This window comes from Sciurus carolinensis, chromosome 4 (assembly GCF_902686445.1).
Source record: "Sciurus carolinensis chromosome 4, mSciCar1.2, whole genome shotgun sequence".
Taxonomy (NCBI): Eukaryota; Metazoa; Chordata; class Mammalia; order Rodentia; family Sciuridae; genus Sciurus; species Sciurus carolinensis.
The window spans coordinates 124,944,021-125,232,378 of record NC_062216.1 but is presented as its reverse complement, the minus strand read 5'-3'; the positions used below and the strand labels follow the sequence as shown (position 1 = coordinate 125,232,378).

General features: G+C 38.5%; 1 protein-coding gene across 1 annotated transcript; it reads right to left on the bottom strand.

Moving 5' to 3' along the window:
• Positions 1-66,942: 66,942 nt before the first annotated feature.
• Hmga2 (high mobility group AT-hook 2) lies at positions 66,943-191,133 on the bottom strand. The gene is made up of 5 exons (XM_047550522.1): positions 190,720-191,133; positions 188,027-188,113; positions 177,899-177,949; positions 78,354-78,386; positions 66,943-67,090 (listed from the first exon to the last, which is right to left on the bottom strand). The coding sequence occupies exons 1-5, from the start codon at positions 190,828-190,830 to the stop codon at positions 67,043-67,045; spliced, it is 330 nt and encodes a 109-aa protein (XP_047406478.1). The 5' UTR covers positions 190,831-191,133; the 3' UTR covers positions 66,943-67,042.
• Between the last annotated feature and the right edge of the window lie 97,225 nt (positions 191,134-288,358).

The following is a 288,358-nucleotide window of genomic DNA, read 5'->3' as shown; positions in this document are numbered from 1 at the left end:
TCTGACACAATGATACGTGGTCCCCACTTTATGGATAAGAATACTGAGGCCCAAGTTTTCACAGCTCCTGTGTTCTGACCTTGGACTTCATGTTCTTACTTTGTATACCCATGTACCACAAAGCTTCATCACCTGAAAGATATTAGAAAGAGTATCCTCAGGTCCACTCCATATTACTGGATCAGATCCTGCCTGTTAGCAAGATCTCCAGGTGACTCATATCCACATTAACTTTAAGAAGCCTGAGTCTACATTATACCACCTCCAGCTGTATACATACCTCCTAATAGTGCCCTTATTTTCTGTGGCCTGGAAGCCCCAACACATTTCCCGTGGTGTCCAACTTTCTTCTCAGGAGGGTTTGAGCAGCAAGATTTTACTTGCACTGTAACGACATGAATATTCATCCTGAGGGTGCCTACCTCTCCACGTCTTCCTACTCTCAATCAATCATCATGTGACAGTTTCCACTTTTAAACACAGCTCAGGGGCATGAACAGAGAGGGCTCGGATGTTTGCAGAGAAGTGGGTGAGCCATGGGGTTACTACGGATGGCATGGCAGAGGAACCTTCACAGGAAATATTCATTATTCATCTTGCACAAATCTTGGCAGACCTGAAGCTATGGAAGTTGTTCTGGGTATAGAGGTACATGGTTGCTGGCAACTCTCTAAAACTTATTTTTGCATTGATCTCTCCACAAATAAAAGTTTAACCATTTCATACACATTTTTTTGAGCCAAAATACTACAGAACTGAGTTACAGTAAAAGTGGATTCTCAAAATGCCTCATGAAGTCAGAGTTGTTGGATGGGTGATGAAAAATAATTTTCCCAGCTGAAGCGTTTCATACACATTTGCTTTGGTATGGCAGTGGTGACAAAGGATGCCTTTATGACATTCTTCTAAGGGCCATTATGATGTTAATAAATAATTTAATTTTTCTCTTCTTTTCAAGAGGTAGGGAGTCTCCAAGCTTTCTGTTTGCCAGTTTTCTCTTTGGAAACCTTTTGTATTCGTCAACACCCTTCTGCGGGGGTCTGAGTTAAGCAGAATGGGCTGCTGTAGAAAGATGGGGGGGAATTCTTTCCTCCTGAGACATGGCCAGTTGGGGCAGAATTCTGGGACAGAGGCCAAGTTTTCTGCCAACAGTGTAGAGCATGAAACTGTAGCATTCTCTTTAATGTTGTTATAACTTTATTTTCCACGTTAAATTAATGGAAATACTTCATAGGAATAATGCTGTTTTGTAAAGGCAGTGTGGCATGGCAGACCAAAGCCATATCTCTGGGCTTTCATCCACTGGGTAGCCAAGGGGTAGTCTTCACAAGGCTCCTGCATTCACAAGATTAAAACATTATGGGAATATCTTTATCCTAAAATCAAAGCTCTCAAAGGGGGCGCTGTAAGATCATTTTATATGTTTTCTTCTTCAAAGATAGGCAGACTCCAAATTTTTACAGAGATGAGAGGTAGTGAGGTAAAATATAAAGAACAAGACTTTTGGCTGCTGCAAATCTTGGAATGAATCTTAGACCTATTATTTACTAACATGACTTTGGGGGATATTGTTCAACTTCTCTGATTTTTAATTTTTTCATATTTGAAAGTGAGGAAATAGGCACTTTCATACTTTTGACCCTGAAAACATGTTCTTAAGTTGATTATAAGATAGTGAGGCAATGGATTTAGTCTGAGAGGCAGAGAAAGGGAAAGTTCCTGTTTCCATGGAAATTTTGCTTTCAAACACATTATTGGAATGATTTAAATTTTAGCATCTCCTGTATGTTGTGTAATTATTTTATTTTTTGCAATCGAACATGTAGACAGCCTATTTAAGTGAGGGTCTGGCTAAGGTTGAGGATTTATCACTTTTAACCTGATGAGTAATTTTCATCTTTATCTGGATCATATAAAGTTCATGCTACTCTCATTACCAGTATCCATACCTTTATTTTTCAATTTCCTGCCATTTTAGTGGCAAATTACAATAAAATATTGAATTTTCTGTTGAATCGCTCTATACACAGGAGTTATTTTGTAGGGTAGTCTTTGTTAATTACTGTCATTACAAACTACATACAGTCAGTGGTTTAACTCAATTATTTTGCTCACAGAGAGACCACTATCTTGCTTGGGCAGCTGTCCTTTAAAATGGGATTCAGAGGTCTTGGCATCTTCTCTTAGTGACTCCACCCTCTATTTGACCCTACAGGGAAGCCTGTGCTAGATCTGTTATATCCAGCACCTGATGAGCAAAAAAGGAGAACCAGAACAATAACAGGTCTTTTTAAGGGCCAGGGCTAAAAGTACATACATCACATCTGCTCATATCCACTGGTAATCAATAGTCACAAAATCCCACCTGGAAGCAAGAAAGCTGGGAGATGTGTGTAGTTTTCTCTTGTGCCCAGAGGAGAAACTAAATGGTTTCATGAACCCACAGTACTCTCTACTTGACAGTACTTACACCATACAAATTGTTACATGTCAAGTTACCACCAGGGGGCATCTCAAAAAGTTTGTGCATCAACTGATGTACAAAATGGTGGTTTCTGTGTATAGCAAATTGCTTATAGTTATCTACACATGATACATGAAAGTTGAATTCATGACAGCTGAGGACTATCTGTATATCTCCTTTTCAAAGTTACATTGATTTCTGAGTTGTTGCAAAGAGAGTTAAGTATTTAATCAGCACAGAGTTTGATTGACTAGGAATTCCTATCACTTCTCTTCCCCTACTTCTCTATCAATGTCAAAGCCATTTGGCTACCTGTAAGTCTTTTTTTTTTTTTTTTTTTTTTTTTGCAGTGCTGGGGATCGAACCGAGGGCCTTGTGCATGCAAGGCAAGCACTCTACTGACTGAGCTATTTCCCCGGCCTCCTGTAAGTCTTTTCTTCTTTTGGCTTGCTTAAAATCTGTTTGATGTGTCTACTGGTTTTCACACATGACTTAAGGCATTTTGACTGATATTTTCTTATATTTTAACTGCTTATTTTCTTTCTTTCTTTCTTTTTGGGGATTTGAACCCAGGGAGCTTATTTTCTTTGTGTATGAGATCTGGAACACTATAATTGTTTTAGATCTCAGAAACTTTCTGTTGACTTTTACTTCCCACTCAAAAATGGATGTTCATTTTTCATTTTTTTTTTAAATAAGAATGTGTTTTATGTGAGAATAGCTCAGGAAAACAAGAGTTTCTTTACAAAATTCAGAATGTGAATTTAGCCCAACAGGCTACTTATTATCTGAAATTTATCAGTTTTACCATCCCAGCCAAAGGTTCTTAAATCAGTAATTTTCTATCAAGAACATGAGTGATACCGTATCCCTTTCTTTAATCTTGTCTGCATCACAAAAATAGAATTTTCCAAAACTTACTGTCTTCTGGCAATGAATCAGAATTTGCCCTACATCTTCCTTTCTGATGCACACTATGATTCAGATCCTCATGAATCACCAGCCACCTCATAATGCAGACACTCAAGAATGGAACGGGGACCATGTTCTCCCTATCTGATTTGAATTTGGGAGAGCAAACTAGCTCAGTTTCAGAGGTGTGGTGGGTAGGAGGAACGGGGCCAAGGTTCCTTGTGTCCCTACCAAGCCAGTCATCAGTTTCCGGTACAGTTCCCTTCCTTTGCTAAGTAGGTTTCTGGGTATTCTCATGGATTAATGTTTAAAATGCCTTTTTGGATGAATCACTCCATTTACACATTCAAATTAAGATTTTCATTTCCCAGTTTTATCACAGCTGGCATAATTAACAATGTCAAGTTTTAAAACTATATTGTGACAACATTCAAACTTGTTATGCTTTGCCTGTGGATGTAATTAAAACAGTGTGTTTGGTATCAGTTTATTCTTAAAAAGCAAAGTAAAAGCAGATGAGGTGTATTTATAGACTCATCAGCCAATGAATGGATGAAAGAGAAAAAGAAATTAATGGGGAAATGTCAGCCAGAATGGAGGAGGGACCCACTGCGAAGTTCATTTCCAGACCAAGTATTTGGAATTTATTCCGAAGACAGCTGTCCCTTGATTTACAGTAGGGGGAAAAATGACATTGTAAGACTATCGGGCCTGGAGTTAAGAAGCAGGCAAAGAGTTACATACTTCAAATAAACTTCTGCAGTCGGGGTGGGGGCCAAGGCACAATACTTACAGTCAGAACCCCACCTGGAGGTGCATGCCCTCCTACAAAGACTGGAGCTTAGAAAAATCTGGGAAAGAAGGCAAATCTCTAGGAAACATAGCAGCTTTGGAACTTGGTCCTGGCCACTTGAAAGCTGTTTTGATTTGGAGCCAAAGACCCCGGGGGTGGGGGTGGGGTGGGGAGTAGAGAAAAGTACAGAAGACAAAATTGTAGTCTAAAACCCCAACCCAGGGAATTTGGTTTTCAGAACAGACGAAAAAGAAAAATGAATCTCAGAGCTTAAGGGCTACAGATTCAATTCACTGTGTTTTCTCGTGAGCTTGGGCAGTTCATTGTGCTGAGTGTGCAATGAAACACGAAGTTGTTGGAGATCCTTGGGCACGTGTCTCACGTTGAACAGGTGAGGTAGAACAAATCTGCCTTGTCTCCAGTGCTACGTACAGGGTGGCACTGGGGGAGGAATGTGGTTGTCGGACGTCCTGTTTTTAACCCACCCATATTTCAGTCGGGGAAAAATGACTTGGGCCCAAGGAAGGAGTTTTAGAAGTTTTAAAATGTTCTTTAGATTTTCATGGGTGAACAACAAAGAAGAGTTCTTCAAAAAATTGACTCAGCGTTTTGGGAGGCTGAGGCGGGAGTATTAAATATTCAAGGCCAGACTCAGCAGTTTAGAGAGGACCTACGTGATTTAGTGAGATCCCATCTCAAAATAAAAAATAAGGGTTGGGGGTTGTGGCTCAGTGGTTAAGCACCCTTGGATTCAATCCTCAGTACCGCCCCCCAAAAATTTTTTTGCTGGAAAAAAATACCTTTTCTATATGGTTAAACTCTAGGGAGAAGAAATGTTTCTTTTGTTTGCTATGGACATTTGTCTCTAGATCCTAGAATATCTGTGTTTCCCAGCCATGTTTTTATCTCTCAACTCTTTTCCTCCCTTCACCTCAGTGAGTTTGATGTATTTTATTGATGTGTGTAAATATGGGCTCTTGGTTTAAGTCTTTAAGGAGAGTGAAGATGATACCATCCCTACAGAGAAAAGAAATTTAAAAAGGAGAAAAGAAGAAAGGAGGGGCAGGGGGGAGAGAGGGAAGGTGGGAAGGAAGGTTAAAAAAGAACCCAAACCAAACAATTCATCTCTTCAATCATTTAAATAAGCCATACCTATTTCTGAACAATCTCCTCAGTGGCAACACATCTAGAGAGACTGAGGAAATGATTCACTGAGCTTTGATTTTTGTGCTGAGCTGGTTATTCTGTTATATAGGTAAGGACTCTGTGTGTGTGTGTGTGTGTGTGTGTCTGTGTGTGTGTGCGCGCGCGCGCATGCGCGCGCGGGCCTGCCTACGTGTGTGAGTGAGCATAGGTGTGAACAAAAATCTATATTTAATTCATAAGACAGTTACCTGAATATCCAGATTGCTTTGTAGTTTAGACCAGTGCTTCTCAAACTATCTGTAAAGGACCAATTTTTAGGTTTCCAATTAATCATGAACTGATATTTTAGTAGAATAAAACAAAAGTGTATTTCTAGATAATAGTAAACTAAAAAAATCCCAAATCACACACAATGCAAGCCTCTCATGTTTACTATTAGATTTGACATGCAAAAGGAAATTACCTGTAAACTTCCTAGGAAGGTTTCCAAGTGCTCATTCTGACTGTGTCTGACTTGCAGTGCAGTAACAATTGGCTTAGGAGTCAGCACTGTCGACAGATCACCCTTTCTGCAGGATCAGTATAGACAGTCTTGAAGGGACAGGATAGTAGTTGAGGTTGTGTAAGTTCAAAGCAACTTACTAATGAACCGTCGATGGCAAAATTAATTCTGGTAGTTTTTAATAATTTGGTTGCTTTGTATAATTATGGACTCGTTTCTTTTGAAAGAAAATATTTAATTGCTTGGGCAGTGTTGATTCATAAAAATCACTGAAGTGTTTGTGTAAGTAAAATAAACTATATACAAGGAGTATCTCTGTTATGATATGGGCCCTGTTTGTACTCAAACATTGGAAGAATAAATCCATTTTAATGCTGAAATAGCTTTAAGAAGGAAACAGCTTCTAGAATGTAAATAAGGGTATGGTATTCTGAAATACATATACAGATGACTGACATGATATACACACATTCGTGCCTGCCATGTTATGTTTTTTCAATTGATCTTTCTTTATCCAAATATCATGAATTAATGTGGGCCATTGCCTAATCCAGTGTTGACTGAAGTCATATGAGCACACATCTTGGGTTGAAATGGCCAGGAATAGTGAGTGCAGAGAGCTGCAAAGCTTCAGAAGTGAATCACGTATTTTCTTCTTAAACTCTAAGACATTTACCAATTCCCACTGATTCCAAGTTGCCCTGACACACTTTCTACACAGAGACCAATAGAATTTATGTCCTTTAAAGCAGTAAGTTAAAGAAATGGAAGCTTGAGTCACAAAGAAATTCCCTGGCTATAAATTTATTATTTGCCAAGAAGAATTTCTTTTTTTTTTTAACAAAAAATGCAGAACAGAGCTATTGCTTATCATCCCCACATGGAAGGAGTGGTGAAAGGGCTGTGGCGTCGTGGAAATCATATTTATTGTTATCATATGTTTTTCTTAGCTGTGGCCATCAGAGAGAGCCTTTTTGGGAGGGCATCATTTACAATACCCTATTGTTTGACATCCAACTTTATGATTCTGTTTCAATAGTAGTTTATTGCCATCACATCTTTTTCTTTTTTCCTTGCTAGATTTGACTTCAGATAAATGTCACACTCTAGTAATGAGATTTTAAGAATTACTCAGTAATCGAACCATGTGAATTCAATGGTCTATAGGCCTGGAATATTTAGAAATTACCGAGTAAGTAAATTTTGGGTAGTGAGCATGAAAACATTTCACTTAAATATGTCACTTAAAAATGGAACTAAGCAGGAACACGCTGAACTGAATTGGCTTTGCTGTGGCCAACGAGAGGAGCTGGCTTCTGACAGGTAGGTTAGAGGCAAGGACGGAATGTCAGAAGTGAGTAGGGGCCTTTGTGGGTGGCATGTATCAACCAGCTGCATAAAAGTTTGGTGTGTGACTTTTTAAAAAAAAAAATTAGTTGTAGATGGACACAATACCTTGATTTTGTTTATTTATTTTTATGTGGTGCTGAGGATCAAACTCAGTGCCTCACATGTGCTAGGGAAGCGCTCTGCCGCTGAGCCCCAGCCCCAGCCCTGGTGTGTGACTTTTGACTTTGCATTTTGGACACCTTGGGTTGCCCTGTTTGAATGGTTTGCCTCCCTCATGAAAGTTTTTCAGTTTTCCCAAAGGATAGGAACCATCCAGCCTTGTCAAAACTCATATATAAATCTAAGGGGTTCTGTGTTCTGTGAGAGGAGGCTTCCTGGAGATAACAATCATTCTCTTGGTTCCTCAGTTGGATCTGGTTTTGACCCTGGAGTGTGATTTGCCATCATTCGCTCACCCTGGTTCTCCATCTTCCGTTTCTGCTCTCCATCTAGCACAGGTAAATATATAGCCGCCAGCTGGTGCTCTCTCAGTGCCAGTCACAATCCCTATTTCCGCAAGATGTTGTTGACTGCCTTGGTTCTAGGAACTGTTAGAAGTAACCACTAACCCAGAGAAAGAAAACAAGGACTGGTTCTGAATAGTTTGCCCCCTGGAAAGTACAGACATATGACACCATGGGTGGGTGGATGCTATTGCACTGTCTGAACCTGGAAGGAAAATTATGAATTCTACTGCTTTGTCTTTGCTCTACAGATCCCATATAGCTGCATGTTTTAGGAGTCAAGTCCAGGTTATGTACTCTGACTGTTCTGTTCCTCACATCATAGACTGAATACTTTTTTGAGTAGTGAACACATTTACAATCTACTCTTCATAGCAATTGTGAAATATACAATATTATTATTATTATTATTATTATTATTATTATTATTATTATAACTGTGGTCACCATGCTGTCAATAGATCTCAAAAACTATTCCTCAGTGTAACTGAAGCTTGGTTCCCTTTGACTGCCACCTCCTCATCCCACTACCACTCCCAGTAACCACCATTATACTCTCCACTTCTACAACTTTTGAGTTCTTTAGATTCCACATATAAGTGAGATCATGCAGTATTTGTCTTTCTGTGCCTGGTTTATTTCCTTTATCTTAATGTCCTCCAGGTTCATTCCTGTTGTCACAAGTGATAGAATTTCCTTTATTTTTTCCCCTTAAGCTTGAGTAGTATTCCATTGTGTATATATGCCACATTTTCTTTATTTTTTCATCTGTTGATGGACACTTAGGTTGATTCTATATCTGAATAATTCTTCAATAAACAGATTGCAGATATCTCTTTGACATACTGGTAAACACCCAGAAGCAGGATTGCTGGATCATAGGGTAATTTTATTTTAGTTTTTTTTTTTTTTTCAAGAAACATCTTACTGTTTTCCAAAATGACTCTACTAATTTACCTTCCTGCCCATGGTGTATGAAGATTCTTTTTTTTTCTATATCCTTACCATCAGTTTCTATCTTTTGTCTTTTTTACAGTAGTCATTCTAACAGGAATGAGGTGACATGTTATTGCACTTTGTTTCCATTTCCCTGATACTTAGTGATATCGAGCAGTTTTGCATAAAACTTTTGACCATTTGTACGCTTTCAAGTAGGAAAATCTTAATCTGACCCATAATCTCTCTCTCCCTCTCTCTCTCTCTCTCTCTCTCTCTCTCTCTGTCTCTCTCTCAACACACACACACATACACTCCCCATTATAAATATTTATTGAGATTGCAGTGGGAAAAAATAATAAAGTTAAACCATCATTTGAGTGAATTTTAAATAATTATTTGCAAGGCTTCTTCAATTCATGTCCAGATAAACAGAAAAAATATTTTGATCTAGACTTTATTGAAGGAATGTTTCAAGGTGAGAAAAGTGACTCTTCGTCTCAGAAGTGGTTATAATGTCGGCCATTCATTTCAGAAGTTGTAATAAGTAACACATTGTGTTTTATTGCTAAGGTGTGTAAGAGAGAGAATTATAGAAGTCCAGAGGAGAAAACATCTTTACAGGAAGGTCTCCACGAAAACCTATCAAGCTATGGATTTGAAGAGTGCTAAGTGGCTTCTGGTAAATCCACATGCTTGGAAGGGTTATCACTTAACAATGTTAGCACGTGGAATGCTCCAACCTTGTGCTAACCACAGCCAACAGCTACTAGGTTCCCTGGACAACTACACAAATGTTTTCTTTTAGTGTGAAATTTAAAATATCTGCATTAATTCTGAAGAATTTGCTCATACCTCCCACATCTGAAACAATTCAATGATGTTTTTGAAGTCTCTTCTCCTTGTTAGTGAGCTGGCTGTTGGTGATGTATCACATACAGAGGTTTCTGTGATGTGGGTTGCTGATCATGGCAAGATGAATGAGGATCACAATCACAATAAGTCTGAGGGCTGTGATCATACTTACACCATTATCCTCGAGGTGTATGACTGTTGATTTATCAATGTCTTCATTTTTAAGAATGAAATCTTCTCAAGGTGGCTGTATACTCATGTATGTGTCAAATACAGTATAAAGTTATATTCTCTCATAACTTCATACATAAAAATGTATTGTTTTGAGGGATGAATGAAATGACAAACTGTGTTTGGCATCTGGATATTTACAAGGTCGTGAAGAGATTCATGGTTTTGGGCAGCTGGTCAAAGTTCCTTGATGTACATTTTTTTTCTCAATGGAATTCTGCACTTACCACTCCCTGGGTGAGTTGCCTGCTCATTTATATACATAAATTACAGCATGTTTAGTACATCACTTCCAACCTATCTGGATGCAAGCATGGTGGGATTTTTTCCCTGTGTGCGACTTCCATTTTGATGGCATTTCTGCTTCCTAATAAATCCTAGATAGTCCAAATAGATACCCAAAGCCTGTTTTTATGTATTAATCTTTCTGTGTTCAGTCACACTTTGTTTGGGGGGGCTGTCTTACTAGGAAGTTCCTAAGATTTATGAATATTTGGAAAGTTATTTTCAGAAATGGGATCTGGAGATTCATATACTCTGACTATATATAGTATACCTTTTATTTTTTAAACTCTATTTTAATTTTTTATTACTCAGATTTGATATTTAATAACCTATGGACTTAATTACATTATTTACTAATAGCTCCAACTTTGATCTTTTCTTAATCTGCTAATAGAAGAGTGTAAGAAAATCTAAAATTAACTCTGGGGCAGATCTAAAAGGTGCCTCCTCTATTTATACTGCTTTTTCATCTTCAAAGGCAGGCCAACTTCCTAACCTAACTTCTACCACTTTATAGGTATGAAATATAAAGGTACCCAACTGCCTTAAAGTAATCTCAGCTCACACTTAACCTTTTTTTTTTTTTCACTCCTTTTCTTTAGTTCTCTGCATTCTAGATGCAGAAATCAGCTTTTTCTCTTATTTAAATTCTCAAGAAATGTTTGTATTTTTATTCTGGTATTTCTCATGATTTGATACTAATAGTACTGAATAAATGTTCCTTGGGAAAATAACAATTCAAACAAATGCCAAATTGATAAGAGTAGTTTTTTTTATTTTATGTAAACAACAACCAAAGTAGGAAAGACATTAAAATCAAAACATAAAATCTCTCAAGGCAAAAAACTAAAATTATGAAGAATATAATGATATAAATTTTATTGGATTTAGGGAGAAATCACTCTACCATCTGCAAAGCTGTATGTAATCATGCATGACTCAATTATATGACTTGATGGCTTAGGGTCCCAAAGTCATTGGAATCTGCAGAGAAATATCAGAGCATAATATTTTTGGTTAATAGTTTTAACCACCAGTCCTATCTAATTTTTACTTACCTAGATACTGGTCAACTGATTCGCATTGCTCTCTAGTGGAGGTACTTGTGAGTGTATTCGGGGACTGACTGTGGACAGGGGTTGAAGATGGATGTGGAAGAAATGAAAGTCCTTAACCCAATAGCCAACAGACAAACCATTGTCTGAAAACTGACTACCATGTACACAACACGGCCGATTCCAATAATAAACTTTCTATTCTAAGAAAATATCACACACACAAAAACCCCAACAAACAAAGGAAAACTACCCCAACTCTCAGAATGAATCAAGGGATGATTATTTGTGCAGATAGAATATTTGTTTGATACAAGTCTTCTCAATCATTTTCTTTTTCATTCAATAATCTCTATTATGTTAAAAAATAGTTCACTTAAAAAGTGAAGTTTTAGAACGATGTTTTGGTAGATGCGCTTGTGGGTTTTATACAGCTTGTGGAATGCACACATGAAGTGCTATCACTGTGTTTTGTGGAAATGTTTTCTTACTCTACCATGTAAGAAATTCTGAGTTTTCTTTTCCCCATAGATGAAAATCTGGTGGTTTGGTATGTGGACTGATCTGAACACTATAATCAGAGCCAAGCAAATAAAGAAAGCTTTTTTACCTACTAAATGGAATCAAAGGAGACCTTATAATGGGCTATGTTGAAGAGTTTCCGATTTTCTGCTACATTAGCATTCATTCAATTAATTCCACAAGTACTTCCTGAGGGTCCATGAGCTGTCCACATCATTCTAGGTGTGGTCACTCCTGCTCTCTCTGACTTGTGAAACTTTCAGATAATGACAATCAGAAGATAGTAATTGGGCAAAGGGAGCTTCTAGATTATGAAGATAATGGTTATGGAAACAATGACTGTTTCATCAAGTATTACTGAACCTCTATTCTACTACAGGCCCTCGATTACCAGGTGCTGGGCAGCAGAACCTCCTTGCTGCACTTTGAACTCTTTAAGGTATTTTTTGTCATATTATTTCATTAGAATTTATAAGTTGGAATCTGAGAAACTGGTCAACAAACTTGATAGAAATGTCCCCAGTGGGTTAAGTCTTGATCTGACCAATGACCTCCTTTCTCTCTTCCCATTTGATAGGAGACAAACCACCCAATCCCTGGCTTCAAGGATCTGGCTGGCATAATAGTGGAGGAATCAGACAATATGCCAAAATAAATGTTAATTAGGAATTACATGGCAAGTAAGTGCTGTGGATAGGATGAGCTGTACACTGCTAGAGGCTTTGTTGTTTTAAACACATGTAGTCAGAGAACATCTCACTGTGCAGGGGTATTAGAACAAAGCCCAAATGAAAGGGAAGAAGAGAGCCTGTGGCTATCTGGACAAGAGTGTTTCAGGCACTGGGAGCAACAGGGCACTAGTGTGGCTGCAGGGAAATTTTTGAAGGAGCAGAGCAGAGGGCATGTCAGAGAGAAAAGCAATGTGGGCAGATGGTCTTCTACTGGGGCTGCCAGAACAGACCATTGGAGTAGGTGTCTTTAGATAACAGTCATTTATTTTCTTGAAGTTCTGGAGCCAGAAGTCCAGCACGAGGCGCTATCTAGGTTGCTTCCTGGTGAGGCCTCTCTTCATAGCTGCAGAGCCTGCTCCTGGCTGTGACCCCACGTGGCCTTTTCTCAGTGCCCATTTGGAGACAATGCATTGATGTCACTTCCTCTTCTTATAAGGACACCAGTCCTGTTGAATTAGGGCCTTAGATCTCATTTAGCCTAAATCTTAATCTTAAAGGTCTTTACTCCAAATGCAGTCGCATTGGGGGTTAGGGCTTTAATGCATGCATTTTGGGGACAGGGGTCAATTCAGTCCATTACAATCTATGGTTGCAGGCCATTGTAACTTAAAAGTGAGGCAGCTGTGCCCAGACTTTCGTTTTTGAAAGAATCACTTTGGTTTCTGGGAAACTGGGAGGCCAATGGGGGAGACAGTGGCAAACCACAGAGAGAGAACTGGGCGCATCCTCTGGACGTGACGTTGGCCATGCCATTGGGCTCTTTTGTGAATCTCTCCATTCCTTTGTGCAATAGGCTCTCTGATAAGGTTGCTGTATCTTAATCTGTTGTAAAACAAGTCGGGGATTTCATATTGATAAAAATTAAAAATCCCTTCTACTCTCCTGGGTAGAAGGAAATACAGGTGAAAGAGGCATCACTGGGGGGGCCTGTAGGGTGTGCCTTGATGTAGACGTCCCTGTCCTCTAATCTTCACGTGGCTGGCGTCTTCTTGGCATTCAGATCTCGGCTCAAAGGAATCTCTTTTTGGAGCCCGTCTTGGACTCCTCCAGCTCAGGGGTTGCCTGCTGTCGTTGTTCTATACAACACTTTCCCTCTCCGATGCCGTCTTGATGTGTTTGCTGTTCCTTGCCTGCCTGCCCAGCAGAACAAAAGCTGATTCATCACCAGGTCTCCAACATCTAGAACAGTGCCTGGCGCATAGTAAGCACTCAATAAATATTTGTTGAATGAATGGAAGAATGAAAGAAAAGCCACGGAGACCCAGGCACTCAGCTAAGCAAGACTTCCGCACTGTGTAAGGCGAAAGGAGCCCTCTGGCTAGTGCAATGCTGGAGATTGACTGGGGACCACACAGTAGACAAAGGGCTGGGCAGATTTCGGGGTAGAAGGTTTGTATTTTTGATGGTTTATGTGCAGACCTGGGAATCCAGAGATTGGGGGTTTCCATCTGCTCTATCTCTGATGCACGGAGCGACGGTGGTACAAATCATTAACTTCCGCCAGCATTAACTGTTCCATCTGTGTGGTGTTACCGACTCGTTTAAACATTTAGAAAACTTCATTGGCAAGTAGGACTCTATTTATGCTGTTTCTTTCAGGAGATGGAGGGCTGTGTAGGAGCAAAGCCCTGCTCTTCCCCTTTGGTTTCTGATCTGCACTCCCTCGGCAGGCAAGGTGATTAATTGCTGTAGATTCCTCTTCTGCTCCTTTCCTGGCCTCTCTCCACTAGTGTCTCGCAGCCGTGACCTCCCTGGGAAGGGCAAAGCCATGACCCTCTGAAGACAGGTCCTTGTTGCCCTTCCCTGCCTTCAGCCTCTTTACCAGGCACCTCTGTGAGGTGAATCCTCCAGCTGCACACCACACAGAGACTTGGGTCTGCCAGGCACCCTAGGGAGCAGGCACAGCTTTCTACTTGACAGCATTTGGAAACGAGGTCTTCGGTTTGTTTGTTTGTTTTGTTTTAATCACATCCAAAAGGCTGCCAATTCACCTCCCACTTCTGTTCCCTGCCAACCAAACCTTCTCTGGTAGGAGGGAGCCTGGGCCCTAAGGACTTACTTGGTGATGCATTCTTACCTCTTAGGAGTCAATCTTCTTTCTAGGTTTGGCTCTGGGCTCTGTCCTCTGGACCCACCCAATTCTAAAGCAGGAGGGATATCAGGCATGGTAGTTAAGGGCATAAACTTTAAACTCAACCAGACTTGGGTTAAAAAAAAAAAAAAACCCAGCATAATCTGGATGCAACATTTGTGAACTAAGGTGATCTTGGGAAAGTTACTCAACCTCTCTGTGCCTCAATTTCCTCATCTATAAAACAAAGATGAGGGGGTTTGCAAGAATTAAATAATAAAATATAATACAGACCAAAAATTCAGTACAAACCAGTCATACAGGTCTGGTAGATGCTATTATCAATTACTAGTACCTCCTTCAGTAAGTCAAGGAAAACTACCTGATTTTGTGAAATGCTCACTCTTCTTAGTTCCAAGAGTCATTATTGATGGTTTGATTTCTTTAGTGTTAAAAGTTCATCTTTACCTTTCTGAAACCTCCAATTTGTCCAGTTAGATAATCAAGCAGTTTTCAACCCAGGTATTGTCTACTTAACAGCTGGTCTCTGATGTCCTTTGGCTGGTGCTCAGAAATGCAGTAACCCTTTAAAAAGTATGCTCTCCAATGTCACGTCTACACGAGCAAGATCAAGGAGAAGTTCATGTAATTTCCTAGAGAATGAGAATCAGAGACAGCAAACCTGAATGATTCCAATTGAGTTATGAAAGTGAATATTTTATGGACCACTTAACTTTTCTTCAAATGTTTGATGTTGGCAATATTTTCTAAGAAATGATTTTATTCTGAAACTGACCTGATCTAATCTTTTCCATGCAAAGAATGTTGTATTGGCTTCCCCATACAGCAGATTGATGAAATATTTGCTTAGTCCCATGAATGGAATTTGTTTCCTCTATAAAAGGAAATATCTCAACAGGGGTATTTAGTATACATTTTCCAATTTATCAAGTACTGCAACAGGTTTTCTTCAATGGCATGTAATGCTGCTTTCTGGTGTCAAGTTCTAACATATTCTGTAGTTTAGCACAGTGAAAGAGGCCAGAACTTATTGGTGTTAAGAATTGTCAGCCTCAGCATGAAAGAAAGGAAAGAAAAAGAAAGAAAGAAAGAAAGAAAGAAAGAAAGAAAGAAAAAAGGAAAGAAAGAAAGAAGGAAAGAAAGAAAGAAAGCATTGTAAGAAATATTTATAAGTCGAATGTTACAGAGAAAACCCCAAACCAAAACCTATTTCAAAAAATGTTGGAGGAAATGGTATATCTTTTTATGTGCTTAAGAAAACAGTTAAAAAGAACTTCACAGCATTGGGTCTATTAAGTACATTTATTCCAGTAATTTCCCAGATATTTCCAAGTTCCATTTAAAACAGAAGTCTCCTATCAAGCAATCCTTTGAAATTATTTACTCTTTTATGGTTGTAAAGTATGGAAACATAATACTTTTAATGGAAACCCTAATAAACGGCACATGCTACAAAGTGTCCACTGATACGCTTTATAGGTTGGGATTCTTACATCACTCGAATTTGCCAGGCTACACTTCTGGTCCCAGTAAATGCCCCAGTGATGTGGAAGAGGATACCTGGAATGGCATGGGTCACTCAAACTCACCAAAAAGATATGGCAGCCAGAGTCCATCTGCAGGAAGCCAACCCTGTTGGTGGCCAGTCACAGAATTATTTGGATTATGGACTTTTTTTTGTTTGAGATGGTGACTTGGTTGGCACCATAACTTGAAAAAAAAATTTTTTTTCTTATCTCAACATAAAGGAATGTTTTTTAAAAACCTGGTTGTGAATCCCCAGAATAAAATAGCATGTAATATTTTTAGTATATATTTAATTGGCAACAGAAAAATTAAAACCACTTGACTTATAATGTTAAAATGGCATTCTGGACAAAATCAACTCCCCATCAGAAAAATTTAATGTGTTCCTCCAAATGCATATTTTCATACAAAATAAATATATTTTAAAGTTATATATCCTTAATTTTATTCTGGAATAGTACTCACAGTTCATGAGGGATTTTCTCCCCCTGGCAAATTATTTTTCACTGAAATGCTTTCAAAGCATTCTCACTTGGGTATGCTTCAATTTAACAATTCAGGCATTCTGCATTAAATGGTAATTGATTTATTGACATTCAATGGATTCATACTCACGTTCCACGGTTTAAAATCTTGTTAAAATGTTGTTAATAATCTGTGGGTATATATTTCAAATGACTATCATTAAATTTAGAATAACTATCATTAAATAGAGAGAATTAAATTTAATAGAGTAGTTACTATATATTTAAATACCAATGAATGATTAAAAACAGATTTATTGGGCCTTAATCATGGCTGGATAGATTCATGCCTTTTTAGCAAATATCTTGTTTTTACTTCTTCTGCTCTATTTTTCTATTTTAAAGTAAATAATTAACAGGTATTTAAGTTGGTAGTGCTTCAAAGTTAAAACTTCAATTAATTAGTATTCAAAATTTACAGAATGTGTTACACTTTTCAAGACATTTCAGGACTGTACGTTAATCCATTGTGAGGCTGGAAAAATCCACCCTCTGCAGGCTCAGGAAAACCCAAAGAAAATGGCTATTAGGAATAAAGATAAGAAACTCACCTGATTTTGTTCATTTTTGCAGTTGACTGACTTCTCTTAAAATGTCTTTGATGCTATGGGTAAAATATCAAAGACCAACACTTTAAACAACATTGCTCAGAAACGTCAGTTTGATACACTCAGACTATCATGTTTTAGCTTTGTTTTATTTTTAAATAAGAAGACATATCTCCCAAACTATCTGGAGAGGTTGGTTGCTTTTTCCTGCCCTTCAGTCTGCCCTGTTCCAAGTTTGGAGCATTTTGTTGGATCTCTTTGATCTTCTGTTTGACTTCTGCTTCATGGAAAAATGCTCATAAACCTTCAGAGAAAGGCTTTCTTTACTTTCAGCCTTATTCAAGAATTATAAACAGTGGACAGGTCTATAGCAAAACGATTTTAAGAGCACTTAGGACTCACATGCTAATTTATTTGCTCACCACGAAAAAGAGGCTTGTTTGGTAAAAAGTTTAAAAAGTTCAACTTTGCTTAGTGAAAAAGAACTCCACTTTTAAGTGGCTGAAAGTATTATATTTCGGGGTTTTTAAAGAATATTAAGATCTCTAAAGCAACAATCTTTTTAAAGATGTTATGCACTAGGATTGGTATGACGTTTGAAATGGCTTCAAGAGTCCTGTTACTCTTGACATGCTGGCAAACGCTTCACAGATGTGCCTTCTCATCAAGGGAGAATACAGAATCTGCGACTACAAAAACATCTCCCCATGTCTAATGCTAGGGTGAGAGCGGGCCATGAGACATTAGGTTGAGAGCCCCCTATTTCTTCTAATCCATCACGTTTCCAGCCTTATAGCTTCTCCACAGATTATGGGATCTCCTGGCTGATCTCTACATTCTTAGACATTGGGTCATTACTGGAGTTTCAGATAAAAACAACCAACCAACCAACACACAGAATTATAGATCTTTGCCATTTGACATTTTGCAATGCTAAAAAGATTTTTTCATTGTAGAAAATGAAAAAGGGTTAAAGATTCTTTGCTGCTTTGTAAAACCATACGCTTCTAAAGCCCTGCCAGGGTTGCAAAAGGAGGTCTCTAGGTTGAATCAGTATGATTGAAGTCTCTTATTTGGAAAGCTTTCAGTTTTTCCTGAAAAATGAGTTTTGATCACACTAGCATCTTCTGCAGAAATATTAACTGAAAGTAGTAAGTCTGCACATTTTACAAAGACAGTTTAAATTTCACAATCTTTTCCACTCTTTAACCATGACTCTGGGCTTCTTGACTCATATAATCATGGTTCCCAAAATGGCATTTGGGTCTTTGATTCCTGCAGTATGTGATTAATCTGAAACACAAAACCACGTTACTAGGGTACCTCTGTGAAAGGATTTACAAAATTCAAGTTTCTGTTCTCTCTATAGATATTTTTCATTCTGTAGAACTGTTTCTTTATCTTTAGTGGGTTATTAATATGTTGATGCAGAAGTTGTTCAGAAATTTGTAGATCATTCTTCCAGTAGGTATATTTCAGTGGGCTTACTTGTTACTAGCAGAACTGCAGAGGAATGAGGAATTCTATTCTGGGCTGAGTGGGTGAAGAATCTTTGTGTGGTGGCACATAATATAAAAATCACCAACAGAATATCAGTTCTCGGAGAACAGAAACTTTGAATTTTGTTGCTACTGTTGAATCCCATGTAGTTTAAAGACTATTTGTGGCACATAGCAGTTGCTCAGTAAATCTTAAATGAACTAGATGGATTATTTATAGATTGTTTAAGTTTCAATTTAGGCAGGAAATATAATAGAATAATTATCATTTTTTTATCGAATGTCTTCTTTGTATTAGATACTTCATAAACATCATTTCATTTATTTCTTGCAGGAGGTAGACATTATTGACCCCATGATGTGTATGGGGGCAACTGAGATGCAGAAATTTTTAATTGTTTAAAGTCATATGCCTAGACACAGCAGTGACTCTTACTCAAGTCACCTGGACTTCAAAATTTATTCCATTTAAATATAAAATAATATTTGGACACATTAAGCACGAGTGATCATGAATAGTCTCTATTCAAAAGACACAAAAACATTTGACGAATTGTGACATTGTTTTTTTGTCTGACAAAATCAGCTGTTTAGCTGAGTTTACTAATCAGTTCTGGACCTTGCAAGGAAGCAAGGTGAATGAAAGGAGCGTGTCAAAGTTCATTGTGAACTCAGAGCAGCAAGAATGTAAGGTGCCCCCGGTAGAACCAGATATTCACCATCAGGTTCTCTCCTCTAAGCTGGCAATTGGCCTCCTTGACCCTGTTCTTTTCTGGCAGAAAGTCTGAAGGGTTGCATTTCCTCCCAGCCTCCCTTTTGACCTCTGGTTTGAGCACCAGAGCCTGAAAGATGGCTTCAGATTTCCAAAGTTCTTAGTCATCCTCGCTGCCTCTTCATTGTGTCTGTTTTGTCTCAAATCTGCATCGATGTCCAGCTCTGAGCTGGTAATCTTCCTCCAGCTCTTGCTTTCCCCCCTTAGCCTAGAAGTTTGGGGTTGTGTATTTTCAACCCTAAACAGCAGTCAGACCTAGTTAATCCAATCATAGGCATGCAGCAGACAAGACTTGGACCCTTGACTTATTGTTGGACTGTTCTAAATTGTTGAATTTAGCATGAAGCTGCAAAGTTGCTTAGCTTCTGTGCCTCGTGATTACATTTGTCTCTCTTTTTCATGGAGCTGTGGGGACAGCTTTAGTGGTGCTTGTGAATTCATTAATTGAAAAATACTCATAAATTTAAGGGAGTATAGGAATACCATGCTTTACTAAGTTTCTATTCACTTATGTCTAAAATAGTTATATGGTATTACACACAAACAATCCTCACATACAAGAATCAAATAATTATGAAACTCAGAATGAAGAATCAAAACTGAAGCAAATGTAGAAAATCATGACCATTAGGATGAAATAACTAAAGTTGTTTTTTTTTTTTTTTTTTTTTTTTTTTTTTTTTTTTTGCTGAGGATTGAACCCAGGGCCCTGTGCTTGCAAGGCAAGCACTCTACCAACTGAGCTATCTCCCTAGCCCTGAAGTTGTTAAAGTAGGATCCACTTCCTTTTCTATGTCTCCCCATAGAGGGATTCATTCATATACCTGGAAACAGCAGTGACTGTTATTCAAGTCATCTCGATTCCAAAATTTGTTCTTTTTGCATTTTGTGTTTCCATTTAAATGTAAAATAATATTAAAATATTAATCAAGAGTGATCATGAATAGGCTTGATAGGATACAAAAGACACCAAAACATTTGACAAATTGCTAACATTGAAATGAATAAGCAGTTCATTCAATAAAATATTAAGATCTAGTTTAGATATGGTAAAATTTATCAGTTTTAAAAGTACAAACTTCTGTGAGTTGTGTTAAATGAATACAATCATATAACTGCCACCATATTCAAAATTGAAAAAAAGTCTTGTAATACCAAATCAATTGTTATGCCTTTTGCTAGTCAAATTCTCTTATCTATAGCCCCTGGGTATCAGTGACAACCAGTATAAAATATTTGGATGCCCTAACCATTGGCAGATATCACCTGACCCTCTTCAGAGACTACCCTGAGGAAATCGTGTCAGAAGGTTCAACACAAGAAAATGCTGATACTCTAGCAATTGTTATTGATGTAATAAAATCCTTTCCTCTAACCCAGGAATCTTATGCTTTCTACCAGTACCCATGAAACAAGGGCAGTCAAACTAATTAGTTTGCAAGTAGGGTAAAATTTCAGACTCCTCACATAGTTCTTGAGAATTTCTTTCTTTTCAAGTATATTCATTTTATTTCTTTTCTTACTCTATCACATTGGCTAGGGCTTCTATTATGAGGTTAAGTAGGAGTATAACAAGGGAGTATATTAAACCTTTTCCCAATCTTGGGGAAAAACATTCGGTTTCTCATCACTCTGTGTGATATTAGTTTTTTTTAATTATCCTCTAAATATTATAGCTTAAATGATATTTGCAATTTGTGCCTTTTCTCCCTCTTTCCCTCTCTCTCCCTCCCCCCCTCTGAGTTTGACTATATATTATCAATTTTATTGGTCTTTTTGAAAAATCACCTTCTATTTTTAACAATATTCTCTATGCTTTTCTATTAATTACACTGACTCTACTATGACCTTTGTGACTTTCTCCTATCTTCTTTTGGATTTACTTTGCTCCTTCCAATTTTTTTTTTTTTTTTTTCAATGCTAGGGATTGAACTCGGGGCCTTAGTACCTGTGAGGCACTCTACCAACTGAACTATATCCCCAGCCTAGCCTTCCCAATTTTCTTAAGGCAAAATTACTCTTGATTGAAATCTTTTTTCTCTTCTAATATAAACATTTTAGTACCAATTCTCCTCAAAGCTTTGCTCTCACTGCATCTGACAGTCGTGTTGTTTCTTGTTTTTATTATTCACAATATTTAATTTGGATGGTTTTCTAATGACTTCCTTTTAACTCATGAGTTATTTGAAATGTGTTGCTTGATTTTCAAATATTTGGATTATTTTCTAGACTTTTTCTGTTATTGATTACTAGTTTAATTTTGTTGCAATACTAAAACGGGTTCTGCATGATTGCCATTCTTTCATATTCTTTAAAGTTTGTTAAATGGTCCAGAATTTGATTTAGTTTGGTAAATATTACAGATGGACATGTAAAGAACACATTACTTCTCATTTGTTGAAGTTTTCTATAAAAGTCTAGTTTAAACACAGCATGTTTCCTCTTTTCTTGTCTTCTTTTAAATATACTTACAAATGCTATGTTATAGTTTGGATCTAAATTATTCCCCAAAGTCTCATGTGTTCAGAGGTGAGGTTTTTGAAAAGTGATTGGCTCACGAGGGCTCTGATCTTATTGGTAGATTAATCCATGGATGACTGAATGAACTACAGGGAGGTGGGACTTAGTTGGAGGAAGTAGGTCACTGGGGCATGCCCTGGAAGGATTTTTTTTTCTCCCCAGTCCCTTCCCCACTCCCTACCTCTCTACCCCTCTCCTTTCCAGCTGCCATGAGTGGACCAGTTTTTGTCTGCCATGTCCTTGTGCCATGAAGTTTCTGCCTTCGAGTCAATCAACCATGGATTGAATTCTCTGAAACCATGAACCAAAATGAATCTTTCCTCTTCTAAATTGTTCTTGTCAGGTATTTTGGTCACAGTGATGACATCTGACACATGCTATAAAGACAAAATATTGCTCGTATTTTTGCTTAGGCAGTCAATTGTCTTTTAGAGCAACCAAAATGCAGAAAAGTGAAGCTTATATTCTCTTTCATTTATGCCATGTTTTCACACTTATTCTTTGTATATATCCAAGTTTTTGTCTGGTTTCACACTCCTTGTACTTGAAGAACGTTCTTCACCATTATTTTGTTGTCAAGTTCTAGTAATGAGTTCTTTAGGTTTTTATTTGTTTGAAGTTTTTACTTTTAATTCTTCCAAAGTATTTTTGCTGAGTATAAAATTCTGGGTTGAGTCAGGCACAGTGGCACATGCCTGTAATCCCAGTGACTCAGGAGGCTGAGGCAGGAGGATTTCCATTTCAAGGCCAGCCTCAGCAACTTAGTGAGACTGTCTCAAAATTTTAAAAATAACAATAAAAAATAAAAATGACTGGGGACATAGCTCAGAGGTAAAGAGTCCATGGATTAAATCTCCAGTACCCCTTACCACAAAAAAAAAAAAAAAAAAAAAATTCTGGGTAGGTTGTTTTTGTTGTTGATGTTTTGTTTTTGGTTTTTGGTTTTTGTGGTGCTAGGTATCACGGGGCTTGTGCGTGATTGGCAAGCACTCTACCACTAAGCTTCGTGCCCAGCCCATTCTTTTAGAATTTATGTCATCCTATTATTTTAAAAACAAATTCTCTTATCTTGGGTTTGCATTGCTTGCGACAAGAAATCTGCTGTTGTTTCAATCTTTGTTCCTTTGTATATAATGTGTATTTTTTTCCTGTCTTTTCTTTCTTTTGTTTTCAGCAAAGCGATTTGAATAAAATGTACCTGGGATTTCTTTGTTTAGTTAATTGATCCATCCTATTTTATGTTCTCAGGTTTGTTTGTTTGTTAGATGTGTGGTGTGACATCTGTATTAATTTGCTAGGATTGTCATAACAAAGTGCCACAGCCCTGGTAGCCTAAACTTCACAAACTTATTCCCTCAGCACACTGGATGCTAAAATTATTTCAAGATCAAATTGTCTACAGGTCTGGTTTCTCCTGAGGCTCATTTTCTGGCCTTGTGAGTGTTCCTTATTCTGTGTGTTCTGGTATCTCTTGGTGTTCAAATTTCTCCTTCTGCTAAGGACACCAGATTGGATCAGGGCCCACTCTACAATCTCTTTTTAACTCAGTCATCGAGTTAAAGGCCCTGTCTCCAAAGACAGTCATATTCTGGGGTACTAGGGGTTGGGACTTCAACATAAGAATTTTAGAGCAGTCACACAAATCCGCCCATAAAAGTGTCTTTCATTAATTTTGGAATATTCTTGACTCATTTCACATATTTCTTCTGCATTATTCTATATTCTCCTTAGATTCTGATTACATGTTAGACCACTTACTAATATTAAACAGCTTTGGGATGTTCTGTTCTAATATTTTTCACTCTGTTTTTTCTTTAAGTTTCAAAAGGAGTACCTTTTATTTTTCATCTTCAAGTCACTGATTTTTTCCTCAGCTGTGTCAAATCTTATCAGTCTATCAAAAGTATTCTTCTCAATTATCATGTTCCTTATTCTAGTGCTTCTTTTTTAATCGGTGCATAATAATTATACAGAATAGTGGGTTTCATTGTGGCATATTCATACATGCACATATCATAATTTGATCAGTTTCAGTCCCCAATATGTCACCTTGCCCTCTCTACCTCCCTTCCCCTGATCTCATCACCTACCCTTCTGGGCTCCCTTCTATTTTCATTAGATCCCCCTCTGCTTTTTTTTTTTTTTTTTTAATCTCTAGCTTTCGCATATGAGAGAAAATATGTGACCTTTGACTAACTGAGTCTGGCTTATTTCACATTTTTATAAATTCCATCTTTCTGCTAAAATCCCCCTTGTGATCATGTAAGTTGTCTTTTTCACTAGAAACTTTGACATGTTAATCACAGTTACTATAAAATTCCTGTCTGATGGTTCCCACATACCTCTCATAATTAAATATGGTCTTGTTCATTGCTTTACCTCTTAACAGGGTATTGTTTTTATTTTTTTGCTTTGTGTGTCTTGCAATTTGAGGTTGAAAACTGGGCATTTTATGCAAAATGGTGAAGACTGAGATAAATAGTATTTATGCCCAATTATAGGCCTGCTTCTTTCTCCCTAGGTCTTTCGTATGGGAGATTGAGTTAGTCAAGTCGAGAGTTGGACGGATTTTGGGTTATCTTCTTGTTATTCTTGAGATCACTGTGGCATTGTCTTATGCTTAGAGTGGGGAGTGGTTTGCCAGAGGGTTTTTCTGAATGTCTGCGTCACTCCTGGATCAAGATCTTCCCTTTGTGCCTGGGCCTCAGTAAATTCTCTCTCCGTGCTCCTGAAGACAGCTGTTACTTCTTTCTCCAGCTTGCCAGCCTTGTGTCGTGAAGTACAATGGAGGTGTTCTCCTTTGTTCTTCTTCAGTCTCAGCCTCAGACGCTGCACCTTGGTCTTAGAGGTGGAGCCCTCTCTGTGATCTCTGCTAGTCTGAGCCTGGGACATATTCTTTCCCTTTCCCAGAAAGTTCTTTTGTTCCCTTCAGTGTCTTCACCTGTGTCCTAACAGTGATGGGTATCTTGCTCTTCCTCCAGTGGAATACGGTTTTTTCTTTTCTTTTCTTTTCTTTTTCTGCAGGGGAGACAGATAAGGGCAGATCATTAATGCCTTGGCCTCAGCAGCTGCTGGTCCCCTCCCCATGTACCACAAGTTATGTTTTCTCCAGCATTTCCAAGTGATGTTGGTTCATGAGCAGCATCAGTGTATGGGCAAGAGCTTGAGAAAGGATGTCAATTCCCCAGCGTCTTCAGCTTCCAGTAGCTCTCCTTCTAGTCTATACTCTATACTGTCGTGTTCAACCTTTAACTGTGTTGAAATTTCTAGTCAAATTTTTCTCATCAGCTTGTGTGGTATTTGGGGTTTGCTACAGGTAGGGAAGCATTATTTTTGGAGACTTCCGTTTTTCGTTAGATTTCTTAAGATTTTTTTTTTTTTTTTTTCTGTCTGTGACCACAGCCTTGGGATAGAGTTGAGAAAAGTTATAAGTTTGTAAATTATCTTTTTTTCCCTCTTTGGTTGCAAGCATGGGGAATTCTTTCCTTATTTCTATATCAAATAAGGAAGGCAGAAATCCTATTTATTGACTCAAAAGAGAATTTATTCTAGGTGTTCAAAACATTTACATCTTATTTTATAGGTTAAGTGTCACTTAGGTCATTTTGGACCTCAAGTAACAGAAATCTAAACCCAAAGGGTTGATATCTCATTTGAAGAGAAAAGTAGAGGTACAAGGTTTAAGTTAAACCAGGTCAACAATCTTGTTAGGTGTCTAGTTCATTATCTAGTGTTATTAGAATATTGTTGTGTCTTCTTAGGTAGCTTCTCCCAGTATCTCAAGATGGCTACTAAAGTTTTGGATGTGGCATCCATTCCAATATATTCAGAGGCAAAAAGTAATAACAAATATCTAAAAGTACAAATACAAATAAAAATCATGAATTGATAGCCTTATTTTTAAAAGAAAAAGAAATATCCCAAGAAGCGATCCAGTGCACTTTCTACGTGTTTTATTTGCCAGGCCCGGATCACAAACCCATTGCTCAATCAATGGCTAGAACAGAGATGGAACTACCATATTTAACCTCATCAAAGTTCACCTCAGATCTGGGAAGAAAACAAATTGCTCTGAAACACATGGCTACCTGATAGCAGAACAAAATCAGGATTCTATTTTTGGCAATGAAGAATGTGAGGAGTGGCTGTTGAATGATTAATGGTGCCTGGTAGAGTCCACAAGGCATGAAGACGACAAGCTTTGGAATCAGATATGTGTAGGTTCAAATTCTGACTCTCTGAACTGGGGCAAGAAGGAAGGGGATAATATTTCGTAAATACTAATCATTTGGTATTTATCTTTATTCCTCATTAAATCATGTTCTTTGATATAATAAACATTTTATTGCAGCTCAGGAAAGGGGCATGGTGAATACCACCTCAGGACAATACAAATATCATTTTAGATATGGTAAGAGCTCAGAATTATAGTAGCTATTGTTATCCCACCAATAACTTGTTCAAATGCATTTCATTGGTGGCTCTTTCTAATCACAAGCTTTTTTATTTGGGCTATAATTTCCACTTTGGGGAAAGATGGGGAAGAATTTCCTGGCTCAAGTGCAGCGTGGTGGGCCTTTAGCTGACCATGTATGTGAACACATGGAAGCTTGCAAGAGGCAGAGAAGTCATCCTCGTGTGGGGAGGGTGCTGCACCCCAACTCCTGTACTCAGAACCTTTCTAGATTTCACCTGATGGATCTCTTCTTCTGGTGTTTTTGTTTGTTTGTTGGTTTTTGTTTTTTGGTATTCTTTAAAATATCCTCTTTAATAAATCATTAAATGTAAATATAGTGTTTCCCTGAGTTCTGTGAGCCTTTCTAGCAATTTTTCAAACTTGAGGAGTTGATGGGAACCCCAGTTTGTAGTCAGTGTTCCATAGAGCTGGACTGAGTTCCACAGAGCTGGACTGAGTCTAAAGTAGAGGCAGATATGGGGACTGGGTCCTCAACCTGTGGGATAGAACACATCTCCAGGCACTTAGTGTCAGAACTGAATTATAGTAGAGGACTTCCCAGGTGCTGTCTGCTGTAGAATTAATTGCTTGCTTACTGGTGGGTAGAAATCCCCACACTTTTCAAGGTCACAGATGTGATCTGTGCTGAGAGAATAGAGTTGGAGAAACTGAGTCTGAGTTGTTTTTTCCTCCTATAGGGACTTGGGTTTTTCTAAAACTTATGATTAGTTTTATTAATCTCTCAAGATATTTACTTCCACAAAACCTTAGATCATGTTAGCTTCTGTTGAATACTGGAATTCTCTTGCTATAATGAAAATGTTACAGACATTCTGGACTTATGCACAGTTTGATTTGGATGTAGAGACTGATGGTGTCGCACCCACGCTGAGAGGGTGTGAAAAGGCTTGTTTCTTAAAAAATAGAGCCTTGTTGGGGGAGAGCAGGAAAGACAAGTAACGGAGATCACATGGCGTTTTTGTGGTGTTCAGGAGGCAGGTCTGGGCTAGATGATCTGTGCAGGCGGAGTTCGCCCTGTGGTTTGAATCTCTCACCAGTGCCTAAGGAGAGAACACCTAGACTTATCAGTTTGCTCATGGGTGGGGTGCTGAGAAGAGGGAGGGGTGAGGCTTCAAAGCTTCCGCAGTCAAACATCAAAAAATGGAGTTGGACTCTTTAATAAGTAAGATACCTAGCAATACAACTGCTCGAGAAGTTCTATTGAATATGATGCTTCCACTAGTTGGGTCTCTTGAGAATTGGGTAGGAAAGTTGCAGGGAACCTGAGTGAAGGAGGGATAGACAAGAAAAGAATGAATATTGCAAAATCTTTTGCCAGTATCAGTTTTTTTTTTTATTCTGGTTTTGAATAATATTCAAATGTATTCCTTTAGCCTACTGCTACTTCAGGACCAGGTTCCTGCCTGCCTATCTCTTCAGTGTCTCTCATTCACTAAGCTTTGGCCCCATGGTTTTTAATTTTTAAATATTTTAAAATTGTGAAATATTTTATATACATATATATAAACATCTTGTGCTTCTTACAAACCATTTTTAAAAATACAGGCACATACCTATGACTCAGATTTTAAACATACAGTGGATTTTCATGATTTGTAGTATTTAGAACTTATAGTCTCTGTGAACACTGAATTAGCAAATTCTGAACTACTGTTCCATGTGGAAATACAGTGTTAGGTTCCTGTGAGCCCCAGTCACAATATTTTTATCAACGATCAATAAATAGCCTCGTTTTTTGTGTTACTGTTTAATGAAAACTTATTTTATATAAAGATGATTCATTAACATTGAACTCATGGCAACAGCACTATAAATTGTGTTTGAACAAAACTTTCCTAATACACACACACACACACACATAACCTCCTCTCCCCCCCCCCCCCAAAGCACAGTACAGCTCTCTTGCACTTAGGAATTCTAGATAGATCTTCAGCAAGAAACTTAGGGGGCATTTTAAACAGCAAAACCACAAACCAAAAACACTCAAAAGAAAAGGAAAAAGAAAAAAAAAAAAAAAAAAAAGGACTGGCTAGACCCCTCCAAAGGACACTTATTTAACTTACAAGAGCTGCAACAAGAAGGCAGTGTGACCTGGTTCCACTTTAGCTGGGAATGTGTGCAGCAGGTGACTCAAATTCTTCATCACTCTGTGCTTGACCACAAATAATCACGAAGGCGCTGCGGATATTGATTTTGGAGTTACAAATAAATCTTAGCAAGTAGATGAATTTGCAAATATGGAGTACACAAATCTTGAAGATGGACTGTATATGCTAAATACCTTTACTATACTAACAATTTTCCATTGTTAAAGAAAAATACATACTAAGAGATTAAAGAGCACTGGGAAGAAAAACTCAACAGGAAGCCCAATCTAGCAAGGAGTCACGCTCTGGGGAATGAAGTTCAAAGGAAGAGAAATGGGGTAAGGCTTTTAAAAGACCTAAGTGTTAGAGTTCTCCAGAGAAGCAAGAAGGAGGGAGGAAGATGTATCTATATCCCTATGTTATCTTTCTATCTATCATCTATATAGATAGCTATATATCTAGATATCTATATCTATTTATCTATATCTATATCTATATCTATCTATCTATCTATCTATCTATCTATCTATCTATCTATCTATAGAGAGAGAGAGGGAGAGAGAGAGAGAGAGAGAGGAGAGAGGGAGAGAGAGAGAGAGAGAGGAGGAGAGAGAGGAGAGAGAGATTATATGAGGATTTGGCTCACACAATTATGAAGGTTGGCAAAACCCAATATTTACTAGGTAAGTCAGCAAGCTGGAGAGCAGGAGAGCCAATGGTGCAGCTCTAGGCCAAAGACCTGCAAGTTCAAGACCCAAGGAGGACTCAGTTTGAGTCCAAAAGCAGGATAAAGCTGATGACCCACTTTGGAAAGTATATTCTTACTTGGAGGAAAGTTAACCTTTTTTGTTGTAATCCCTTATTAGGAGAGGTCATCTCTGAGTATGGCTGTTCTGGTTTGGATGTGAGGTGTTCCCCAAAAGCTCCTGTCAATATTCAGTGGTGAAATGATTACGTTATGAGAGCTGTAACTGTCCATCCTAGTTTGAATGATGGGGTGGTGACGATAGGCAGGTGGGGCATGACTGGAGAAGGCCGGTCACTGGGGGCATGCCCTGGAAGGGTGTATCTTCCCTACAGTCCCTTTCCCTCCTTTCTCTCTGCTTCCCGGCTGCCAGGAGGGGAGCACCTCTCCTTTACTGTACCCTTCCCATGATGTACTGCCTCACCTTGACCCAGAGCAAAGGAGTTGGCCCTCTATGGACTGAGACCTCTGAAATCATGAACCCCAAACAAATTTTTTCTCCTCTAAGTTATACTTATTGGTTATTTTGGTCACAAGGATGCAAAAGTTGACTGAGACAGTAACTGGTGGACTGAGGATAGGTAAGCACTGACTAAATTCAATGTGATAGGCTGAGGTACCTCCCACCTGGTATGCATGAAATGTGTCTCAATTTTAGTTTTTAGTTATTCCTGCACTAGTCAGGAGGTTGGGTCAATGTCACCGTGTTTACCTCAGATTTATTTGTCTAAAAATAAAATATTATAGAAAGAGTCGAATGTATTCCTTTTCCATTCCCTTCCTCTATCCATTCCTCTATCCAAAGGTATGTTTCCTGTGTCTTTATATTTTTACTACATATGTATATATCCACAAATATTGTTCTTTTTACATAATAATATTCATGTCTGTTAAATTTTATATGTATTCTTTTGCAACTTCTTAAAAAACTAGATACTGAACTTACAGAATTTATCTGTGTGACCTGTATAGTTCTGGTTCATTTTAGAACTTGCTTTACAATATTTTTTTCCCATCACTGTTGTATGTTTTCTTCTAATAGTTCTTGTTTCAAAATGCTGTAGTGACTGTTCTACATTCTGTATTATGCACATGTGAAAAGGCCTTCAGTACCCAGGAAGGGTTAAGGTTGAGTATGAGCCATCTTCACTTTTACCAGGTATTGCCAAATTGTTTCCCCAGATGATTGCACCAATGTATGCTGCTAATATCAGTGAATACTGGTGTTTTATTGTTGTTGTTTTTTGGGAGACTAGTGACTTGATATTTTTATTTCCACAGGTGTTGTCAAAATTCTTAAATTTTTGGCAAGCTGCTTAGTATAAAATACTATCTCGTTTTTGTTTGTTTTGCACTTTCCTAATTACTACAGAAGTTGAAAATCTTTCCATGCAATTTTCTGTTATTTGGTTTCCTTTTGGCTGTGAATTTTTGTCATTTACCCATTGATGGTCTTTTTCTTCTTTATCTGTAGGTTATTAAGATGCATATTTTGTATACTGTTATTTTCTTGATTATATCTTCTTTAAATAAAGTATTTTAAAATTTTATTTGCCTTTGTCATGCAGAAAAAAATTAATTACTTTAATGGGGTCAATTTTGTTTTATTTAAGATGTTCTTCCCTGTTTCAAGGTAATAAAGATATTCCTATGTATTAGTATTCTCCATTTTGTCATCTTGTAATTTTTGAAGTTTTAAAATTTTATACTTAGAGCTTTGATTAACCTAGAATTAGTTTTTATAAACAGTAAAGGGTTTTGTAGGTTCTCTTTTTTCACCTATAAGAAAAATCAGTTTTCTCAGTCTCACTTATTAGATTCCCTTTCTTTCCCAACCATTTATTATTTCTGTTTCAGAGGCCCCCAGAGACCAGCACCATGTTTTCTATGTGTCTGTCTGTAGGGTTTTCTATCCTGTTCCAGTAGTCCATGTATGTGTCCTGGAGCTAATATTACAGTTTTATAATATATTAATATTGATATTTGAGCAGGAAAAATATCATCTTCCTTATTTTTTATTTTTCAACATTGTTTTAATTACTCTTGGTCCTTTATTCTCCTAAGTGAATTTTAGGATTATTTTGTCAAGTTCAAATTGTTAAAATTTGGATTATAATGGCAATGAATTCATAGATTAATTTGGAAAACACATTTATTTTTACAACCTTGAGCCTTTCCATCCATTGACATCCTGCACTTTTGTTGGTAATGTCCTTTAGTACATTTATATTTTCTATTAAGATATCGTTTATCTTTTGTTAAAATGGTTGTCTTTTTTTTTTTTCCGTCATTTTGAATGGGAGCCTTTCTTTTAATTATATTTTCTAAATGGTTTTTTATTATGTATAACAAAGTCATTGTTCTATATTTTATATTTTGTTCCAAAAGCTTTGATAAGTCATGATTAATTGCATTAATCCAGTTATTAATTATCTTAAATTTTCTATGTAGACAGCAATATCTTGGTTAATAGTTACCACATTGTTTCCCTTTCCCAGTTCTTTCTCTTTCTCTTTCTCTTTCTCTTTCTCTTTCTTTTTCTCTTTCTCTCTCTCTCTCTCCCTTTCTGTTTCTGGATTTCTGTCCTGGACAGAAGCAGTGATTGTGAACATCCTATCCTTGTTTCTGACTTTAAAGGTAATGATTGTAATTTTCCCCTTTGACTGATGTTTGCTTTAAGTTGTTGGTCCATACCTGTATCAAGTTAAGAAAATTTCTTTTTATTCAAAATTTGCTACATTTCTTCTCTTTCTTCCCCTTTCCTCTTCTTTTTCTTTACCCTCTCTTTTTCTCTCTCTTCTCTTTCTATTCCTTACTTTCTTTTGTATAAAAAGGTTAGATTTTACCAAAAGTTTGTTACCTATGTTTATGGATATGCATATCACAATTTTTTGGTCATATTATACTGCCTTTGTGCAGTTTCAATATCAAGGTTTTGCTAGCTTCATAACAGAAATTAGAGATGTTCTTCTTTTTTTAATTCTCTAGAACTGTAATATAACATAGGAATTATCTGTTCTTTGAAAGTTTGGTAAAGCACCTTATACTCTCTGAATCTGGTCCTTGTTTTGTAAACAGATTATTAGTAAAGAAATTTTAAATGTTTGTCAGTATTTTTTGAACTTAGTTTCTTCTTGAGTCAATTTTAGTAATTTATGTTTGACTCAGAATATTTAATAAGGAAATAATGGAGCATCCCATCACACACAAATAAAAATGGTATTCAGTATGTCAGATAATAAAAAGTCCAGAGTGGCATAGTCTGCAGAGATAATTGAGGGACTCAACAACATCATTAAGGGTAGGAATTCTCTCCACTCTTCCTCTCTGCCATCTTCAGTGGGATGGTTCCCATATTCAGACATAGCAACATTCAGAAGATAAACAGAGATTGTTTCTTCCTGTTCTGTCTTAGCAAAAGTTAGCAGCCACCTCATCATAACTGGTTGATCAGAAGTAGATCAAGTTTTCATTCCGTAATCAATCACTGAGCAGAAACTTAGACCAGAATTTACAAATACTCTATAGAAAGTCAGACAGTGTGTGTTTTGCTTTGTGGATTATATATGATCAACGTTGCAACTATTCAACTCTTGTTGTTAAGTGCAAATTCTGCTATAGACAAGAGATTAATGAAAGGGCATGGCTTTGTTCCAATAAAACTTTATTTTCAAAAACAAGCAGTAGGTTGGATTGGTCCAAGAGCCATCGTTTGCCAACATCTGGCTTAGATGACAACTGAAGCAGAGATGGATTCAGCTATCACTCAGGTACTTGGATGTGTAGATAAGATGAGATGTATTAAAAAACTAGGGCTCTTCAAGTGTTAGAAATGTGTGGTGGGCACATAAACAGGGATGAGAGGAAGATGCCTGGTCCTAAGAAATGTTACACATTGGGCTGTTTCTTTTAGCCTGTGGAGAAGCACTAACAGCAAGGGAAAGGAAGTCACAGTAGCATGGAGCTCCAGTAGCCTGGGCATTTTTCCCCCTTCTAGACAGGAGAACATCAGGGACAGCACAAGCTCAAGGCTGTATGTTGGATCTTTTAACAGTCAAGCAGGGACAAGCTTAATCAGGCCAGGGGAAAGGAAGGCACTCCATCTTACATTTTCATTTGCAAGCCTTATTTCCCCTCCACTTTCTTCTTTATTCTGTAAAATCAGTATTGCCTGGAAATTCTTCCCACCACAATGATGCTGTTTTCTCAGACCCTTGGGAGCCACCAGGCAAGATCTGTCCCAGCCCATATCAGGCCCCTGCATGCCTCTATCCTTACTCACAGCTCCTGTGGGTTTTTCCAGGACAGAAAAGATTCAAAACACACTCTTTGAGGCAAAATGGCCCCAGGACGAGATTCGTGCTAATATAACAGAGTCTGACAAGGAGTACAGCTCATTCTGACTTCTCAGCTATATCAGGATGCATACTTGAGAAGAATTGCCAAGTAATAAAAAAGAAAAGTGCACAACTTCATTCCTGTGGGTTTTGTACCCCTTATTTCAGACAGGCTTGGGCAAATTTTACTAAATCTATTGCTAAGTGATGGGTCTGAAGGCATTTCCAGAAACTCTAGGGGGAAAGAAGACAAAGAGGGAGGAGGAAAGGGAGATGGTAAGATAAGTTTGATGGGCCCTGGGGGACCACCAGAACTGCTGTAGGAAGCTGTTGCCACTCATCTTTCAAACCCTTTAAAACTTTGTGTCATGTTGAGGGAGGTTGGGGGAGATTTGAGGCAAGCTTCTCTATTTCCCTAAGCAAGCACAAAGTGGAGAATAAGGAAGGGAAAACCCTCTTCTGCAAGGCGATCAGTTCAGTTCTCAAATAGTGTGGAGAAGCTGTTGTATACAGAGGTAAGCAATACCTACTTGCTGACTGAATTAAAGGATTGGACCGCGCCTCTGGCAGTTGTCTAGGTACCAGGACTGACCCAAGAAGGCCCACTATAATGAGTTTTCAGTGTTCAATGCAATGTCTGAGACTGAAAATATGAACAGTATTATAGTAATCCATTTTGTATTACTAAAATGAAATGTTTGAGATAGGCTAACTATAAAATAAAGAGGTTTATTAGCTCACAGTTTTGGATGCTGAGCATCTAAATGGCATAGTACAGGTTCTGGTGAGGACCCTCCTTGGCTGCATCACCTCATGACAGATGGCAAAGGAGGAAGCACATGAGAGAACAAGTGATCACAGCACCAAACAGGAAGTCAAAGTGGGGCTACCTGAATGGGGCCATGCTCAGGTCTTTATAACAACCCTCTTGAGATAACCACCAAGAGGTCACAGGAGAGCCACTTTAATCCTTCCCAAGGGCAACACCCTCAATTGGCCTGAGGAACCTGTCACTAGGTTCCACTTCTCAAATGGGGAAGGACAGGGGAGACTCATTGTAGGGACAGTGCTGTTTCGGAAAGTTTTGCAAAGGCGAGCATGATTAAGCAGTGATGCTGGCAGATAAGGATGTGGAAAAGGCCAAGAGACTGACATGTGCAGAGTCATAGATGCATGAGACAAGATGGCATGTGGGAAGCTGTAGGAATGAGGGCATCCTGCAGGGAAAGAGTCAAGGGTGGCCGCAGGGGTCAGAACTAGTGAGAAGGACCCATACTGGCCTGTAATGAAGGCCTCGCCTTCCATGATAAGAAGTTGGGTTCATTTTATTTTTCATCAGAGAGTGTGGAGTTAATTGATGTGTTATAGTTGGGGCTGTATGACTCAATTGGTTTTTGAGTTTTCAAAGGAATAATTCCTGGAAAAAAGTGATTGTAGCAAAGAAGATTGATTGGGGGGTTACAAGAATGAGAGGATTTGTTCAGTTAAAAATGTACCATACTAGTTCAGGTTCAGCTTAAGAAGCCAGGAACCTCAGTAGTGGAGCCCCCCACTCCACTCGCTGGGGTGGAGTGGGAGACACGGGGAACACAGCAGAGAATGACTGAGATTGGATCATGAGTCAGATGTGAGAGGTAAGGTGGAGACAAGAGTCGAAGATGACCAGTTCAAATGCTGTTCATCTGCTCTCATTTCTCATGCTCTAAATTTCCCTTAATCTCTATATGTAATATATATGGACCCCAAAGTCATCTTCCTCTGCCACTCCCCACCAACCTTTCCAAATTCATTTCCTGTCACTCTCTTGTTCACTGTGCTTTGACCACCCTGGTCTCATCAGACACTCCAATCACACCCCTGCCTCAGGGCCTTTGCATTTGCTCTTACCATGTGCTGGTCACCCACATATCCTCATGGCTGGTCCTCTGACTTCTTTCAGGTCTCTGTCTGAATATCAAAAAGCCCTTTTACCAAACAGGACTTCTCTAACCACCCTATCTAATATAGAAACTGTTTTCTCCTGCATCATTTTTTCATATGCTAACCCTGCCTGATTTTTCTACTCTGTAGAATAAGTCTGACTGTGCTGAGGTGACTCAGAGTCCCCCAAATGTTAGTGGCTAAACAACGCGTCTTGCTCATGTTATGCCTCCACTGCTGGCCAGTAGGGGGCTCCACTCATGGTAGTTACTGTCGTCTCAGAGTGATCAAGCATTATTTGATTGTGTTTTCATAATGACTGCCACCGTTCAGTGATGGTTTGGGCACTGACTCTTAAAGCTTCTGCCTACAAGTGACATACATAATTTCTTCTCCTAACTCATTTGTCTTAACAAATTATGTTTCACTACAAAACGGGAAGGGAAGCTGGGCATGGTGGTGCAGGCCTGTCATCCTAGCCCTTCAGGAAACTGAGGAGGAGGATCACAAGTTCAAAGTCAGTCTCAGCAACTTAGCAAGGCCCTAGGCAACTTAGTGACCCTGCTTCGAAATAAAAAATAAAAAGGACTGGGGATGTGGCTCAGTGGTTTAGCACCCCTGGATTCAATTCCTAATATGAGAGAGAGAGAGAGAGAGAGAGAGAGAGAGAAGGGAAGAGAGCCAGCAACATGTGGTGAACAGCACAAAGTTGGTCCTATACTATCCATCATTATTAAATTATTTCTTTTTTATCTCCCTCCTCTAGAATATGACCTGCATGGTAGCCATGTCTTTATTCCCTGCAGTTTCTCCGATGTTTAGAACATGCTTGGCATGCAGTAAGTACTTAATAAATATTTGTTGAATGATTGAACACACATCTAAGCTCTTCCTCTAGACTAAAACTCCTTGAGGGCACACACGATGCTCATTTATCTTTGTATCTCCTTTCATTTCTGGACAACGTCTTGGACCTCCTGGACATTCATTAAACATATCTCCCAATGAAAAACAACCCATGGCTTAGGACCACACCTCTCTGTTCTTCAGAACTCAAAAATAAAATATTTTCTTGCTTAGAGAATTCTGGAAACAGAATGAAAGAGTGAAGGGAGAGAAAGAGACAGAGGAACAGGGCAGAAACCTTTTGACTAAGTATGGTGTAGAACATGAGATCATGAGGGTTAATTCAGTCCAGACTTCTTAAATCGATGCTCTTCATTGCGTGCCTTTTGTTTAAACCCACTCACCCCCTCCAGGCCTTCAGTGCACACTTTAACACGCTGGTCTCTGACTTTGGCTGGAAATTTTTTTAACTCAGAAAGGTTTGAGTGCAGATCGAACCAGCAGTGACTCCCTTCCTTTTTTTTTTTTTTTTTTTTTTTTTTAATACTGCCCTCTTTATCAGTTTTGAATTAATTTCTCAATCAGTCAAGGGAATATTGAAGTTGCAGCATCCCCAAAAAAAACCCGAGTGGGGAAGCAAGCTGCACTAATGACCCTCGGATACCTGAGGAGGTGCCTGAGAGCACCTGAGATGGAGACAACAGATTCGGGTTTCACCTTGTTGACGCCTGGAAATTTGATGTCAATTCTCTGAAATGTGGGATGAGCTAAGGAACAAGCATTCAGTCTTGCTGGGAAGTTAAACTTGCATATTAATGCATCTGTCCTCGCTTCCTAATTTATGAATAAAAACATCGTAAATGTACTCATAAAGAGACACGTCGGGACCAAGGGTTAGTAAAGATCAAAACTGAATGTTCCATCCTACCTTCACCTGCTGAGGAAAAAGCTGGATATAGGCAGTGAGTACTGTGGTCACAGAACAGCTTGTTGGTTTTTGGTTTTGTTTTGTTTTCGTGTCCTAAGAGGAGGGGCTGGGTAGTATGTCTATGGTGCTGATGGAAACACAGGGCCCAGAAGTGACCCCAAAAGGAGAGGCAGGTGAAGGGACTAGATCTTCCTTTTGGTGCTGAGGGACTGAGCATCTGGGAACGGTTCATGCAGTGTGTCTACAAGGGAGCAATGAGACACCCACCTAAGCAGGCTTCCTTAGCACAAGCCAGCTTCTTGCAAACAAGGGCAGGATTTCTGAAAAGTGAAAATGATGCTCAAAGGCAAGCTCCTCTGGCTAGAAGCTATGGCTCAATGCTGGCACCCAGGTTCTATCTTGCATTGGGATGCTGGGAATCTCCACCTGCTTCTCCTGCACCTCGCTCTGGGACCACGTGGCCAGAGAAGTGTAATAAAAATAAATAGTTATGTTTTGTTGCAGTATGAGGGTACATGCATTAGCTCACACAATCTTCAGAACAGCTATGTGAGGTTATAAGCTCATTTTTACAGACAAGAAACAACTTACTTGAACAAAGCACAGTTCCTAAGTGACTGGAAAGAGGTTTAAACTAACTTGGTCTGAATCTAGAGGAGCTTTGTCCAAGAGGCATTCACACAAGCCACATGGGTAATTTCAAAATTTCTAGTAGCCATGTTTAAAAAGTAAAGAAAAAGAGATGAACTTAATTTTAACAATATGTTTTCCCTAAACCACTCTACTAAGAGATTTCATTTGCGTGTAATCAATATGAAAAGTATTCATGAATATTTTACTTTTTTTCATTTATTCTTCAAAATCTGGTATTTTTTTTTTTTTTCTTAGCAATGCATCTCAATTGTATGAGCCATATACAATGAACAACCTGCATGTCTCTATGGAGTGGCCCAGCTTCCTCTGCTTTCTTCAGGAAACTCTCCCATCTTTGGTTCCCAGCAACTGAGATTCATCTGTAGGGAAATCTCCTCATCAAGTTTTTATATCCTGAAAAGTAATTTTTTCCCTTCTCTCAATATTTACATTCTTCTAAACATTTCTAATAGAGCAAATGCTTCCAATTTGAAAGGGGAAAAAGTGTCTCAACTGATTCCCTGATGGGGCAAGTAGACTCTCACTAACAGGACACAGGAATCCTGCAAAAGGAAACCCTTGTCCCTTAGCCCTGTCAGTTAAATAACTGTGTTTCCTTTAGGCTGGGGTGGGGGAGGGGGATGCCTTAACCCACCACAGGAATCTCAGCACCAATCCTCGAGGTGAGCATGTTTTAGAGTTGGGCCAGATGGAAAGAGTCCACACTCCATCTGTTCATCATATAGATGTGGCCATTGTCCAAATCTTGTAAAATCACCAGGAGGAAAAAAAGAAAAAGAAAACCACCATGCGGTGCATTCTGAGGGTGATCACAATTCTCTGGACTTTTTAAAAGCATTGACTCTGCCCTGTGTGTGGGTTCTATGTGCTGGGGGGCCTCAGCGGTAGGGGGAGCAATACTTTTCATAACTTTCTAAATCCACACAGACCTGGGTTTGAACTTCTACTCTCTTATTAGCTGTATTGGGGCTAGTTAATTCATCTCATTGCTCTTCGGTAACTAGTCTCAACACCATAGGGCTAGCGTGAGGATTAAAGGAAAATTCATACAGAGTACTTAACATAGTGACTAGTACATACTAAGTTATTGATAAAAAGTAGTTATTCTTATTATTGGTGATAATAGTACCTTGTTACTTTAATTTTTATTAATATTATTATTCATAAGACTTCAATGCCCTGAGCATTTCTAACAATGAGTTGACGGATTCCCAACATCTCAGAGTCCTGAAATACTTCACCATTGTACTTCCTGAAATCTATTCCCACAGTAGTGTTTTCACTTCAATTCAGCAAATATTCATAGAGTGTTTCATTGATTTAAGGTCCTGGGCTGGATAAAGTCATGAGGATGTTTTCAGCAGGATCCCTTACACAAGGCATCTTCTGACATGCACAGTGACTGTCACTGAGATCCTGCAGAGCAAAACCTGCCTCATTGCACCCCCGGCATCTAGCCTAGGGCCTGGCACACGGTATCAACTCAAAGATAGTTCCAAATGAAGAAAAGCAGTTGATGGTGAGTGCCAAGAAGAGAGATCTGCGTTAGTTTTAGCTGTCTTTCTCCAAGTCTTCTCTCTAACTCCCTGTCCGTCTTTTCCCGTCCTCATACGCTTTATGTCCAACTATGTCAAACTTACTGTCATTCACACAAACCCCCGGCTTTACATGTGTTATTCCTGTTCTTCTTTCTTTTCCTGATAAGAAGCACATCCACTGGTGAGCTCCTGACCCTCCTTGATGACCCCAACAAGGACCTTCTCAGTGGAACCTTCCTTGCCCCTTCGGACAGTTAATCATACTCTTCCTTGTGAACAAGACTACTCAAAAGTTGAGAGGTCCAGAAAAGAGCACAAATTGTCCGAACACCATGTGTCCAAATGCTTAAGAAGTTATAAATCAAGCTAACCAATGATTCAATAAAATAGGTTTAATCCCTCTTCCTCATCATGTATGCCATCATAACAGAATAAAAATATGAGTACATTCACAGTTTTAATTCATCCTTATCAGAAGGTGAATTTGAAATTATTTAAATAAAACTGATCAATACCTAAACTGTGAACCCCAGTAGACTGGTGTTGGGGTGTCCATGGTGGGTTAATTCCCCAGCAACAAGGAAATAACAGTTGATCACCCTGCCAAGCTCAAGTTCAAAGCTTGCTTCTCTGTGACTCTGTGCCTTTCCTCTAATTTTCACATATTTAACATAAGTGTTTTGGAAAGTTGGTTATATCTCATTAAAAATTTTAAAGTAAAACTTTTTGCAAATCATGTTTGGTATTCACTCAGTCAGCCGTGTAAAGAATCAGTATTACATTTCACATGTTAGACCTGCATAAATAAATTTAAGAGTAACATAATTTATTAAAATATTGCCCAGTGTTTTCTTCAGAAGTCATCCATAACTGTTTTGAATAATGAACTAATTGGTGAGCAGCTCCCAGTTGGAATGTCAAAAGAAACAAGAAGCTTGATGCTCAGTTCTACTGAGAAAGAATGACATTTATTCCAGAAAAAAAGATGTGACTAGTTATTTGTCTTTCTCTCTTACCTAAGAGCTTCCAGTGCCCAATTCCTCTTCTCACTCAAAGCAGTTCCTGTCAGTGTTGGCAAAGGTACAACCTATGCACCTTCACGAAAGTCAGAAGCTTCTTAGTTCAAGGATATGGGGCAAGAGTTGTATTTCCATGGAGGTCTGAGGGATGTTAGTCTTGAGAGATGATGCTTAGGCTTGCAAGACATGTGCAGGCACTGTGTCCAGACCCCAAGTAACAGAGATTGTAAACATTTTAATAAAGTGTGTGTGCGTGTGTGTGTGTATGTGTGTGTTGTGTTGTTGTGCCTTTCTTCTTCCCCCTCCTCCTCCTCCTCCTCCTCTTCTTCTTCTTCTTCTCCTCCTCCTCCTCCTCCTATTCTTCTTTTTCTTCCTCTTCTTCTTCCTCTTTTCCTTCTCCTTCTCCTTCTCTTTCTTCTTCTTTTTTGGTACTGGGGATTGAACTCAGGGGCACTCAACCACTAAGCCACATCCCAGCCCTATTTTGTATTTTATTTAGAGACAGGGTCTCACTGAGTTGCTTAGCATCTCCCTTTTGCTGAGGCTGACTTTGAACTTGAGATCTCCTGCCTCAGCCTCCTGAAACTCTGGAATCACAGGCATGCACCACTGTGCCTGGCTCCATTATTCTTTATGTAGTTGTTACTTAAATGGAAACTTCATCTTTTCTAGCATCCTGGACTCCTTTCTTTCTCTTGCATCCTGTATCAAATCTCTCTCCTAATCCTATTGGCATTAACTTAAAAAAATTATTCTTACATCTGATCATGTATTCATTCACCTTCCACCACTGCCACTGTAGCTCAAGCCACTGTGGTGGTTCATCTCTTGCTACTATGTTGTGCCTTTCGACTCATCTGCTTCCTTCCTTCCCCCACTTCCCACTCCTCCTAAACTCTGAAAGAGTTGGCACTCCTGCTCTTAAAATAAAAGTAAAATCATGCCAATCTTGTGCCCAATACTTTAACTTCTGGAATAAAATCTGCATCTTTGCAGTGGCCAGCAAGGCTGTCCTTCATTAGCCTCCTATCTACCTTTCTTTCTCCACCTTCTATAGTTTGCTCCTGGTTTATGGTATTCCAGACATAAGGTCTTCCATGTCTTTTGGAGCCCAGCACACAGGGTCCCCCTTGTCCTGACACCTGCCTTTCCCCATACCTGGAGACTCTACCCTAGGGAGGTTGACAGCTTGCTTCCCCATCTCTTTCTCTGTTGATCTTTCTACCAAGCAAATCTTGTCCTCCTCTATTTCTTTACTTCGCTATATTTTCACTTAGGACATTTATCAACACCTGATATAATATTACACGTCTGTTTGTTAAGGTTATGTACCCGTCATGCTCCTTTTGAATTTGGTCCATGTGGTTAAGTGCCTCACTTACCCTCTGGCTCCAGAGAGGGACATCTCTCTCCATCTGATCCAGGTTTGGCCATCCCTGGCCACAGGGATTGGTATGTAGTTGGACAAATGAAGCAAATAAATATTTGCTTAGAGCTGTTAGTGAAACATTTCAGAACTGAAGCTCTGATTTTGTTGGAGTTGTTAAATTGGAAATACCAGTGGCCATTCCAACAACTTATGTGTTAGACCGCTTGAAAATAAAGGCAGCAGGAGAAAAATTGAGCTAAAATAAGGAAAGGAAAATCCCTAATACATAGTTTGAGCACCAGGATTTTCAGGTAAATCATCCCATGAATTCATTTTGTTTTTCACTTAAACCAGTTTGATTTGGAGATTCTGATGACTGTAACTATATGGTTATACAGGGTGGCCTTACTTCTATATTTGCTTCAACTTTCCCTTACAAGGATGTAATGGGTAAATCAGACTTTCCTGAAAGATTGGTGCTTCTGAGCAGAAATACCATTTGAAGAGTATAGTAATAATACAATATGTTAATGTTATATATATATAATATGTTAATGTTATATTAATAATGCAGCTGCTTAAGTCAGCTTTTTCACTGCTGTGACTAAAAGACCTGACCAGAAAAATTGTAGAGGAAGAAAAGTTTATTTGGAGGCTCACAATTTCAGAGATAGGAGGCTCTATTCCTCAGGGCTTGAGGTGAGGCAGAACTTCACAGTAGAAGAGTGTGACCAAGGGAAGTAGCTCACATGACGATCAGAGAGCAGAGAGAGAGATTGCACTCACCAGATACAAAATGTATACCCCAAAACCATGCCCCCAATGCCCCACCTCCTACAGCTACACCCTATATGCCTTCAGATACCATTCAGTTAATCCCATGGGGGGTTTAATGCACGGACTAGGTTAAGGCTCTCATAACTCAAATCATTTCTCCACTGAACCTTCTTGTATTGTCTCACACATGAACTTTTGGGGGACACCTCACATCCAAACCATAATAATAGCTTAATAATCATAAAATAACAGATTATCTAAAATTCTTATACTAAATACAATGCTTTCTACTAAGCAAAAATAATCCAACAAGTTGAGCAATTCACATGCTTCCCCATGGATATTCCACACCCAGTCTCTCATCCCTATCCTCAGATAGGTGCTTCTCTAAACAAGTGCCTCTTCTTCTTCTTCACCCCCTCAGGAGAAATCCCATCTGCCTTTTGGGAAATCCTACCCTTACATCCAGTGCTGGTTTTTATTTCTTGTGCATCTGTCTTGCTTAGCACTACATTTCCCCAAGTCTGAGTTAATCAGCCTGAAAAAACATGCAGAAGTGAGTGGGGGTTGGAAGGGTGTTGAGACAGGGCCATGGGACAATCCAAGGTGATCTCTGGCATCCCATGTGCCTCCAAGTAGCCCCAGGTGGACATGGATGCTTCAATTCCAGACTCCTTGGTATGTCTCCCAACTAGGGTGAGCTGCAGGATCCTGTCCAGCAAGTGTTCCTCTTATCTGACAGTGTACTGTTGGAGCACACACACAAACACTAGCAATTCCCAGAGACGATGTCATCTAAACTCATAAGAAAAAAATGTTTTTCTAAACACCCGCGTGGAGTCACGCAAAGTGGCCATTAGCTAGATGCTCTTGATCCTACCTGTAAACGTCATCACAAAGGATCTTATCTCAGGCATGATGGAAATATTAAAAGGTCTTAGTAGTGTGAATAGTGTGCCATAACACACAGGAGGAGGTGACTAAATTTTAGCCTGGGGCTATCCTCCTCCTCCCCAGTATCCTGGTATGGAGAGAAGAGATGTGCCTATGGAGGGGATAATTTCATTCTTTTAAAAAAATTATCTTCTTTTTAGTTATACATGACAGTAGAGTATATTTTGATATATTTATACAAACATGAAGTATGTCTTACTCTAATTAGGATTCCAGTCTTGTGGATGTACTCGATGTGGAGATTCACTGTGGTACATTCTTATATGTACATAGGAAATTCATTGTCTTAGTTACAATATTATTCTCCTCTCCCGGGTCTGAGACTCCCTGAAAAATCATGAATTTTTCAGCTGTGTATCATCAGTAAACAGGTATTGAATTAGCAGATGAGGCTGTACGTGTGGATACATCACTCATGAATATGGTAATGGACTTGACTCGTATACATTACTAAGCAGAAATGGGCTTGGAGTCTTTGTTTTAGGAGTAAGATCTTGCCTTTACACAAATTGCCAGCTAAGGTAAAAATATTATCTATGAAGGAAAATTAATTAGATGGTAAAATATCCATTAAAATAGAACTGGTTCCTATAGTGGCCAGAAGAGGGCAGAGTCCCTGTGAAAATGAGACATGGGACAGATTTTTGATGCTGTGGGAAGGTTTCAGAGCATGTGGCACTGCCAGGGAAGGCAGAAATAAGTGCAGAGCGATATTCCAGTGGAGGACAGAAAGAATAATCTCCAGGTGGCAATAGACAAGAGACTTCTTTAAAGTCCGTTTGCATCATTGAAATTCATCATTCGTTTATTAACTTAGTCCTTCATCAAAGTGAGCACCTATTATGTGTTGGGCACTGTGCTTGTGACTAGCAATACAGAGTTGAATCTAATAGATGTGATTTCTGTTCCAGGGAGCTTGTAGACCAGTAAGGGCTATAAAAATTAAACCAAATATAATGTAGCTAAGAACTACAGAAGAAAATAACAGAATGCTATAGGAATTACTTTAAGTTAGGAGAACTCTGTCCAGTGAGTGAAATCTGGAAGATGAAGTGTGGTGTGGAAAGTTGGGAGAAATGGGTTCCCAGTAAGAGTAGTTTGTAGGAAGACCCTGGTGTTGGAAGGGGGTTGGAATGTTCAGGGAATTAAAGAAGGTGGTTGCACAGTACAAGGGGATGGTGACGAGTAGATTTGTAGAGAGGGGAGGATTGTACTGGGCCTTTTAAGTCACACTAAAAAGATGGTGAATTTTTGTATGAGCAGCAGGAAGCTTTAAGGGTTTTGACGTAGAGAGAGAAGCAACATTGTCTCATTCATGTTTTAAAAGATCACTCTGGCTACAGTGTGGAAAGTGAATTGGAGGGAAGCACCAGGGAAAACGGATATTAGCTAGGAAGCTGTTGTAGTGGCCCCGAAAGAAGATGAAAGCTAGGCTGAGGATGATGACAGAAGGCGGAGAGAAGTGGCGATCGAGAGGTGTGTTTGCAGATAGACTGAGACTTGGTAATTGGGTGTTGAGGAAGGGTGTCAAATAGTTTTTGACTAGTTTCTTTCACTAACAGTTGGGGGAAGTCTAGGAGAAAGCCAGACTAGAAATGTGAGGATGGGGTGGGGAATAGAAAATCAAGGGGTCAGCATTGAACACATTAAGTTTGAGATCCCTGTGAAATAGCCAAGTGGGGATATTCTGGGATGGAGCTCTGAAACAAAGGCTGAGTGAAAGATGTAACTTGTGAATCATCTGTTTAGAAAAGTAGTATGTAAAGTCATGAGTGTGGATAAAGTATAATCTCATATACTTTATAATGTCTCATAACTGCAGCCTGAAAAACTGTAACAAAGGCAGAGATTACCAATAGTTAATATTCAGGTTTTTGTGGGCTAATAGGAAGAAAGATCTTTTAGAAACTAGTTCAGTTAGTATTTGTGTTCTTTCTTCTTCTGAAGTATACTAAGTGTGTATTAGTTTCCTTTGGCTGCTGTAACAAATTATCATAAACTCAATGACTTAAAATTGTAAGTGTATTCTTTTAAGTTTCTGGGTATCAGAAGTCCACTGGGCTGAAATCTGTGTCAGTAGGACTGTGTCCCTTCTGAGGCCCTTGGTAAGAATGTGTCCTTATTTTTCTGGCTTCTGAAGACTGCCTATGTTGGTTAGCTTGTGACCTGCTTCTACCTTAAACCAGTCTCTTATACTGCATCATTCTGACACTGACCCTCCTGCGTCCCTCTTCATTTTCACAAGACCCCTTGTGATTACACTGTGCCCACCTGTATAATACAGGATGACCTCCCCATCTCAGGGTCTGTTGAGTAGCAACCTTAGTTCCATCTGCAACATCAATCCCCCCTTGCCACGTAATGTAACATATTAAGATTCTATAGATTAGGACATGAACATCTTTGGGGGCCATTATTCTACCTGCCATACTTTACAGATAACTTGCTTATTTTCCTTTGGAAGAGTTTAAAGAATGCCAACTGCTCCTAAAGATCTAGAAGAAACTCCTTTCTGATGGTACAAAAGGGTGAGGTTCATTTACGAGTCTGTGTGCATTGATACACTCTCACGTATATTTAAGCTCTACACACAATTGGGCAAGGAAGAAAAACAACTAGCAAAGTTATTGGCTAGGGACTTGTTTACAGTTCCCTTATCAATTAGAATAGCTATTTGTTTGAAGGGGAATCCTTAGGATATTGTGATCATGAATACTAGATACTGCTTAGTAAAACATACTATCATTTAAAAGCTATTAGAATGACTAAAAGAAAGAGCAAAAGAAACAAAACCCTTAACAATAACAAGTCCTTGCAAGAATTAGGGCAACTGAAACTCTAACACATTGCTGGCGAGAAGACAAAAGCACACCACTCTGGAACATTCTAACTGATCTTCAGAAGGTTAAACATGAAGTAGTCCTGCTTCGACTTCTAGGTATTATTCCAAGAGAAATGAAATCTATGTTCACACAAAAACTGGTAAGCAACTGTTTGAGTGGCTTTATTTGTTTAAACTGGAAACAACCCAAATATCCCATACCTGGGGGATATATAAACAAAAGGTGGTACATCTGTGCAAAGAAATACCACTCAGGAATAAAACAGGAATGGACCAGAGATAAATGTACCAGCATACATTTATAATACACCATACCAAGTAAAGGCATCCAAACCCCAAAGGGACAGATAACAAACACATCAGTGGTTGCTAGTGACTCTGGGATAGGGGAAGGTGTTGCCTGCATTATGACATAGGCATTTTGGGGGTGATGGAACTATTCTTGATTGTGGTGATTTGTCAAAACTCATGAAACTATACATTAGAAAATGTAAAGTTTTACTTTGGGTAAATTATGCATTAATTTTCTTTTTTTAAAAAAATATGTACAAATTCCATAGGACTTTTAGTTCCCAGAAAATTCTCATCCTAGGTCTATATTTTTATCTACTGTCTTAAGTGATAGACATGTATGGGAACCTGTGTTCTACTTAAGTTGGTAGAGGAAAGATCTTCTATGAGAGATCTCCAAGGAGTAGCCCTACTGAAACACACTCTAGGAAGAACAATGAACCAGGGAGTCAGGAAATCAGGATTCCAATATCAGTCACTAATGAGTTTTATGATATTTAGATAAAACACCTAAGCTCTGAGACTTAGCTGTTCTATTCTAAAATGGGAGTAAGGCCTGATCAAACCCACCTCAGAGTTTTGTGAATGTCAAAAGCCAAAGGTCAAATGTATATTGGAGTGCTTGTTCAAATTAAGAGTTCCCTCCTAACATAAAGAATGATTCCTTTTTTAATTTTAAGTGTTCGTTTTAGTTAACCTTGCCTCTGCTTAGCAATGAGGTGAGGACTGTGTATATAGTGACTTGTAATTGTCAAAATAGTCATCCCTGACTGGTACTGGTGTTACTGCAACCCTAATTTAGAATCAGACCAGAGACCCTGCATCTTATAGAAGAAAAAGTAGGTCCAGATCTTCAACATGTCGGCTTAGGATCAGACTTCCTCAACAGGACTCCGATAGCACAAGAAATAAAAGCAAGAATCAACAACTGGGATAGATTCAAACTAAAAAGCTTTCTCTCAGCAAAGGAAACTATCAGCAATGCGAAGAAAGAGCCTACAGAGTGGGAGAATATCTTTGCCAATCATACTTCAGATAGACCACTAATCTCCAGAATCTATAAAGAACTCAAAAAACTCAACACCAAGACTACAAATAACCCAATCGACAAATGGTCTAAGGAAATGAACAGACACTTCACAGAAGAAGACCTACAAACAATCAACAAACATATGGAAAAACGTTCAACATCTCTAGTAATAAGAGAAATGCAAATCAAAACCACCCTAAGATTCCATCTCACCCCAATCAGAATGGTGATTATCAAGAATACAAGCAACAACAGGTGTTGGCGAGGATGTGGGGAAAAAGGTACACTCATACATTGCTGGTGGGGCTGCAAATTAGTGCAGCCACTCTGGAAAGCAGTGTGGAGATTCCTTAGAAAACATGGAATGGAACCACCATTTGACCCAGCTATCCCACTCCTTGGCCTATACCCAAAGGACTTAAAATCAGCATATTACAGAGATACAGCCACATCAATGTTCATTGCTGCTCAATTCACCATAGCCAGATTGTGGAACCAACCTAGATGCCCTTCAGTTGATGAATGGATAAAGAAACTGTGGCATATATATACAATGGAATATTACTCAGCCATAAAGAATGATAAAATTATGGCATTTGCTGGCAAATGGACGAAATTGGAGAATATCATGCTAAGTGAGATAAGCCAATCTCAAAAAACCAAAGGAAGAATGATCTCGCTGATAAGTGGATGATGATACATAATGGGGCGTGGGAGGGGTTAGTTTTAGGGTTAGAGTGAGGGTTAGGGAGGGGGGCAAGAATGGGGGAAGGAAGGACTGTATAGAGGGAAAAGAGGGATGTGAGGGGTGGGGGGAAGGGGAAAAATAACAGAATGAATCAACCAACATTACCCTATGTAAATTTATGATTACACAAATGGTATGCCTTTACTCTATGTACAAACAGAGAAACAACATGTATCCCATTTGTTTACAATAAAAAAAAAATAGAGAAGGAAATGGAGTTCTTCAGACGTTATGTAGATGTCCTAAAGTTACTTCTTTAATAAGAGGAAATGGAGACAAAGTTCAGTGCTATCTACCCCTGGGTCCATGGTCTTATTCATCCTTCCATTCTTGCTTATTCCAAGTTGGACTATGATATGATATCTAAATACAGAGAATTGTATTGCACATAGATACAGAAATTGCGTACACATAGAATATATGAGAAAAAAATACCTACTAAGTTAACAAAGTTTTTGATCAATGTAGATTTTTTTAAAAAGACAAAAATGAAATTATAATTTTTATTACTTAACTGATAGAAATTTTATTCTGGTAAAAATAAAGGTTTGTTTACTTATTCAGAAATGTTGTGTATATAACAAAGATGAAATCTTTGAAAGGATTGAGGCCAAACATTTTGTAATTTTTAATGCTATTTCCTCTTTAACTTGTGAATTGTTTGGAGGTGCGGTTATTCAAAATATGAATCAAAATGTTTTTCTCTTTATATATTGAAATTTTTATTGTTTAATTTAAGGATAATGTGACTTTTGAAATGCAATCTTTATGATATCAAATTTTTGAAAAATTTTGAACTGTCCTTTGTGACCTGTTATATGGTCAATTTTGATGATTGTTTTATGTGTGCTTGAGTAGAATGTGTATTTTTTATTTGGAGAGAGCAAAGCTTTATGTAGCTGTAATTGGGGTATTGAATCCATGATGCATGGGCTGCAACACAATTGTGACTTTAAGTATTTTCAGTGGGAGTAAATTTCCTTTGTTCCTGGTTACAAGTTCTGGAAAATGTGGTGTCTTTCCTATAAACTCTTAAATAACAGACAGTTCTATTCTTACTGTGGTCTCCAAATCACCAACTCTATTAAGGGTCCTGCAGGAATCCACACTCAGGAGAGGTTGCACCTCCCTCTGTACTGAGGTCTGTGGTTGGTTATAACCACTTTGAAGTGTGCAGTCGGCTTCTGCTTCTGGTTGCTTCTTCACCTTATCAGCTTCTTCTTAACCTGCTACTCCATCCATGCTTTCTACTTAGGAATGGTACCCACACCCATCTGCATGGACTGGAGCCTGGAAACACGTGGACTTCTCTTCCCATTCCTCCTTACACTTCTTACAAAGGCCAAGACTCATCAACCCTGTTCCCCAAACATCTCTCAAGTCACCCCACTGTGCTCTGTCTCCACTGCCCTTGCTTCAGTTCAGACCATCTTTCTCTTGTGCTTTGATCATTACAGTCACCCCATCTGTTTTGCCTTCTGCTAAATTCTTCCTGTTACAACAGCCAAAGATTTTCCTGAAATATTTATCAGATTACATAATTCTCAATTCAGATATTCAGTGGTTCTCTGCAGATCATAGAATAAATTTCAAACTTCTCAACTTTGTATCTATTGCCCTTCAGGATCTGGTTGAATTAAAAAAGATTCTCTTCAGTATCTGCTATGATCATTTCTCTCTCCCTAAAGCAAAACTAAACTCCAGTCTTCTTGTGGGTTCTAACAGCCTTTCACCTGGAAGCAAAATGCATAGAACTTTATATCCTTGAGATTAATAATATTTCTTAAGTTTGCATATCTCATTAAAGAATGGAATGGTGGAAAAGAGTATACACATGCATGCACACATATATCCACATACATACATAAAGATATATTTATACATATTTCAAAGAAACATAGGAAAGTCTACAGGTGTATATATATATGAAAAAATATATATGATGACAATTCTAATAATCAATAAATTCTTTTTAAGACTGTAAATGGATATCCATTTACAGACAGCAGATAAGCCAATGCATTAATTTCTTTCTCAGCCCCCATTAGATACACAGAAAAAATGTATAGATTCATGAAGACAAAAAGAATGAGATAGGAACCCAAGGCAGATAAGAAATTGTCACACATTTTTGAAATACAGATTTGGCAGATATAGAAAAGCATAGTAAACATTTATTTGCACACACAGGGAGAAAAAGTTAAAGAAATCAGATTCACCTGGAGGATAGATCCCAGGAAGACAGGTAGAGTAGTGAGTGGGACTGAGGTTCAGATCTACAAATAGATTATATGGGCCCAGTTGTGCTATCCATTTCTGCAGACATAAAATGTCAATGGCCTGCTTTTTAAAAAAATGTTTTGAATGTGAAGTCTTTTTAAAAATTCATTTATTTATATGTGGTGCTGAGAAACGAACCCAGTGCCTCACAAGTGTGAGGCAAGTGCTCTACCACTGAGCCACAACCCCAGCCCAATGGCCTGTTTCCTGCCCAAGCCTGGAGTCCAGAGGTGACTTGCCAGAAAGCCAGAAGAGTCTCAGAAAAAGACCCTACATACTTGCTGCACCAAGAGTTAATGAGGTTAAATCAAGAAAACCTCCCCAGAGAACAGAAAACAAGATAAAGATAGAAAGGAATACACAAGAAAATTCAATTCAATGAGGATCAAACCATCAGGGTCAACATCTGAGTAATGGAGTGTCCAAAAAGGTAAGAAGGGGAACATGAAAATGAAGAAATTATTAAAGAAGCAACAAAGGACATCCCCAGGACTTGAGTCTGCTCAAATGCAGCTTTTCTGTGAGGCATTCCCTGACACCTAAGCTGCAGCCCTCTCAGCCAGTGCTCCTTGTCCTCCCTCCCTACTTAATTTTTCTCCTTTGAGCATATAACCATCCGCCTGCTGTGCACTTAGCCCGTGTGGCATCTTTCTTCCCCACTAGAACGCGAACTCCTTGCAGACGAGGGTGTTCATCAGTTTCGTTTCCTCTGTGGTCCCCATGCCCAGTTGTGCTTGGCACTATGGATTTTGATTCATTGAGCTTTGTTCAGTGAAGGGAGCAAGAGATCTAAACCCTCTTCTACTGAGGAAAGATGTCAGTTGATAATGCCTCAGATGAATTAGCCAATGAAAGATACCTGTGCATAATTTAGAAATATGAAGGCAACCAACAGAAGGAATGGCTAAAAGAGTTCAAGACCATCATCAGTTGCATCATAAAAATAGAATGGGGAGTGTGAGGGCGGGAGGAGGCAAGTTGTTGTTTTTCATTGCAAGTTTTTGCAACCTGTTTGCCTTTTATTTCATCATATGCTTGTGTCATTGGTTTAAAGACCGTGTGCATATCTTAGAAAACATTTTGTATTTATTTACTGTAAATATGTCATGCCAACAATAACAGCTAACATTTATTGAGCACTTAGTACATGCCAGGCATTGTGTTAAACTTTATGTGGATTATTGAAGAATGTATTACATATCTGCTGACATTTTTCATTAATTGAAAACATCTGGATTCAACCTACACATAAAAAAACCCCAACCCAGAAATATAAATATTTAATGACATAAGCCTAATTGAATAAAATCTGCTGATCAATCTTCATAATGAATATGAATTTGATATGCTTACTGGTGTCCTTAAAATTCAAGAAAGATGCATTATTTACTAGCACATTCTTGTAGAACTGCAAAAGCACTTGTCAACAGGATTTATTGCAACAAGAACTATAGAAAGTGAAGGAAAAAATGGGGTATAAACATCTGTCAGTGTCATCTGCAAGCCTTCTCTCCATCCTTCTCTCTCTATTTTTCTTTCAGTCTGTTCATCTGGAGTGTAGGTGACCTTTGTTTCAGGAAATGCATGAGCTTTTCACAGCATGAAATGACTTCTGACAGTCGTTTTCTGGGCCTCAGCTCTGATCCACTTCACCCTATCTGTGCTGCAGCAACATCATCACCCTTCAGTTGTTCAGGAACAAACTGAGACAGTTACCATGGCATATGGTTCATCAGTCAATACGGTGGTGTGCTAGTTGTGTAAAAATCCTTTCAACACAATCTTCTGTGTGAAGACTTCTGGTGTTAGACTCAATTATGAATCTGTTGGCAAAGCCTCCCCTTTCCTTTACCTTTTTGCTTGACTAGACTCCTGACCATCTGTCATGTTTCATTTTAGACATGCCCCACCCTTTCCAAAAACACTACCTCTAAGTAAGGATCCTGCACTTCCTATAGTTCCTGACATATTGTTCTGGAACTTCACTTTATAAACTTGATTGTCACTGCCATTTATTTTCAGTTTCCCCTGCTGGACTTCATGCTTTATGGGCATAAAGACTGGAAAGGTGTTTTACTATTCCACAAATATAGCATAGTGCTTGGTATATAGTAGGTGCTCAGAAAACATTTGCGGAATGAATGAACAAACAAATGAAAGTCACTGTCACTGTTTACAGTTCCACTTTAGCTTGCACATATTGAGTATTGTGAAAAATAACAACCAGAACAACCACACACAGCTACGCTTGACAATTGCCAAATCAAAGGCTAGTGAGAATATACATTGGCACAGCCATTATGGAAAATAGTATGAAGGTTTCTAAAAAAAAAAAAAAAAAAACTAGAAATAGAACTGCCATATGATCTAGCAATCCTACTCCTGGGTATTTATCCAGAGGAACTGAAATATAAAGTAGACATCTGCACTCCATGTTTATTACAATGCTATTCACAATAACAAAGATAAGGAATCAACCTGGGTGCCCATCAACAGATGAAGGGATAAAGAAAATGTTGTATGTATACACAATAGAGTGTTGTTCAGCCATAAGAAAAGTTAAATTCTGGCATTTGCAGTAATGTGGATGGAAATGGAGAATATAATATTAAGTGAAATCAGTCAGGCACAGAAAGACAAATGCCACATATTCTCACTTACATGTGAGAAGCTACCAGGTTTATCTCAAAAGAAATAGAGAATAGAATAGTGGAGACCAGAGTCTGAGAAGGGTGTGGGGGAGGGTGGAAGGGAGACAGTATGGCTAATGGGTACGTAAATATAGTTGGATAGGAAGAAGAATTTCAAGTGATCTATAGAACAGCAGGATAAATATATTGACACGAATTATTTTGAATATTTCAAAATAAGTAGCAGAGGGGATTTTGAATCTTCCCACAACAAAGAAATTATACATGCTTGAGACAATAGACATACTAATTACCCTGATTTAATCATCACATTATAAACATGTATTGAAATGCCACACTGTACCCTATAAATATGTGAAATTACTATGTCAAGCAAAACTAAAAGAATATTAAAATAAACAAAAAATAAATAAATATGTGCACCATAAAAGAAGGGTAATACATTTACCCAAATCAGGGAAAAAGAGATAGGAAGTTATGCCTATTTCCTGTGTTCCATAGGAAATGAATATTTCCTAAGTTCTTTTCCTCCAGCAATTTCCTAAGTAAATTGAGAATGCACCATATAATTTTATAACCCCATGAAAGAAGAAAGTAAAATGCTTTCAAAACGGTCTGTGTCACAGGCTATAACCTAGCCTCTTATTTATGGCTTGACAAATAGATGAGAGAAAGTTGTTATATTTCCATATTTCTTCAGAGTCTTTGAATAATGGTTAACAAAGGCCACATTGAAATCTTAATTTGTCCTATCACTAGTGAGATCAGTTTCTGGGTTATGTGAAGTGAAATTTTTTTCAATATCGTCCCCTCCTTCTCCTGTTGTCCCACCCCCCAACTAGGGCACGAGACACTATAAAAGCATCATAGTTACTTTGCTCTTTTTCTATCTCTCTTTATTGGACCAGAGCAAATATGCACTCAATACCCTCACAAATAATATGAAAAACTTGAAAGAAAACTTTAAAGGTGGGTTTAAAATTTTAATCTGATGCTAGTTGAAAGATGATTGCTTGAGGAGGTATGGTTGTCTGCAATTACTGGAAATTGGACAAAACTTTAGTTTTTAGTTCAAGTTATGTGGCGAGCTAAGGCATAACATATCAAAGAGAATGCGATTCCTTGGAACAGCCTCATGGATATACAAATGAATTGTAAAAGAAATAAGAATTATTCTACTTTGATGGTTTATGTGTTTTATGTATGAAGCTAGATTTTCAGTTTATATAACTCTGAGGGAAAATGGATAAATCAGGATGCTATTAAAAATAATTGTGGGAGGATTTTCAATGACTTATGTAAGATTAGACTCTGGCTCAATGTGTATTTTCATACGGCAGTTGTTCCTTTTGTTAAGAGAAGTACTTCTTCAAGAAGCACTTAAAGTAGAATATCTCTCATTCAAATGATGTTCCAAGGACATATTAAAAGTTGGAACCATCTCAGTCACAAATCTCTGTTATGTTATTCACTAGGACCAGAAAAATATTCAAATTTTTTTATATTTACCCATGTGCCATAATACATAATGCTTCATTTACTTTATTTACTAGCCATACTTTCTTTACACACTCTGGCCAGAATTTATAAGAATCATTTTTTATGCTTAATTATGAATGAGCATTTTTATATCGCTTAAATGTAAGAAAAGAGTTATCTACTGTATATATTTAACATGAAGTAATATTACATATGTAATACACATATACATATCTACATATGTAGATACATTAAGTGCACAGAGAGATATACACACGCATACACTGAAATAAATGTGCTCTCTCATGAAATTCCACTGCTGGTGTGGGATTGCTGTTGTGTTATTGGTTTCAAGTTCTGGCAGGATCTGTTATCAGTCCAGGAAGTTCCATGTTTCTCTCAATTGGACAATGGACTAGGTAGTTAAGTGCATGTGAGTTATGTCAGAGACAAGAGTTCACTCCATCCAGGGCTCTATCCTCTACAGGCTTATTTCAACTTCTCACCACTGTGAACGAGTTCCTTTGAGTTTGAGCTTTATGGATGGTTTAGTATCACAGAATCCTGGAATTTTAAATCCAGAAAGAATATTAAAGATCTGATCCAACTGCCATTGTCAGTGTATAGATAGGGAGACTGAAACTTGGCGAGCTTTGTTCAAGGTCTTGTACCCTGAGAGGTGCAGAAGCGTGATGGTAATAAAGACCTTCTGAAGGTCACCTCTGCTGTCTTCACTATATTCATGTATTCATTTATTTTTTAATTTAGGGATAGTCAGGATTCTTCTGGGTGAAAGTGAGAGAAACCCAACTCTGACAAACTTCAAGAAAAGAACAAACTTCATTATCATATATAACTGAAAACCTTCAGGCACGACGGGATCTAGTGGCTCCAGTAATCTCTTCCACACTTGGTCTGTCTCCAGATAGAGTCTCTGTTTTCCTCTGTGCTGAATTCATCCTCAGAAAGTTTACCCCAAGTGGTGGCAACGTGCTTCCGTCCTCTCCTCCCTTCCCTCAGAAGTTTTGAGTATGTATCCCATTAGCTTCAATTCTACCAGGATGAGAAGGGCTCATTCTGTTAGTAGCCCCAGAAAAGAATTGACATTAAATCTCATGGGCTTACCCCTTCAGAAGGTCAAAATAATCAACAGGTCTGGCCTGACCAAGTCACATACCCTCCCTTGTCACCAGGGAGTACATGCCACTCATGGCTGAATCTCAAAAGTGGTTAGTGAAGGAAAGAAATTAAAACAAAATAAAACAAAGACAAAAACACACTGTTACTGGAGGTAAGATAAAAATAAAATAGATGCCAAGCAGTTCAAACCAGTCTTTGTCTGCTTTAGGTACACGTTGTATCTGAGACACCAAGATAGGTGTTTGTCTGTGGAGTATCTGTTAGTCAATAAATTTGTTTATCAGATTTTTCAGGATGAACATGCTTGTAGAAAGTTGAACTCACAGAAATGGATCAGAAGAGAGGTTTTTTTGGATGTGTTGAGATAGCAATGTGGAAGCAACAGAGAGAGGTTTGGAGTATGGAGTTCTGTGTAGAGGAGAGAAAGTGAGGCCCAAGTGAAGGTCAGTAGGGTGCCAGAGGACAGGGGAAAAAGCCAGATGAGAGGCTGCCAGAAAGAATCTATCTGCTCAGTCGAGTGGAAACCAGGCATGGTTCATTCATTCAAGCTGCTTTGGAGGGGCTGCTGTGGTCAGCTACTGTGCCATGTGCTGAGGACACAAAGGTGACAAGATAGGGCTGTCTTATGATCCATGGGGACACATTACATAATTGACTAATGACAAATGGAGTCATTGTTATCAGGGAGAATTCCCAGGTGTTGTAAACAGGTGTTGGAGGACCTCACTGAATGGAAGTGAAGTTGTGGGCAGTGAGAATGGCAGAGAAGTCACCCGAGAGAGACCCCTTCAAACTGGGACCTGAAGAAGAAGGAAGAGGTTTGCCACGGGGAAGAGTGGCCAGGAGAAGGAGGGGGTCTTAGAGCCTGAGAGACACTGGTCAAGTTTATAGAGAAGAGGATGGTACATTCCACACCATTCTAGGAGGTCCAGTGAGCACCAGGGAGGAAGACTGAGAGAGCCCAAGCTGGAAAAGGAAGCAGGAGCCAGAACATGTCAGGCCATCTGGGCCATAGGGACGATTTTGAATTTTACTTAGGGCATTAAATTTGTGATCCAATTTGTGTTGTCAGAAAGATGAGACCTGTCCTTTCTCACTTCCCAGTCATTTTGTTGGCTGCTCTTGATTGGAGCCTGTCCTGCAGGTAAAGCAGGGGTTGGTGACTGCAAAGAAGAAGAAAAAGTCTCTGGAGTTGATCACCTCTAAGCTCCAACTTGATATGAAAGGTGAAAGTCTATGTGGTACAAGCAGACTCTGAAGATGATCAAACAGAGCAAAGCAACATTGGCTATCCTTGCCAACAACTGCCCAGCTTTGGGGAAATTGAAATAGGGTACCATGCTCTCTTGACCCAAACTGGTGTCCATCACTGCAGTGGTAATAATATTAAGTTGTGGGAAATACTAGAGTACGTACCACTGGCTGTCATTGATCAGTAAAACTTTCCAGAGCTTGTGGAAAAGAAGAAGTAAGGAAGGAAGGGAAGGCGGGAGGGGAGGAGGAAAAGAAAGAAAGAAAACTTGCTGTGGTTAGAAAAAAATTGAAGAGGGATAAAACTACAGAGACAGGTTGAACTCAAGGCAATGGCAGCTTGGATTGTAGTAGTAGCAGGGGAGATGAAGAGAAACGGACACATTAAAGAGGTATTTGAGAGTCTTAGTATTGTAAATATGAGTCTTTTGCAATAGTTGGACAGGCAGTACAATACATCTTGTGGATTCGTATAAGTGGCACATTTTCATTAACTGGTTTAAATTGAAGGTTTTATTTTTCATGACAGTATTAAATAGGCTGGGGATTCAGCTAAATATAATTTTTTATGGCTAAATGTATCCCATTGTAATAAATAATGGCCGTATATCAGCCTGTCTAGTACTTGATTTAAGAGACAAGACCACGGGGAACTTGGTCAAGCTCACAGAATTTGGGACTAAAGATAAAGACAACTGTAAACTCGGGTGGTCCCTCAGCATATTCTGAATTCTGCAGCTCACTTGCAGTTGCAGTTTAGATCATCTCTTAAATCTGTTAGAGTTCATATTCTCTGGGATGGTTAAATGGGATGACCCGCCAGGGTTGGGTGCTCTGTAATGCAAAGAAAGAATTCCAAATGATAGGGCGTGATGACTCAGAGACTGCGTGTGGCTGTTATTTTGGTGGTTCCCTGGAAAACCAGCTATGAAAATCTAATTTTAGCCTGGGAAGCTAGGATTGACTATATTAGAGATGTGCATCTGAGAGAAGGTTCATACCATGCGGCATTTGTACAAGATACTCTGTAGATGTACATAGTCTCGAGGGGAAACCGTGAGACCTGCCAAGGGAACACTACGGCTCTGCCTAGTTCTGTCTCCTCCAGTCAGTCACTTATATTTTCACTTAACCTGTCTGTAAAATAAATACGATTATAATAAAATAATATCTATTCTGAAAGAAATAGAAATAATACCTGAAGATGAAAATGAGTGAAATTTGTGAAAGGAGTTTGTAAGTAAAAAGTGGAATGCAAAAAGAATCGTAATTATTCATTCCAGTCAAGATCGGCTAAACGGTGCTGTGGCGTGTTATTCTGCTTTCCGCTGCTGCCGTTTTAGCCAGCTATTTCGCCACTGTGCCTAAAAGACCCAATCAGCACAATTGTAGAGGAGGAAGGGTTTATTTGAGGGCTCGTGGTTTCAGAGACAGCAGGCTCCATTCTTTGGGACTACAGGTGAGGCAGAACATCCTGGCGGAAGAGTGTAACAGAAGGAAGCAGCTCACATGGTGATCAGGAAACAGAGAGAACCTCTATTTGCCAGATACAAATATATGCTCAAAGCCTCGCCCCAATTCCCACCTCCTCCAGTCACACCCGACCACTTCAGTTACCACTTGGTTAATCCCTATCAGGGGATTAAATCACTGATTGGGTTAAGACTCTCACAACATAATAATTTCTCCTGGAACCTTCTTGCATCGTCTCACAAGTAAGCTTTTTGGGGACACCTCACATTCAAACCATAACAACTGCTGTGACAGAAAAGATTTATTTTGGTTCACGGTTTTGAAGGTTTCAGTCCATTGTCATTTGACCCCATTGCTTTGGGCCTGAGGTTAGGCTGAATATCATGGCAGACCAGCACATGGTGGAGTGAAGCTACTCACCTCTGGTGGACAAGAAGCAAAGAGAGCATGAGGAAGGGACTGGGGGCACAGCTCCTTCAAGGACAAGGCCCTTATCACCTACTTCAACCAGGCCACACCCCTTAAAGATTTTACCACCTCCCAATAATGCCATCAAATTATGAATCCACCAATTGATGAATCCACTAAGGTATGAGCCTTCATGATCCAAACACTTTCTGAAAAACCCCACCTCTGAATATTGCTACGTTGGGGACCAAGCCTTCAACACATGAGCCTTGGGGGACATTCCAGATCTAAACCGTAATCTGGTTAAGAAAGAGCCAAGTCTCAGACTGGGGATGTAGCTCAGTTGGTTGAGTGCTTGCCTAGCATGCCCAAGACCCTGGGTTCAATCCCCAGCACTGCCAAAAAAAAGACCCAAGTCTCAACCTTAAAGTGAAGTTCCTTCTTGCCCCGGTAGTGATCCTCAAGGAATGTGTCTTCCATTCCTCTATGTGGCACTATGGAAGCTTTCACATGTTATCTCCCCTTCAACTTACTCAGTGAAGCCTGGTGCCTGTGCCGTAGTAACTGGCAGCTGGCATCTTTTCTCTCTCCTGTGTCCATTTTCCCTTCTGCAAGTGCACGTGGCGTCTTCTAGGGGCATCACATATTTCATATCTCACCCGAGGCTGGCCTTCCTTTTTTCCTCTCCTCTCACTTATAGAGATCCCCCTTCCTGAACTGGTTCTGGGGAAAAAACATGTGACCTACATCTGGCCCATGGGTACTTTCTTTCCCTTGGTCAAAGTGATTGGTATTATGATCAGAGATCCAAGTTGGTAGAACCATATTGACCCCAAGATTTTGTTGGAAATACTGAAAACAAAACAAAACAAAAACACTTTCTTCTGCAGAATTTGGTAGACCAAGAGGATGTGGGTATGGGGCTTCCTATCTGGGAATGAAGCCAATACAGAGAAAAGCTGACCTGTGGTTTATACAAAGTCAAACACCAGCCACATTCTTGGGTCCCTGGATCAAGTCATGTCCCACCTCAGTTTATCAGCTACTACATTTTCTTTTTAGCTTGAACTGTTTTGTGCTGGGTTACTGCCACTTTTAGTAAAGGAATCCTTGTTAATATAGCCGTTCATTTCCAAGACCAGCCTGACCAGGGATGGTAACACAGGAAAAGACAGGCACACAGCCCCTTCAGCTCATCCCTGAAAACAGGAGAGTTTCTCTCCTTGTTTATGTTCCCTTTCTCTTCTAGTATTCCACTAAGTACTTGATTATTCCTTTCCCACAAAGTGAAGAATCCTTAGGTTTCCCTTTGGTAATTTAAGACCCTGAAGCAGGTATAGAGCATTCTAAGTTCAGTGGAGGGGGACTGAGCAGGAAAGGACAATTAGGTGCCCTGAAGAATGTTAATGAGGTGCAAAGGCTGGCTACAGAAGTGCAGTTAGTTTAGCTCCATTAGGTGGGTGGGCTTTAGCTGGTGGTTGGAAGCTGAAGGAATAACAGAATTTGAATGCTACCAGCAGGAGGAGGGACCACCAAGAAGTCCCATACTCCAACAGGGTGATACTGTCAACCAAGGCCAAATCAGGATGCTGAAGCCATCGAGACTGAGGATGGCCTGGAATGAATGTCGGAGTAAGCCTCCTAATAAGCAAATAAAGCTGGGGTGCATCAGTGACCCCTCAAGACTGTCTTTCTAATGGAGGCAATTTGCATTTTGATGATTTTTCAGGAGTGACTATCTCTAGTAACTAAATCCAGGGAGATCACACACTTTACGAACCATGTGGGAAAAAAGGAATTTGTGTATGTATATTAATAATTTCCATGTGTGAAATGTACAAACAAACTGGTGTTTGAAAGCCCGACACCTTTTGACCACGATCTGTGGGTATCCCTGTGTACTGAAGATCAAATTATGGTGGACACCAGGGGGGGAAAATTCGCTCTAAGCTTAACTCAGCAAAGGCAGGTAGCAAAGAATAACTAACACTATCTGGGGTATTATTTACGCCAAATGCTTTACAGCATTTCACATATATTGACTTATTTAATCTCTAAAACAACCATTTTAGGGAGATGCTATTATTTTTATTTTAAAACATTTTTAAATGGATCTTAGTACAGTGATGTAACTTGTCCAAGGTTCCTGGCTAGTTACTGGCAGAGCTATGATTCAAACCCAGGCAGTTAAGACCCAGAGTTCACACTGTTGGCTTTCTGCACTCTGTAGCACATGGGATGTTCTGTCGGGTGTCTCCAGACATTAGTCATCACATTTGAAATGAAGTTGAACTACCTGAGTTATAATATTTCTCCTTGTTCACGGCATCACTGCACCACTTGCAGTGTTGTTGCTTAAATGGCAACTCCTCTTCCTTAGGTTCTTCCAAAACCTTGGTGACTTGCCTGTTAGAAGAGCAAACATGAGTCAATTCCATGGTGTGGGAGGTCCTGGAGCTTCTGAGATCTCTAGTCTTCTAGGAAATGTCATAGTAAGTGTGTTAAAGGGTTCCTTTTTTTCTTCTTTCTTCCTGGGTTCAGAGGCAGCAGACTCTTATGGCCAGATCTTCGTCTACCATTTTTCCTTACAAGTTTCTTCTAAGGTAGAGGCCCTACAATCTGCTTTCTGGTAGTGCAGTATCCTCAAATTTGCCATTCCATGTATCAAAGAATGTATGCTTAGTCTAAGACAAGAACCCCTATAAAATGCAAAATCGCAGTGTGAGAAAATAGGTAATCAGATAAGAGGAGAAAGGCAGATGGAACCAGCAAGTCACAAGGAGTTCACTGGGGTTGGAAAAGTAGAAGGCCCTGGGAAGGCTAGCATGGGTAAGGCAAAAGTCAAGCTTTGGATGAACAGGGTAGGTATCAAGGTGTTGAGTCAGACTCAAAGGCAGAAAACAAGAACCCAACTTTTGTAAACTGGATGTTGCTCTCTGACATGAGATCTTTTCTCACTGTCCATAACTGGGTCTCCGTACAAGAGCAGAAGAGACGTGGTTGGCTTAGGATGGGTGGAACCTGAATGCAGCTCGTCACCCACAAAGCCATTTCTCCCTGTTTCATGAAGGGAGCAGATTGCCAAGTTTTGCTGATGGCTAAACTCAGACCACAAGTGTGGATCTCTGTTGTTGCCTTTTGACTCTCTGATTGTTACCCATCTGCATAACATCTTTCAGCAGTAATTTTGATTCCATTTCTTTTCCCTTTTTAGGCCAGACTTCTTAGATCTGAAGAGTAATGGCTCAAAGATGAGCTAACTTACTTAACTCTAAGAATTAGTCTTGTTCAGTAAGTTGTGTAATGTAAATAAGTCTTGAAAAGAAGTGTATCTATTCTGCTCTCTTCTCTGCCCTTGAACTTCTTATATTTCCACTTCCCTGAAGTTTCATTATGAAGTCTGTGCCCTATGCCCCTTGATTGGAGTGTTATTCTTGCTTTAGTTGTTTTCATTTCTGCCCATACTTCTAAACCACTTACCTTTCCTGAATTCACCAGGGTTGAATCCCCATATGAAATGCTACATTGGCTGAAAATCATTGTCCATGCAGCCCCAGGGATTCCTTTTTAATGGTGACCTTAAAGCCCTTTTTGAGAGGGGCTAATGTCTCCCTGGCATTGACAGGGAGTTGAGGATGCAGCAGCTTTTCAGGGTTAATCAGTGAGATTTGATCTACGTAGATCTCCTTTGGGTCCAACACTATCATCAGAAGTTTTGTCACTTTGTGAGCAGGGATGAGATCTCATGGACTGTTATTGGTCCAGTGCGTATCAGGGGTGTGCTCTTACTGAAATGCATTGGCTGATTTCTTTTGGACATGTTCCTTGAACCTAGATGTAAGTTTGTAAGATTTCCTCATATAACTTTCACAAGTGTACAACTCACTGGGTGAAAGCAATGCTTTAGTCTATCAACCAAACCCCGTGAGACCTAATTCAGAGCTCATTTAGTAAGCATAATCTCAAAAAAAAAAAAAAAAAAAAAACCACCAAAAGTAAATTTTTAATCCTAATCATCTACTTATCCTATTCTGGAATAATATATCTAATAATACATCTATTCTTACTCTTTCTTTTTAAAGTCAAAGATTCTCTCTTAGTTTATTCCATTTTCAAGATGCAATTGCTTCTTATGTACTTTTCTGATAAAAACAAAGAGACTAAATAAGGCTTATATTAAATATGTTTAGCTTCTCTCTTATTAGGCTAACCTAAAGATGGAGGTAAATCATTTGTCCCACAAGAAAGTAGTTTTCTTTTTCTGAATTCTTGCAACTTGTCACCTCAACAAATTGCCTGGTTCTTTTCACATGTTTTCCGTAATGTTACTATTTTTATACCTGCATGATTTTCTCCAATGTGATAGTATTTTGTAAAATCTCTTGGTCTGGGGTCTACCACAGACCAAGGCACTTGCAGAATACTGGTTGTGAGAATGAATGAATGTGACGAAAAATGTTCTGAAAGAATGAACATGTCTTCCTAGAAACAAACTTCCCTTTCTAAGAAGCTAAATGGAGAACGTGTTTTTGGTAGCACAAACCAGAAAGTGTAGCTTGCTAAAAAATCCTATGATTCTTCACTATCAGCAATTGAAGTGTAAAGATGACCTTGAAGTTGACAGAATGATTCTCTGATAATGGTTTTCACAGAATTGTAAGATTCTTATTTAGGAGAAATTTTGAGGCTTTTGTTTCTTATTCTTTTCACCAAATCTCTGGACCTGTCTCCAAATGTTACTTTAAAGATAACTGCTATGTCAGTTACTTCCTTTACATACCTTGCAGAGGTTAGGTCAAAGAAAAGATTCTGTGGTTTTAAACTATAGCCTGTCCTTCCTTTATATTTCTTCTGTGGAATTTAATGTCAGACCATTCAATGGGAGTTCAAGACAGTGAATATAAGGGTATGACATTTAAAAATACACTTAATGTCAGTACGTGCACAGGTGTGGTCACACAATAAGCAAGGGGTGTTAATGAAATGACTTGTGACTGTCTCCCACCTTGACCTGTTTTGACCAAACTTTATTATTTATTTAATGGAATTGTGACAAAGAGGAGGAAATCAAAACACGTGGGGATCACAGAGGCTGTTATGTTTATTGTGCAGAACAGACAGTGATAATCCACTAGAGAAATATTTTCAACAAGCAAGCGATTCAAAGTACAATCATAGACAGCAATTCTACATGAAGAACAAAGAATAAAGTTAGAAGACACTCGAAGGAACAGGGAGAAAGTCAACTGCAGTTAAACGTCTTGATACTTTTCTCCTGCAAACATACCTAACTTGCAGAAATGGCAGAAGAGTTAAATGTCCAGTCTTACTTAGCTGCGACCAACAACAGCAAAGAACAGTCCTATAAAATTTATCTCCCACAAAAATAAACTATATATATAAAAATTTTATGATGTTCTTACTGTTCCATTGGCCACAAGCTTTTTTTTTTTTCAGTATGAAAAATGAGGTATACTGGGACTTAAGAGGTAGTAGTGTGTTTTGATTGTACAACGTACAGGAAATAAAAGAGTAACTTCATCAGAGATGGAAATTGCTCGGTGCTCTGAATTTGGCCAACATGAGCAATTGCTTCAGTTTTATGAGCTGGCCAATGAGGTTTCTAAAAGACCCATCCGAAGATATGGAATGGGACTTTTATTTTTATGAGCCACTGTTTATTTGCTTATTTAATGCACAGTTAACAGTCATGTTGAGTTTTAATTCTCTCCATAGCTCCTTTGGTGATTCACGACAGTGAGCGATCTGCCAGTCTCAGAGAGGTATGTGGCCTTTGAAATTACCTCCCTGAAGCGGCTAGAAGAGAGATGGTTTTGAGTTTCATTTGGCTTCAGTACAAAAAGTCATACTGACACAAGCCGTCATGAGAAACTACCTCCTGGCCCAGTGGATAATACCATGTTAAAAAGTCAGCACACTCACTAGGAGAGAAAGGCATAAAAACTCTACATAAGAAGCGTTCAAAATAAATCTGGCTGAGACATATTACAAAAATCACATTTGTGTAAAATACATGAAAATATCTGTCAAGCATTTTCTTATATTCAACTAATCTTAAAAACACATATTTTTGATTGCATTAGGCAAAAGCTGAGCTTGCTGCATCTCACCTACAAAGCTTCAAGTTTCTTTGAAGGTTGGCATTATTTTATTTATTTATTTTTGCAAAAGTATGCAACAATGTGTTCCTTTCTATCAAATGTCTTTTACAAAAATAGTTTTGATTAGGGATAGCTGCAGTTTGAACTATTTCAAACACTGGAGGAAAAAAAAAATGAACGCTGCAAGTAACAAGTTCATTCCTTTTGAAGTCTGGAGGTAGCTCTTTGCAAGTCAATTAGTCCATTTCCTTAAACAGTTCATTTGAGGTACAGACTTGGAGGGTTATATTTAAACATTACAGTCAAATTTTTGTGTGTGATGTGTAGTGTGATTGAGAAAAATTATCCTTAAGAACCTAGGAGCGACTTGGTTATAAACATATTCAAGTTAATGTAGAAATCTAGCAGAGAAGCTGAAACAAGTATTTGTAAAATTTTAATTAAAAAAAATCATAGAAAAACACATGGCCATGCTGAAACAGTGTAAGGAGATTGCTTCTTTAACTGTAATGAAATGTACAAAAAGAACTGCAGATGATCGGAATCACCTACCTAGTTTTTTTTTCTTGCATTGCTTGTGTATAGCAGCATGTAATAAGACTGTAAATTCATTGTAACATTCAGAGGTAGTATTGAGTAGTGGGGATATTGCATCTCTGGCTAAAAGTGCAGTTTGAATGAAGAGATGGTGAACGGAAACCAAAGTAAAGCACCTCGGTCGACCATCTTATGTCAAAATGCATTACTTGAAGTAACACATAGGCTTAGTTTGAGGTAAGTGGTATTTAGGTCTTTCATGAAAACTGATACACAATGGAGAGAGAGGGAGGGAGGGAGGGAGAGAGAGAGAGAGAGATAGATAGATAGAGAGAGAGAGAGAGAGAGAGAGAGAGAGAGAGAGAGAATGCTTTTTCCCGCTTTTAAAACTGTAGCAAAAGAAATTTAGATTTCGCTCCTCCCACCTAAATTCAGGTGAGTTCATCATGCATTATTGTTGTACCTTTTCATTAAATTACAAAGAGGATAATTTTACTTGTCTAGGTTCCTTAAAATGCTTTGAGGCTGACAAGTGTTATTTATTGCTTAAAATGGCATTTGGCTCTGTAGGAAGTAGATTTCCTGAAAACGAAGTGTTGTCTTGGAAAAAAAAAAAAAAAAACCGAGTGCTATGAGTAAATTTATTACTCCTGCTGATATGTGTGATATCCATAAATATAGGAGTTGGCAACATTTATTTGCTTACTTCCCTTTTTGAAAAATGAACATAACCTTTTCTGGTTTACTAGCTGAATGAAAGGATACATCAGCATTTCGTCTCATTTAGAAATAAAAAGTTAAAAATCATCAAGTAAGTGTCTACGAGATTATACGAGGAGAGTAGTATCTAGTCCTTATCTTTGGTGTTCTAAACAGGCTTCACTACGGTGAGCGGGTGGGGTGGTTGGTGTGAGGGGTGCGCAGCGCCACACCCCGCTTTCCTACACGGATGCCGGACGTCACCGGAGTGACGCGTTTCTTGCTTGCATGCAGCGCAGTAATTAACTAAACCCAACCGAGTTTTTCTTACCCACCCACTCTTGCTTATCAGATCAACAAACTATTAGTAGGTTAAGGAAAAAAGAAAACAGTTATTACAAGTTGCATTGTTAAAACTGTGTCCCCTGTGTTTACAGCAGTTTTTCACTAAACCTGGGACTGTGAAGGGATTACAAAGAGAGTGATTAATATAGTCCTTTTTAAGGTTATGTGATGTCGCCCCGCCCCGCCCCCGCCCCTCGCCCGCCCCGTCCCGCCCCGCCCCGAGGAAAGTGGAAAGACCATGGCAATAGAGAGTAAGTGGTCACTGCAGTGTCTTCTCCCTTCGAAAGATCCAACTGCTGCTGAGGTAGAAATCGAACGCTGGCGCCCCCTAATCCTCCTCCGCGGACTCTTGCGAGGATGTCTCTTCAGTCTCCTCCTGGAACACACAAGTGCACAGGGTTAGCCGCCCCGGGTGTGCCCTGCGCGCTGCTCCCGCAGAGATGACCCGTTCCCACCTCCCAGTTCGCCTGTTCCAAAAAGCATCCGATGGTGGGCCAGCCCTGGTTCCCAGGGCTTCTTGCACCGTCATTGAGGAATCAAGGTGTTGTTTTTTCCCAGAGCCCTCACTAGCCACTGTTGACTTAAGGCTTGACATCATGGCGGCTGGTCAGCAAATTCAATTGTTTGCAGTCCGGAGACTGTCAGGCCAATGTAAAGCTTACTCACTAATTAGAGTAAAAAAGAAATGGATATTTCCCCACCCCCCCGACAGTCTGGCCAGTCATTGGTTTACAAAACCCACTTACAAGTACAAAAAAATGAAGTTATGGGGATCTTAAGGCATAAATAAACCCATCCTCCTGATACTGGTGATAATAGCTGGTATTTCTATAGTGCTTACTAGACGCTTTTAGGTACTGTCTGTTACTACCCCTATTTTACCAAAGCAACAGACAAGTCATGTGCCTAAGTTTGGGTCAAGTCAGATGGGTGTCAGAATCTGTGTGGCCTCTAGGCTTGTGCGGAGGTGGGCGAGCGCATGGGTGGACACCAAGAAAGAGCCAAAAGCATACTAAGAATTTCCTTCCCAGGACTATTTCCTCGTTTTTGCATTTATTATAGCACATTTTGAGACAATGACCAGAGTTTGGCATAACTGTTCAATCTCAATACTAAATCCATCCACATAGCCAAACATTTAATGGTGGGCTGGCCAAGCAAAGAAAATCTAATATATATGTTTTTGCAGGGCCTCCTCTTCATATAAATCTAACTCCTCCTTCTCTTTTCCTTTTTTGATTCCTTATGGCTCTGGAATTTGCTGGGGTTTCTGCAAGCCGGCTTGAGCTGCAAAGTTCTCTTTACTTTTGCTTATTTAACAAATGTGCAGTACCTTTCAGGACATGGGTGGTAAAGCGGAGACAATAAACATTTCTGATAAAAGCGTCGTTAGTGAGAGGATGATTTTTATCAAATGCTGCACACTGTCTCTTAAGACGGCATGTGAAAAAGATCTGGGAGAAGAGGTAAACATTTACTCTCGCAGCAAACTGAGCCCCTTTAAGAATGGCCAGCTTAAAACAGCTTATAACAGCCTTCATACTTTAATAGATTTGATTTTCCACATGGCTTCATTTTGTCTGGGTGGCTAACTGACACAATTTATACCTCTCTTCCTTTCCCAGGTCACTGCAGTACACCATTCAGTAAAGCATGCCTTAGAGCTTGAGTGCATTATATGACCAAACTTCCATTCATTAGTGTCTGAAACACTTCAGCTGTGAAGGGGCTCCTAAATGCTACCATGTGTGACGCTTTTGCGTAAAAGCAGCAAACGAGAGGGAAAAAGCCCCCATGAACCCGGCACTCACACACTCCCATGAATGTGCACCCACACATGCACATGCTCACACGGACTCTATCCTGGATTTGAATCACAGGCCACTGCTAACTGCAAACCCTCTGCAGAAGGTTTCAAACATTCTCTTTCCCCCAAAGACTCAGAGAGCTGTAAATCCTGGGAATAAACACACATACAAATGAATGGATTACAGCTTAAAAAATATAACCACGGCAGCATCAAGTCATGAGATTTCACACCGGTTTTGTTTAGTCTGCTTTGGGTTTTGTGGGAAATGTGGAACATATGAAGCTACCTCCTCTCTCCCCCCAGCCCCCAAACTGCGGGCTTCACATATTTAAGCAGCAGGTTTATACCTCTTGACGAGGCAACAGGCCATGACCCTGAGATTCTCTGTGGAGTCCTGGTCACAAAGGAGGATGTAGCATGATCAAAGCCACGGACAGACGAAAGAGAGGCAAGCCAAGGAGCAGCTGCCCTGTGACCTTGTCTTTTCACTTAATATTTAAATTCCAGAAAGTCACTAAGCTGTTCGGCAGATACACTCTTTGTCTGCTCCCAAAGGACTCACTTCTCATTATGACACAAGGTGTGGACTTGGTTTACTACTTAGAAACAGACCACAGCATTGGAGCTGGCAGGTATATTTTATTCCATCTTCTCACAGTTAACAAATTAATAGAGCTCAGTCACGCTGGAAAACCTCCTGAATCTGTGATTATTCCATCTCTGTTTAATTTTTCTCCACTATCTGGAAACCAAAGTACTTCAAAATTCGGAAGGAAACAGAATTTTCAGGCCATGAACGTACAAAGACCTTGTAGTGAATGGGATGTGCTCAGCTTTTCAAAACATTCACAGAAACTTTGCTCCATGTGAGCTCCTGAAACTCCTGATAATCAAACCTCTTAGACACAACTCAGGCGAAAACGATGGTCATTTGTATTGTTTCCTTTACTTAACAGTTCTTAACATGGGTAGTTGTTTTATTTATGTATCTTTCCGCTGACCTTGAAATTCTTCTGCTAGTAACTATCAATTAGTACTGGGAATGTAAAACTAGGAGGTCAGGGCGAGGAGTCTCACTCCATTAAACTTTTGGTGGCAATGTCGCTCTCACGTGCTCAGCACGATGGTTTTCTCAAATGTCGAGTTAGTGGAGCGCTCTCTCTTCTTGGCATGACCTCTACTGGCCACCCTCCAAAGGAAGCCATGGCTGCCAAGCGGATGATGCTGGCAGGGTGGTGGCACTTCCCATGTCTGCAAACCTCAGTTCTCACCTCTCCAATGACCTGGCCTTTTGCTACATGTGTGGCTGCGGTGTCACAAATGTGTATGCAATTAAGAGAAGAAAAATCCTCCCTGTCTGGAACAAAGATAAGGTTGGAAAAGCCACCCTCAGTTCTTTTGGGTGTCACAGCCTGCCTAGAGTTTCACGCGGGGCACTTCTGTGGGTACAAAGAGTAGACAGAAACAAAGGATATGGGGAATAAGCAGCTGAATCTGGAATCCCCAAAGAATCTTTTTTCCACAGTCGAGTAAAGTTGGTAGAGACCCCTGGGCTTCAATTCTGTTTTAACTTATCATAGATAACGGTTTGCACCTCCAGATATTTTGACTGTTTTCATGTTTGCAATGTACTGCAGAAGGTTCTATGAGTGCATGCAGCTCTTCAACAGCAGCCTTGAAGTAATAAGGGGATTGAAATACTGTGGCCAAGAGCCGCACAGATCTCATTAGGGGCTAGTTGATGGGGTGGGAAAGCCAAACAGCAGCTCTCTGGTCAAGAAGGCTTACCTGTTGGAATGGGGCTTCAGGAATGTTGTGATAAAAGGACTTTTCAGAGTGGAAGTGCACAGTGACATTTTTATGAGCACCAGCCACTAAAACCTCTAAACACTGAACAGTTCCCAGCCGTTCACACAGGTACTTTACAAAGACAACTGAGGGCGCACCACGCTGGAATGAAATGTGTGAGTTTTTTTGGCAGAAAACCGATGAGAGGGGAAAAGGGAGTGGGCAGAGTTGGAGAACTAGATTTTTATTATAGCTATTGGAAAACTGCACTCATTTTGCCTTAGTTTTCCTTTTGTTCATGAAAAAAAAAAATAAAGGGATTTAATAAATGTAACTCTTTCATTGCTTTGGCTAAGCTTGAAAAAAAAAATCCCCACTAAAACCCAGAAATTATAGTTTGCACATAACGCCATTCTTTCAAGTTGATTCAACAGGATGCATGTGGTACATATCTCTGGGCACACTTTGGCTAAGTGATTTGAAAAGGAGAAAGAAGACAGCCTAATATTCAACTTTAACTCCTAGTGCTTGATGGAATCTTAAAACATCTTGAGTTTCATCATGGATCTTACCACACAGGCATGGGTAAGGGAGTGCTCTGGAAGGAAGTTCAGTCTTTAAGACTGAGAGCTGAAGCTCTGGGTTTAATTTTCAGATGCAGACTAAACAGCAGATCTGCAGTGGAAGAGAGGCCAGTAAATCCTAAATGAAACCGGGAAGGGGAAATGCTCTCCCTGCAAACTTTAGGGGTTGTGTCACCATGGTGCCCCTCTGTGTGCATACTTAGGAGTACAAAATCACAGAGGTCCACATCGACTTTAATAAGTCCTCTTTTTAAATTCTTCGTTGCAAAGAATTCTGCAATTCTTCTATCATATGATGCTGCGGACCAGAAATACATTTGTGATGTAAGTTGTCCCACCAATAAATCTACAAGTACCTGGATAGCAAGAAAGGGGAAGTGACATTCTTTCTGTCATTTTAATATGTTCAACTCCTTAAGTTCTAGAAAAATTCTCCTTAAGAATTTTTGTTTCTGATTATCTCTAGTCAGTTCAGTGAACAGAAATAAAGGGTTCCTCTTTGTCAGCAAGGGCCAGGAACCAATTTTTCAAGTTTCATCTGTAGCTAAGAGACCCACAAGACCACAAAGCCAAGTTTTTCTATTTTTCTGTCAGATATTTTAATTTAAAATGGATTGGGGCTGTTTAACTTCATGGAAAGTGATTATTTCCCCCAACTAGGAAAACTTTATAACAGATTTTTAAAAACATGTTAAATGGAACATATATAAACCATATAACCTGGCAAGTACAAGGGATTCTGGTAGAAATGCTAGGAGTGAAATATGCTTTTCTAAAGGAGACTGAAGAAGCTGGGATATTTATAGCATTTGTACTGATCTTTTCTTTATTTCAGCTATATGTATATTGCAAGACATGAGTGGCAGGATTGCTTTGTGTGTATTACCAGCAACTTCATAAAATTGGCTCTGAGGTCTTATGGGGCATGTTGGGTGTATAGAGGGTTGATCTTGGATGCTGTGGCCACGTGTGCTCACCATGGTACCAAGGGCTGTGTAACCATAGCCTTGTTCCCACTGTGTGGCACCAGTAATGGTGATACCTATCTAGTGGCACTGCAGGGTTGCATGAGAAAAAATGTGACAACTGCATGGGAAAACTATTATTCAACAATTCCCCCCAAAGAAAATAAAATGTCTTAGATTGCTAAAATGCACTTCTGTTTCTCTTGTCTGTGCCCTCAACAGAGTTCCAGGCTAAAAATACCACCACCCAGGAAGCACTGGTCCCCAGGGTACTATGAACTTCTCAGTATTGGTATCAAAGGCTAATTTAAAAAAAAAATTTTTTTTTTGCTATTAAGCATCACATGTTTTCAAATAGGGGGATCACTGTAGGTATAAACTAACTAAGTTTCAGAAGTCAGGATTTTCTTCTTTTTTTGGTGCAGGAGGGAGTGGTGGTGGTACCAGGGATTGAATTCAGGGGTGCTTAACCACTGAACCACATCTCCAATGTGTTTCTTATTTTATTTTATTTTTATTTTGAGGCCCTAAGTTGCTTAGGGCCTCGCTAAGTTGCTGAGGCTACCTTTGAACTCACAATCCTCCTGCCTCAGCCTCCCGAGCCTCTGGGATTACAGGCGTGCGAGGAGTCACAATTTCTGATGATTGCAGGCTTGATCAATTTCTCCTCACCAGTTCCAGTTCTTATGGAAGAAGCCTTAAACTTGAAAAATAACTGAAGATGTAGCTAGAAGATCCTTGCAATGAAGAAATCATTCAGGGGAAGGAAATTCATTCCGATATTTCCAAAACTGTTCAGGGATATTCTTATTTTCTAGCCATGTGGTTAGGTTAAACTGCTTAATGGTTCTATTCCAGGCATGCTTACTGATGGCACAGGCTAAGCGAAACCGTTGCCCTTCATTTTCTACTTGTATAAACTTTTGCTTAGCTGCAGTATTTGTTGTCAAGCAAAAAAGTACCCACTTCTGATTTTTTATCACACTTGCACCAATCTTCCATTATCCTGTGTTAGGATTTTTGAATAACATTATGAAAATATCAATATTCACAGTAAAGTCAACAAATAATTACTTTCTGTATATAAAGGAAATTATATATATATAATATAAAGGAAATTATCATGGACAAAGCAACCTATGTCTATTCAATAATGAAGGATTTTCTTAGAAAGACCAGGTTTTAAGGCCAGTTACTATTTGTTCCCTATTAATTTGGGTCAGAATGTTTGGAAAATAAGACAAAAGTTTAGATATTGAATGAATCACCAGTTTTGATTCAGTTCACCTCAAAACAGAGGACAAGCCTTCTGCAGTACGACCAGGAAAAGCAGGCAGACATTGCCACGTCATGCTAAGCCTAATCCAGACTTCCACACAGTTAAAAGCTGTCATACTTTTAGAAAACTCTAATAGCAAATCTGTCAAGTCCCTAAACACCACATTTTGCCTTTTGGAGTTTTATAAATTGCCTCAAATTCAGTGATGTTCAGTCCCTTCTGTTGGAAGTTATCTTTACAAGACAGTCTCTGCCAAAAAACAGTTGACTTCGTCTTGCCAATATTCCTTTATTACAACTGTTAGCTGAGCTAATGACTTCATCTGTTTTTGGTTAATAATCATTTTGATATGCTTCCTTTGACCTCCAATTTCCCTGTGCTGCTATGTCCTTGAGCTACTTTACTGAGGGTTAAATGCTGGTTTCTATTTTGCTCTCTCCTTTTCCCTTGACCTCTGCAATGCCAGAGGTCAGAGGTTAAATCAAAAAGTATTTCCTATACAACATAACAGTGCCACTCAGGGAAGCCTTGGATATGATCCTTCATGTTTTGCCAGTTGGTACCAAACATTTACTGGCCCACAAAATGTTTTACCAGCTTGAAAGAACATAAGTAGGAAAATAAATAAATCAGTACTCTTTATGACTTAGGTGGTATAAATCACTATGTCCCTGAGTGAGCAGACGAGTAACTGTTTGCAAGTCTGATTTATTATGAACTGTTTACTGCATTGGCCAAGGTACCATGTAAAAGATGAGTGTTAGAGTGAGAATGCTTTCTCCTTTCTTCTTCCTTCTTTGTGTCTAGACTAAGAGCCCCCAGTAAAAATGCCTTCTTTGAGAACAAGATGCTGACTTCAATTCATCAACTTGCTTGTCCCAAAATGAAATCTCTCATTTTGCTCCAAACAATGTTTAGGTTGTCTGAAATATAAACATCCTTAAAACTGCCCTTGAAGTCTCTGTAAAAACATTCAACATTTTTGTTTAAGGGTGGGGGGAAATTCCATGATAACCAAGGCTTACTGAGATTTCTTTGCCCGGGTGCATACCACCCATGGAAGATGTTCCTTGCAGGTAAAAAGCCTATTTTGAAACATAAAGCTTTGTTTCTAGTCTTTTACAAAGTACAAATTTTCCAATTCTCTCATTGGGAAATTGAAAAGAACAGGTTTATACCTGTTCTAATTGCTGGAGTACAGCTTGCCAGAGCTGCATAACAATGAGGAAAGTAGGACTGAAACATGAAGAACTGCTGGGAATTTAAAAACCTGTTTTCCCTTTGGGGAGGGCCGTGCTGAGTAAAAATGTCTGAATTATATAAAAGGAGTCACTTCTAATTTCAGTCTGAAGCTTTAAAATGGGAACGTCAAGAAACAATGTCATGTGATAAACTAGGCAAGCCTTTTTAGAAGTCCAAGATACAGATTTATTTTTACCAAAATAAAAACTTGAGAAATAAAACTCCCTTTATCAATAATAATAACCTGATACCTTTATGATGTTCCTTTATGAAAATAAAAAGGAGGGAAAAACCTACCACCATTTCCTTCTAAAGTTAAGAATAGAATCCATATGGCTGACTGCCTCAAATTGCTCAAGAACTAGCTAATTTCTATTTATTTGTAATTAACTAACTTCCATTTATTGCTTATTTTATCACTTTAAAGAAATACAGTAGTCCTCTCCAGTACATCTCGTTTTCACTGTTTTTGGGTTAAAAAAAAGTTTATGAGAAAACTGCACATTTTCCCCTTTAGACTTTTAAGGGATGATTATCCTTCCCATTAGGATTATGGGACACACTTGAGGTTTGCAACTAATAGCATCTGGTATATTTTCCAAACACAAGTGCCCACAGTGGAGCTTCCCTTAATTTTTAGTTCCTTTCTAGGAATAGAATGTACTTCTAGATACAAACCCATTACATTAAGTACATGTTGAAAATTATGATAAATCTGAGAATCTTTTTAGAACGAACTTTGCTGTTTTGATTCCAGTTTCCATACCTGGCATTCTCAAAGCTCTGAGGTTTCAGAATTTGATGGCATAAGCTTACAGAGTCTTTGGAGTTCCACATACATGTGACATACATGCAAGGAAGCCAATTCTGACTGCTCTAATCCTAATGATAGGATTTAACAATTACTATACCATTTCCCTTAGTTAAAAAAAAAATCCTTATTTTAAAAACATGCAAGAGACATTTGAGGTAGTAGTTTTGAATTAGACTTCTAAAATTCTGGAGAACACAAACCTCAGATGAAAAACTCAGCCATCCAAAATTAGTCAGCACATAATAATACCTTTTGGAATTCATATAATTATAACTTTCTCATAATGTTCTAAGGTTTAGGGAAGAGGCACTGTTATTATTACATTTCCTAGATGGATAAATAGGATAAAGACAGATTAATTTGTATAGTAATGGGACCAAATAAAAAAAATCTTGGTCTCCCTGCATACGGCTGAGCACATTTCTTTACATATAAAATATTTAATTGTGCTAAAACCCTCACCATCTCAAAGTTGGATCTGAATGTAACCCCTCAAAGTGCTTTTGATGAAGAAAGGATATGAGCCTGAGTTAATCCAGATTGCCACATGGAAAAGCCATTTGGGAGGGTATTTTGAAAGAAACAGATGGAAAAGGAAGAGATTCTTTCGAATGTAGTGTAAAATTTACATTATCCTCCACGAACTTCCATGTAGTCTCCATGTTTATATAATTCATCACTGTGTCCTTAGACAATATAAATTAGGTAGTCCAATGAGCTCATGTTCTTTTTTTCCAATTCTAAGTCTGAGCTCCTCTCCTTTAAAGGGCAAACTTGGAGCAGGGTAAAACAGCTGTGTAACAGCCAGATTGATCAGTAAGGATCAACACAATCCACTAGCAGCTTCTTTGAAATTCCGGACTCTCTTGGGAAAAAAACAGTGATTTCACTTAGGCTGTATCTTGGGGTATTAAAGCCCAATTTGCATTCAATTCCAGTTATGTTAATGATCTCTACCGTTATATATCTGCTCCTGTCTCTCTTTGTATTTGTCATCCATCTCATCTCTAACATATTCTTTTCTTTAATGACTGTCTCCATTTTCCCTTCTGTAACTAAACAACAAAATCAAGTAAAACAGTAAGATTCCACTCTTCAGGAAATCATCCCCTTAATAACTCATGATGTTCTACTCATTCATCTGTCTCCCCTATCTGTCCCATATACACTGACATTGTATGGTCATTTGCTCAACAAATGTTCAAACATCTTCTCATGTGTTTTCATTGAATACCTTCTTCCCTAGCTGCACATAAAGACTATGTAGGGAGTTCATAGAAAATACTGATGCTTGGGTCTCCAGGCCAAATAAACAGAATTGATGGAGAGTAGGGCCAGTGATATGTAGATAAATGTCTAATAATTTGCTTTCCAGGGAAAAAAAGTCTAGATTTGCAGCATTTGTTTATTTCCATAGTGTAAATTCTCTCACCATAGTATATTTCAAGCTACCTAATTGATGTCACTGAACACAGAATTTGGAAGAGATGCTCAGAATTGACTCCTAAGGATTGGCTCCAGTTCACCACTGAATAGGATGCAGGCATTTCTCCCTCCCTCCCTCTCTCTCTCTCTAATTCTAATACACAGACAAGGTCAAGAATCTCTGAGTTAGATTATATCTTTCTCTGATGCATGACTCTTTGTTCAACTGTTCTTCCCTACAACACCAAGAGTAGAGATAGAATCCATGTTGTACACAGATCATCTATAGTTCATAGTTCATGATGTAATAGTGAATACTGCAAGTATCCTCTGACTCAAATGCATAGAATTGTCAATTTACTTTCTCTTGATTTTGTTCCTGATGAAGGATGAAAGGCTAAACATATTTGGGATCTTTTATTTGAAATATCCAATTTTTGTTTATAGTTTATTTTACCTCAGAATGCTTACAAACACTGAGTATTTTTAGCATCCACCTACTCCCACTATTGACTGCTAGTCTTGAAAGCAGCAATAATAATGATATTTTTTTCATAGTATCTCTGCTTTTATCCTCTCAAAATACAGTGAGATTATCTGAATTCACTTTCCCTGGATTCTTGTGTTTAAAAGCGTCAACTTGCTTCTAAGCAGCATTTTAAAGAATAGTAAGTAGATCCAGAAGACTGCTCAAGAGTCTCTTCCAGGCAAGGAAAGGGAAAAAGGTTCTACCGTATTTTAAATGATAAGAAAAAGATCTACAAGTAACCTGATAACATTATGATACTGCTTAATGGCTTATTTCAGTAGGTTCTGCAAAATACTGCCTAGACCTTCTGAGTATCTATTTAGATCCAGAAGGGAAGAGAACAGCAGGACATTCTTACACTTTAATACTTCACATTTTTGGCAATCATGATTACTTTCTTCTTCAGTTTATTTTCTTCAAGATATATTTCCTCAAGAAACATGAATTTTATGCTTCTATGTATAGAATGTAATTCTGACAAACAGCTCCAGGCATATGGAACAAAAGTAAAGCTGGCTTCTAATTTTTGTGTTGCCAAAGACTCCAGAGACTATGATTTCTCCATGAAAGCAAGACCTGGGAATTCATTAATCTGCAAAATCACTAGAACTTAATTTCCTAGTTTTCCAGCCTTGTTGGTGGTGTCTTAGGATCATCAGATGTTACAGAATAACCCAATGAACAAATGTGTTTCCAGTGATTTTTCAAAAAATAATTTGCAACTAGTAAGTGCCATATCAAATCAAAGGGATATAGACAGCCAAGCAGGAAGGACAAAATCTGATGTTTGAAAATTGATAAAGTAGGGGCTGGAGATATAGCACAGTGTTAGAGCCCTCGTGTAATAGAATGCAGAGGATAAGGTCTCCAGTACCACCACTACCACCAAAACAAATGAAAATGTAGAATACTTAAGGTTAAATATTAATTTTACATGTGAGAAACTGGAAGTGTTTTATTTTAAGGTATTTATATTCGCTTTTACACTGAAGACCTTGAATGTTTAGGTTTTCAGTAACATAATCTCAGACTATGTATACCTGAGCTTTTACAACAAATTTTCAAGAATATTTTGATACCAACATGATCACAACTAGAATAGTATCAGTTAAAGGTTTAATATGGAAATCTCTCTTTCAGTACAAATTTTACTTTACTTCTCAATCTAACTGGGAATGAAAAATCAAAATGACCATCTTTTACCTGAGCAGGCTTCTTCTGAACGACTTGTTGTGGCTAAGGGAGAAACAGAAACAAAAACACAAATGAAAAGTCATACTCTAAACAAAAATACACACAATGAAAAAAATCAAGAATGTACATTTTAAATGCAGATGCAAGTCTACAAAGCAAAGAAAAAAGTTTAAAATTTCAATGGTTCATCTGAGGTTAAAAGGTGCTTATTCATAATCTCTGTGTGTTAAGGAAATACAATACAGATAATCTCAATGAAATGATGCCCAATTAAAGTCTGGCATACAAACCAACTACACTGAAATAAGCTTACTATTATTTGAAAAATTTTCCTTTATTCTGAATATTGCAAAATTTAAGCAAAGGGTCTAATTTTTTAAATATTTGTATTTATAAAAATAGCTTTACTGAGATAAAATTTATATACCACATAACTCACCCATTTAAAGTATATAATTCAAAATAATTTTTTAGTATTCTCAGAGGGTGATGCAAACATTATCCCAATCTAATTATAGAGTGCTTTCATATCTCCTAAGAGAAACCCTGTACTTATCAGTGGTCACTCCCCATTCCTTCCCAACTTCCCTAGCCACCTTTCCATGCCTAACCAGCCACTAATCTACTCTCTATCTTTATAAATTTGCATGTTTGGCAATCATGATTACTTTCTTCTTCAGTTTATTTTCTTCAAGATATATTTCCTCAAGAAACATGCACATTTCACGTAAGAAGAATCATACAATATACACCTTTCGTGTCTGGCTTTTTTCACGGGCATAATTTTTTATAGGGTCGCTCATGCTGTAGCATTAGTAATTCACTCCTTTTTATGCCAAGCATTATTCCATTGCATAGATGTACCACCATCCTCAGCTGATGAGGATGGGCTATTTCTGGGCTATTTCCACCTTTTGGCTATTAAGAATAATGTCTCTGTGAACATTTGTATGTAAGCTTTAGTGTGTATGTATTTTTATTTCTCTTGGGTAACCTAGGAGAGGAAATGCTGGGTGATATGGCAAATTTCCCCCCCCACTTTTTGAGCAGTTGCCTGATGGTTCTCCAAAGCAGCTGCAAAATTTTATAGTCCCACCAGCAACATATGAGAGTTCCAATTTCTCCACATATGTGCCAACACTTGTTATTGTCTGTCTTTTTTTATTACAGACATGCAAGGGGGTGTGAAGTTGAATGTCATTGTTCTGATATGAATTTCCCTCCTGACTAATGATGTTGAACAATTTTTCATGTGCTATTGGCCATTTGTGTATCTTCTATGGAGAAATGTTTATTCAAATCCTTTGCTCATTTAAAAAATTGGGTTATTCATCTATTCATTGTTGAGTTGTAAGAGAGCTTTTTTATAAGTGGGATACAACTCCTTTATCAGATATATGATTTGCAAATGTTTTCTCCCATTCTGTGAGTTCATGTACTTTCTTGATGGTATCATATGAAAAGCATTTAGTTGTACCTACAGCTATATATATTTAATTATATATATAGGCCCAAACTCTCCTCTTTTGAGTGAAACATCTGAGGGCAATCTTTTCCCTTTCTTAAATTAATTTTCCAAGAGAGTATTAAAAAATATTGGTTTCTCTAGTATCACAAAAGGGGAATTTAAAGTCCCAGCTTTTAAATGAATTACTTCCAGTTCTTGCTCTCGGGTCTGAATATAAGCCTCACTCATTCCATCTACACATCACTGAAATCTACCAATACAACTGACTCACTTTGATGTGGAGAGTGACATGCTTTTGTGGTACAAGGAAAAGAAACAGAATTGCTACAGTTCTCCAAGTAACAGAAGTTGGGTCAAATTCACTATATCGTGAGCACCTATGCATTTTCTGTCCTCTTAGTTTTTGTGCTGGTGTGATGGTTTATTGCTGGCATATTAAAAATGTTAAATAAAATTATCAGAATTTTAAAAAAAGACAAGATAAAAAGAAAACAATTGGCAAGATACTTTTGCTCACTTGGAAAAAAAAAAAAAAGAAAGAAAGAAAGAAAAGATTCTTCCCGGTCTCTTTAAATGGCCTTAGAGATGATGTCATCATAAAAGCCCAGGTTTTGAGACTTTCCCCCAGGTGAAATGGAATCAAGGATAAGCAGGACTTCTTGCCTCTCAGGATTCAAAAGCGTGTGCTGAGAGTATTCATTTCAAAAGGGTCATTTGTAAGAACAGACCACTTTTCTTCCTCCTCTTTTTTCCCCTGCCGATTACACCTGTACACATGTTTACTCCGAAACCGTTTCAAATCCACACACATTCTTGCAGGCTGACTGGTTCCTACTGCTCAGAAATCCCCCTCCTTTCTTGGCCAGGGATCCCGCATTCATGTGACTCCTGCACAGTGCGGCTCAATGAAATCGTCTGAAAGGGCTGCCAGCTCACCCAATTTTCCATGAATTAGGTCCTGACACTTCAATGAGGGGAAAGACAATGTCTGAACCCCTGCCAGCCCTGGCTGCCGGCCTAGTCCGTGTCACAGAACTTCTACAGCTACCCTTAGACACAGCACTTCATACTTCTCAGACCACCAAACAAACAGACCCTTGAATACTTTAATGCTGGTTGTGGTTAGGGCTGCCAGGATGTTTTCCCGGCCTCTGGCACCCAATGGCTCCAGACTGTGCCGAGAAAGTTTTTTTGTTGTTATTTTGTTTTGTTTTATTTTTATGAATGGCTTTGGTCGAAAACGCAGACCCAAGCATAATACTACCGCCATTCATAAAAAGGAAACTCACTGCTGGCTGGAAGGCTTTTTGGCCACCAAGCAAACTGCAAGTCTCTTATCTTCCTTGAGGCATCTCCCAGCTTAGAATTTAGTGTTAATACCTAAACCAGCTCCTCAGGGTTCTTGGCACTACAAACATGTTGGCCATCATAATTTTATGAGGACTGAATAATATCAACTATGTATATTAATTGCTAGTGGGGTTAACAGTGTGTTTTCACGCACCTTAGTAAACGGGTAATGTTTTACACATGCATTTCCTATACAGAGGCTAAAATCCTTTATGTTTTCAACATCTGCCCCTTTGTGACTGGAAGGGCTCAGACCTTATTGTTTTCATTTTCTCACAGGGAAACTAAGGTAAGGGAATTTAGATAATCTCCCTAAGGTCATTTTCTAAAACTAAACAACCTGAGTTTATTAATTCTCTAATCACCTGTATAATGTTTGGAGGAAACCTGTTCTCTTCCTTTAAAAAAAAAAAAAAAAAAAAAAAAATCCAGAGCCAATCTAGAGAAGCTGAACTTCTGGGCCTTGATTCCATCTCCATGTTCACTTTTATGAACATGTTCTGGGGATCTCTTGGTACTCCCCAATGCCATCACTGCCAGGGGAAGCCTAAAACTTCCAGCTGCCCCATCTCACTTGGAAATTCTTCTTTAGCATCAAAATGGAGGGTCTGAGTAAGGACCTTTTAAGTGTGAATTTCATAATGACTGTTCTATTGAACCGACAGCAAAACTTGTTCATTTAGACAAATCTAATAACTTTGTTTCTGAAAAACAATGAGTTTATGTAGTGTAGATGCTTTGTCAACTCAGCAGGTAAACCTTGTAGTGCAGGAGATTTTGAGTTCATTATGTTGAGACTTAACTTTCCAAAAGCTTGTCACAAGAACCCTATCATTCTGCATTTGCAATCATCCTTCTAAAATGCACTGGATAAAAGAGTTTCCTCCCAGAGCAAAACCACCACCAACAGGACTCTGAAGAAATGTTTTGGATTAATATAATATTAAAATGAAACTGTGAGAACTGAAAGACCCTATCAATAGGACGTGTCAGTCAAAATGAGGACAGGTCCTTTACCCACACAGCCTTCAGCGTGTAGTGCTCTGTAGGTTAGCCCTTATCCAAAATGCCTAACTCAGTCACAATCCAAAGTAGTACATACTTAAGTAAATGATATTATTGTTAAAGTCCATATAAATAGCTTAGGGCATAACATGCTAAGAAAGTGCAGAGTACAATAAAGAGGAAAAAACATAGTTTTGAATTTCTGAGAACATACAGCAAACCAGCCTCTCTTCAAGGGAAAATGGTTCTTGAATTCTTCAAGTTCACAGTGTATTGTGGTTTTTAAGATTGTGTAGAAAAACACCTGTGTAGGAAATGCTCTGCCATTTCGCCTATCTATTTCAAAATAATGAAGGAGCTCTCCAGCCCTCTTACAACCTGTGGTTCCAGGGAGTCTAGGTAGTCTAAAGCTGATACTTAGACAGCTAAGCTCCCCTTCTCATAGGGACTGAAAGAAAATCCTTCGTAACAAAGGACCTAGACATTAGCAGTTCAATTTAGTACTAATCTGAACATTAAATGAAACAGGTTTGAATTGGGTTTACCAACTTAATTTTTAAAAAATGAAGCACAGAGTATAGTAGAGGAAGTATGATTGTTATGCAAAGGGTTTTAAGTTAACCTTATAAAGCAGCCCTTCTTAGATCTTTGTGCAGAAGTGTCTTTGGGTTTTATGTCAGCAGCAGAATTTTAATCTAATTATATTTTTGGTTTTTGCCAACCAGTAGTAGGTGGCTTTGCTCACTTTGTGTTAAAATCAAATGAGCATTGTTTAATGGATAGATACTTTTATTCCCTAGCATACTCTTTTGTTTTTTTAGATAGATTGTTTTATCATTCTCATTAGCAGTATAGGATAAGACAGATTCCTGAGCTACTCACTAGAAAGGACTTAAAACTCTAATTTCTGGGAGAACTTGAAGGCCCCTAAAATGTAACTCTCAACACAGTTCACAAAAACAACATCTCAAGCTGGGCCTGGTGGTACACGCCTATAATCCCAGCAACTTGGGAGGCTAAGTTAGTAGGATTGCAAGTTTGAGGCCAGCCTCAGCTTAGGGAGACCCTGTCTCAAAATTAAAAAATAAAAATGATGGGGGATGTTGCTCAGTGATTGAGTACCCTGGTTCAATGCATGGTTCAAAAAAAAAAAAAAAAACTCACAGAATAAGTTCAGTTGTTGAAATTTAAGTCAAATATGGTGTCATATTTAAAATATTTACTAAAAGGATACTTGGTTTTAAGTTTCCAGAGTCAACTACTTCTAGAATGAACTGGTTAGTTCTTTAGAGTAAAAAGGTGTCACAAATTGAATAAGTAGACACAGCTTAGAATCTAGATAAGAAATTGTTAAGTCTATGCAAACACTCCATACATGGCCGTGAACCGTCGAGGTCAGCAGCAGCTTCAAGTTATGTGATGTACTTCAACTGGAGCGCTTTGTGATGGGGTTTGAATCATTTTCTTCCTTTAGTCTTTGTCCCAAGTTGTTTAGGGTTCAAAGATAACCTTTCTCGCTCTATATAAGCATTCATTAAGATTCACTTTCATTTATGGGTTGAGAAATATGCTTTTCATCCTCGGAAATCTCAGTGCTGTTCCTAATATACTTTCTTTAATTATGACATTAACTGGTTGGAGGAGGATTACCATTATCAAAAAATGAAAATTCTTTCCTACCTTTCATGAAATGATGTAATCAACACAGTTGTTCACAGCCCTCTGGATTTACAGTTTTAAAACTTTTATACCCTAGAAGGTCACGATTTGTATTTGGGTCATTTTAAGAAATGAACTCCATGCTCTAAAAGTTTTTAACTGTTTTGCTTTTGAAAGCAAAAAACAATTTTTAAAGTCTACAAATCATGTGGACCTCTACAGCAAGAAGCAGACCTCAAATGGTACTTCTGACTGCAGTACCAATGGAAGGTTCCGGGACCCATTCATGAGTCTCTACTCCTCTCGTGAAACTTTAGGTCATTTCTGCCACTCCAGAATGCCCCTGAGGGCCTCAGTGCAACTCCAGAGTCCAGAATAGGTCACGAGGTCAGATAAAATCTCTGATCTCTAGAAGCAAATCCTCCATCAAATCTGTATCACTAGGACAGGTAGAAGCAGAGCATCTTGACAGCAACCACCCAATGTGCCTTAACTACTGGGTTGAACCATCTGAACTTGCATTGCTATGGGTCAAAAACCATCAAACGTCAAATGGATTAGTCTAACAAAATCAAGGTAAGGTCTGCCTAATTTTACTATATAGTTTTTTTGACTTGACAATAACCTCTGTTAGCCAGCAAATTTTTGCAACCATCTATCTACACTCTGCACTCAATTCCCTTCTTAGTTACTGCTCTGCAACCTGGGTCTTGACCCTTATACATGTTTTCCCAAAAGCTACTAGTAAAGGGAAGGCTTTCCTACACTAGGTGTGATGTTTCCGTCTTCTCCGATATACTTCAGCTCTTCATCCAGAGCTCCATCTTATCTCTGGACTACCTGGCTAACTTCTTAAACCCCCTCCAAGTCCTTCCGAACTCTACTCTTCATCAAAACTGGATGTTGGAATACTTATACATTAACAATTCTCTGTATCTATCCAGGGAAGCACAGAACATAAACTATAACTTTCAATTCAATTAAAAATTAAAATATAAAATTAGTCATGGACACCAATATAGGGAAGCTGAGTTTAAGATATTCTGTAATGCCAAGTGGTCAAAAAAGCATTTGGTTTACCTAAGGAATGTATTTTGGGAACTAGATATGGGAACTAGGTTCAGGAATTTATTTCAGTTCAAATGTTGGTGCAAACGACGTGAGGATGATTAGTGGCTACCCAGTCACACCCCTATATACCACTGCTCTCGGGTAAAAGTGTTCCTGTCTTAGTGGCTTCCTAAGTTGAAAATGACTCTGCCCCTTAGTGGTCGGAGAAACCATCTATCCTGTTCTCTGAACTTGATTAGAAAAGGCCTGGGTTGGGTCGTCACTTCCACTCCTGTGCCTCCAGTGTGCACTTAGAGATAATCATGCTAGGTGTGTATGCATGCACCCACGCATGGTTATAATTTGACAATAACATCTGGCCCTTATGGTGCAAAGGACATTTTGTAGTTCTCTCAGCTTAAAGTCTCCTAAGAAGTTATAAATCTATGGGGAGTTTTGGCAAAATCTCTGGAATTTCTATTTGGTACTAGGGTAAGGAAGGTGTTCTTTATTTCCTGTTCTACTTGGCTTCACTCTTAGACTCTAATGCAATGAAAAAAAAATCAAGCATCATTTAAAAGTATTTATTGGATTATTATAGAAAAGTGCCCTCATTGCCACTGGCCTCATTTCATCTATTCAAGGACGAGAATGGCCAGGATCTGCTCTAGTTAGTGTTGATCAATATCTGCCTATGTGTGGGTGGCAGTAAGCCATGGCAGCTCTCTTGAGAGCAACTGAGACCACACTTTGGAGTGTTTGCCTTCCCTCTGGTGTCTTTGAGACACCTTTGGGATGGAGGGGGGAGAGCAAAGAGGAGCCCTTTAAAATCTGTGTCCTGATTATTTTTCAAAATTTGTCCTTCCATAATCTGATTCTGATGAAGTTATTTACTGGTTTATCCAATTTTCATTGATATTTGATGAATTATGTGTGAGACAGGGAATGGGTATATAAAAACAAATAAGCAATGTGTCAAGGAGCCCCAAGTTTAATGCGGGGGATAAATGAGGAACCCTGGATTAGTGAATATGTGCAATTTTAGATTAATTTTTTTCCCTATATCCTTAAGGACAAAGAGGCATGCCCATCAAATATAGAGAACAACTGTAGGAGAGAACAAAGATATTAGCACAAGTGGCCCTCCTTACCCACAGGTTCCTCATCCATGGATTCAACCAATCATAGATCAAGCTATTTGGAATAACATTGCATCTATACTGAGCATAGACGTTTTTCTTGTTATTATTCCCTAAACAATACAGTATACCAATGATTTGTATGGCATTTACATTATTTTAGGTATTATAATTAAAGTTAAAATAATCAGAAAACAAATCAACAAAAATGCAGTTAAGGAGATAACACTGCCAAACCAAGGTGAATTTTTTTGGTGATGCAGTACTTTGGTGTGCTCCTAGGTTGTAGCAGTTTAAGAAGAATTTTTGTTTTATGGAAGATGGCTGTGCTTTGAAGAACATAAAGCAGTCCAAAGTGAACAGGTGGGCTAAAGGAATACACAGTCTCATGAGGTGACTTTTCATCTCAACTTCTATATGTTCGGAAGTGGGGTGGAATTCACCATTAGGCAATAAAATAAAACAAAACAAAAACCCTGAGTAAAGATTGAGATATTAATGTTGCTTCACAAAAAAAGAATAACTCTGTTTCATCCCTATTTATTATCCTACAAGTATTAACAAAGAGATGATATATTTTTAAAAGGCTCAAATTCATTTATTCTGGGTATATTTCTTTTCTCTGTACACAACCATCACAAAGGTAGGTCACTCTGCATAAGCACACAAGTTTCAGAGCACCAAAGGACAATGAATGATATTTGAAACACAGTTGCTGGGTTCAATAAATCAAACACAAAATGCCTATATGTCATAATTTAAGCCCAAACTTCAATTTTAACCAGGTAGAAAGGCTGACATGTAATATTAGATGAAAAAAGATGCCGACTATAAGATAATGGAAATGAAATTATATACTGTTTGAGATAAGCATAATTAATATCCAAATTTGCTATTAGGACTCCAAATTTATTGTGTGTCACACTTGAAAGTCCTTTAAAGATATATATCTTTTTAAATTGAATGACTTCTCAGAGAGTGGTTACAACTAAACTGGATCTGGACTTGAACTATATATATACACTTTTGCACATAACCTGCATGTCCTCTCTTGTATGCTTACTCATATACTTATGAAGGAAATAATGTAGTTTAAAAACTAATTCTAATTACTTTGATTTTGACTAAAGTGATTCAGGATCATTATTTATTTCCTTGGTTCTAAAAACATTTGTCCAGGTCTTAGACGAAAACATTTGAAAATGGTTTTACAAAATGATTTGACTATCAATAATTTCCCAGAAGCTATGACATTTTCACATGGAAACTGAATTTAAAAGGCTGAATCGTGATTTTAGGCACTTCCTTTCCTGAAGAAAAGAGTTCGTAAACTTATTGGTAATCTCTTAAATTCTCAAGGATTACCAAGGGATGGTTTTGGGGCTGAGAGCTCTATGATCCTTCACTGAGTCGGAGCTCTCCTAGAACCCCAGTTGAACACTATTTTCTTGGCACTAGTGTAGCAGTTGAGTTGTTTTCTTTGGAGGAAACTTAATATTCAATCCGAGAAATGTTAACTATTCCCGAACATTAGTTATATGCTTAAACTTTTTAAAGTTGTGAAAGTGAGTTTTTTTCTTCCATATCCTCTCACTTCCAGCATGACCTCTGCACCCTGGTTTTCTCAAAGGATACCTTCTTCCTAGACCTTCCTCAACGGTTCCTCTGGATAAATGTCTCTTCCCTCAGAATCTGTCAATTCAAATGTTTCCGTTCCTTTTAAGAAAACCAGTTTCTTCATTCTACTTACTTTCAAACCCAAGCAGAGTTTCAGGCATTCCCCTGAACTACCAACTTCAGGACAACTTCTCTAAATCTGAAGATTTCTGGGATCAGAATTCTGTGGTCTTAACAGCTATACATCTTTGTTCAGGATTGTTTAGAGTATTCCAGAAAAGTTTCTAAACTCTGCTTCATGTTCACATCCACTGTACCAAACATTCTTGAATTACCATTCAAGATGAGAGGACATGACTCTTCATTTTATATTTATAATGATCCTATGATAATAACAGCGTATGAAGTGGTTCAATGTGCACTGTCTGATTTAATCCTCACAACAGTCCTCTGAAGTATTGTCACTCGGATTCATTCATGAAGAAGTTGAATCCTAAAGACAGAAAATGATTTTCGCAAAGATTGCAAGACCAGTAGCTGGTGAAGCCCCAAACCCAGCCTAGTCTGCGTGACTCTACCCCTGGCATTCTTTCTACTAGGCTGCACTGCTACAAAAAGAATTCTGGGTAACTTTTCATCTTATCTTGTGCTTTTTTTTTTTTTAAATGAAAAAAACAGTGTTATATATAACCAACCCTTTTTATCTATGGAAAACATTTGTTTATAAGAAATAATAAAAATCTAGCTTTAAAGGACAATGATTTCACTAAGAAGAAAATGGCCAGATAAGGAGAAAAAGTACATTTTAAACAACAATTTTAAAGCTCTTAGTTCAGAAGAACTGTTTCTAATATAAAGGACAAGTCAGCATTAGGGAACTATTCTTAGAATGACAACTTCGCTCTGAAAAAACTTTTTGTGTCGAAAAGATCAAGCTGTCTTAAAAACATAAATAGCACCTTTCCTTACTAGATTTCTATAAAAGTAGAACACCTATCTTGTTATATTCCTCTATCTTTTTTTTTAATTATTTATTTTTAATTTTTTACAGACTGCATATTGATTCAATGTACACAAATGGGGTACATCATTTCATTTCTATGGTTGTGCATGATGTAGATTCATACCATTCATGTAATCATACAGTACATAGGTAATGATGTCTGTCTCATTCCACCATTTTTCATACCCCCCCTCATTTCCTTCTACATAATCTAAAGTTCCCCCATTCTTCTCTCACTCCCCACACCCCCACCCGCATTATAATCATTCTCCTTTTCTATAATCCTTATATTCCTTTATTCCTATGAAAAACTCTATGGAAATTTTGGTAAGGCTGCAGATGCAAAATGTCCATCAGAACCACTATTTTTGCTTTGTTTTTCCCTCTTGTTTATCATTTGCTCTCATATTTGATTGGGTTACAATATAAATTTTAAATTCCATGGTCTCTACAACATATGAAATATACATAGTTCCTGCATCTGTGGATTTCATAATTTTACATAGTTTATATTATTGTCTGTGATCAAAATGTGAAGAAGTATAAAGATGTTTGTCTCTCCCACACAGATGTCAGACAGGTGTATCCCACATAGGCCCCTCTACGTCATCAGACACCTTCCCTCTCATCCCTGTGGCTTTCTAGTCAATACATCTGCACATCTCTTGCCTTCAATCCCGTGTCCAGTATGTTCTCTGTACTCACTGGCCAGTGCTTTTGTGCATGTGGTCATGTCTTTGGAATGTGACCACCCATGACACTTATTTTTTACCCATGATATATATAAATAAGCCCTTCTATATAGAGTGAGTAGTTTAAAACACTCCATTTAAAGCCTGCTCATATTTATAATATTTATATATATTATATTAAGCACAATTACTAGTTAAACTCCCAACACTGACCACTTCATGCTCCAACCTCACAAACCCTGAAACCTCACAGGGTTTCACAAACCCTGAGCAGACCAGGCCACTGCTGGAAAATTTCAGGGAGATTCTTCCCAAGCAGGGAGAATGTCCACCCACCTGACTCAGCCCCCAACACACCTTCTGTCTTCTGCATGGAATAAATATTCAAAAGCATTTTCAGCTCCTTTTTTAACTGGTCCTATTGCCTGGAAGAAATCCTCCTCCTCTTCTAGTCCCTTTTCCTTCAGTGCTAAGTCCTGCCTTTACAGGACTTATCTTTATCTCATAAAGGGGACTAGTTACAAATGCAGATTCTGGACTTGACTCCCAGATTCGGGAGGGGCCTAGGAATTTTTTAAACAAATTAGCACCATGCTCAGGGAAACCTTGTCATGGGAAAGTGAGCTTACACAGTCCAGTTCTTCCCTCCAACAAGCAGTAGCTGATACCAGAGGGCAACTTTTCAAAGATTCAAAAAAGAGAGAGGAAAATGGGTATATTTTTAAAACATGACAAGACAAATTGTTGTAGTTTGGATCTGAAATGTCCCCCAAAGAGCTATGTCTCCAGGCTTGGTGCCCAGCCAGCAGAGCACTTGCAGGTGTTGGAACCTTTAGTTGGAGGGAGCTACATCATACCCTCAAGGAGAATACTGGGGCCCTGTCCTTCTCTCCCTCTGCCTCCCAGCCACCATGAGGTGAACAGGCTTCCTCTGCCACATACTCTCACCTTGAAGTACTGTACTGCCACAGGCCCCGAGCAACAGGGCCCAAGCATACATGGACTCAAAACATGAGTTTTTTTTTAGCCTTTCCTCCTAATTTGATTCTCTCAGGTATTTCTGTCACAGTGACAAGCAAACACATATATTAAATATGATTTTATCTGTTTGTACTTCCTGTAAATCAGTGTATATGAGGAGGGGTCATGGGAAGTAAGTCAATTCATAAAAACCTAGATAATGAATTCTGATGAGTTTCATGTGGTCCATCAAAGAAAATTCCTCTTGTATGTGTGTGGGTATAAGAGTGAAGCCCAACTCAAACTGATTTAATAGCGATATTGTTTATCTAACATAACAAAAGCTTGGAGATGATGCACCTCCCAAGTTGGTAAATTCAGTGGGGCAAGAATGATCAGAGCTTCCGAGTCTTTCCACCTGTCGGCTCTACCATTTGTTTTCAGTCTATCTCCTTCAGAGCCGTAAAAGAATGGCAGTGGCAGTTCTAGAAATGTCAATGTCTAGCAGAAGGAGAAACAGTTTCCCAGCAGATTTCCCTGCCCTCCTCAAAGGCCAGACCTGCCCTGCAAGTGGAATGGGACAACCATGATCACTGGCTTCAACAAGTCAGTTTTTCCCTAGGGATATAGAAAGGGTCAAATAAGGAAGATAGGGAATGGACAGAGGAACAACCAGTTTGGCTTTGTGCATTTTCTTATTCACCGTGCTGGTTTTATCTTCAGGGCTGGTAAGAAATGCCCTCTTGGCTCACCTGAAATCAGTTGCACAAGATTTTCCTTTTGTATCATTGTTCTGAGTTCATACATGAAGATTGCCTTTGCTGAGCTGCTTCTGAGGAGGCAGAAGAATGGCCCTCTTTGTAGATGTACACGTTTTACAGTTAGTATAGAGGTGGTGTCAATGGTTTTTGCTTTTCTGGTCTGTTTAGAATTTCCTCTGGTAAATTCAGATTATCATTGTGGACCAAAGGGTGTAAGCTGTTCCTGACAGCTAGTTAATGAGTGTGCCATGCTGCCTAAAAGCCAGCTGTAACTCATTGGTCATGTCCGAAAGGAATTCCAGAGATGGGTAGTAAATAACTAATGTGAGCTTCTGCTCACATTCTGGAAACCAACTAAATGTCTACTGTCTTTTAATGGGAGCCAACCGGAGTTCTGCTTGGTTAAACTGAAGAAGGGCAGAGCCCAAGGGTGTGCTTGGGCCCTTGACTGCGGGGTGATAACTACTCTCTTTGTTTATGCTGCTCTTCCGACTCCCTGTCAGTCGGGCAGGGGAGGATCCCTACTCTGTGAACAAGTTGTCTATTGAAATGAGATGCTTGTCTCTCTGCAGATGCAGCAGTATTCGAGTCCTTGGCTCCAGATAACACATGTTTTGGTATGTCTGGGCTTCTTGCCAGATATGTGTAGGTATCTCTGATCTTGGTAGGGACTGTTGGTGGTAAATAAAGGAAGGATGTTTGTAAAGTGCTCTTTTTGATTATAGTTGCTGTTTCCAGGATACGGAAGCTACTCTGGAGGCAGCTTTTTGGCCTTGGGGAAAATTCTCCCCCAAGAAACTCAATTCACTTTTGTAAAGGTTAGGAGGCAACATCTTAAGCATCTGAGTAGTCCTACTCCTTTCATGTACAGGAAAAAATAAGTTCAAGAGAAAGGTGAAGAACAGGGCTTTGGAGCCAGAAACACCTCTGAGATCAGCTGTGGAATCAGCCATGGGACTTGGTAGCAATCTAAATTCCAATTTTCTAACTTGTGTAATGTGGATACCTCATTGGGTTGTTGGGATGATTAGAAATGGTGAATGCCTTTCAAGTACACATCACAGTTGCTGGCTGTGAGAACTTAATAAATACTATTTATAGAACTAGGGAAGGTGGTTGTGTTGGCTGCAATAGTCCTAATAGCAGCAGTGGCAACTCAACCTCCAATAATTACAATTTGTGTTGTTCAGTATCAGAGAAATGGTATCACTCTGGAGAATGATCACAGTACTCTGTCTTATAAACTTAAAATCCACATACTCCGATTGCCAATATGTCACTTAAGCCTTGTCATTTCTATGGCCTTCAAGATTCCGATTTCAGCTGCACAGGAATAAGCATGACAACCAGGACAGGGATTTTATATGCTTTGTCCACCTAACTTGCACAGGACAATGGCGATTTCCTTTGTATTGTGTGATGCAGAGGTTCATAGGCATACATTTCACAGACATGTTATCTAGACTGATTTCCTTCATTCAGTTCTAGTGTGGCTATTTAAAGCACTTGATTTGTGGATAGGGATGTCCTCCCCCCCACATCTTAAGGAAAGGAAAAAAAAAATGAATAGAACAAAAGGTTTACAGAGAAAGCAAAGAACACATGCATTCATAATATTAACAAGGAACCATACTTAATAGTAAAAGTAAAACAGCTTAATAATAGTGGCTTGCAAACTGCATCTGACCCACAGATCCCATTTGTGAATGGATCCAGCCATGTGAACATTAAAGCTATATCTATTAGGCGTGTATGAGAATTCCCCTGAAGCCTTTTTTTCATACATTACTGTAACATGACACTGCATCAAGAATGGGGGCCTTAAGCATTTCGCGGAGACCCTGCGAGACTTTACAGCTTAAAGCCCTCCCCTTGTTCTCCTACCTGCAAAACCCAGAATCTGCTGGGAAAGAGAGCCAGGATTTAAAATGTCAGATATTCCTTCTGAAAGAAACTTATATTTTATCAAATTTAATGAATGACTAGCAATTAATTACACTGCAGGATTTAAAAGGAAAAAAAAAAAACCTGATTTTCTTGGAAAATGACCACTCTCTAAAGATAACTTTCAGCTGAGTTACAAATTAGCATTTCAATAAAAGCAAACTTAATTCTTCTGTGTTCCAAGGTATGTGTTGTTTGTAAACTACCCTTAGGAGGCTTAGGCTGTTAAAAGTGAAGAGAAACTCTTTAAGACAATAGCAGCAAGTATTCACACTATGATCAACACAGGAAAAAAATAATAATTCAAAAGATGCTCTTAGGCTATACTGACCATGTAGAACACACTGATTACTCAGATATTTGTCAAGAGAGTTCATTTATCAACACATTTTTGAGTATTACTTTGTGCTAATGACTAACAGATTATTCTCAAACTGCTGAGCAGCATTTAACTGACCACATTCAACTCTAAGTATACTCTTTAGCAATACTTAACAATGGTTGTAATAATTGATTACATTCCCTGGATAAATGGACCTTAAATTAAGCTAATTTTTTCCACCTACAGTGTAACATCAAACCAAATGCAGAGCTAATATCAGAGACTTGAATATCTAATAATCTAATTTTCCTAATGTTTCCCCAACAGATTCAACATCTACAGTATCAGGATTCAAAGTCATACACACTGTTGTAAATTCCCTCCTGCTGAGGAGTGACAAGGCCAGCACTTCTGACCGTGGTGACAGGGGGTAGAAGAATCTTAAAGCAGAGTCAGGTTTGGCTGCTATCATTTCAGAAACTGTCACTGAGGGAGCTCATCTGCATTTGTGGAGATGTGCATTCTCCACCCTGACAACTGTCAGGAGGACCACTCCTTCCTTCTGCTCTAAGTTCCCTCCAAGTCCTACAGCGTGACATCTGCTCAGCTTCCAAGAAAGTGGCCAAGTCTGTGTCCTGACACCTTTATGGAGAATCACCCATCACTCCAGGGTCTGGAGAGAGAAGGTGAGGAATTCAAAAGTCAACAACCTGAAAATCACCAGCCTTTAAGTTGAGTATGTACATTTCCAATGCTCAACTTATATGCGATCACTTTCAACTTGGAACTTTCCTGCGTGTGAACAAAGGTATGCATCCAAACAAAGGCTCCTCAGTTTGGTTGATGGCTAAGAGATGATATCTGAGGGTGTCCTAGGGTTTTATAGAGAAAATGTAGGCTCTGGTGATTTGGCAGAAATCACTGCCAAGGTTCTTATGAAGGCAAATTCTGCTTTCTCCAGTTATAGCTACATTACATGGTAGAATCACAGGAATATAAATGCACAAGTGAGCTGGGGTATAAAAGAACCATTCTATAGCATGAATTCCAGTATTCTTCCAATGAAAGCAAAAAGACCCAAATGTAAAAAGATGCTTATGTTTTAAAACAATATGGTCATTGCTATAATACCGGGGAAAGTGAGCACAGGAAAATGCCCTTGGATCCATATAACACTAGTTTTATCTACCTTTATTTTATCAATGTTTAGAAATGCCACTGTTGAAAAGCTTTATAAAGTCTCTTAAACTGTGTCAAATAATATCTCACAATGTGCCCATTTAAATCTGAGTTAAAGCACGTAGAATACATATCTTAGGTAGCTCTTTTAAGAAAAGGTGAGAATTATCTTCTTTTTGAAGGGGTGCGGTGAATACATAGACAAATATAAACATTGTCTGAGGAACTGGAACAGTTGACAAAGACTTCCAGATCTTACACAAGAGAGAATATTGTTATAAAAAGGAAAGGAGGTAAGATATGGTAGATACAAAAATTACACAAGATTTTTGTGAATTTTTATAAGAAACTCAGATCTGGGCATTCCCTATCCCAGAACAGTTTTATATTTCAGATAAAATGGGCCTATGGTTGGCACTGCTTTCTATGCTCTATTCTGAATCATGTCTCCATGGGCTTAAGTAGATTTAAGGACAGGTTACTTTTCTTAGAAACAGAAAATAAAATTTAGTGATTAGAAAAAAATCTTCATTTCATTTATTGCTTATATAGTGTGAGCCAATGTGCAAAAAGATAAAACATTTTAGATGGATAACTTCCGCCATCTTTTTTTTTTTTTTTTTGTTTTTTTTTGTACTGTGGATTTAACTCAGGAGTGCATAACCACTAAGCTACATCCCCAGTCCTTTTATATTTGAGACAGGGCCTTGCTAAGTTGCTGAGGCTAGCCTTGAATTTGTAATCCTCCTGCCTCAGCTTCCTGAATTGCTGGGATAAACAAGCATGTACCACTGCATCCGGCTCCCACCTCTTTTATAATTATTCTTTAGGCAAACAGTATTTCAGAACAATAGAATTACCTATGCATAGCTGCTGAGGAAGCAGGGTATAGTGTTGGGAATATTTTTATAATCGTTTTATCCTTAGTGTTAATTATTTCTCATTCACCACACAGATCACTCAATATATGAAATATTACAAAACAGATTTCATGAGAAATCTGGTGTATTTTGAAGACTCTATAGAGACTTTTAGGGGTACTTTGCACTACCACATGTGCTTAAAAGGGCGACTATTAGGGAGACTTTAGAAAAACCTTCTAGCTGGGTACTGGATACATGCCTATAATTCTAGCAACTCAGGAGGCTGAGGCTGGAGAATCGAGATTTCAAAGCCAACCTCAGCAACTTGGTGAGGGCCCTAAGTAGCTTAGTGAGACCCTGACTCATAAAGTAAAAAGGGCTGGGGATGTGGCTCAGTGGTTAAGCACCCCTGGGTTCAATCCCTGGTACCAAAACAATAGCAACCCACAAAAAACCCTTCAAACTAGCATTGTGTCTGGTCAGGTATATATAATCTTCAGTACAATTAAAAAAAAAAAACAAAAAACGTGTGGAGTTCTGCAAGTCTTTCTGTATGGTACAGGCTGTAGGGTGTGCCACATCCGTGAGGCACTGATGCCTCCCAGGGCTACCCACGCGGCTGGTAGTGGATGAAGCAAGCATTCAGATCTGGGTTCGCCCACTGCCAAACACCTCACGTTCCTTCTATATGCAGCTGGAGAGAAGTGTGATGATGACAAAGAATTTGTAGGAATGCAACTCATTCCCCAAATATCCTCATTCGAATTCTTTTCTTTTAAATTTTTAAATTGTTTCAATTCGTTGTACATGACGGTAGAATGCACTTTGATGCATCATATGTAATGGAGTATAATTCCTCGTTCTTCTAGTTATACGTGATATAGAATCCCACCAGTCCTATAGTTATATGTGCACACAGGGTAATAATGTCTGATTCACTCTACTATCTTTCCTACCCCCAGGCCCCCAAAACTCCCTTCACTCCCCTCTACCTAATCTAAAGTAACTCTATTCTTCCCTAGCACCACCCCCATTGTGAATTAGCATCCACATATCAGAGAAAACATTCTGCTTTGGTTTGCGGGGACTGGCTTAAAGTGAGGAGTAACTCCTCTGTCACAGTCCAAGAACAAGCTTAGTTGAAGTGAGACAGAGGCATGAGAAGGAAACAACGTGTTGGTGTCTGTGGGCTGAGAATACCCAAATCGCTGAAGTTCTGAATGATCACTGTCTGTAGTTGTTACAGTAACTGTTGTTTAATATGTGAGGAAACCCTTTGGAGAAATGGTTGCTTTCCGTTTTGACATGAACATGAACTTTGCAGACAGTAGTGTCACAATGCCCAGTTTTCCTCCACTTTCCTGAGAACACGGTCAATGAAAAAGGAAGCATTCTCATATCTAGGGAACTTTTCAAGGCGCATCAGTGCCTGCTGGTGGTCACATTCACCCCTGTATTCCAGACCAAACTACACTGTCCAGCTTTACTGCAGTCATTACACTGGTGGTCTTATACCCAAACAAGTTTTGCTCAATTGAACGTACCCTTAACTATCCATTAAGCTTGTTCATCCACTCCTTTCTTTGTTTAGTCAGCACATATTCATCTATTCATCCAATGTCTTCTGTACATCCAGGACCAGAGTGGATACATAGTTCCTAGAGCACAGTCAGCACTCAGGAAATGAGGAAAGAAGAGAGGAGGGGAGAATAGGATCTTTGGCACTTAACAAGTCTAGTCATGCTTATGCTAATGACCAAACATGATCAATAAACATAAAACTGGTCAGTGCATTCATAAATTTAGTTTGCAACGTATCATGCATGTTAGCCAGATCTTCATGTAAATGACAGTAAGAAAATTTAAAGTTAAAACCTGAAGTCAGCAACTCAACTCTGTAAAATTAATCCTCTCTGGGAGTCTAGGATGAGATGGGTTGTTATGGTGTTAGGTTATGACCCCACCCCTCACTCTCCCTTCCGAGAATATGAGGGGCTATAAAAATGGATGTGAACCTTAAGTGAAATGCAACTACCTTGCTTTATACTTCTTAGGATGAAAATGTAGATTTCTTGTGCTTGAAAAATCTGAATCTTGAAGTCAAATTTATACTACAAACAATTAAACAATGAAGATAACTCAACTATCCAAATTTAAATAGTACATCCAAGTTTCAACTATTCAAACAAACCTCAAATTTTTGAATCTCTTAAATATTTCAGTCCCCCATTGACTGTGTCAACCTGGCCGTTATCGACTAATAGGTCCAATATTAGAATATTAAGGGGAAAAAAGAAGCCTAATTAGTAATTTGTAGTAGTAGTGTATTTGGAAATGTATCTACACCATGCACATACACATGCGTACATATATACATATCTATAAACTTAGGTAGCTCCTGGGTTCCATTCTTGTAGCCCTTGATAAGCAGAGGAGTTATAATCATATAAAAGATATTTATAGGCGCAAGAGTCTCTTAAAGTCTTTCAACATTGGATTGCTTTATGCAGTTGGGAGATGATGGTTTGGGGAGGGAGTGAAGAAGGAAATTCCAAATGTGAATGGTATTTAAACCTCTTAAATTTCTCCTTCAAAGGAAGAGAAAAAGGATAAAATTATGTTTTCCCTATTCAACAAGATGGCATGCAGAAGGGCTACGGGGCAGAAAAATAACTAAAAAGAATATACATTGAGGTCCTTTTCATGAAATATGTGGGTTTAAAAAAAATCCAATAACCATAAAACAACCTTTTCTTTGATGCTGAACAAAAACAAGCTTGAAATTTAGTGCTGCTGGCAAGATGAATGAAAAATACAGAGTCTGTACCTTCAGTTCAACTCAGATTTGCCATCTGAACGGCCCCCCCACGTTTAACTCTTTGTATGACTAAAAGTTTCAAAGCATTAGTTGCCAGCAACAGTTTTAAAGTAAATGTAAAAATATCTTTTCCTTTCTTTATAAACTCAATGAATTAGAAAATTCATCTGTCCATATCCCCTTTTCTTGTCCTGTCTGAATTATAAAACTTAAAATAACACATAAAAGCAATTATGTACATCTTTTCCTGGGGTAGTACTCCAGACTAATTTTAACAATTAAGATATTGATGGTTTATTTAAAATGTAGGACCTTAATGTATTTTCATTTTCCAAAGTCGGCTTATAATACCAATTTCCCCAAAGGTCAAAACAATATATTAAGGAAATACCACCTGCTACTTAGAGCTTGCACAGGAAATTTGCATTTCCACTTTTGTAATGTATTATTTGGGGGGAGGAAATGACAGCCTGCTTCATTATCCCAAGACACAGAATCCCAATAGCTACAAAGCAACAGAAAAATAGAAAGTTAGCCAGTGTCCATTTTCCTACCAAGATTTCATGGAGATTAAAAACTCAGTAGGCAAAGGCAAAAAAGCACACGGTGAAAGATGCCAGGCTCACCCCAAGTTCTCTCCTCTGTTCCCATTCAACTAGCCTTGCTGGTCAGCCCAGTGAGTTCTACAGAAGGGCAGGTAAAGGCACATTTTTCAGTCTTTTGAAAACAGTCCTTGTAGATCAAGGTGGTGGTCATGACCATCCCCTTAACCTGTCTCCAAAGCCAAGGAAAGCAATAGAGAATGCCTGTTCAAGTCAGCAGACCCTTTCTACAGTTTAATTTGCAGACTGAACAAGATTGAAGACAGAATTACTTCCTACTGTCCAGCCCACAGGAAAGGCACATTCTGTTTCAGATACAGTATGTACATTAAGAAAAGGCACCTCCTCTTAGAAGCAATTGACTCTGCTGAGGTTTAGAATATACTTCACTCTGTGAATAGTTTCCCTTGTTCAGTTTTTCTTCCATGTATTATCTCTGTCCTATTTCTTCTCAACCTTTTCCATCTTTTGTGGTTTCCCTCTCTCTACAGTTCTTGTTAATAATAAGAACAACCTGCCATTTCCTGCCACATATCCCATACTTGATGGTATAAAACTTAAGTTACCGATGTCTTGACACATTGGAACAATTCATTACTTGATCCATGATTGTTTCTAGGCGAGGGGAAACCACTACTTAAACAATTGTTTTTTGGTGAGTTGACTGAAATATCTCTTCAAATTATATTTTCAGTTCAATTTAGATTAAAGTTGAGTAGAAATGGGGATTCCTTGAAGCACATGGCATAAGGCACTTGAAATACTTGGAGAAGTGATGGGAGCTTAATTTGGTATCTCTCTGTGTAATTATCTACTTAATATATATCTCTTTTGAAAGACCAAATTGATAAAGATGTTTTCAGTTTCATAAATCAGGTGAGACTTTAAAATTAGCAATATCTTCTCTTCCTCTCTTGAAGACAAATTGATTTAAGTTTTGTGGGATGGTGTACTATGAGCAAGAACAATCACTGCTTTAAAAAATCATATGTGTCAAGGATTTAACACTGATGTATAGAGTATGGAAAAACACAGGGAAGCCTTCTATTGAGAGAAAAGAGTCAAAGAACCTAGGTTGGAGTACACCCTCAGTATTTCACCAGGAAGAAATAAAGTCTGAGCAGAGAAATGTAGAACTTGTCTGCACACCCTTAAGACCCATATGAAACTTGGCCAACTCCCTGAATATTTTTGTTCAGCATCCGTAAGTCTGGCTATGTACAGACCAAGTTAAAAATGATTTTTTAAGTTGGAACAATGGCTCACACCTGTAATCCCAGTGATGCTGGGAGACTGAGGCAGGAGAATCACAAGTTCAAGGCCAGTCTCAGCCTTTTAGAGAGGCCCTGAGCAACGTAACAAGGCCCTGTCTCAAATCAAAAAACTAAAAGGATTAGGGATATAGCTCAGTGGTAAAGTGCCCCTGGTTTCAATCCCCAGCACCAAAATAAAGAAATACATTTAGAAAATGATTTTTAAATATTAGAAATTGAAATCCCCCCCAAAATGAAAAAGGAATTGGGACTATTTAGTTTGAAGAAAGTCAGGATGTTGGTGGACTGTGAACTATCCTGAGATAAATATTTGGACATATCATATATATATATGATATACATGTGTATATATATATGATATATGTGTATATCCTTTCTACAGTTTTATTTACAAACCAGTTTGAAGACAGATTTTATATATATATATATATATATATATATTATCATATCTTATATAATCTCTATATAATAACAAATATGAGAGAGAGAGAGAGAGAAAGAGATCAATAAGCCTTTATCTTCCAGGGGGGCAAATCCAAAGAAATTTATATTAATCCAGTAGAAACATTTGAAAAGACAAAAATATGATGAACTATATGTATCAAGATTCTGGCTTCTACCCCACTTTCTGCTTCAAAGGAGCTGTGAGATCTCAGGCAAGTTTCTTGAACTCTCTGGGTTTCCATTTTTCCATTGTAATGGAGATGGCTGTCAAATCCTGCAATACTATAAAACACAGTTGTCTGTCCCTGTCTGAGTCCTTGCCTTCTCCAAAACAGAACTAATTATCGATTTTGTCTATAACCTGACCACTTAAAAGTGAAGGCATCTCTGTTTTAGTGTGGTTTATATATTTGGCAGCAAAGATAAACACGAGCAGAGGCAGAACAAGGAACCATAAGGTCTAGAGACTGAGACCAACAGCGGTGCATCTTCTCAGAAGGTTGTTATTTCTTCCTGGAGCTGGAGTGGCCACGGAGGTTAGCTCACAGGATTAAAAATTGGAACACACTCTTGGATTTCTGACCACGAAGGAAATAAACTCTGTTCTTACAACTACAGCAATTAATAGGCACCTGTGATCATCCTGCTCTGAGGAGGAAGGGGCCATCTTGTAAACAGCAGTCCCAGGTTGGAACTCAGGCTGGTGTTAAGTTGTGCTTTTCAAATGAGTGATAAAAGTCCCATGTGTTGAAAGAAGGCCATAAAACACGGCAACTCCTCCACACTTTGTAAAAAAGGAACATCCGCAGTGCTCACCTAGGAGTTTTTAGAGCAGCAAGAAGACCCTGAATTACTGCACAGTGAACAATGATCGACAAGGTTATGCCGAAGGCTACATGCAAGGATGCTTTTCTTCCTTTGCAAGGGTTGGTGGGGGGAGACGTGGCGGGGATGCTGCTTCTGAAACTGGAGGTTGCATTTTTCTCACTACATACCTCCCTCAGAGCCCAGTGTGTGTGGGAGACAGCTGAAGGAGAGTCTAGCTGAACATTTCATGTGACAATGGAGGCGTTTCAGAGCTTCCTGCTGCTGCTTGGTGATCTCACTAACCCTTCCTTTGTGATCTTTGCAGTTAATGAGACTGTAAACCAGCATCCAAGCTGATCGAAGGCAGGTTTAAAGGGCAAAAGAAAATGGTGGTTGTTTAATGATTAAACAACTTTTACTGTTAAACATTTAAGTTGCTTTATTTTAATGCTGAAATCAATGTACATGCAGAATGCAATTGCATTCAGGTAGAAACAGAAATTTGGCCACACTCTTTGGGAGAAAAACTGCGGTTATCACTTTAAATGTCAGATTTGCAAACTGACTTGAAAGCCCCACACTATCCTACTCTCCCCACCTCCCAGGAATTATTCCTACAGGGACAAAGTTAAACACATAATTTGTAAAACTATTGAGAAGTAAACTTCTCATCCACAGTAACTGAAGTAGTTGCCAAACACAGATAAATCTTCAGCCCTGAGTAGGAAGCCCCACACTGTTTTGAAACAATTGCTAGACTTCCACCCTGTTGAAAGGGACTGAATGCAGTTCACTCTCACTTCAGACTTTTAGAGGCAAAGGGAACACTTTTTTCAAAAATCAGTGCTTCCCTAATAAGCACAGTGATTTAGGGGAGATTTTGATTGTCTTGGGTTGGTATTCTTGAGAACAGAATAATTTATTTTGCTCTAAGCAAGTGTGTAACAAGAATAGAGGCTGTGTTGATAAGAGATCCCGGGAGTTGGTAATATATTATCCTCCGTAATTTCTCCCCAAAATAGACTTAATGGAAAGAGGATGCATAATATACCCCTTCTCAAAGGAAGCATTCCCCAATACAACAGAAGCAGTCATTCTAAAAACAGCTTTACGACCCTTTAGTCAATAGCTCTATTTTCTCCCCTTTCATAGCTTCCTTCCTTCTGCTGTGTAAGGACCCATGCGGGGACACACACATTCACATCGAAGCACACACAACTGAAAATGCCCCTGAGATCTGCATCCTTCCGCAGAGGTTCGCAAGACCACTGAAATTTAATAGTGGGGAACCACGAACCTTCCTCAGTTTCCTTCAGTTCATGGAGCATTACCAAGTGCCTACTATGTTTGAAGCACTGTGTTAGACACAAAGACAAATAAGGGACCAAATTCACAGTGTTCACAAATGTGATGAGTGGCAAGCAGATCACGTCCCAAAGATAGGGATGAGAGCAGGAGCAGAATCCACATGCTGGCAGCCACACTGCCAGTCCTCAAGCCTAATCGCACAGCAGAGCTGCAGGTCGGGTTACCCTCCAAGGCCCTGGAAGTGAAATTTCCTCATTAAGGGTCTTCCTAGCTATATTCACAAACCAGAAGAACATTTATTCTTGCTCAGGGCCACCCAAACTCTTATTAGAACAGAAGCAGTCCAAAAGCTGATTTGGGTGTCAATTTTTTTCACATCTGGGACATGCTTTACCATGAGGGAACAAAAGGTATGGATGGTGGTTCAGATTCTCAGGGAGGCTAATAAAAACTGACCACCTGAAATGTAGAACATTTATAATACAAGTTGTAGAAAAAATATATTTTTGAACTTTTCATAAACAACCGAAATGGTTAAAGAAAAGTTTACATGAAATATTTTTAAAATTCATCTTGGAATTTGGCATTTGAGGAATACCAGAGTTTAATAAAAGACAGTAGATGGAAACTTTTAAGGAGGGTCTGAATGGAAGCTTCTGGGCATTTTCAAGGGCTGAAGATAAATGGCATTCTTTCTTTATTCTGTTAAATTTTACCTCGAAACATATGGTCTCTCTCTTCTTGGATACATTTACTGCCAGGGCCACTCAAGAAATATGATAAAATGGTAGAAGAGGCATGGAAAAAAATGGGAAGACATGTTCTGAAAGACCTGGAAAGAACTAGAAAAGAGAAGGAAAGAGAGAATCAACTGGACACTTGTATGTATGAAAATACGTGCAGGAATAAAATGGGGAAGGGGTGTAAGAGCAGGGTGAATACAGTACTCTCTTCTAGAACACAACGCATACCCTCTGCCAAAGACCTCAAAATTACTGAGTGACTTCAGCCACTCAGTGATGAGTGTGTTGTGTGTATGCATGTTGTGAGGCAACACAGAAGGCAACTGGGAATTTGCAACTCCAGGGGGCATTTGCAAAATTTCAGTTCCTATTCCATATCCAATTCACAGCCCAGAGAAACTTTAGACTCTCTTCAGATACAGTGAAAGAAAACAAAACCAATGGGATTAAAAACAGGTAAGATTAAGCAATATGAAAAATAATTTATAATTTTATATTTTAACTGAAGTTGATTCATTTAAAAACCCACGTCTGTAACATGAAGGAGAGTAGCACATCAGAAAACTTCCTCTGTCCTGAATAAATGGAGGCCAATGGGCCTCAATTACAGCATAAGGAATTTAAGTTAGTAATAAATAGCATCCTTCCCAAGACAGGATGGGGTGGGATCTGAGAATGGCTTTCTGAGGAGGGGTGATACAGTTGGACATCTGTGATGAGACATTCTCTACAGCTCCTATTCAAAGTCATACGATAGCACTGATATTGATGTCCTAACACTATTCTGGGTTCCCACTGAGTACAGAAATCTACAGGAGTCTGAGTTATTCACTAAGCTAGTCAAGGAGTCCATCTTCAGCATTGTAACAGATTTTGTTTGACTGGTCAAGTGGTATAGCTGGCAAGGGTAGCCCATTACTAAACCAGCTCATTACCCAGAAGCCAGGAATGAATGCTGGACAATGTGTAATGCAGGGAAACCAAAGTGAGGGATCAATCCCCCACCCCAGTCATTATATATAAATGATAAAAACAGAGCTGCTCTGCTGGGGTGGGAAAGGACCCAGAACCTTATCCTTTTCTTAATCCCTGAGAAGATTTCTTTACATAAATGGCCACAGAGATTTTTTTTTTTTTTTTTTTGCTTTGTTTTGTTTTGTTTTGCTTCTCTTTTACTCGACTGAGCCCAAATTAACCAATTAGGTCAGCAAGAGTGGCAAGCCACCTTTATTTAAGCTATGCCAAATAGTGGGGATGGACAGTTTCATCTCATTTCCAGTTGGAGAAACCAGGGAAACCGTCATGCAAGTCAATTTCTCAAGGTCATGCGTTTAGGAGCAGAACTGGACCTAACATACACATTTGCAACAAATCCTTTCCATTTTCTTTGAGTTCCCCCCTCTTTCCTCAAGAATTTTCTATTACATTTTAGTATGCCCTTGATGTTTTTGAGGACTTGGCAAACTCCCAAATTCACAGTCTCTAAATTTGGGAATCCAGGAAATATTTTGCTCCAGTTTGGAGGTTTCCTCTGAAACTGTATTACTACTCAGAGGCAAGGGTTTCCTGCACAGATTGCCATACCACAAGTTAACTCCATTTCCATGTCTACCCAGGACTTGCCTCTTGCTTGGTGGCTGTGTTCACAGGGAAATTTTTGAAAACCTTGAAGGGAGTTACTGTATGAACTCAAATTAGTTCACAATGAAGCTGGGTCATAAACCAAATGATTTTCTCCTGGACATCAGTTTCTAGGAGCCAGAATTCAACTCAATGCTTGAGACAAATGACAAATTACTAAATGCCATGGATCTTGGGTCTATCTTTGGCCACTGAAAACTGGTTGCCCAGGGATCACCAAACTGTCTGCCAGTAGCCTTGAGTCTTTTGTGGACTGAGGGAAAACAGGACAATAGTAAACAGGCCACAAATAAATAGACAGCAGATCTGCACATTACCTGATGAATTTTTTTTTTGTTACATTTTGCCAATTACATACACATTTTACCATTTATTTCATTCTGTGGCATGTCTTTCAGTGGTGTTGATGGATTCAGACATCTTCATCAATTTAATAGTAAATAATCTGCTACCTTTCACCCAGTTCTCTTTCTACCTTCCAGAGTTGGGAAAAGTAGCACATTTATATAAATGTTTAAGAATTATTGGATTAGCCTTTGAAGTAACATCAACTTCTATTTCTTAAATTTTATTTCATCAGCAAAAATCTGCTCTTGGAATACCTTCCCTATTACTAAGGCACCTCCCAGGTAGTCAGCTGATTCATTCTTGCTTCTATAGTTTGGGATTAACTGACTACAGGTGCCTCCATTCTGCAATCCTGCTCAAGGGCCCTCTGCAGTCATCCATTCTTGTGAAAATCAGATTAAGAGCAGAATCAGGAATGTGGGTCAGCCTGTATTTGGGTTTCCATTAGGAATGCTACCATATTTTTATTAGATGTCTTGACTGATTCACATTTGCCTTCTTTTGAACCAAGAGCTCATTAGTGCTGTGTTTTATGTATCATACAACAAACTCACCAAAATGCCTAATGCATTTATTAGGAAGAGTAGTGAAGACTGGCTGTTGTTCTCAGGGTACCAGTCTGAAATTTTTTATAGTGTTTTCTATCTTCCATGTTTGGCATTTAACAAATCTATGTTGAATATTCCAAAGGGAGGTGACTGCAAAAATCTGTGAGGTCTGCTGAACATTCTTATCTGCTATGTTACCCATCTCCTATAGGAAATTTTATCAGATGAATAGAGACCGGCCAGTCCTCCCTGCCACTCCCTTTTATTTTCATCCTGCTGAGATTTACCCAAGCGGTACTCTTCTCTGTCACAGATACTTTTGTTTTCTTTTTTCGTTTTAATATCATAAGGTTCTCTGAAGTTATGGTCAACTCACCAGTAGGTATCTCCTCCTCTATAGTATCACTGACCTTACTCCTAAAAATAGGAACTACTACCAGGAAATAGGTACAAACTACCTTCCCTTTTCAACTTCGTTGCCCTCACAGGAACTAGAACATCGTAAGGTTATATTCAGATGTCATCCACAAGACAGTGTTCAGTCTCCAGCCTCCTAGAATTTGTCAACACTTTCATTTTGATCTTCGCCACATGGTGAATTTTGTTTCTTTTAAGTTCGAGAAAAAAAAATGTGTTCAGATGTTTTTGAAGTATAAGAAGATGAAAATTACATTTCTAATATTTTAAAGACCATTTTTCTTATTCACATCATTATGCATACAGATCAGCTAAATTTATTTATTTATTTTTTAATTTAAAGTTTTATAAGAGTCCAGAGTAAGAGAACATGTAAACTAACTATTGAGGTATTTCTTGGGTTCAAAACTAATCAGCTGCCGCCACCACATTTTCTTACCAGCACTGCTTATGTTTCACCTTCACCAACCAAGCTTGGCCTTTCTTTGTTAGTCCTCATATCACGAAATTAAATGGACATGTGACTTCCCTCCAGAAGTCACAGATATCCCTACAGATACCTTTAGTTCATCGCAAATACTGACAGGTAGTCGTATGGAAATGGAGCCCAAAGTAGTGAGGGAAGAGAAAGAAGTTTATTTCAAATCTTTTGGGTCCATTTCTTCATTTTGCTAAGACTAGGAAGGACATTTTGTAGCAATGGCTCAGGAGACTTCACAAGCATGGAAGCTAAAGTCTCTTTGCACAGGTAAGAGTTTGAATAAATTATTCAGAAAATACACATTTACAAATCTCCTCTGAGTGGGCAAAGGATGCTTTAGTTGTGCTGATCAAAACTGGATGTTTTCCCTGATTAAATTTCTGGGAAACTATTCACTTTTACCGAAAGCTTGTCTGTCTCTCAAGGTGTCATTATGTATAAACGCTTGAAGACCTGGATTACATACTAAAGAGACATACAAAAGTAATTCTTGTCTTCTCTAAGAAGCCTAAAGTTCCATTGGAGAGAAAAGAAGAATGTCTAATAAACAATTGGAAATGCAAACAAACTTTTTTTAAAAAAAGGCCAAATCCATAAATTTAGGTTGTTTATGCCCATGAGTGCACACTCCAGAAAGCTTTCAGCTTTCTTTCTTCCCTTCTGCTCTCTCCTCTACCCTGTTCTGCCTTGTCCCTATTTTACAAGATGGGCCTCTTAGTGATGTTTACAGACAGCTGTTTATAATGCCACTATCCCCTCGTTAATGGAAAAAAAAACAAAAACACGTGATGAGCTGTATCTGCCTATTTGCTTGATTGATTCACTCATCCCCCCTACACTCATTCATCAAACAAATGCCATCTTACAAAGCACTGTGCCCCGCAAGACGAGGGATCAGACCCAGATTCTGCCCCAGTTTTGCCTCTCTGAGAAAAAAGATCCAGCTTTTGTTCTTTGCTTTTACAAGAGCTATCAAACACCCATTTCTAGGGACACTTTCTCAACCTTTCCAAGGCCTCAGTGGTGAGACCTTAGGCTCTGGACTTCTCCGACAGTTCCATCAGCTTTCTCTTTCTTCTTTTCTCTTTTCTCTACTCCCTCTCTGCATGACCACTTAGTGCCCCCAGGGCCCAGCCAGGGGCTCCTCTCTTCTTTTCCTTCTCTACACATTCCCTTGTGTACCCACATGGATTCAATTAGCACCTACACGCAGATGAGCCCCAGATTCCTATCTCCAGCCCTGACCTTTCATTCTCTCTCCAGTCCCATATTTCTCCGTGTCTAGAAAATATATAGACTAGATATTTCACTGCCATCTACAACAAACATGTCAGAAACAGATTTTATCATCTCTCCCCACAAAGGCCGCCTCAGCTGGCCTCCTCCCCATGAGCAGCACAAGCTCTAGTGCCTCTGTTCCTGAGGTCTGTTTTCACCAGACTCCCCTTCCACTGAGTGTCCCTTTTTCTGTGCACATTTCCTTCAAGTATTCTACTAAGACCTACTAGCTCTTTTTCTCTCTTCTTTTTTTGGACCCCAATTTTTACCACAATCTCTACAAAAAAATATTCTAGATATTAACTGACTCAAAGTCAAATATGTGTGTGCATATATATATATACACACATATATATGTATATATGTAAATATATATATGTATTCATATGTAAATATGTATATATGTGTATGTATATAAATACATAGACAAATAATAAACAGGAAAATTTTCTGGGGGCATCGTACACCTTCTAAGACAGATCAGCAATGGTTCCTGTTCCATGTTTTCTTGTGATTTATAGAGCATAAAGAAATGTTTCAAGCTGGAGCTATATGAATATTTATTAGGCTTTTCTATTTACTTAACTTAATAGTTGTTTTATTGTTATGTTCCCAGGGAGGTACTGGCCTCAACAGGCACATTGAGAAATAAATGAAGAAAAAATACAAGGTAAAATTGAATGGCATTCCAAGCATATCCATCAAAAGACCCATCTGTATTCCTACATCATGCTGTCAGGAAATTATGCCTACAACTTATCTTTAAGTTTCCCCTTTCTTAATTTTCATTCCTTCTTATGCTGTTCTTCTTTTTTTTTTTTTTTTTTTTTTTTTTTGCATTAAAGGAATCTTATAGCTCCTTGAGATGAATTTAGAAAATCTACCAGTTACTGGACGTGGGAACAAGCTGGCTAAGACTTGTGACTTCACTGATCACCATCACTGACTTGGCAGAGCCCACAGTCCCCACTGTTCTTTGCGGGACTTGTCCCAAGTTGTAAGCTTAGTACAAAAAGACCTTCTTCTCTGTTAGGAAGATAGCACCTCACTCCTTACTGAACCCTTACTTCCTGTGAAAGTTACTAGTATGTGGACTATCTAGGTCTCCCGGGTTACCTCTTCCATTACCTTGGCTTAGGTCACTTAGATGCTCATCTAAATCATCTCCAGAGGCCTGATAGAGAGGAGGGGCAAGCAACACTGACACAAATTACCTAGATTTTTGCAAATTTGCCATTAACAAGAATCTATTCCAAGAAAGTAGAAATCTTTAGCAAAGTCTATTTGGCATAATCTCTAAATGCTCAAGGTTTAAACATAAAGAAGAGTAACTCCACATACACACACCACACACACACACACACACACACACACACACACGTAAATTAAGGCAGGTATTCGAAGGTGTGTTCAAAGAAACAACTAGAAGTGATAGAAGTAATTGGAGCCCATCTAAAGCAGGGAATAAAACATTATTTACAAACTGCCTAGAAGATAACAGAAACAGGAAAAGGAGAAGGCCAGAGTAATGAGAAAGGAAGGTTGACATTCGGTGACATGGGTAGTGAATACATTTTGAGCGTCTGTTTTATGAAATTAAATCGTACCAGAGTCAACACTGTGATTTCTGCAAAAAGGATCATCCCCGTACAAGGGCACCTGAGGTTGAGCCCACTCAGTACTCTCTAAGGTACCCTCTCACACCTGTCTATTGGATGCCTGTGTCAAATTTGCATCAGGTGTCATGGGATGGCAGTAAAACTGCCTAAGGATGAGTAAGTCAGTGTTTTGATATGATCTGAAGGCTATCTGAATAGGTTCCTACACTGGAGAGAGCCATAAATAAGCCTCATGGAGGTAATTTGGGAAATTCATTAAGGTGAAAGTGAGATCCAGAGCTATCCTGAACTCCTCCAATGCCAATGACTTCTTTTTGTGTTGTTTCCCCTGGATGTTCTCTCTGCAGAGCTGTCTTTTGGGTAGCTTCTAAGGACATAACATCAGGGCAGGGGGCATAGGAAACCAGCATGACTACTGAGAGTAGATCTGGGACAGGACACAATCATGGAAACATTTTATAAAGTGCGTGGGGGGGCATGGGTAAAGAATCATTTCAAATTCTCAACACTGGGTTCAATCCTAGACCCCATAACTAATAGGAAATAGTGGCCACATGCAAAGCAAAGTCACAAAGAAAAAGAAGAAGGGAACCAATATCTACTAGAGCATTGACTGCATGCCAGGAACATTACATGCATCATCAATCCCGGTAAAAACCCCTTGAGATAGGTCTCATAAACCCCACCTGACAGATGAGGAAACTCAAGTTCAGAGAAGTTAGGGCTGTGCCTGGGGTCAAACAGCTAGTGAGTAACGTGGCCCAGATTCAAACCCAGGTCTAACTACAAAGCCCATATTCTTTCAATTATACCATGCTGCTTATTAAAAGGCTGAATAATACGCCTTATGAGAAAAAGTTAAAGGAAGTTCTGTAACTCATGCTTGACAAAAAAGACTGAAAAGTGATATAATGTTTTTGAAGTACTGTCTAGGAAGGATTAACCTCAAGGATGGTAACCAGCTGTTTTGAAACTTGTTCTGAAGAAACAGGAATAGGAAACGGGCTTTGACTGCCACATGAAGGAAAGGTTGCATGTGCTGACTGGAGTTAGTGGCTAAGGAACACTGTGGGATCTTCTTCCCATGCAGAAGTCAAGATGACTGACCCTGAAGAGAAGAAGAAAAGTTTGCTTACATGGAGAAAAGCACTGAAGAAGTTGACCAGAGGAAAGGAAAAGGAAGAAAACTGCCTCAGGATGGCCCACCAAAATAGCCCAAATGGCGGAAGGGATGGAGGAACAGAAGAAATGTTGGATGGGGAAAAACACAAAAGGAGAACCATGTTTATAAATAATTAATGAAAGCATTTTTGATAATGTCTAGTACAACCATGTTGGTGGCACAAAATTCTACAGCATCCCCTTCTCTGAAGACATTGTCAAGCAATATAGATTTTTATCTGGATGGAAGAATGTAAGTGTGGCCCTGTCTCAAAGCAGGAATAAGTTAAGTGCTAAATAACCACTTTAGGGGTTTCTGGAATCCTCAAAACAGCTTATGTTTTTACTTTAAATAGGTTTAATAGGGTTCTCATTTTAAAAACTCTACTGCTCCATTTAATTCTTATTCCTCCATACATTAGGCATTATCATGCTGTGACCATCTACATTTTACACTTGTGAAAACTGTGGCCCAGAGAGGTTAAGGGAGTTATCCAGTTAATAACGGACAGAGCTAAGAGTTGACATTAAATCCTTGAACTGATTCCAAATCCAGGATTCTTTCCAGAATCTTGGCCTGTATTTTCAAACACACTGTGAGGGCTGGCTATCTGTCAGCCGTACCATCTCGGGTTGCTCCTTTAACTTCCACGTGAATCACTTAACGCTAGAGATTGCTTGCATGGGTGGCAGAAGAACTGCTAAATAAAACTGAAAATTTAGAGTAGCAGAACAATTAAGAGGACACATATATCTAGGGCATCCATGCCACACTCCCGACACATAGATAAGACTAGCTTTGCAATGGCTCTGGACAGGGCTGGAAGCAATGTCTGAAAGCTTTTGTTCTTTATTTTTCTCAAGCCCACTCTGAAGACTGCATCCAGAGAACATTCTTTCCTTCATTTGTTTACTCATTCATTTATTCAAATTTAAAACAGATGAGGTCACAATGTTTGGTCTATTTTCGCCTCACTAAAAAAATTTAAAGCAGCGTACCCTATGGAGAAATAAATGGCAGAATATAAGAAACACAAGTTAACATTTTAAAAAGACATTGTAAATTGATTAGCTTACCAAAATAATAGCTAAGTAAAAGTAATTTTTATATTTATCATTGCCCTTAAGAATCATTTTGTAACTATTGGATGTTTGGGGATTGTAAAGAGAACACACATCTGTACTTTTATGGGATAAAACACAGTTATAGATAATAAGTTTTTGGGAAGTACAGTATCTAAATCAGGGATCGCCAGTCTCAAGCCTGGATACTAAAACTTCCATCTAATATAAGTGTCATGCCTAGATGCACAGAGAGCTGCCTTTAGTGAAGAGATGCCTCTGTAATAGCTTCATTCCTGTTTGGTCATGCTTGTAAAACACTTTCAAGCATGAAATTATTAATAAACATACAGCTAAATGTGGTGAATCCCAAATCTAGGAGATTCAACAATACTGAACCTTTAACGTGGTATGTAGTAAGTGCTACACAGATGTCTTGGATATCCCTTATGCAGTATAAGGGATCCTATCAACTCAAACATGATGAGAAAGACCAAGAGGGATTGACTGTCACTGATGAAAATTCAAATGAACAAGTGCTGGTTAAGGGGCTTGGCTTTAAGGATAAGCAGTGTTAGTGGAACTGACCATGCTAAGGGAGTAGGAGAGACAGACAGTTGAAAGCTTCTGACCCAGCCCTGCTTCCTGCATCCTAATCTTGCTGTCACTGCACAGCTTTCCTTGGAGCTCTGCCAAGCTATGTGCCAGCAGAGAAGCTGCTCTGTCGAGCAGAGGATGTGGACACTAACTCCCCTCTCACCTGCTTCCGGGGAAGGCTGAAAGCATGTTCAGGTTCAGAAGTCTGATCCTCCTAACAACCAGCCCCATGACTGACTTTCAAGTCAAGTGATAGAGATGGTACATCTGTTATCCCAACCTTCAAGTATCCATTCTTCTACAACAAAACCTGGCTCCTCCCTGCACCCAGCGCTTGAGCCCAGAGTCATCTTCATCTTCTAACCTTGCTTGTACCTTTTGTGGTGTGTGTGTGTGTGCGTGTGTGTGTGTGTGTGTGAGTGTGTGTGTGTGTGTGTGTGTGTGTGTGTGTGTGCACTGCTTGGCATTGAACCCAGGGCCTTGTGCATGCCAGGAGCGAGCTCTACCACTTAGATATATCCCCATTGCTTGTATCTTAAATACTATAATATAAATCATCAAAATATTGTACATGCCAAGTGAGCTGGATATACAGACTATTGTTTTGAAATATAGAGTTATGTTTATATTAGTTATATATCTGTTTTGATGACCACAGAAGGTTCTACACATACCTGAAGACTTATTTCTTAATGGTATTTCTGACGAGGATCTGTCCCCTGTTGCAGTCTGTGGAAGCTCCAATGAGGAACAGAAGGTAAGTGGCAGATGGAATCCAGGGCAGCCTGAAAACCAGCCCTCTTCATTGCCAACAGTCAGTGACTACTAATTGCTATTTCTTAGTCTATAATGTTCAAAAACTTAAGAGTCGAATGTGCCCTTTGAATTCTGTCAACCCTTGAAACAAAGGGTACTTTGCTCCTCCTTTTTTATGGTAAAAGGAAACATATAAGAATCAAAAGAAAACCATGGAGGTGTGTATTTCAGTTTAGGTTGGACAGCACTGGAAGAACTGATAAGGAGCTTTTTTAAAAAAAGAAAAAAAAAAAGAGGAGGAAACTGTAAAAAGTGACCCAGGATCCAGCAATCCAGTACTCAAAGTCCTACCTAAAGATATCCATGAAAAAATCAGAGACCACTGAAAATGACACAGAAATGCATGCAAGAGCAAAGGGAAAACAGCAAGGTCTTCTGTGGAATGACCAAAAACATGTAGCTATGTTCATGATTAAAGATATAAAACATCTTAATGTATAAAATTGGGACAAAGAGCGATTATTATCTGAGTATTGAGTAAGAGGTGAAGATTTTTAAGTATGTAAAAAAGAGTAACCACAGTGCCTCTGTCAGTTAATTACTGTTCAGTCATGTAAAGACCTGGAAAAAGCATCTGTCCCTGGTGACGGGCACTTGCTTATGGTAATGGTCAGACAATGACCAAATGAAGAGACTGAGCAGAGTTCCCTTCCTCCCACTGGGAGCAGGAAAAGGAAGCTCCTTTTTAGCTCTGGTGGAACATTTTCCAGATAGAGCTGAGCATGACCGAGTGTAGAAATCATCTGGAGCACAGAAGGTTGGTGACAGGAGCCTCCTTCTTATTGCTTTCGTCTTAGCTCTTCTAAGGTCTCTTTTTCTACTGTACCCTTTCTGTCTCCTTCCTTCCTCTCTACCTCTTTCCAGTATATCTTTCCTCTTTTGCACTACTAACTTTATTTATTGCAGTTTTTCTAAGCAAAAGTATTAATTCTATACTTTCAATACCCAAGACTACATGAGTGCAGCAATCTCATATCAAATGGCCTCATGGGCCAGATGGGCTGACCTCATGACATCAAGGATGTCAGTTGGGAGAACCGAGCCACTGAGGTTGAATGCAGGTGGAGGGCTGGAGCTCTCTTGAACAGAAGAGAACACATGTCCCTCCCACACATTTAAGCTAATATCTTGGTCATATAAGCAGGGTGTAAAACGGTGTTGAACAGATTTACAAACATAAGGTTATCATGTCTATATAGACAAAAGAGAGGCATAACATCAGTCTTGAAGCATGGTGACATGTTAAATTAGGTTAAAGATCTGATTTTTCTCCATCTTTTTTTTTTGTGTGTGGGGGGGGTGTTTGTTTTATATAGACTCATCCAGATATCATCTTTTCCCTGGTTAGGTGACAGCCATAATATCACTACCTTTAGGTATTTTTCATTCTTATGTTAACCTGAGAGAACATGAACATTTTTGAGCTTGTCTTTCATATGAATGCAAAATTCAAAATATGCCTTTAAAAAGATTAAACAGAAAATTAGGGAGGCTAAATATTCCACATTACAGGAACAAACCAGAGATTTAAAAAAAAATAGCAACCTATAGCTTAAATTTCCTGCCTGCAAGGCATGCTACACCTTACATCCTCTTAAATTCCACAGGTAATATAATTTATATTAAATGGGGCAGGTCCCAGCAGAAAGTTGTACTGGCGCCAGGCAAAACAATTACTTTGATGTGCACATTTGAAAGTATTGTAGCTCCTAGGTATGGGGTTTACATGCAGACAAATAGAAGATTTAGATGTATTTTCTGTTATGAAAATTATTTAATTGCTTGCATGTGATAATTGAATATAATATACAAACAAATTAAAGCTAATCTATTCACTCATTTCTTTTTAAAACTTAGATCAACAATTAAAAAGCAAGGAAAATTGAAGTCAGACAGTTTAGTAGTTTGCTAAACTACAGCTTCCTAGAAAAGAAAGCAAAACAAACCCTCTGCCAGAGGATGTGTCTAGAACTAAACCTTTTTAAGATGATGGCAGGATATGTGTAGTAAAGGCAATTACAGTGGAATTCAGGTGGGGCAGAAGTACATCAAGATTACAGTTTTGTAACAAAAAGCCTTTTGCTACCATTGCAGGAAGTCCTCAACCTGTGGAAGAATTGGGTTCCCAAAGTGAATCTATTCGTGAACTGACTATCTGGAAAGCAGAATGAACTTTCTTCTCGAAATGGGAACCGTTGGAAACATGAACATTTATTAAGTCCCCATGAGATGCCACTAAAGATGGGAAGTTCCTTCAAGGCAGAAGTAGATGCATAAACAATTGCAAAATAGTGCCCCCTGTGGTATAAGAGAGATATTGTGGATGAAGGATGAATGGAGACAGGCACATCTGACTCCACTTGCCAGCAACCCCTGGGGCCTGATTTCACTTACATTGAGGATGTTGAGAGGGAAAGAGGAAGGGCTGGGGATGTTGCTCAGTGGCAGAGTGCTTGCCTAGCATGTGCCATGGTTCCACCCACAGTACTGCAAAAAAGGAAAGGAGGGGGTGGGGAGAGAGAGAGAGAGAGAGAGAGAAAGTAAAGAGGATATGTGGAGAAGGAATATATAAAAACAAGGGAACAAGACTTTAAAGAGATGGGGAGAAGTCCAGAGATGTTAAAAATATGAGTAAGAAATCACAAAGAACAGGTGAGGGAGATACTGGAGAAGAGAACTACAATGTGTGTGTGAGATACCCCAGACTGAGGGTACTTACTCAGGCCCATGGTTCCCTGTGTCTGTCTATCTCCAAGATTGCCTGTATATAAGGTGCCATATGTATATATATAATGGCTGTTTGAAAGTTAGGTATGGGTCAGTGTTCCTTTATACCATACTATAATTCTTTGTTTAAAAAAAAATCCTCCAAAATTATGGCAAATCTTAGACAAATTTTTGGTCCATATGAGTATCTAATTTGGTTTTCTTCCTCTGTGAAGTGGAGCATTTCATTTTCTCTAAGTATTTAATTGGCAAATTCTAGATATGGCCTCAATCTTACTTAAGGAAGCAAGAATTGAGTAGTTTGGTGTAAAGGCAACCAGGCTACCTTTACAAAGCCAGAAAAGCAATGGTGTAAGTTGAATGGACTGGCAAAATGGAACCAGAGTCACATAGTAGCTGATACCACTCAGGAGCAGTAGAAAGAGTGTAAATTAGGTTGAACCTAATTACATCATTACCAACCAGAGCAGCTGCTTTGCTCCAGGTCCACCACTTCCCAGAACCATTTAGCCACAACAAAATTGTTACCTAGAAGCATCCTGATAGGAAGAATTAAGGGCTTGTCCTATAATTTCCAACTAATGATCAGTTTCCCTAAGTGTTGGTTTAGGTGCCTCATATGTGGCCACTGCATCTTTCTGCTCCCTGTTCCCAAATCACTGTCATCAATGAAGAACTCCCTAAAGTATGGACCTTCCAGGTGCTTCCAAAGAGGGTCACAGTCACCTCTTTTAATGTCTCCATCATTTTTCCCTTGTGCCTAGTGTTGCATGATCCCTTGCATGACTTGGGACAAGTGCTGTGAGGCTCAGAACTCTCAGCACTTGACTTTTTATGGAAGTCAATGTTCACATACTTGGTTCCTACTTTTTCAGCTACAGAAAACCTAGTTGTGGGTGTACCCATGGAGCCAGGTGTTCACCTCACACATGCCTTGCTTGGCGCATGGTAGGTGATCAATAATTGTGAAAGAAACCCAATTTGACAAGGTCTTGATCTTTAATGATCACAGTAATTACAATACTATATTTGATACTGAACCCCTGGAATGACATCAGCTCCTAATTTGTAAAGTCTTATAAGCCTCAAAGAACTTATAATATAAACAAAAAATTTTAAAAAGAAAGTTTAAAATCCTCACTCTGTAGAACTTAATGTTTAGCATAACTTGTCATCTTTAACCTCTTTCTTGTTGAACTTCTCAAATGCTCTTGCCCCTTATCCCTCTGCCACTTAGTACCACCAACTCTAATCAGCATCAAACAAAACTATCACCAAAGAACATTCTGTGAGCTGAATCAACTCACAGCCCAGAATCTCAATGTTGATGGTGGGAAAGACTAGAGTTGCCTTCTCACTAAAGTATGGGATGCAAAACCACATCCCAGCAAGGGTGTTCTGCCTAGTTTTTCCTCTCTAAAGCCACACAGCCCACTAATAAGCACAAAGATGTACATAAACACTTATTAATGAATGTGGTTGGACTTCTGCAGATTCACTTTTGTAGGAATTGTCCTTCGAGGGCTCACATAAAAACACAACAAATCTGTATGCCCATAAGATGCTATCATCAGAGGCACTGACCCCCCGAGTGACCCCTGACAGTCCCCTCACCTCTCTCACAAGACTTCCAAAAGAACGCTCCCTCCAGCCATTGTTACATGTGACCTCATGGCAACTTTCCGACATGAGTTTAGCTGCAGGCTGATGTCTAAAAGTTCAGGCACTATAAAAACTGGTTTATTGGATGCAAAAGAGAATTAGGACTTCAAAGACTCTTACTCTGTCAAATTAAATTAACATATGGAACAGCAACTAAGCTATGATTGGTATTCATAGCATCAGCTCTTTAGTAAGGCTCTGGCTGGATTTTAATGCAGCTTGTTCTCTGTTTTAAAGGAACTATTGCTGATCTATTATGGTTACTTAGAAGAATATCTAATGATGTGGGAAATGCTCACAATTATATGCAAAGTGTAAAAAGCCAAACACTAAATCCAAATTTTCTAAATGAGATAGGCTCTATATTATACATAGGTCTTTGAAATAATTCTTTACTTCATATATAAAACTTTTACTAAAATATTCACATTGACTTCCTCTGGGTGGCAGGATTAAGGGAGAAACTTCCCTTAATTCATTGTACTTTTATGAATTATCCAAGAAAAATATTTTTAAAGAAAAATATTTCTTTTGTAAATATAAACATGCAGAAAGTACTGTGCATTTACATGCACACTGTTGACATGGGGGCAATCCTCAGAACAAGGGTAGTCAGGGTTAATAAGGTTATGTGACAGGTAGTATCCACTTGAAATGAGGCAATTTTTTTACCTTTTCTGTTTCTTTTTTCTTTTCTGTTTTTCAATTTAGCAAAGTGCAATAATGGGAAAGCAATGTATTAGAATAGTGATAAGATTTTTCTATTTCTTTCTTTTTTTTTTTTTTTTTTAATTTCTGGAAGAGGAATTGGTTCCAAAACAGTGGAATGCCACTGAAGAAGCTTGATAAAGTAAACAAAAGCAATTAGGCTGAAGCAAATAAATAGATAGTACTCAATCATTTTTGACTAATAAAAATAGCAACTTCATTTAGTCTAACTTAATGTATCAATTGCTAATTGTGTGTAATAAACATCCATTTTAGTATTTATTCTTATTCCTTTGTCACATATACAGTTAAGGAATAAAGTCAAATTATTATAATCTAGTCCCAAAATAATAAGAAAGTCACGCCTCTCAGAAATAAAAATTGGGACATCCATTTTAAAAGTAAGTGACTTATTTATCTGCATTTAAAAATTTTTTTACAATGTTATTTTGCTCTATGATTCCTTTAATGAAATGCTGACTTAAGAGTTACATTCAAGGTGTTTAAGAGTTTTTAAAGTAAGCAGTTGATACCATCAAATTAGCAATTTAATCCTTAACTTATTAAAATAATTGAATCATTTAATAAATAGTATCTTTCAGAATCATCCAACTGATTGGGCATATCAGAAATTATCTATGTGTTTTATTAACTTATGAAATAGCAATACTTCAGCTATAAGGTGGCAATGAAAAATCAGCCAAAGAATTGGGGGGAAGATGGTTTACACCATTAACTTGATTCTGGATGCTTTCTATTATGGAAAAGTAAGTTACGCCACCATTATGTGATGAAAGAGATTTCTGGCTAATTGGTCAGTGTTTGATATTAGGAGTCATTTTTAAATGAATCAGTCTGCAGCTTGCAATTGTTAGATGAATTTAGAAGTAGATATAGTGACTGCAGTGCTTTGGTCACTCAGAAGATTGAGCCAACACTGGGTGGAAGCAGTGTCCAAATTCTAGTCCCAACCTCTGAACCCATGAGCTTCTATGACTTGGACACATCTTCCAAGCCTCCCTAGTTTGGAGCCCTCTTGAAAATGAGGCTAATGATTTAAAACTCTGGGTGATTAAGTAGTGGCTTTTTTTTTGCTACTCTACAAATTCAAGATATTATCATTACTACATTATTGTCACTACAGGATGCATCTGGTTTTGTTATTTACTAGTACTGACAAATATAACTCCACCTCCCCCAAATAAAACATTTCCTCTTTATTTCCACTAAAAAATCAAGTTGCTCTAGGCAGTCAGCATGAATGTAAAATTGTCAGTGTTGAGTCTATTTCATTCCAGCAACAAAAATGAATATTATCTGTGATCTGCTAATTATCCAAGGAAGCCTATATCTCACCAACCAAGAAGCTCGAAGACGTGTGGGTTCATAGAATCTGTGATTTAACCCATATTCTTTCTTGAGATGAAGGAGCGCTAGCCTTGAAGCAAAAGCAGTCTCTCTAGGTCCACCAATACAGTGTTTGACAGGGCTGTCAGAAACATTTTGCTAACATCTGACCTAAATAAATATTCACTGTGACACCTTGAACTTTTTATATTGGATCCTTGTTACAGTGGCACCCATTAACCAGGGACCCTTGCTCTGCCCTGACCGCCCTGCGCTGCCTTAGTATATTCATTCTATACTTGTGACTACGGTCAGTTTAGCCTCCCCAAGATTCTCTCCCCACTCAGATTCTGCTACTGCGAGCATCTGCATATCTCCAGTTTCCTAAGAGTTTGCAATTCATGTTGCTTTGAACTGAAGACAGAAAATCAATCAATCAATTGATTATAAAAAAAAATGCTAAATTTCCTTTTATTTTCTAGTGTGCATTGACCACATATAGATTCAACTTGATGGCATAATTGTTTTCAGGCACTGCTTTAGTGAAGTGATGCAAATTTCAGTCTTTTTAATCAGTACAGCCATTAGTTCCAAATTGTGTGTTTTGTGGCAAATATGTAAACAAGTAACTCCTAGATCAATATACAATGAAATATAAAGCAAATAAAAGGAAATGGTGTTCCCCATGACTTCTCATGTCCTAATACTTGTTTCTTTAAAATAAAATACACGCACAAATGTACACATATGTATCCTTGAACCAATTTATAATAATGGATTTTCTCTTCCTTCTTTGATATCATGCTTCACCTTGCCTTATTTTCTTTCTAATTATGCTACCTGGTTTGCATAACCATTTCACTCTACCAGATTTAGATATGCAATTTTGTATTAATCCTGGCAAGTAACATGTTGCCATTTTGTACAGACAAGCAGGGAGCAGGGAAGTAGGTCATCTTAGGCCTCACTCTGAGAAAAAGAAATTCTGTAGCATTCACAGGTAAAAAATCTGGTTGTTAGAGTGACCAATGATATCAGAATACGGTTCTCTACTTTTTTCTGAATGTAAAGAGATACCAAAGCACACTGCCGTCTGCTCCATTTCCTCATTTCTGGACAGCTGTTTTCTCATACTGTGCTATCTACTGCAGAAAATGGATCTGGCCATCCAGCTGTCACTTAGTTTTGTTCTCACACTGGTTGAAAAGCATTTTCCCGGGCTCAGTGTGTGTTCAGTGATAATATACAAAGGAATATAAATTTTGTTTGTTTTCTTTTTCAGGGGCTTTTGGGACAAGGAAAAAAAAAATCTTTTCAGGAAAGAGGTTTTTGAGTCAGAAAGACCTGAACTCTAGTTCCTTCTCTATCATTTAGAGCCCGTATGACTTTGTGTAAAATGTCTCGTTTTCATGTCAGATGAAGATGTTAAAACTTAGTTCACAGAGTTCGTCAAAAGATTAGTTTTCAGGAATGTGCCTGATACAGCATGTAGCACTTAACAAATGTTCAGCACTGTTGGCTTAATATTGACATTCTTTGGATAACAGATTCTGATTACCATCCATCTTCACAAATTCATACATCGCTTAAGAAACTGAGATTGGCTCTTTGCTTTTGATATTTGGAATGAAAAAAATCTTTAAAGTGGGTTGATCCATATTATGAACAAAAATTTGAACTTACCCCAGAAAACAAGGACCAAAAGTCTTATTTACAGCTCTGGGGAGTCAACGACAAAGTTTGGTGGATAGCTGGCTTTCAAAAATAAACAGGTTTTTGTTGTTGTTGTTATTGTGTTTTTTTAATGAGCACCATCAATTTGACAATTATGTGGGCCTTACACAAAAAACTTGGTTTTCATATACTTCAGTATATTTCAGATAGAAGTACTTAGATTAGGTTTTCAAAAACAAAGGTAGAGATGGTTTTCTTTTTCATGCTTGTGTGTGTGTGTGTTTTGTTCCATTTGAAAAGTTCTGCTGGTATCCTTGAAATAACAAGGCCTAAAAATAGGTCTCAATAGAAAATTGTGGTGGATTTATGAGTTCAGGTCATAACACTTCCGTTGTCTTTCTTTATCTAGTAAATGTTTAACACTGGGCTCTCTGGCAGGAAAAGAAATGTGTGTGTGCTTATATACATATATTTACACAAGTTTACTATAAGTTTTGTGATTGATGAGGGCATAGCAAATGATTTACAAATAATAAAATACACAACACTCTATTTGTAAATTCCGTAACCTGTAATTTCAGTGTCTCACAAAATTCACTATCAGTTTTTATAATTCTATCATCAATTAATAGTATAAAAAAAAAAAAACCAGACCACAAACAAAATGCTCAATTGGTATTCAGTTCAACAAAGAAACAGCTCGTTGTTATTAACGAATAAGTAAAGTTCCCACATGAATTGCTGGCTGATATTGTCTATATTTAACAAGTAAGACCAAAGTGAAAAGGGGAAGTCAGAACTCTCATTCATCAATAATGTGAGTGATTCCTTTGCAAAGTGAAAAAGAGTTTTGAATACTCAAAGACTACTTTGTCAAATTTTTTATGCCCTTCACAATGTGAAGGGTACAAATATAATCCTGAAATTTTGCTTAACCTGAATTATTAACATGTTCTCAATAACTTGTCTTAAGTCTAGACAAGCATCATAACAACATGTCAAGCTCTATCATAGTACTTCCAATTTCTGTGATGTAAAAAGCTCTCACTACAGTTAATTTCAGGCTTCCAAAGCGTTCACTGAACACAGGATTGGAAAAGGATGGCAGTGATATGCCATTAAAGAGTATTTTTTTCATACAGATAACAATAAACAAAAATAAATTCAAAAACATAACTAACAGTGAAATTTAGAAAAATGATTTGGAAACAATGAGCTTTGAATATTATAATTAACAAGTAAGATCAAAGTGAAAAAGTGGAGTCCAAACTTTACTCATTCATCAGTGTAAGAGACTCTTTTGTTGAACTGGAGGAGAGTTTTTGAACACTTGAAGACTATTTCATCAAAAATTTTAACAAATTTGTTTAATTATAAGTTTATATGCATTAATTTAAAAATTTTTTTTAGTTGTAGATGGACACAATATCTTTATTCATTTATTTTTTAATGTGGTGCTGAGGATCGAACCCAGTGCCTCACATGTGTGAGGCAAGTGCTCTTCCACTGAGCCACAGTCCCAGTCCTAAATTAATTTTTAATAATGGCTGCATTTAGCAACCAGCTCACAAAATTCCTGAAATTTTAATAATTGGTTCTAAGCTGCCTCCAGCATGCCACAAAGTCTCCCTTAAAAATTCTGGCCAGTTTGGGTGTATCCAGGTTTATTCATAAGTAGGTGAATTTACTGCATCTGTAGAAATGACTAGTGCTTCTACTATAAAAGTTAGACTGATTTTCTTCTTAGTCTTGTCTTTTTGAGAATAGGGGAAAATAAAATGGCTGCCATGGCCTTCTTTCCCTGCTCTGTGCATTCATGATCTACAGACTGGATGGTCTATTTTTACACAGTTGGTCCTTGACCAGCAGCTGCTGTGAGCTTGCTTCACCTTCTAAGAGGAAAAGTTAGTGGCACTTGTCTGGCTCCTACCTGAACTGCGCTCAAGATTCTGGCCCAATAATCTCTGCACAAGAGACAGGTCCCGCCTTGCTTGAAAATACCCTGGGAAGGTTTTGGGGGAGAAGAGCCTTACCTGGGGCTAAGAATAAAACTGCCCTCAGGACACTAGTAGTGGGCCATTTAGTCACAGAACATCTAGCACTTTCATAACAAAATTTTCAAATACAAATTGAGAATACAGTAAGGCCCTATTAGAGAAGGTAGACTAATCCTGAGTGTCCTTTCTCTCTAAGGGACAAGTAGCAATGATTGAAATAATCCAAGTGGACACCAATTCAAAAAACTGCTGTCATTGTCTGCATAGTCAATGTGATGAAATTTGCTGTACTTATTTAAAAAAAAATGATCTAAATTACATACATAAAATAATCAGAAATGAAGGAATTAGCCTTAAGGCAGGGTTTTGCAAAACACAAAATAGTCTGATGACTAAAACAAAAGCTCTCCCCTTTTTTATTTTATTCTTTGTTATATTCCCTGCATTGTTGCCTCAGTGTCAGACTTTGTGATAGAAATGTACTAACTCCTAGCAGAAAGACTCAACTGTCAGGAAACTAATTGCTTAAGTGCCAAAAGTGTTGGCAGGTGAGTTCATGATGGAATGGAAAATATTGGCTTTCCTACTGTACAGTGGGATATTTGTAAATTAAAAGGGAAATATCCAGAGATGAAAGATCTTCAATTCTCATCATATAAATAACATAACCTGGGAAACGGTCACATTACTCCTTAGCAGAAAGGTGCAGACTCTGGTAAAATGTTTAGAATGTAGAAAACAATCTGGAGTGAATTGGGCTTGTCCTTAATCAGCTTTCAGCACTCAGAAAGGTGACCAGAACATCTCCACTGGATTCCTTACGCCAGAATTCATCTGGTCCAGATATAAATTCAAACCCTCATTTTCCTCTTTTCAGCCTTCTGCAATTCAGAAAATATCCTGTGATTATCATATCACGAAGCAAATTTTCCAGAGTATATGTGTTCTGTGATAAAGATTGGCTAGTGAAAAAAAAATTCAGTGAATTCTAAGCAGGGAACAGGATCAGAAGTCATTATGAGCAATAATAGTTAAATGTAGATTCTATGGACAATAGATAAACATTGGAAAGGACTGGCTCCCCAATGTGTCATAAACTTCAAACTATGAAATATAAGAATACTTGAAAACATTTGAACACTTGACTAAACTTGGAAGTTTTCATCTGTTAGGAAGCATGAGTTGCAAATCCATGAGAAGGCAGAACAGGAAGAACACAGCCAATGCAATGTGCCGGAGAGTTAGAATCTGGCTCCATTGCCTTTTAACACTGCTACTTCTCCGTGCCCCAGTTTCTTTTCTTTTTTTGGTACCAGGGATTGAATCCAAGGGCACTTTACCACTGAACCACATCCCCGACTCTTTTTATTTTTTATTTGGAGACAGGATCTTGCTAAGTTACTTAGGGCCTAAGTTGCTGAGGCTGTCTTTGAACTTGTGATCCTCCTGCCTCAGCCTCCTGAGTCACTGGGATTACAGGTGTGTGCCACTGCACCCAGTCCTAGTTTCCTTATCTTTAAAATAGGAATAATCATGAACAGGGTTTTGCAGGACTGCTAGGAGAATTCAGGATAATGAGAATCAAGTGCTCAATATTTAATATACATGTACAACATGTATTTTGCTTACACTGGGATTATCAAAGATAATTGTTTTATCAAAAGAGAAAACAATTTAAGTCCTTGAAGACTGTTGAATATGTTCAATGATCATATGAATGAAGCATCTGAGTATTAAATAGCATAGATATTTAAAAACTCATATTTTTCTTAATGAGAAAAAATAACACCCTTTTAGCAACCCTTTCAGGGCTGGCTTAACCTGATCAAACAGGAAATGCCAGCCACTGCAGGGTTCTTTTGAGGCTGAGAAGCTCCACTTTTCTTTTTATTTCCTATTTTTTCATCTTTCTTTCTTTCCTTCCTTCCTTCCTTTCTTTTTCACTGTGCGGGAACTTGAACCCAGGGCCTGGATTATGGGAGGCAAGTGCTTTATCACAGAGCTACACCCCAATCAGAGATGCTCCATTCTTTCAAGTTGCTGAAGTCATTTAAAAGAGGTCTGAACTGGGTTTACGATCGGCAATATAGTATACAGAATAAATATCAAATAGCAATAATCGAAAAAACAAAATCCAAATAAAAGAAAATGAATGTTCAACCTAAGATGGTGATTTTCCTGCCCTACTGTCAAATGTTTTTCCCCAGCTTACAGCACTTGTATATTCAAAAACTCATGGAGGGAGGGATTTGGGAGCTATTAAACATAGTAACACCATACCTTAGCTGGAAAGCAACCTAGTAACATGTTTGTTATCTAAGAAGATACTGAGATCCATCCCCAATGTCCACATGCAAGCAAGTCACATCAGGATTAAAATGGAGAATTCACATCAGTGGCTTTTGGAACAGAAGCTCTGCTGTTGGAAGAATGATGTAACTTTCTTATTTCTTCAGGAGAAAGACAAGCACTGCTCCTGGCCACTAATCCCTTAATGTAACATTCCTTTTGAATTTTTAAATATTGTTCTGCACACCTACTTCCTCTGTGCTCTTCCAGACCATTCCTTCTCTCAGCCTTTTGTCTGGGACCCAGCATAAGACAAAACATAACACAATGCACTGAAAATAAGTAGAATACTTCCAGGAGGATGCCTAAAATGCCACTTTATATCCACATTCAGTTGTGGAGATTTCCATTGAAAATAATAATGTTCTCAGAAAGTTATAAGATAAACTTGTATGTTATCTAGTTTGTAATATCAGATTTTTTTTTCCATCAAAAAATAGGGTTATGTTGCCAAAAATAATTCACAACAAGTCTTCTCGCTTCTTTTACTCTTGTGGGAAGCAGAATTCAACTAACCAGTTCTGCATTCTTAGAAGCAAAGAAATTCCAGCAACAACAGTAACTGAAGTTGCTCCATTCAGCCTGATGCGCATAGCACACACAGAGATGTCTCAGGCGGAGCTGCCACATGGAGTCAGATTCCTATGCCAAGTGTTTGCTCCCACAGAGTCATTCATCTCAACCATTAGATATTTTCAGTAATTAAATGCCAGCATGTAAGAAAGGTCTCTAAATCAGACTCTTCATGCAGTGATCCTCCAACGTTTAATCAATTAGGAAAACACAGATCTGCCCACAGGCTGCAGAGCTTCTGTCGATCAGGTAATAGAATCATCTACATCCAACAAAGGCCTGCAATTGGCTACTGACTTTCATGCAGCAGCAAAGGTCAGAAGATCTGCTTCTAGAAATGGTCACGCTGCACACCGCCCCCCCCCCCCCAAAATGTACATTTCGTAAAAATAAAGGAGAGGAAAAGACCAAGAGGAAGAAGGAGAAAGAGAGAGAGAGAAAGCAACACACCTCCTGACAACAGCAGCGTTGTGATCCCTCTGGTAATGTTACCCAGTTTTGTTTATCATGAAAAGATCCCATTAATGCCTCAACCCATCAAACAGCAGACCAAGTCCATGAATGGCACCTATCAGAGCCCAGGGTAAATCCAATGATTAGAGGGAATTCGCCAAAGGGCCTTTGTAGCTGAGAAAAATGCCTACTCCAGAGAGGAATGCAGAAAATTCCTGGGAGCACAGGCCCTTCTTTGTTGGCAGTCTGGCGGTATTCTGGAGCAAATAAAGGGACAAAAATGGGATCTTAGATGCAATGGACATTTGAAGAAAATGGTTTTCAAAGACCTCCTTGAATCATTCCTTAAAAAAAAAAAACAAAAAAAAACCCCAAAACTATTACTCTGATAAAAATGAATGACAGAACTTCTACCCAAACTATCATTTTACACTATTGCATAACTTCAGAGATTCTCAAATGGAATATAGTTTTAGTTAGATCCCCTTTGTGCTGCTGAGTTTCCTGGTTAAAGAGTAAGCCAAAGTTAAAACTTTACAGATAGGAAAACACATACAGGCACACATATACACATGTATTAACCTCAACTTTATTGACAGAATAAGCTGTCAGATTTAGTGTAACATGAAAGCAACAGGTAAGGAAGCAGGAAGCACATAATACCAAATTGAGTGTATTAACCACTCTCAGACCAGAACAAAGCCTAAAGAATATGCTGAGATATCACCATTATCCAAACATGCATACGACAAACCAGAAAAAAAATCCTGCCAGGCCAACTGTATAGGATGAAGAAGGAAAGATAAGGCTTGAGGACCCTAGATATCAGTAAGTTTTGCTTACATCTACTTCTGTACACAAGAGTTATATCTGTTTGTTCAAATCCTCTGACTAGCGTAAGTCAAATGTAACATGCCTATGTTGTTTTTGCCAAAAACACAATAGCCCAGGTCTATAGCGCATGCTAAAGGAACATTAGGGCTACTATACCTCTTTTAGTATGGCTTCCCAGAGACAACAAAATCTTTCAGTTTTGTTTGGTGGGAAGAAGCTGTCCTAACAGAGAATGAATCAGAAACTTAAGGTACAATGGCTTTTTAAAACCCAAAGGCTTAGGTAGTCGTCATCAAGGCATTTGGTACATCTGAGTTTCTCATTTTTTCTCTAAAGTTTTTTTTTTTTCCTCTCCTTCCTAAGGCCCAAACAATTTTAATGACTTTTCTGCACAATGTGCCCCTAAGTGTAATACCTTTCCTCATAAATCTTGTTATAGACTTATTTTATGTTCCATTTTAATGTTTGCTGGGTTGAGGGAGAAGCAAAGTAATAATCATGTAATTCTAGTTGAAGGTTTTCCTCCCCTTTCTCCTGGGCTGAAATCTAATAAAATATTATTTATTTGCATCTTTGGAGAGCTATTCACTAACATTTTTCAAAACTGTAGTAAAGTGGTTGCAAAGGTGGTGTCTTTATTGCTTTGCAAATGTTGTTCATTTTACTATTTGTTTAAATGCCATTTTACTGGTACCAGTGGATTTACATTATAAAGCTGTATTAGGATGCTATTTGGGGTACACAAAACAAATGCAAACCTTTGCGCTGTGCTTCTCCATACTCACTTCTTGTTCGTCCATATAACCATATAAAACACTTCTCCCAGACTTCCCTTCCAAATAATTGAGCATACATAATTGTGGGGTTATTGCATCACTGTTTACAGCCAACTTTGCCCTTTCTAAGAGTTACTCCAATAAGTCTCTACCTGGGGGTGTACTCTCATAAAGTTTATACATCTGTGCACCAAAAGGAGAGGTCAATTTTGCTTTTGCATCATTAAATATATGGTTTTGCAAACACTAATGAATACAATACTTTCTCAACATACACGATGGCTTGAAAAACAATTGACATACTTTCCTGATGCATTTTGCAAATTTCCTTCTATGTCTGGACTGAAAAAGCTTTATTAGTAGAGTGCTTATGAATAAAATGCTTAGTTTTGCCAATGCAGAAAAGCCCATTTGAAGGAAATGTCCAGAGCAGAAATAAATTTAAGCACAGAAGAAAATAAATGCTCTGAATGATCCTGCTTGAGGATTCCCTATAAATGGAGAATAACTCTCCACCATGATAGAGTCCTCTGAAATCTTACCAAATGTATAAGTCCTGGAAACATCTTCCAGAAGATAAGAATGAGCTTGGAAAATGTATCATCAAAGAAATATGTAGTGCCAATAAAATAAACCACATGCATACACACAATTTTCATTTACCAGATTCTCTTTCACAAACCTAGCAGACGGTAGAGTTTTAAAACTAAGTTTTTCAAAATACAATCTGATTTTTCTATTTAAAACAAAAACTCATAGCACGTTAAAATAAATGCAGTGGATATACTACAAACATCGACCATGCTCACATTTAGTTGGCCAGTGGAAGAGAAGAAATAAAAACTGTGGATTCAAAAATCTAATTCTAGGGCTGGGGATATAGCTCAGTTGGTATAGTGCTTGCCTCACAAGCACAAGGCCCTGGGTTCAATCCCCAGAACTGAAGAAAAAACAAAAAACAAAAAACTAATTTTAATCATTAGCTATGTAATTGTTTATACTAGAATATTATTTCCTTGTAGTATGACAATCTAAAAAGAAAAATAATTGAATTAAAAAATACCATCACAGACACACCACTTATGCCAGTGGCATTTTAGGGTGCTCTGAGCAAAATGCACCATAATAATAACTGGACTCTAAAGAGTGGGAGTCAAACATCTGTCTTGCTCTTTTTCCTCTTAGAGGATCCAGACTCTCCTAAAATCTTCCCATTCTGCTCCTCACCCCCAATGTTAGACCAAGTAAACTTCTGTCACTTTACTCTTAGAACCACACAGCCTGTAGGGATCACTTCACTGTGACTCACGGGACAGCTCTGTCCATGAAAGCAGCAGGCCAACACAAGGTCCCTAGGGGCCGCTGCTCCTGAAACCCTGCCTCCTTTGCCAAAAAAAAACGAGTCTCTGGAACAAGGAGGTAGTTTCATAAGCAAGTCCCATTTTACAAATACTAACATGCAAGTGGACTTAACGCCACTTCTTTTTAAAACGTTGCTTTTCACATTTTAAACCTGTACTCTTGGGAAGAAAAAAAAAAAAAATCACTCTGAAGAAACAAAGACTGTAATCAAAGAGGTTATCTGTTCTTTTCAAAGCCATCCATTTGGCCTCTGCTCCTACAGTGCTGAATTCTGGAGTGCCCTGTCATGGCAGATCTTGTCATGAAACTAAACGCCTCAGGTTTTAGCTGTGACCACACCTCGCAAAGGGACCGTAGATGTTGTTGTGAACAAAGTGGGTCTCGCTGTGGCCCTTGAAGGTGCTCCTGTATGAACAGCAATTAAAAAGTCGGGATGTAATTTCACCCTCCTTCGAGCGAGGCCTTGTCTCACCTTCAACAGGAAATGGGGGCTGAGTCAGTGGGGCAAGACTATAATAGGAGTCTGTGGCGGGGTGCAGTGCAGCCATCAGTATAAATCTGTCATGGACACACTCGCAGAGGAAGAGGGACTTCCATGCACTGCAGTCTTTACACTTTTTGATGCAGATACAGATTTATTGCACACGGGAAGCAGGGAGCCTTTGAGCCAAAGGGGCCCTGTGAATCAAGGCCATTTTGTAGGTTTCCGCCGGTCGAAAGAGCCACACATTTATAAGTGTGCTTGAAGTCAGCCTCCCTCCAGCCCCAGGAGGCAGGACCATTTGGTTGAAATAAAACTGAGGACTTTTCCCAACAGCTGGCCAGCTCTAGTTTTAAGTTTTAACAACAGGATGAATGGATTGAGGACTGCTGAAGGGATCAAAAAGCGTTATGCCAGACTTCTAGAGACCCTCTCCCCTCTCCACTCCAGTTCCCATGTATCACATTCATTCCAAGATGACGAACTCCACTTTGAAGAATTCCCTTGCTTTGTTCACCCAACACAGATGACTCTTTCACCAAGATATTAAAATGATCCAGCGGAGACCTTAAGGAAACGTCTTAAAAGTCTCAGGCCAGAAAAAAAAAAAAAAAAAAAAAAAAGAGTCAATTAGAAGTAAATGAAAAACCAGCCCGGAGTTGGAGTTAATTAATTAAAAACACTGTTTCAAAGCATCCCTAATAGAAGACTTCCTCCATGTAGCTAGTATCTGATTCAGGGAGTGACTCAGGCAATAAAATCACAGTTGGGACGACTCTTGTGGTGCTGGCAGGCCAAGTTCAATATTTTCCCTGTGAGGCATGCCTGTACTATAAAAAGAATGTGATGTTTGAAAATGAGTGTCTTTGCTCTCTGTGCGCTGGCATTAAAAGCCTCTCCTAGCCCTCCTGCCACATTTCAAGACTACAGTATGAATCACAATCATGTGACGAGCAGCTCCTTGCCAAATTCTTTCATGCTGCTACCACGGTGCGTTCCCTCTTAGGTCTCTGCCAGCAGCCTTTGTCCCCTAGCCAAGACCATCATTGTGAGTGTCGGTGGAGAGGCAGAGCACTCTGCTCCAGATTCACCAGAGAGGAGACAAGGAGGCACATTATTGTGAAAACCGTAATCACTGAGTTGATGAAGCTGGCGGAGGCGGATAAAAGTCAGCTGAGAGATGAAGCAAAAAGGCAGCAGAGAAAGAATGAGGCACCCAGAAAAGGGACTGGCATCGTGGGAGGGTAGTTTCTGTTGTGCTGGCACAGAACTGAGTTTGTGAAATTCATGCTCTTGTTTCAGAATCCTCACAAATGATCACTGACATGGGTAAGGAAACCCAGACTCACAGTTATTAGATGAATGACTTGCGACAGGCACACAGCAAAGAGAGTCAGCTTAGGCTGGAACCTGGGCTAGGGTCCCTGTCTCTCTCCTCACAACCCTACCACCCCTGATTCTGCAGCTCAAACTTGGAGAGACCAGACAACTGCTCTTCTCCAGACCTAGGCTTTTAAATATTTAATTCATTTGCTCAATAAATTTAGAGAATCCATTGTCTCCTAAATGTCTACACTACCACTGTCAACATATAAAAATATCTGAGGGCTGGGGTTGTGGCTCAGTGGTAGAGCGCTTGCCTGGCACGTGTGAGGCACTGGGTTCGATTCTCAGCACCACGTATAAATAAATAAAATAAAAGTCCATTGACAACTAAAAAAAATTAAAAAAAAAAAAGAAAATATCTGACAGCCAGATTAACAGCCACAGGGCCAATCTTCCACAGCCCTGACCACAGAACCCGCCCCCAAGTCTAACAGTCGTCCCCAAATGCTACTCCAGGGTCACAACGGGAACTGGGAGAGTGTACGGAAGAAAATATTATTGTAGTTCAACATCATGAATCATTACTGATGGAACCACTCAAAGTTTATCCCCTACTTACATCTGCATTTCCTTTGTGTTCATTTATTGCTGTGGTTAACTACAGATTAATCGACTTGCCAGTTTTCTGGCTGAGTCTCCTGTAAGCCTAGCACCGTCTGGCCCCTAAGAGGCAGAAATGGATCATGCAACCAGGAAGCTCTCTGGAGTTACAATGCTTGTTTATCCCAATCTTCCTAAATGGCCTGTTAGGTACAAGAGCTTGGAATCAAAACAGCGTCTCAGTGGCTAAGTTTATATACTTTACATTAGAAAGATGACTTGTTCCAGTAGATTGGAGAGGAAGTAAAGGAAGAAGTACAAGCCTCAATGTACTTGGAAGAATACAGAGAAGTAGTAAAATGGTCTTCTCAATCTCAGCCTAACCCAGAAGGACTTTGCCTTTCATGGAGTCCACGTCTACCCAGAAGTAAGGTCTGTGCATGTATTGCAGGGTCTGGGGGTTGGGGGGATGATGCTGATTTTCATGGCCTATATGGCTACATCTATATCTTTGACAGACTTAGAGAAATACAAAATTTAGAGTAGTAGTATTTGCTATCCTTTCTGTTCTTTGCACTGATCAAATTACATGAATATATTAATGAATGACTAAGCAGGATTTTGAAAGAACTCAAGACCTTTAACCTATCAATTTACTCAGTTTATCATTCATTCAACAAGCAAAAATTGTGCAGCAATTGTCTCAGGCACTGTGTTAAAGGCTAGACGTCTGAAGATACATACAATTTGGTGTCTGCCCTATGAGAATTAGGTTTATTGGGTTAATACAATATTTTGAGTGCTATCCTTGAATGGTGGCCTGTACTTGGTAACTAGTAACTTTGTCATACAGTAACTTTCTGGATTTGTGCAACTCTCACCTTGATTAGTAATTTTGCTGGTAAAATTAAGGAATAAGGTTTCTTTGTTACTTTAAAACTCTGTGAATTGGTGATGCTGTTGGATCCATACTTGTAGCAATTACGAAGAAAAAGATAAGAATTAGTGAAAAGACAACTGGATTTTCTTTAGATTATAAGGCAGAATGTTTTAGAGTCATTTGCTACGTAAGTGGGATTAGGATATAGAAAGAAACAGGTGGTAACAAGTGATGATTCTAAAGCCAACCTGCCCTACCTGGGTCTTATTAGCTGTTGATTTATCCCGCAAGGGACTTCAACTCTCTGTGCCTTGATTTCTTCATCAGAAATGTGATAACGTTTGAGCATGATAACAGTATCTATCTCAGATACCGTGAGTTATCTGAGAAAGAAATCGAATCCTCACAACAGCCCTGATAGGCACTTTCCCATGACCTAATCCACTTTCAGACTAAGATTTGTCCTCAACTACCCATCTACCTCTTTAAAGTCCAGCCCAATTCACTCACCATCTGTAAAGTCATAATATTCCGTCCTATACCTTGTTGGTCTTTTGACTTGGTGTTCAGTTAGCATTCTTAGAACTGGGGACTCCCTAGAACATTCACCTGTTTTTAATCTATGGGTTCAATGTTTGTATATTTAGTTGTGATGTATGTATTTACTGACAGGCTGTTTGTCAACATCTACAACACATATGAGCGTCCTCAATTCAGTACTGAGATCACTTTGCTGGAGATGAGAAGGGACAAATGCCAGATAACATTGGCAGCCCAGGTGTAGTGAGGAGGTTTGTTTGATTTGTAGGAAAACACCCTTTTTCTTTCCTGGGACTTGAGAGAGAAAAGAGAGAGAGAGAGAGAGAGAGGTAATAGCCCTATATTAATTACAATAATTAGCCTTACCAAAATGCAAATGATAGAAGTCTTAAATATCTAGCTGTATACTGAAGTTTATGGGACAAGGACAATAAAAAAAGACTGTGACATTAAAATGGGCATCAAAAATATTTCTTTCTTTTCTTTTCCTGTTTTTTTTTTTTTTTTTTTTTAAATCCAGGGATTGAAGCATTGAACCCACAGGTGCTTAAACACACAGCAACATCCCCAGGTCTTTTTATTTTATATTTTGAGACAGGATTTCACTAAGCTGCTTAGGGCCTTGCTAAATTGCTGAAGCTGACTTTGAACTTGGCAATCCTCCTGCCTCAGCCTCCAGAACTGCTTGGATTACAAGTGTTCGCCACCATGCCTGGCAAGAATTATTTCTTTTAAGCAATGTTTAACTCTTTGGAGATTCTGGTGTAGATAGAAACAGCTGGACAGTAAATAAGACAAAGATTAAACAAGGTGGAGCATGTGGTCCTTCCAGTTAGTGTGGACACAGAAGGCAGGCCACCAGTGGAAAAAGCACAGTGGATATATCTCTAGAAGGGAAGTCCCAAGGTCCCTGTATCACTGTTGTTGCAGGAATCAGCTCGATATGTATTTCTGGGGAATAAACCAATGAATCAAAAGTATAAACAAAATTTTATTCAAAGTGTTCTTCTTAAGAAAATATCTGGGCTGGGGTTGTGACTCAGAGGTGGAGTGCTTGCCTAGCATGTGTAAGGAACTAGGTTCGATCCTCAGCACCACAGAAAAATAAATAAGTAAAAAAGATATTTTTAAAGGATTAAAAAGGAAAAAGAAAATATCTGTGCCTTCTTAATTCACAAACCATATCCTATTCCCCCAAACTGCTATGGAAAAAGGCAATAATAGCCTCAGGAAAACCAACTGCTATTTCTTATAGTTTATGTAAAAGGGTGTGTGTGTAAGTACATGCTTAAGCTTGTATATCTTGTAAATGAGACAGATGGAGAAGAAATGCTAATAGAAACCAAGAAATTTGTGGGTTGATCCAAAAGATAAATTAATGCTTTGGGGGTCAAAGATGAGGGAGGGACAATTAGAATATAAATTAAAATACTGTTGTTTAAAAAAGAGTTTCTTTATGGAAGGCTATATTAGCTATAGATATCTCACTATAGGGATCCTGTTGATCAAACTTCAAAGAACTTTTATTATTAATTATTTGAGTTATAGAAGTTAAGATCTAGCATTCTTTAAGATTTTCAGAATTTCACAAATTCTAAGTAGTATATAAAATATTTTCCTTAATCCTCTTCCATATGGTGACTCAGTAGGATGCCAACTTAAAAAAGAATAGCCCCAGTAAGGTTTTCCTTGCCTTCAATGAACTCTCCTTAAAGCTAGTCATCAAACGCTTCCGTTTCTGAAATTCCTTACTAAAATATCAACCATTGCACAGGGGGTCATTTATGTAATGAACTCCTTTTAGAAAAGGAATCACTTAAATTGCCAAATAAATAGAGTGAGGTAATTGGCCTTCTACAATTCTGGGTCATAGGAACCATACATTGCTTTCTAAATGAGCTCAAAGTCATTAAAAATCCCAAGAATTTCATAACCAACAGTTCCAGAGAGTCCTGCTTACTTATTAAGGGGCACTGGGGAAGGCAATGAATAAAACAGGAAATGAGGAACTCAATGGACTGTGCCTTCAGAAAGCAAAAGTATGTTCAAGATAAGGCAGAGAGTGAGGGTGATCACCACCAGTTGGACCTTGGCCAGTGCATAGACAAGCTCTGTGCTCTGTCTGGACATTTCTCAGGAACTCGATGGTATGACCTGGTTGGATCCACACCTCCTTTCCTGAACACCTCTGTGTTGTCTTTCAGCCATGCCTTTCTCTGTAAAGTCTTGAAAAGCTGTTCAAAAGAAGCTCCCCACCAGGAGGAGGAAGAGTCTTTGACCAGAGTCTTTGACCTCAAGTAAAATACCAGTGAAAGCGGTTGGAGAGCAGTCTTCTCAAAATTCCACTCCATATCCCAACCTCTTAAGCCTGTGCATTATTTATTCAATGACTATTGTTTTAGAATGGAGAAAACGGAGCAATAAAAATACATATGTAAGTCAAGTTTAAGAATCTGATCTTTCTCTTGATTCAGTTTAACCTAGTAATGAGCCTCAAAATAAAAAGGACATTTTTATGGCTAGACATTTTATATCATCAGATCACATTTTAAAATCATTTTGGAAATTGGACTCACAAATCATAGTTCATTAATTATTAAAAAAAAATAAAAACTTTTCTACTATTGTCGTTGTTACTATTGTTTGGACCAGGAAACAGAAACATGGGAGGGGTAGCTGAACTTAAAATTATTTTTAAAAAAGTGGTTTGAGACATTTAGTGTGGGCTATAGGGTGCATAAGTGATCCTACTGCCACAAAGCAAGCTGCTTTCCAGCATGTTATTTATTCCCAGGGATTTGTACACATCCAGATGATGTCACCATGGCTACTAGTGCACAGAAAATAAGCGAATGAGACACACATTAGCTCATGTGGCAAATCACCGGGGTTGCCAAATGGAAAAGAACAAAAACTTAGAGGAAAAACATTTTGTTTTCAATCTACAAGGATATTAATAAAACACAAACCCAACATTCTGTGGCTACATTTCCCAAGAAGAGGAGTCTCTTTTAGCCAAAAGAACATAACAACAAACTTTTGTATCTGAGAAATATGTATCTCGTGATGGCATTAAAAAACCCCACTATTTATCATGACCAGAGCTGGCTAAAAACATGTTTCTCTGAGAGTTGGGTATCAAAAGAAAAAAAAAAAAAAAAAAAAAGAAAAAAGACATTTTCTACCCCAAATAATCTGTAGTTCATAGTAAATAAATCCAATGAATGCAATTTGACTCTCATATGACACAATTCAAAATCAAAAGTTTCTCTAGATAAAAGTCTAAGGAATAGTAGGTAAAAAATCTACTTGATAGGGCTGGGGGCATGTGTGAGCTCTGGGTTCGAGTCCCAGAACTGCAAAAAACAAAGACAGAAACCAAACATCTTGCTATAGAGCTCAAAAGAGAGTGGAATAGAAGAACATAAAAATCTCTTACAAAAGAAGACTTTCTGTGCAAATATAACTTACAAATGCCAGAGAGAAAGAAGGAAGGAAGTTATACTACTGAATAATAATTAAAAATAGAATCAGTTCGAAGCTTATGATTTAAAATAAACTTATTGAACACAATTGTAAGAAAATTCCAGTTCAGAAATCACAAGTGATTAATACTATTAATTAACATTTACACAACATTTACTACATGCCAGAGGCAATTTGAAGTACCTTACATAATGAACTGATTTAATGGTCTCAGCGATCTGTTAGAATCGTATGAGGATACCATTATCATTACTATTGTGTAGCTGAGGCAAAGAATCCCAGAGAGACTAAGAAACTTGTTCAAGTTCCTATAATGATTATTAGCATATGTTAATCTAGACGAGTCAAATGACACAATTTCAAAGATACTAATAAATGTTGAGAATTAAGCAAGATTCCAGTAGGATATGAAAAACTGTGATAGGGAATTTTCGCTCAGTAAAGTAATAATGCTGAACTATTGGGACAATTAACCTCAAGGACACCAAATTACATGCATGGATTTACAACCTTTCTTGGAATAAAGACCATCATAATAAAGTTTAAATTTGGCCCTGGATAGCAGAAGAAAATATACTTGTGCAGTATTACTTAACAGTCATTATCAACTAACCATGCTCGGTTTGGTTAAAATGTTAGTTTTCACCAATGACCAGTGGGCATGCATGTGTATTAAAAGATCACCTGAAATTATTTTTCACATTTTTCAATCTTTTCCTGAATGTGCTGCCTTAAATAATACATGCATATGAAAAGGACAACTGGTTCATTGATTGTAACAGAGAGAATTCACTTGGGAAAGCAAGATTGTTCATTATAAACTATACTTCTCTGAAAACATTTAGAATTTTTAAAAGAAGTAGCCATGGCAATAAGATAGTCCAGCCCTTAATTTACAGTTGAGAAAAAAGTCCTGTATAGAGATTAACCTATATTCAGGTTAGAATTAAGGCTAACTTTAAGAGGCAAGCACAGTGGCTAAGAACACAGGAGCATTTACAAGCCCAATGACCTTGGATGCATTCATTTCTTTTAGTCTCACTTTTCTCCTCACAAAAAAGAGGAAATATTTCACAAGGTTGCTGTGGAAATTAAGTGAATAATGTATATAGAGTACTTGGCACAATACTGGACATCTAGGAAAGGATGAATAAAGAGTTATTGTTGTTACCATGATCTTTAGTGACTGACAACCAGTTAGTGTCAGAAAGAGATGTAAAGCACTTCTGGAACAAATGTTGTTATAAATGTTGTTTAAAACAGTTTCTTATCTCTTCCATGTACTGAGCCTATGGAGACAAAAATCACATATGAAATGTTTTCCCCAAGAGTAGTATTATTTACCACCTCCTCTCTTCTTTCACCTCTAGAATAATCCTTCGGTCTTTTAGGAAGTGTTTTTCATCAGAACATAACTTTGAAGTTGAACTTTTCGAGCTCTGTGGGAAGGTTCAGATGCACATTCACAAAAGGGACAAACAGATCCAGGAAGTCTGAACAGACCAGACAGATGCCATGCAAAACCTGCTTCCTCCTAATTCAAACTGGGCTCTTCCTGGAAAAGTGGGGTGGGGAGAATCTGCCACTGGATTAAGCCGTTCAACTTTAAAGAAACCAAATCAAATAATCAATCTGATCCTAATTCAAATTCTCCCCTTGTTAAAAGCAGACATTTAAAAAAACTTTCCGTGACTGCTCACATTATTTATGAAAATTCCCTATCTTTCCTGCTTCACTTGGGTCTCAAGTTCTGTATCAAATAAGACTAATCAACTTTTTTTTACTGAGGGCTAACTGACTGGGCATTGCGCCAAGTGCTTTGTTTGCACTTTCTCATTTAAGTCTCACAATTATTACTGGTAGCATTACTGGCATCCCCATTTTACAGATGGATAACTGAGACTGAATGGATTAGTAGCAGAGCTATTAAAGCCAAACAGCAATGAGAATGGGCCCTGAGGAAACGTCTTTTCTACTCCTGGTTGGGTCACTGCCTGGATATGCCACATCCTCTCCGAGCCTCAGTTTCTCAGTTTTGAGAAGATGCAGCCACACCCCGAGTTCCTTTTCAGCCTGACGTCCCATGGTCTGCTGCTGCTGCTGCCACGGGCGGGCTGCTTTGTTTCCACGGTCAGCTGCTCTGGCTGGGCCTCCCGAGGCTCTGCCCTGTTTTGTTTTTGCTGCTGGACCTACTACAGACGCAGCCCTGGCAGCAGCGCAGCCCGGAGCACAGCCGAGGCTTCTTCCTCTTTCCCTCCGTTCCTGGCTGCTTCAGTATGAACAGAAAAGGTAGGCAGGGGCCAACTGGCAGAAGTCACAGAAATAGCAGCGCATGATTCTCAAGAGCAGCAGCAGAAAGACCGGCAGGCAGGACCTCGCCTTCTGCCCAGCTCCCATAGACCAAGGTTGCTTTTGGCAAGCAGTCACCAGCGGTTTCCATGCTCGTTTCCCTCCAGGCAGGGATGGTGATAGACTACACAGAGGTAATGCTCCGTGGTCCCATGCCAGCCGCTGACCGCCCGGGGACAGGAGATGGAGACATTCTACTGCAGATGCCACCTAGAAACCTCACGACCTGAACCACCAACTGTTCTGCAGCACGGAACGTACTCGGGGGACCTACCAGGGGCTCTTCAGACCACCTCCGAGCACCTCCGAGCACGTGGGAACAGGGTGCAGTTCACGCAAGAGAATGTGTCAGTCATCGCCGCACATGCGCAGAACGCCGGTTCTGGGATTAGCGGGCTTCCTTCACCAGCCTGCTGCTGCTCATTAGCAACCGCTGGGAGGGAATCAGTGCGGTGCTGGTTTGCAGCGAGCCGCGGACAGCGCGGATGACTCAAGCTCTCCTAGGGCAGTTTCTCCGTTTCCTCCCCCTAGTCTTCTCTCTTCCTTTTTCCTTCTCTCCCTTCCCCGCCCTCTCCCCCTCTGAGTCTGGGACAATGCTCGAGCCAGAACAGTTCCACTCATGACTGGATCTTTCCACTACTTAGTAGCACACATGAGGATTTGTTGGAGTGGTGTTTTGTTTTGTTTTGCTTTGTTTTGTTTCGCTACTATTAAGCAAGATTGCCTCATAATCCTTTAAGTGTTTTGTAGCCACATCTTATTTACATATCCCGAGCAGCAAGCACGTGATTAACCCCAGGATGTCACGGAGGGAAGGCAGATGCTCCATCTGAAAAATATCTGATGCTGTTTCATTCAGGAGACACAAACAACTGGGTCGTCAAAGGACAACTGTCTCTTGGGCCAACAGGACACAGAAATCTGACTCTGGAGACCCTCAGAGACGAGGAGGAGCTGCTGAGGTAGGGGCGAGATGCAAGCAATTACCCTCCCTCTCCTTCTCCCCTTTCCCTGTCTGCATTCTGGAGGCGAAACTTTATGCCCACAGCAGCTTCTACCTGGCGATGACGTTCAGTTGTCTATCAATTTCCTGTACAGCCAAGGTACGCCTAAAATGTGGTGTCTTCTTGAAACTGCAATACCACCCAGAAAACAAGCTATGCTGGCTTTGACAGAAAGGAAAACAGAAGCATTTCATTAATGAATACTTCCAATCAATATTTATTGAGTGGTTTTATATGATGGGATCATGTCAGACACACATCAAGGGAAAACAAATCTAATAAACCACCAGAAAGTAAATGGGCCCTACCTTATCAGTGAACTTTTTTTTTTTAGTGAAAGCAGCCTTGGCCAGACTCCTGGAACAAGGATCTCCTCACCAAGGAGAAATTCTTCAACATTCATAAGCATTTACCAGGAGACACCAGACTGCACAGTGTCTGATTCTCAGACAAAACATCCCAGAACACAAACACCAACCTTGTATTTCTTACTCAGTGTTCTATACCACCTCTGAGTATGACATTACCAACTCATTTATCTTCTCTAAGTCTCCATTTTATTATCTTTAATATGAAGGGATTGTATTATGGATCTAATTTCCCATCTAGCTCTAACATGAAATATTTGTTTGATATAGTAATCTATTAACATTGTCAATGGCAGTTTTTATTTTAAGTTTTAGATACCAAGGGCAACATAATGCTTTGTAACATGAAAATGCCTCATTGTCATATCCTTTTAGAGAACTATTTCTGCAAAACTTTCCTTGCTGTCCTTGGGGGCAGGGATCATGCCACTATTAGACTGTCTAAGGGAGGAGACAGATGTCAGTGATACAGGATGGCAGGTAGAGGTTTTATCAATTTGGTTTGAACTGAAATGCTCTGACTATGCCCAGGGTTTCCCCTTGGAAAACGTTTTTGCCTCTAATATTATCTCCAGTGATGAAGAGTTAGTGTCAAAGGTTTGTGAATGGATTTCAGAATGTACAAGTGGCACCTCCCATCGTTAGCTGTCTACATTTTTTTTATAACCACTTGCATATTTTTGGTCAACCACTGTAAAATAAACAGTCCTTCCCAAATGTTTTTGTTTTCTTTGACAGCACAGCAATAATTCACTTGGAATGCTGTAGAATAGACTAGCACTTTAATGCTGTTGTAAGGCTGGCTTTTTATGATTTCTATTCACGAGGTTGTTTTTAAGTTAAAAGATACCAGACTGAAAAGAACATAAAACATTCTGGAGATGTGTTATACTTATATCTGCACTTCCTGTTCTAACACACACACACACACACACAAACACACACACACACGCACACAAATACATATGCACATGTACATAAATGTGCATGTGTGTACTCTATATATCTCTCTAAAATAATATTCATCTAAGGCCTCTGATGTTTTTGTACTTGTACTTTTGTTTTGAACTTGAGAAGTATAGCATTTTAGTTATGGTATAGTTTTGTGTTCATGAAAATGAAGGTATACATAAATGTTTATTCCTGCCTAGAAAAGTTTTGGGGGTAAAAATGTCCTAGCACACTTCCTGCTTACTTGGTAAATGCTTTTGATTCTTTTTCTCCAGTTATGCACATACAGAAAAAACAGAATAATTTTTAAAAAACTTTATATATAGTTTTTTTTCAAATGTGATAAAATTTGGTCAAATGAGTTTTATTTTCTTTCTTTTGGGGGTAGGGATTATTGTCATGGTGTTTAGAACAGAATAAAATAACTATGTGTCAAAAATGAAAGGATGGAAAATAAGCTGAGCGACTGTACAACTGCTGTGTGCCACCATGTAGTGTCTCTTTGTAGAGGATGATACTTGGAGTAAGAAGCTAGTGTCTGGGTGGGGGTACATTTTCATTTTGCCCATCCTGCTCTCTGAGAAACCTATTCTCTGGCCTGTACAGCATGGCTTATAACCTGTGATCTGTGGTTGGCATGAATAAGTCTTGGGTTGAGTTTAATTCCGGAGGCCAGATTTTATCAGCTGAACCATCACACCTGCATTCCTTGCAAGTGATTAGCCCTAGATGCCTGGCCTGGCTTTGGGCTTCTCCAGCAGAGAGCAGTGAAACACTGTCAATAAACCTAATTCTGGAAACCAGAGTAGATTCCAAGCTAGGAAAAAGGCAAAGGCAGAACTGGCCGGCTCATCAGAGTGGCAAAGAAATTGGGAAAACGGTTTTTGTAGAATATAAACAAAGGGATATGTGTTAAGAGTTTGATGCACCGATATTAATAGCATGATGTGCATGTATTTAGATATTTAAATGTTAGTAAAAACCTCACTTGATAGTTAGGTAAATAACACAAAAAGTGGATAACCCAAAAGAATGAATGTGTTCTTTCCAAAACTAGCAATTCCTATATTATTGCATTTATTAGCTTTATTGTTGCATACTTATTAGGTCACTTTCGTTTGCATTCTGTATTACTGCAAAGTCAGCTCTTGAATCTGACCACCTGTCTTGGCAGTTTTTCAGACACCTCTTGTCTACAGCACAGTAAAGGCTTGGAAATCAAATACAAGAGGTTTATACATACATATTCTATAAGAAACATCACTGCAAAAAAGCACTTGAAGAAGTCTGAAAATAGTTTTCTGTGGCTCCAGTTCAAAATGAGGTTCATAGTGGGGATGTGTGAATGGCACTTCCAGGTAAAATGATTTATGGCATTACACATGAACTTAATAGTATAACACAAAAGTGTGAACACTCATCGAATACCTTATCCTTGGCAGGGGTGCAAATAGGTTCTTCTTCCAATCAACAATAGCATGATGACAGAGGATATTAGTGAATGGAATGTTTGTGCTTGGCTGCTCTTAAAGAAAACATGTATTTTCACAAAAGAAGGTACAAGCATTTTCAGTTTCATAATGTGGTACATTTGATTTGACCTGTTACTTTTCTTGGAAAAGAGTATAATCCATTATTATTATTTTTTTGAAGCAAAAACATCAGAGAAAATACCTAAAAACAGGCTGATCATTCATTTGCTCTGCTGAAGTGGGAGATAATATCCTCTGTATACATCACACAAACTTTTGCCCAGTGGCTTGAATGGGTTCTCATGCTCAACTTTTTTTTTTTTTTTTTTTTCCCTGCCTTCAAAGCACTGGGCTCAAATGCCAGCTTCTGCGTGCAGGCTGCCAAAATACTAAGTGAAGCATGGGGCACTACACATTAAAGGGGAGAGGGCAGCATGGCAACATGCCCAAAAAGCACGCTGTGCAGCAGAATGAACTTCGAAGAGACCGGCTCACATCAAAAGTCACCACGTGTTTTACTTTCTCCTGGTGATCCAATGTCATCTGACCCTTTATTGGAATCTCCTCTCAGCCATTCTATCTGCTACTTCTTGAAGGAAACCCCACTCCTTCTTTACTCCTCCCAAAGCAGCCCCCTCCACGGCACCACCCCAGCAAAAAGAAACAGTGCCAAACCAGGAAACTGCTTCCAGAGGGCAAACACAGCTTCAGCCAACACACCCCAAAGCCACGCTTCCAGTGGCCGAGTGGCAGGCAGATGCAAAGGTCCTATTGCTTGGGACCATGCAATCCTGCTGCCCGGAGTCTACATTCCACCCCCTTGGATTTTCCCAAGGTCTCAGTGGGAAACCCCTTTTCTTTCTTTTTCCTTTTCCTTTTCTTTCTTTCTTGCCTTTTTTTTTTTTTTTTTTTTTTTTTTGTTCTTATCAGTTCAAACAAAAACAATGAATTCCTCAAGCCCACAAGAATGTGACAAGGTGTCAACAAAGCCAACCAGGAAGGTGATGTATGGCCCATGTAGCTCCCATAAATCACTCCACAACCAGGGCTACAAAGAATTAGCCCGGCAACCCAGAGCCCAGAGTGTGAGCTCTCTCCACCCTCAAACAGCACCCCTGCCCCTGCACATCCACCCGCTCCAGCAGCAGCACAGTTGTTCACCTGTCACCAACCAACCGGCTGGCCTGCTCAAGGGTTAGGATAAGTTGCCTTCTATGGCAAATACTGCACATACATGGTAGAGCACTAGGTAATTTAATGTGCTTTAGGGACATGTGTTGACATGGCTTTCTTGCCGCTGTCTGGGAAGTTCTTTTCAAAACTTTAATTTCAAAGGTTTACAGATGGCAAAAGCATTTGTTCTTAGCAAAAATTCAATTTAGAGAGTTTTGACTTCAGTGGTAAAATGATTTTATGGTTTCAAAAATCAGAGGCCAGAAACGATTTTGCCTGTTTTATAATAATACAAAAAGAAATTGAAAATTACCAATCTAGAATCCCTTTCTGGGTTTACAGGATTCAGTTTTCTTGAAAGAAAAATTGAATATGTAGTTGTGTGCATGTTAAATGAGGAGGGGGATGAAAGCATTTCAGATTGCCTTATGCAAAGTAACTTATTAGCAAATACAAAATTATCAAGTAAGATATTTTTTGTCAATGTCTTAATATGTCTAACTGCCTTATATCTTTACACCATGATTTGGGAGTGAGAACACAGTGTAATTTCATAATGCAGAAACTCTTGAAAATATCTAAATACAAATGATTTTGGCTATTTTAGAATAACTTAGAGAATCCATTCTTTGAAAAAAAAGTTCCTTAAATGAATAGTAAGGCAGACCAGAACAGCTAAGTAAATAATTTGCAAACATTTACTCACATGATAGGCTCACTTGTAGCTACTACATTCCTGTAAGTTTAGGGGAAAAATAAAGACCTTCCAAAGAAGTAGTTTTTTTGAGAACTAAAGACAACAACACAAGGGGGAAAAAAACTCACCAATTCCCATGATGATGAACAGGATCAGCCTAGTCGAATGTGATTCTATTTCTTCCCTTCAACCACTTTTTTAAAATGAAAGATTCTAAAAGTAGCTGGCATAGCAGAGATGAGCTCCTTCTCTACTAACTAGCCTTGCTCATTCTCTGAAGATAGCAAAAATAATTAAAAGAAAATAGCAAATAAAAGTAAAAAGAATATACACCATATTGATAGTTCAAACTCAGAAGGTTAACTGATGGTTAATGTAAGCATTAATATTTAAAATAATGAATTGCATGAAAATCTGCATAAAGGATTCTTTGTAGCACTTAATGGTATTTGAATAATAAATGGTTGTTATAAGTTTCAAGTTCTAGTGCATGTAACTAAATCACCTTGGAATAATATCATTTACTCATTCAAGAGCACAACTATTCATTTAAATAAAATGATATCTGTTATTACTGCCGATAAGGCAACCAAAGCATGTATGCATGGAGCTACTGTGAGTACATCATCTAGGATGAGACAGAGGAATAGACATTGAATTTGGAACTACAATGGAAGAATTAATTGTATCAAATATTACATACTATTTAATATGTATTTATTTATTTTTACACAGTTGTGATTTAAACAAAGCAAAACCCATTATGGCTATGGTGTCAAACTATATGGGCTTTCTAAGACTATTAATGGGGGGCTCTGTTTGGATAAAGGGAGATGAGAACATAAAATGGGTACATGCAACATATGTGAGATTCCAGTTTTCTTGCAATGATAAAAATTTGTAGAAACAGCTACATCTATTTCAAAGTGTGACTCTCCTTTCCTGAGATAGACCTCAAAAAGAGAAAGACAATGGAGCCAACCATTTAAATTCTTCCAATACTTTTAAGCATACTTGTGAAAATGGTAACCTTCATGCAGAGATAGAGAAAAAAGAGACAAGTTAGAATTATGATCATCTATTCTATTACATAAAAATGATGTCCTACCAAGTCTTAAGGAGGTTCCAAGGGTAAATCTAGACAGCCTGGTGCGCACTGGTATCAGCCCAAAGACAAAGACACAGATAACTTATACTCCATTCAAGGAAGGTGGAAGGCATCGGTGACCTCCTTCTGAAAAAGATCTAAAACAACTTCTAGAAGGCACCGCATCTTCAGACAGTTTCCTTCCTTCTGGAAACCCAGGCTTTGTGCAGGACAGCAATTGGTTCCCATTGAAAAGAATGCAATTAAAGTTTCCTGAGTTTTGCTTCATATTATTAAAGACTGATACATATTTTCACTCAAGGCATCTCAGTAAGATTGACAAAGTGTTCAACTAAGTAGTAGACATTACATAACTTTAAATTATATATTTTATGTGCTTAGTGCTCATATTTTATATATTTTATTATTTAGATCATGAATTTATTAATTTTGGTTTTAAATTTGCAAAGTAAGAATCTTTATCTTCATTGAAAATAAATGAGATCTATGAAAATCTGAGGGACAAATTATTATATTCACAATTAGTTGGTATCATAAACAGCCCTCTTAAGACCCAACTCCAGTTTAATCCACAGTGAAAATAAGGAGAATTCAAGAATTATTGCAAATTTGCCTGTTTCATTGTCACTTCATTCATCATCATTCATCATCAAATATTTACTCATTCATCAAATATTTATTAAACATTCAGTGTACACAAAATGCTGGAGGAGGCGACATACAAAATGAAATCTTACTTATGGTTTGCCATTAGTTGGTATTCCTCAAATTGCTTTATATTGTTTCTTATCTTTTGTGAATATGATTTTTGAATCCCATAAGGGCAGAGACCATACATTAAACCCATGGGTGTCTTGAGTGTAAATCATCTAATAAATGATTCTACCATTATCATTACTGTTGTACAACCATGGGCAATACCGAAAGCAAGCCTTCAAAAGATACCCAGTCCCTAATCTTTATTATTAAACTTTCAATGATAATTTTCTGAGGGTGAATATAATAAAATGTAACTGACAGTAAAATGATCATAGTTTGACATATATAATATGCATATATTAAACATACATACTTTATATGTCTAATAAGGCACTAACTTTCTACCAACTTCTCTTAGTTTTTATGTGGGAGATTATAAACTTTATCACTAATGTATGTAATTCACTAACAGTGATATGGAAGTCTCTCTGCTTCCCTTCCCTTCTATTCTATTAAATAAATACTATCCTATGACACCAAAGGCACACCTGACTTCAAGAGTAACTAGAATCATTTACACTTAACCTTGACTCACCTAAAAGAAAATATTGAGAGAAGGAAATAAAGTTTTTCCTCAGATAGTTGCCCTGTAAGTTTTTCACAGTATCATTTATTGCTCACATGCCTGGCAACAGAATCTACAGGTCTCATAGTACAGGTGCAGACAAATAGCTTGGACATATTTGTTCCTTGGATACTTTTTCAAAATTTTAAGATAGACACTGTGCTCTGCACTCAAAATAGCAAGATGAGTGAGACACAGTCTCACATGTGAAAAATATGTAAGTAAACAATTATAGCACACTGTAAAATGTACTCTATGCCAGGTGTGTGCAAACTCTCATGGTGGCAAAGAGGAGGGTGTAACTAATTTCTAGAGGGGGAATATCATATTTGAACTGAATCTTGGGAGATGTGTTGAGATTTTTTCCGATGGAGAAAATGATAAAGGAATATGCCAATCATAACAGAAGTGGGGGAGGGAATGTAAGCTGCAGAAAATCTCATCTTTCTGTACCAAGAAGTGAAGGCTGCAACTAGTGAATGGTAGGAGGCAAGATCAGAAACTAGACCTACTGCTATAAATCAACATAAACTTGGACTTTATCCCTTGGGGGCATGGTAGCCATTGAAAGTTCTTGGCAGGGGAATGATAAGGTTTCTATTTTGAAGATAACACTTGTCCAATATTGTCGGTGGGTTGGACAGAGGAGACTAGAGACAGGGAAATTAGGAAGAGTACGAAGTTGAAATGTGAGGTGGGCATAAGGGCCTGTGCAAAGAAAGAACCAGTGAGAATGGGGGGAAAGAAAACTCAAAATATATGGCTCAAGGCATTTTTAGGAGCAATAAATGACAGGACTTTGTGAGTGCTGAACATGGAGAAAGAAGAAGAGAGTCAAGGATCACCAGGTGAATGATGGCACTCTCAAGTCATCTAGGAACACATTCATGGAAATGCAGGTCGTAACTGAAACTGATGTCATAGAGCTGACTCTGTGAACCCATGGAATGAAGATGGGAAAGGGCCTCTGACAGAACCCTGGAGATGAGCAACATGTAAAGGGCAGGCAGAGGGAGACGAGCCCATCAGAATGCAAGGAGTTTCAGGCAAGAGAGAAACACTAGGTAAAGTTTTTGTTCAGGAATCCAAGGAAAGAGTGTGAAATGGGTAAGTGTGGCTAACATGGCAGGTATTTCAGAACAGATGTCAGGATGAGGACAAATTTTCACTTGGACTCATCAGGAGGTTGCTGGCAAACTTTAGAGTTCTTTCTGTGGAGGTACTCAGTGGGGCATGAATGGGGCGGAAGCCAGATGACATTCAGTTCAGGAGTGGGTGAAAGGCCTGAAGAGGGGAGAATGTGTTTTCCTTTGTATCCTCTTACTTTTCTGCCATGTCACAAAGGTTTCAGTCTATGAAGTCTACACTTTGCTGTGCCCAAAGACCTATGAATCCAAGAAAGCATAATATGCAATGGATAGGGTACTGTGGCATTAGCATACCACAGAGGAAAGTGACATCTATGTTCATGATCAAAGCCCTTCTTGGGCCTTCCACAGGAAAACTAATTGGATGAGGAATGGGCAGAAATCACACTGGAAGAGATTTTATAAAGATCCTAAGTCATTTGACATATTCTCAGGAGCTGACTGCCTGAGTGTGAACTAAAAATGGAATGTGCCTAGAAAAGGAATGTAGCTCTCTAACCAAAAGGGAAAACCACACTTTCAGAATCCCCTTAGGAAAGGGATATGGTGATGGATAAAACACATTCTACCTCATTATTTTTTAGCTTTGAGAATCTATATATGGCACATTCAAAATTCTCAAGAGAAGGGAAAAAATAATACCTGGAAGCAAAGCTAAAGGTTTTTTGACTCTATTAGTGAACTTCAATTCATTTTCCATTCACACACCAGAAGGAAGAAACCCATATAAATGGATTAAGAGGGCCAGAAAGATACACTAGGGTTGGCAAACTTTTTCTGCTAGGGGTCAGATAGTAAATATTTCAGGCTTTGTTAGCTGGACAGTCTCTAGCAGGTACTTGACTTTGCCACTGCAGTATGAGAGCTGCCACAGGCAACACAGGGTCCAACAGGTGTGGGTGGCAGTCAGTATCTGAATCTCAAATTTTTCATGCCACAAAATAGACTACTCTTTGTTTTTATTTTCAACCATTTAAAAGTACACAAATCTATATTATTAAAAAAAATTTTAGGAGAAGGTCTTGCTATGCTGCCTCAGTTGGTCCTAAACTCCTGTGCTCATGGGATCCTTCTGCCTCAGCCTCCTATAGGTGCACCCGGTGCCCACAAATATGTTTAAAAAGTTGATTTCTAAAGAAAAAAATTGTTGGGGTTAGGGAGATAGCTCAGTCGGTAGAGTGCTTGCCTTGTAAGCACAAGGCCCTAGGTTCAATCCCCAGTACCCAAAAAAAAAAAAAAAAAAAAAAAAAAAAAAATTGTTGTGACAAATAATTCTTTAGCATTGATCATTAGACTACAGCCAATGATGTAAGTTTCTGACTGAGCCTACAGTTTTTCTAAATCAAATCAGATTTGATTGGTGGTTCTCATTTAGAAATCTTTGAGAGTTTCCCATTTCCCATAATGTCCAATATTCTGATGCATGCTCTGCATGGCCCTCATGACCTGCTACCACTTACTGTTTAAGTTCATTTCTATATCAACCCCTTTACCCATACTATGGCCCTAATTTACACTATTGAACTCACACTCATTGCTCTTATTTGAACATACCCTACACTTCTTTGATTCCATGGATCCATTTCTACTTTTCACATGGCATGGAAGGCCCTCTCCAGAAAATTCCTCTCCCAACTGTTCTATTAAAACAACAATCCTTCTCTAGAGCTGAGTTGAAATGCCATACATCTCCTTTGGAAAACCTTTTTTATCGAGTTGGAATAAAAGCCTCATAGATCATTGTTCATGATTTGGATTTTGGCAAAATATTTCTAAAACCACTACTTAAAAGACTCTCATAATGATTAAATAATAAAACAAGACAATGTTTATAACACATCTAGTATAACCCCTCAAGTTCAAAATTAACAGAAGTTGCATGCACTTCTATCCCTAAACTGTTATGTTCTTGATGCTAAGAACCATATATTATTTACTTCCATATAAAATAATAACAATGACCTGCATGCACATATTAAGTGCTCAATAAATGTTTATTAAATATAATTTGAATATTGCATACATTTTTTGCAAAGTATAATCACTGCTTTGAATCCTAAAACAATGTGTAAGAAGAGCAGAAAATCTTTAAGAATTTCATAATCCTTCTTCCAATTGGGTTGGCTTCATGGTGCTGATAACCATGAGCCTTGGAGACTGACAGAGCTGGGATCAAGGTTCAGTTTGCTTACTTTCTAGCTTCTGTGTATCTGTGGAAGTCACTTAATATTTTGAGACTCAGTTTCTTCACTTATAAAATTGCAATAAAATGTGCTTTTATAGATGTATTTTGAGTTCTCTAGACTCTGTATTTGGATTAGGAATATTATACAGAACTGTGCTTAAATGTCCCCATTATATTGTCTGCATTGTGAACCGGTACTCAAAAGAGTATACGCCTGAATGGAATGCAAATTGAATTTCCTGGCTATTCTTTCTAATTAATACAGTAATAGAGAAGCAATCTCTAGCCCATTTTGTGGGAAAGAGCTAATATGATAGAAAGTGGTTTACTATGGTTCCTAAGGAATGATCCTTTGACTTCTACCTAGATACTGCTGCAAATAGCAATAGAAGACTATGAACTATGACAACGAAATTAGACTTGGGAATCCATCAGTCAATCAGGTGGATCTTCAATAAGTATGATAGTTCCAATCTTCTGGGTAGGGTCACTGAAATAACCACCTTTGTGTTTCATTTCCATTTTCTAGTCATTGCTATTATCTTTCTAAGTTGCTCTGGGATCCACCATTTTCCTTCTCTAATTTTGCTTTAGTTTGGGAATGTACATGATGATGGTGATGGTACTACCCTATTTCAAATGCTGTATACCCAAACTTACTTGGTCCAGAGGACTGTACACACACACAATAATCAAAACATATTGGTATTGAATTGAATAGTCAGATCCTTAGGAAATAGCTCCTATTTTCATTCTCACTGATCTTTCCATAAATTGATTATTGCAAAAAAGAGTTTAGGGCTCATTGATTAAAGAGGTGTAGTAGTTTAGCAATGCCAACCTCTTGAAGCATATGGTGTAAAAAATTTAATGGCAATCCACTAGACTCACTTATATTCTTGGAAGCTTGGAGTGGCATTAGAAATTAGAATATGATCTTCTTGAAATTTTGACACAAATTCTTAATTTACTTGTCAACCTCAAAATGCCATGATTCTATTATTCTAGTAAGTACAGTTAAAATGAAAAAAAAAAAACACTAATACTTGACAACCTGTTAAAATTGATACTAGCATTTCCATAGGTTCTAGTGAGGATTTAGATAAGAGTTTGTACTAAGAGGCAAGACTGACACTACCTGAATTTTTCACCCCTCTCATGACTCCATAACCATCCTTTAAGATGTACTGAATTGTACAAGAACCATGGAGAAAATAGCAATTACCTACATAGTACCTCTAAAAAGAAACTTGCTGTAATTTTTCTCCATATTTAAGATGAAGTATGCTTTGGGCCCAAATGAGATGACTCACTGCCTCAGTTCTCCCTTTCCTGTTTCATGTTCAGACACCCTCAAGATTGGAAAGTAATCCGACTCCTCCCTGAATGTGATGGACCTCCGCCAGGATGATATTCAGTTTTCATTCTGCCTGTGCTCTGTAAAACCACCTAGGGCTCAGAGAAGCTCTCTGACATATTCTGAACTCTAAAGAACAAATGAAAATGGCATTGAGGGGGAAAAAAATGAAGCCAGAACAAATGAGGTCAGAAACGTGATACTGTAAGATCAGGCACTTCTCTGCAGAGCAAATGAAAAAAATTTCAGACTCAAAGAACCTAGCAATGTAATCCCTCGTTTTCTCCTGAGACTTTACTGTCACAGGAGATCCCTACATTTCCAGTGGCATTCAACAGATTTTTCCCTTTTAGTGAGGCCAGCTGCAGAAGGTTCCTGGATATTTGCTCCTTCTCAGATACAGATTCTTTTGTGAGCAATATTAGAAAAAGAAAACTCCAAAGGGAGTGAAGATCAGAAGACAAAAGGGAGGGATCTACAAGGTGTTTCTGACATGCTTCCATTTTGTGAGTGGCTGGTGGTAGAGTGGAAGACCAAAATTTCAGTCAATTTAGCAACATGGTGCCCAAGTCCAGCCATTCAAGCTGCTGATAAACACCACTAGGGAGAGTCCCAGGAGCAACAAGGGTATTCTAGGAATGTGTAAAAAAGAGAAGTCAGGTCCTGGCCCTCAGGGTACTTCCAGTCTTGTTGAGGTGACAAGCTTCATATACACTTGCTCACTTCCTTCAAAGCCCCACCCCAAATTATTCTTCTGCGGGCAGCCGTAGAGTACTGACTAATAGCTCACGCCTCAACTCTGTGTCCCCACAAGACTCATATCCTCCACTTTTACTCAATTTGAATTTGGCAGAAGTGGTTTTTAGTTGATTCATGTGAGCTCAGTCCAACTGATTTGTCAGTATCATGAGGATAGGGTTTCCGTCTTCTCCTTCCTTCCTGTTCTTTTCAGTCATTAGTTCTGTAGCTTAAACATAATAAACACTCACTAAGGGAAGACTGGCCAGCCAATTCTGATGACTCTTGCTCAGATACCACTCCAAATGTGCTGGTTCCTGGCTCTCCCCCTCACAGATTAAGTTCCTAGAAGTTTCCCGTCCTGAGAAGGTCTCCAGATTTTCTGCTGCCTTTGGATCCAACAGCAAAGATATTCTCAATGAGCAAAAAGTTAAAGAATTCAGTGTCCCAGTGGGCTTGATTTCTGCTCATCACAAAAAACAGGACAAGTGGCTATTTCTACCTAGTTTGTACCATTAGCAAGATTCAGAAATACCAGTTAATGAGAATGACAGGCCCTAAATCTGTAGTGTTGACTTTATTTTGTCACTCTGCGAGCTACTAAGTTAACTCAGCTAAGTCCCATGCACCCCTTTTCACTTCTTTCCTCGCAAATTCTTTTGTCTTCTACTATGTTCTGCTGCATTTAGAAACCAGAAAACCAGACCTGATTTCTCCTCCCCCCATCCTCTCTCTCACCCTCTCTCTCATTCTCACAGGAAAAACAACAGCAGCAAAAACAATTTGACTCAGATGCAGTCAGTGCACATAATGGCAAGCCATGTTGATATGTGTCAGTTATATCTCAGCTAAGTGCCTGTGAGATTTTTTTTTTTTTTAGGTTAGCACTGCTAAAAGGAAAACCTGTTTGCATTAATGATGGCTTTGATTGCATTCTTAAATTAGTGATGAAGGATATGAGGTAGGTCAAGCAGGGAGAGATGATATTTATATCACTGTGAAGTTAACAAATAGTCGCACAGGTATCACAAAAAGAATACACAGAATGAATCGTTTCTCCTTCTACCTGACACTTAGGATACCTGCAACTTATCTTTGGGTGTTTGACCTAGTCCCATTTTTCATAACCCAAAGGTGAATGCTCAGATCCTAACTCTCTTTGACCATCAGCTGATAATGTCACTCCCACAGACAGGCTGTCTTTTTCTTATAATTTGGAGTTCTAAATTCACACGTTCTTCTCTATCAAGCCCATCCAAACTATCCTATCTGAAGTAGTCTCTCCCAGAGTTGGAAGTTTAGCTCAGTACACAGAGGAATTGCCTAGGATACTTATGACCCTGGGTTTGAATCTCAGCACTGTAATTAATAAATTAATACATAAATAAATAAAAATAAAGTGGCATTCTCCACTCCAACACTCTCTATTACATTAACTTGGCTCACTTTGCTTAGCTCTTATGGCTGCTTGAAGTGATCAGTTTTATTTAAGAAGCAGGCCATTATGTATAATTCCACTCTGGAATGTAAGAGCCATGAGAGCAAGGCAGTACTTCTCTGGTATCTAGCACAGGGCCTAGCATTAGCAGGACTGAGTGAACGGCTGTCACCCTAAGGTCATTCTCAATTTCCCCCTTTTTTTTTCTCTCTCCCTCTCCTTGTGTTTGTGAATTGCTTTTTTCTCTAACATATAAGTCCATCTTCCTGAAACACAAAGTAGCTATGGTGATATATTGGTCATGATTCCTAGAGTTCACAAATTTTTGATTCACCATCATTTTAATCAGTCACCATAGGCTACACATTAGCAAAAAAGAGATGGGAACACAGATGAATAGGCACCCCGACACTGGAGAAAGAGGAAAATGACATTCCAGTGTATTCCGCACTGCATTCCAGTTCAAATTTGGAAAATTTTTCAAATTCAGAAAGACGGAAGATCAACTTAGGTTTAAACTTCATATAATAATCATTTTTAAACAATAGTTTTAGTATTTTCAGTGCATGAGTATGCATTACCATAAGGTACTTTCTGTTTATGTATAATATAAAAAGTGTGCCCTCATGAAATCAAACAAAAATACACTAATGTGCAAAAGAGTTAATGAGAATAAAACGGATCAAAATATTTCTAATCACAGTTAAGTAAGATAAGAGATATAGGCCAGGGACAATTTTCTTTTGCAGTTCAATGAGCACTACACACACAATCCAACGGGAAACCTACTATGCTTGTGAAATGAAACACTAGAAAATCATTTGTAGGATGTTCCTAGGGAAAAAAAAGGTAAGTTATAGTAACATTACAACATAATGTCAATGTCATGAACTCAAACTATTTTTCTACTGTTAAATATTTTTCTTTGTTTAAAAAAATCATAAACATTTAGAGCAAAGCTGGATTTCCTTCCAAATGCAAGGTGACCATGCACTACCTACAAAACAGCACACAAAGGAGTTTGTGACATAATAGAAGACTTCAAGGAGGCATGGAGAGTGCTATTATTTTCTTAATAATCATAATTCTGTTTCTGGCTATGTAATTTTGTCTGTATAACACTCCTCAATTAAATTGACAGTTGGGTCAGAAATTATCCTCTCGGCTTCTATGTGGCATTTTCAAATCTCTTAAAATCCCTTCCTTAAGTTTGCCTTTACTGAAAAGCACTCACCCACTCTCTGGGGTGTTACAGGAATTAGGAATCCTGGAGCCCACAGAATCTAAGCATGGCTCGCTGGCTGGAAGCTAATAAGCACAATGGAAATGGGCCCTACTCAGTCACCATGGATACCTCAGATATAAAGGATTCCTATTCATGGTACTCATCAGCAACTAGTAACATAAAATCCCTTGTGCTGCTTGGACCTAAATATGGTCATAAATGTTTACTGCACATATATAATATTCATGGAACTGTTCTGAGACTGCAGAGCCACAGTGTGGAAACAATGTGTTTCTTTCCTTGTTATTTGCGTATCCTGTTTTCCATCTGGAGAAGTTAAGGTTTTGTTTTGCAATTAGCTTTGCAGAATCAAGCATTTTTTGGTTGGATTGCTTAAACTGCTTAGCCAAAATCAAGCATCAGGGCAGTTTTTGTGCCAAGCCAGCTTACCTAAAAAATTTGCACCTTACAAAAGACTGGAAAGCCACATGTTGTCTGCATATAGTCTGCATGGGTAGAAAGTCACAACTATTGCAGCCTGAATACAAAATCCTTCTGTCTGTCAGTGAGACTGGCAGGGAACAGAGTCTAATGTTCCTGATCCTTACAGTTCTATTCACCTGAAAATCTTTCAGGTCATTTCTTGTGAATGAATCCCAAATTACCACCAGTTTCTCATCATTGATCCATGCAAAGGATATTTGCCATGATTTTAAAAACTCTTTTAAATCTAACAACCCTTGAAGTCAAAGGAGATGGTTTAAACACACCAGGGACATTTCACTCTTCTTTACAGATGTCCATGGCATGCTGCCGAAAGGTGCAGCCAACTTCTGAGACCAGGACTTGTGCTTGTGCCCTCTTTTGACTGAACTCTTTTAGCAAACCAACAGAAATGTTCCATCCTTTAACGTTAATTGCACAACAAAACTTTAACTTTTTCGGATGGAAAATGGGATGTCACTAGATGTGACTTAATGACCTAGCCCAAAAGGGTGCTCCCTAGTTTCTTTCCCTGCCCTCCTTGAGTGCTAACAGCATCCTCAGAATTTAGGGTTCTCTACTGTCCTTGGTGTATCTCAGCAGTGAGCCTGGTCTAATGAGCTAATAGAGAAATAACAGCCATGCCAATTATCATGAGCTGAGCATGACTGGGAGCAGGGAACTCTACATGAGTTCTTGGGACAATGAAATGGCTGGAGAAGGCTGCTGGTCCACACAGCATCATTAGCAGCTGCTGGTCCACACAGCATCATTAGCAGCTGACAAGCTATTCTCTTTCCTTGGTGTGCAAATGGACCCCATATTCCCTTTCTTTTCCACTTTCTACATTACTTCTTGGTTTTGACATTCTCTTAAGATCTTTATCCACAGCTGTACTTTGGCCATGTCCCATATTTTTACCTTCAGTTCCACTCCCTCTTCTAAACATCACACAAATGGAACTTAAGTACATGAGTATTTCAACTCTATCTGGTCTCAACATTCATTCTTCTTCCTGAGTTTTTTGCTTGGTTGGGTACATGGTCATCCACCAAGTGACCCATGCTAATAGTCCCATGTAATCCTTGATACTTAACACTTCTTTAATTTTTGGAATATAAGAGCTTTCTTACAACTGGTTTGCATTGTATATGCAAGCAAATTAATTGTTCTCATGTAGTGTTTAAAATACACTTTCTGAAATATTTAGTTTTTCCTCAATTTCTGTGTAATATAAAAATATAAAACTACCTAAAATACTTTAGGTCATTGTAGTACCAGTGTGGAGTCTGAGAAAGATAAACACCTACAGCTTTTACTGCTTTTCTTTCTTTCTTTCTTTCTTTCTTTCTTTCTTTTTTGTCAACACCCTTTAAAATCTGAAGTCACACTGTGGAATTAGGAATTAGGCATAAATTGATTTTTTTCAAAACACAGCATATTAAATTTTAAAGTAGAGGCTATCAGAAAATAATTACAATATATCTTTACTTGATTTACTCTTCAGATTTTGTTTATTAAAAGAAATATTAGGTACTTAAATGAAATGTACATAGTACCTAAGTTTTTACCAATTTAGGAGAATCTAAGATAAACAAAAAAGAGATGAAATTATCAAAAGTAGTATTTTGAAAAAGAAAACTCAATTATTTTCTGCACCCAGTGTTCCAAAGTGACCCACACACATCAGACAGTGATTGAAAAAATAAATACATCCACATACAAGACTTGCCACCTGGAACTCTTGTATCCATTGCCATAAGCAAGTATTTTTACTTTAAATGACCATTTTTTCTTTAATCAGTCCTTGACACATTGATTTTTAATGACTTGGAGGAAAATTCCCCCAAGTGGACACACCTCTTTCCAATTCTGCACAAGATCCTGCCACCATGGTGTCAAATGCCAGGCTTCACAGCTTCCTCTTAGATAGTGGACCTGAACCAAAGCTAGCAAGGTAGATAGTCTACATTTTGTTATCTTTTAAGATATTTTTCCAGCATCGGTTTCTAGGTCCATGTTCTATTTTGTAATCTTTTTTGGCGGGGGGCAGTAACTGGGGATTGAACTCATGGGCACTCAACCACTGAGCCACATCCCCAGCCCTAGTTTGTGTTTTATTAAGAGACAGGATCTCACTGAGTTACTTAGCACCTCACTTTTGCTGAGTCTGGCTTTGAACTCGTAATCCTCCTGCCTCAGCCTCGGGAGTTGCTGGTATTACAGGCCTGCACCACAGCACCCAGCTACTTTGTAATCTTGTTGAATGCAGTAGCAGTGCTAATGTCATTTATATTTATGTCTCTTAGTATTGGATCCAAAAGATTAGCAGCAGCAGTAATTCCTCAGGGTACAGCAATTAATGACATAATACTGTAGAAATGCTTTCTTGATAACTTCCAATTACATAGCTTTAAGAAATCATTTTGGGGGAAAGACCAAAGTATAACCCAGCCACATATACTTTTTTTCTTCATTCAATAAATGTTTATTAAGCAATTACTGTATACCACCATCCTAGGTTTTGAAGAAAATGCAAAACTCTTTTCAAGGAGCTTACAAAACGGGTCACAAAGATAAGACAAGTTTGAAAATGATCGATACAAGAGAAAATGGATAATGCTATGAATGAGATATTGATATTGTGTGTTCACACTCCAGGGGTGAGATTGTCTATCTCCGAACAAGGGAATCAAGAGCTAGTTTATAAACTAGGTGATTAAACTGGGCTTAGAAGTTAAAGGAGGTTTGCAACAGTAGAAAGTGGAAGTGAATGTCAGAAAGTGCCCTGTTCTTGAAAGGAAAAGTTTATTCACTTGCTTATTTGTAATATAAGGAAAGTGGCATCCAAAAGCCAAATAATTCTAGTAATGTGACCTGAAAAATATATAAATAAAAATGATTCAGTCACAAATGAGGAGCCATTGGACAGTGCCAGGACAGAAGTACAATAGGCTAGTGTAAAGATGTGGAACAGCACTCTAGAATTGGCCAAGGAACACACATGCAACAAGATTAGGGGAGGGTCAAGGTGTGCCTATGAAAAGCAGGTTTGCTGAACACACCATTTACCTACCTAGGACACTTTGGCGAATGAAAGGAGTGCTACTGGGAGTTACACCACATGGAGGCAAAGAGCAAACCCAGTGGAGGAAGGAAAGAAGTGGGCCAGGAACTTGAGGGCTCAGCTTGATTCCTGTTCCTTTTACTGTAAACCTGTGTCCTCTAATTTTTAACTCCCCCCGCAAGTCTGGTCCATGGACGATGTGTGAGAAGTGTGGCATCACTAACCGACAGTAGATTAAAAAAGATCTCCCTGGGCATCATGCCTGTTGTGACATTTTTTCCTAAGGTGGAGGGTGGCAGTGCTTCAGGATTTTCAACATTTTCCCTTCTGTGACTTTTAAGACTATTTCTTGAAAAGCTTTCTAATAATCTAGAAAGACACAATGCAACAACTGATCATGATCAGAAGTAGAAATACAATAAGGGCTAGGTTTTTTTAAAAAATCAGAAAGGAACATCACGGGCAACATTTTGACTCCTTGGTTTGGACTTTGTTTGGATTTGTCTTAAAGGGTTCCTCAGTACTGCAGTATTTAGTGTACTTTTTAAAAACCCTGGGATAGTGAATCAATAGGCTACATACTGCTCTCATGGGTTCAACATGTACAAGCATAAATAAGGATGTCTGTTAAATGTCAGAGAAAAATCAAAGGACCACAAAATCTTTACAGTTTTTTTTTTTCTTTCATTTCCTGCAGCAATTTATTCTTACCAAAACATATTATCACAAAAAAAATGAAAAATCAAAGTCTTGTTCCCTTCAGACCATACATGAAACCTTAAATATTGTTTGCAGACAGTAACAGAAACTGGTGCTTCCAACATGTCATTGAGACTAATACTTTTAAACCTGAAATAATATAGAAGTTACTGAATCAAATTTTCTTTTTCTTCTTTTTTGTAACTGGGAAAGAAAGGTAGAGAACCATAAAATCAGTCACAAAACATATGTAATACTGAGGGATGATTCAAACAACCTGACTTACTATGTATGTATACACACTCATTTTCTCAAATTAGTACATACCACTGGAAACTGCATCAACCCATAAAAATAACTCATACGCCTATTATGTTTTTCCATTTTAAGCTTATAATAGCAATAACGACCTCGGCAAAAGACATTTCCTTGGAATTAATGGCTGGCTGGGAGGCAGAGCCAAGGGCCACTGGTTCCTCCCAGCTGGTCATTAATCCTCAGGAAATGCCTGCACCTCCATCATTATTGCTAAAGCACCATTATAGAAAATTCTCACAGTTCCAATATATGGAAATTTGAGGCTATTTCGCAAGCCCTTGGTATTCGTGTGAGTTAATAGGCCACCACTGAGCACAGAGGACATAATTATCAAAATGACAGAAGGGAAATATTGTTCTCCTAGGTCTGTAAGATTATAGGAAATGGGGACTAGTCTTATGGGAAGAGGTATATTTGAAGCTACAAGACATTAATTTAAAGAGAAATTTGAAATCACATATATAAAAGTTAATAAAAGACATGGCAATCCATTCCCATTACATAGTTTTAAAAATATTCCTAAAAAGGTACAAATTAAGGTTATATGTACATTTCCTCCTATGCTGATTAAATAATATTAGAGAAAATGAGGTCAGGAAAATTGTTAGTGAATACAAATGATTACATTCAACTAGTGAAGTTTAAGGGAATGTGTACAGTTATAAATGTTCCTTTATTTTTAACATTTATTTAAAATTTGCATACACACTGAAATATTACATGCGAACATTAATATATTCTGGGACTATGACTGCAGAAACAAACAGATAAGCTTAAAGTTGTGTTTTTTTTTTTTTGTTTTAGCTAGAGGTTTAACACATGCAAACAAGCATCTAAGAAAACAAAAGACCAAATGATTGATATAGTACTGGTGTTCTGCAACATAGCTTTTAGTTCTCTAAAAAAATTTTACTGGCTTTCAGCTACACTGAAAATGAAAATGAGGTGTTTTTAGGTCTATTCATTCCCCTATGAATAAACTGGCCCCAACAAATGGGTTCAAAGGGAGGAATTAATCCAGAAATCATACACAAAACAGTTTATAAATCTTTCCAATGTGTTATCATAACAAACTACAAATATTGGATATGATGCTCTATACTTAATGAAATTCACTGCAGTTTCTCTTTATGTGTTACAAACACCTGCCTGGTTCTAAAAATGAGTTTAAAGTAAAAAAAATGTTATGGGTTGAACTGTGTCTCTAAGAAGATATGTTGAAGTCTTAACCCACCTTGTATCCACGGATGTGACCATATTTAGAAACAGGGTCTTTGTTAATGTAATCAGGTTAAGTCATTAAGGTGGACCTTAATCGAATATGGCCAGAGTCCTTACAAGAGAAGAGACACTCGGACACACACACAGGAAGACACCATATAACACAGTCATAGAGGAAAGTGATGCACCTAAAAACCAAAAGAACTCTGAGAACTCCCAGCAACACCAAAAGCTATGGAAAAAGGCACTGAATAGATTCTTGCCTATAGCCTTCAGGGAGAACATGGCCCTGCCAACACCCTGGTTTCAGATTTCTAGTTTCCAGAAATGTGAGAGACTAAATTTCTGTTGTGTTAAGACACCCAAGCTATGGAACTTTGTCACAACAGCCCTAATAAAAAAAAAAATAATAATAATAATAGAAGGGCTGGAGGTCTAGCTCAATGGAGCATGAGTGAGATCCCAGGTTCAATCACAACCACCAAAGACACACACACACACCATCTAATACAGAACCTAGGGAAAGAAAGAACTGTGGTCAACATTACAAATGGAAAATCAAGAAAGGACAGGTGAAGCAAGAGGAAGCTGGTCATTAAAGGGAAAAGCAGTGGACTAGGAGTCAGGAAACCTGGTTCTTGTCAGAGCTAATGAGGTTATGTGACCTTAAGCTGGATACTTAATTGCTCTCAGCTTGATTTTGTCACCTGTAGAACATGAGAAGATTCTTGCTATAGCAGCTTTAGACCAAGTCTAGGATTACATTGGGAAAATCAAGCACCAAACAGACATTTTAGCAGTTTTTGAAATTCACCGTTTGGCATAGCTTGGACCTCAGTGACAGACAGCAAGACGAAAGAGCCAATTGCAGTCTTCTCTTTGCCACTAGCCATGCCCACACCGGCAGTGTGACCCCATTCATTTGGATTAGGTAAGGTTCAAAGAAGTTTGCTATGGACTTAACAGCAGCCTGTCCTGATAATTTTCCATTCAAATATAGTTCTTTCTACACTTCCAGGATCCTCAAAAATATCTCAGCTGATTTAAAAGTAAGCCTTCATTTAAATAAGATGATAGTTACCACCAAAATTACAGAATGTCACTTGCAATTAACAGATTTTTAAAGTATCAATATGAAGTGTTAGTCCAAAGACAGGAAGAGTAGCTCTTTATATGCCACCACCTCGGCGGATTCAAGATCCAACAGGGCACCGGATCCAATATACTAAATGTGTGTTCTCTTAAAGGTCTCCATTATGAGTACATTTAGGGTATTTTTTCATTATGCTCAAACATCATCATCTTCTTCTGCATTCTGGTTATCTAATCAAACACCTGGAATTCAGGAGTGACTAGTAGAATGCAGCAAACCTGGGCATGCTCAAACTTTAATGCTCATAGTCTGAACAATGTGCAAATTCAGCTTTTCTCAGCCTGGAGTACAGAACTGAGAGACTTAGATGAACAGGCAGCCATCATTCTGTTCAAGGTCTGCATCTCAGCATGGCTTTGCTGTATGTGTGTGTGTGTGTGTGTGTGTGTGTGTGCACGCACTCTCATGCATGTGTGAGAGACACAGCTGTGACTTCTTTAAGTTAGGGAACCTAATGTTGTGTATTATCCAGTGTGGTATTCCTAAAGGTGTCAAGATGACGGGGATTCTACTATATTTCATCCTAGAGACTGAGCCAGAAGTACAACAGGAGAGTTCCCCCAATGAAAATCTGCCCTTGTAGACATTTAAAAATCTGTGTGAAACAAATATTTCTGAAGAACAAAGATTATTTATCTCCAACTTCAGGACTCTGGAGAATATATCACAAAGGACAAACAGGTACTCAAATAGGTATGTTGCCTGTGGCCTCAGGAAAAGCAGGTGTGTTGCACGCCTAGGCCAACTCTTTACTTCCTGGACTCTGAAATTGGCAGAACTCTTAATGCAGTACAAAATCACAAGTTACTCCAGGCAAGTAATTAGCCGTGTGCCAAGCCCACCTATGATTCTGCTTGGGCCAGCCAGCCCTTTATAATGAGGGAATGGGAAAGAGTAACTGCACAGCCACAGACAGGAGCCATGGGCCAGAATTCCACTCTCCACATTCCGATAGCTGGGCCAAGTTCTTGTATGTTTAGAGGAGAACACACATCTCAGTGTCTGTTGTCATGGGACATGCAAAAACTCTTAGACAACCAGTAGTCTTAAAAGGTAGTACTTCCGGTGGTGAAGACCTGAACCCACTCTTGTGATAAAATTGTCTATAACTTAATATGTGCACAAACACACACAAATGAGTTCATGTATCCCAGGGGAAATGTGAAAGTGATGGGTGGATTTATTAGTGGCACTATCATAGTTGAGATATTGCACTACAGTTTTACAAAATGTGGGTTGGAGTGTTTGTTGTCAGAAAACTAGTGAGACAGGCCTTCCATTGCACACCGAGTGTTTCATCCACCATACTATCTTAAATCTCCTTTAGAACCATGACTACTGTGTGGTAGAGTCTGCATGGTATGAGACATTGGGTTCTATCCCTAACACTGTTTAAAAAAAAAAAGCCACCATTGAGGGGAGCTGGACAAAGTGTACAAAGTATTTCTCTGGGTAGTTTCTTACAATAGCATGTGAATCTATAATTATCTCAAAAAGAAAGATGAGGATAAATTTTCTGGAATTTGGGGTAAAGGAAAAAAGAGAAAAAGGGAGTCTAATTTTTCTACTAGAGAAAGGACAAGAAGGAAACATTTTATTTTTAAAAATATAAATGCATAAGGCTATCAAAAGGTTCCTTTCTAACATAGTGTTTTTCTTATCTAGGAATTTGGAGAAAATGTGGAAGGCCTTCCTTTTGACCTTTTTTTTTTAGGGGGTGAGGGGAAGAAGGGAAGTCAACAAAATACAGTATAGGTGAAATACAGAATGTTTCAAAATTTGTACCGCCATCAGCTATTTTTCTTAACAAATACTTTCAAATGTCACAACATTACACATAGTTTAGAAATGCTGCATTAAGTTAAAAACTCATTAATCCTGGAAGAGATCGTCTCATGATTCATGAGCACGGGAAGCCTTGTTGTAAACCCAGTGCAATCATCTGTGTCCTCACACCAGCATCAGCTTTCACCGTGGATTTTAGGTGGGGAACCTAATGCTGTGGTGGCATTCCCAAATTTGGCTATTCCAATTTGAGATCCGGAGACGGACAGGAAAGGCAACTAAATTTATTGAGCGCTCACTATGTGCCAAGCACTGTGCATTGAGCTGCCTAGACCAGGAAGGGTGGGACCCCATGTGCGGTGAGGATACAGGCTCATGCCCCAGACATGACATCACACTGCCACTCTGCCCACTCCAAATCACTGACTCAGGGAGGCCAAAAACGATTAAGTGATTCAATGGCTAAGGTCACAGGCAGCCATGGAGGAAAGGGCCTCAGGAAAGTAGCATCCCTGACTCCCTCTGGAGAATAACTGCCAGGGATATTTAACCAAATTCCACTCCAGACTCTACAGACATATGTACTTTCAGGCCCCATAAATGAACATGAAGCAATACTGAATTGAGGCAACAAAACCAGAAGATTAATATAGTACAAATATGGAGAAAAGGTTTTTGCTTCTACATACCTCTAACTGTATAATTAATACATTTAAATATAAAGTCATTAGCATGTATAAATAAATATTCCGGAAGCATTATTATATCTACTCTTTCTTCTAGTGGTCTTAGTCCTCACAGTTCAGCTCTTGCCTCTGGGGCACTCAAATTTCCCACTCTGTCATCCTCTCCAACATCTCATTTCCAGTTCCCCACACATCACTCCTCCATTCAACCTTCCCCCTTAGAGACTATCTCTGCAGGCATGGCCACTGTCCTCTCCTGATTGCCCTGAGATCACTGCAACCTCCAAGATCACTTCTACTCAGCAATCTCCAATGTCCCAGTCAAAGTTCCCTTCTCCTTCAGATAGCTTTGACCACAACATTCTTCTGTTGGAATTTGGCAGTAATTGTCTCAGGAGATGCAGTTCTACAATCTTTGCCTTCAGTGTGCCACTGGAGAGATCTCTTCTTGTCCGTCTCTTCACCTCTTTTTTCCCACTTAAGACATCTGGCTCTCTCATAACCTCACCCAACTCTGCACACAAACTCAGTACTTTAACGCTGGAATTTGTTTTAACCTTCCAATCATAAGAGCAGATGGACATGGAGAAGAGGGTATGTCTCATAACTGCCTAAAGAGGACAAGAGTGAGGCTGAAGATGGTGAGCAAAGTTTTAAAAGTTGTACATATGACAAGAACAATTTCATTCACCTTGTGAAGTATTGAAACATTTGCTGATACTGCAGTCATCTTATGATTGATTGTATGGTGCTTTGAGACTTATAAATTATCTTCTTATGTTATTCTGACCACAACCGAGACAAACACACAGGAGACATAATTTTCATCCCCATTTTATATATGAACAAATAGGTGCAAGATGTTAAGTGACCTGTCCAAGGTCACAAAGTTAAAAATTTATTGTCAGAAACTAGTGAGATAGGCCTTCCATTGCAAACCTAGTGTTTCATCCATCATACTATCTTAAATCTCCTTTAGAATCATGACTGCTAGGTTACAAAAGCAGAACCAAGAAAGATCTGGGAATGTTACTGTGGAGAGGGAAAGCTGGCTTAATACATTTGCACAGATTCTAATAATAACGTACAAGGGACCATGCTTGTGTGTTCAATAGAATTGGACGCTTTAGCTAAAATGACAGGGGAGGTATCATCAGCCTCGTTTTACAAAAGTTTAGGCTTAGAAAGGGGACGATGGCCTAAGGTTAGTAAGGACAATAGCCAAGACTTAACTGCCAAACCAGTTAGGACCCAACCCAAATATGCACACTTTGCATTTCCCCAAGTAGAAAGGGGAGCATAGCAGATATTCTCTATCACCAAGAGTAAACGAACTAAGAAATATACAAGGAAAGACATAAACTGATGTGTAAAGACTCTATCACAGTGAGGATGAGTTCACACACCACTTATCACAGAACTCATAAATTCTCCTTTCCAGGTGGCTTTTTAAAAAGCATATAAGGATATTTTTCTTCCAAAGATAATTTCAAGACTACAAGGAAATTAATCTAAGCATGTTCTCCAAATTAAATGTCTGTGATTCAAAATAAATAAATCACAAAATAAATCACCTAGAATTTCATACAATGTGAAAATGTTGGTGTTTGCCTTATGGATACAAATTCCTGGTTTTTCAAACTAGGATCTAATCATTTATTGTAACATACTTAAAGAATAGCAAATAGTAATTCTGAATATATACCACAATGTAATAGTCTCAGGCAGAAAAGTCCTTGTTTAGCAAAAATATATTCAGTCACAAGAGAATTCTTCATACTGTGGCTGTATGGTCAAGCCCTCTCACAAACTTGTGCACTGAGTGTCCTATTAATCCAGTAATGTACATAAACTCACTTGCTTTATCATAGCTAGCAGGAAACAGGTGGTACACATGTTACAGCATGAAATAGTTCTCAGTGAATACTAAGAACCCCTGAGAAGTTTTGACAATACCAGGAAGATAACAGTTATAACAGTTTATTCCCATACGTTTTAACTTTAAGAAGTGATTTCAATGAACCTCCACTAAACTTAGTGATTTAATAGTCAAGCAAATTATATATTAGACAAAGTCACTCTTGCTTATAAATTAGGGATTTTAAATGGCTTTATGTAGCTCATTAATTGTCTAAGCAGGATAGAAAGCACAAATTCCAAAACCCTGGCTGATTCATTGATACCTGTAATACTCCCATCCCCACAAAAAAGTGGGCAATCACTGGAAGAAAGGCATTTCTAAAAAAACACAGAACCCACACTGTCTTGGTGTGACCGTCTGGAAACGAGCATTCTGTAATTGGCAAATCCAAACAAATGTCATTAAATCTGTACCATCACCATGAATGGGAAGTGCAGGGGGTGAATTGGGGTTGGGAATGACAGCATCTCCAACCAATACATATGGGACATTTCTGGTCCAAAAATAAAAATAAAAAAGGCAGGAGACTGAAGGATTTAATCAAGTTCTACTTACTCCTCAAAGAGAAATTTAAGATGTAATAAGAACACAGGAAAATGAAAATGTTATAGATGGGCAGCATTATCACAATGGCCTTTTCAACCTCTCTTTGAAACTCCTTCTTAAGGTTTCATCTCCAGAAGTCACCAATGCCAGCCCCTCAGGAGAATGGAAGACCACAGAGATGATCTGTTGCTACCTTCCAACTCCACTCCAGATCTGAGAGTGGGCCAGGTGTGCAAATGCCTCACCAAATTCCCATGAGAGAACTGAAGGAACACTGAAGTTGGACTAGCTCAGAGATTAATGCCAAAAAAGAAAAGATAGGGGCCGAGACCTGTAATCAGAAATTTCACACTAGGATCAGCTTTCGACACGAAGTGGGTAGTATATGTCTTCTCTGACATCAGAATCATTTGGAAGGGGGAATGAAAAAGACTGCAAGACAAACAGGACTTTATAGAGCAATACTAGCCTATAATCTTATGATTCCATGTTTCTCAGTTATTCTTTCACCTCTGCGGGCTATGGTACTTTCTGTTGTGGGGTGCTGAAAATATCTGGGTTGTCTGAGAACTTAGTAAACCTGCCCTTCCCTCATTGGAAATGTGAATACTCAAAATTCTAAGTCACATCACATTGATACCTACGCTATTCCAACGGCGGAGCACTTATTGCTGAGGTGACACAAGGTTGGGTCACAGGTTCCCCAATGAAGCCCAATGATACCTGAAGTGTCTCAAAATGCCCTCGCTTCAAAATATCCTTGGAAGAAGTCAAAGCAACAAATAGTATTCATTGATTTTCTCCTATTCTTTATTTTTCACAGTAGTAGTAAAAATTAAGAATAAGGAAATGGAACACAAGCCATTAAAATGAGTTTTTGCGCCCCCCACCCACCCACCCAAAATGAGAAACAACTGTAGAAAATTATTTTGTGAAGTTTGGCCAACAAAGCTCTCTTGTGCTTTTCTGATGATCCAAAACTGTGACAAAAATTCTTTTAAGGTACAGCACTGGAGTCGGTTTTGGAGAGCAGAATACTATTTCCAGAAGTGAGGGAATGGAACATTAATAAAGCACAGGACTTTTAAAGTTTCTATTGGACCTGGGTGATAGTGGGTAGCAGTTACTTCTCAAATGGGGAGGCCTCAGCTGGAATTCTAAATCATTGCAAACACTTCTTTGATGTCTACAGGTTGTGCTTTTACACCTACCATAGCCTCTTCGAAAGTACAGATGACACTTTTTCTTTGTGAAAGCTAAAGAATGTGATGAAAATCCACAGTTACTACTGGAAAACAAAAATTCAAAGACCATGCTTTACCTTACACTAAAGAAAAAGTGTCACTTATCCACTAAACATTTATTAAGCACTGTGGTGTACCTGTAACTGCACTGACACAAACACCATGACCTATTGTGTGCTTGCTACTTGTTGAATAAGGTTTTCACAGCTTCCCATATAATTCTTCAAACAATCCTATGAGGTCAAGAACTGTGATTTCCCTCTGTCTTGCACATGGGAAACTGGGGTTGGTGTCAATGACCAACTTGCCATAAGTGATACCTGAACCTAGGTAGTTTAAGCTCTTAATCACTTTGCTGAATTCTCTTCTACATCCTAATGGCTGAGGGTAAGAAGATAAATATGAAATACTTTCTATCCTGAAAGAGCTCATTTTTAAATACAAAGAGTGGCACTTTTCAGAAATGTTAAGGTACACAATTAAGTTGCTTTAAGACCTAGTGATTTAAAAATTATTGAACAAACAAATTATAAGACGAACATACGTTGGTCTTATGTCAAATCACAGCTCAGTAGAATTATCTTTGTCCTTCTGATGCCCTTTCCCCTCTTCTTCTTAGAGGCTCTATCTGATAATTTAATACCTCACTTTTTAAGTCTGTCTTCACTAGATAAAATTTGACTCAGTATTTTGACAAATCAAACCTGAATACATTTAATATTAGCCTGAATATCTGCTGTGGTGACAAGGAGAGAATGTAACCCCAGGTCCACACCACACCACCAATTCACGCATCACAAGTATATAGGCAAATTCAAATAAGGGTATAGATAACAAAGTATATTAGGATTTGTAAAGCAATATAATTACTTCTATGGTTGGACTGTGAAATTCTAAAGAGCTCAGAATACTTGAACACTAGTTAATTTAGCCTCACATATCTGAAGCATGGAATAGTAACCTACCTGGCAGGCAGGCTTCAGGGTCTTCTTTCAAGGGTTCCCCAGACCCTGGTCTCCCCAAGGCAGCCCCCGCCTATTTTGTTGGCCTTGACATCCCCAGGACCTGGCACAACAGACCTTAGTAACAGACTTAGTGCAGTTCTTCTAAATTGAATATGGATAAAAGATTCTCTGGGTCAAGCTTAATCTGCAGTCACTCATGAATACTAAGAAAATATGAAAGAGAGACTTCTATTTACTATAGCATCCTGGAAAAAAATCCTTCTTAGCTAACATATAAAATCATATTTACTATAAGAATGAATAAATAACGTGTGAAAAACAAACTTCAGTGTCATGGCTGTGTTCAATTATTCCTGAGGACAAGTCTGTGTGCAGCCCATCAACAATCTGAAAACCTGATGTTGGCTGTTACTCATGTCTCCTTCCCACAAGCCTTTTACCAGAGCTGACCCCCTGTTCCTGACCCTGCCCCTCATCTGGTGGAGGCGCTAATGAGCAGTGAAGTAGCAAAGGGCAGGCATCAGGGGAAACCCCAAAGGAGGAGCCGAGAGTCTCCATCATCGACAACACTCCAGGCAGTCCCTGGATGATAGAGCTGGTTGTAACAATAAAGGATTTTATGTTTTACAACCGTAAATGGTTGACAGCCGTTAGTTATAGACAGAACATTCTGTCAGGTACTTAAACACAAGAAAAGGCAATGAGTAAATTAAGCAACCTGCCTAACAGTCGGTATATAGCTTATACAATGCAGAGGTCCTTGTTTCAACCTGAAATCAAGGCAATAGTTTTGATTTAATCCAATCAGATTGAAATTTTATCAAAAATGTTGAAATATTTATGTCAGCTATTGAAGAATTTAGAATCAAGAATTTCTTGATTAAAACAACTCCACTCTTGGAATATGGAATAATAATATTTTGTCTATTAACCTAGCCAGAAAAAAAAGGTGGCATATTAATTTTATTTATATACAACATGGGGGCTTCTAATCTTTTGGACATATTTACTTCCATCCATAAATATCTGAATTTGGGTGATGGCAGGTAAATATGATATGTGAGTATGGATAGTACACTGTATAAGAAGTTTTACATACATTTATTTCATATGAAATGATCACTGAATTCCATAATATCTGTCATTTTATTAAGTGAAGCTGAGATGACCTTCTTGGTCAGGATTCTATGGATCCAATAGCATGTTAAGAAATAGGTCATTTAACTGAGCTACTTTCTTCCTAGAATTAGACACTCCACCATGCGTGGGTGTAGGAGGAAGGCCCGTCCTTCCATGATTATAGTTTAATAAGATCACCAGGCTATAGTGGCACTGAAGGTACACCTTGGAATGACTGGTCCTGTGGTCAATGTCTTTATAATCCCAAGTGGTTTGGGTCTGATAGAGATTGACCACACAACACTGAATTGGATGACTGAGTGGGGCAGATTATCAATCTCTTTTCTGAAACCTCATTTAACAGAAAAATTAAAAATAGCATTCCAATATTAAAATCAGCAGAAAGAGTAATCTTTGAACCAACACTTTACTGATCAAATCCAATCCTTGCTTTCTGGGTATAACTTATGAGTGTTTTCATGTTTAATCTTGCAATTTTACATAGTTATTTAGTAATTTTGCAGTAAGTTTACCAAACCAAAAACAAGTAAGACACTTTTCCCCACCGAGGTCTCTTAGGGTTTGGAAAGCATTCCATTTTTATCACAAGATATTACAAAGGAAGGGGACAGTTTCAGAAAATATTATTTCCAACTTGGCATTATATCAGAAATAATTCATATTTAAATTACTGAGCATATATACAAAATCTGTGCACTTTAAAGAGAGCATCTACTGTTTTTTAAAGCATGCTAATTTACAAATTTCTGAGGGGCCTAGGTTTCTTCTTCACACATTCAATTAGCAGACAGTTTTTTGATGTTATTTCAAAGTCATTTCTTCCCCTCTGACTCCATTACAAAGTTAGAATCATTTGCAATCTGCATTACTGAGTATCTCTTTCTAAACACTGATGTTAAATTTCAGTTTAAACAAGGGAAGTGTTAAATTACAAATGGCTAAAAGTTTTTTAAAAGCAACAAACATCTGGAAGAGGAAAAGCAATGGAAATGAAAACCTAATGCTTTAGCTTTAAAATTAGATTCCAGGTTCATACTAATGCTTAGGATCTGTGGAAGAAAATCAGTTTTAATCAGTCTGGTTAGTAGATTTTATTCTGATTTAGCTCCTCCTACTCAATCCTCAATTCATCACGGAGATTTCTAGATTTCCACAAAGTTAGAAACAAAAGCCCTTGTTGCTATCTAAAGTCCTCACATGTTCAACCAGCAAATGAAATCACATCACTTTCTGTGTATCTGCAAGTTCCTTAATAAAAGAAAGACAACTGTGCTCCAGCCCCGACAAAAAAGAGGTGGGATGGAAATGCATATTTTAAACTTAACATACTGCAACACACTCCATTACAAATAAAGATCAGCAGCAGTACAAGAAAACAGCTGGAATTCTTAGTAACTTTCTAGTGCTCAATTGAAGTTAAAGATCAACATTTGGTCCTTGGGTCAATTTCTAGGTCAATCTCAGAATCTCCAGAATAACTTTTATTTTTCTTTTAAAAAAATTAATTCATATTGGAGACTATTTCCCTTCTGTTGTTAATTTCCTTTCTCAAGAAAATATTCTGAAAACAAAACTCCTAAAGCCCTGATTGTTCTCACTGATTTATTCTTCATTGTCTGGTTCTTGCTTTTTTTTTTTTTTTTTCCCTTCCAGATTTAGTTGCCTTACTGACATCTAGATGGAGCATTTCATGGATGAGGTTAACATCTTTATTATCTCATTGTATCCTTGAGCCTTAGTTCCACTCTAAAACTTTTTCCAAATATTTTCCATCACTAAACTAGTCATGTGATGAGCTTCCTTTCCCAGGCAAAAATTGAGAATGAAAATATTACACAAATGCAGTTGGCAGAACTGGCTGATGAAATTCCATAGAGGGTCTACAGAGAACCAACGCATCTTTATTCGTACATAATGAGGCGAACAGCAGAAATACTACTTTTCTCAAATTAAACAAGACACGTCCCCAAAACTCCACTATTAGAAGGTGTATAAACTGTAATGCGAAATTTTCCCCTTATGCAAACAGACTTAAAATGTGCTTTAATATCCTTTGTAAGCAATTCTTAAACTTGATATTCAGTACAGCTACACAGAAGGCATAATAATACCATAAAGGAAATTTGGTTAGTTTGGCATGTCATTTCACTCTATGTGGAACTACTGGTGGTTGTAAGGAATGAGAGCTTAGACTATAGCTGATATCAGTGTGAAAGTGTGCAGTGGAATTAATCATAATTTCTAACATATATTGAGTACTATATGCTGTACCCTTGATTAAGACCTTTGCAAGGTCTCTTACACCCTCTCACAAGAATTTAGTCCTTATAAGAATTCTGAGTCATGTATCTTTTGTAGACGAAGAAAATGGGCCAACTAAAAGGTCATGTAATTTGCTCAAGATTACACAGTTAGCCAACTGATAGGTCAGAATTTAAATCCTAGTCATCTGAGGTCAGATCCTGAGCTCCTAACTATATTAAAAAAAAAACTGGGCTCTATCTGATATCAAGGTCTGAAATATAATTCTACTGGGTGGGGGAGAAATACAGAAGTAACATAAATAGCAGAAGTGTACTTAACCAAATCTAGTTAACCTGCTCCCTGGATCACTGGATTAGCCAATGCTCCAGCCCTTCCAGAAGCCAAGATTGATGCCAGTTTCTCTCCTATACCTACATGTTCTGGTTAATCAGTTTTTGATTAAACTTCCAGTTACCAATCCTATTGTATCAGATGAGACGGTTACAGTGTAGATACTTTTTTTCCAGGCCTGTTACATGAATCTGAGAGAGTTATAGGATGTGGTTTTAAAAGCAAAAGTACTTTAAAACAAAACAATCCACAAGAATAAAAGGGGAACCATCTGGCTTCTAAACCATATACCTAGTAAATCTAGTCAGTTCCAAAATATATCTCCAACTCAAGGAAATCAGTGAATGACACTGTTGGAAAGAATTGAACTCACTATAAAGTACAAGCCTGTTTCCTATGGAAAATGCAATGATTTATTTCTTCAGTGCAAGCTTTCCAGCAAAGCACACCACTGAACAGAACGCCTGGCTATGACTGCTTCCCCCAGTCACCAGCAGAAGATACACAAGCAAAGAGGAAACACGTTGTCTAGAAAAAATACACAATTTCCTTTTATTTCCTCTTCTAAGTAGAACAGCTCTTCTTGGGGGACCAAATCAGAGACTTGTAACAATTCACCACACAAAATTTTCCATTCTCACAGCCAGCAAAAATTAGAAACCAAGACAGTCAATGAGGATGCCCAGTTCTTCCCAGAAAGGCAAGGGTCTCTGTGGTGGATATCTCCCCTGGGCTTCATACCAGCATGAAGACCAGATGTCTAGAATCCAGGTTCCTCCCAGATAAGCAAGTTTCCCATTAAGAAAAAAAAAAATAGAGACCCTTTAATTTTGCTGTATACTTTACTCCAGCTTAGCTGGGTGAGGATGAGTGGTGGGAAATAAAGGCATAAAGATAGTTAGGTGTAAACTGGAGGACTCTGAAGTACTAAGGCAGGTTGAAATTCATTCACTGGCCAGTTGTGGAGTTGTAGAAGACTGCAGATAAGAGCAGGGCATGATTACAATGTTTGCAGGTTAATTGGAGAATATTATAGCCCAAAGGTAGAAGAAATGAAATGCAGAGTTAAGAGACCGATGTGGGATATTTGCCTGGTCAACTTTCTTCTGTGCATATGTGTGTGTGTGTGTGTGTGTGTGTGTGTGTGTGTGTGTGTTGTTGGGAATTGAACCTCACACATGCTAGGCAAACACTCTACCACTGAGCCACACACATTCCAGCCCCATGCTAACTTTTATTTTATTTAGTTTAGCCACATTAATCCTACGACTTCAAAGAACTCATCTATAGTCTATTATGTTGTCTATTAGAACAAGTCTTTCATATTGATCAGTTCAATAGGATGGAATATCTTTTCAGAGCTCTGATGCTTAGAAAAGAGCAGACCTATATTTTATGTTTTCCACTAACAACTTAATGATCAATATGCTTACTACAGTATAACAGAAATGGCACTTTTTAACTTCTATGATGTCAAAAAGGTCTTAAATTTTCTCTTTGGTTACCAGAACACTCTTTCTTGGAACTATGCATGCAGATAAGAAAACTGACTTTCCTTTGCATATTTTTGGCCCCTTTGTCTAGTATGAGAAAATTGTATTTATTTGGGTTTGTGTCCGTGTCCTCTATTCTGTACCATTGATCCACCTTTCTATTTTGGTACCAATACCATGCCGTTTTTGTTACTATTGCTTTGTAGTACAGTTGAAGATCGGGTATTGCGATACCCCCTGCTTCACTCTTTCTACAGAGGATTGCTTTAGATATTCTGGGTTTTTTATTCTTCCAGATGAATTTCATAATTCCTTGCTCTATTCTGTAAGGTACATCATTTATCAAGAATACAAGCAACAACAAGTGTTGGCGAGGATGTGGGGAGAAAGGTACACTCATACATTGTTGGTGGGGTTGCAAATTAGTGCAGCCACTCTGGAAAGCAGTGTGGAGATTCCTTAGAAAACTTGGAATGGAACCACCATTTGACCCAGCTATCCCACTCCTTGGCCTATACCCAAAGGACTTAAAATCAGCATATTACAGAGATACAGCCACATCAGTGTTCATAGCTGCTCAGTTCACAATAGCCAGATTGTGGAACCAACCTAGATGTCCTTCAATTGATGAATGGATAAAGAAACTGTGGTATATATATACAATGGAATATTACTCAGCCATAAAGAAAGATAAAATTATGGCATTTGCAGGCATATGGATGAAATTGGAGAATATCATGCTAAGTGAGATAAGCCAATCTCAAAAAAACAAAGGACGAATGATATCGCTAATAAGTGGATGATGACACATAATGGAGGGTGGGAGGGGTTAGTGTTAGGGTTAGAGTTAGGATTAGGGAGGGGGCAAGAATGGAGGAAGGAAGGACTGTATAGAGGGAAAAGAGGGGGGGAGGGGTGGGTGGAAGGGAAAAAATAACTAAATGAATCAAACAGCATTACTCTATGTAAATTTATGATTACACAAATGGTATGCCTTTACGCCATGTACAAACAGAGAAACAACATGTATCCCATTTGTTTACAATAAAATAATAAAAAAAAAAAAAAAAAAAAGAAACTGACTTTCCTGAGGCTGTCTAGCTAGAGAGTCCATGTGCACATGTTGTACTCCCGGACATACCCAGTCTGTTGGCCAATCAAAGCACCACACCTATAAGTGAAGAAACCTCCAAATTCCAGACCCAAAAGTATTGGGAGTTGTCCCCTCATGCTTCAGTCCTCCCAGCTGAGGCCCCAGACATCCTGGAGCAGGGACAGACTTTCTGCTCTTCCCTGTCCATGTTCTTAACCCAAAGAATCCAGAAGCATAAGAAAATAGTTGCTTTTTTACACTATTGTTTTAGAACAGATTATTAAGCAGTAACAGGTAACTGGAACCACATGTACAGCAAGAGAGATGATAAACCCAGTGGTTACAGAATCCACACTTATAATGTGATACTTAGTTCTGGGTGACATATTTCAAAAGATTAAAAAATAAAGCACTTGGAAAAGCATAACAAGAATGTTCCTTTACAGAGGGAAATAATGAAAGAATTGGAGATACTCAAATCAAAAAAGAGAACAAAGAGTTTGTGTTAATTGTCCTCAAGTATTTGAAGAGCTAGCATGTGAAAGTGAAAATAATTACTCTGTATATTCCCAGTGGAGAGGCATGGAGACAGTGGGCAGAAGTCATAGGGAGTCAGATGGAAGACTCTAATGTTCTGAGCTTTCCAGGAAGAAAGAGGTAGCCTTGAGAGACAGTGTGTTCCCTAACACTAGAGGTGATGGGCATAGGCTGGATGATCACCACATGGTGGGTAGTTTCGAAGAAAATTCCTTTATGAACAGCAGGATGAATTAAAAGCTCTTACATTAAGGTTACACTGTAACACTGAGATGTTTTAATCTAAAGATCATCCTCTTTTCCTTGTGCTAAGAAATCTAATCCCAACACATGTGGAACTGAAAAAAAAAACCAAAACCAAGATGAATCAATTAAATGAAAGGCAATACCAAAGTATAAATAGAAAGTGATGCAGAACTCAAGAGTAGAAGGGAATGGCAAAATAACAGGAAAACATAATCCAGCATAGCAGGAAACTTCAAAAAAGGTAGAACACGGAGAATAAACCAGGGAAAGGGAAGAGGAAAGTCAAGGATTCCACTTATAGAAAATACTGGGTACAGAGGATGTTTTTACCTTCTTGAGAAATGGTTTTGCCTAATTTAAGACTATTTCCTTCTATCAGTGGGCAAGATAGACTAGAAGTACCTGGGTAACGTGGGAACAAGGTTCAAATGGTGAAATGAACAACCACTGAATTTCTGGCCTCAAAATACAGAGCCTGTGTGTGCCTATAGGGTCTAGCAAGCTTGCATGGGTGTGACTGTCTCTAAAGTCAATATGTAAACAATGTCTACTAAAGGGAGTCAAAAACAAAAAGAAAAGCAAAAACAAAAAACGGAAATTCAGCCCTTTTTTCTAACATAGACAATATGAAAAATAAAACACAAACCACCTAGAAAATGATATGTTCAAAGCAAAGCAGGAAATCAAGAAAATAAAGTATTAAAAAGTTATCTCATGCACATTTCATTTGAATTTTATCACCATTTGTAGTCAACTCCCAAGGTTTTATAATACCTTTAACCCTAGTTACTCAACCCACTAAACAAGTCTTCCTGTTGTAACTCCCTGTGAAGGAAGAATGGAATTCCTTTGATGTTGATAAGAGAAAGAAAAAGGAGTCCCTTCAGGAAAGGAAAGTGATTGGAGTAAGACCTAATCATAAGCAGTGATAATCTGTCCTTGCCTTAACCCTTTCAAAGACACAACACACCAGAAGTAAGAAATGCATGTAATCCTTGAAATACAACTAATACTTTCAATTTTTTATTTTTTTTCTTTACAATAAACAAACAGAAAACATATCTTATCACTCACCCATTTCCTGGGTCTACCTCGTGGTCGTTTTTCTCCAGTGGCTTCTGCTTTCTGCGAAATGAAAAAGGAAGTTATGTAGTTTCCTACCTGACATTATTTATGGACACATTTCAAGGGAAAATGTTCTTGATCACAGATTAGGTATTGAGAGTGTTTTAACAACCTTTTTCCTTTAAGTTTCATCTTCTGCATTTTTCAATACATTCTCCTTCTCTGCATGATGCAAAAGGTATCTATGCAAACCCTTACCAGTTAAGACTTCTTTGGAGTGATCTCTTCGAAAATGCATAAAAATGCTTTTGCAAAATCTATTTTGCTTATATTTCTGCTCAAAAATATGAAATATCCCATAATTACATAATTTAGTGCTTTAGAAAATGAACATTTCTTAAATTATCAAGATTTCCCTTCTGTGTAGCAACTAAAGTTAGGAAAATTACTACTGACACATTGATTTAAATTTACAAAGCACTTGTATCTATGCTGCTAGTGAAAAGCAAGTCTAAATGTAAAAAAAGAATATATAAGCACTCTAGTTCAAAATAATAAACATCTGCCCACTTCTACAGGGTTAATTTCCTGTTACTTGCCAAAAATAATCACCTGTCAATCAGTTCACCTAAAGCATGGGGGGGCAGGCAGAAGCTGGTAGAGATCATCAATGTTTATCCCTAAGATGGAAACTTAGGATGAATGACTAAAAATATTAAATACATGCATCCCTAAATAACTTAAGTATACATTATTAATAATCCATACTCAAACTTGACAAGAATATATTTCCAACTATCTTCAGAGTTCACTTTATTTCACAGATTTTTCTAGTATCACTGTTCATTTTTTCTGCTATTTTTTTTACCATTTTGATTTAAATTTTAACATTATTTATAAAGCAATTAGCCTTTTCCCCATTTTTGTCATTCCTTAGTATAATTCCTAATCGTACCAAGATAATACACATGTGTATCAGATCACATTGACCTTCTACAAAAACATGTGTTTATACTTTTTAGGATAAAGAAAACTTAGTACATGTTGTTCTGTGTATGAGAATCATCCTAAGGCAAACTCCACATAAAAATATAGGTAATCTGAGCCAGGATAACTTGTTTTCCATTTCATTTCTGCTATCTAGGTGAGCAGCCAGTGAGTACTTGGTACCATTATACTGAAATAAGATATCATGAATGTCCACTGCCAATAAAACTTACCTCTTTCTCTCCTCAATCTGCCTAGTAAAAATAGATAGTTGATAATTGATACAGAGACAGATAGATATCTGGAATTACTATTCTTCAGTTCCATCAATTGACCCAAACTCGATATGATTATTTACTATTTAAGATACTCCAGGCACTGGCTAAATCAGTTATATAATTACTTTAACCCTCAAGCAGACTTCTAGGCAGGCCAGTAATCAAATCTTAGATTAGGTAACTCACTCAAGGTCATACCTGAAGTTGCTAAGTGACACACCTATTCTACTTACTCCAAAGATGGTGCTCTTACCCTTCCAACAGAGCCACCTCCCCTTAGTACACAGGATCTGTTATTAGAGAAAACATTTTAGGAAACTAAAATCATTGCTGATTCAGCTTTTTTCAGAACAAAAGGAAATCCAGTGGCTTTTAGGAACTCTATGTGTTCAATTTGGGTTCTGAATTGTTTATTACTTCTGAATGGCTCCACAAAGGAATCACTATTGTTGGGATCCCCAGCATTGCATAAATTAAATTCAGTGAAAGCCAGGAGCATCCAGTAAATCACACCATCTTTCAGGGAGGTGCCTTATGAAGAAGGGAGGTATCCTGAGACAGAGACTACACTTTGGCAAGCTTAGAATTAAATCCCTTCCCTGCCACTTTAGCTTTATGACTTTGGGCAGGACCCTGAGAACTTTAAGTTCACCTGTAAAATGAAGCTATTGTCTCCTGTGAGGAGACATGGAGACGTGGAAGTGCCTACCATGAGGTGCTCATAAATGTTCTTTCACTCCTAGCAAGATGGAACCCTTAAAGGGAAGAGTTTATCCTTCAAATTTATCCAGTATACAGAAGGTTAAGTCAATGCAAATATTCCATTACACCTAATTGTCACTTTTAGCAGAAAGCTTTTAAGAAACCCTTTAGTTAGTACATAGCCAGTTATAGGAGTACAAAATTCCCTGGTACAGAAGCAGCATTTGATTTAATCTTGGGAAGCAACTCGAAGATTGCAATTTACCCAGTAGTAAATTACACAAGCATGGAAGATAGAAATCCTATTTAATGGAAATGGGGTGATAAATGGGGTTGGGGGGGTGACTATTGACCTTAAAGTTAACGGTGCTCCACGAGGCTTTTCTGTGTAGTTGTTATGTTTCCAGGGCCATGATGTGATCCGGGTATATCTCAAATCTACTGAAGAGAAGAGTTTTTCTCCTAAAAGGGTTTCAACTGCATTTCCAACTCAGAGAAAACAAATCTCTCAAAGAGAGAGAAAGTCCTTGCAAATAAGATGACTCTTAAATGAGCATCTCTCATTTACAAAAAGCCTATTGAGAAATAAAATTCATACCATTAACTAAAAAGCAAAATATCATGATTATCACTTGGACTTGTTAAAAGCAAACTTGCTCCCTGGCCACACAGGTCAGTGTTATATGTAAACTGAAACCCTCTTCTGAGACTACATCTAGAAGAAACACATTAGCTATGCTGTATGCCCTCAATCTGGGAGGTTCTCATTGTTCTTTAAAACCCACATTATTTAATGATTCTAATCAAACTCCAAAAAGGCTGCAAAACAAGTTAGGATTTTAGGTTGTAAAACAGCACAGATTCAAGAGTTTTACATGTTGGAAAATACTGGCTTTAACACTGTTTTCCTGTGTTTAATGCTCTCCAGGATACTGCTTTTCAAACAAGACAGATAAAACATTCAGCGGACGTGTTTTAATATGTCAACATATACAATACTGTAGAAGTGGATATTTGGTTTTCCTTTGCTGGAATAGTTTGGTTCTATACTTCAAATGCATGTATAAATGAGTCATGACTAGTTCCAAGTACTTCCTGCTTATATAGACTAGGAAGAAAGGGAGCAATAGGAGGGATTCTCCACTTGGAGAAAAGAAAAATTGTTTTTATCAGCACTATTATGTTAGTAGTTACAACTATCTATCATTAAAAGTACTTCTTCCTCCTTTTCTTTATTTATATTTTTATTTCTTTGTTAACGTTTAGATATAGAACTATGTACTTTATTTTATGTTTAGAAGCAAGTTCAAGAGAGTGAACAGGAATTTGTTCAATGAGAAATGTATTTCTTTCTCTAAGAAGTTCTTGTGCTCTAGGCTCTTACATTTTCAAAAAAAAAAAAAAAGATAATTAAGAGGAAATTCAAGTTGGGCACAGTGGTGCACACCTGTAATCCCAGTGACTCAGGAGGCTGAGGCAAGAGGATCACAAATTTCAGGTCAACTTGGGCAACTGAATGAGATCCCATCTCAAAATAATAAATCAAAAGGGCTGGATGTGTAGATCAGTGATAAAGCACCCCTGGGTTCAATCTCTAGTACTGCAAAAAGAAAAAAAGAAAAGAAAAGCAAATACCTCTCTGAATTTGAAAACAGTACTTGGCATTAGGGCCTAGTATAGAAGAGGTTTTTGATATATATGTGAGGGAAGGAGGGTGAGAGGGGAAATGAATGAGAAAAGGGAAGGGAGAGCCACTCGTTTTTATATGTGTGTTTTATTTTCTTCTTATCATCAAAATCCTGGAGCTTGGCAAAACTGTAAAAATAATTTCTTAAAGTATTCTCATTTAATAAGTAAGAAAACTTCTGGATTCTCTTATCTCCAAATTCATAGCCCTGTGGTTTATTTGTGGGTATCAATGGCCAAAGACACACATTTCCAACCCCTTTATAAGATTGTAGAGTGGCTCTCCAAAAGTTTCTCATAACTTAACTTCCATCCTGCCATTTTAAGTCACTGGAGATAATAGAAATCTACCTTATAGCAGTCAGTTTGTAAACTATTTGACAGTTCACAGTAGTGGAAAGGATATAAGCTTCGGAATTAGAGTTGTATTCAAGTCCAGGTTGATCATTAGACACGTCACAGTTTATAATCACAAACCACAGTTCTGTCATTGGTGGAAAGGAGACCATGATAACTAACACAGAGATTAAAGGAGCTAAGATAGATAGTATGTAAAGTGCCTGACAAAGCTATGGCATTTGGTGGGTACTCGAGTGCAACTTCTTCTTCTTCTTCACTCTCCTTGTTTTAAAATGTTGCCCTTTAAAAGAATACCTAGCAATTCTATAAGTATCCACAGTGATTTTTCTGAGCATAATTTCACTTTAGTAGGGCAGCCATTACTTGTGGTTTTTCACCTTATGCAAGATGAAGTGACCTGTCCACATTTATAAGTAGTGGAACCGAGACCCAGTCAGATGTCAAGGCAGTCAGGGTCCATTCTTTGTGAAGATATTCTTCTATGAAACTAAATCGCAGCACATTTGAAAAACAAAAGGAAACTTTCTAGGGTGAAAATCAAATATTTTCAAGATTCCTATAAAGATATGGATAAGAGTAGTGATCTGGAAGCAAGAAAATAGCTCATTTCTAACTTCAGATGTCTAATAATTTAGACATCTATTGATTTTTTGCAATCGTAAATGCTCGCATCGTGTTTTGTCTATACTGGGATGACTGACACATGGAAGTCAGAACTCCCAAATGCAAATACATCAGTGCATCTGCATGGAAAACAAAACAAAACAAAACAAAAAAACTATAAAATATATGTGTGGGGGGATACCTATTTGTTTTCATGTATTCTCATTTTTTTAAGACCAAGACCAAGTAAATTCTCATTTTACCTTTTTGATAGTCCAGCTCCATGAATTTTCCCCATTTTAAGGATCACTCATTTTAATCTTGAAAAGATGTTACAATTTGCTCTCATAATATATTTTGCAGTGGAAATAAAAGTGAATTCCATCATCATTGTTCTTCATGCTTATTTCACCCAAGGAAGCCCTTATTGTCAACTCTGTCATTATTTCACACATGCTTGTCTTCACATATATAAATACTAACTTACAACCAAGGCCAAAAATGGTTTAAAAAAAAGTTATTATTTTCAAAGTTTGAGACTCTCCTTCTCTAAATCTTCCCTCTACCTCTTCTATAATGAGGGCTGCTACAAGAGTTCACAAGGGTTACCTTCTGAGCAGACGGTTTCCTCCTTTCTCCTAAAGAAAAGAGAATGACTGCACTATGGCTCACTAAATCAAATATGCCATTCAAAATTGTGTAGTGTGTGAGAGGAATATAAAATAAAGCAACAGCATAAAATAGAGTCGGTCCCCCATTAATCTTTTTCTCCTGGTTGGCAGAACCAAGATTCATTAATGAAAAACTTGAGCATCTAGGACAAGGAAATTCTATTTCTACTCTTGTGCCAAGCTATGTGGTTCTAAGATGAGCTCTGGAAACTGCAGAAAGTCAACTAACAAGACAAGACAGGCTAGAAAGATTTAACTGGCATAAAATGCTCTTCAGCATCCATCTGTGCTCAAGAAAGAACTGAAATGCAAGGGAATGCCAATCTGGTACATTCAATCTCCTTAGCAAAATGATCTGTTGAGACCTAAAGATAAAAATTAGCCAGGGATGCAGGTCGGCAAAAAAAAAAAAAGGAGCTTTTGATGAAAGACTTCCAAAGGATGAGAGTTTCTAGACAATTACAACTATGGGTTCCCTGACATAAAGTAACTATATACAATAATTCAAATGAATTCCAGTCTCCCATATTTGGATCATAATCTATGATAATTCAAAGGCATTGTCAGACAGAATTTATTGATGCATTAAGTAAGGCTTCGTCCTCACTGGTAAAATGAAATTAAACAAAACAAAACAGTCATCTGTTTAGCTAAGTCAGGATAAAAGACATTACAGTTGGGCTTTACTTAATTCCTCCTACCTGAATTCAGTTATATACTCAGGTAGGGCCCTGAATTCCACACTGGAACTCACCTGTCCATTAAAACGCAGAGGAATCAAACTAAATTATGCTATGCTAGTGCTGCAGGAACCATAGGTTGGAACTGTATGGCAACTTCCAATTTTACCTTTCTCTGACTTACATAACAATGATGCTTTTGGTTATTCTTTACAAAGGGCCTACTATGTTCTGTAAAGAAAATCCTGTCCTCAGCAGCATCTATGTTGCAAGATTTATTTGAATTCATGAGTCAAACCCAAATTCTCTCCTCCTAAAATTTCTGTGATTGATGTTAGTGATAATTCATTTAAAAAATCAATCCCATCTCTAGGAATGCAAATGATTAGGAGCATGAATCACATTCTTTTTAGTACCCAAATAATATCATGTCATCTTTTCATAGCAAATTGAAAATAGAAATTAAATATTTTTTCTGAAGATTTTCTTTGAAGCATGCATACTTTACCTAGATGATATTTTCATTCTGCACTTTGTTCTCTAGGTCTGACATTTCACCTAAAGTCAAAAGGAAAGTCAAGCAAATCTAACATTATGAGGTAGGATTATCTCACACCTGACATTTTTAAAACTTCATTTCCCTTCTATGAAAATATAATTCAATCTCAGAAAAACATATTTTCCCAGGAGCACTTGAGTGAGAATTGGCTTGAAACTTAAAGATAAATTTTACTTGTGATTTTACACCCAGAAATAGTTACAGCCCCTCCTGTATTCTCTCGTGATTAAAAAGGAACAACAGAACCCTAAATGAAACAAACAGGATTACACCTTCATTCTCTTTAGACAAAGGAATTGTGAAAATTTAAAGTATTCCACACAGCACAATCATGAGAGGAAAGAAAAGCAAAACAAAACAAAATGAAATTAAGAGACAACTATGGGCCCCAGGTTGTAGCTCAGTGATAGAGCCCAGCATGTGGAAAGGTCCTGGGTTCAAATCCCAGGATTGCAAAAAAACAAGGCAGGGGGCGGTTAATGGTAAGGGTAGGGACTTAGGAGGAGCAAGAGACAACTGGTCAAAAGCGTATCTCAATCGAAAAGATAATAAAAGGGTAAACACACTCATGTACACACTCTCTCTCTTTCATTTAGATAAAGAATTTATTCAGGAAACATTAACTTCTGATTTCTTTTATTAAGGTAACAAAAGGAACCAGTTCAGGCACACTCAGATTGGAGTTCTTAGGAATGACTAGAATTGTCACATAATGGTCATCCATGGGAATTAGTTTTAATGAAATATAAATAGATTGAAGAATAAGTTTGCTCTTTCATAATTTCCAAACATAAATTGTGTTTTTATAAATTTGTTTTACATATTACATAAATCAATCTTCTATTGAATGTGGCCTAAGATTCAAGTGATGGCTAATTTGGTAGCCAGTTTCTGCTTGGTCTTGCCACATTCTGCATGCATTGTCAAGTTTCACACTGTTAATTTTCTAACAAGCAGTTTTGTTTTCAGATGCCTCAAGGCCAGTTGCTGAGTCCAAACACAAACTTTGTAAGTAAAGAAACAAACTCCAAGCAGCAAGAAATGCTAAACACACATCAGGATTGTTCTTTAACATTAGAGTTCTTTCTCTCATATACTTACCAGTTTTTATGATACATTTGTCATTGTGATGAATTCAGTATGCATGAAAACAGCCAATTTATTAATCATAGAAGACTTCTCATATTTACTCTGGTCAATCTAACAGGAATTTTGTTTGTTTGTTTGGTCGGTTTTTGTTTTTATCTTACATGTTATGAACAATATATTTTTTTCTAAAAAGATTTGTAGTTGAAAACCCTAATAGAAATATGCTCTGTTAGAATACAATATATATTTGATAAACAAGGATGTTTTATAAATCATGTTTATATAGGATAGAAGCATATTCAATAAATACTGATTTCGAAGTGAAAATACCTTAAGTTTATACATGCCATGAACAATTCATCAATGCCATTCATTATTTTGCAAAGTATTATCTTCTCCAATGAAGCGTAATTTATAAAACTGAAGAAAATAACAGTCATGTTATAGGCAAATGTATTATTCACTTTATTAGAAGAGGGATTTTTGTAAATGGTTTATATGAAATAATTGTGTCTGGAAGGATAAAATATTTCAGAAAAGGGCTTCTTTGGGAGAAAGAAAACCTGTGTTTTAGAAACTAAAGAAACGTATGCATACACAGGAAGAATTATAAGGAAGATGAGTGGCTAGTAGGGTCACTTTGCAAATGCCTATCAGTAATCACTAAAAGTAAATCAAACTTTACTTGGGAACAGACCAAATTTTGTTATTTTGCTTTGAATGGTAAATTACACACAAGTCTCAGATTTCCTTTTGTCAATAAAGATGTTATTGGTCAGTGGTAATCTTTTCAAAGAGCAGAGAAGGGGATGGGACCATTTCTAACTACTTCCTCAAAATAATAAGAAATACAATAAAATTTGGAAGATGATTCATTTTCCTTTTTTGCATTAAATTTTTTAAAATTTATTTTTGGTGAGTTATAAAGATTTCTTCCTAGAAGATGATGTAATGATGCATTTTTCAGAAAAATTACATTGTAGCTCAGATGTTTGTTAGCTGCATAACAAGATATTCCTTTGCTCTCTCTGGGAGAAAATTTGTTAGGTAAACTCCATGTTTGTACAACCTAGAATAACTCCTATTAGAATAACTAATAAAATTAGTTCTTTTAGCAAATTTATAAACCAGGTAAAACAGAACAAATAGAAAGTATTCCTATTAAGAACACCAGATTATTTAAGTCACTTTTCAAGGTTCTTCAGAGCTTTTAAAGGTTCTTTAGAGCTCCTTTGAAGTTTACTGATTAAACATGAGTCACAATTAAATCTAAACTCTAAGAAACAGTTAAATTTAAATATATGAAGAGCAAATAAAGTTGCTCTTCAACTCTGTTCAAAACTGTTAAAGCAGGCAACTCATATTTACTTCTAAATAACTATATGTATCACTAGTTGCTCTGGCAGTTTACATCCTTGAAAACTATCACATAGAATGTGCTTAGTGACCAGTCAAAGAAAAAACACAAAACATGATCCCAAAAGGATAAGTACATGGTCTTTTTAAAAAAATACTATACATGGCATATTCAGATCTAAGATAAATCAAAATTTACTTCTAACCTGAAACTTGTTTTTTCAACTATTACACAAACTTTCAAATAAAATACAAACCTTTTCTGATTTATAGAGTCAAAACTGACTTTTAAATTCATCTTCACTTCTCTATACAAGAATTGATCTTGAGATAATTCCTCTTTGCTAACTCAAATACAACCAACACTAAGTTATTTTAAATTGCAATTTAAATTCTAAGAAAAACATCATTAAACTTGACTGGGTTCTATCCTACCCAAATATGTGTGTGTGTGTGTGTGTGCGTGTGTGTGTGTGTATTTGAGTAAAGTATTTGTTTGAAAATCTTCTCATTGAAGAAGAATAACACTTTATGAAAAGGTTTCTGAGATTACGATATATTATATTGCATGTTCATTATAAAACAAACAGCATACATTGTCATCACATTTAAAGTTCTAAAATTCATTAAATTTTTTCCAGCATTCCATAATTGGATTTACTTCTAATTATCATCTATTTGACAAAACACATAACCTTAAAAGGGGAACTTGGTTTGCAGTAGTCATATAAATAAGCACAAAGTAAATTAATCTCTATTATTTTTCAGAGGAAACTGCAAAAACTTCAGTACCAGGCAAAATTTATAGTTTTAATTTACTTTTAACTCACCATTGATTCAAATATTAATTGTATCATTCACCACCCTCACACCAACCACCCCCACCTCTTCCCTCCTCATCCCTCCATCAGCCTTTTTAAGGTTCATATTATTTGGTAGAGGTTTGTATAAAAACAACACTGTAACTAACTTCAGGAAACTTTTTTGCTAAGCATCACTCAGAAAAAAAGGTAAACTCCCATCCAACCAATGTTAAATGCAGGAAATGTGTCTTGGGTTACCCAGCTGGGACAAATCCTTAGGTGTGGATTTAGAATGGGAAAAATTAAAGGGAGGTTCCTACAGTCACTGATGAAATTAGGAAAGCTTGACTTGAGAATTCTCACCTTTTGAGCTGCTTTAGAGGGACTCTTGTTTTTGCTGCCTTTAGGTCTTCCCCTGGGTCTCTTAGGTGAGGGCTCACAGGTTGGCTCCTAATTGTGGGAGGAAAAAAAAATGCTGTTGTGGCAAGACCGTCTGAAAGAAATTGACCCTGACTCTTTAGCTATGTTTTCTGCATGTGCTACTCAACAGAGCTGCTGGAATACATTCAGTTCAAGCATAAATGGATGATAATAGTACAGAGTTTACAGAAAGGGGAAATAACTATATTTTTTAATCCAAGGATTCAAAGAGGAAACTATTTTGCATAAGAAACCTAGATTTTATTTCAAACCTAAAATGGTAGTGAAGTCTGAAAAGGCTGCATGTTCTAGAAAGAAAGTCATATATTTTTAAGGTATAAAGTTTACATGGTTATGCATTTGTCAATATATAGAAATAATGAGTATTTTATATGAATACCACTATCCACTATGTCAGCATTTCAAACAACAGAAATATGAAGCTAGCATCTCAACAGTCTTCCATATTGAAAAGGTAGCTTTTAATCATCTCTATATACCTGCATTCTAAGTTGATTGGGACCCAATTGACACATTCTGAGTGAAATATTGGAGCAATTATCCACCTTCTTCTGCTCAAAATAACTCCATTCCCCCTAAAAGTTCCAAATAATTATGGCAAATCTAAGGGGGGAGGTTTTGCTTGAATTATCTAGATAATTGCTTCAATTCTCCATTTCCTTTCCGTGAGGCGGGCATAGTCTCCAATCTAAATTGATTTCTTTTTATAAGAATAAACATGTTTTATTCAAACTTTCTTTGGAGAAAACTTTTATGGGGGTGGACTGGAGGAAACCAAAAGGAGGAAAGGGAAGAGGAGAGGAAATATCTGGGAAGGAGAAACTGAAACAATCACTTCTTTAAGGAAAACTTTAAATGGCTCCTATGCCAAGTAGTAAATACCAAGTGGTTAAGAAAATGTGATGATTAATATTTCAAATCCTAAATATTTATCCCGTGAATCATTTATTCACATTTTATTCAGATTTGGTGATTATATCAGACTAATTAAAACGCATGAAAGGTGTCAATGAAAATTCACATCCTACTTAGATAATCTGGGAAAGGTTCCTTACAGGCTTCCGAGGGATACTAGTTCCAGTGGGCACAGCCTGAACAAACACATCCCAGACACATTTTTCTTTCTTTTGTGAACTCTGCCTTAACTCGAAGGTAAAACTTCCAATTACCTCCAGATTCCCTTACATTTTCTCTTAGATTTTTTTTTTTTTTTTGCGTGGGGGGGTGTGTGTGCAAATTAGTAGTTAAAGAAAGCTGGGTGGCGGGTGGGAAACAAGAGGGGGTAGGGCTGAGACTATCTGGGAGGTGTAAATCAGGATCCAAACGCGATATAAAGTGTCGCTTGCGCAGAGCGGGAAAACTCAGGGGCCTCTAGATTGGCTTGTTTCCTTTGAAGATTTCAAATAGGTACAACCCTCTCAGTTTTTCTAAAATGCATTGGTAAGCAAACATTGTTCAATTTCCCCCACCTTGCTCTCGGGCAGCTTTTGGATTCTGGAATTATTTTCTAACCGGTCTATTTGCCATGAGGAAAGCGAGTTAGGAATAAGGAACGAAGGGGAAGTTTTAAAGTCCGAAGAAGCGGAGTTTAAATGTTCTCAGTGGTCATGTCCTGCTTCAATCCCGCCGGCTGAGCCTGGAAATTGCAGCGAACAAAACCCCCCGCCCTGGGCGCTGCGCGCAGCTCTGCAAGAGCCGGCTGCACGCTTAATTGGTTGCATCCGCAGACAAAACCCTCCACTCCGCGGGGTCCCGAGCGCCCCTCAATTGTACCCTCCCAGCCCCCAGCCACTCGTCCCAGAGAAGAGCATTTAATGCGGGAGAACATTAACGTGGGATCCAGGAGCAAAAGGGAGACAGGGCGCTTGGCGAGGAAGTGACCCTAGCTACCGTGCACTCTCTCGGACACTCCTTCCAAAGCGCCCTTGACGAAGCGAGTTAACCCCATCCCGAGGGGTCCTAGGATCCCCTTGCAGCCCTTCCTCCGACCACCTCAGGCGCCTGTCGCTTGGAATTTAAAGATCCCTTAAGAGTACCGGGCAGCCCGGTCTTACTCGTTCTTTGTCGGAGGGCGCGAGCCTTGGGCCACCAAGAGCTTGGGGAGGGCGCCAAGGGGGCGACTGCGACGCGCCAAACTGCCGGCTAGCATTCCGGAGGCGGGAGAAAGCCTCTGGGCCCCAAGACTCCAGCCCCTTCAGCCCGACCGGCTAGATTGCCCCAGTCCCCAAAGACTGGTTTCCCCGGGTAATTGCGAAGGCAGCTCAGAGAGCGTTGGGGAGCCCTGATTTGTGGGACCCCGGTCGCTTCCAGTCACCAGGCGACACCGCGCCACTCAGGGCTGTGCACAATAGCGAAAGTCCGAGGACGTGCTTCGCCCGACCCCACCTCCCGCCTTTACCCGGCCGCCCGCAGCGACTCCCCACCTCCCGGCCCCATGGGGAGCTGGGGCTCCGCTGTGCCCTCGTAGGGGACTCCGCCGCCCGCCCCCCTGGTCAGCGGGCTGTGTGCAGCAGCCGCGGGCACTAGGCTCCCGCGCTCTGGTCGCCCGACGCGTCGGGGGCCCTCGCAGAGGACACGGAGGTGGGCTAGTGCCCCCACCGCGCCCGCGTACTGACTTGCTGTTGCTTCCTGGGTCGGCCGCGTCCTCTCTTCTGAGGCGCCGGGGCGGCAGGTTGTCCCTGGGCTGAAGTGGACGGCTGCCCGGCGCCTTCACCGCGTGCGCTCATTCTGCCTCCTGCAGCCGCCGCCGCCGCTAGCGCTGCCGCCGCCGCTACCGCCGCTGCAGCCGCTTAGCCTCAGCCGCCCGGAATCTGCCCAGCACCTTTCGGGAGACTGAGTGAGAGGGCTGGAGAAGCAGGCAGGGGGAGCGAGAGCTGGAGTGCTGCGAGGACTGCTGCTGCTTAGGCTGCCGCCGCTGCCACCATCAACACCGGACGTCCAGCGGCTGCCAAAGAGAGAAGAGGGGAGGAGGAGGAGAGAAGGAGGCGCTGCCGGTGGCGGCGGCAGTGGTGGGTGAGTGCCGAAGGTGGAGGTGGCTGTGGCGGCGGAGGTAGCGAGCGGAGGAGGGAAGCCGAGGAAAAGAAAGGAAGGTTTGAAGTCGGAGAGACTCTTCTCTCGGTTTGGGATCAGGAGTTGCGGGCACTGGGAGCACTTCGGCAGAGGCTTGGAAAGCGAAGAGACTTGGAGTGAATTGTGTCCCTTGAAATGTTAGGCGGGGAAAGAATTCCTCCTCCTCTCCTCCCCCCCCCCGCGCTCGGCAGTGAGAGAGACAGAGAGAGAGAGAGAGAGAGAGAGAGAGAGAGAGAGAGAGAGAGAGAGAGAGAGGGAGAGAGAGAGAGAAGAAAGAGAAAGAAACAGTGACTTGGGTAGTCGGAAGGCAAAAAGGAGGATGGGAAGATGCGGTCCAGATCAAGTCGGGCACCCAGCGCAAGCAAGGGACAGAGCAGTGGGTGGCACCGCGCCTCCTCGGGTGGCGGGAGCAGGCAGCGGCGGCACCAAAGAGTCGGAGAGAGACAGGCCGCTAGCTTCTGCGTCCTGCACCAAGCGCGCGCTGCCCGGGCTGGAAGTTTTCTGAGTTCCTGCCCCAGGATTCAAGTGGGATGAGTGTGTGTGTGCTTGCGGCGGGGGTGGCGGGACGGGGGGAGTGCCCACCTCTAATCGTGGGCGGATAAAGGGGAGGGGGCTGCGCAGGAGGAAAAGTATGAGGAGGAGGGAGGCCAAGCAGACCGCCGAGCCAAGGCGCCTGGCCGCGGGCCAGAGACAGCGTTCGAAATACAACTGCCTTGGCGGCGGCGGCGCCCGGGTGCCACCCGGAGCCCCGCTCACGTGCTCCGGCCCGGCGGCGGGGTTAAAGGGACAGGCCGGGGATCCCCAGCCTACTAGCTGCGGGCCTCGCCCCTTTGGCCGCCGAAGGTCACTCGCGGGCGGTTGTCCTGGGAAGGCGCGGGAACGTGACTGCCCCAGAGACACATTTTAGGGCTCGGCCTTTACCTGCGCCTCCAGCGTGCGGAGCCAAAACTTTGCCAGAAGCGTCTAGCTGCACCGGCGGCAGGGTCCCAGTTCACTATGAGAGGGAAGGGACTGCTGAGGAATAGGAGCTGACCCCTGACAGCCCTACTCCGCCTTGGGATTTCCTCACCACAGAGCGCGCGGCAAGCACGCACACACACAACACGCACGAAGATGCATACACATAATCACATGCGCACTTGCACGCAGATACACGTGCACACTCGCACACAATATGCACTCGTAAACACGCACGTAAACACATGCGTAAACACACACACACACACAGACATTGCACCTTCGTAGCCACAAGCACGCGGAACGCGCCGCTTCTTCACTGAACTTTTTTCTCCAAGAAAGACTAGGGGCGACACAAAGTCTCCCCGCGACTGGTGCTACGCACCGGGTTTGGACGCTCAGTCACAGTAAAGGGGACCGCATGGATTCCCAACAGCACAGATGAACTGTCTGTTCAGTTTGCCTTTATTTAACCTTCTTTTGCGTCAAGTCCTAATTTTATAGCCTGGACTATTTCTAAGTTATGTGAACACTATACTGGCCACGATCCTTTTTTTCAAAGGTGGAGTACTTTTTAAAAATACACCTCTTTTTCATCCTTGAATAACACAAGATTGAAAAAAAAATTAGGTTCAGGTTTTCACACATCACACCCAAAATTATTTTGGACTAATTCCAAAATAAAAACTTTCACCCGGGGAAGAATTTTTCTTTCAAAGATACAGACCACCGTGTAATAAAAACGCCTGCTCCGCAGCCCTAGGCAGGCAGTTAGGCACCGCCAGGTTCCGCTGTGAATGTGGAGGAGGCGCGTGTAAATGTCTGCTTCCGCGCGACGGCGCTGATTGGTCCGCGTTGCCATTTTAAATCCATTTCCAGCTGTCCTTTGCAGAGTTGAGACACTTTGCTGCAAGTTGAGTGCTCTGCAGGAACCCAGGGTTGCTCCTGGGTCTGGGAACGCTTAGCTATGATGGAGAGGGAGAGCCCCCATCCCTCCAGATGGAGTCCAGCAGTTGACTGGGAAGGGAGGGGTCTAACAGGAACCAAAGGTTTTCTGTCAGGAGTTGGCTGAAAGATGGTATCTTCATCAAAAGGATTGAAACTTCACTTATTAACGATTGCAGTGACATTTCCTAATTGCCAAGTTTGCACATTTTTTAAATATGATCACATATTTGCACTGTGGTGTGCACGTTTTACATACACATATAAAATGGACTTCTGGATTTGTTTTTGTTTGCTTGCTTCTTGCGCAGAGTAGAGATAAAATTCTGAGGATGAATGAAGACAAAAGTCACCCAGGATTTCAGTTAGTTAGCTTTATACTAGATACCTCATTATATCCTGATTTTTTTTTCATTGCAGAGTCTGATAAGGTGATTCCAATATTTTAATTTTGCAATTCATCCCTGAATCTAAAATAAACACAGAAAAACTGGGGGTGGGGGTGGGGGGACGCCCAGCCTGCTGTTTTCAGGCCACTTGGTTACCAGACTACTTGATCCCTTTTGAATTTATACAGAGAAGGATGTAAAACAAATATTGTATCGAGTTTTGTCTAAGTTGTTCATTTTATATATTTTCGTTATTTGGAAACCTCATTTACGTTTTTCAGGTTGCTATGTTTTCTGTAAGGCAAGACATTGAAATTGATCATCATAAATGGATGGAACTTGAGCCTATTATGTTAAGAGAAATAAGCCAAACTCAGAAGGTCAAGGGTCATATTTTTTCCCTCATTTGTGGAAAAAGGAAAAGAAAGGTCGAGGTGGCATGAAAATCAAAGAGAAATCAGTAGAATAGAGGAAGGGACAAGGGAGTGGGAGAAGTGGAAGAAGGAGGGAAGTGCTGGGAGGGATATTGGCCAAATTGTATTGTTATAGTGTGTGCATGTACAAATATGTAACAACAAATTCCACCATTATGTACAAGATGTTTACCAATAAAAAAAATTCATCCTCATCTTTAAAATTATTCAGGTAAAAGTTATTTTTTTAAAATGGTCTCCTTAATATTTTTATAAAGTTATATGGTTAGATTTTTCTCTTTAAAGAAAGTTGTTTTTACATCTACATTTGAGATGTTTATTTTCCAAATATGTTTCTCAATTCACTTCTCCTTTGTCATACTATATATTACCAATCCACTCAAGGCTAAACTCTTTCTAATTTGAGAACTTTCCAGGTGGTTTCTGTCCACATTAAATGGTTTCTTTTCTTCTTCTACACCAACTATCAAATTGAACAATTAGCACCTTGGTTGTATATGTTAACAAGGTTTCTAATTATCTGTGACACATGATTTAGATTAGTGTTTAGATCAGGTCAGCTCATTAGTGGGTGGTAAAATCAATTTAGTGGACTCAGAACACCATTAAAAAATAGAATAGAGAATATCTCATGTAAGATTTCTTATTTTCATTATATAGTACATGTGCATAAAAATTGTTTTAAGATTTTCCCCCACCATTTAGCATCTTGGAAATTGGGATGTATCTTAGAGTTCAAGGTGTCTTAGCACTGTTACCATGCTTGAGGTAGTATTATTTCTGTGTTAGTGGTACACCTGATATTCGATGTCTTATTTATATGGAAAATCAATTGCTTGCTCCAAGTTGCAGAGATACATGTTTAAATGCCACTGACTTAGAGTTCCTTTACATCTCCACTAAACTGAGTTTTTGTGATCTCTGTGATGTTTAACAAATCATTTCTCATCTTTGTGTCTCAGTGTCCTTCTTTCGAAAGATCAACATAATTTCTGAAAGTTCTTCCAGTTCTAATAAATAAACCATGTATTAATTCATGTTCTCTAAATGTATCATTATGATATGTAAATTTTATCTAAAGTCCCTGGACAGGTAGTATTTCTAACACTTCTTTTTGGGGGACCAGTTTTGTCTAGGTGGTATTCAGTTCAAAATAAATTTTTGGTAATTTCTTACTAATTTATTGCTATGAAAAAGTTACTTTTATTAAAGTTACCATGTTACAAATGTACAACACAGAATGAGAAAAGCATTACTTATGTTAAAATATCTTCAATATTCTTTTGACTATTCATCTATGATAAAGAAGTTGAAGTTCTTACATTGTACTTAGTTACATTATATTTAAACAATACATTCATATAGAATGATTTAAGAATTTTTCAAATTATAACTGATTGAATGAATTATGATGTATTTTATTACAGGGATTAATTATAACCAAATATTTTGAAAGTGAATCTATATAAGAACACAGAAAATTATATTTTTTGAACAGAATTATAAACATATATATGTATATAGAAACTCAGTATAGTACAAAGTAAACATATATTCTTGCCTTCAGAGACTATCATTCTAATTTGGTTGAAAAATATCTCAAGTGTTTTAAAATGAATGAGGTCATTTGCACTGTTCGAGCCCACGATTCTGTTTCTTTAAATATGTGTAGTGCATAATGAAAGGTAGGAGAGATTACCCTAAGAGTTTCCCTACAGCTTCACCACAGACAAATATGTGCTGCTAAATTTGCCTTTTTTTCTTTTTTTTTAACAAGTTTCCTACTCCTCTAGGAAGAGAATCACCAAAGTGGCTTTGTTCCTTTTTTTTTTTTCCCCCTGATACTGGGAATTAGACCCAGGGGTGCTCTACCACTGAGCTACAAATCCAGACTTTTTTGTTTTATTTTGAGACAGGATATCACTATGTTGACCAGGCTGACCTTGAACTTGAGATCTTCCTGCATCAACCTCCCGAGTGGCTAGGATTACAGGCGTGTGCATCCTGCTCCTGCCTGTTTAAATATTGTTTTTGAATGAGTTGAATGCATATTGACTTGGTTTTACAAAAATCACCTATTATTCTCTCAGGACTCAGAAATGTAATTCATCTAAAGTTAAAGAGAACCTCTTTTAAAATAACTGGTGTTTATTTAAAATCTATTTACCTATCACTTTAAGCCTTCCATTTACCTTTATAAATCTTTAGTTTTCTCTCTCCAGTTCATAGTTCATTCAACAACTATCTATTGAGCACCTACTATGTGCTAGGAATCACATCCTTTTTGACAAGTCATGGAAGTAGAACAGAAATGTAAGTTTCATTCCCCTCTCTTATCTATTGACATTATACTGTCATCCCAAAGCATTCCCATTATCTATATGTAATCAAACAGCTTTGGATAGTAGGAGGAATGTGGGCTTTGAAATCAGACTGAGGTGTGGGAAGTATGGTAGAGAGAATTCTAAAATTGTCCTGCTCCCAAGATGTCCTGCCCCCTTGCTTTGATGTGCTGGCATTCAACAGTCCTCAGGACTATACTATTGCTGGACGTCATTTCTGTGATTAGCTTGTGTTAAATGGCGTAGCTAAAAACTTAAGACAGGGAAATTATCTGGCAGAACCTGACCTAATTGTACGTATGTAAAGCCGAGTTTCCTCTGCCCTGTCTTAGAAGATGAAATTAGAGATTTGAAGCACAAAAAGTATATGAGTCACCATTGCTCTTATGGAGAGGGAGGGGACATGGGCAAGGAATATGGTCTTTAGGAACTAAGGGCAGCTTTACACTACTACGCCTGCAGCAGGGAAACGGGACATCTGATCTCCAACTACAAGAAACTGAAATTTTCCAACAATAAGAAGGATCCCAGAAGGGCAATCTCATCTTCCTCAGAACCCTAGACAAGAACTCAGCTGAGTCAACACCTTGATTTCAAACTCATGTTACTTCAAGTAGGGAACACAGCCACTCCTTATCTGACTGCTGACTTACAGAACTGTGAGCTAATAAATGAATATTTCAGTGGTATTTAAAGACATGACATTTATGGAAATTTGTTATGCAGCAATGGAAAAGAGGAATCTGGTCCAATAAGCTTCCACTGCTTTCTCCATTCCATGAACTGCTTCAAAACACAATTACTTGTGCGTTCTATCTGGAGACCTGCCCTGAGGTTGCACCACTTCTACCAAACCTCTGCCCTCTTTGAGCTTGTGGTGAAGCAGTGGCTGGCATGAAATACACCACCTTGAGTTGCTTTCTACCTTCCCTGCCTTGCCTCCATTTTTCCTTACTTTCATTGTCCTGAGTGTGTACTACTCAAATAAATCACAAGTATTAATTCTCGCCTTAGGTTCTTCTAAATAGCCAGGCTAAGAAGAAACCCAGAAACTCAAACTCAGACTCATCTGTGGTGGTTTTCAAACTTGTTTGCAAATTCTTCAACATTTCTCCCACCAAATGTGGAATTTAATTCCCTCTCCCCTTGAATATGGCTAAACTTTACTAATTTGCTTATAATAAATGGAAGGCAGTAGAAGTGAGACCACATAAAATTGAAGGATAAACAAAAAAGGCTGTAGGGTAGCCTTGATCTCAGTCTCTCTGTGTGCCTCTTTCTTTCTTTCCCTTGGAATCCCTGAGCTTACATAGAAGATTCCTTAAAGCCACCATGCTGGTGGGACTGCTGGGAAAGGAGAGGAGAGGAGAGAGGGCTGGGGGGAGAGAGAGACTGACCTAGCAATGCCAGCTCCCGGATGTTTGCATTCCCACCAACTGCCTGACAGGTGAACTAATTCCAGGTTCCTGAACCTCTCTGCTCTTAGGCCAGCCTAGGCTGATGAGAAGGTCAGAGAGGAAAGGCCTTTGCTGAGCTCTGCCGCAAATGTAGATTTATGAGCAAAATATATATTGCTTTGTTCTTCAGGCACTAAGTTTTTGGATGGATGGTTAGAGAGACGATTCGAATCTGGTCCATCATTTTCTCCCCAGATGAGTTCCTCTTTTTATTTATCTCTTTCTGATGAATAACCCAAAATGGGAAAATAAAATTAAAACCTCAAATGAGTGATTTGCTTAGCCAGAAAGCATTCTTAACTGGAAATCACACTTCACTAGGATCCTCCTTTTCTTTTGGTATCAAAGGATCACAAGCCCCTGTAGTTCTGTTTTCTAAATATTTCTGTCTACTCCACTTCTGTTGCTTCAGAAGTTAGGGCTCTCTACATTTACATTTGAATTACTCCTCCCTGGTTCCCCAGTCCTCAGTCTTACTTACATTTTAGAAATCTGTTCTCTAGGGTGCATCTAGAGGAATCTATGTCTTTTTTGATCAGTTGTGCGTATTGTTCTTTTTTTTATAATTATCATAAATGTATAAGAAAATGTATTGTTGAAGACACAGGTGGAAATAAAGAATAAAAAATTCCTTAGTTATCCTACCATCCAAAAATAACCCTGAAACATTTTAGTCCTTCAAGACTTTAAGTGAACAAATATAGGTTCATACTGTACATTCCATTTCATAACCTATTTTCTATCTAAATAAATATCATGAATATTTTTCACATTAATGAATGTTCTATAGTACCACTTCTAATGGCTCTGTTTTAGGTATTTTAATGTGTGTGTGTGTGTGTGTGTGTGTGTGTGTGTGTGTGTGAGAGAGAGAGAGAGAGAGAGAGAGAGAGAGAGAGAGAGAGAGAGAAATAGAACACCTGGAATTAAGTAAGCATTTGATAAAAATTTTTATGACATCCTTGTGGAAAGCTGAAGAAATATGGCTTGGATGTTACGCATTCCTTTATGCTGACATCAGTTTCAAAGGTGGTCTCTTCTGTCAGCATCCTGGTATAATTTCCAAATTTTCAGATGTCCTAAAGATAAAAAGAATAGCTAACTCTACTGATGCCCAAATTGAGATTCAAAAAGATCTCAACGAAGCCTAATACAATTTAAGAAGATGAATATAAAGTATGCTATTAGTTTCAAAGGGAAATAAATTCAGCCATACCAGCATAGGGTACTTAAACCCAGTTCCTATGATTACATGTATGACTAAGAAGCAGACTAAGATACTACCTAACATCTATTCCACTCTTTTAATTTAGTAAAAAGATCACCCAGAATATTGGGTATAGCAATATGCACAATTATAAACTCCATGTCCCAATCTCCCTTCTAGATTGGGGTCATTGGTAAAATATAAGCAGGCTTTTGGAAGTGCTCAGGAAATCCCTCTGAAAGGAGTGACTCAGCTGGGAAGCTTTTCCCAGTGTACTTCCCACAACTTCCTTATTCTCTTTTCCTGCCTGGAATGCAGACATGATTACTGAACTCCAGTAGCCATCTTAGATCATGAGGTAACTGAAAATGGAAGCCTTGTCCTAAGACTAGTGGAGTAGAAAGACACAAAGAGAACAGGTCCCTGGTGACTTCATGGGGCTACTCAGCTTCCTGCCCTGCCTGCCTCTAGACTTAACTTATAAGAAAAGATTCAACTTTGATTTTATTTAAGCCACTTCTAAGTTAGAATTTCAGTTCTCTGTCACGTACCAGCAAGTCTTAACTGATAGAAGGTTCAATCACTCCTTGTTTTGTCTGAGTTATACTATGACTGACTTTTATTCATTGATAAACTTTATTTGTAGAGCAGATTTAGATTCATAGCAGAATCTAAAGCACACAGTTCAGAGAATCCTCATATGTCCAATCTCCACGCACACCAAATCTCCAACCATAGCTGTCGGCCAAGGTGTTAGGTTTGTCACAATCAGTGACCCTACATCGACCCCAGTATCACCCAAAGTCCACAGTTTACAATAGGCTTCACTCTCACTGATATACGTTTGGTGGGTTTTCACAAATGAGTAATGACATGTATCCACCACTGTAGTATCATACCAAATAGTTTCACTGCCCTCAAAATCCTTTGTGCTCTGCTTACTCATTCCTTCTTCCCCACTAGTCCCTGGCAATCATTGATCTTTTTATTGTCTTCATAGTTTCTCCTTTTCACATAGTTGAAATAACACCATAGGTGAGCTTTTTAGACTTAGATTTTAGACTTGCTTCTTTTACTTAGCAATATGCCTTTAAGTTTTCTCCACCCTGATTTGACAGTTCATTTCTTTTCAATGCTGAATAATATTCCATTACCATTACCAGATGTACCAGTGTATTATCCACTCGCAAACTGAGGACTTGGTAGCTTTTGATTTTGGGTAATTATTAATAAAGGTGCTATTAACATCATATACTGATTTTTTGTGTGGACATGAATTTTCAACTCCTTTGGATCAATACCAAGGAAAGTGATTGCTGGATCGCATGGTAAGAGTATGTTTAGTTTTATAAGAACCCTAACTCTCTTCCAAAGCACCTATTCCATTGTCACTTTATGTTTCAACAAGCAAGAAATAAGAGTCCCTGTTGCTCAATGTCCTCACCAGCCTTTGGTGTGGTGGGATTTGAATATGGGCTATTCCAATAGCTATGTAGTGGTGTCTCATTGTGTCTTCAATGTTCTATTTCCTCATGATCTATGATGTTGGACAGCTTCTCCTATGTGTACTTGCTATCTCTATATCTCCTTGGTGAGGTATCTGATTAAGGTCTTTTTTGCCATTTAAAATATCTGATTATTCATTTTCTTATTGTTAAATTTCAAGAGTTTTTTGTATATTTCAGTAACCTGCATCCTTTATTAAATGTGAATTTTCCAAATATATTATCTCAATCTGTGGCTTGGTTTCTCATTTTCTTGCCATTGTCCTTCCCAGAGCAGAAGTTTTTATTTTTAATGAAGTACAGGTTAGAGATTACTTCTTCATGGATTGTGCCTTTGATGTCATGTTCAAAAAGTCTTACCATATTTCAGATCATCTAGGTTTTACATGTTGTCTTCCAGGAGTTTTCTGATTTTGCATTTTATATTTAAATCTGTGATTCATTATAAGTTAATTTTAGTGATGGGCTCAAGGTCTTTGTCTAAATTCTTTTTTTTTTTTTTTTTGCCTGTGAATGTCAAGTTGTTGCAACACAATTGGTTGAAAAGATTATCATAGATTCATAGTAAATCTTGAAGTCACATAATATCAGTCCTTTGACTTGTTCTTTTTCAATTTCACATTGGCTAATTTGGGTCTTTTGCCTCTCTGCATAAACTTTAGAATCAATTTGTTTATTTCCACAAAATAACTTGCTGGGATTTTGATTTGGATTGCATCTACTCTATAGTCAAGTTGGGAAGAACTAAAATCTTGACAATATTGAGTTTTCCTATTTATAAACATAGAATGTATCTCCTATTGAGTTTTTTGATAACTTTCACAGGAATTATATGATTTTCACATGAATCTTTAAGATACTTTATTAGATTATGCCTAAGTATTTCACTTGGGACTGCCAATGTAAATGCTAATGTGCTTTTAATTTCCAATTCCACTTGTTCATTGCTGACATATAGGAAAACAATTCACTTTTGTATGTTAGGCTTATATCCTATAACATTGCTATAATCACTGATTAGTTCCAGGAGATGTTGATTTCCTGTTGATTCTTTTGGATTTTCTACATATAGTCACAAAAACAGTTTTGGTTTTTCCTCCCAATCCATTAACCTTTCATTTTCTTTTCTATTTAATTGCCTAGGATTTCCAGTACACGTTAAAAAGTAATGGTAAGCAGGGTCATTCTTGCTTTGTTCCTTATCTAAGTAAGAATACCTCAAATTTCTTATCATTCATTAAGCTATAGGCTTTTTGTAGATGTGCTTCATTAAGTCAAGGAAGTTTTCCTCTATTTCAATTTAGTTGAAGAGTTTTAATCATGAATGGGTGTTGGATTTTGTCAAATAATTTTTCTGCATTTATATTGATAAGAGCATATGATTGTTCTTCTTTAACTTGTTAATGTGTTGACTTCTATTAATTGATTTTCAAATGTTGAACCAGCCTTGCATGCCTGGGCTAAATCCCACTTATTCCTGGAATATAATTTCTCATGCCTTCTGTTTTGGAATGTTATTAATTATTGATTTAATTTCTTTAATAGCAATAAGCAAATTCAAATTATTTATTTCTTCCATGATGAGTTTCAATAGATCATATCTTTTAAGGAATTGGTCCATTTTGCCTAAGTTATCAAATCTGTGGGAATAGATTGTTCATAATATTTTTCTATTATCCTTTTAATGTTCCTGAGATCTGTAGTGATGCCCCTCTTTCCATTTATATTAATAATTTGTATCTTCTTTGTTCTTTACATAGTTAGCCTGGCTAGATGTTTATTGATTTTATTGATGCTTTCAAATAATCAACTTTTGTTGATTTTCTCTATTCAATTTCTTTGATTTCTGCTCTAATTCTTATCATTTTTTCTGTTTACTTTGGATTGAACTTGCTCTTCTTCTAGCTTCCTAATGTGGAAGTTTAAATGATTAAACTGATATCTTTCTTCTTTTCTAAAAGTATGTACTCACTACCACAAATTTTCCTCTACACATGATTTTTGTCATTCTGTACAAATTTTACTATTTTCATTTTCATTTAATTAAAAGTATTTTACATTAATTCTGTGCTACTTAGAACTTTGTTGTTCAATCTGCAAGTATGTTGGGATATTTCAGCATCTTTCTAGTTTACTGATTTCTAGTTTGATTCCATTGTGGTTTGGGTACACAAACCTACTTTCAAATAACACTGTACCATTTCATAGATAGTATGAAAATCTTATAACTAAATATTCCTGTCATCTCTTTATCCCTTGAATCACCACTGTGATTTATTTCATGTATACATAAGAACATATAACCATGTATATGCATATATTTTTAAATATGCACATACTCACACATAATACATTGTTGCTATTATTATTTTGAACCAAGCGTTACCAATTAGAGTAAGTTAAAAACATGAAAAACAAATGTTTTATTTTACTTTCACTTATTCCCTCTCCAGTTCACTTTATGTAGACCAAAGTTTCTGATCTGTATAATTTTCCTATTCTCTGAAGATCTTCTTTAACATTTCTTTAAGGCAGTTATATTAGCAAAAAGAGCCTTCAATATTTGTTTGCCTAAAAAAGTCTATATTTCTTCTTCATTTTTGAAGGATAATTTTACAAGGCACAGAATTCTAGTTTGGCAAATTTTCTTCAATACTTTAAAATTTTCTTTCTACCTTCTTGCTTGCATGGTTTCTGAGAAGTAAGATGTAATTCTTATTTTTATTCCCTCTGAGTAAGGTATTTTTCCCTCTGCCTTCTTTCACTAATTTTTTTTGTCTTTGATTTTTTGGTGCTTTAGTGTGATATGCTTAAGTTTAGATTTTGTTTTGTTTGCATTTATCCTTCTCTGTGTTCTCTGGGCTTCCTAGATCTGTGGTTTGATGTATGACATTAATTTGGGAATAATTCTCAGTTGTTATTGCTCCACATATTGCTTGTGTTCCTTTCTTTCTTCTTTTGGTAAATTTATTATGTATATATTGCACCTACTGTAATTGTTCCATAGCTCTTGGGTGCTTTGTTCCTTTTTTCTTTTCAGTCTTTTTTTCTCTCTCTGCCTTTCAGTTTTAAAAGTGACTAATGCCATATCCTCACATTCAGGGATTCTTTCCTCAGCTGTGTCCTCTACTAATGAGCCCATCAAAGGAATTCTTCATTTCTATCCATGTCTCTTATCTCTAGAAATTCCATTTCTCTGCTTACATTGTCAGTCTCTTCTTGGATCCTATCTACTCTCTTTTTGTTTTTGTTTTTCTCTTTTGTAGTGCTAGGGATCAAACCTAGGTTTTAGCCAAATAAAAGAAAATTACTGTATCATCTGATTTTAGTGGTAAGTGAATTCCCAGTTAGTGGAAGTGTTTAGGCAGAGACTTAGCCACTGAACAAAGGAACCCTGTAGGAATGTTTAGATGAGAGATGAGATTAGATAAATTGTGTTTACTCTTTTTGAAGACCATATCCTGTCCTTCAGGTGAAAGCCTACTGAAGGCCTCTAACCTGTTCCCCATTCTTGGAAATAACCTATAGAACTTTCCAGAGCAAAATTTAAAAACACTGGATCAGAAGAAATCTGTATACCCCTGATGACAATTCATAATTATAGATATCTTTACTTACAGATGGATATTGTCTTATACATTTTTGATACCTAAGAAAAGTATTAGAAGAAAATCTGATTTGTCACCTGAAAATTTTAAAGTAAAAATAAAGTCTTCTATCACATACAGTCAGCCCTCCATATCCATGAGTACATCCAGGGATTTGGCCAACCACTAATCAAAAATATTTGAGAAAAAAAATTATTTCTGTTGAATGTTTACAGATCTTCTAGTCATATTACTTAAACAATATAGTATAACAACTATTTACATAGCATTTACATTGCATCAGGTATTAAAGCAATATAGAGATGATTACACAGAAGGATGTATGTAGGTATATGCAAACACTACACCATTTTATACAAGGAACTTGAGCATCAGCAGATTTTGATATCTGAAGGGAGTCCTGGAACCAATTCTCTTCAGAAGTCAATGGACAACTGCATGTATCAGAGATGAATATTGTCTATTTTAAGTGTATCAAATGCATTATTATATCCAAATTTTGAGTCTGATATAGAATTTACATTTTTTAAAGTATCAATTATAATTGGTAATTATTGACAGTACTAAGAAGCAGTAATAAGTAGTAACAAGAATGAATGATATATCGAGCACCCATTTGGTGCTACGCCTTATTTCAGGTGCTTTTTGAAGAGGCAAACAAAGACTGGGGAGGAATGAAAAGGAGAAAGAAAAAAACAAAAACAAATCAGACCTGGATGTGTGTTCAGACTTCAAAGAGTTTATAAACTGGTCACAGTTACATATACATAAGTCAGTATAATTTAAAGCAGAAAAAAATAATCACTATCAAGTATGTGTTGAGTGAGTTCAAGGAAAGAAGAGATTTCCCATGGTGTGGGGATTAAGGAGGGCTACTTGGGGCAGTAGTGTTTCAGAGGGCCTTGAAGGACAACTAGAGGCAGAGATGAGAGCAAAGAGACTTCAAGCAAAGGGAGGATTATGAGAAAAGTTGCTGAAATGTAAACCTGAAATGCATGTACCAGGAGAGGTTTCACTGTTAGCGAGATGCCAGCTGGAAACAATTCACTGCAGATGGTTCTTGTGAAGGCACTTAACTGCAAGGACCGTGTATAGCGATTGGGCAGGATTACAGGAACAAAGGAGAGATATGGAGGCACCTAGACACAAGCAACACTGAGGAGCCATCATCACCCTAGAAATGCGGGTCTAAGGGGAGGAATAGTGTTGAGGACCCTGTTGAGCCCTGGATCCCTGGAGGAGGGGCTGTCTGGTAGGAGCTGTGGTCAGGGAAGCATATGACCACTGCCAGAGAGAAGGCACCAAAGCAGAGAGAAGGTAGGAAGAAGTACCCTGACCTTTTTCTATTTCCATTCTGCTTTCTTATGCTATGCATCATTGGCCAAACTCAAACTGCCAACAAGCAAAGGATCCTGGGTAACTTAGGTTATGAGCATCAGCCCTCAGACAGGGTACAAAACAGGTAGAAAAGCATGAGGAATACATCTTGAGTGGGCAATTGGTGAGAGATCAGAGAATAATCATGAGATGAAAGAGTAGAAATTTAGAGAAAACTTAAGTGCCATACTAAGAATTTTGTCAATTATTTGATAGATAATACAGAGGCATTGATGCCTTATCAACAAGAGCATGACAACAAAATCCCAGAAATAGGTAGGCCAGGTAGGCAGAGCTCCATGATGTTATCTGTGATCATGTTTTTTCTTCCATCCCGTGTCCCAAGTTTTAGCATGTAGCTTTCATCTGTCTGAGCACCTCATGGTTCAAAATATGGCCACTCCACTTCTTGTTTTGTCCCATGTACTAAACAAAACAAAAAGAAAATGACTAGGAAACCAACTTTTCCAGAAATCCACTCCAATTTTCACCACAGGGTCAATCCTAGCTCTAGATAAGGGAGGCTATGAAAAAGCACTTTGCTACTCTGAATAAAATCATTTGTTTTTTAAGGAAAGAAGAATAAAAGAAACATTGGGTAGCAGCTAGCCACATTTGATACAAAAGAACAGAAGACTCGATGAAAGAAAAGCACTCTAATTCTTAATCATTTGGGCTTCTACGATTTCCAAATTTAAATGTTGTTGCCACAAAGGAGAAGTTGAATGGAGGAGTTAGTTGGGGAAGGGAAGAGGATTTCTGAGATTTGAGATGCACTGAATTTTGAGTGACAGCAGCATATAACACAAATGGCTAAACCATGTTAGAAAACAGGAAAGAAGAGAGAAACTCAAGATAGAAAACTGAGTAGGGAGGCTTATTGTATTACTGTTCCCTACACTTCACTTCTTTCCTTAGTAAAGTCATGTACTCTCGCTCATTGCCACTTCCAGCCAAGTTTACTGACCAGATCTATTTAAGCTGGGTTTGGTGACATGAAATTTTTGGACAAGGGTTTGAGAACAGAAGTGACATATGCCAGTTCCAGGCCACAGTATTTCTGCTTGCTTTTTGGAGACTCTAAACTGTCTTTGAAAGAGCCATCTCAGTCCCAGGATCAAGACATGAAATAGACCCCAGCCAAACCCAGCGGAACCGTAACTTACAAACCCATAAGGGAGAAATAGATACTAGAGGTTTAAGCCACTGAATTTTGCAGTTGATTATTATGCAATGCTATTGGGACAGAAGCCTAATTAATTCAGGTGGCCAACCTCAAGAACATATGGAAATCACTTCACCCCCACTAGGATGACTATAATCAAAAAGACGGATAAAATAAATGTTGGAAAAGATACAGAGAAATTGGAATGTTCATGCATTGCTGGTGATATTGTAAAACAATGCCGCCTTGTGGCCCCATTCTCTCTTTTGCATGCTGTCGTCTTTTTCCCCTTTCACCTTCTGCCATATGAGGATGAAGTATACCTCCCCTCTGGAGGACACAGAATTTAAGGCACCATCTGGGAATCAGAATCACAAAACCCACCAGCATCTTGATCTTGGACTTCCCAGCTTCCAGCACTGTGTGACAGTAAGTTTCTATTCTTTAAAATTACCCCATCTGTGGTATTCTGTGATAGGAGCACAAAATAGACTAATTTACTTGCCTATGTAGAAATAAGGCAGGTAGTCATGACCTCATACCATAACCTAATCCAGCAGTTTTTAAACTTTTGTAAAAACTATTTGCTTTAATAATGTACACAAACTATATTTCAAAAAATTTTCACAGGAGAATATTCAAACAATTTTTAGAGTAAAGCAGAAAAGTATGAAAGTTCTTCTTTACTAACTGTACATCTCTATATATTATTCCTCCCAAAGGTAACTGCTGGAAACAGTTGATGTATGTTCTTCTAATTCTTTATTCAAGTATCTACATTTGTATATAGCACACATACATCTTCATTTTAGAAATAGGACCATACTTTGTACATTATACTGAAGCTCACTTTTTAAAAAAATTGTCTTAAAGATATTTCCTTTATATACTATTATATGTTTATGTAGAGCTGTATAGTATTTCACAGTATGCTTATATTTTACTAACTTTTCCCCTACTGAAGAATGTTATATTGTTCCAAACACACAACAATGATAGAGGAGCTTTGCTACATCTTTTTTTTTTAACCATTTTAAAATAGATTTTAATTTTAAAGGGCTTTGCTGCATCTTTGAGTATGTGTGCAGGTATTTCTGCAGGATCATTTCTAAATGTATATTAACTTTCCATCACCGTGAAAAAAAATACTTAAGATAACTACCATATTAGGAGGAAAGACATTTTGGCTAACAATTTTAGTCAACAGTCACTTGGGCCCGTAGCTTTGAGCCTATGTTAACAAAGTACATCATGATGGGAGTGTGTGGTAGAGAAGGTCTGTTCATCTCATGGTGATTGGAAGCATAGAGAAAAAGAGGAATGGGCCAAAGTCCCAATATACCTCTCAAGGACATGCCCCAGTGACCTAACTTCCTTCCCTTAGACCCCATCTTCTGAAGTAGTACCACCTCCAAGTAGTACCATAGGCTGGCAACCAAACCCTTAGCATATGGGCCTTTGGGTGACATTTAAGATTCAAACCATAACAAAAAGTCACATTTCTGAGTTGAAGAAAATCCACATCTTAAATTAAAGTCATTAATTTTTTTTAATCTGCCAAAAACCTTTTTCTAAACTTTTACATCAAAACCCAATATATAGAAGGTTAAGAGAAGAAATGCATTGAGCTAGGGCAAGGAAGCAGAGCTTGGAAGATCCAATCCCTCGCTGCTCTCTCTCAGCCTCTGCCTCTTTCTAACTCTTGGCCCCTCAGAAGAGACTAGGGTTCCACAGAACACAGACTGGAAACCACTGCTTTAACCAACTGAGCTGACATGTTAGGTTTCAGAATGTAAGGATGAATTTCAATCATGATTTATAAATTAATTCCAAGCAAAGTTTTAACTACCTATAAGAGTAGTGTATTATTTTATGACAACCAAGGGAACCATTGTTGACCAGAATGTCTTGTTAAAGCAATGGCAGCTCCAGAGTTTCCAAAGAGGAGGACCTTGGAAGGTAAACTGAGTGAAGAGACTGGATTCATGCTGCAGCATCTAAACAGAAAGCTCTTAGCCTAAGGTAGCTTTGGGTTGCTGAAAGTGTTTTAGGGAGTGGGATAATGCATCCTTCTTCAAACTGCAACTTGGCTTGATCATACTATAAATGTTTCATAAATCAAAACTAGATGTCAGGAGGAGAGTATAATTCAGATGCTAGAGTTTATATATATTTATTACTGATGGTTTTGTGTTAAATCCCAGTCTTAAAATATAAAGTCTTAGAATGCTTATATTACCATCCACTAAAGGAACACATGTGGGGAGCAATAAGGCTTTTGCAATCCAACACAAAGCATTAGGTGATGCTACCAAATTCCAATGAAATCCTCAAGAAATGAAGTTAATACTGCACAGCAACTCATTTCAAAGACACCAACATCATGTAGCTGGGAAATTATCATGAACGTTTACGATTGCTATTTAATAGGGAAAATATAAGTAAATTTAGTTAAAACTGCATAGTTGAAGGCTTTGAATATCTAAAGTCAAAGTTTCATCAATATTTTGAAAATAAAACAAAACAGAATTTAAATACATCCAAAGATATTTCATTCCAACTTCTTGTCAAAACCACTAATTCCTTCCTTGAGAATAGAGCCTCTGTCTTTTTCAATTCAGTACCCACATCCTTTCTATTGGTGCATTATAATTATACATAATAGTGGGATTCATTATGCCATATTAGTACATGCACACAACATAATTTGATCAATCTTATTCCCCAGTATTTTCCCTTCCCCTTCCCTTTTCCCTCCTGCTGATCTGTTTGCTCTCTAGAGCCTCTCTCTTTTATCTTTATATTCCTTGGAACTTGCATAGGATTGAATAAATGTCTGATAAACAAATGGAAAAATAAAGGTAGCCTCCAAACCTGAGTGTCCCCATTCCTGAAGAAGAGGATTCATCATTTAATTAAAACTTTCTGCCTCTTAAAAGCAGTTCTGAATAAAAGGACAGGACTTTTTAAGAAGTAAATAACTTCCTGAAAATTAAGAAAAAGTTCTCAAATACTGTAAAAGAAATTGATAAATGAAAAGTAAGAATCTCCCCTACTACCTGCCCCAGAACTCTAGCTCTAGTCCGATTCTTCAGAGGTAATTTCATTAACAATTTCTAGTTAATTCTGAATGCTTTTTGCCTTTGTAAGTCTATGTGTAGTGAATACCTCTCCCTCTTTTTTGGTCCCTTTGGGGAATTCCCACTTAATACGGTAGTTCCCCTTTATCCATGGGAGATACATTCCAAGACTCCTAGCAGATGCCTGAAACAGCAGATGGTGCCAAACCCTATATATACTGTGGGCTTTATATATATATATATATATATATATATATATATATATATATTTATATTTATATTTATATATTTATAAATATATATATATAAATTTATAAATATATATATATAAATTTATAAATATATATATATAAATTTATAAATATATATAATATATATATTTATATATATCTGTGATAAGGCTTAATTAACACATTAGGCATGGTAAGAGATTAATAATAGCTAATAATAAAATAAAATAATTATAATAATACATTTAATAAAAGCTCTCTAAAATGGATGAATTGTTTATTTCTAGAACTTTCCATGTAATACTTTCAGACCATGGTTGACTTTGGATAATGGACACCGTGGAAAACCAGACTTCAGATAATGGGATAGACACTGTATTTAATAGAGCAGATCTTGCTTCGCAATGTAGAAGCTAAAAATGCCAGATATTCCCTTTCCTGGCATCTCCTGGAGTAGAGGTATAATCACACATCCTGGCCTTCATCACACAGAGACACTAAGAGCAGGTGTTAGGCAGAATCCATGCTACGGAGGACAGGAGCCATGACTATTATAGTAAGTCACTGAAAGCAGCAGCAGTTAGTGGCGCTGGCCTGAGATCTCCCTGCGTCTTGCATTGGGCAGCTGCCTGATGAGGTTCGGAACACTATGACTGGTGTGTACTTCAAACCTGATTGTCCAAAGGAGTGCATTGTGTTTGTGCTTTGCCAAGTTCTCTCTGGATCCTTCTTTACTGTTTTCTGTGCTCCCCATCCCCAGCATTTTGAGGTACTTCCACTTCCAAAATGACAATGCCTACATCTTTTCTTTAAGGGTTGTCCTTCAGCTTCTGGAGCTAGCTCTTGTTGGAATGCATGGAAAGCTGTAAGTCCTGGGAATCTGCCTCACAGGTCAGCCATGAGCAGTGGCAAATGGGTGCAGAGTAGGAAATAGCAACCTCATGCCTTGGGTTGGGGCAATGCTGAGGCATAATTTCTGCTGAAAAGTTCTTCAGTGGGAAGTTTGCTTGCACCCTGCCTGGCCCTTCTCCCCATCCCTGCTCTACTTTCCCAACTCTTTGCTAATTTGTCCTGGCATAACTTAATGAATTGCTGGAGTACAAATCTTCCAGGATTTGCTTCTTGGTAATCTGACCTAAGACACCCACCTTGTAAGACATCTATCCCAGTCAAATCCTTTTTTTAAAAAAAAGTCCCCCATTTTGTCTAAATTAACATAGGTTAAGATGTGTGCACATACATATATATGCATACAAAAGTTAATGTACTTTTAAAGAACACGGCATCCCAATATTCTAGATTCTTATTTATAGCCACCAGTTTGCCTTTATGTCCATTTTCACCATTTTAAAACTTCCTTTCTTGCTCCCTTCCTGATTGTTCTTTGAATTTCTCATCAGTCTCATTAGGGTGGAACTGGTCCCACACAGCATTAAGGGTAAACTATTAATTGATAAAGCGATCAGCAAATCCTGCATTCCTTCAAACTGGGATGGGATCATGGGATGATCACAAGAGCAAATCTGGCCAATGGAGGCATTAAATTCTAGGACTTTTGTTTAAACTGTGTTTCCACCCACCCCTGATTAAACAGGAAATGTGCACCTAGCTCATAGCTGTAGGCAACCATTTTGGGCTTAGGAGTGGGTAGCCTGCAGGGTCACTGTCAACACAATGTCAGTAGAGGAAAGAAACTAGAGGCAGACTTTTTGAGCCCTGAATAAAGCCTAGTCTAAAGAGCTGTTCAGTCATATAACCCAACATATTTCCTTTTTTATCTTCATTAAAACTTTTTGGATTAGGCATTCTATGATTTTCAACGTGTAAGTTTGTCATGAGGTTAAATGATTTACTACATGGAAAATACTTAGAACCACACCTGGATGATGGCATCCACTAGATTTTGGTAGCAGAAATAGCAGGTATATCATATGTAATTCAAAAATGTTCAGTTTCTTTTGTTTGTGTCTGGTGCTCAGAGAAGTTTTATCTTATTCACAACTTATTTTGTGATTCTAATCACCCCTAAGTACCCCTACTACTTCTTCACCCTGTTTTATACTTATTCTGCACTATTCAGCTTCATGTTACTATGACAAAATACCTAAGGCAACTGACTTATAAAGATAAAAGTGTTATTTAGCTCACAGTTTGAAGATTCAAATCCAAGATCAGGTAATCCATCGGTTTGGCCTCTGATGAAAGTGGAGGATGACAGTGGCAGGAGGACATGTGGAAGTAAGCAGAAAAAAAGGGAGCACAAACTGTGTTCCATAGAAGGATACACCCCAATGATCTAAGGACCTCCCACTAGGCCCCGCCTTTTAAAGTTCCACAGCTCCTCCTAATACCACCACTCTGGGGACCAAGTCTTTTACATATGGACCTTTGGGGGACATTTCTCTGAACCAGAGCATGTCATCTTGTTCACTTCCCCACTTTCTTTCCTTTCTCCAAACTTGAAGTGGTATGGGACACAGAATATACAATCAGGGAGAGAAACTCTGGAAAGTGGCAAGCATCCTTTCCCATCTCTTCCCATCTTTCTGTAACTAGATCTTTTCTTGTAGTTTGACCTAATTTATCTTTCTTCTTTGTTGGTGCTTTGAGTCACAACACTACAAAGCCTTTGTTGTTAATAAGCAAACAGAATCTGAAGTTGAAGTCATGTCTTACCACTGACTATACTGAATGTGCATCTAGTAGAAAGACACATTACTCTTCTTTTAGATTCAGTCCTTTATCAGTGGTTCTATACTATTTTACAGTTTTTCAATATTTTCATTTCCACATAATTCTTTCAAATCCATCAAATATTGATAACATATAGGTATTCCTAGGGTATTCAGATGAACAATAATGTAGTACAAGGTAAAAAAAAATGCCCTTGATGTGTTTGGATTACTTCACAGTACAGCAAGTGAATTTTTAATGACTTGACATCAGAACTTCAGGATAGAATTTTTTTTTGCAATGCAGTCTTGGTCTTAAAATGTACATTTCTTCAAATTCTCATTGTTAGGAGATGGCATAGAATCACATTAATATCAATACGATATAACATCATCTTATAAATACAAGGCAATCTCTTACTCATCTTTCTTCCCTTAGAACACATAATTTACAGAGGTAATGTAAGGGGGAGTATTCAGGCCTGCATTTGAACACAGGGTAAAGATATAAAAATGATTCAAAGACATTTTTTCATGAAGCACTAAATTATATGTAATTCAAATCTATTTTTCCTACTTATAGCATTATTTAATGTTCCAACTTTAAATTTAGTCATCCTGTATTTGTTCATAAATGAGTCAACAAACACCTGTAGAGTGTCTGCTGTGTACACAGAGCTGTGCTGGGTGTTGATAAAAAGGGAGACGGGTGAGAATGACCAAGTTCCTTGGCTTACAGGGCATGCAGCTGAGCAGGGGCAGTGTCCAACATGAAACTCACCCTGAGCATAAAGTAAAGGCATGCAGCAGGGGGCAGGGAGAGGGACAGAGTGAGGCTAAACAGGGGAATGGTCAGTCCAAGGGAGAAGAGGGAAGGCATGAGGCAGCTGTGTGGCTTCAGTGATTCCATCTGGAAGGGTATGTGAAAGCAGCAACAGGATGTAAGGGCAAGGAATTAGAGTAGGCCCAGGGAGGCTCTCCAAGACCCATACAAGCTTTTGATGATTACTATGATCTGGCCATGATTTGAATGTATTCCAAGGGTCTATAATGAAGGGAGACTTCTCCCCAGGGTGGTGCTACTGGGAGGTGGTGGCACTTTTTGTAGAGTGAGCCCAGTAGCAATTCCTTGGATCATCTGAGAACACACTCTTGGAAAGTAGTGCTTCTATGACTCCTTAAGTTCTAAAAGAGGTTGTCATAAAAGAAGAAAATCTGGCCCCTCTCAGCTCTCTGCTCCCTGGCTTCGGCCGAGACTGCTTATCCCAGCATGCAGTCCTGCACATGTTCTACTGTCCACCATTTGTTGTGATATGAGGTCCTCACCAGCAAAGAGCTGATGCAAGCCCCAGGCCCTTGAACCTCCTAAGCTGTGAGCTAAATAACCCTCTTTTTTGTAAAGTAGCCTACATCAAATTTTCCATTATGGTGACAAAAGATTGACAAATACAGTGATGCACAAAAACTGAAGGAAGTTATTTGTAGAGACTCAAAAGATTAAATCTGGGTTTTAGGAATTTTAGTATCAATTGCACAGAATGAAATAGGAAATAGATACCATCCTTGGTAATTTTGTGCCACATATTTAATTTTCCTCAAACATATAGTTTTCACCAACCTTGGTGTGCCACTAAATGCCACTTTTGCATAAATATGAGGGCTTACAAACAATGAAGAGTTGAGGCAAAGCCAGGCAGTGGCTCCTGTAACCACCATGAGGTTGATGTGGGAGGATCACTTGAGCCTAGGAATTCAAGACCAGACTGGACAACATAGTGAGATCCTGTCTCAAAAGCAAAACGAAATGAGAGTAAGAAAAAGAGAGAGACAGAGACAGAGACAGAGACAGAGACAGAGACAGAGACATGAAGCCTGAAGTCCAAGCCAATAGTAGAAAAATAAAGTCACTCTGTGGAACCCAGGGAGTCTGAGATTTGCTGAGAATGCTCAAGATGACTCCACAAGGAGTCAGCAGGCTTTTCACCACTCCTAGAGCATTGTGGATAAAGATGGCAAATTGGATCCACCATCCTTTTAATCCCATCAAGTTTGCACCATATGTTTATAAATAATGTTTTTGTTATGACCCTAATTGAGGGAGATTTAGTACTATAACTAGCCTATTTCTGACTCACCATTTTGTCTAAGATCTTGCATTCTTTTATAAGTTGAAATAGAAAACTAGAGTAAATTACACATATCTGCTGCCCAAAGGATTTATATTTCCTTTTGTTTGTTCTTTAATACCATCATTCTGTTCATCTGCAGACTGTTCAATTGCAGGACATAATGGCAGAGAGCCAGATATCCTGTCCTGTGGTTCCCCCTTCTGCCTCCTGAGTTGAAGAGGGGAAGGAGGGAGTGGAGGGAGGAAAGGAAAAAGCAGGGGGAAGCTCTGCCTCACTGAAGACCTGACCCAAAAATAAAGACAATTAAGTTAGCATAAATCCAACTACAAAGGAAAACTCTGATTAGTCAAAAGTTTTCAGTGTCATAGCCGATGCTAGTTCAGTTATTCTATCAATGAGATCTAGAGACAGCACGAATTTCAATAGCACCTTGAAGTGCTTAGTGATGGCATTAAATCTCAGCCTGACATGCAGATGGAGGGGCCCACTGGCCTTGCTACCCAGGGCCGGTCTGAGTTGCAGTGTGTGAGGACTGACTTGCTCTGCTCTGAAGAAGTGGACTGCCAGCTCCCTCGCCACAGCACTCCTCCGGGTTCCTCTCTCTTAACATCAGTCCACTGTGCCTATGTGTTTATACTGCCGGAGTCAACTAAGAAGGAAGGTAAGTTCCAACTGAACCATGTGCTAGAATATGTTCTTTTATGAGCATTGCCAGGGCAATCTGATTTTTCTACTTAATGTGGTATATTCTACATTTCAGATATCAGTAGGGTGTCCTTCCTACCTGACTCCCCCTCTGTTTTCCTCTTTTCTCATTACACCATTCTTACTTCTTTCCTTCCTTCTTTCAAAGAGGCAGTAAGTCATTTCATATAATGCAAGTTAAGAGGAAATAAGAGAGGAGTTGTAGTATGCTCAGGAAAAAAAAATGTGTTACTTTAATGAAATGGTAGGTATTGCCATCTGTCTTTCTTTTGTTACAGAAAACATGGGTTTGTCTTCAATTAAGTTTTTAGTCTAGGTGGTTGGTGCTGACATTCCTGGTCAAGGAGGTCTATAGTTTGATGGGCAAAGGAAAAACCAGGCTGTTTATCCACAACGCTGATATTTTCAAGCAAACCATGGGCCTTTTCCCTGGTCATATGCTTCCACCAACTGCAGCCAAAAAATGGCTATGTGGGTACCCATCTCTATGAGGGAAGCAGCTGGTGAGGTGTCCATTGTTCTGCCTTCTGTAACTAACAGCATCTGGGACAAAAGATCTGTCCCAAGAGCCACATAGGAGATTCACACTGTATCAGTTTCCTAGGGCTGACATAATACATTACCACAAACTTGGTGGTTTGAAGCAACAGAAATTTATTCTCTTACAGTTCTGGAGGCCAGAAGTCTGAAATCAAGACATCTGTAGGTTAGCTTCTTTTGAAGGCTCTAAGGGAGAATCTGTTCTGTGCCCCTCTTCCGGCCTCTGGTGCCTGCTGGCAACCCTCACCAATCCCCAGCGATCCTCTGCTTATGGCTCCTCACTACAGTCTTTGTCTCCATCTTCACGTGGCTTTTCCCTCTGTGTGTCTGTTTGTCAAATCTTCCTCTCCTTTCCTTTATAAACACACACAGTCATTATAGTTAGGCCTCACCCTGACCCAGGATAACTCATCTTGAGATCCTTAACTTAATTACATCTGCAATGACCCTATTTCCAGATAAGGTCATCCTCACAGATGTCAGGGGTTAGAACTTGGACATATTTGGGGGGCGGGAATGCAATTCAACTCACTACACACTGCTACTTTAACACCAAAAATTCAAATTCAAACCTGTAAAACTGCTCCAAACTGAATCAATATTTAGGTCAAAGAAAACGAAACCTTAAGTTCTAGGATTAATCTGAGATTTGTCACAAGAAGAGAACATACACTCCTTATGCCCCCAATCTGTTTGTCTAGAATGACTTCTGTTGCATTTTGGAAATGATGCTCTCCTTAAGCACTGAAGTCATGTTTACAATCATCTCAGGAAGCCAACGGAGGACACAATGCTGCTAAGTTACTTCCAGAATGATTTACTAAAATGTGTAAAATAACTGTAAGGAGAAAAAATACGCTTCATTAGGATAATTTTAGGTTTAAGAACCATACTTGATTAGCTGAGGTTTGGTCTAAAAGACATAGTTCCAAGGAAAGTCAAGAGGAATACTGATTAAGTCCATTTAGCAGTTTTAATATACTAAAGTCAAATAGTTTGAAAAAAGAAATCTGTCAACTTCATTGTCTTAATTCCTAACTAAAAACAAATGGTAGTTTTCATTTAACCATCAGAAAATCTCTAATGAACCATAACTTTTTCATGCTTCTAATGTAATAATCATGCTCTTCCCCTGCCATAGAATGGGGCAGGGACGGGAATGAGTGAGCAGCTTTAATAGATGTGCATTTGCCATGAGCAGACCAGCCAGCACAATTTAATGATTGCTGGCAACTCTTTCTTTACACACTCCTGTTCTGTTGACATTTCTATATATTTGCTCAATGGAATGCATTTGATGTTTTCTGGAGTGCAAACCCACATCTACCTATATATTTTGACATCTCAACTATCGACTTTGTGCGAAGAGAAAACCCTCTGAAATGCAAATACTTAAGAAAGAACTCAGTCATCTTGTCAACGTGGGAATGATGGAGACACTGGGCAACCATACCAAGTTCCTAGGGCAAGAAATAGCAGTAGAACCTTAACTTGAAATTTAATTCTCAACAACCACATTCAAATATCACTACCACGATGTGTGCCACTAGAGTGCTTTTCATACCATCTGCCATTTCAGATGACCCATGCCCTAGGCTCCCCCAGTAGTGTGAATCATCAAGAGCTGACTTTGTTTACATTTATCTCTAGGGACATTTTGACCTGGAACCAGTAACCAAAAAAGTGGTTAAATTTGATACTGTAATATAATTTTCCATGTAAAGGTGACTTTGAAAATGAACTTGTGCTCAGATTTTGACAAAAGTGTGACAGAACATATCGTCATTTGTCATTATGTTGATCTGATTTCAACAAAAAAATGTGGTTGTTGACCAAGCATGGTGGTGTGCACCTATAATCCCAGCTACTTTGGAGGATGAGGCAGAAGAATCTCAAAGTTTGAGACCATGTTATGCAACTTACTGAGATCTCATCTCAAAATAAAAACAGCTGGGATATAACTCAGTGGTAGAGTGCCCCTGGGTTCATTCTCCAAGGGAAGGGATGGGAGAGAGAGAGAGAGAAAGAGAGAGAAGAAAGGGAAAGGAAGGAAGGGAAAATCAAAACTTCATTTGACTCCTGGCTATGTAGACATTCAGAGTTACACACACATGCATTATTAGAAATACTAAATGGAACCATGTGATGCTTGGGTGTATTAATGAATCTAGGCAGTATACATGTAAAATATAAACCTTAATTGAAGTAGGCTCACCATGTTTGGTTAATGCATGTTCCTATGGAAAGCAGAAAAGGTTATGCCTATGTAAAAAATTGAAGTATAGAGTCTAAAGGATTCATCTTCTAGTATTTTTTTATTTAGCAAAACTCTTAAGACAAATATCTAAATACTTGGCTTATTAACAACAGTTAGTTTTAATCAGAATAATATTCTACTGCATTTTCTTTGGAAATAGCAATGTTGATGTTTATATGAAATGCAAACAAGTGATGTAATATTCACATTTTCCAGGGTTTGTTTTTTTACTATGATATCTTCATTCTTTTAAATTTGTTACATCAACTAAAAAATTGCTACTAGATAATATATTACTCCATTAAAGCAAATAAAATACAACTTTGAGCAATTAGACAATAAAAAGCAATCATTTTGCTTGTGTTCTTTATATTTTGATCAAGGCTCTTTTGATAGGTCTTGGGCTACTCATAAGTTATTAAAAGGCATAATTTCCAAACAAGTGGCAAAATCTTAATATATAGATGTAAATACAGACATAGATATTGATATATTTCAGGGTACTATTTAAATCTTGAAAGTAAATATCCCAGCAGCAAAGAGAAAATTACAAATATATAATTCTAAAAAATTAAATTAACTGTATTTAAAAAGAAAAAAAGATGGTTTTTACTTTCTATATTTTATTTTATTTTTGGCACCAGGGATTTAACCCAGGGATACTTAACCACTTAGCCATATTCCCAGCCCTTTTTAAAAAGTTTTATTTTGAGACAGGGTCTCACTAAGTTGTTTAGGATCTCGCTAAGTTGCTGAGACTGGTTTTGAACTTGCAATTCCCCTGCCTCAGTCTCTCAGGCCACTGGGATTACAGATGTGTGCCACCAGAACCAAGTTGACTTTCTATATTTTAAAAAGTCAGAATGACATTTCTGTGCATTATACACCTCACTCAGCCTAATCACCTCTACCCATTCACTTTGTCATTAAAACATGCTAAAATGGGTTTCACATATAATTATATAAAACATTTCATGAATATATATTTTAAGGAAGCCAAATGAAACTCTGAATCAACCGATTTAGATTTTTATAGAAAAAAGCTGAGGATGGGTACAGACACATTGGTCTAAAATGTATGTTTCAAATTTTATTCATTCTTTACCATGTGCCAGGCATACGTGATAAATTCATTAATCCTTTGATGTAGATATCTTGCACTTGAAGCAAACAATCCACCTTGAGGTTCAGAGAAGTTAAATTGCCCACCATAATATCACATCTCAAGTAAAGGATAGGATCTGCCCTCTTAACCACAGCCTGTTGTCTTTTGGAAGACAACTCCAATCACTTATTTTGTATACTGTTAATATCGCTTGCATTCTTAAATATTACTTATTCTATTTTTCATATTTAGATGAACAAAGTAATTTTCTCTCTTGCTTAAGCAGAAAAACACATAGGGAAAAATTTGAACTTTAGGTTATGAAGATACTTGAGCAATGTATACTACAGCCAAGTTCTAAATTGCAAGGATGACACTATACATTTTTTTCTTAGGAATAAATTTTTTCAGGAAATCATAAATGTTTGAGCATGAGCATTCAATGCTGTGGCAAACAGGATAATGCTTGACTCATTGAATCTTTTTGTGACATTTAGATTACTAACCATATATTCCAAATTTACTCATCAATTGCTAAATATCCACTTTGGTTTGGGACATGCAAATGATAGCCTTTAAGCTAGATTTTAACTTTCATGATGTCTAATCTTCAAGAACTTTAGAAGACCTTGAGAAAGAAATACATAAATGAAATAGTTCACAACAATTATTATTTTCTTGCTTAATGTGAATACCTCAGTCTCGATCAGTTTCTCTCCTATTCCTCTTCATTTTTGGTAGTTTACAACTTATTAATCACGTGTGTGGTTGTAATTATTAGCTTTACTTCAATATATATTTTTGCCTTCTTCTCAAAAGAGATCTCCTGAGTTTTAGCTGGACATGTGGTTTTTCAGAATAAAAATACATTTCCTAGTTTCCCTTGTCGCAGGGGTAAAGCCAATGTAAGTCATTCTCGTCATGGAGATGGAAGTAAAGAGCCAATGCTTGACACCTTTTGGTGTCTTCCTCATGAAGACCAAACAGGAGGCACTCTGGAGCATTAGCAACTGTCTTTGAGCCATGAGCTGATCTTGACATGGAGGCTTCACACAGTCAGGCCACCACCTGGAAGGAGGTGCCTCTTCTTTTGAAGATGTCATTCCATCCAGAATCCATTGCCTTCAAATTTGAAGCCATAGAAGATATGTTTTCAGCTTGTTAAACCCACCTTTCCCCCGATAACCAAACCAACTATCTAGAGCAGTATACAATTTAATATACATTTGATCATCTTGATTGCTTGTAAAGTTTCTCAGTTCAGTTATAGATTTCTGGTAGCAGGCATAATCAAAGCTCAGGTGATCAGAACACTGCTATGGTTTGATTGCTTATGAATTTGCTTCCTGGTTTACATGTCATATATTTGACATGGTACAAATGACTTCTTTATTCTGCGTAGAATATGATCATGTCCAATTCAGTAGATTCTTTGAAATATTACCATAGCTAAATGCACTGTATGCCTAACTTATACAAATTTCTAAAACCGTACATACATATGTGAACAATGTGGGGATTCATTCACGTGCAGAAGGTCTGGAGTTCTGTGCTCTTGGGTTAGGTGGATGGGGTAGAGATGTTTAATTGATGAAACTTCAGGCCGAAGGGGAACTTGGCATCTATAAATCCCAGGTGACTGCTAAGCTCACTTTAGGGAAAACCTTCCTCAACAGAAGCAATAAAGGCACAGAGGCAAATGCTAAGGGGACAGCTTTGCTGGCTTTGCCACAGACCTTAATGGTATTTAACCAGAGGGACCTGTGACGCTTTATCCCAACTGCATGACTGGCTATGTGGATAAAGCAGGGCGAATCAAACTTCAATCACGTGCTTAGTCAAGTTCAATCCAGCTATAGCTCAATAAAATGAGTCCTACTTTTTCTCCAATTTATAATAAGTAAACACTTGATTGAACTTTATAAAATTCTGAATGAATTTTGTTTCTGATTGTTCACCTGATGTAACAAAACAACATATTGAGTGCTACCTAATTTTATATAAATTTAAAGTATTTAAAAGTTTGAGTTTTGAGGTATTTATAGTTAAAAGCTTTTGAAAAAAGTGGTTGGATAACTATTTCCTTCTTGGATAGAGAAACAAATTTTCCTTTTACCCAAAAAAAAAAAAAAAAAAATTCACATTCAAGAGGCAACCACCAGGGACAGTTTCACTTGGAAAGAGACTTTTTGAGAAAGTTCCAAGTGACTGAGAAAAGAGAATTATAATGGAATTTGCACCACAACTTTTCTTCTGACAGAGGGGCTATTCATCCTATGGAATTCTTTTAAAATCACTGACCTGAACAATATGCTTCTGAGAATGTTTTCCTGCTTAGCTTATAAAGATATTATTATGTATCTATGATATAATCACTAGAAAATGCTCCCTCTGGGGCATTTGTTGTTTCTCTAATTATCATAGTTGATTGCAGAATTGATATACCTGGCGTGCTCCGAGGTATAACGGGAAAGTAGATACAATCTTTTAAGTAAATTGCACCTTCTGTTTTCATACTGAAATCTTTTGTAATATGTAAGATTTTATCAGTTCAAGAGCACTCTATAAATACAATTTTTTAATTTAAAAGGACAAAAGTTATGCTAATGGGAATAAAATAATTATTCCTATAATTATTTATGATTTGATTTCAAGACAAGTCTATTTTCACCTATAATCTCTGATACAAATTACTACTCTGAGGCTTCATTTCTTTTCCTTAAAACAGAATCAGAAATACCTCCTATCTCAAAGGACTGATTTAAGAATAAACAGAGATGATAAATGGAAAGTTATTGTCTAACTCCAGGCTTACTCACTTCTATTGTTTTGGAATCTATGCCGTTCTAGAGCCCAAAACCATAAATAATAGAAGTACATATTTTATTATACTGACTTTCATTATTTTGGTTGTGAAACTGAAGAACAGTAACCCAGTAAAGTTAACCAACTATAAAGAAATCACAGTTACTTAGGTCTTCTCAATTATTCAAACTATTTGGGAAGATCACAGATTAGGTTAATGGAAAATTTCTTTACATTTGGCTTTGGAATGTGTTTGGTTCTTACATTTGAAAATTAGTGTGTCTGGTGCTCTACATGTTCACTTCAAAGTAAGGGAAAAGGACATATTGCGAAGACACAGCTCAGGCGCATAGTGCACTGACCATTTCACCTATCCAGTTTCTCTCTACCCACTTCTTTCCTTAACCCACACATTTTTTTTTAAGTCTGTTTTTCCTTAATTGATGAAAATCTGTGCTCTTTAAAAACTTACTCACAGAGGGAGGTGGCTAAGCATTTGAGCTTCAAAGGGTTTCTGCATGCAAACTAAGTAGAGGAAATTGAAATGTCTAAAAAGCTATAATTAAACATATACAATATTAACTGCATTGAAATTGAAAGCAAGCTTGTTATGGATAATCCAGAATTCTGATAAACGGAGGACGATACTAGTTAACAACAGTGTGCTGTTACTATTTCTAAGACAAAGATCTGAATATACTAAAATAAAACCTGAACCATTGATTTTATTATTTATTTAGAGGTGTTAAATGTATTTTTAAGTAAACTTCTAAAGAACTGATGTACTAGTAACAGTAAGCTGGAAAGAATTTTTTTTAAGAGACTGGATCACATCTAAGAAAATCTCAAATTCTTTTATCTTAACTAAAATAGGTGATGCTTGATTTTGAATCTAATAGAAATTAATTTAAATAAAACACATTAAATGCACTTAAATACCAAATCTGGCAATATATTTTTATTTATTTGTTTTTTAGAGATGGGGGGGTCTCCTTATGTTGCCCATGGCTGTGAACCTGGGCTCAAGCAATCCTCCTGCCTCAGCCTCCTGAGTAGCTAGGACAACAATGCAATGTATTTTAAAAGTCACACATGAATTTCTGGCTACCGAAGTGAAATGAAGTAGTCCTAAAGGATAGGTTGGCATTTTAGTAAAACGAAAAATGTTAAAACTGATCTTTAGAAAGCATAAATATGACAGCATTTTTGTTTTTTAAAGAACAGTTTTTAAAATTATTATTTCTAGGAGAGTTACAGCAGAGCTTCAGAGAAGCTTCATGATATATAATTTTACAGTGGTTTTTAGCATTCTAGCAAAAGTATAAAAGTGTGGGCTGCAACATTAATAGATACAATGTGAGAACAAGGTCCTAGGTCAAATATTAGATTATATAAAGTTAAGTTTGTTTTATTCTGCATTATCCCTTGCTACATAGATTTTTCCCCAAATATAATAGTTTAACCGGGTGGTTCTGGGTGGGGACCAAGCCTGTAATATATGGGCCTTTGGGGGACATTCAACATCCAAACTATAGCAGATGGTATACTGATGACCAGAAGAAGGGAGAGTACTAACCGATGTGGTAAACAAGATTTGGAAAAACATGCTGGAAAAAAATAATCAAAATGGAATTGGTTGCCTATACCTAAGTTCAGTTGATCCCTAGGGAAAAAGTTATGACCAAAAAAGCCTAGAATGACTAGCTGACAAAAAGCTGCCATTGACTAAGAGCTACGTGTAGACACCGGAGTCTCCTTGGTATCATGAAGGGCTCTCATCTCCTGGAGTGAGTGAGGGCAGAGAAAGCTGAGGACCAGATACAGACTTTGTCTCAGTACTAGCAGAGCTCAGAAGGCTAAGCATCCAGGCAAGGCAGATCTGTTAAACCCAGGGCACAGCCCTGACTGTGACCTTGGCACATCTGGATCTGTGCTCCCAAGAATGCCCAGATTTCTCTGGACTCCCTGAGCATGAACAGTGACAGGCTCTCCCTACTGGCATGTCTCCTCGCTTGTTACTAAGCCAATAGGCAGGATTAAGTCACAATATAACCCAGGCAAGGACATACTGAGCTTGATACGGAAGGAAAAGGACTAGGACCCCTCTCCCCCATCCCAAAGAACTGGCAAACCTACAGGAAGTGAACTTATTGTTATTCAATAAATTGACATTGTAAAAGGACATTAACGTGTTTGGTCTGTGTTAATGGAATAGCCCACTCACAACACGACTAAAATGACACCTAGAAAAATCAATGGGGGCGCATTAAGTAGACATAAGTAGCCATGACAGAATTGCCATGATGGGCAGTGTGAGAGGGGTTTAAAAGCTCAGAGGCATAGGTATGCTGGGACAGGTATGTATGTAAAGCTGAAAAACCACCGAAGGCCCTTGATCTGAGAAAGCATCATTTGCTAAGCAACAAGGGATATGTTAATAAGTCACCAGCACCCTAAGAAGTTCAGTAGTGGCTGATGATAGGAGATGCCATCCCTAACATGAGAGGGGTGGTAAAGCCCCTAGGTAGATGCAAACCTCAATGAGAGGCACTTTCATAAAGGCAAGCAGAGGGGTCTCCTGCTCAGAATGTCGTGGACATCATTAACTGAACACAGTATCCCTAAAGGCCAAATAGACAGGTGGCCTGCATGTGTACTCTTCAATCCACAAAATCAAAAGAAATGGAAGATGGGTGATCAGGAGGCTGAAGGCAGTCACCCCAATAAAATGTTTCTGAACCTGAAACAGTTTTTGAACCTGGTATCTGTGAAGCAGTGAAGACCCAGGAAGAAGGACCCTGAAATAACACAGCACTGGAGCACCATAATGACTGCCCCTATCCCTTCCAGAAGAAGCCTGTGGCCATTTACTGGGGAAAGGAGAAGTTGCCACCCAGAAAGCAAAACAGAGTGGCTTTTCTTGTGACCCCACCTGGGGTCACAAATGGAGTACTGGCCCAGGTCTGGCTCCCATAGGATCCACTAGTGCAGCAAAGACCCCTCTATGGTCATTTCTCTGGCCCCAAAATGTGTAATCAAATAGATAACCTTGTTAGCTGATGGCTCCTGGGTGTGTGGGATCAAAGCTATCAGAGGCCAGGGAAAGGCCACATGGAAGAGCCCCAAACTGCCACCTCCCGCAGATTTAATAGTAAGTCACAAACAACTCTGTTTCCCAGGAGAGCGATGGAAATTAGGGAGGGAAAGGTTGTCTGAACTCTGTATATTTCCTGCTAGCATCAATATACTTCCTAGCTCATTCCACTTCAGAAACTAGACAGCAATTCCACTTCATTTCTAAGACCTCCAAACTAGGGGAGGAAAAAAGATTTCTAATTATGATTTCATTAACCCAATTCCTTTATGAGTGAACAATTGAAAACAAATTCATTAAAATACTTTTTAAATTGGATTTTACTTATATACACTACTTCTCATTTTAAAAATCACTCAACGAAGATGTTTAATATTGTTTGCTAGAAAACAAAGCACCTCTTGCCAAAAAAAAAAAAGCTACTTTATTAAGCATGTTTGTATGTCTGTTTATATAGCTAGTCTAATGGTCATATTAATTTTTTGTGCATAATGACCTTGCTTCCAAAAATATGAAATCTAATACTGATCTTAGAGAAGATAGTAAAATAGACACATTTAGTTCTTGTTCTTCCTTTTCTCCTTTTCACCTCTGCAAACTTCTTTTCTCAGCCTAACTTGCCTTTATAAATTTTTGTGAATGTTCTCTATACTGAGTCTGAAAAAGTGAGGCCCATATTATGGTATTCAACATTTGATAAGTTATCTTTTCAAAGAGGATTCACTTTTTGTTGTGTATGTGTAACAACAGAGTTTTAAAATGAGCAAATATTAAGGAAATGATTACCTACTGGGACATTTGAGTCATTGCTGGAGGAAGCTTTTTATTAATTCAGTGGAATAGACATCCTAAACTCTAAAAGAGTTTAGGAAAACTAAACTCTTTAGTTTAGAAGAGGAACTTGGTTCCTCTAAAAGAAGGAACTTGGTTTCTTAAAGTTTTTGCTTCATATAATGAGACATCAACAGTGCATTGAGGGAATCCTCAGCATTACAGATTGCATCCTCCTCTCATGCCCATGGACTTCCCACAGCTAAGGCAGCGCCTGGCAGGTGGCAATGAAAGGAACAGGGCTCTGGCAGCTAATAAACAGCTCTGACTTCCCAAGTACTTCCATAAATGTTCATGGGGACTCCACAATCATCTTATTAAGGGGAAACAAAGCCCTGTTTGACCTGGTCTCCATTCCAGGTACCTCCTTAAATAGTTAAAGATATAATAAAGAGAATTGAAGACAGTTATTTAGTTATTATCTCCATGTCAACCATTTTTTGCATCTGAAACATAAAAAATGGAAAGCCATGAAATTTACACTGGACTCTTTCGGTGTAACTGGTGCTACATATCGCTCTGAATTAAAAGAGTTGATACATATGAAATACTTAGTTTCAAGGACTAGTTAGCATTATGAAATCATCTAAACCATCCTGAATTATTATTATTATTAATATGGGCAGAAAAACGCATTGATTACATACCACAGATCATAGAGCACCCATGTTTTACTAAGTCAACACAGTGTTTTCAACTTTTAAAAATTCACAGGTGATTTTAAAAAATCAGTGTTATGGTACTTGGATATTTTAGCTTCTGGGTCTATTTTCTCATGTAAGGTCTCCAGTTTACCACACTCCTTCCTACTCCCTATTACCCCTGACACTGCAGCAGAGTGACAGTAGGTATTTATTGTAGCATTTATGCTACCACCTTTTCTCATAACTTCCCACTTTTTTCTTCTTTTTATCTTCACTTTTCTCAGTGCATGTCCATCAAAGAGCATGTTCATCACAAAAGCACATTATTTACAAATCTAAAGGGACCTTCTGGTGGTCTCTTGTCCTCTTTCCTCTTTTTGCCTTGGTCAGGGCACAACTGTTGCTACCAATCTGCTTCCTTCTTTAGACAACATGGTCTGAGTAAGATGCAGCCGGTAACATCCCTCCTGGGAGGAGAGTGCATGGCCTCCTAGCCCCATGACTTCCCTGGCTTTTCTGGATTTAGTTTTTGTTGTAAATCTAATTTCCAACAGCGAATTTGAGCAGACATAAGGCTGTTTCATAGAACCTGGGAGTTTTTATACTTGGTTCTAGTCTGCCCGGCATAATAACTCCTCCATTCTAAACTTACATTCATATTCCTTCAGTTGAACAGGTCAAAACTGAAATTACTTTAACAAGGATTTTATAACCATGTACTTTGTACAATTCCACACAAAAAGAAACTTTGGTAATTTAGAAAACACCAGTTGCTTGATATTCTATCGCTGATAATAATTATGTATTTATATTTTCACATTTTATCTCCTTACTCTGAATGTTTAGACAGCCTATGGGAAACTATTGTAACTGTTGTAAGTTGGTTGATCTTTTTCTATTGGCTTCTTCTGGGACTAAGATTTACCAATTAGAATTGAAGATGATAGATTTGGAACCCAATCACAAGATTCTTTGAAGAGGACTTCAGTATTTAAGTCCAAAAGTTCCTATTGTAATTTTCCTATGCAAAGGTCCCATACTGACAAATGTGACTTATTTTCATCATTCTTTTAAGTAGCAATTGATTAGGGGCTTAAAGGATTTTATGCAGTCACAAAATCTTCTAGAAATACAGATGTAATTGGTTGATTCACTGATTTGCATCAATAAATCACAAGGAAAAACCAAACTTCTAATATTGCTGTTCTATTGCTCTTCAAATTTATTTCCTGGATTCCTTCCCTCCCATCTCCCAGGTGAAATGTTGAGCAATTTGTCCAGTTTTATCCATCACTTTGGGATAATAAACACATAGTCCTTTCATTTTGGCATTAAATTGATAATAATCACATAGCTATAATCCTGAGTCCACTATCATAATCAAAACTGTCAATTTTTCTTCATTTTAACACTCTCCACGTAAACTTGAGTGGGCATGGACATTGCTATTCTTATCCCCTGTTCTCATTTACCTTCTCCATCCCCTTCCCCTTTAACTACAGTTCCTAGCCAGGTTTGGATCAAGGGATAGAGAAAGTGAAAGGAAGTGCTGTGACAGAGTATTGGTGGCCTCTGGGAAGGCAAAAGCTTGAGGTTAATTCTCCCTCTTGGGCAAGATCACCCTGTTGTTCCCTCAGGTAGTCACTGAGTCCCTTCTAAGGCACCTATACCAGCTCCCTTTTGTGTCTGCATCTGAGCTCCAGGAAACATTCTCCTTTTCCCAATGAAAGTGAAGTTTGCTTCCCTGCTAACTTCCTTACTCTGTGACCAGACACAGTAGTGTGGTCAGCCATAGACATTATCTTACTGTTATTGTTATTGTTATTGTAGTATTGGAGGGAGAAACCAGAGACATTTTCCCACTGAGCTACATCCCCAGTCCTTTTTAATTTTCTATTTTGAGACAGGGTCTCTTTAAGCTGCTGAGGCTGACCGTCTCAAACTTGTAATCCTCCTGCCTCAGCCTCCCCAGTTACTGGGATTACAAGTGTGTGCCCCTGGACCTGGCTACACTTACAATTCCTACTGAGTGTCAGACCTAGTCCTTATGTTCCCAAACTCTAGGAGGTACATGTAAGTTTTCTGACAGATGCTCATGAAGTATGTTGAAGTACAATCCAGCAATCTTGTTCCATTCAATTTCTCCTCCCTCCCCCACTGCTACCAGCACAAGTTGAAGATGATGATGGCAGAGCCCCCTTTGCAAGTCCTACACAGGTGATCTAGTACCTCTAATTTTAACACAGAGCACTGGGAACCTATTGTCTCATTCTCAGACTTGGTGCCTCACCCAGACTAAAGCAGAATGACACTGGTTTTATCATCTAGCTCTTGACTCAGGCTCAATGGTATGCTAGAGCTGGGGGTTAACCATTGCCACTATTAAAATTTAAATGATATAAAATTACAATTAAATAAATTATACTTAAAAGAAAGATAACAAATCCACTTGGCCTTCCATATCTGCAGGTTCTGGATCCTCATGTTCCACATCTGTAGATTTAAACTTGGATGAAATTTTTTTTTAATTATGTCTGTACTGGATAGGTACAGACTTTTTATCTTGTCATTAGTCCCTAAATAATATAGTAAGGCAACTATTTACATAGCATTTATATTACATTAAGTATTGTAAGTAATCTAGATATTAATCAAAGTATATAGGAGTATGCAAGAGGATGGATGTACATAGGTTATATGCAAACATTATGCCATTTTATGTAAGCATTTGAACAGTCTCAGATTTTAGTATCCTGCAGGGAATACAGGTGGTCTTGGAAACAATCCTTCATGGATACCCAGGGGTAACTTTACTTAAAGATCATCACTTTTCACCACAGCGACTCGGGAGGCTGAGGCAGGAGGATTTTGAGTTCAAAGCCAGCCTCAGCAACTTTAGTGAGGCCCTAAGCAACTTAGGACCCTGGGTTCAATCCCTGGTACCAAAAGCAAAACAAAACAAAACAAAACAAAACACAACCCCACATCACTTTCTAATTATTTTACTTCATTTTACTATTATCTCTGTTCTTGAGATTATTTACGTCTATTATATCTATTTGGTAAAAAGTATTATATGCTGATATGCCACAGTACATTTCTTCTTGACTCTGTATTCAGTGACCTAACTTTAGTAGCTTGAAATTGTATTTGGTGGAAATATTTACACCAAGGAAATTGGCAAACATGGCAAATCAGATTCCCCCAACCTCCAAGCTTGTTGTTAAACATTTACCAGTTCACTACTGTTCAGGATCCACTCTTCCAAGATGTCAAGAACTAACAAGATAGCAGGTGTAATTCAAAGTAAGTCAGCTCGTTTCTATATAAAAGGGCTGTTTCCAGAAGTACTAACTCTTCTCAGGGTCAATAGACTCAGCAGGTTCAAATCAAGTGTCTCCCTCTCCAGTGCTTGCAATTCTTGGGAGATGGAATTGGTTCCTCTTCACAGGTATCCACCCTTAATACATTTTCAAGTATAAGTCTGAGATTAGAGTAAGAAGCTCCTGCAGCTGCACATTCCTTGGCAACCAACATCATAAATGCTTTTGCAAAAATGCCTCACCCAATTTTTTAAACTATTCTGGGCTACATTTAATAGATGATGAAAATAATGACTTTTAAATATGCCCCTCAACAATTAGGCCACTAAAGCAATGTAGATACTTTGGAAAACTTGAGCCTAGGAAACAATACAAAAATACCTGCAGAAGGGGAAAAAAAAAGCAAACTATCTTTAGGAAAAAGGTAGAAAATAGAGGTCAAAATTTGCATCTACACAGTCAAATTGAATCAATGTGAATGACAGTTTAAAAGAAACAGCCTCTCGTTGAATGGTATACATTTGAGCATTAAATAATCTCACCATTTTGTTTGTCAGGTTAGAGCTAAAATGCCATTGTTTCTCAGAAGTGGGGTAAGTATAAGTGGGGTCTTTTACGCTCATTTTAGAAGGAATATGTTGAACTTTTAATGATTGTAAAATATAAAAGATTTCAGAGAAAATAGATGTAAAAGCAAAGCTTTTGAATAGAGGGGACTCTTTCATGAATTTGACCTTTCTTCTTTCTGACTCTGTCCCCATCTTTTAACATATCAATATTCAAGTCTGGAAATACCTTTTCCATCTGCCCCACAAGAAATAGTCTCAGGTAACCAGTTTAACAATATTGCTTACAACCTGCATTCTTTCTGGTACGTTTGCCTCCTGCATTGAAGTATTTATACATTTCAAATACCAGTTGAGCATCCTTAATTCAAAATCTAAAACTCAAACAAGTTCTGATGCTCAGTCTGTAAAGTCATGCTGATATTCCCAAATCAGAAAAACTCCAAAGTCTGAAACACTTATGATTCTAACCATTTCATATAAGTGATGTTCTACCTGTACCATCTTTTAAAGCACTTGTCTTCCAGAGAACATGCAAGTCCACCCTTTTTCTTTCTTTCTTTTTTTTTTATAGTCTGTTCTATTTTGTTATACATGATCTGATAGGCCTCACAGTCATTCTTTCAGGTAGGAAAGAAAAGTTTTATTGGCTCTTCTTTAAAAAGATATTGCCCCAGCTCTCTGGACTAATTTTCTTTTCTTTTTTTTCTTTTTTTTTTTTTTTTTGGCAATACTGGGGATTGAACCCAGGGCCTTGTGCTCGCAAGGAAAGCACTCTACTGACTGAGCTATATCCCCAGCCCCTGGACTAATTCTTGATGAAACTACATATAGCATTTGTCTTTGATATCACCTAGATTTGGGTTTAGCACAACCTAACACAAGGAAAAGTATTAGTTTTCTTTTGCTCAGGAACAGATCCCCACAAACTTAGCAGTTTAAAACAACACCCATGTATTATTTCACAATGCCTATAGGTCAGAAATCTTGGAATGATTGTACAGACTCTCACAAAACTGAAAGCAAGATAATGGCCATCATGGAGTTCTCACCTGGAGCTCAGGCCTCTTTTAACCTCACTCAAATGGTTTCAAAGTTAAGTAACTTGTGGTTGTAGGTCTGAGATCTCTGTTCCCTGCTGGTCGCTGGCCAGTGATCACTCTCAGTCTTGAAGACACCCTCAGGTCCTTTTGCTATTGCTGATTTCCTTAAAGCCAATGGGAGAATTTCCCTGACTTCTGCAAAATAGTCTTATAATCACAGCAGCAAATATCCCATCTTCTTCACAAGTCCCATCTATACTCAAGGGAAGGGGATAGCACAGGAGGCAGAGGCCTGAAGTGTGGGAATCTCCAGGGCCATCTTAGAATTCCACCTACCACGTGGCATGAGCCTCCCACTCACAAAGGGGGGTCAACTTAACTTCTTTGAGTCTCCTGTTCCTCAAAATTAGAGCAATACTACTCCCTCACAGAGGACGTGGGGAGTTAAAGTGCTAACATCTGGATAGTATTTGGCACATGAAACTCATTCAATAAATGCTTTCTCCTGTCATTGCCACTGCATGCATGCACCGCCTCATGCAGGTGGGCTAGGTGTTCGCTACATTGCTCCTGTGATGATAATCACAAAGCAGCCTTCTGCAAACTACCATAGCCAACCTCGAGCATTAACAATAGAACAGGGAAAGTGAAGAAGATGACCAATTCATACGTCATCCCCGATGAAGATCTCCAATAGTAGATGCTTTTTGTGTTATCTATCCCATCAACCCAAAAAACCATGCATCGTAGTATCGCTACCCATTTAAGTATCACTTCCCATTTAAGAGGCAAAGAAACTGAGGCTCACAAAGGTTTCCTATGTACCCACATGCACAGAGTGAATGAATGCCAAACTCATGATAGGGAAACTCAGTTTATAACAGGATATCCACCAAGGAGTCACTGATAAAGTAAGAAGCGTGTGTGTGTGTGTGTGTGTGTGTGTGTGTGTGTGTGTGTGTGTGTCTGATTCAGGAGGAAAGAATGCAAAGAATTTCCCTTCCCCTCAGGGAGAAGGCTGGGCCCCTTTACCCTCAACAGAGAGTGCACAGATTTTAAAATGTAGCAGAGAGCCATGAATTCCTATTGTGGGAGAAAAGAAGCTGAAAGAATATTTTGTGAATAAGGATGAGAGAGAGAGAGAGATATCACTGGAGTCCGTGCTGCAATCAATCGCACCCACTGTTTGAGGCTAATTCGGAGGTCCAAAATAATCCTTTGTTGTGTTATTATTGCAATGTCATTATTTCCATATTTAAAAAAAAAAACTTGAAATCAGAAACAAGGCCAATAACACAATTATTCAATTCACAATTTTAAAAAAGAAAAATAAATTGCTGAACAAATCTACCCATTCAGAGGATTTACAGACCCAAATACAATTTCTAATTGAAGAAAAGACATATTCATTCAGAAAGATGACTCCAAAGCCCTCTAAAAAGGGAGGGCACTTACTTGATAATTGACAGGGCAAAGTTATTGCTACGGAAATAAATCGTAAGGGTTTTTTTTTTTTTTTTAAGTTTCTTTGGAATTGGTTTTACTTATTTTGTAAAAAGTCATTCAGATACTTGTATAATGAATCTATACTAATAGAATTTGACCAAAAAAAGAAAGCATTAAACAAAGTGGTTTCTTTTTTAAGTTTTCAATTTTTTAACTAAATGTTATTACAATGTCAAAAAAGATTATTCACAATTTTACATTTTATACTCAATTGCCAATGTAAAGAATTGCTCTTATGTTTCAAAAATTGTTTAGATCTTTTAAAATCAAAATTCTCTAATAGCTTTATTTTTGGTATATATACACATATTTAAATTTTTTAATTAAAAATAATTATAGATACTTATAGGGTGCATGTTTTGACCTATGTATATATTGTGGAATGATTTCTTACTTTAGCTAAAATGCTTTATGACAAAGGAGAAAATGAAAAGAATAGAAATGAAATGGATGCAGGTAACATTTGAATAACAGGCATTGTACTTGAGAAAAAGGAAGAAGGTAGAGAAGACTGGAAATGTGTGTGTGTGTGTGTGTCCATGGTGTGTTTTGGGAGGGGTTATGTTTGTTTTTTTGTTTCTTTGTTTTTGGTACTGGAAACTGAACCCAGGGGCACTTTACCACTGAACTACAACCCCAGTCTTTTTTCATCTATTGTTTTTTTTGCGGTGCTGGAGATTGAACCCAGGGCATTGTGCTTGTAAGGCAAGCACTCTACCAACAGAGCTATATCCCCAACCCTCATCTATTGTTTTGAAGCAGGGTCTTGCTAAGTTGCTTAGGGTCTTGATAAGTTGCTAAAGGTGACCTTGAACTCCTGATAGTCCTGCCTCAGCCTCTGGAGTCTCTAGGATTACAACTGTGCTCCACCACATCCAGCATCATATAAGTTTTTTTTTCTTTCTTTCTTTCTTTTTTTTTTTTTTAATAAAAACTATATCTCTTAGCAACAGAAGCCCAACAAAGGAAAAGCAAAATTTTTTCAATGAACTCAAAGTTCTGAGCTAGAGATGGGAAACTTTGAAGCTGAAAGTATCAGAAGAAAACATTTGGAGATAGATTTGGTATCTTCATCATTTCACCAACTGGTGTAAACTCAGAGTTCTCAGCATCTGGCTCACTTAAATCATATTTATAGGTGATTTAACTCCAAAGAATAGTGATTATATTGGATCTAAAAAGATTTCCATAGGCTGAAATGAGAACTCAGTTCTAATAAGATAGTTTTAAGTCCTTTCTTAGTTGCAGATATTTAACTCTATCGTTATGAAACAGGACAGACACATGAGTTAGCAATAATATGCAGTAGGCAGAGACTGCATTTGCCTATCCATTTTCATTTTCCCTTCTTCTTTAGTAATAAAATCTGGATTTTATTTAGAGTAATAATGTACCAAGCTAAGACTCTATTTTTTAGTCTCCCATGTGGAAGAGTTTGGTCAATGAGAAATAAAAAAAATTTATGCAAAAGATTTTAAGGTAACGATTTAAAAGGTAATGACTCAGAAGGGTGTCTTTTTTGCTCTTTTTCTCCTTTTTGCCTGAAACATAGATATAATGGCTGGCGATCTAGTAGCCACATTGTGTCATTGGTGATGGGCGTGAGTGAGGGAGGCAGAGTAAAAGACAAGGGAACACTGAGTTTCTGATGACAGCTCTGGACTATACTTCCACAGAACTACCTCTGCAGGAGAGAATAAACCCGTACCTGGTTATCACTCTAGTCAGTGTCTCTGCTTCTGGCAGAGGAACTTGATCCCCTAATACAGGTCAGCAATACAGTGTGGCTGATTTGACCATTGGTCAAAATGGACCAAGCGATCTGATACTACATTAAAAATGTACCTAGGAAAAGGTAAACGAAACAATAAACTCAGAATAATAACAAAAAAAACTGGTGCCAGAATTTCCTTCTACCACCCTCGCTAAAAAAGAGGCAAGAAGTATTTTCTTTAAGGTCTCTGAGAAGAAAACATGATTAGACAGATCCAGATGTGAGGAAATCAAACGATGAACTTGGAAGATAGAGGCAGAAAAGGCTGGCCCTGGGAAAGGGGAGATCCTGCCAACCTGAGAAGGGAATGGAAGGAATTTTGCAGTACCATAGGGAGGTAGCAGGGTCTTAGAAAGAAATGTCTGCATGGTGTACAGAGGAAATCTGGGCACCAGCCATCAAGTCTTCCATTCCAGCTTTGTGAAAGATCCAAATGTTCAATCCTAGAAGGACAAGAGCAGAGTCTCCTGTTTTCACGTGAACCATGAAAGACTTGGACAATGCACTTCTCATGGGGGATTATGAGGGCCTAAATATAGGGGCATTTTCCTTAATTTCCAGGACCCACGACAATACCTTGTTGACCTCAATCCTCCTTTTATGTTACCTGAGAAGGGGAACACCAAATAAGGGATATTGAATCTTTCATCAGCAGTATGAGAGAAGTCCATAAACATACTTAATTTGATTTAGAATAATAAAAGTAATTCCCAGCATCTCTGTGTGATGAAATAAAATTCCTATTTTTACAGTGTGTTATCTTTTAAAAACAGCCGCGATGGTTCTACTCAGCTTTGACCACAGCATTACACAGGGACAAAAGAACACAAGGGGATAATTTCCTGATGTATATACATCACCCCCTCTTTTAAAGCAACAATACTTCCATGTTGTAGGAGGACTCAGACTTTCTAGAATACATTACATCTCCCAGTCTAACTCTGACAGAGGTACAGGTGCCACCAAGTTTAGATGGATGGACTAAAAGCCAAAGTAGTAGCTTCTGGAATGTTTCTTAAGGGACAGCATGCACACACCCTTTCACCCTTCTTTTTCACCCTGCTGCTTAGAATTTGGAATTTGGGTGCTATCGCTCAGACCTTGAGATAGAAGCCTTGTGCAGAAGACCAACAAGCTGGATGGATCCTGGGTCCAGGATTATATGGATGGTCTATATCTAGTATGGTGCTCTATAATACCATAATTTAAGGCCTCTGAGTAGAAAATGTCTATGATGGTGCCCTATAAACTATACTAGATATAGACCATCCACCTGAAATTTCACATGGAGAAATGTACTCCCATTTTGTTTAAAACACAGGTGGTTTGATTTTCCAACATTTGTAGCAAAAACTGGTTAGTATAGGGATTTAAGGGAATGCACAATTATGTCAGAGTGCTGCAGGAGCTGAGTTTACATGACCAGCAGGAGAAATCACTTGGAGGAATTGTTTTCTAAAATCTGAATCTTCTTTGAGAAGACGAGATACCCTATGAGTCTCCAAGGGGTAAATCCAACATCATGGAAGAAAATTGTGGGAAGACAAATATGGGCACATGTTGAATGAATTGACTACTTGTGAGTATCACTATTAATTAAGGCAATCCTCTGACCTAGACACCATTCCTGGCTCCATTACCTGATATGACTGGTTAATTTAATCAAAGCAGTCCTTGGACCAAAGTTCTGTGAGGGTAGGAACGATATCCCCCACCATTTACCACAGTGCCTCCCCCTTTGTAGGTGCTAGGTAAAGCTTTATTACATGGGTGAAAGGACCAAGCATAGCTGGAAGGTGCAGTGAGAGGCTTTCATAGGGCCAAAGAAGAGATACTTGAGAAGGGACCATCCTCTCCCAGCAACAAGCATAATTTTGAGGCGGAGCAGGGAAGGCCCTCGTTCCTTCATCAAAGTTTTCCACCTAATGCAAGCTACTTTCAAAACTTGTTTCCACCAATGACAGTGGTTCAAAAGTTGCACACTCCTCCCCCAAGCTTTCCCATAACCTGGACGGGAACACTACATACCTGAACTTGACAGATGTAAGGCCTTCCAGGGGTGGTGGTAGTGAGCATCTCCACCATGTTTTTTGAGTCCAAGGCGGAAGAACACATGCGCAGGCGCATATCAACGTGTCAAGTATAAAGATCTGACTAGATGTGTGCAAAAATCTCGAGATTGTATGCAACAGCTGACTGTGCACCTGTGTGAACCTGCCTGGTTTGTTTGTTTGTTTGTTTGTTTGTTTGTTGTTATTTTTTGGGTTTGTTGTTGTTGTTATTATCTGTACAAGCTTCATTCTTAAATTCTCAGGGAGTAGTCCCTGAACCCTACCCCATGCACTGTCTCCCTGGAACTGGAGTAAAAGTCCCAGTAAAACCTCATTCAGATGGTATTCTCTGACTCTCCATGATTTCTATCTCCGATTGAGATAAAGGACCCTCGAATGTGCTGGTAACACTAAGAACTGGTAAGGCCAAAAGAAGCTGGTGATATCTGAAAGAACTCTACTTTGCCTATTCATGATTTCTATCCCAAATTACTCAAAAGAACCTCACACTGACTGGTAAGAACTTCATTGCTACTTAAATTCAGTCCCTTTTCTTGTTTGAGAAAGTCAAAGTGAAATCTACTTCAAGAAGTGAGTGCTGGAAAGTGGGCATAATTACATAAGAAAGAATGGGGTGGCAGTGATTCTAGAGAAGAGACAGAAACACTCCCATTAGCTTTGCCCTGTGTATGTGGAAATAACTAAGGAGAAGCACAGGAGGAAACTTGGCATGAGAACTTCACCACTGCTACTTTCAGATATGTAGACATTTCAACCACCATCCAAACCTTGTCATCTTGATCCCATTCAGAAAATTTGAACTTTGCAAGTAAAACTATATCAGATGTTCTGCTCACCATCATTTTTCTTTGTATTCCTTTTATCCCAAAAGCTAATTCAGGTGTGCCCTGCTTTAAGAGAGCCAGATACAGTATCATAAAACCCAAACTTGACAACATATAAATCAGGAGATGAAAATTTACATTACAAAAAAGATTCTAAATGCTGAATTCCTGGAAGAAGGGCAAATGCACTGAAACCAAAGCTATCTCCTTTGAATAAAATAAGAGTATTGCTGAAATTGTGTTGCAAACCAATGGGAGAATAGTATTTTAAGAACCCAAATTCCCTTGGACATTCTTGTGAGTAAGGCCTTCCTTGCTAATAGAAGTGATTAGATATGTTTGAAATCTGTCAGTAAGAAAAAAAAATCTATGACACCCAGGACTTTTGCAGATTTCTCCCTATGTTATGTTGGAAGATATTATTTTAAATAAAATTTGTTTATAGAAAAATAATCATAGCAACAACACTTTTCCATAATGTTTTTATATAAGGAGCCATTTGAATTAGTATGTAGTCCTAGGTCATTTATTCATTCATTAAATTTTACTTAAAACCCACTGTCCCTGACCGAAGGCTAGGTGGTGGGTGTTCAAAGATTAAGTCGTGGAGGTACTTTCAAATAGTCCATTCACAGACAAGTATCACAATTACTTGTGATAAGTATAATAAAGTATTGCTAATTCCAGTATCAGCTTTCAAGGAAGGGTAACTTAGGTCACTTCTTATTCTTTGAGAATAGAGTGATTTGCTACATGGTCTTCTGCACCAGTTCACACTAGGTCTCATAGGGCCTTGAAGAACAACCATAGTTCCTAAGGGTTTTCGTTTCATTCTATAGTAGCCATGTCCACTGAGTTTTGCCTTTGGATTATGCTTTGCTTCAGCAGAGAATTTAAAAAGGAATAGGGAGAAGAATATATTTTTTCCCTTTACTTAGGTATATAATTCTACATGTAGGAGAGGATAGACTGATCCAAACATTACAATAACCTGAAGAATAGAAAATGCTATATAAATCTCTCTAAGAGGACTAGGAATGTATCTCAGTGGTAGAGCACTTGCCTAGCATGCATGAGGCTCTGGGTGCTATCCCCAGCCCCACCCCTGACACCTCTAAGAGACAATTTCCCTGTCATATATTGAAGAATGGAAGCCAATGTTTCTAGATTATCTCCTATGTATTGGCTATCGTCCCAAGAACACTTACAAGATAGCTATGATAGGAATAATGCCCCATTTTTACAGATAAAGAAACTGAATCTTAAGTTAAACCAAGCATATAAGGTGTCAGAGCAAAAAGATGGCAGAATCAGGTTGGGAATTCTGATAATGTTTCTCGCCAAAGCTGATGCCCTTTCCCTGATGTTGAAACTATAGAAAAAGACATTTTCTTCTCCATAATTCTAGAATTCAGATCTGATTGGAGGACTCCAAGTGTCTTTTCTTGTGTTCCAAGTCCAAAGAGTACTTCTCTAGAGTGAGATCTTCAGAGAGAGGTTCAGTTGAAGCAGAGTATGTAGGTAATTGAGTGTAACTGGGAGAAACTAAACCTTCAGCTATGGAAGAACAGAAAGGTGAATCAGAACACCTGCCACCCTAGCAAATGTGCTCTGGGGTAGCTTACTGCAGGGAGCAAGAGCAGGACATGCCGGAGATGTTGCCTGGGTATGCAGAAGGGCAAGGAGGTAGTCAGATTCTGGCCTAGATGGAGTTTGGGAGGTAAGGGGTTAGCTAAGCACGGGCCATAACCAGGAGAAAAAATGATTTGATCTGTTGATGAGTTTAGAAAGAGAAATCAGGCATGCATTGACCACCCTTCCTCTTCGTTTTATTTTTGGGAGCTACCTATCTATCTATGAGAAGGCAATTAATGATATTGCTTTACTCTTTCATGTTATATGTGTTATAGGGGCACATGCCCTCTGTGTGAGGAGTAATGGTGGCCAAATGCTGACTGTGACTGGGTTGGTAAGCTGACTTGCTGATAGAGGAAACACTGATCAGCATCAACTTTATCAATAACAAATATATTTTGCATCTATTTGTGTATCTGTTCTACTCATTTTTCTTATCTCTCACTTGGTCCAGAATTTATTTGAGAGAAAGTAGGAGTGTTATTAATTAAGTATCCTGAAATTTCCACAATATGAATAGGAGGAAGCTGGGTCAGGGAGATACCACTATGCACCATGGGCAGGAAGAACTGGTACCTTCACAAGTCAGCCGTGATGCTAGAAAGAGACAGGTCAGGAGGAGGAGCAGAGTATGCTGACTGCATTACCCAAAATGTCCTTGATGGAGAGATTGATTCTGCATGAAGAACCACCCCAAGTCTCCCAGTCCAGAATCGGGCTCAACGTAGGCAAAAAGAGGCAGGGAGTTTCAGATTAGCCCAGTTTTGTGCCACACCTAAGAAGCTATGTTCTTTTCTTTTAAAATTCATTTAACTCTACTACCTGCTATCAGAAGGTCAATTAGAAAGAGACAGTGCAGTTTATTTCAGCTAGAGAACCAGAATCTGTGGTCTACATGGGGACCAGTTCATTGAGGTAGGTCATTAAGAAGGGGATTAAGATCACAGCATCAACAATTATTTGGAGCTGTTTCTGTGTCCAGAATGAGGTGACATAAGGAAGGGTGACTGATCAGTAACTCAGGATCTGATTTTCTCTTCTCTGGGTGAATAGATAGGGAGGGGGAATAATCCTGCCCCAGCTTTAGATTAAATATTTTCTCCACAATCAGTCTATTACTATCACAATCCACATATGACTTTTAAAATTATATAAATAACAAGCTCATTGTAGAAAAAATAGGAAAAAAGTAGAGGGAAAAGGGGGAGGAGGAGAAGGAGAAGGAAAGAAGGAGGAGAGGGGAGGAGAAGGTGGAGAAATCCCAAAGTATTCATGGATCACATCTGGTTGCAACAAGAAGTCTAGGGGATGCTGTATGAGGATGGCTAGCAGCTCCATGAAGCCTTCAGGACCCAGGCGCTTTCTATCTTTTCATTTTCCCACACCTACCATGAAAGCCTTTGCCTCATATCTTGTGCCTCATGGTCACAAGATAGCCTCATATCCTTGCAAGGCAGTAAGGAAGGAAGCAGAAGAGGGCTGTACATGTATAAGAAAGTAAAAGCTTTTCTAGAAACTGTCACTTAGGTTCTCATTGAGCAGTGCTTTTCACATGATCGCCCACCTGCAGGGAGCTTGGGAAAGTGAGTATTTTGGGTTGGGTTCACGGCTCCACTCAATGAAATCAGTATTTCGTTGTTAAGAAAGAAGAGAAGATGGCTATGGGGTGGGAAGTTAATGTTTCCTCCAGTTTGGCTCAGCCCAGGTTCTACTGCCCCTCCTCTTTCCTGCATCACCCATCATCCAATGCCCCATTTATCCTCTTGTAATCCTTGAGCTCAACCGATGTTACAGCACCAAGGTTTCCTCCAACTTTACACCTGGCAAAATGAGAATCTTCCTCTTTTCTAGTTGTGCATGCAGTTGAGACCATGACACATTTTTCAAAGCACATGTATAAACTTTCTACACTATTTTGAAACCTGTTCTTTTCTCTTAATGATGTATTTTCAGCTGCTAACTCAACAGTTTAAACTAACTGCATCTCAATAACACAGCAAATTTCCTTGATGCATATTTATAATATGCCAAACAGTGTTGGAGATCTGGGGTACACACTGAGCAACACACACAAAGTCTCAGTCCTCATGGACCTGATTTTATAATGGGAGAAGATAGTGAACAAATGCATCAGTCAATACATAGTCTACAGATAGTGAGGACCAAGAAGTAAAAAATAAACCAGAAGTCAGGGTGGGGGTCTTCTATTAGATATGCAATGGTCAGGGAAGCCTCCATTGACAAGAAGAAACATGAAAGGGTCAACTGTAAGCTGTGCGCATTTTGTGAAAATTTCCTTTGCATGCAAAGTTAGCACATGCAAAGGTCCTGAGATGGGAACATGCAATAGTATGTTTCCATAACAGTACTAGGGACTTTGTACCTGGATATAGTTAGAGAAAAGGCAAAGATAACAGCCAGTTCCAGAACAGAGTCAGAAGAGCATATTTTTAGTTGCATTGTATTTAATCACTATGTTGGACATTCAAGTTCTTTTACAGTTTTTCAAATTTATAAGTAGCATTTTTTAATAATCTGGGCCTCTGAAAAAAATTCATTAGTGGCTACATTAAAATCACAATTTATTAATTTAGCTTTTTAAAGGAAAATTTTAAGCACAACTTGCTTTTAAAACAATGAATGAGGCGAGGATCCCAGGCCCAGGAGGCAGGACTGGATCCCAGGCAGCTTCTCAGAGGAGGGCCGCCCAGTGAACTTTGGTGCAGGGTGAGGCTCCCTGGCCAGGCAGTAGGTCTGGACCCCTGGGAATATCGCAGAGGAGGACTGCCCAGCCCAGGTGGTAGTTCTGGACCGAAGGGAACTTCTCAGAGGAGAGCTGCCCAGCGAGATTTCCCCACTGGGTGAGTCTTCCCTGCCAGGCGAGGCTTTCCCACCAGGTGGTAGAACCAGAGACACAGGCCCAGACCAGCCATGCCCCAGCCCGCAGTCTAGTCCCCCTTTGGCTGACCATTGGTCAACAAGTGGAGGCGCCCCTGCCCACTAGCAGGAAATATACCCCACCTGAAGGTCACCACCCCTAGAAGGGCAGCTTCCTTGTGTAGCACTGCATTATCAAGTTCCTCCAAGACTTCAGACTTTTGAAGGCTAAGAGGTGAGTTACTGGAAATCTACAGAGACAATATTAGTCAATAGAGGAAACCTGCAATATCTCAGAGTTTCACTACTAGAGGGGTAGATATCTGACCAATATGAGAAAACAAGGGAAGAAAATGTCCCAAACAAACATAGATGCTACATCAATAAAATCCAATGACAGTATGGCAGAAGAAATGTCAGAAAGGGAGTTCAGAATGTACATAATTAAAATGATCAGAGAAGCAAACGATGAGATGAAAGAGCAAATGCAAGCTTTGAATGATTGCACCACTCAACAGTTAAAAGAGTAAATGTGGGAAGCAAAACATCATTTCAATAAAGAGTTAGAGATACTGAAAACAAAAACCAAACAGAAATCCTTGAAATGAAGGAAACAATAAATCAAATTAAAAACTCCATAGAAAGCATAACCAATAGGACAGAACACTTGGAAGACAGAACCTCAGATATTGAAGAAAAAATATTTAATCTTGAAAACAAAGTTGACCAAAGAGAGAAGATGGTAAGAAATCATGAACAGAATCTACAAGAATTATGGGATATCATGAAAAGGCCAAATTTAAGAATTATTGGGATTGAGGAAGGCACAGAGACACAAACCAAAGGAATGAACAATCTATTCAATGAAATAATATCAGAAAATTTCCAAGATCTGAAGAATGAAATGGAAAATCAAGTACAAGAGGCTTATAGGACTCCAAATATACACAATTACAACATACCCACATCAAGGCACATTATAATGAAAATACCTAACATACAAAATAAAGACAGAATTTTAAAGGCTAAGAGAGAAAAGAATCAAATTACATTGAGGGAGAAACCAATATGGATATCAGCAGATGTTTCAACCCAGACACTAAAAACTAGAAGGGCCTGGAACAACATTTTTCAAGCCCTGAAAGAAAACAGATGCCAACCAAGAATCTTATACCCAGCAAAACTTACCTTCAGATTTGATGACAAAATAAAATCCTTCCATGATAAACAAAAGCTAAAAGAATTTACAAAAAGAAAGCCGGCACTACAGAAGATTCTCAGCAAAATATTCCATGAGGAAGAGATGAAAACAATGATGTAAATCAGCAAAGGGAGGAACTACCCTAAAGGAATAGGCAAATAAAGGAGAAACCAAGTGTTGTCAAAAAATAGAAATGAGCCAAATGACCAGGAATACAAATCATATCTCAATAATAACCCTGAATGTTAATGACCTGAACTCATCAATCAAAAGACATAGACTGGCAGATTGGATTAAAAAGAAAGATCCAACAATATGCTGCCTGCAAGAGACTCATCTCATAGAAAGAGATACCCACAGACTAAAGGTGAAAGGATGGGAAAAAACATACCATGCACATGGATTCAGCAAAAAAGTCAGAGTATCCATCCTCATATCAGATAATGTGGACTTCAAGCCAAAGTTAGTCAGAAGGGATAAAGAAGGACATTTCATACTGCTTAAGGGAAGCATAAATTAGCAAGACATAACAATCATAAATATCTATGCCCCAATCATTGACTCATCCATGTATGTCAAACAAATCCTTCTCAATTCCAGAAATCAAATAGACCACAACACAATAATACTAGGTGACTTTAACACAACTATCTCCCCACTGAACAGATCTTCCTAACAAAAATTGAACAAAGAAACCATAGATCTCAATAACACAATCAATAATTTAGACTTAACGGACATATATAGAATATACCATCTAACAAAGAGTGAATACACTTTCTTCTCAGCAGCACATGGATCCTTCTCTGAAAATAGACCATATATTATGACACAAAGCTACTTTTAGCAAATCCAAGAAGATAGAGATAATACCTTGTATTCCATCAGATCATAATGTATTGAAATTAGAAATAAATGACAGAATAAAAAACAGAAACTACTCCAACATCTGGAGATTAAATATTACACTATTGAATGATGAATGGATAACAAAAGACATCAGGGGGAAAATAAAAAAATTCTTAGAGGTAAATGAGAACAAAGATACATCATATCAAAATCTCTGGGTCACTATGAAAGCAGTACTTAGAGGAAAATTTATTTCATGGAGCACATTCAATAAAAGAAAATATCAACAAATAAACAACCTAACACTATAGCTCAGAGCCCTAGCAAAAGAAGAACAGAACAACACCAAAAGTAGTAGAAGACAGGAAATACTTAAAATCAGAGCTGAAATCCATGAAACTGAAACAGAAGAAACAATAGAAAAAATTGACAAAATAAAAAGTTGGTTCTTTGAAAAAATAAACAAAATTGATAAACCCTTAGCCACACTAACAAAGAGAAGGAGAGAGAAAACTCAAATTACTAAAATTCAGAAAGAACAAGGTAATATCATGACAGACACAAGAGAAATACAAAACATAATTAGAAGCTATTTTGAAAATCTATACTCCAACAAAATAGAAAATTTAGAAGACATCAACAGGTTTCTAGAGAAATATGAATTACCTAAACTGAACCAGGAGGACATACACAATTTAAATAGATCAATTTCAAATAATGAAATAGAAGAAGTCATCAAAAGCCCACCAACAAAGAAAAGTCCGGGACCAGATGGGTTCTCAGCCAAGTTCTACAAAACCTTTAAAGAAGAGCTCATTCCAATACTCTTCATAGTATTCCATGAAATAGAAGAGGAGGGAACCCGTCCAAACTCATTCTATGAAGCCAATATCACCCTGATACCTAAACCAGACAGAGACACATCGAGGAATGGAAATTTCAGACCAAGATCCTTAATGAACATCAACACAAAAATTCTCAACAAAATTTTAGCAAATCACATACAAAAATATATTAAAAAGATAGTGCACCACGATCAAGTGGGTTTTATCCCAGGGATGCAAGGTTGGTTCAACATCTGGAAATCAATAAATGTAATTCACCATATCAACAGACTTAAAGTCAAGAATCACATGATTATTTCGATAGAAGCAGAAAAAGCATTTGATAAAATACAGCACCCCTTCATGCTCAAAATACTAGAAAAAATAGGGATAGTGGGAACATCCCTTAACATTGTAAAGGCCATCTATGCCAAGCCCATGGCCAATATCATTCTAAATGGTGAAAAACTGAAAGTATTCCAACTAAAAACTGGAACAAGGCAGGGATGCCCTCTTTCACCACTTCTATTCAACATTGTCCTTGAAACTCTAGCCAGAGCAATTAGACAGACCAAAGAAATTAAAGGGATATGAATAGGAAAAGAAGAACTCAAACTGTCCCAATTTGCAGATGACATGATTCTATATTTAGAGGAACAAGGAAATTCCACCAGAAAACTTTTAGAACTCATAAGTGAATTCAGTAAAGTAGCAGGATATAAGATAAATGCTCATAAATGCATTTTTATACATAAGTGATGAATCCTCAGAAAGAGAAGTTAGGAAAACTACCCTATTCACAATAGCCTCAGAAAAAATAAAATACTTGGGAATCAATCTCACAAAAGAGGTGAAAGACCTCTACAATGAGAACTACAGAACACTAAAGAAAGAAATTAAAGAAAACCTTAGAAGATGGAAAGATCTCCCATGTTCTTGGATAGGCAGAACTAATATTGTCAAAATGGCCATACTACCAAAAGTTCTATACAGATTCAATGCAATTCCAATTAAAATCCCAATGATGTACCTCAAAGAAATAGAGCAAGCAATCATAAAATTCATCTGAAAGAATAAGAAACCCAGAATAACTAAAGGAATCCTTAGCAGGAAGAGTGAAGCAGGGGGTATCACAATACCAGAACTTCAACTATACTACAAAGGAATAGTAACAAAAATGGCATGATATTGGTACCAAAATAGACAGGTAGATCAATGGTACAGAATAGAGGTCACAGACACAAACCCAAATAAATACAATTTTGTCATACTAGATACAGGTGCCAAAAATATGCAATGGAGAAAAGATAGCCTCTTCAACAAATGGTGCTGCGAAAACTGGAAATCCATATGCAAAAGAATGAAACTAAACCCCTATCTCTACCCTGCACAAAACTCAACTCACAATGGATCAAGGACCTTGGAATCAGACCAGAGACCCTGCATCTTATAGAAGAAAAAGTAGGTCCAAATCTTCAACATGTTGGCTTAGGATCAGACTTCTTTAACAGATCTCCCATAGCATGAGAAATAAAAGCAAGAATCAATAACTGGGATAGATTCAAACTAAAAAGCTTTCTCTCAGCAAAGGAAACTATCAGTAATGTGAAGAGAGAGCCTACAGAGTGGGAGAAAATCTTTGCCACTCATACTTCAGATAGAGCACTAATTTACAGAATATATAAAGAACTCAAAAAACTCTACACCAAGAATACAAATAATCCAATCAACAAATGGGCTAAGGAAATGAACAGATACTTCACAGAAGAAGATCTACAAGCAATCAACAGATATATGAAAAAATGTTCAACATCTCTAGTAATAAAAGAAATGCAAATCAAAACTACCCTAAGATTCCATCTCACCCCAATTAGAATGGCAGTCATCAAGAATGCAAGCAACAATAGGTGTTGGAGAGGATGTGGGGGAAAAGGTACACTCATACATTGCTGGTGGGGTTGCAAATTAGTGCAGTCACTCTGGAAAGCAGTGTGGAGATTCCTTAGAAAACATGGAATGGAACCACCATTTGACCCAGCTATCCCACTCCTTGGCCTATACCCAAAGGACTTAAAATCAGCATACTACAGAGATACAGCCACATCAATGTTCATAGCTGCTCAATTCACAATAGCTAGATTGTGGAACCAACCTAGATGCCCTTCAATTGATGAATGGATAAAGAAACTGTGGTATATACATACAATGGAATGTTACTCAGCCGTAAAGAATAATAAAATTATGGCATTTGAAGGCAAATGGATGAAATTGGAGAATATCATGCTAAGTGAGATAAGTCAATCTCAAAAAAACCAAAGGATGAATGATCTCACTGATAATCAAATTATGATACATAATGGGAGGTTGGAGGGAGGCAAGAATGGAGGAAGGTGGGACTGTGTAGAGGGAAAAGAGGGGTTGGAGGGGTGGGGGGGAAGGAAAAAATAACAGAATGAATCAAACACCATTACCCTATGTAAATGTATGATTATATAAATGCTATGCCTCTCCTTCATGTATAGAGAAACAAGTTGTACCCCATTTGTTTACAATTAAATAAATAAATAAATAAAACAATGAATGAAGAGGGGATACCAAAATCCAACCTCATTTACAAAACAAAGCAAAATTTTAAATATGTTCAATGGTCTTAGATTGATCCACAGAGGAAAATAGCATTAAACAGAGGGAGAAAGAGAGAAATAGGAAAAAAGAAAGAGAAACACAAGAAGGAGAAGGAATATACTTTCTTGAAGTAGAAGAAAATCTATTAGTTATACTTCTTACTGTGTAAAGAGCAACCCCAATTTAGTGGTATCAAACAACCACCATTTCGTGGTTTTGTGAGGCAGATATTCAGGTAGGACAGGACAAGGATGGCTGGTTTCAGCTCCACAATACCTGAGGCCTCAGCTGGGGTGGTTTCAATGACAGGAGGTGACTAGGCCAGCTCAACTGGGGCCCTACAGCTGAGTTCTCCCTCCTGGATATATGTTGGATTCCTTTGTTTTTCCTCATTGGCATCCTCTGGGATTGTAATTTCCAAGATGACTTCCATTGTACATCTGGAGCCCACCCTGGGCTCTCTCTCTCTCTCTCACACACACACACTCTCTATCCATACATACCCAGCCTCTCCACTTGGCTAACTTGGGCTTCCACATAACATGGCAGCCTTAAGTAATAGTTCAACTTGTTTCATGGTGGCTGGCTTTCAGGTGGTCAGAGTGGAAGATGTCAGTCTTCTCTAAGGATAAGTCTGCAACCTCTATTGTGTTGCTTCTGCCTTACTTGTTGGTGAGAGCAGCCATAGGTCAGGCCAGATGAAGAGAAGGGGGTGTAGTCACTACCTCTTAAAGGAAGGCATGTCAAAGAATTCAAAGATATTTAAAATTCACCACAATATCCAAAGAAGAGATAGTCATAATTTCTGGCTTTTGCCATGTGAGGTCCATGTTTGCACAGATGACAAAGAAAACCAGAGTTGGGATCATTCTGGCTTTATAGTCCTAAAATGTCTCCCTTGAGCCCTTCCACTCTATCTTGTATGTGGTTTATCCTTTTCTAGCTCTTAAATAATAAAATTACAGACCTCCTCTACCATCTTTAGAAAAACCACTTACCCTCATGCAAATCATTTGTGTATATGTGTGCAGTTGTTTTTGTTTTTTCTTGATGCTATTTCTTGTGCTCTTTTAATTTTGGTTTTAGAGTAAGTTCATTTGTGTCTTTGTAAATGATAACCTGTCCAAGGTAAAAGTTTGCACCAGGAGAGTCTAAGAGAATGTTGATTGTATTTTTTACTACATGTGTACTTCCTGAGATGAGAGCAGTTAGATCAAATAGTATTGCGAAGCTGCTCTGCTTTGGGTGCTTATCTGCAAGTCTGCATTAGCTAATTCCCTCCAGACTTCAGAATTCATGTCATCTGGACTCACTGATTTGTGTATGTTCAAATTTTTCAAGTATTCCTTTACCTGCATTGACAGAGCATATATTTGACAGAATAATATTAAAAAATATAAGATGGCAAGCAGATGGTCAGAATCTCAACTGGAAAGAGATCCTCTTGAAAATAGTTTATGAATACAAAACATGCTTTTTGTTTACCAGAACGTCCTTTAAAATATTTGGTTTGATTACCAATGGTGGTCTTGAAAAAGCCCAAGTTTGTACGAATAAGTTAGCTTGTATCCTCTATCCGAAACAATGGCTTCCTAAAAAAAAAAAAAAGGTAGAGAACTTTTCTATACTCCTTGCTGCCAGATGTCTGTATTACTACCTAAATCATGGAGGTGAAAAAAACTTTTTCCTGATCCCCTGTGCCTAATGCAGCTCTTTTGTCAGGGAAGAAAGGCACAGAATTAAATCCAGTGAAAACAAGAGGCAAAAGAAATAGAAATGGAGAGACAAGGACTTAAACCAAGAACATCTCAGATTTAGTTCCCTCCTGTTAAAAGGACAGGTTGGTGAGAAGTCTGGACTCTGCACGGTACCTAGAATGAAAAACACAAAACAAAACAAAACACCATTTTTTTCAAGTTAAGGAATATAAACTCCATTCAAAACCCTGACACTTTGCACAAGCTGTAAAGGAAAACCCAGTAGAGCAATATTTGAGATTTTTCTACAAAGACTTTTCTTTAGTAGATGCCGGTGTCCTGATAACAGAAAAAAAAAAAAAAAAAAAAAAAGTAGAACAGTATTTTGACAGTGACACCCAATACCATTCATTATTTGGAGACTCAGTTCTATCACCCTCTTGCCATCAGTTTCTGCCTGTCACCACTGAACCATTAGGCATTCACCTGGTGCCATGTACTGTCAGGTCCAATACCCTTTCTGTAGTTTTTGGATGCTCATTTCAATTCCTAAGGTTATTTAGGCAAGTGACATCCACAAAGTAAGTATGGAAGTTGCTTCTAACTATTATCAACTATTTGCTGCTAAATATTTTGGGAAGGTAGAGTATTTTGGCAGGTGGAATCTTCTATCTTTAATAGACACAACCATTACATTCTTTGTCTCATATCAGGATGTACATTTGCATACAAAAGCATCCCACCAAACACCAAAGGCTCTGTGCATTATATTTCCTTAGGCATCTTTCATCTGTTTCTTACAGCCTAAAGTAGTTTTACTCATAATTTTTACATATGTTCTTTTTCTCGCTCCCTTTCTTTTATACATAGCCAAGTTCTCCTCTATTTGACCTCCTAGCCCTTGCCTTTATTAGAAGTTATGACCAAGCCATTTTGTTTTTAAATATTTATTTATTGAGCAATACTGGGGATCAAACCCATGGATGCTCTAATACTGAGTTTACCCCCAACCCTTATTTTTTTATTTTGAGACAGGGTATCTTTAAGTTAACCAGGCTGGCCTTGAACTTGTGATCCTCCTACCTCAGTCTCTCAAGTGACTGTAATTGTGAGTGCATACCAACCATGCCTGGCATGACTAAGTCCATTTTAGTGCTTAAAATGAAAGCTTATTTTTAACACTATCACACTGAAGTGTTCAATGATTAAAAAGTCCCTTTATGTTCTCTGAAAAGACATTTTAGGGGATTGTTTTTTCTTTACCTGAGTGCGATAATTTATCCTTATAAAGCTATAAGTTGTGCAAAGCAGAAGCATCATCCACCTGCTTCCAGAAGAAACTACTTTGGGAAATCCAGATCAATAAGTCTCTGTTAGGAGATGGAAGATTATTTCCCTAAGAGGTAGACCAGTATGTAGAATGTTAGTCAAATGGTAAGTCATTGACTCTAATTCATCAAAAACACAATTTATCAAAAGATGAATTTTTCAATATTATTGATTTGCCAAGCACATGTGACTTTGTAGTTCTTAACACATTTGCTTGAAAAATTTCCAACTTAAAACCACAGGTGTCTTCACACGTGTATTTGACACCCACATTATATCAATACATTCCACAGGCACACACAAAGCCCCACTCGTCCTTGTATAAAAATATTCCCAGTGAATTGCTTATAATTAAGTTACTTCCTCTGTGAAGAAAGATAATATGTAAAATACATGAGACAGGGAAAGAAACATATTGGGATGAAAATATACTGGAAGATAAGAACCCAACATACTAATTTTTTAAATCATTGAGATTGATGACATGCTTTAATTTTTTAAAACCCAAAGAATTTTCTTTCTCCAAAGTAACCTACATATTGAGCAGCTTCACTGAAACACAAATTCCTGTTTCTTTATTACTTCTTAGAAAAAAAATTATGGATCATTAAGTGAGAAAATAGGTCATTAGGCCAATTAATCTATTGACAAATTGCTATCATGTGCTATAAATCTTAATGAATTCATGTAGAACCATTACCTAAGTTCCCTTTTAAACAATTCCAGATCTTATAAATTTTCTCCCCATAATTCTCTTGCCTCTAAGTTTAAGTTCTTTTTATTTTTTTGATTCTCAGTAGACTTGTTGATGAGCCTATTTAAGCAGTGAAGTCATTCATCAATAAATAGTTATTAAATTCCTATCATAAAATATTTTATTATACATCAATAGGTGAAGAAAATAGGAGGAATACTAAATAAATAGGTGCTGAAAATTCTTCTTTTTGCTGACTCAGAAGACAAACTATTCATATATTGGTTAGCTTGAGAACAGTTATGAAACTTCATATTGAGGAGTTCAGTGTTCCTGCAGTGTAATGAGCAGACAGCTCTGACCTCTTGCTGGGTCCTTCCCACAGTTCCTTCCCAATGTCCATGCAGCAAGCAGATTGCTTTTGCTCTGGAATGATGTCTTTTTTCCTTCCAAGATAAGACTCCTTTCCCATTTTCAAATCATAAGGTATTTTTCTCCCAGCACAAGTCATTCCAAATCCTGCATGCATTTTTACACTTTCTGTTGTGTTACAAACATGTGTGTTATGATTTTAAATTCAACAGGAAAATAATTTGAATCCAGTATATTTTCTAACATAAATGCTTGCAAATTAATATTTTAAAATATGTATGCATATGTATTTGTGGATGATGATTTTAAGTAATACCTCATGGATCAGATGTCTTCAAACATCTACTTTTGAAATCTTTCTTGTATTCAGAGAAAGTCTGGCCCAAGTTAAAAGGCCAGGTGACTAGCCAGCCAGCCAAATGAAGATCTACAGAGAATACAGGAGGCTTAAAAAAACTGTAATTTCAAAAGATGTGTTTTCTAATTAAAATGCAGCCAAAGTTCCCAGGGATGACAAAAGGAATCCAGCCGCTCTTAGGTCCTAAGGTTTTGGGTCTCTGACATTATACATAATTTTTCAGACATGCATCTTAATTATTTGGAAATACTTTTTAAAAAATAATCAAAACATTACTATAGGTCCTGAGGCATGGGGAGAGAGTCCAAGAACCAAGCAATGCAGTCCTCCAGGGTGGTGACCACATTTCCTCTATTGTTTCATATAGTAGTGTGTGTAAGGTTGATGGTCAATAAATAAATTAATAAAACATTCACATAATTACGAGCTTCCATGACTGGAGGGAGTTTTCACAAAAGACATGAATAACATTTTACAAGCACCGACAGGCAAAATGGTGCAATTATGTAGATAGATTTCTCTCCAATACTTGTTGATGTTCACATAATGAGACATGGCCCACTTCCACATATTCAGCCTTAACTCTCTTTAGAGACTACTCAAGATTTAACAAATGTGCTGGTTACAGAGTTTGCTATATTTGAACATCAGCATAGCAAGAATTAACAAAACAGAAATGCCTGTTTTTAACATAGCCATTGCACTCCAAGATTTGCTACAAACCCACATCTGCTGTCCTAGTCCTACCTAATATGCTTTATTTATGATAAAAAATATATAGAATGCTGAATGGTTAAGTCTTTGAAATGCAGAGTTGGAAGAGGCTTTAAAAATGGTCTATTCCAGCCATCCAAGTTCAAATTCCTCCACACTCAAGTCTAGACACAGAGATTCACTGCTGGACTGCGGCATCGATACATTTTTGGTCTGCCTAGAGCAGGGGTCAGCAAACTATATCTGCAAAGGGTCAGAAAGTAAATATTTGTGGGCACTGTGGGCCATACTGTCTTCATTGCAACGACTTCACTCTGTATAGCTCAAAATCAACCACAGACAACATGCAAAAGATTGAACGTGGCTGTACTGTATTAAAACTATTTACAGAAACAGGTAGTGGGTTAGGTATAGCCAATGCCTCATAGAAAGAACTTGCTATGAAGCATGGTGTTTCAAGATCAGTGGGGCTTGGGGGAAGCCTAAGAAATGAGCAAAATTTTTATGATGAATACTAGTAACACTCTATCTGGCTTCTCAATCCAAAGGACAGGCTTTTGGAATAAATTTGGCTTCTTACTAAATATTTCTGTTGTATTAAGTAAAGTTCAGCCCTTCCTCCTCATCCTGTTCTCCTCTTGTCAACCCAAAGTTCAGGTAAAAGAGAGAAATTACAAGCAGTAATTTCAGTAATTGAGTGCAAGACACTCAAGCAGTAATCTATATGTATTCTAGATGTTCTTAAGGATGATGTCCACACTCCGCTTGATAAGGCACGTATTTTATAACTTTGCTGTAAGTGGGTGGTACCCAGTCACAGGCGGGGGGGGGGGGGGGGGGAAGAAGAAGATGATGATCCAGAAAGACAGAATTGGGAAGTGAAGAACTGAACTTCAAATGCAAAGTCACATGGTGAACCCAATTTTGAAACCAAGGAGCTGCATGGCCAGGTGTCAAGTACATGGACTTTGGAGTCAGAACATTCTGGATTTAAACAGTTTCTGAAACTGAGTAATTCTAAGACACTGGACATGCTTCTTAATTCTCTTTCTTTTCTTTCTTTCTTTCTTTTTTTTTTTTTTTTTTTTTTTTTGATACAGAGGGATTGAATCCAAGGATGTTTAACCACATCCCCAATGCTTTTTGTATTTTATTTTGAGACAGAGACTCATTAAGGTGCTTAGAGTCTCCCTAAATTGCTGAGTCTAGCTTTGAACTTGCAATCCTCCTGCCTCAGCCTACCTAACCGCTGGGATTACAGGTCTACACTTCCACATCCAGCTCTTAATTTTCTTGCATCTACAGTGCCTTGTCTATAAAAGAGGGATAGTTATGTCTATTTTTCAGGAATGTTATGACAGTTACATTAGGTGAGGTCTGCAAAGTACCCAGCACAGTGCCTGGCACACAAGAAGCACTGGCATTCTAGACTAACGAACAATCATCAATACTACATTATAAAATTCTGTCAGTTACTTACCGTTTGGAAAAAATTCTATGATCTGGACTTCCAAGGCAATGGTTTGTTTCCATATTCCTAGGAGAAAATGTCAACTATTTCTACCACATGAAGTAACAGTTATGATCAAACTCTTAGAGAAAGGCATGGAACTTAGCACAGAAGTTGCTGCTGATCCAAGTTTTACATTCTCTACAACTCTTTGGCTATCAATTAGGTTTGGGACCAGATTTAGTCACTTAGGTTCCCCCTGAAGCAAGAACTCATGGAGTCAGTAAACAGAGATTCCAAAATAAAGTCTATAAAGTCGTATGCTAACCAGGTCTTCAAATGATTAGCAATGAGAGAGGAGTCCAACGTGTTTCCCTTTGCAGGCAGCCCAAAGACCACCCAGTAGCTCACCATGCTCGAGAAAGTATGGCATGTTTATGTAGGAATGTGAGCTGTAGAGAACATGGAACACCTGTGCTCTGTGGTCTTCACAGCCCCAATTAGCTTCTGGAAAGAATTCAGGGTAAAAATCCTTAATGGGATGCCCCCAAAAGTGCCTCAGTCCTGAGCCCTGAAATGATTTCTTTAGCTCTGCTAACTACACATAAAACATGCTCACTAATAACTACTTAGTTACTCAAGTGAGTACCATAAAAGAATCTTTGACATTCAGAAAAGAGACTTGATTTATTTATAATGAGATCTTACAGTGTTTGTACAGGACTGATTTGGGGACTTCATATGAGAAAGGACTTACAAAATCCAGAACCATTCAAGTGAGGACTGGGTTCCCTGTGGGGTAGAGTGCTGATCTGTCAGAGGAACTGGGGAAAGGATTCCTGCAATGGAAGGAAGGGTGATTTGATGCTATATTCTTATAGCATGTTAATACTTGTTTGTTTAACAAGCAATTTTGAGCACCTAATGTGAGCTAGCACTTTTTAAGGTCTGACACATTAATAGGCTTAAGCATTCGAAGATAAATATAGCAAGAGCTCTGCCCTTAAAGAACTTCAAGATTCAAGATGGGAAGATAGGCAAGTGATCAATGATTACAAGAGAGCACAGGTGCCACAATAGATCAAGGACAAAGGTGGGACATCTAAATTAGCCGGTGATGCTCAGGAAAGGGTTCTTGTAGCAGTTGACTCTGGGTCTCAAAGGATCAATTAATATAAGCAAGCAAACTAGAGGAAGGAAACTTCCATCTGAAGGAACAGCACAAAGAACAACGTGAACAAAGACATGAAATAATGCTTCAGCCAGTGAGAAGATTGTCATTAGTGACAAGTCACAGAGCTGTCATCAACCTGCTTTCGTTGTTATAAAAAAAAAGAAGAAATGTTGTATAAAGAACATAGAAAGGTATTTTTCTTTTTTTAATTTTTATTTATCTTTATTTATTTATTTATTTATTTTTCATTGTACACAATTGGGGTACAACTTTTCATTTCTCTGGATGTACACAGTGTAGAGTCACATCATTCTTGTAATCTTACATGTACATAGGGTAATGTTCTTTAAACTCTCCTGTGAAGCTCCTGAGAGAAAACTGGATCTCTTCTCCCTATACCTTTTATGAAATATTATTTTCTTGCTCTTTTTGTTTTTTTTTAAAAAATTGATTCTTTCATTGAGATATATCATATGTTTTATCCTTCAATTTTTCTTTAATTTTTTGAAACTTGAAACCATATCTAAAATTTTCAATTATCTTTTCTCTTTTTTTGTTAATTTTAAAATCATTGAGTTCAATTTAGCACAGGAAATGTTTCTCAAACAAATTAGAATGATTTTAAAATTATCTTGTGATCTAAAATATTTGTTTTCAGAGAATTTATTAATCTTAGTTTTTCTAAGTAAAGCTTAAAAGACTTCAAAAAACTGTTGTATACAAAGGATTCCTAATGAAATTTGAAAATAATGTGAGTCTGAGCACATTTAAATAGGAAAATTAGGATTCCAAAGAGGACATCATAGGGATTTAACAAATAATTGTTGAATCAATGACTCTTGACAGAGTCAAGATGGGTTCAGAAACACAGTATATGGGAAGACCTGGGCAAATAAAGAAAGATTGAATAATCTGAAATAAATAAGACAAGTTGTTAACATGTTAATCTTGGTTTGTAAATGTCTGCTACTTTATTTTGTAGGTGCTTATATATTTTATAATAACGACTCCAGATATGGGTATCATTCAAAAATAGAATTTAGTTGCCAAAAACCTGAATGTAATTTTTGGCTGGAGATAACTGAAGTGGGGAGAGAATTCAGAGGGCACGTGTATGTCACTTGTGTCTGCTGTCCTGAGCACATGTGCACAATCTCTTCAATGCTGCAGTTTGTACTTAAGGACAAGTGTTCAGACCTGTTCTGAGGAGTAAAGCAGGTGAGTAAGAGGCTCAAAAACATCTTCTGAAAAACCTTAAAAGAATGATCATGTGTGGATCTGCCTCAAGAGTATATTAATCATCTACCAAAGGCTTTCCCAGAGAAGATATTAGACCTGCTTTATGGAACATTTATAAGATGGGTCGACAGTGGTGTCATGTTATATGTCTTTAATTAATTGACACATTCAATTATGTGCACTCTACAAAAATAATAATATGTTTAAGAGAAAAATGCAATTGTGTAGTGTGGTGACTCCTCCAGCTATTCAGCTTATTGAGCATGCATGTGCCCCAGAATCAATAAGGGACAGTAAACATGAATACCCCATCTCACTTCCATGTTACCCCCTCAGAGCAAGAGCACCTCTCCATTCTGTGATCCTAGACTTGAAAAATATTTTCACTGTTTACATGTGAAACATATCTTTTCTCCCCCCCTCCTTTTTTGGAGGTACCAGGACTAGAACTCAGGCCCTTGAGCATGCTAGTCAAGGACTGTGCCCCTGAGCTACAACCCCAGTACCCCTAGAAAAATATTTTCTAAAAGCTTTTTGGTACTGGGGATTGAACCTGGGGACTTGCAAATGCTCTAGGCATGTGCTTTGCCACTGAGCTATGTCCCAACTCTGAAAAGAACATAGGCTTTATCCATTTATCTGTGATATATAAGCCAATTACTTTCTCTGCTTCTCAACCAAATAAGCAGTAATCAGTTCCAACACTGGAAGAAATGCTAGCTGAGAAATATGGGCTGATAACTGTTCAGTTGCTTAACCTAAGAAACTTCCAATATCATGCTTGACCATATGCAATTGCTGCCTTACGTTGAGGTAGCACCAAAGCTCCTATAAAAGATGCCATTCTACAATACAGAGGAAGGTAGAAGCTGCAGGTAGAGTGATTTTAGCTCAACCTAAGGAAGACATCTCCAATAGCTAACTTTTCAGCTCCAACAGCTAACTTTTCAGGGAAGTGAGGAGGGCTCTTCTGACACCAAAGCTATCCAATCAGAAACAACTTTTTATGGCAGATGGCACTCAGAGATCTGGTGAGAGTAGCAAATGAGGCCAAGTCTTGAGATTCTGAGATATAAAGACCAGCCTCATCCTGGGGTCAGAACTTAGCTTATATCACATTCTGCTGACCTTTCCATCCTTCTTTCTTCAGATTCTTCTTCTTCTGATTTTTTAAATAGTTTTTTATTTCAAGAAGTATTTTCCAATTTATGTCATCTCTAGTTCACTGTAGGTGAACTGACGGTGCGCTGTAGCTGCCCAGAAGTGGTAACTGCGGCTACATTCCTATGGATAGCTCCATTCACTTTTAAATTTCTTTTTTCTTGATTCATGGCACTCATCTTGAAGGGAACATTTACTTTTTCCTGTGGCTAAATCTTAGGAACTCAATATTCTGGTTTAGATGGTTTCATGATATGCGGATGTTCATATGTATGACGTAAATGGGACCAAGAACAAGTTCTCAGTGGAAGGGGAGAGCTCAGGGTTAGTATAGTTGATTGGTGCACAACAAAAGAAATTGTGACTTAAACCAACAATTGGATATTATCTTCTCTCTCTCTCTCTCTCTCTCTCTCTCTCTCTCTCTCACACACACACACACACACACACACACACACACACACACACCTGCAATTTGGGCAGGGTTCAGCAGGAATAGCTCAGTTCCTGGAGACCAGAATCATCTGAAGGTCACTCGTGCATATGACTGGTGAGTGATGCTGGCCGACAGGAGATACCACAGCTGGGGTTGTCATCTAGAACACCTACATGGGGCCTGTGACCACTTGGATTCTTCACAGCATCATGGCAAGGTTCCAAGAGCAAGTGTCTCAAGAGAACCAGGTAGAAACTAGATCTTCCTTTATGACCTAACTTTAGAAGTTACACAGTGTCACTTCCACCACAGTCACAGGCCCTCTCAGATTTGAGAAGAGGGAATACAAATCACATTGCTTTTTCAGAGGGGTTTCCACATCAGGTTGTAAGAAGAGTATGTGTGATGTGAGATCCTACCACAGCCATCTTGGGCAGTTCCATCTACCATGAAAAGAGTAGTTCATCTGGAAACAAGAGAACTGGAAATTGCTTGGTTCAATTATTTACATGCTAATTTATTAGGAAAAAAGTGACATAGGAGTCATCTCCTTTACTCTGACATTACTCTTTAATGTATGTTTTCAAAGGTCTATGGGGGTTGTTTGTTTGTGGTGACATGACTATTTTACTAAAATAGATGCAAGGAAGTTAAAACAGGCCTGAATTTAAGGTAAATCTGTATGCAGATGTAAATTTGATGAGTAGTTTGCTGGGATTACTTAAATGACAACATTGCTGTCAACACTCATCTTGTAAAAGACGTCTTTTCTCTTGCTTGTGCAGACAGTTGGGTATATGCTGAGGCTTGGTACTCACCCTGAGCGAAGCAGGTATGCCACTGTTAGAAAATGTGAAAATTAGCACAGGGCAATGAAAAAAAGGATGATTCTTGCTAGTTTGGCCCTACCCTCTGGTCCCTGAAGCCCCCCTTTTTAACCTTCTGACACTAGGACCAGAATTTCTAGTCATTGTGTTACTTTCACCCTAAGCTACCTGGCCAACAAAATAAGTGAACCAAGCCAGGAACTTGCTATCTAAAGCATCTAACCTTGCTTTGAATCACAGCATAGTCTTGAACAATGATTGAACTCATTGCAACATGTAATATGTATGTGTATGAATATGAGTAGAATCTGCCAAGGTTGAAATATTCTTTATTTTACCTTAGGAGACTTTTAGATAAATGGCTTCATTTGGTTCACTTGGGCAAGAGAAAAAGAAGGAAGGTGGAGAAGGAAGAAGGGAGGGAGGGAGGAATAGAGGGGAGAACTAGAAGGGAGAGGGGACCGCACTAGCCATTTTGACATTGAATTCTCCCCATGTGGATATATTACTAGTGTTCATTTTTGGTTTCTCTGAATAGTCATGTGGTAAATTTCATGACATGAATATGATTCTATAACATCATAAATGTCAACAAAACTAACACTAATGTGTTCATAAAACTTATTCTCTGAAAGTTCCTGAATTTTAGCAACTACAGTGATCAACAATAAATTTTCTTTTAAGGAAGACAAATGTAACTCTTGCTGATCCTTCAAAAACTAAAGAAATGAGCCCAATAAAATTATAATAGGCTGGAACAGTATCCTAAAACAAAAGTTATGCTAGTAGGCTATTCTAGAACTGTTTTTCCTTTCTCCTCCCTTCTTTCCTCAAGAGAACAAAACACTTCTTGACCTCCCTGTATCCCTAAGCCCATCTTTCAGCTAGGCTGACAAGATGCTCTCTGAGCCTGCTGTGGAAACTCCCAGGTGGTGAGTTCAGTGGGCATTGGCACAGAGGAGGCCAGCTCATCCTGTCTGCACCTAAGTTCAGCAAATCCATTGGCTGAGTCATCCAGGTTGAGATACATTCATTTAAAATGCAAATCACTCCAAATTTCTAAGGGGACTGCATTGTCTTTCAGGGTTCAGAGGTTTAAGAGAGGATTTTGTATGATAAGAAAGTGTTATCTTCCCCCTCAAAAGTGTTTGGAAAGGTAGCTTTTTTTTTTTTTCAGGCTCAAAGTATCATCAATATGCATAAATTTAGTATAAAACGGAAGGAAGTTTTCCCTTAGGATAAGGCCATGCCCCAAAATCCTAGTGGTCAGTTGGAGTCAGACCAAACACACACCTTGGGAAATAGAGACATTAATCTGTCTCGCTCGTGGGTGTGAGATGATTCTTTGGAGACTGAGGGACAATGAGGTAACCAGGAACCAAGAGGAATGAAGGGGGATTTGTGAACAGAGGGAGAATCAATAAAATGAGTAAAAATTATGGGTTTCTGTCTGCTGAGAATAAACAAGGGGTTTCTGGAAAGATGGAGTCAAGCACAAGAGAACCTGAAAGATCCAGTGACATACAGGGCTTGATACTTACCTATGGTTGTAATGTAAGGATTTATTTTATAAGGTGCTAGTTCTGATACTGGGGAGTTGAGGGAATTCTCAACAAGACATTCCAATGTGAGCTGCATCTGTCCAGGGAGATTTGCTATCAGTACCAGCAGGAATCCCCCAAAATAAATATAACCCAGGGTGGTCTCTGAGCACCCGCCCCCTTCTCCCTCCTGAGGGTTGGGGGCTTCTGATAGCTGGCATGCCTCCCAGCCAAGAGTCATGTGTCCCTGCCACCCTGGCAAATTTACAAGTGAGCTGTGGCAAATTTACAAATTTACAAGAGTGCTGCAGAGCTGGGAAAACACTGGCCTAGCGGGATGGCTGAAAGTTCTCCTGTTTCTTCACTAGAGAGAGCGTGTCCTTTCTCTTTTTTAAGAGTGTTCACTTGTTTTCCCAATTCTGCTCAGACACTCAAAAAACCCCTCCTTTCCCTAACCCTGGTCAAAACTGACTGGTGTTAGCAAAACCTCATTTTTTTTTAAATAAAGTTGTGACACAAATTCAGAAAATGAGCTCCTTTGACAGTTGTTTCTCATTAAAATTCTTACCTTAAGGAGGTAAAACATGATTTCACAGCACACACACACACAGCCCAACTGAAGGATTGTAGAAAGTCACTAAAGCTTCGGATGCCTGACATCACTTTACATAAAAAACACTCTGCTTCACCCAAGTACCAAAAGCCTGTGTAAGAAAGTGAAGATTAGGTTATCTAATAATAAAGAAAGGGCTATGGATGCATTAGGTGAGGAGATATTAGGGCAGCTCATCTTTAGGAATCTAGCTGTGAAGGGAATTCGAGCAATTACAAAAAGCATGAAGAATGCACAAAGAAATAGAGCCCTCCAAATCCCAACCACAGGGCCAGTGACACTGCCCAAAAAGGGATCTTCGTGTTCTGCAGCAAAATTAAAGTTCTGTGCCTACCGAATTTCAAGGGGAAAGCTGACGTTGTCATGTCAGTTATTGGGTGGACTACTCAAGGTGTTTTTGTTTCTCTGTAACTGTGTCACAGTGCCAGGCTCCTGTTCTGTTGCACTGGTTACTGAGGCAATGACAGAATTCCTGAAGCAACGTCACCAAGGCAGGTTTCCATATGAACACCATAGAGAAGGTGAGATGGCCAGGTCTCTCACGTGCTAAAATTAAGAGTGGGAAAGAACAGAGTTGGGAAACACAGATGGTGACACTACCAGCCTGGCTCATCTCAGCAGTGCGTGCCCATTATGATATAGTCAGAATGGCATCACTTAAGTGTTGGGACCCAGTTAATTTTCAGGGATGCCTTGGCAATGAGAAGAGAATTTGTGTGTGGAAACATCAACAAACCTAAGTCCAGTGACCAGATTTCAGAAAACTTCAGTCTATAGAATATGTTCAGTCTAAGAATATGTTCTCTTGGTAAACCAGAATTGTTTGGGTAGTGTGTTTCACCAGAATCTTGTTTGATTAACTTTTCTTTTTTCTACCTCATGTGGCTGTTTTTTGGTCAAACATATTCAATCCATTTCATTTCAAGGCCAATAAAAGCAGCAGCCCCTATCAAGGCTTTTGTGTCTTTGAAAGCATGTGCTTGTCAACCACTTCCGGCCTCCTGTACCTGATAAAATTTTCACATAGTTCTCATGGTTCTGGTAGAAGAGGCTTGAGAGACATTGGTAGTAGATTTCTGTTAGACCAGACTCTGGTGGGCAAGGTGTATTTACTTATGAAATACACCTTGTTTATCTTCATAGTCTTGTAGAAATGGGTGATTTAATTTTGGTTTTGACTGGTATACCATTTATTCCCTTTGTCCCCAGTTATTTCCACAAATAAATTAAAATTATGATTAAGTACAAAACTTTTCTATTATTTCCATAGAAATTTGAAAAAGGATGAGTTTTCCAAACCTTGTAATAACTTAAATGCCCACTCAGCTAACAGGAGGAAAAAAGTCGAACCCTTAAACCCAAAGATTTTATATTCACTCTGGACTACATGAAGTCCCAGAACTCACCTTTCCCATTTGTGTTGACATTTTAATTTACCTTTCATTTTAAGTGAATTGTGTTACTTCCGAACAGCACCACAAATTCCAACAGCCCCAAGTTGGGGATGCCTGTACAGAACAATATATACTTGGAAAAAAAAAAAAAAAGGTAAAATTCCTTGCAGCTAGATGACTTTCAGTTGGCTGGACACATACAGCAGCTTAAAAGCACAAACTAAAGATGGGCGTGGCCTGTAACCCCAGATACCTCAGAAACTGAAGCAGGAAGATTGAAAGTTCAAGGCCAGCCTGGGCAACTTAACCAGACCTTAAAAAAAAAAAAAAAAAAAAAAAAAAAAAAAAAAAAAAAAAAGGACTAGGGATATAGGTCAGTGGTAGAGCTCTTGCCTGGAGTGCATGAGGTTTGATGTTCAATCACCAGAGCTGCAAAATGACAACAAAATACAGCTAATCCTTCTGAGATATGGTGCCATCCTGAGAGGTAAGCACTCACCTATTCTTCTCACAACCAACTCATTTGGTTGCTGGGTGTCATGAGATAGAACTTTGTGCTGAAACACTTACTAATGACTAGAAGGACACCTACTTTAGAGACATTTATTAACAATGTGGAACTTGAGGATGAGTGAATCCTGCCATTGCAAAGGGCAAAAGTCACTTAAACTCTCACATGCAGCCAAGGGTCAGAAAATATTCATTCAAAGGGCGATATTGGTTGTCTCCCACAAAAGAGTATGAAATTAAAATGATTATCTTTCGCTTTCTGTTATAGCTTTCTGTTTTGGTTATAGCTCTATAGGCCAGAGGAAAAAAACAATATTTTATAATAATTGGTAGACCCAAAGTTACTACTGATTTCATTTTAAGGTCCATGGGAGTTTATGGTTTTTCTTAGAAATGACTCTGTTATGCAGTAAGTCTGGATCTATTTAGTTGTTTTTTAAAAGATGTTAAAAAATCACATTGCTTGAATTGAGTCATATTTAAGGCACTGGCTTCTTTAATGATTTTTCTCTCATGAAACCAATGTCCTCAATGGTTTCCTCCAATGAAATGATATTCTTCATGTGTCACATTCCTACCATCTGAAGGCAACTGATCATTTACAAGTGATGAGATCGCTTCAGATGTAACTTCCTTCCTTGTGCATTGACTTTTTATAGTCCTTATATCCCAGCTGACTTGAGTGTATTTCAGCTCATGATTGGAAAAACCACTTTTTTTTTTTTCTTATTCATTTACAAGATAGGAAGTGAAAACCCCAAGAAGATAAGCAACTTGCCCCAAGAGCTAGCTAGAATGAGGCAAAGAGAAGATGTAAACCCTAGCTGTTTGGCTTGCACTAGGATCCACACTCAGGCTATGAAAATGAACAAGATAAAGTTTTTTTATCTTTATGAGGCTCAATGGTAGAGGAGACACACAAGTCAAGAAGCAAAATGAGTAGGTGAGGAAAGAAAACCTATTATAAGCTGAAAGACCTCCATGTAAAGGTCTTCGGTGTATTGATGTCATTAGAGCAAGGTCAGAGAGCATGGAAAACTGATAGAGATCAAGTTGATGATACAGAGTAGGGTTGTGTGCAAAATCCTGGTAGTCCAAGTTTTAGAATTTGGTATAAGTAATAAACTGTATGTAACCTAAAATTTTTTAGATTTAATCTTTATTTTTAGAGTTCCTTAAAGTTGTTTTATTGACAAGATCAGCTCTCCTTTGTAGGAAAATTGGTGGCAGTCTAGAGGACTTAGTAAGTGAAAAGAAACCCAGGAAAGGCAAAGCAGTTCCACCTCATAGGAAGTTCTATTGGAGAAGGTTGGTTTAAAAGATATTTAAAGATTTGGATGAGTAGTTAGGAAAATGTAAAATAAAGTGATCTATCACTTCATATTGAAGAAACTGGGGGTTCAAAAAGTCTTATCATAGCAAGTGTTGAAAATGTGGGAAAAGCGGTATCTGACACACTGCTGATGAAAGTGAACAGTTAGGACCACTTTGAAGAATGACTTGGTGTTATCTGGTAAAGAGGAAGATATGTAACCCCACAACACAGCAATTTCAGTTTAATGGTCATAAGCAAGAGAAACACTCCATGCAAACAAGGAGAACACCACTACAAGGATTTCACTACAAGATTATTTCTAGTAGAAAAAAGTGGGTAAGAAGATACTCAATGTCTACATGGGAGGTTGAATAAGTAAATTGTGGTATAGTGGAATAATCTACAGCAATCAAAATAAAGACCTACATGTCATAAAATGGATATATCTCAGAAATTTATTTTGGGGTTAAAAAGGTAGTCTACATGGTGAACAATCAACATGCTCTGCCATGAGTTATTCTTCACTTTAGTTAATCCGCCATACTGCCTGCAGTTTTTCTAAAAAGCTGATCTGGTTGTTAACCCCTGTTCATTCTTGAAAGTTTCTAACTGAAAAAGAAAGGAAGGAAGGAAGGAAACAGCAAATAGAAAGAAAGAAAAACCCTAAGTTGCCCTATTAGACTGTTACTATGACAAAATACTTCAAACTGGGTACTTAATAAAGAAAAGTTTTATTTAGCTCCATTTTGAAACCTGAAAATCCAAAATCAGGTCCATCAGTTTGATCTCTGATGAGGGTCCTCTTGTCAGTGTTACATCATGGTGTATGACATCATGTCAAGGAGGGTGTGGAAGATGGAGAGATCACATGACAAGATAGGAAGCCAGAGAGATTCAGGGGTCAGGCTAGCTTTTCTATCAAAACCCTTTTTGAGGGAATTAACTAACATTTGTCCCATGAGAACTACAATAATCCCTTCCAGGATGATGTCCCCATGACTATTCATCTATAACTGGACTCTTAAAGTTTTCCACCACCTTCTAACATTGCCACAATAAGGACCAAGTCTCCAATAATGAGCAGGACACATGTTCTCTATGATTAGAGGACAAATCATAATGAAATCATAGCAGTTTCCATATTGTAGATTTGAACAATCTGTGTTTAGTTTAGTCTTTTGTTCACAGCTGAAGATTTACATGCCAGAAAAGAAATAAAGATAATTCAGAGTTAGAGAATGTTACATATTAAGGAAGGTTGACATTGTTAGCCTGGAAAACACTATGAACTCAAGATTCTTAATGATGGTTTTGGGATTTCTGGGTTCTCAGGTAGGATCTGTCTGGTTCACTTTTGAAGAGCTAACCCTAACCTATGTCTTTCAGAGGATCTGAAATTATTCTGGGATTCCTTCTTCCAATCTCCTTTTGTTTTCCCTTTCTTTTTTCCTTATTTCTTGGAAAGCTTTACCTAATAGTTTTAAATGGGTCTGATAAAGTGTTTGGAAAGCTTCATGCAGAACGCCGATTCAGTTAAATTCAACATAATTGAATGCACAAGTCCAATTTATTTGCCAGGTACAGGGATCTAGAACCTTCGAATTGGGTAACACACCATTACCCTCAAAAATCTCACAGTCTAGTTGAATATAGATAAATGTAAATCAATGGGAATAACCCCCTCCACACACACACACACACACACACACACACACACACAAGATCAATGCCAAAATAGACTACTTAAACCTTCTTTAACTATTCCATGCAAAATAGCCTTTATAAAGTTGAAGAGAATAAACAGCTGTAAAGGAATTGCTGGGTTATGGCGACCACCCAGGTGGTGCCAGAAGTTGGAAGTAGCCCTCCTCCCCCAGCCCGCCATCAATGAAGCTCAGAACGAATTGGCTTTTCAGGAATGCTGAGAGAAAAGGAAAAGCCGGCCAAATCTTCTCGGCAGAAGCAGTTCCGATCCAAGGATTAGAGCCTGTCAATTAGGGGTGTCCGAACGGGGGGCGCGGGGGAGGAAAGAAGGAAGGAAATATGGCTTAAGCTCCAGGGGAGACTCATTTTCTTTAGGAGAGAGGGTCAGGCACCAGGAATGATGCGTTCTTATTCTCCTCGGAAAGGATTCTGTCTTTATCCGGAAGATTCCCCTAGCGATGACACGAGGCCCCGTCCGGCTGGCTCGTAGGCTGGTGTGCTCCGCCCGGGTAGCCCGCGCGCTGCACGGTCCTAGTGGGGCTGCGGCGGGGCTGGACCTGCGGTCGGCTCCCGGGCCTGCCTCCTGTCCCTTCGGGACCAAGCAGGGCCCCGATACGCCCCAGCCGGGCCACCCCGCCCTCGAGCGCCCCCGGCCACGGCGCCCGGGCCTCCAAGCTTGCCCGGGTCCCTCGGCACCGGCCCGCGGAGGCGCCTTTGAAGTCTGGCGGCCGAGCGGGAGGGAGATGGATGATCAAGCAGGGACAGGGACCGAGGGGCCCCGCCTGGTTCCCACGATCGGTGGCGCGAAGGGCCAACGTGCCAGTGCGGGCCGCGCCTGGGTAGAATGCGGAATGAGTGTGCACGAGGGCGAGCCAGGGAGGAGAGCTGCGAGTGAGGAGGAACGGCGTGAGGGTGTGTGGACCCAAACCAGAGGCGATGTTTGAGACAGGGGACTGGTGTGTGACCGACCGGGAGGGAGGAGGCTGGCCTGAGTATGAGATGGGACTGTGTGAGAGTGTGATGGATGGTGAGCGTGGAAGGGGAGATAGAGCATTTGGGAGAGAGAAGAAAGTGAGTTTGAAAGATGGTGTGTGAAAGAGGAGACGGGTGTAAGAGGAGATGGACGAAGATGAGAACGGAGATGGCGAGGGTGTGAGGAGTGGGCTGTGTGAGAACAGACTGGGGCGAGTGTGGGAGGACACCGCAGTGTGCGTGTGCTCCACGCTAGGTGTGCAGACGACTGTGAGAAGAGATGGGGTGGGGCAGTGGCGGGCGCGCAGACGCCCGGGTGTGTTGAGGTCCAGCCTGGGCGCCCGGGCCTCTAACCAGGAGCTTGGGCTGAGGATGCAGGCTGATCGCGGAGCCATCAGCCAGGCAGCCGAGCAGCCGGGCTCGCTGTCCGCGCAGCGCCTCCCCCGGCGGCCTCGCGCTGTCGGTGGAAGGAGACTCGCGGCGGGAACTCGATTCGTTTTAACTAGAGAGCGCAGCGAGAGCTATTAACTTGTCACTCGCTTCCGCTCATGGTTAAGCAACAACAACAAAAAAACCCGCGAGCCCACGAACCCCCAAGAAGTGAGCGCGCAATGGGAACAACAGTTGGCCGCTCTGCTCTTGGGCGTTGAGTTTACGCAGCCGACAACAGGCCCCGCCCTGCCGCCAGGCCCCGCCTCCCCAGACGGCGCGGCGTCGGCCCAGGAGCCAATGGGAAGCTCGCAGTCGTGGCCTCGGTAGCGAATCACCGCAGGACGTGTGAGGCGCGCCGCGGCCCCAAACAAGATCGATTTGTTTTTGCTCCGCTGCAGCCCGGGGGGAAGCCGAAGGCGACTCGGCCAGGTTATTCGCGCCCTGCCCCAGGGCCGGGAGAAAGCCGAGGCTCTTTTCCCCAGGGACCCAGGAAGCTTTTTATCCTCTCCATCTCCAGCATTGCCGACACGGACAATAATTCGCCCAGTTTGAGGCCCAGAGAGAGGCTCATTAACTAGAGATTACATAATAAAGACCCTCTTGGAAAGGAAGGCCGCCCCCTCCCCGCCCCTAAAATTATTTCCGATGGGGTCGTCGCATAAATCTACAGAACACAGCTGTTCAAAAGGACCTATTGAGCCGGCGCGGTGACGCCTGCCTATAGTCCTAGTTATACCGGAGGCTGAGGCAAGAGGATCCCAAGTTCGAAGCTAGCCTAGGCAATTTAAGGACACCCTACATCAAAAATAAATAAATAAAAGGGACTGGGGGTGTTGTTCAGTAGGTAGACCTCCCTGAGTTCATCCAAGTATGGGCGGGTGGGGAGGGCGAGGAAGAAAATTATTGTGGACCTAGAATTGCAAGTTACATCCGAGAAGGGAAGGGATTTGGACTATTGGGGGACAGGATGTGGTAAGCACTCCCTGCAAAGTGAACACAATAGGAGGATGTGTAGGAGTCTTTAAGGTCACTCACATCAATCCCCTGATCCCCGCAAAAAAACATAAACAAAGAAAAACCTGTCTTCTGTCTTCTGTGTACTCTGTTCAAGGTTGAACTTTGGGCTTCAAGGTAGTTTGGAATTCTCAAAAGTTGATGGTGACGAACATAGCTTAGAAATAGAGGAAGTACTGCACAGTACAATTTTTAATAGCAAAAACAAAAAGGTGGAACGAGTGGTGGGAGGGAGATAAAATTGATGGCAGAGGATACTTATAAATATGTCATCAGTGTTCTTCAAGCTCGATAGCCATTCTCTAGAGACCGCTACCCTGTATCCCGAGTCAGGCTCAAGTGTGGGTCCTGAAAAAGCTGCAAGTAAAGGTGTTTGATTTGGTGTATGGTAGTGAGACTCCACTGGCTACAAGATTGCTGCTTCGGGGAAGCTCCTTTTAGATCTTTTATTTTAAGTACTGTGTATTGAACCCAGGGCCTCCTGCACTGAGCCAAGCCCTCAGCCCCTTCCCCCCTCTTTTAATTCCAAATTAGAATTTTAAAATGATTCATATTTGTCTTTCTCATCCATGTCATCCATGTACCTCTAAGTTCTGAGAAATGGGAACATGCGCTTTTTCCCATTGCCACCGTGGCAGTTGCCTTGCTATTTGTCATTGTTTTATTCTGCTGGCTACTTAAAACTTTTTCTGTGGCTAAAGGCACTTGTTCATCCTGAGATTTATTTCAGAACAACTTTATTTAAAGAAAAATGGTTGATTTGCAGCAGCAAATGTATCTTAACAAAGTTGTCATTATAAATTCATTTGTTTTAGCAAATTGGCATTAAAATTTAAAAGGAAGTTTGTAAACAAAGTTTATGAAATTGCAGTTCTTGAATACTTGAAATTAAACTACACTCATTTTTTAAAATTGGTCAGAAGTCTTCCAATTTTTTCCTTTTCTTTTTAGTTTTTTCTTTTCCGTTTGACAAATTTAAACACATGGAGGAAGGAAAGCTGTTACTTTCTTTTATTCAATAAATGAATTATAATAAATATCCCTGTACTTGTATGAGGCATGTTACTCTCATAAAATATTCTGGTGTCGTGGGGCATGATGGCACATACCTGTAATCCCAGGAACTTGGGAGGCTGAGGCAGGAAGATCAGGAGTTCAAGCCTCAGCACCTTATCAAGGTCCTAAGTAACTCGGGGAGACCCTGTCTCTAAATAAAATATAAAAAAGACCTGGGGATGTATTCACTGGTTAAGCACCCTCTGAGTTCAATCCCCTATACAAAAAGAGAAAAAAGAAAAAAATATATATGTATATTCCAGTGCAAAGTAGAGATATGTTGAAAAGGGTGTACAAGGAAATTTTCCCATGTTGTCATAATGTATTCTTTACTTCTTTTTACTGTAACCAGCTGTCTCCAGCCCTGGTGCTAAAATTTCTCAGGAATTTCTCCTGCTGCTGCCCCAGTGTGATTTTTTACATTTCTATGGATTTTAACACCACAAATAGTTGTTGGTTCCAACATTTCTGTCCCCAGGGCAGATATGTCCCCTGTGCTGTTTCCCACTTCTGTCTGCTTGACGGCTTCCCTACATTTGGGACCTGACAGATCCCAAACTGAACTCCTAATTTCACATCTCCCAAATGTTTCTCCCCCAGTTTTTTTTTTTTTTTCCATCTAAATAAATGATTCCACTAAATACCTAAGGCAAAAACGCAGGAGTCATTTCTTGAATTCTTTGTCCCTTACAACCAATCTATCATCCAAATCCTATTCATCCTACCTCCAAAATATATCTAGAAATCACACAGTTCTGTCTTTTCTGTCCTGCCTTTTACTGGGTTTTCTGCAGTAGGCTTGTTTACTGGTTTTCCTTGTTTCTCTTGTCTCCCTCTAATCTCTCCTTCCTAACCCCAACTTCTGCCCACTCCCTCTGCAGCCCCTTCCCCACATACAAGTTGATTTTTTTAAAGCAGTAACTTGTATACTCTCACTGCCATTCTTAACGATTTTTAAACATTTTTGTGCCACAGCCTACCAGACCTGTACAATTCATCCTTTGCTTTTCCAAATTCCTCTTGAAGACCTTCCCCTTTGTTTGGCTCTCTTTTCCTCACTCTGTCCTTTAGGTTTCCCCTTAAATGTGACCTCAGAAAGACCTTCCCCTATGACATTCTATACACTCTCAGCTCTGTTTGTTTCCATTGTACCAAGTTTCAATTTGTAATTATATGTTATTTTGTTGTTTATTTGCAGGAACTATGTCTGTTTTATATACTCAGGTCTACAACAGTATTTGACTCTCAATAAATATTTAGTTGAATGAGTGAATGAGTGCATGACCAAACTCTGAAGATGAATATCTCGATAACATGCAAAGGTCTGCAAGGCTTCTCTACAGTTACTTCCACTGACACAGCAGACTCCACAGGTTGCAGACTGATTGCACTGTGTGCTGCCTTTCTGGTATTCTCTCTCTCAGTGGCATTACTCATGCATTTGTCCATCCAGAAACCTAGCAATCAGGCAAGAGTACTTCCCTTTCCTCACCCCCCCATATCCAACCAATTATTAAACCCAGTCAGTCTGCCTTTAAAAATGAAAAGCTCTTGTCTTTCTCTCCTTCCCACTTTCTCTCCTGGAGGTCAAGGCCTCCCTGTTTCCTTTGATGATTACCATACTAGGCTCCTACAAGTTTATTCTGGCCACACTGATCGATGTAGTTTCCATCTGGAGTGTCCTCCAAAGACCCGTTTATTAAAAGCTAGGTCCCAACCTTAGGCACTATTGAGAGGTGGTGGAACCTTTAGGAGATGGGGGTCTAGTGGGAAGAAGTTAGGTAATTGGGGGCATATAAAGGAGATATTGGGACCCTGACTGTTCCTCCTCCTCTTCCTCCTCCTTTTCCTCCTCCCCCTCCTCCTGCTCCTCCTCCTCTCGCTTTTAATTTTTCAAAAATTTTAAAGTATTGAGACAGATGTCTAGTTGGTACAGGCAGACCTTGAATTCATGATCCTCCTGTCTCAGCCTCCCAAGTAGCTGGAGTTACAGCCAGTGCCACCACACCTGGATTCTCTCTTTTGTTTCCCTGCTGCCATGAGGTAAACAGGGTTCTTCTGTCACATGCTTCTGCCATTGGTAGACTACACCACAGGTCCAAGCAACAGGGCCAAGTGACTGCAGACTAAAACCTCTGAAACTATGAGACAAAACAAACCTGTTCTCCTTTTAAGTTGTTTTTTTTTTTTTCCCAGACATTTTGTCACAGCAACAGAAAACTAACCAACAGACTAATCTTGCTATTTCTCAAACCTGCCAAGTATGTTTCTCCTTGAGGATGGCATGCTTAGTATTTCTTCCTGGAATGCTCTCCCTCAGGTATCTGTATGGCTCATTCTTTTACTTCTTTCAGTCTTTTATTCCAATGTGTCCTTTTCAGAGACACTTTTCTTGACCAGTCTGTATAAAACAGCAGCCTGAATCCTCTGCTTCCTACTCTTATTTTCAATATTTATATGCCATTTGCTTATTATCTCTTTTCCCTAATAGTATATAAACTCCACAAAGGCAGTGATTTGGTTCATTGCTGGATTCTCAGTGCCTCAGTATGTAACCACAGTGGACAGCCAATAAAAGTTTGTTGAGTGAAGCGTCCTTAACTTGTTTCTCTGACCTATTACTCTCCTTAATTCATCCTCTGAGCTGCAGTCATAGTGATTTTCAAAGACCCAAATGTTTTTTTTCCCCCCTTGCAGGGATGGCCTCAATTTACATCATAGTTTCCAATCTCATTAACCTGTTACAAAGCAGTTGACCAAGGCCACCAAGCTATCAAGTAGCAGAGCTGGAATTCAAATCTGGGTTTAACTGACATCGGGACCAAACCCTTCAAAACTATGTGCCCCTGTTCCTTTACTCCTGAAACCCCAGACTTTTAGGGCTTGCCACACACTGTGCTATCTCATACCTCTGAGCTTTGGCGTATGAATTCCATCTACCAGTAATGTTCTTTCATTTCCTTCTTATTCACCTTCTAAACTCCCATTCATCTTTCAAAGTCCAATCAAATATCACAAACTCCGTGAGTGCGCAGATCCATTCAGCCTGAAAGAATCACTGTTACCTGCCCAGTCATGGTTCTTCACACATTTTCCTTCCTTCCCTCCCTCCCTTCCTTTTCTTTTCTCTTTTCTTTTCTTTTCCCTCCCTCTCTCTCTTTTCTTTTCATTCTTCCTTTCTTTCTTTTTTCTTTTTCTTTCTTCTCTTTCTTTTTTCTCTTTCTTTTCTTTTTCTTTCTTCATTATCCCTCAATGCTGTAATTATGGATGTACTTGTCTTTCATCCACAAAGTAAGCACTTAACCCATGACCATCAAGTGATATTTTTGATACTTGAGTCCATTTTTACTTAATGTTATACTTGAGATTATCACATGGAAAAGTATCATTTCATGACCATCTTAACTTTCAACTTCACTGTTCCCATGTCTCTCTGTATTCATAACTTCTTGCTATTTAGAGAATTTGGGAAGTGCAGAATGTCGAAAATGCTTTTGGAAGCTAAAAATAGACACCTGAGATGACAGTGGTTTAAATAAGACAGACCTTTTTTTTTCCTCTTACAGAGGCAATCCAGGGCTGACGTGGTGGCTACATAGTCCTTGATGCCAGTCTTTACAAAAATCATTTATTTCAAACCCCTTGTCCCATAGATTCTTATTTGTTGACACTCATACTTACCTATCGGCAATTCTCTGTATCTCAAAGTTACAAACTTAACATTTTTGCCTAATTAATTTAATTTTTTTTTTAGTTTTTCATTTGAGACTCTCAGCCTGACATTTTAGAAGTGCATAGGTTATAGTTGTAGCTACTCTTTTGTAATACTTCATAATACATCCCCTATCATATTGTGAGAACCACATAAGATGGTTTGCAAGTTTCACTGACTCTTAATTTTGTGGCTAGGAATTGACTATGGGTCCCATTATATGACTTCAACATAGATTATTAGTAACATTCTTTAATAAAATTCTCCTGGGCCAGGTGTTGTGGCTCATGCCTGTAATCCCAGTGACTTAGGAGGCTGAGATAAAGAGATTGTGTGAGTTCAAAGCCAGTCTCAGCAACCTAGCGAGGCACTAAGTAACTTAGTGAGACCCTGTCTCAAAATAAAAAATAAAAGAGCTCAATGGTTAAGCATCCCTGGATTCAATCCCTGGTACTATTACTACGATTAATTCTCCTGGAAGTTAGTGTGCTAAGTGAAATAAACCAGTTACAAAGGGACAAATATTGTATGGTTCCACTTACATGAGGTACTAGGATAGTCAAATTCATAGAGAAAGTAGCTTGGCACTTGTCAGGGGTTGGGGGAAGGAGGGAAGGGCAATTAGTGTTTAATTGATACAGAATTTCTACAGAAGATGAAAACATTCTGGAGATGGATGGTAAAAAATGGTTGCATGACAGTGTTAATGAACCTAATGCCACAAAACTATACACTTAAAAAATGGTTAAATGGTAAAATTTGTTATGTATATTTTGCCACTAGTTAAAACCCTCTCCATCCACTAACCACTATTAGAATCAAGATAAACAGAGACAGTCTCCTGCCAGATCATACTCCTCTGAAGAGTATAAGACAAGATGATCTTCTTTTTGCATAAAATCCCCATCGGTAAATAGCCCCCACATGGTCTGAAGTCTTTGTTTTATTATCAGAAACCAGAAGGGCCTAAGAAAAAGCGGTTGCAGCATCTAACAATTGCTAGAAGTTATGGCATTCAATTTCATTTTGCAAGGAGCTCATGACCAAGTGCCATGAGAAAGCCATGCAGTCCTGTAGTTCCGTTAGATGTACTGTGACTATCCTACTGGTGTTTCTGCCAGCCCCTGTGGGTGATGAGGAAACACCAGTTTTGAAAATTTTCCATGCCAAAACAGTGTGTAGCTCTAGGGACTCAATTAAACATTTTTTCAAGTGTTGAAGCACATTTGAAGTGACTTCCTAAGGAAAATTTTGGCTCACCCTTGAGGTGTCCCTGCAGCCTACCTCTGAGGCAGACTGGGGTGGTCCTCATGAAGGGAAAACACTGATTTGCTTCTACAACCATTTAGAAGGCTAGTGAATTTAGCATTTACTCAGTTGTTTTCCACACCCTGCAAGGTTGTCCTCTATGGCAAAGGTAATACCAACATACTGAATTCATGCCAGAGAATAATCCTAATTTTAAAAATTATTTGGCACTTATCAAGATCCAAAGATCTTGATATGTTGAAAGATGGGATATATGGGGAAAACTGCCTGGTGGATGTTACTTAATGTTCAAGGTGAACCCCCAAATACAGAATTATATTAGCTTAGTCTGCAAAGACTCATTTTTACTCAAATCTTGGTTTTTATGGGAGGCTATTACAAGAAACAGGACTATGATATCCCCTTTTGCTTTTCTATAAAAGTACTGTTAGGACATTGCCTATTACATCCCTCTCAGTGCCCTTTATGGGTACTACATATAGTAATTTCCTTCCATAATTTCATTTCACTTAAAGACAGGCATTTTCTTTTCTTTCTTTTCCAAAGGCAAAATTGATATCACTTATGTTTTTCTCTCACTTTACCTTGGTAAAAGGTAAAGTCAAGCAGCTCAGACCCAAATATGAAGCCCAATCTCAGTCATCATGTAAACTTTTAAGTTCGGCTTATTTCAAGTCTCCATTTTTTTCCTTTTCTGGTTTTCTATTTTGATTTTACCAATTCATTTTAAATGGGGGGTTTTTAGTCATAGACCACCCAGATTCTCTTTGGAAAGTAGTAATAAATAAAACATACTTAGTGCATAACTTTTAACTCTCTTTGATTGTGTCATCTTAGCTCAGCCTCAATTTACAGGAATTGACCCCAAAAATGCATGCTAAGAAACTTAAAAAGGAAGAAAGTGACAACTTAAAGCTGATAAAAGGAAACACACTGAAGGCTCTAGAAGAGGTGGTAAACTAAATCCATGTCAAGGATGCATCTTACAGAGGAACAACCTTCTGTGAACTCCTTCCCTTACATGGAACCCAAAACAGAGCCAAAGATTAGGCAGACTCAGTTTAATACAGAACAGTCCTTCAGCTGGAAATAATCTCCTTCCACTGAAATCCCTAGCACTTTATTTTCATTTTATCTGGAGGTACTACCATTTCCTACCCCTTGCCATTGTTTATTTGTAACTTTCTTTCTTTCTTCTCTTACTAGACTGGATGACCTAAGAGGGCAGGAACACTGTATTTACTCATATTCTACCGGGTCCCCAATTCGTTCCCATTCTTTTATCAGAACAGGTTGATCAAATATTCACTGAATGAAAAATAACACACTCATGCACTAACTAAATAAATGGTGTCCTTTCCAAGATTCCTTTGTATGTGTTATTTACTCTTGGGAATCTGCAGCACAGGTTTGTCCCCTTCCCCATAGCTTGAAGCACTGGATGTTTGCCCAGACAGGATACTAAGATCTAAGGAGCTTGTGACATTCCTCACATTGCTTTGTTCTCCAATTTTGATCAGTCATAAAGTTTCTGATAAGTAAATGAATGTTAGTCTCATTTGGTCCTTTCTATTCTGTTCCAAGATTATCTCGGCCATTAATTTCTCTTACCCAATTACTACGGTTATTTGCCTCAAATGATGGGAGTGGAAAGATTTCAGAATACTTTCCTATAAGAAGACTAGGTTTAAATGCTAATTTATATGACTATGTCATTGGTGATTTCAATCAGGGTTATTAAAATGTATATACACTACGTAGAAATCTGCTAGAAAGAGATGCTATTCTACTTCCAATCTGGAGGAGAGGGGGGAAATCCAGTCGTTGAATCCTCGCTGTTGTAGAGAAAAGGGACTTTGTGATGCAAACTCTGACAGGCTAACCTTAAGCACAAATACACAGTATTATGTTTACCGGATGGATGGAGGCTGCAGTGCGTTCATATTCCTAAAATGTTCTGCCTGGCTCTGTGCTTAAACTAGCTTTTGTAAGCTGGGGTTGTAGCTCAGTGGTGGAGCGCTTACCTAACACGTTAGGCACTGGGTTCGATCTACATAAAAATAAATAAATAATATAAAGGTATAAATAAACAGCTTTTGAGATTCCTTCCCTGAGTCTTCAGAGCCACTGTTAGCCGTTTGTCTGGTCCCCGCACTAGTTCAGAGGCCACGGGAAGACACTACCTACACCGTGCGCGCACTGAAACCCGCGGGCTCTGAGCCGCGGCTCTGCGCGACTTGCGCGTCCGGCCCTCCACGTGCTCTATGCCGCCTGAGATCCCCGCGCGCTTCGGGAAACTTTTGCCCGGGTGGACGCGGCGCGCAGAATGTGACCACTGCACTCCTTTGATGTCTTTGTCCCACGCGCTGGCTTGGGGTCCCCGCTGCCCAGAGCACGAACATTGCGCACTGGAGAAACAAACGTTTCCATCTCGAGGGCAGCGCCGGCCTCGCGTGGACGTTCTCGAGGGCAGCGGGGGGACTGGTACCGAGGACCAGGAGAGCCTCCTGCATGGCCCGGCGAGAATGTCCCGAGACGGCGTCGGCTCCCGACTCTGCGGCGCGGAAGTGCTCGAAACCGGGGCGGAGCGAAGGGTTTTAAATTTCTCCCTCCTCGCGAGCGTCCAGTCTGTGCCCAGAACGTGTTCCGCTCAGCCACGTCTCACCCCAGGGAGGCTTGACTTTCACCGATTAGAGGGACAGTTAGAGCTGGCTATCACGTTTACAATGATTGTAAAAAGACGCTTTGAAGAGGGAGGGACAGGAGTGGAAGTGGAAGGTGGGAAGGGAGAAGTGTGAAAATCCCTACCAAATCCTGGGTGTGGGTTTGTGACTGTGTACCGGCCCTCCCCAATGTGCTCAGATTAGCCTGACAGCTCTCTACCTAAAAACACGAGTAAAAGCCCCCAGACCGGGAGCAGTTAAGTGGTGCCACTGAATTCACTCTCAGAGCAATTACGGAGTTAATTCATTTACTAAGCACAATCACAGAGAGGGCAGATTATTATTTGAACACGGACAAATTGTTACATTAAATATTTTGATGCTGATTGTTTCATTACTGATATTAAGCCTCTTCATGGATGTTTCTATTTCTTGGGACTGACGTGTTAAACCTTGCTTGCTGGAAAATAAATAAACCAAAATGATGTGAACTAATTGTCTCCGTCATACAACTGTACATTTTTATTAGCATTGTTAGCATGATATTGATAACTACATTAGCTATTTACATGGACAGGACTTTTCTGCGGCGATTGTTATTCACAGAGAAGAAGATGCTAACATAAAATAGATTTAAATAACACCCAGTTTTGAAAACTGATCCTATTAATGTTTAAGGATGCTTTATCCCTAGACCATTAGAGAATTTAAACTCCATACGCCCCAGCAAATTAAAAGCAATTTGAATTGTTATTAATTATTGAATAAAAAGCACAAGGAATGTAATCATTAGTCAAAACCTAGAAAAATGTTTCACTTAGTAAGGAAAAGGGAAATGTAGTTTTTTAAATTTTATCCAAAAAAGCTCTGTGCAATTTACTTAGTTCTGTATAAATATACTTTCTAGTTTTGATAGTCATGCACATATAAAATGAAAATGATTCATAGATATTTTGCTGGTTTAAAAAAAGATCAACTCAATTCTTTATATTTCAAGGAAAGCAAGGAAGATTCCGCCTCCCCCCGCCATAAAACGGGGGTGGGGGGGTGGGGATTGAACCCACAGGCCCTTAAACACTGAACTACATTGCTAGCCCTTCTTAATTATTCTTATAATTATCATTATTGTTTGAGACAGTGTGTCACTATGTTCTTAGGGTCTCGTTAAAATGCTAAGGCTGATCTTGAATTGGGGATCCTCCTGCCTCCACCTCCTGCATTGCTGGTATTACAGGTGTGTCACCTGGTGACCAGGAAGATTTTTAATGAAAAATCTTTAATAACTTAAGAGGAGTAAGGTAGATAGAGGTAAAAATAGAAGAAAGTTCAAATTTACATTTAACTGACTTTATCCCTTTTTTTTTTTTTTTTCAGAAACTAGTTTTGCCTATAGGTTGAGTTAGACTGGGAGAAAGTAGAGAATTATTAGAGGAAGAAAGAAAGTAAAGGGATATTGGTTTATGAAGAACAACATAAATATATCAATAAATCATGTACATATTTTTCCTATAAAGAATAAAATGAACCAGGCTCTGTAGTGGAAGCATGTGATCCCAGCAATTCAGGAGGCTGAGGCAGGAGGATGGTAAGTTTGAGGCCAGCCTCAGCAAATCAATAAGGTGGTAAGCAGCTTAGCAAGACCTTATCTCTAAATAAATAAATAAATAAAATAAAATAAAAATAAATATAAAGGGCTGAGGAATGTAACTCAGTGGTAGAGGGCCCCTGGGTTCATTCCACAGTACCTCAAAAACAGAAACAAAAATAACAATAATAAAACAAAGAACAATAGTAAAACTTGTTAAAATAACCTAAACCATCTATATTTTTGTGTTTTTCTCTTTCTGGATACTAATTTAACTAAATATGTGTATCCTAATACGAGAAGGAAGAAAATTCAGAAGGATCACTAAAACAGTGCTTTGTCTTGGAAGATATCTTTGCCTGTACAGTACTCATGGCCTTGAAGAGACACCAACTTTGATGTAGCACAATTAATGTTAGACCAGGAGTCAAATTTGTTTAAAGAACAATGTGAGAAATTTGAAGTTTTTCTGAGGAAAACATCACCAAGATTATATATTGTTAAAAATTACACTGATTGCAAAGTATTGAAGTATTAAAGGAATTAAGTTTATGACACAAGGAAGGGAAGATTTAGGGTTAATAATCACATTCAATTATTTAAGGGTTATCTTTAGAACCCTGGAGTCCAGACATGTCAAAAGATCAAGTATGAAGAAGTGAAACTTCTATTGTCAATGGACATTAGGATCTGAAGACTTTCCTGATTATAAGGTTGTTATATTATAACAAATTTGATTATTTACCTTAATGTTTGGAATATTCTAGGTTAGCTTTCAAAGAAGACTGGACTCGAGGTCCTTCTAGTTGTTTATTGTGATGTTCTACTTGGAAATAAAAGATGCGCAAGGATATTCCATTAAGATTTTTTGTGATGGATTGTTCCATAGTTGTTTTATTTCTGTGTTCCTGTAAGTTATCTGAATTTTTATAGGAATAGCCACTACTAGTTTGGACTGACATAAACTCTGAGCCAAGTTTGCGTCATTGATTATAATAATTCCTACCTCATAAATCGTCTTGATGAACAAATGTGATAATGAAAGTAATGTTTTTTAAAAGATTGTTTTTATTATTACTGTTGATATTATTATTATTATTATCATTATACTGTGGATTGATCTCAGGAACATTCTGCCTCTGAGCTACATTCCCAGTCCCTAATACTCCTTTCTGCTTTTTTTGGGGGGGCGGGGGGCGGGATAGGGCTGCAATACCTTGCTCGGACTGCCCTCAAACTTTCAATTCTTCTACCTATCTCAGCCTGCCAAAGTCACTGGGATTATAGGTGGTACTTGGCTGAAAAGCTAATTATTATTGAAAGAACACCTCACATGAATTTATATAATGGATAATGACTTTCTACTTTCTTTGTTTATTGCTACATTTTGTTGCCTTTTCCCAGGGTAACTAAAAGGTCAAAAGCACATTTGCCTTTTCTTATTAGTTTTTTTAGCTATAATTTTTTTTAAAAAAATTTTGAAATGTTAAATGAACACAGTAGTGGAGAACTTACCTTTATTTAGTATGCCTTAAGGCCCACACTCTTCCAAATTCAGAAGGTCTGATAGATTATTGGGTGTCTTGATAATCTCTAAAGTTTAGGATGGCCTTAGAATTTATCATCCATCTTTTTAGAGAGTGATAGACATGTTATTAATAATTATGTTAGTATAGCAGATGCAAATTGTGTCTACCCTTGAACAAATCCACTATGAGGGATCTAGAATCAACCTTCCAAATTTGGGTTATGCGTTCTGGAATAACCCTGGAAATAATAGCAAAACCTTCACATAGGAGGAATTATATTCAATTCCCTAAATTTTAAGTCAGCCAAAAAAAAAAAAAAAAAAAAAAAAAAAGACTTTAAGGCACTTTGGGGAGCAGGGTAGAGGCGAATCAGAAATAGTTCTGAAATTTGACCTTTTGGTCCTAGGATGAAGACTATCTTCCTTGAGGACCACTCTGGCACCATCCCATTAAGTCTCAAATTTTGAGGCAACCAAGAAATCTCATGAGGTTAAATGTGAGCTGGGGATCTTGGTTTTTAACTCCATGGCTGGCCCTCAGACATAGCCCCTAGATCACAGGCAGAGCCCCTCCTGTCTGATGGCTAACCACAACTTCCATCTTTCTTTGCTGACCAGTTTCCTCATTTCTCAGCCATTCTCTGAAAAAAAAAAAAGCTCAAATGTTTTACAGACCTAATATAATTAACCTTCCCAGATTCTTCTGCTTTTTCTATGCCTTTGTAGTACGGAACTGCCTTAATCTTTGGTTTTCATTCCTTCCTATCTGTTGACATTTTCATCTCTTTACTTTGCTCTTTTCCATATTATTCTTTCTATCTGGATGCCATGACAGGAAGCCCGACTAGAGGAAGGCCAAAATTAACATATGAAGACCAGATTGATAGCCTGAGACAAGCAAGGATGGTAGGAAAGGAAGGAGACAGCTAAATGCCCTTATCAAACTTAAAAGATCTCTCCAGAATGGGTGCAACCCACGGTTTGGTATAAAAAAGCAAAAGAAATAACATTTGAATCTCAGTGTTATTTTTGAAAATGTAAGGATTCGAGGGGTGTGTGTATGTGTGTGTGTGTGTGTGTGTGTAAGACTTTATCTGTCCTAAATTCTTAGAGCAGCAAAGAGATTGTAAAGAACAGGCAACATCATTCATTATTTCAAAGAGAGATGAGAATAAAATACAAAGCCTATGAGAATTCTATTTTGGAATTTTGTTAAAAGACCAAATACCAAGAGGGAGACCATTCAATGGTTTCTCGCATGAAATATTCATGAAAGTTGTTGTTTAGGTTGTTTGGCTCCACTATCTTAATCTTTTCATATGCATATCTTTTCAATTTCCTGCTGCATATCACTATGTCATACAAGGTAAGCACATTATCACTCTTATTCCTCTTTCTTTCTTTTTCTTTCTTTCTTCCTTCTTTTCCTTTCCTTGCCTTTCTTTCATAAACCATGAACTCCCCATCCATGTGTACAGATGAGAAAACTGGATGTCTTCATTTGTAACTCATTTCTGAGCTCTCACAAAAGCATGGGCCCTGTACATTATCACAGCACTACACTGCTTGCAAATTACTTCCCCCTTTTTGACTGAAAAAATAAATGAAAGGAGTCTTAGAAAAATAAGGTTAGCATTTCTAGAAGAGTGGCATGAACATTTCATATAATAAAACTTGAAGGCAGGAAAGGTCACACCACTGAGGACATCACTGCATACACAAAACATTCTCCATTTTTATCAAGCTTTTCCATAAATTTGGCTTAGTTGAGGGCAAATTCTTGCCCTTTTCTAGGTGAAAGGGAAAGATCAAGTTAAAACCATAAAAAATCCCAAAGTTTCAGTTTTCGTTTTTAGGATTATTGGAGTTTGAAATAATGAGTTCCAAAATCAAGGGTGCAAATTCTTAGAAAACCAAAACCATACTAAAAATAATGGAAACAAAGAAGAGCTTCATTGCATACTAAAGCAAGGCAATTCTCCAGTTCTGCAATTTTACTCCCCTGGAACTATGATTTTACATAATTAAGTATCTAGTAAAAGTTAAATCATTCATCTGAGAGTAAATTGTATAAAATTAAGAAATATGTAATAAAATGGTGATTATCTTACTGAGCACTTTAAATGTGAATATTAGAAGTTTGATCAGACCTTTAACCAAATTGATTTTCTTGTTAGTACTCCGTATCTACGAAAACTTTTGTTGGAGCTTATATAGTAAAATATTTAGTGAAAACACACAAACAAAAAAGCTCTCTGGTTTTAGAATTAGCACAGAAAAGAAATCCAAGATATCTGCACATATTGAAAAACGTATCTGGGAATTTAATAATGTTTTACTTTTCAGTTCAACAGTTCCATTTTAATGACTGAAATACACTCTACCTTTTTCCTCAATTAACTTTTCATTCATTCACAAATGCGGTGGGCCTTGCCCTGGAATGAGACCTTTCATTCTTTAAAAAGCCTGCTTGACCTGGGAGAATTTTCAACTAAGTAAGGAAACAAAGCAAAACATGAAATAAACACTAAGGAATTGAGTTTCCTTTAGCATTCGTTCAACTTAGGATAAACATGGTTAGTTATCACAGATAGTCCTACAAATCCTTGGGATCTCCACAAAGTGGAGATTCCCAAATTTAATTGCCCTCTTAACTGGTAGTTAACAAACCCTGTTAAAAAGTCAACCTGTTACCATACCAAAAAGTGAGAGAGAAAAATTGTAGAGAAGTGCATTAGATTTGCAAGGAGTTGGAATGCTCTGTCTGTTCCTCCTGTTTTTAAGGATGGACCAATTGTTAATGAAGATCAGACCATGTTAGAAATGAAAATCTCTGTTTGCAGGGTCAAACAACTCATGTGCCTTTAAATATTTAAAAACAAAACAAGTCGAACAATCAATGTTATGCTTTAAATAGTCGACTTAAATAATCTCAGGACTGTTTCAGGTTTCACTCCTAGAAGTAAAATGAACTCCAGAAACATGTTTTCATCAAACAACTTGATATGTTTGCAATACATATATACACATTAACAAACAATAAGCATATAGACAGATACCTGCCTTTCAATCGTTTAAGATTATATGCACCTGAATCATGAAGTTAGAGGCAGTGTTGCAGGTCTGTTTTAATACAACATGAAATAAAATCTTTATACAGTTCAAGGGGTTGGGATTACCAGTACAGACATTGATAAATAAATGCTCAAATCTCCTTGAATCACTCTATGTCATCATTTTAAAGGCCCTACATGTTTTCCTTGGAGAGTTAATAGACTGGACAATAAGCTCCTCTAGAAACCATGAAAGTCACAGTATAATAAAGACAGAGCAGGCCGAGTGGGAAACCTGTGCTTGGCTGTTTTAACCACGCTATTTATCACAATAATGAAACTCTGTCAAAAGCAGTGGTCGGGACGATGTATTACATGGCCTAATCATAAAGCATCGTTACCACCAGTACCCAAAGACCTCAAGACTTTGGCCACCTCACAGATCAGCTTGACATTTGTCCTACTTCATTATTAATGCTTCTGCACTATATCAACTGTGTTTACGAAATTGCAATGGTCCCTTGGTATAGATGTAGTGTCAGTATGCTTACAATTGGAGCAATATTTTTTAACTCATGAAGTTGTCATCTTTGCTCAGTGTAGGTTTGTGAACTGAGCCAGAAGACCTTTCTTCCAGCACCATGCCTGCTGCTGACCAAACACGTATTTTAATTGTGGAGTTCAAATATAGGTAGCAGAATACAGAGGGCCTGAGACCCAAGAGCAAATGTACCTCCTTACTGCACAATCTCTGCTGCAGTCCTTCTGCCTGGACCCTCAGTATTAATCTTCACCAAGTCTGCCTTAGCAGAGATGCAAGTTGGAAAATGCTACGGGTGTCTTTTCATCTTCTTCCTTTACCTTGTACCCATCACCTCCACTCTTAGGCCAAGGACTGACAGGAGACAATTTGCTATAGTGAAAGAGGTAGTTTAATAACCTGGACCTGAATCAACCACATAAGGTTAATAGTAGCACACAGCACTACATGATTACCTCCTTTACTATACCATCCTCAACACATGCTTCCCATAACTGTACCCATTTTACAGCTAAGGAAATGGGGTTGAGGGGTTAAGTAACTGGACCAAGGCTACTGTAGGACAGGGACAGACCTCACCCATGTGCTTTGATTCTCTATCCCACCAACATCTCTAGTACTTGTTTGCCTTCCACTTCTTCCTCCCCATCCTCTGTCCTATCTGTGAACTCCATTTAGAATCTCTTTGCTCTGGATTTTGTTCCAGAAGATCAATTTCTTCCCTTTAGTTCAGGGTTCTTGACTTATAGTCTTAGAAAGGTCTTCTGGGGGAAGCCAAGGGATAGGCAAATGCCTTGAAATTGTCAATTTTGTCAATTTGAAAATTTTCAATTTTCATGTGTACAACTAGAAGTTCATTTTTCAGGAAGAGGAGTTTCCATCAGCTTCTCAAGGAATCTGTGACCACAACATATTAAAACCATGACTTGATTCCATTTCCAGGGCATAGAGTTGAGCGGGAGTGAATTTGCCCCAAAAGTGGAGACCTGGGGACAACAGAGGAGCACACATACAATTTGCTTTGAACTTCACACATCTGCTCTGAATTTTTCTAGATGATCTGTTGTAAGAGCTGTACCCACTATCCCTGATTTCATTCTACACATCTTGTGTGTGACCAGTAGCACATCATGTATGACATGGCATGGCACCAGGTGTAGGAAGTATGTGGCTGTGGAGCACATGGTAGGCCTTCATGATGCACCACATTGCCTCCAGGTCTTCGAGGGAAAGGGCCCATGGCCTCAGACTTGACTGTGTGGGCTCAATAAGAAGTTGAGGAACATGGGAAAATGGTGGCAACAATGACAGAGACTGTCTGGCTGCAATAAACAGTCTCCTCATGTCCCTGAAGACTTATGAAGTAGTCTCAGTTTTTATTATTTGGTTCATTTGGTCATACAAGTCAAAATTACATACTGCTGTCTGATAAAACCAGACTATTTTGACGGTTATTAAAGTGGTAAGAGAACTGAACAAAAGTGAGATTTAATGCAATTAATGAAGGTGGTGAGTTGATAAACAGGAGAAATTTAAGAGGGAATGTATACTTTCCAAAAGAAAAAAAAAAAACAAAAACCAAAACCTCTCAAATGCAAAGAAAAAAACCTTGACGGCTAATGAAGGAAATCCTAGTTTTAATTACCACTTGAGTATTTGTAGTTTAAAAAGTTGTAGCTACCTGAGCCTATGCTTTCTCATTGGCAGCACAATTCAAGTCTATGAGTAAAATAGTTTCTTTCTAAAAAGCAGTGGTTGTTGAGTTGGGGTGGTAGAACGGATCAGGAGGAATGAAGGAGCCACAGTACCATAGTTCTTCCTATTGAAAGAAAAAGGTCCACTGAAGTTTTAGGAGCTGCACTGACAAAGTCAATAAACATTGTGAAACCTCGGCAAGTAAGAGTCCTCAAAGAGGAAAGACTAAAAAGGGGCCAGAGGCCACGTGTGAGACATCTTTGGGGCCCCTTGGGGGCCAGACAACATTGGAACCACAAGCTAGAATCATCAGGATTTTGTTTGATGAAGATATTCAGCATTTGGGGGAGACTAAATGGTCTTATTCAACGCTGGCTAGAGCAAAAAGATCACATGAAACTGTAGAGTTAGCCCTTATTTATATATGGTTTATATTACCCAATCCTGCAGAAACACAAAAGCACACAAGCTCATTGTACATTGGATCTTAGAGGGTATACAGAGCATACAGAATTATGTAAACTCTGAATACAATCTATAACCTAAAAGTCAATGCGACATTCCCATCCCTGTACCTTTCCCAGAGGTGTTAATCGTTTTATGTGATATGTGGATTTACAAAATTGTGTACCACACGCACACACACATATGCACACATGAACACTAATTTTTTATATGTATATATTCTGTGACTCACTACACAACATATCATAGTCTTGTAAGCTTTTAAATTTGCATATGTCTGCTTCATCCTATTAACAGCTACCTATTACTTCAAAGTATCAAATACTGTATTTAACCACATCCCTGCCCTCTGAGAAATCTCTCTGAGGCCCTTTCATTCACTGGATTTTGTACATCACTCTCAGCATGTCAAATATGATTGGTATGAAGTTATAAAATGCACGGTCTTTGTGCTCAAGGCTTAAAATCAAGAGAAAGAGATAAGAATTAATTGCATTAATATGGTGCGAAACAAAAGCCTTTCTGCTCTAAAGCAGAAAGAGGTTAGTAGGAGGAAAGTAAATAAACAAATAAATAAGCTGCTTGCAGCACCAGATCACCGCTGCCATGGGAGCATAAACAAAGACCCACAGGAATTTAGAGAAGCACACGATGGTTTCCAGCAGGGCTTTCCTGCTCCTGTCCCCTCAATGCAGCACCACCAGATCAATCTTCCTGCAGCAGCGCTTTGATCATGCCACCGCTCTGCTCAGAAACCTCCTGTGACCCTCTGTGGCCTGGCCTCTTTTCCCATCTGCTACAGAAATTACTTCATAGACACCCTGTCCCATTAGAGTAGGGGTCATTGTGATATGGTTGAAAGTGCCCTGGAGTTGTTATTACAAGACCTGGGCATGAATTTTGCTTCTGTCATATTTTTAGCTGGGTGACCTTGGCGAATCCACAAAACTTCCCTGAATTTTTGTTTTTTGTTAGTAAACTATTGATATTGCCCATCTCATGAATTTGGTATAAGAATAAATGAGATAATACAGGTGAACTTTTTTGTTGTTGTTAATTGTAAAGTGTTTTGTGAGTACTGGTGCATATGTATGCATATGCAATGCACGCACCTACCAAGGTGCTAGATGATCACATATTTATAAATATGGCTAATGTTTCCCTGTACAATATGCTTGTAGTATGGTACATGGAGACTGATAAATTTGCTTTGGACTCTGAAAGACTGATAGGAATTTGAGAAGAACATGGTTTGGGGAAAGGAACTCCAATCTGATAGAATGGCACAAGAATGTGTTAAGAGGTTTCAAAGGCTACAATGTGTTTGGGGAACAGCAAATCACCTGAGTTGCTCAAGTGCAAGTTTAACCCAGAGGAGAAGCTGGAGATTGCATTGAAAAGAGCAATCACTGGGGAGACTCACAAAGGCTGGACCAGAAGGTCTGCAATCAGTTCAACAGGCAGAGGGACCGTGGGCATGGGATGGGGGTCTGAGCAGAGGAGAGTTGTGGCCAAAGTGTTCATTTCTCTAGGTTCTGTGGGACAGACTGACAAGAGAGTGGAAACAGGGAGAAGGTTCTGGGAGCTGTGGGTAGGTCAGGTGTCAAAAGAGCAACTGCTGAACCAGCATTCTGACCAAGGAAATGGAGACATAGAAATACATTATTGAGATTTTTTTTTTAAATCATTGTACTTTTCTTAGTCCCTGTTTGAACTCTAGGGTGGAGGAAGAAAGTTGGATCAAGGAGGTTTTATGCTTAATGGACATCTGGGGTTTAGGAAAAAATGGGGGCTTGGAGGAAGGTCATTTATTCACCTGAGATGTGGGGCAATGGAAGAGAAAATAGAAAATGGAGCCAGTGGTGAGAATTGAACTAGCAAAGCTGAGTTGGGCAGTACCCTCGGTTTCTCACAAGCCTCACTGATTCCTAAGCTGGATTGAGGCATTCCCTAGGAACACAAAGTGTACTCAGAAAATTAATAGTGAAAACTAGACTTGGGAAGAACCTTAAATCTTAAAGGAGCAGTTTTCAAGAACCCATTTATGGAAAACAATGGACTTGCTGATTATAATT

Bases quoted from the DNA above. Each gene is read 5' to 3' on its own strand.
- Hmga2 (XM_047550522.1), bottom strand. From the start codon at position 190,830: ATGAGCGCACGCGGTGAAGGCGCCGGGCAGCCGTCCACTTCAGCCCAG. The intron at 188,114-190,719 runs GTCAGTACGCGG...TCCCACAATTAG, and splicing joins GACCCAGGAAGCAACAGCAA to GAGCCAACCTGTGAGCCCTC. The intron at 78,387-177,898 runs GTGAGTGATAAG...TTTCTCCCTTAG, and splicing joins GAGGTAGACCCAGGAAATGG to CCACAACAAGTCGTTCAGAA.